The sequence below is a fragment of the Nymphalis io genome, chromosome 26, assembly GCF_905147045.1.
Source record: "Nymphalis io chromosome 26, ilAglIoxx1.1, whole genome shotgun sequence".
NCBI lineage: Eukaryota > Metazoa > Arthropoda > Insecta > Lepidoptera > Nymphalidae > Nymphalis > Nymphalis io.
The window spans coordinates 9,169,692-9,458,049 of record NC_065913.1 but is presented as its reverse complement, the minus strand read 5'-3'; the positions used below and the strand labels follow the sequence as shown (position 1 = coordinate 9,458,049).

At 37.4% G+C, this 288,358-nt stretch overlaps 1 protein-coding gene, 2 long non-coding RNA genes and 1 pseudogene across 3 annotated transcripts; 3 read left to right on the top strand and 1 right to left on the bottom strand.

The window, feature by feature from the left end:
• Positions 1 to 49,073: 49,073 nt before the first annotated feature.
• On the bottom strand, positions 49,074 to 201,635 carry LOC126778579 (uncharacterized). The gene is made up of 7 exons (XM_050502255.1): positions 201,532 to 201,635; positions 201,337 to 201,451; positions 201,034 to 201,263; positions 149,019 to 149,288; positions 50,276 to 50,371; positions 49,707 to 49,834; positions 49,074 to 49,189 (listed from the first exon to the last, which is right to left on the bottom strand). Exons 3-7 carry the CDS (start codon positions 201,124 to 201,126, stop codon positions 49,147 to 49,149), a joined length of 630 nt encoding a protein of 209 aa, XP_050358212.1. The 5' UTR covers positions 201,127 to 201,263; positions 201,337 to 201,451; positions 201,532 to 201,635; the 3' UTR covers positions 49,074 to 49,146.
• Positions 86,722 to 90,030, top strand: LOC126778639 (uncharacterized). The gene is made up of 3 exons (XR_007670188.1): positions 86,722 to 86,759; positions 89,193 to 89,357; positions 89,977 to 90,030. It is a non-coding gene; the product is annotated as an uncharacterized LOC126778639 (long non-coding RNA).
• Positions 95,747 to 96,369, top strand: LOC126778627 (uncharacterized). Its single transcript, XR_007670175.1, has 3 exons — positions 95,747 to 95,774; positions 96,123 to 96,228; positions 96,309 to 96,369. It is a non-coding gene; the product is annotated as an uncharacterized LOC126778627 (long non-coding RNA).
• A 72,150-nt stretch (positions 201,636 to 273,785) lies between the features above and the next one.
• On the top strand, positions 273,786 to 274,661 carry LOC126778407 (uncharacterized; annotated as a pseudogene).
• The last annotated feature ends 13,697 nt before the right edge of the window (positions 274,662 to 288,358 follow it).

Sequence of the window (288,358 nt, the reverse complement as noted above, 5' to 3'; positions counted from 1 at the left end):
CTGGAACTAATTGACTCTTGTAATATAATCGTTCGGTGAGGCCGACACACTGTTTATGATCTCCTAGTACATTATCACTGTAATCATAACTGGAACTAATTGACTCTTTTAATCTAATCATTCGGTGAGACCGACACACTATTTATGATCTCCTGGTACACTAACACTGTAATCCTAACTGAAACTAATTGACTCTTTTAATCTAATCGTTCGGTGAGACCGACTCACTGTTTATGATCTCCTGGTACATAAACACTGTAATCCTAACTGGAACTAATTGACTCTTTTAATTTAATCGTTCGGTGAGACCGACTCACTGTTTATGATCTCCTGGTACATTAACACTGTAATCATAACTGGAACTAATTGACTCTTTTAATCTAATCGTTCGGTGAGACCGACTCACTGTTTATGATCTCCTGGTACATTAACACTGTAATCCTAACTGGAACTAATTGAATCTTGTAATATAATCGTTCGGTGAGACCGACACACTGTTTATGATCTCCTGGTACATTATCACTGTAATCCTAACTGAAACTAATTGACTCTTTTAATCTAATCGTTCGGTGAGACCGACTCACTGTTAATGATCTCCTGGTACACTAACACTGTAATCCTAACTGAAACTAATTGACTCTTTTAATCTAATCGTTCGGTGAGACCGACTCACTGTTTATGATCTCCTGGTACATTAACACTGTAATCCTAACTGGAACTAATTGATTCTTTTAATTTAATCGTTCGGTGAGACCGACTCACTGTTTATGATCTCCTGGTACATTAACACTGTAATCATAACTGGAACTAATTGACTCTTTTAATCTAATCGTTCGGTGAGACTGTCTCACTGTTTATGATCTCCTGGTACATTAACACTTTAATCCTAACTGAAACTAATTGACTCTTTTAATCTAATCGTTCGGTGAGACCGTCTCACTGTTTATGATCTCCTGGTACATTAACACTGTAATCCTAACTGAAACTAATTGACTCTTTTAATCTAATCGTTCGGTGAGACCGTCTCACTGTTTATGTTCTCCTGGTACATTAACAACGTAATCCTAATTCTAAATATTTGAAACTAATAATAATAATATCCTGGGACATTTTTCACACACGGCCATCTGATCCCAAATTAAGCTTGTACAAAACTCGTGCTATGGAAACCAGACAACTGATATACTACTGTTATAAATCAAACAATTATTAAAATAAAAAAAGATTTATTTGGCCTTCGGCCTCAAGTACATACACAATTTATGACTTTAAACAAACATAAAATAATTAGTAATTTAATTAAATCGGTAATTATTCGGGCAGAGCTTCCGCACACTTCAAAAGTTAACGTAATAATGAGCTCTTATCGCCAACATCTCGTCTTATATAGGCAGGTGTGGTGTTGCTGAATTAAAATATTAGTCTTCCTCCAACACGGCCTCTCCTGACGGGGCTGCGTCCCTGAAGCCCTCAGATGAACTTGTGGATGGACCGGTAACACCCACAACATCCGATAACTGCTCAGCATTGTCATCATTGGTTTCTGAGGAAATAAACACACAAAAATCCATCATTAGTCACGTCTGTTCTATTACTCAACAAGGCATATATTTGTATATTTGTCAACTACACAAGTCAGTTTGAATAGACTACATAGGTTTTACACAGGTCTGGTCCCACGCAACCGAATACCTCGCACAAAGTCGTGTGTACGAACAGGTTTTATATCAGTCTATAGTAGGTCACCCCAGATACCTATACATCATGGATTTACACAGGTCTGTTGTCAGCTGCGCAACCGACTCACCCCAGAAACCATTGTGGTCAACCCAATACCGCGCGCACAGGTTTTACATGGGTCTTTTCCACTAGCACGTCTCACATTTACATGCTACAATAAATAAATAAAGTCAAGACAAATAACAACTCATGCACAACAAGTAAATACCTTCAAAAAATGCAGCACAAGTTTCCGTAGAATCCGTTTTACATGTTTCCAATGGTTTTTGCTGAAACAATTATTAAATTGGCTAAGGTAACAAACTGCGTAAGAAATATCTGGACGGGTGAGCAATGATAAATAAATCAAACTTCCTATCAATTGCTGGTAAGGATATTTAGTGGAACAAATATCTTCCTTTTTAAGTTTCAAATTTACCTCCATTGGTGTATTTATTGGATTACAATTTTCCATGTTAAATCTCCTTAACAACTGTTCAACAAATTGTTCTTGGTCTACAATCAAAGCATTGTTTTCTTTTCTAACCTTCATGCCTAAACATTGTCGGATTTCTCCTAAATCTTTTAACTTAAATTTTGAATTTAATTCAGTTTTTAGACATTCAGTTTCAATTTTACAGTCAGAAAAAATAAAAAAGTCATCAACAAACAGAGCTATAAATGTTTTAGATTTCTCATTCTGCTTAACAAACAAGCACGGCTCATACAAAGACTTTTTATAACCTAATCCTTGTAAACAATCATCTACTCGTTTATACCATGCCCGAGCAGATTGCTTCAAGCCATAGATTGCCCTATTCAACTTTAGTACTTTATTTTCTCTATTCTGACAAACAAAATTTTCTGGTAATTTCATATAGACAGTTTCATCCAAATAGCCATTTAAAAATGCTGTGGTAACATCTAGGTGAGTTATATCTAGGTCATATTTGACACTCAATGCAAATAAGAGTCTTAGTGTAGAGTATCGAAGCACAGGGGAAAATGTCTCTTTGTAGTCTATACCTGCTTTTTGGGTGAAGCCCTTCGCCACCAAACGCGCACGATATCTCACTTTTTCACACTTGTCTAATTTCTTTTTAAACACCCACTTACACTGAACCACTGTAGCTTTATTTGGCTTATCCACCACTTCCCATGCCTTATTATCTTGGAATGACTTGAGCTCCTCCTTCATAGCCTGACACCATTCTTCTGCCTCTGGACCGCTTATAGCCTCTTCATATGTTATCTGGTCTCCATACAGATTAAAATCTGCTTCAACACACATATTACTGCAACCGTATCTCTCTGGCTTCTTTCTTTGTCTTACTTCTGCCTTCGGTTTAGTCATCTGATTAAGGTCCTTCAATTCTCTCAATGGTACAGTATCGAAAAACTCTTCTGAGGAACTAGTAGATGGTTCTTCTTCTACATAAGTACTATCATCCTTTGATATTACTGTACTAGTAGATTCATCAGAGTCGGAGCTGGTTTGGTCTTCATGTTGCTCGGCAGGATTTGCTGGTGCGCTTGGATTCTCTTCAACTACTGCTTGTATTATTTCTGGGTTATGATTTGGTTCTATTATTGTAACATCTGGGCTTGTTATTACTTTGTTGGTCTTTGTGTTATATAGCCTATAGCCCTTCACCTTATCAGCGTATCCAACAAGTTAATGTTTTTCTGCCTTTTTGTCCCACTTCAGGCGTTTCTCTTTAGGAACATGTGACATTACTATACTACCAAATACTCGTATGTGACTGATATTTGGTTTTCGACCATGCCAAAGTTCATAAGGAGTCTTCCGGTGCAGTCCTGAAGCTATTGATCGGTTTTTTAAATATACAGCTGTATGTACTGCTTCTGCCCAGAACTTTTTCTCTAATTTAGCATCATATAACAGACACCTTGCTTTTTCAACAATAGTTCGGTTAAAACGTTCACACATTCCATTCTGTTCTGGACTATAAGGATTAGTTCTCTGATGAATGATGCCGCTTTGTTTCAAAAAATCTCTCATTTCATTTGAACAAAATTCTGTGCCATTATCAGTCCTTAAGGTCTTAATACTGGAATTTGTCTGTTTTTCAACCATATTCTTGAACTCTCTGAAAGTGGCAAAAACTTCACTTTTATTTTTCAAAAAATACACGAATGACATCCTGCTATAATCGTCAACAAATAGCAAGAAATATCTGGATGAACCAATTGATTTGTTCTCCATTGGGCCACACATCTGCATGCACAATCTCGAGGACTCTTTCACTTCTGTGACTGCTCTGTGGAAAAGGTAACCTTGTCTGCTTGCCCTCACAGCACACTGTGCAGTTGAACTTGCCAATGTCAGCTTTGTTGTCATACATTAAACCTTCAATAGCACCATTTTTCATTGCATTCATGTCTGTACTATTAATATGACCGAGTCTTCTGTGCCATGTTACATCTGAGGTTGTTCTAGCTGAAGCTGCTAATGAATATGCTGGCCGAGTGTTAAGTCTGTATACTCCATTCACCAACTGTGCTATGCCAATCAACTCGTTCTGCCGATTTCTGATGTAACAATGTTCTTGTTGGAAACTTACTTTGTTGCCATGCTTTATCAACTGGCTGACCGACAAAAGGTTAGTAGTAAGATCTGGTATACATAACACATCCTTGACCAAAATATCATTTTCTGAATTCTCAACAACCGTCGTAATCTGTGTATCTCCTGAACACAACACTGGCATAGTTGTTTTATTAGCAACTATAATCTCCTTTGTTGTTAGGTTATGTGACGTATTTTTAATGTTTTCCTGACATATCATCATGTGATTGCTGGCTCCCGAATCGATATACCATTCTTGCTTACTGAAACTGCCATTGAGGAAAACTGCACTAAATGCATTTACTTGCTTTTCTTTATTTTGTGAGCACTGGTTTTTATAATGACCAATTTGTTTACATTTGTAACATTTAATAGGTTTGACAGGTCGATTTGACATTGACGTATCTCCAGTTTTGCCAATTTTTTTTCGTTGCCAGTTTTTAGCCGTTATAAATGCACTTTCTGTTTCAGTACTACCAACATTATCACTCATGTCCATCAATTTTGTTTTTATCACGTCAGCGGAAATGGCGATACCTGAGTGCTCTATGGCCATTATCATTGGCGAAAATTTGTCGGGTAGTCCCGCCAATAACAATGAACCTACCCATTCTTCATTAATATCAAAGCCGGTTCCTTTCAATCTATGCGCCGTATCAATGAGCTGAGTTATGTACGCCGTCATTGAATCGCAATTTTCGAGCCGTATAGAGATGAGAGTTCGCAACAAACTGATTCTGCGTGTAAAACCCGAATCATCAAACAGCGATTTTAGCTTTGTCCAAACACCGTGCACTGTTTTTTCACACTTTATATGCACATACAGGGATGAATCGATGGTCATTACTAATTTCGCTTTTGCCTTTTTATCTTCGACGCTAGTTGCTGCTTCGCCATCTTTCTTGTTGATATCTACGCCTTCCAATATCATAAAATTCTCAACCGCGAACGCCCACTCGTCGTAGTTTTCGCGTCCCTTGAGTTTAGGAACATTTACAATGTAACTACCAGCCATTTCACTGAAGAAAACTAATACTTTTTACTGAAATTAGCGGGTCTGGGCCCATAACCTAATGAAACACTCGTTGAGTTTTTACAGACTAAACAGTTTTTATTTGAACGGAAGACACAATGACAGAACAAATAGGGTTGACATACCTAGAGACAGATGTTGCCAGTAGTAGTTAAATTATTATTTCGTTATATAAATCTATCTGCTATTAGTCGATAATTTGCCAGGTCAGACCGATCCCCTTTTTTGGGAACCGCTTGCACATTAGCTCTTCTCCAATCCTCCGGCACACATCCCGAAGAAAGGGAAAGTTGGAACAGGCGCGTTAACACAGGAGACAGCTCCGCCGCGCACTTCTTCAGCACAATGGCTGGTATTCCATCAGGACCGCTAGCTTTCCGTATATCAAGTGATTGCAGCTCCGCACGCACATCACGTTGCCTGATTTTGATGTCAGGCATCGTGTGGCCACATGAAGGTATTGTTAGTGGCTGCGCACTACAATCATCGATCACAGAGTTGTCGGCAAAGAGTTAAGCCAGGAGGTCGGCTTTCTCCTGCGCACTGTGAGCTAGCGATCCGTCCGGATTTCTGAGCGGTGGCAGCGAAGGTTGGCAGAAATTGTATTGCACAGACTTGGTCAGACGCCAGAAGCTACGGGAGCCCCTAGGATGCGAAATAAGGTCATGACCAATCTGTACAATGCGCTGTGCATCCGCTCTCGTGTATGCCTTCCTACAGGACTTGAAATTTTTATTGTAGTTTGCTTTCAGTGAGTCAATGTTAGATGCCCCGCTAATGCAGCCGTTGATTCACGTGCGATATGCCGCCTGCTTAGATGATACAGCGTCGGCATATTCACGAGTGAACCAACGGTTACGCGTACCCCTATTGATGAGATCTGAGGTAGGAATGTAGTATTCCATTCCTAACATGATCTCATCAGCAACAGCAGCGGCACTAGCTGTCGGGTCATTCCCACTGAAATGACGTTCCTTCCAAGGGACTGACGCATAGTAATTGCGCATACCGTCCCAATCTGACAGTACAGACATTTGTGTGCATGAACATGTCTGTTTGTCCTGAGTCTGGGTGTATTTTTCTGTATAAGTATGTATTTACAAAAGAAAAAAGTATATGTAGTATATCAGTTGTCAGGTTTCCAAAGCACGAGTTTTGTACAAGCTTAATTTGGGATCAGATGGCCGTGTGTGAAAAATGTCCCAGGATATTATTATTATTAGTTTCAAAGATTTAGAATTAGGATTACGTTGTTAATGTACCAGGATAACATAAACAGTGAGTCGGTCTCACCGAACGATTAGATTAAAAGAGTCAATTAGTTCCAGTTAGGATTACAGTGTTAATGTACCAGGAGATCATAAACAGTGAGTCGGTCTCACCGAACGCGGATGGCATTAATCAAAATAAGATCAATGTTAAATATATTCGATTTGGCCCTCAGAACATCCGACGCCGACGATTCCGGCGACGAGTGCTACGGGAGTCTACCCCCGGAGCCTCGTTTCGGGAACGTCGAGTACAAACTGCAGCTGGTCTCGCCGTGCGAGCGACGCTCCCAGCACCTGGTGACGCAAGTGAATAATAAATAATATTAAATATATAACATTATATATAACTTAGGTAGCTAACTGGGTAGGTATCACCCACTCATCAGATATTCTACCGCAAAACAGCAGTACTTGGTATTGTTGTGTTCCGGTTTGAAGGGTGAGTGAGACAGTATAATTACAGGCACAAGGGACATAACATCTCAGTTCCCAAGGTTGGTGGCGCATTTGCGATGTAAGCGATGGTTAACATTTCTTACAATGCCTATGTCTATGGGCGTTAGTGACCACTTACCATCAGGTGGCCCATATGCTCGTCCGCTTTCCTATTCTATAAAAAAAAATACCTTTGATATCACACAACGGTTATTAATTGATACAAAAGAAACACTTTATTAGAAAATATTTTCCTTGTTCGAAATATTTTATTAAATCACGACGGTTTTAAAAATATATTAATTTTGACTTTTAACGCTGATAAAACGCAACCACGAGCTACAGTGTGTGCTTTCATACAGACCCTGTGGTCTTGACAGCTCAACGTCACGAGGTAATTCATTTTATAACACGGATTAAAAAAAAACAATAGTGTTTTTATATGTCGCTTAAGCAATATATATGTATATTCAATTTGAGCGTATAATACAAACAATTTTATTGAGGTTGTGCTCGTGAAATATATCGATGCGATGCTCGTAGTTCCACTCGGGGCCGATAGGTGGCGCCGTTTCGAGTGACGTACAACGTTAAGCGGCATGTCAAAAGCATAATAATGCCCCGGATACACACGTGTGGAGCTGTTAGTTAGCGAATCGTTTAATTAAAATGAATTTTGATAGGCGATTGACATTCAGCGAGATAATTTTTTTTTTTATAGAATAGGAAGGCGGACGAGCATATGGGCCACCCGATGGGAAGTGGTCATCGACGTCCATAGGCATTGGCATTGTAAGAAATGTTAATCATCGCTCACATCATCAATGCGCCACCAACCTCGGGAACTAAGATGCTATGTCCCCCGTGCCTGTATTTACACTGGCTCACTCACCCTTCAAACCGGAACACAACAATACCGAGTACCGCTGGTCTGCGGTAGAATATCTGACGAGGCACCCCCTCGTACCCGGACGGGCTAGCACAAAGCTCTCCCACCAGTAAAAATATATCGTATTGTCACCCCGACACCTCAACACGTGCCCCCCCCCCCCGCAGCTGAAGTGGTGGCTGCGCTCGGGCGGCGGCGCGGTGGTGTACGTGGTGGGCGTGCGCGACTGCGGCGCGCTGCGCGGGCTGCGGGCGGGCGCGCTGTGGGCGTCGCTACGCGCGCTGCGGGACATGGCGCGCGCGATCGGCGCCGCACGGGCACGCCTGGAACTGGTACACCGAGGGGCCGCGAGGCCGCGATCGAGACGGAGATGGTTTGTCGATGTGTGCTTATAACGTTGCTATAGTACCCGCGTTCCCTGTTTTGGGAGATTTTCGGGACTTAATTAAAACTAAATAGGGTTATTAAATTTTACTTTTTAATGTTTATTATACATTTTTTTTAATTATAATATTTTTTGTTTTCCTCCTACACCCGAAAACCGTTGCATTGTTTGTTTTTGCTTCCGTTATCAATAGTACTTCGGCATCTTTATATGGTACTGGATTAGCGTTCTCCTCATAAAGAATGATTGCCACATATATTTCTATGTTACCCTCTTGACTCGGAATCTAATAATATTATAAATTCATGAAGAATGTTAAATCATGTTGTCGTTAGAAAACTATAAATAGGATAACGAATAAATTAAAATAACATATATACATATAACGAAGCACTTTAGTTTATTAATGGACTCCGTATTTATTTGTTTCATTGTCGACGAGTCGATATTTTTTATCGAATATCGGGACTTTTTTTAGCCGATGCTTTCAGCACTTACATGATAAATAATTATAGGTTATGAATAATAAAAACTGGAAAATCATATTATCTTTAGGATTTTAATGCGATATAAGGTTCCGTCATGCTATGGCATAAATAAACATCACTGAGAAACTATATTTTGAGACAAAATAGTCGTACTTACGCGTGAAAACACACGCTGGCAATTTTCTTCTTGCTGTCGCTTTAACATGAAATAATACGACACTGCACCACTGTATAACCATCGATATGATATAAGGATTGTTTCTCGGCCTTTACACTGGATTAGAATCGTTTTCTAACATAAATATAAGCGAAAATTGAACATAAAACACAATGAACGCACCAACTGTCAAGTTTGTTTCGCTACTTAAGTAGCGAAACAAACACCAACACTGGTTACACGATAAGGGTCAAAAGATTTGATAATTCTATCTCTATCTAAACATGTCTACGCTACAGTACGTACTCGGTTCGCAGCTGGCCGACACGCAGCAGAGCGTCGAGCTGCGGGTCGCGGTGATGGGGGCGAACGAGGCGGGCAAGTCGACGCTCATAGGCGTTCTCACTCAAGGTACGTTCGTTATTATCTTGTTGAAGTCGTGAGTTCTAGTAACTAAATTAAATATTGAGTATTTAATTACAGGCACAAGGGACATAACATCTTAGTTCCCAAGGTTGGTGGCGCATTGGCGATGTAAGCGATGGTTAACATTTCTTGCAATGCCAATGTCTATGGGCGTTGGTGACCACTTACCATCAGGTGGCCCATATGCTATAAGAACAATCCCCCACCCACTTGCAAAGCCCGGGCAAACACCACTGCACTTTGATGTGCTTAATTAATGGGCACATTGTCAGGAGATCTGCTTTTATGGGATGAAGTATTGCTATGTATATCCATCAACCCGCATTGAAACTGCAATTTAGAGCTCCAAATCACAAGTGGAGGGGAGGGCTTAGCCCAGCAGAGGCGTTATTTTTTTATAATAAGTAAATAGAAAAGAAAAGTAAAAGTAAATTGTACACTAGAAGTGAGCTTTGGAAGCATGTAAAGACATTGTTTGCGCCTGAACTCTCTCTAATTTTCATCCTGGGATTTTATGTAAATGTCTATGTCCCACGGCTGGGCTAATCCCTCCCTCTTCTCCCTTTGATGAGGAGCTTATTCCAATACGCTGTTCCAATTTAGTGGTGCTAATCTGGGTTTTAACACGCTATCATTGGTAACGGGTATTCACTGGTGGTAGGGCTTTGTGCAAGCTCGTCTGGGTAGGTACCACCCACTCATCAGATATTCTACCGCAAAACAGCAATACTTGATATTGTTGTGTTCCGGTTTGAAGGGTGAGTGAGCCAGTGTAATTACAGGCACAAGGGACATAAAATCTTAGTTCCCAAGGTTGGTGGCGCATTGGATATGTAAGCGATGGTTGACATTTCTTACAATGCCAATGTCTAAGAGCGTTGGTGACCACTTACCATCAGGTAGCCCATATGCTCTCCCGCCTTCCTATTCTATAAAAAAAAAAAAAAACGATTTACACATTCTATTCACTACCATCTCGGTTCTCAATAGGATTAAGAGTGTGTGGGAATAGAGACTGTCTGTGCTTGCACGCACACACAAGTACTATTATTAGTCCCGTGCCTAAACCTAAGTTGTCTAAACCGTTCGTATTCGTAACAGCCTGTGAATGTCCCACTGCTGGGCTAAAGGCGGGTTGGTGGAATACACATGTGGCAGAATTTCAGTGAAATTAGACACATGCAGGTTTCCTCACGGTGTCTTCCTTCACCGTCAAGCAGAGATGAATTATAATCACAAATTAAGCACATGAAAATTCAGTGGTGCTTGCCCGGGTTTGAACTCACGATCATCGGTTAAGATTCATGCGTTCTTACCACTGGGCCATCTCGGCTACAAGTTGTCTAAGCATTATCTAGTTTTCATACTCATTTTTCAATTATATTAATCTTTGTAAAAGCTTCCGTTATTCTATTATCCAGTTGTATGATGGCGTATGTTACACTCCGTTAACGATAGATGGCGCTCATTCGAAATGTCACATTCCTGAATCGCGCTGTCTAGATATTCGCTACGGAGTGTATATAGTGTAGAAGTGATTGTTTTTGTAATCTAATAAATTGTAGTTTCATTTACCTAATCCCAGGTATCAGTGTTGCAGAACTATCGATAGTTTGACCTCGAAAACTATTATCGACAGTACTTCCGAAAGTATCGTCTTGTGTCAATATTGTCGATATTATCGATAGTTACTATAGCTCTCTGTTCACAATACTATTGATAACTCGTTTGCCTGCCTCGTTGGTCTAGTGGCTTGATATAAGACCGCAGACCCCGGAGGTCCTGGGTTCAATTCCCAGGTCGAGCCAATAAAAAGTTATTGGGTTTTTCTGTCAGAAAATTCTCAGTAGCAGCCCGGAGTCTGGAAGTTGGAAGTGTGTACACTCCCGTGCCTCAGAAAGCACGTAAAGTCGTTGGTCCTGCGCCTGAACTCTTTCCGGTCGTTTCGGATCGCCGTCCCATCGGATTATGAGAGTTAGGGAACAGAGAGTACACCTGTGTTTGCGCACACACTTGTGCACTATAATATCTCCTGCGTAGTTGGCTAATCTCTCTTGAGATTGGCCGCTGTGGCCGAAATCGGTCTGGAGGACATTATTATTATTAATACTATTGATAACAGCAATCCATAGGTATTCATTCGATAGTAACGATTTAATAAAACTTCATTAATAATAGTGTTGTTACTGGGCCTACTACATTACTTATCTTGAGAAAGCAATAATAATATAATAATAAAAATGATAACCCCACCGACGTATCTTTACATTACCGACGTGGTGGGGCTTGTGCGCTTCAATAATTCTTAGGGCTATGCCAATAGAGGCCTAAGATGAGAAGACAGACCAAGAGAGATACAACCCAAGCCAAGGTGGAACAGCGTACGCCGAGGGCTCCATGGCTAAGGGGGTGCTTAGTCGTTAGTATGCGAACTTTAGAGACAAGGGGATCTCTAATTTAATTTACCCTTATCACAGTGAATGCAGGGCTCTGCTGTGATTGACTTTTATGTCCCTAGCTACTCGTGGGAATAATATGATAACTAGGTCTAAAACTAAAAAATATATACAGTCGAACGTGCCATCGTTAGAAGAAGAGTCCACGCAGACTTCTAATTAATCCTCTAAATCTTTATTCCCATCAATACCCTCTTCATCACCAATTTTGTATGCATCTTCACCAAATTCATCATCAACCGGTGCTCAACTGGCGGATGTTGCACAGGAAACAAATTTTGTCAGTGAACCTGTGCCCACCACCAGTGGCGTAAAAAAACGTAAAAAATGGAGTATGGAAATGAATAAGTTCATCCTACGTACCTACCTATATCTTACAAATTTAGAGTCATACACAAATTCATATACTTCTTCATTACATATAAAATTTATAAATAAATATCCACATATGGAAGTAAGCAGACAGAGAATTGGTGACCAACGTAGAGCTATTATACAAAAGAAATTATTATCACAAGAAACCATTGATCAGATTTACGATGAAGTTAAAACAGAATTGCAAGTAATCCAAACTCAGATACAACAAAACGCCACAAATCTTAAAACATCCCTTAACACACTAACAGGAAAACGTATGAAATGGACAAATGAATGCAATGAAGCAATTATTAGGATTTATTTCAAAATAACACAATTAGAGACTAATAAGACCGCTTATAGAAAACGTTTGTATGAAGAGTTTATAAACTTATACCCAGAGTTTACACACATTACAGAGCAAAGATTAGCGGATCAACGAAGGGCAATAATAAATAATAAATATATTAAACAAGATAGATTAACACTGATTAAACAACAAGTAGCAGATGAATTACATTATACACACACACTAACGGAAGACACAGATAATGAACATTTACAAACAACAGAACAAAGTAATATTACACACTACGATGCATTCAAATCTAATTCAGAAACAAACTCACAAGCTAGGAAAATGCAAAACACTACAGTTACATGCACTGATTCCGTTACATCAACCCCTATCGATGAACAAAACGTAGAAAGTATCACCCACGATCATGATGTGACCTTAGAAGTAAACACTGAAATAGAGAACACATTCGTTCATGTTCTAGAACATTTTTGTGATACTAAACCAACTAGCAGACCATACATTCCTAAACAAAGAACTTCTAAAAAGTTTTCATTAATATAGATATACATAGATACAATGAAGAAGCCGAGATGGCCTAGTGGTAAGAACGCGTGAATCTTAACCGATGATCGTGGGTTCAAACCCGGGCAAGCACCACTGAATTTTCATGTGCTTAATTTGTGTTTATAATTCATCTCGTGCTTAACGGTGAAGGAAAATATCGTGAGGAAACCTGCATGTGTCTAATTTCATTGAAATTCTGCCACATGTGTATTCTACCAACCCGCATTGGAGCAGCGTGGTGGAATAAGCTCCAAACCTTCTCCTCAAAAGGGAGAGGAGGCCTTAGCCCAGCAGTGGGATATTAACAGGCTGTTACTGTTACTGTAGATACAATGATACTGACAAAATTTGTAAACACTGATACTGATTTTATCACTCTACAGACAATAATTTACTGTGCAGCATGGACAGCAGCTAAATGTAATGGGGCAAGAATGACATTCTTAACACAAAACAACCATCAAAACAAATCATACAGAAAACCTAGCTGGCAGAGAAGATTAGAAAATAAAATAAGGAAGTTGCGAGTCAATATAGGCAGGTTAACACAATTTATTAGAGGAAATAGAAACCGAAAAGTAGTAGCTGCAGTAGAACTCATAAAGACATAATATCAATCACACGCACAATATGAAAATACAAACACGCATATAGAACACTTCTTAGATACCTTAAAACAAAAACTCAATGCAGCAGCTACTAGACTTAAGAGATATTTGACGTGTACTGCCCGTAAAATAGAAAACAAAACATTTGCTAACAATGAAAAAATCTTCTATAGAATTTATTATCTAACTGCAAAGATAATGAGCAAAATCTAGAAATACCTCCCCCTGAAATATTTCGACAATTCTGGGCTAAGACATGGGAAAACCCCATAGAACATAATGAACATGCAGACTGGGTTAACGAAATAACTACACATATTCCAGAGATGGAGTTCAACTTCATACCAATAGAAACATTTATAGATGTCATCAAACGAATGCACAATTGGAAATCCCCAGGCTCAGACAATATTCACAACTATTGGTACAAGAAATTTAGTAGCATACACTCATACATACATAAGTACTTAAATACATTCATTCAATCACCACATTTACTACCGAAATATATAACACATGGAATCACATACTTAGTACCTAAAGATAAACATGATACCACAAATCCAGATAAATACCGACCAATAACTTGCTTACAAACCATATATAAAATTTTATCAGCTTGCATAAGTGAAGAAATATACAAACATTTAACTAAACATAATATATTAGCCGAACAGCAAAAGGGGTGTAGAAAAAATAGCCAAGGTTGTAAGGAGCAGCTTACTTTTGATGCAATCATTTTAAGTAGTGCGGTAAAATCAAAATCAGATATCCATACTATGTTTATTGATTATCAAAAAGCCTTTGATTCAGTCCCGCATAGCTGGTTATTGTATGTCTTAAAATTGTATAAAATAAACCCAACCCTCATATCATTTCTTCAAAATTCTATGCAAAACTGGCAAACTGTATTAAAAATAAAACAATCGTCCATGAAATCTCTAACTACTGAACCAATTCGTATCCAACGAGGAGTTTTTCAAGGAGACGCTCTGAGCCCCCTCTGGTTTTGCTTGGCCTTAAATCCTCTTTCACTCTTGTTAAATAAAACCAATACAGGATTCACACTTTACGGTAATAACACCCAATATAACTTATCACACCTCATGTACATGGACGATATAAAACTTTACTCCACTGTCAAAAACACGCTGCTTGAGTTAGCAAGCATTACGGAACAGTTCTCCAAAGATATTCATATGAAATTCGGTGTCGACAAGTGCAAAATTCTGTCAATCTCGAAAGGAAAAACCCTTAATAATAGCTACACACTCGAAACTGGTGAACAAATTGAACCAATGGATGAACAAAGCACATATAAATACCTTGGTTTTAAACAATCTAGGCAAATACTACAAACTACGACAAAACAAGAACTGCTTACAAAATTCTCGCACCGATTAAATCTCGTATTAAAGACACACCTTAACTCTAAAAACACAATAAAAGCTATTAACACATTTGCCATACCCTTACTCTTTCGGAATAATACAATGGTCAAAAAGTGACATAAAAAAATTGCAGCGTTCTATAAACACTCACTTCACTAAATATAGGAAACATCATCCAAAATCTTGTATTCAAAGGCTCACACTACCACGCAAAGAAGGAGGAAGGGGATTAATAGACATACACAATTTACACAATAAGCAGATACTCTCACTCAGACCATACTTCCATGATAAATCTTCATAGAAATTTCTTCCCATCACATTAAACTCCTTTTAGGGGTCCTTTATTGTCCTTCCTTAAATATTAATTATTTTAACACCTTTGAAGACCTTCTTGAGAAACTTTCACCTTCTTATGAACATGTGATCATAATGGGTGATCTTAACACTTGTCTCGTGAAAAATGATCACAGAGCGACAAATCTAAAATCTATCGTGTCTTCTTTTAATTTTACTATTCTTCCTCTCTCAGAAACTCATTTTTCACCTAATTGTACTCCGTCTCTTCTTGATGTCATTATTGTCTCCAACCCTCACAGTGTGTCAGCTCATGGTCAGCTGACAGCTCCTTTCTCCTTCCATGATTTACTCTTCGTTAGCTATAAACTCTCCTTCTCAAAGCGCAAGACCAAAACAATTTTAAGACGCAATATGAAAAATATAAATATTGCAAATTTATGTTATGACGCCAATGGCATTGACTGGAATAATATTTATGCGTTTACGTATGTTGACGATAAGGTGGCCTATTTTAATGAATCATTAACAAAGTTGTATGACAAGCACGCTCCAATTAGGAAAATTAAGGTAAAACATCTACCTGCACCTTGGCTTACTCAAACTATTAAAAATATTATGGCAAAACGTGATAAAGCCAAGAGAGTCTCTAAAAGGAATCCTACTGACCTCAATATTGCGACGTACAAAAAATTGCGAAATCTCTGCAATAGGATGTGTAGAGATGCTAAACGCCGTTTCATCCACTCCTCCATCGATAAACTGACTACTTCACAAATGTGGAGATTTTTTAAATCTTTAGGCGTGGGTAATCCCTCAAAATCTTCTCAACATTCATTTGATATGAATTCTCTAAATAAACATTTTTCTCCTCCCCCTTTAACAATTTCAGCCTCTACGAAGGCTCAAACATTGTTAAAGATGGCGAACGCCATCACGCCTGATTGTATTCCTTTTAATTTTCATACAGTCACAGAGAGCGAAGTCAAGAGAAGCATCCTGTCTATCATTTCCAAGGCGGTTGGTAATGACAACATTAGTCGGGATATGTTAATACCTGTCCTTGACTCTTTAAACCCTGTTATTACTCACATTATAAACTTTTCCTTTGAATCCAATACCTTTCCAACAGTTTGGAAGTTGGCACACGTGATTCCTTTACCTAAAATATCAAATCCCTCTTCATTTTCACATTTTCGTCCCATCTCTATTTTGCCTATCCTATCAAAAATCCTTGAAGACGTTGTACATAAGCAACTGTCAGAATTCCTAACACATAATCATCTCCTTAGTCCTTTTCAATCCGGTTTCCGTTCCGGTCATAGTACTTCCACCGCACTGCTTAAAATCACTGAAGACATTCGCTTTGCTATGGACAAAAGTGAGTTTACTATTCTCATTTTGCTCGATTTTAGCAATGCCTTTAATTCAGTCGACTTTGATGTATTGCTTGGTATCCTTCGCTCACTTAACTTAGCTCAGCCTGTGATTGATTGGTTCCAATCTTATCTTCGTGGTCGTTGGCAGATGGTAAAGTCTGATGAGGCTTCCTTGGACTGGGCTGATCTCTCTGCTGGCGTTCCGCAAGGCGGCGTACTTTCTCCTCTTCTGTTTTCAATCTTCATTAATGAAATTACCAAAGTTATTTCTTCTCACTACCATCTCTATGCAGACGATTTACAACTTTATAGACACGTCACCTTATCAAATCTGTGTTCGACCATACATGATATCAATTATGATCTTGTAAAAATTAAGAACTGGGCTGCATCCTTTGGGCTTCTTGTTAATCCCTTGAAGTCGAAGGCATTGATAATAGGTACCAGACAGTTACGTAGCAAGATTAATTGGGACATTGTACCATCAATTGTCTATGACGGAACTCAAATTGCATATAGTGACCAAGCTAGTAATCTGGGGTTAGTCATAGATTGCAATTTATCATGGAGAGCTCAGGTTAACGAAGTCAGTAAACGTGTCCATTTCTCTCTGCATTCTCTAAAACGTTTGCAGAATTTCCTTCCTTTCAAAACAAAAATTTTACTTGCACAATCCCTTCTTCTTCCTTTCCTGGACTACGCTGATGTTTGCTATCTTGATGCGAATGAAGAGCTACTTGACAAACTAGATAGACTTCAAAATTTGTGCATTCGTTTCATTTACGGTCTGCGCAAATTTGATCACATTTCTCAATATCGACGTCAGTTAAAGTGGCTTCCTATCCGACTTCGCCGGAGCTTGCACAATTATCGCTTCTTTTTAATATATTAAACCATGTTAGCCCTGATTACCTACATGAGCGTTTTCTGTTTTGTCCTGCTCGTGAAAGACCAGTACGCGCATGTGTGGCGTCGAAAACTCTTGAGGTACCATTTTTTAATACTACTTCCTTTGGTAACTCGTTTTCCGTTGTTGCCGCTCGCCTATGGAACTCTCTTCCAGATAATATTTTCCATAATAATGTTACAATAAGATCGTTTAAAATCAGAGTTTAAAATCAGAGAGAGAGAGCAACACTTTCTTTCCACTTAAGTTTAATTTATTTTATATGTATGTATATATATTTTTTTGTATCTATGTAAGTTGAATGTATATATATATATATATATACCATTATCTATATATATATATATATATATATATATATATATATAGATAATGGTATATATTAATATATTTATTTGTATTTAGTGTGTAATATATTCATTTATCGTTAAGTCTACTTGAATTTCATAATATAAAACTAATTGATATTGTACCTACACCATAAATATGTATTGCAAATAATCTCCACTAGATTCAGGGTTTCTGGAAGAGATCTCTTGTTAGAGATAAGTCATCCCTTTGTACACATTTTTCATTTATATAATTTTCTGTATACTCTGTTGGTACATAAATAAAAATAAATAAATAAATCCGAATACTCACCTCTACATAGACACGCAACAGAAATAGACAAAAAGCTTACACCATTAAACCTACATGACAAAAACACTCAAGTAAACGAACATATCATAAGTACACAACAACAAATGTTGGCATTGACTGAAAAAACACTGCATGGGAGGCACCGAGCCTATTTGAACCAACCCCACGTCGACAAAGAGAAGTCGAACGAATGGCTCAAACGAGGTGAACTGTTCCCTGAGAGCGAAGGTTTTATGCTCGCCATTCAAGACCAAATAATAGCAACTCGTAACTATAGGAAGTACATAATGAAGGATAATAATCAACCTACTGACTTATGTAGACAATGTAACGCAGCCTCTGAAACTATTCAGCGCATAACGGGGGCTTGCAAATCTCTCGCACAGACCGATTATAAGCATCGACATGATCAAGTGGCTGCAATCATACACCAACATTTAGCATACAAATATAAACTTATAACAGAAATGAAACCATATTACAAATATAAACCGGAAAGTGTATTAGACACTAGAAACCACAAAATCTACTAGGATAGAACAATAATAACTGACAAAACTATCTGTTATAATAGACCAGATATTACAGTTCATGATAAAATCAATAGAATCGTTTATCTTATCGATATAGCCGTTCCTAATTCACATAACATACAAACCACAATATCTGAAAAGTTAAGTAAATATCAAGATCTCGCCATAGAAATTAAAACGCAATGGAAAGCACAAACAGTACACATAGTCCCAATAGTCCTATCATCCACAGGTATCGTGCCAAAATCCTTGACACAAAGTCTGAACACCTTACAAATGCCAGCGTATATCCTCCATATACTTCAAAAAGCCATAATCCTTAACACCTGCCGTATCACCCGAAAGTTTATATCATCATCCACTTTATCATCAACGTTTTTAATATAAGCAACACTCCTTAACGCTTGGCTGCAGGCCGCGTTTTCGGTTTAAACCCTTCGAAAGAAGAGATACTTTAAAAGTTAAATAGAAATAATAATAATAATAATATTGGACATTATTCAAACACGGTCATCTGATCTCAAATTAAGCAGAGCTTGTGTTATGGTAACCAGACAACTGATATACTACATATACTACTTTTCTTTTGTAAATACATACTTATATAGATAATTACACCCAGACTCAGGACAAACAGACATGTTCATGCACACAAATGTCTGTCCTGGGTGGGAATCGAACCCACGACCTTTGGCATGAAAGGCAAGTAACTACCAACCACGCCAACCGGCTCGTCAAAAAATCAATACGTCAATACTATCGAAAAATCATTGATTATCGATAGTCTAAAACTATCGATTTTATCGATAATGGACTATCGACATGCAACACTACCCGGTATTACTTATACCTAAAATGAAAGTCATATAATGTATTACATTCATATAATCAGGGTAATGTCGTCAACTACGGTTGTTCCGAGCTGATGACAGCGGAGCGCATCGGAGAGAGGAGCGCCAAGCTGGTGTCTTTCCTGGACCTGGCGGGCCACAGCAAGTACCAACGCACCACGCTCCACGGGCTCACGGGTAACTCCCCGCACTACGCCATGCTCGTTGTAAGTATGTTTATTTATTACTAGTTCCCATACGTGTGGGGGGGGGTTCAGATTTTAGGTATCCTAAGTCTTTTTCTATAGCCCTGATAACGTGTTTTCAAATTATTTTTAGGTAAGGATTTTTTTGGAGTCCTGACATATCAAACCAAAAGTTAATTTTCATTTTATTGAATAAATATCTTATCTTAATAATACATTTTTACAAACAGCTCAAAATCAAAATAATTTATTCAGGTAATAATATATAAACCTAACACCGGCTCAAACTGTAGATCCTACTAAAAATAATCGGCAAAAAACTAAACTCTTTTGCTACAATTAAACTATGTAAGAGTTTAAACACAATTTTTTATCATATTTATAAACCCTTATCGAGCAATACGTCTTATTAATGAAAGTTTTTTAAGAGAGAGAGTTGGTTCCTCCTAACTGGCCTAGGCCAGTCTGGGTACGGGCCGCGGGGTTGCCCCCTAACCTGTCGTGTCTTTAATTTTTGGCCCGAGGGGCCAGGGTCACAGCGACCCAGTGGCTGTAAGTTTTTTAATTCAGCTACAAGATAATATTATAGATGGCCCTGTAGTCATATTATCAACTTATATTATAAAGCTTTTTTTTTTATTTCTAGATTTCGGCAACAGCCGGTATAACTCGCACCACAGAAGAACACATCGGTCTTCTGCTGGCTTTGGACATGCCGTTCTTCGCAGTCATCAACAAGTGTGAACTGGTTAGCAACATCAACGCTGTTGTAGCGAGGCTGGCTCAATTGTTGGAACCCGCTTATAAGGTCAGTGATTTTATTTTAAATAGCATCTATAAAGACTAGCTTATAAACTAGGTTATTATTTCTTACATCAATGCTTATGGGTGATGGTGACCACTTACCATCAGGTGGCCCAATTGCACACATATAACATAAAGAGAAGCCGGGGGGGGGGGGGGGGGAAAGTTTAACAGACAAACAGATATATTTACTTTCCCATTTATAATATTAGTATATATTGTAATTGGAAACATGCAGGTTTCCTCGCGATGTTCTTCAAGGAGCACGAGATGATAAATCAGGGATGCTGTATAATTTATAGATTTATTTAAATTTAAAGTAATGGTATATATTGGTATTATTACAGAAACCGCTGTTAATAACTGACGAGAATATGGAAAGGAACTGCGTTGCGCCGCAAAAGTCGATACTGGACACCATAGACAATCTAGACGAGGAAATCAAAAAGGATGAGGAGTGAGTAGCTTCACAAGCCTTTATTTAACCCGAAGTGTTTCTGGGTGAACTCTTATGTATGACCTTAAAACGAGTTCCATACTATTGGTAATGGTAATAGTATTGTCTATAGCTACGCCAACCACCTTTGCTAGATACTTGCCTTTCACGCCAAAGGTTGTGGGTTCGGTTCCCACTCAGGACAGACAATTGTGTGCATTAACATGTCTGTTTTTCCTGAGTCTGTGTGTAATTGTCTATACAATAGTATATCAGTTGTCTGGTTGCCATAGTACAAGCTCTGCTTAATTTCGGATCAGTATATAGTTGAACGCAAATCACAGTAGTGTCGGCCGGCAGGGTGGCCGTGTTCCCGGTGAGCTGCGTGCGCGGCGCCGGCCTCAACGCGCTGCACGCGTGCCTGCTGGCGCTGGCGCCGCGCCGCGACCTGCAACACCCCGAGGACGTGAGTGAACCATATGTTGCGCAGTTGACTAGTATCCTTTTTATTAAATTATAAATGTTATAATTTTTGTCACTTTACAGGAGGCGTGCGAGTTTCAAATAGACGAAATTTTCCACGTAGGGGACTCGACGGGGCCCGTCGTGGGGGGACTGCACTCTACGAGGGTGACGAAATTATCATAGGTGCGTTGCGTTCTGTTAGTTGTGAGATGAATAGAGCGACGTATATTTAACACCCCCCCCCCCCCAGGACCTCTGGAGTCCGGCGAGTTCGTGGAAATATCCGTGCGCACGATATACCGTAACCGCGTCCCGTGCGGCAGCGTGCGCGCGGGACAGTCGGCGTCGCTGGGCCCTGGTTGCTTCCCGCCGGGACTGCGGCAGGGCATGGTGCTGCTAGCGCGGCCGGGGGGCTACGCCGCGGGACACGAGCGGTCCACCTTCGGAGGCTGTCCGCCCGGGACTTGCAGAGGACGACAGGTGGGTCGCTAATTCAAACCTTATTGCTAAATAAAACCTTACATGTATTTAAGACAGAATATATATACGCGGCCAGTAGTGCTATTCTAGAATTTTAGATTCATCACTCTTCGGTGAAATGTTTACATGATGATGATGCGTGTGGTGAAATGTTACAATTATTACCGTTTTCTGCGGTGAGTGAGAGAATGTTCTTACAGAGTACTGGTTTACCGGTTGTAGCTTTATATTTAAAATTATATTATACAAACGATTTATATAACGATTATAAGGTCGAGATGGCCCAGTGGTAAGAACGCGTGAATCTTAACCGATGAACGTGGGTTCAAGCCCGGGCAAGCACCTCTGAATTTTCATGTGCTTAATTTCTGTTATAATTCATCTCGTGCTTTTCGGTAAAGGAAAACATCGTGAGGAAACCTGCATGTGTCTAATTTCATCGAAGTTCTGCCACATGTGTATTCCACCAACCCGCATTGGAGCAGCGTGGTGGAATAAGCTGCTCCAGTGCGGTTTGGTAGAATACACATGTGGCAGAATTTCAGTGAAATTAGACACATGCAGGTTTCCTCACGATGTTTTCCTTCATCGTAAAGTACGAGATGAATTATAATCACAAATTAAGTACATGAAAATTCAGTGGTGCCTGGATCATCTCGGCTGTTTTTTATATGCTAGCAATATTAGCACAGACTGTGCAATATAATATAAACCTTCTCCTCAAAAAGAGGAGAGGAGGCCTTTAGCCCAGCAGTGGGACATTCACAGGCTGTTATGGTGCAATATAATATGTAATGCGGTCATGAATTAAATTTGATTGAATGTAACAGGCATCCGTGCATGTCCTGAGACACTCCACGGCCATCTACCCAGGGTTCCAGTGCTCTGTGCATGTCGGGAACGTGCGTCAGACGGCCATTATCGAGGTAACGAATACATACATCAAACTCACTTTGCGGAGTGGAATTAAATAGTTTAATATTGGTATAGTTGGTGGTGTTGCGTAAAATACTTAAGTATGATAATGATATTTATTTTTTATGTTATATTCCTGTTTAGCGATAGAATATCTGATGAGTGGGTGGTACCTACACAGGCGGGTTTGCACAATGCCCTTACCACCAGTTACCACACACTCATAATATATTCTGCCGCCAAACAGCAATAGCGTTGTTGTTGGTGAGTAAAACAGTGTAACTGCAGGCACGAGGGACATAACATCTTAGTTCCCAAGGTTGGTGACGCACTGGTGATGTAAGCGATGGTTAATATTTATTGCGGTGTCAATGTCTCTGGGCGGTGGTGACCACTTACCATCGGGTTGCTCATCTCATCGCTGACCACGGGTATATTTTTCGCTTTAGGGTATAATGTCTCCGAACAACGTGCTGAGGGCGGGCGAGGGGGCCTCCGTGCTGTTCAGGTTCACCCGCTGTCCGGAGTACCTCGTGCGGGGCCGCCGGCTGCTGTTCACGGCGGGGCTGGGGACCAGGTACCGCTCAACGAACCCAACGATAACTTCTAATTACAGTTGAATTGTGGAGCCAATAAAGTATATCGTTAGCTCAGTGTTGGTATCCGAGATCGCTAGCTCCACTGACTTTCACACATTTAATTTATAAGTGTTAGGTGAAGGAAATCCATGCATCGAAGCAGGTTGTGGAATAAGCTCAAACCTTCTCCTGAGAAGGAGAGGTTTTAGCCCAGCTGTGGGACATTTATATACTGTAACTGTTTTGAATCATGTTGGAATAAGTTTTGTTCTTAAGAAGAGATATCTTCGACCAACAGACACTTTTGTACTTTACTAGCAAAACCCGGAAGGTGGCTGTTAATGTGGTACAGCGCCATCTAGCGGCGTTACAACGAAGTGGATATTATAAAATCATCCATGAGACATACATCTAAATTTCATTCTATAATGGTGATTCAAACGGTCCGAACTCTATTAATCACAAACAGATACACAAACAGCTATTTTTATATATTAACGAAATTGTTTTGTTACAGAGCCATCGGCCGGGTCACGCAAACCTTCCCGTACATACCATGAATTCTATAGAACACAGCTCCAATGTAAAATTCGAGATCTCTCTAGAATATTCTAGATAAATTAAATATATTAATTGTATCTGTAACCAGTTTTCTTGTCGTGTTCACTTCATGTTTGCGTGGGAGGCGTTTCGCCTTGCGGATTAAATTACAAAAAAACGACAAACGATGATGGTATTTTTATGTTACATAAAAACAGTCTCCTGACGGATGAATTGAAACAAATACAAAATACATTTATAATATGATGTTAAAAAAAAGCAAATCAAGTACTGCAAGTAGCATTAGTAAACTTGAAATATACTCAATTAAATGAAGCTGAAGAGTTAATCCCCGGAGAGAATTTCTTTAAAAAAATGTTCCTCCTAAAAAATGTCTAACCTGAAAATATCCTATTTGATTTCATCTGACATAGCCCTATTTAGGGGGAAAACCCCCAAGTTGGCAACACTGTACAAAAAAATGTGGACCATCCATATAAACTTTCATATATTTAACACTAGGGGACAAATTTTTAATAAACCATCGTATGTGATCGAGCAAATTTTCACTCATAACCCATTTTTATTCAGTCAGTTAATTAATCAGTGTCAGAGTTTTTATTACGTATATAACATACATGCAAAACGTCTATGCTTATGAATAAATAATATTGCAATATATAAAGGCTTATATATATATATATATATATGTAAATATAATATGGAACTAATGGCTTCTTATGTATGTACACACATACATCCAATTTCTAGTTAATATTAAATAATTATATAACTAGGTTTATGAAATAACGTACATACACAATGGATATTACATCTTGGTTCCCAATGTTGGTGGCACATTGACAATATAAATGATGGTTAATATTTCGTAAAACGCCAATGACGCGGTGGAGAATTACCACCAAAATTACATTTGCCTTCCTATCCGAAATTAAAAAAGAGAAACATAAATCGCAACAGTAAAAGGTTATAAGTTTTTATGTTTGAAAATATGTACATTCAAAAACATTAAATTCTTAGTTATACCATGTTTGCCTGTCTACCCTTCCGTGACGCCACGGTGACAGGACTATGATAATCTTATCGTATGTTAAATTGTTACAATAATAACTTATTTAGAAGTTAGTTGACTTAAAATTTCAAATAAACTGAGATTTAAATTAAATATTCTTATTTAAAATCAAAATAGCACTGTGTACGTGTTAATATTGTATTTAATACACCTTTTACAATAAGTTGAAATGTATATTTAGTATATTCCAATCGTAGGAGTAAATATATAATATAAACTAGCTACTAGGAGTAAATATAAACTAGCTTTATATTTCCATATCCCGTGATAGTCGCTAACAGCTCAGCTTAACTACTTTCTCGAATAAAACGCAATTTTTTCGCAAATCCATAATGAATATCACAGATAACTCAAAATCTCGACCAATGATATCGCGCCAATTCAATGTCGGTTGTTAATTTGCCTTTGTCTACTCTTGTGGCTTTAATACACTAGTTATTTTCTATTTAAATGAAATAACATATTTATGTGCATACATATATAACGTAACTGTTTTTAAAATGATAATCACGCCCCAAGGAACAAATCTTTAGGTTTGTATTTTTTTTTTTTTTGTTAATGGTAGCTCTTACAATGCCGATGTTACTTTTGCATTAAGCCGCGCTGATATGTAAGACTCCAATAAAAATTGATTATAAATTTAAAACAATAATGTTGTACGGTAAAATAATTTTTATATTTATTTAAAAAAAAAACATGCTTAGCATTTTAAAAACACAAACGTCATGACGCCATTTTGAATTACAATTTTGGCGCCATTAATATAATCACTACCTCAAGAGGTAAACCAAAATTAGCTTTCATATTGTTAGTATTTAAACTTTGTACATTAAATGATATATCCAGTTCCTGTTTATAAATTGCAATTTTAAGTTAATGATACATATTTATATAACATTAAGATATCTAACTATCAATGATCGGATTATTTAATGCCGATTTTACTTTAGACGATATGACATTGACTTTTTATGATTTGTATTAATTAATATTTTTATAGCTATCTGTGGCATCGATATTAATTAAACTACAATAATATTAAACATAATTTAATAAAAGCAATTAATGGTTGAATAAGATTTTTTTTAAACAAAGATAATTAGTATCATTAACGTTTTTGGTCTAAGAAAACGTGTCACGTTAAAAGTTATTTTTTTAAATAAAAAAACATATTCAAACCTTTACTAACCTGATTATTATATTACACATAACAAATTAAAAAAAAATGCAGCATAAAATAATGTTAATTATATATAAATTAAAAAATAAACATCCAGGTATTTAGGTATAAGTTGTAATAACTCGGTCATATTTTTTTAAGAACTTCAGGCATTATAAGCACGAACTATTCCCGTCAATCATATTCTGATCAGTTATAAATATAAATGAAATTTCGTCTATTACCTAACTTATGCAATACTAAATTTGAATATGTACCAAAACAAAATTATATATTACTATTTGGGTAAATTTTTACAAAATTCAAGCGATTCATCACTGCTTGAAAATTATATTTTATTCTTATTAGGCGCCATTTTGAATATATAAGGAATGGCCTGTGTTTAAGACTCTGCGGCAACATGAATGGAAAAAAATACCGCTAAGCTAAATAACAATAATTATTAAAAGAATAGCAGACCTAACATCAGAAATAGCATTTGAGTGATAACCATCCTCAAGAATATTAAAAAATGCTCTGTTATGTCATATTCTGTTATTTTGAAAAGACCCCATTTTCAAATTCGTATTGTGTTATTTAAATTTATTAAAATATTAAATATTTTTAAACGTAATCATGACGCCATTTTGAATTTAAATTTTGGCGCGATTCATATTATTGTATTGTTGTATACATATCTTTTGTCGAAGTATTTAAATTTTGTACATTAAATCTAAATGATTTTTCTAGTTCCTGTAAGCTGATATAACTTGCTATTTTAAGTTAAATATACGTATTTATGTAACACAAACGTAAGACATTTTTAAGTGACACCATTTTGAAATTCAGAAATATTTATGGGAACAAAATTAATTAAATAATTTGCTGTTTCGTTTTTCATCTGTAAAAACAATTGTAAGTAAATATTTTAATTTATAATTTGTATGAACTAAAAATACCTAAAAAGTAATCCTACTAAAAAAATGTATATTTATAAGTGTACTTTTTACATTTACTCTATATTTATCATCAAATTTGTATTTTATATGACGGCGGAGGGCCATCACCACAGTTATACGGTCTACTTGAGTTGCCTCAAGAGATACCGACTTCTACCGGGCTACGACTACGTAATAACTACAGGTACGGTCGAACGCAATACGGCCGCTAGCACCCTTTACTCGTCTACACACATTAAGCTTACTCGTCAATACCGTTACAGCTGTCATCAACATCAACATCGACTGGTAAATGACCTGCTGGCATCTTTCTTAACCTATCGTGTGCATATTTGTACGTACGCTTTGAATTTAAAGCCTTTAACATGTAACGATCACCATCCAAAACCTCAATCACCTTAAACGGACCTTTATAATTCCGATCTGACTTTGTTTGGTTCCGTTCTTCGTTTTCTAACAATACAAAGTCACCTACTGCAAAATTCTTAATTTTAGCCTTTGTTTTATCAAATCGAGCCTTATCATATTCCGCACCTTTTGTTATATTCTCAGCCGCGCGATCGCGAATTTCGTTCAAATCAACATCGGTCTCTATTTCGCTACACATCAATGACAACGGTCTTGCAACTTTTCCGATTAAAAGTTCAAGTGGAGAAGCTTTTGTAACTCTATTCATCGTACAATTTATTGTTAGTTGAACCTCGCCTATAGTATCCTGCCACGATTTATCACCGCTTGTTTCTACCGCAGTTAACATTGATTTAAGAACACTCATAACTCTCTCTACTTGCCCGTTGGCACGAGATGAACCGGTCGCTATCAGATGTAAGTCAATATTTTTACTAACACAAAAATCGCGAAATTCCTTACTCGCAAAACAACGTCCTTGGTCGGCTATTATGCGACTTGGAGCACCAAATAGAGCTGTACTTTTAGTTACGGCGTGAATGCTACTTTTAGAGTCAATGTTTGTCGAATGAAAGAGCAACACGTACTTCGTAAACGCATCTATTAACACGAAAATGTATTCTTTTTTATCGTTTTTGCCGCTAAGTTTACCCGTCGCGTCTATATGAACCGTATGCCATGGCGTCGTTACTTTAAGTATTGAATGCAATTCGGCTTGAACTTTACCAGAATGCGATTTCGCTACTTTACATGTAACGCAATTATCGATGAATTTTCTAACATACTGAGACTTTCTATACGGTCGCCGCTGCACCGTTCGATTCGAATCAATTAATTTAATCTTAAGCTCGCCTGTGTTTACACGCGTTGTAGGTAAACCGGTAATAAAATACTCAGAAAACTGATTAAGCACGTCCAATAGTTTAGATTTGTTTTCACCAGACACACCCGTCGTAATTAAATCTAATCGTAATGTATTATCACTATTTTGACTGATCGAATTTACACAACAAACCTTAGTGAACGAAAGCTCGGTAGCTGTCATATTTACCGCGAAACCACGATTTAAAATCTCACGGCCTAACATAACGTTACTTTGCAAATAGCTATCAGGCAAAACATGTAATAAGATTTCTAGAGGGTAGAGGTTTATAGAGGGTTAATCATTACACAACATAAAATCTGTTCTGTACTGAATGCTTGTGTTTTACCAATACCAGTCATAGCAACAACATTATAGTGGCGCTTGCCACTGAACTTTGATGAAAAACTTTCTTTAACCAACGAGCATTCAGCGCCAGAATCATATGTAAACTGAATTAATTCACCTTTGTGTATTAATGTCCCGGACGGTGGCTGCACCGTGCAGACGTCAACGCGTCGCTCGCCGCCGTGTGCGCTGCCGATGGCGGGCCCGCTGCCACCGTGGCTGCTGCTGCTGCACCGCGCGGCGATGTGACCCGGCTTGCCACATTTAAAGCAAACCAAGGTCTTGGCTGCCGGCTGTTGCGATGCTTGACTCGACGATGTTGTAGGTGTAGGCCGTCCTCTCGTGTCAATCGTTTTACTTCCACATTCAACTCGCTTATGACCACTTTTGCCACAATTATAACACTGAACTTGGGTCATCCTCGCTCGCTTCACGTCAGTTGTGTTTGACAGCTCACTGGTGGTGTTTATTTTGCGCTTGAGATGTGAAAAAGCACTCAGTTCTTGTTGTAATTTCTCTCTCGATGTAATGTTCGTAGTAAATGCCATGCGCTGAAGTCGCGGCTCGAACTGTGACAAGTGAGCGAGTACTGTTGCTACGGCGATTTCTTCTTTGTTTACGTCTTTCCATCGGTTGGTCAGCGACGAAATTAATCGACTTGCAAATGCGGGTAGTGTTTCTTTTTCACTTGGTTTCTCAGCACTCATCTTAATGAGGGTATTCGCCAATATTTCGGTCGAAATAAATCGTGTTGCGAAGAGAGCTTTGAATTCAACCCACGTGATACCCTCATAGGCTATTTGAGATAACCAAGTTGATGCTTCACATGTTAGCGCCTTGCTGACCGCTAAAACAAGTCGACCGCCGCTGGAGGATTTTCGGCGAAACACAAGTCAGCCGTCGCGCACCAGGATCTTGCATCAGCATCCTTTTTCTCAGGATCGAATGCTGGTAGTTCTTCATGGTGGGCCGGCTTAGATGCTTGCAGGGCCTCAATCAATGCTCGCATGTTCTGGTTTTGTTGCTCGAACATTGCACGCCAGATGTTCGTCTCATTGTTTTGATCCAACGCTGATCCCACTTCTGATGACGGCGGAGGGCCATCACCACAGTTATAGTTCATGGTTTTCTTATGTGTCTATCGGTGGGTGACGAAGGATCAAGAAAACACACTTGTACAATCAACCACAGTATAATGACTCAGTAACACAGTTTAAGTAGGGGACCGGAATGCGCGATGGTTCTGTGACCGCACGCGCCGAACGCTCGGAGAGTAGTCCTGTCCGACGTTCCCCTCTGGCGCATGCTTACACAAACTCCATCGAGTGCCGCTACGTGGCGCTGGCGTTCCGGAAACGATTCCATAACGTAGTCTCGAACGTATACCACTAGATGACGTTGACCGAAATAATTCACCCGGTTGCGACATATATATATTCCACTAAGATTCATTTTAACTTTTATCTTCTTCTTAACGACTTTAAATTTTTTTTACATATCTTATTGTTTATACAATAATAGTCCTTATTACATAAATTTTAAGTACGTATTTTATTAGATCTCTTTGCCTCAAAGTATCAATTAATCCGAATTAATTTAATTTGATAAAGTAATGGTAAGCGATGAAATGATGGTGTTAAATAATTAATTGTGTATTATCTGTGGCAGTTCGCTTAGAATATTAATTTGAAACGTGTGTTTCTTTAATTATTTAATTTTGTCAGAGTAAACGGCCAGTTTTAATAAAAGTTAGCTTCGTGTCATCGATTTATGAAAATTTTAGGGTGTTATTAGACTAAATTAATCTTTTTATTTAATTATGCTTTGAATAAAACGTGTGATTGTGACTTAAAAAATAAAACAATGTTTTTTACTGACTTAGAAAAATGTTATATATTAGCAAAGATTAAAAAAAAATTAAATCAGTCATTCAATATTAAAAAAAAAATTAAAACATTTTTTAGCACATCATTAGACTATAATAAAAATAATTAAAGTATGTTGGTTTTTTTATTTAAAATCTTTATAATTTAAGCTACACTTTGTAAAAAATAAATTGGCAATTATTGTGTCAACCCGCGTTCATAAGAAAGTTTCACGACAATGCGCGCTTGCTGAGTTGGTGATAATTAATCAAGTAGACTTATAAGTACATTCGAATTATTTCACAAAGGCTTAAAGCTACTAGTTGTGGATATATGCAGATTCTACCAAGAAGAACTGAACCGAAGAAAGAAACTCAATAGTAAATCTTGTAGCGTTAATCGAATTCCATCATTAGTGGTTTTCCATGACTCATTTAGTCATTTTTTCTGTTTATTTCCATAATTTATGTTTGTTTATCCTTATCCAGATCCTAGGTCATCTTTTATTTAAATTTTATTATGAATTAACAAGCACACTAGGTTCACATAAACAATATTAATAACAAAATACTTTATTCAACATTGAAGAATTACACTTGCTTATTGATAGTCAAACTAGAAACTTCCACCGGTTAAAAGTAACACCCAGCCCTGTGTCGAACCAGTGAAAGAAACTCAGATTATTAGTCTATAAAGTAAATAGTAGTCTTTTTGTAATAAGCAACAAATATATTTTTATCAAGGCAGAATGTTTTGTACACAACTAGCATAGATACTGGTAAAAAAAATCAAATTTAGAAATAAATTCGAATGAAGTCTCTGGATCATTTCTTCTTCTTCTTCGAGTGCCACTCCGACTAGCGAAGGTTGGCAGTCAGCTTTAAATACTCCTTCTTGTTCTTCGCGAGGCGAAAGAGTTCGACAGCACTCGCGATTCCCGTCCATTCACGGATGTTGCACAGCCAAGACTTTTTTCTGCGCCCAACAGCTCTCCTTCCGGCAACTTTTCCCATCATAATCAGTTGCAAAAGTTCATATCTTTCATGCCTAAGCACGTGTCCGAGATATGCAACTTTTCTCTTCTTGACAGTCTCCAAAAGTTGCCGTTTTTGGTTGACGCGTCGCAGAACTTCCACGTTCGAGACCTTTTGAGTCCAACTAATGACCAACATACGTCTATAAGCCCACATCTCGAAAGCTTCTATACGTTTTTTGAGATCTTCTTTAATTGTCCTCGCCTCGCATCCGTAAAGAAGTATAGGCCAGATGTAACAATGTAGGAGTCGTATGCGCACAGGGATCTTAAGTCTGCGATTGCAGAGTACTTTTTTCAACGTGCAGAAGGCACTTCGAGCTATTTCGATGCGAGTCTTTACCTCCTGTTCACAGCTCCAGGTGTCATTAAGCCATGTCCCCAGATATTTGTACTTGCGCACCCTCTCAATTTTTTGGCCTGCTACAATGATAGCAATGTCATCGAAGCTATGTTTAGATAACATCATGATCTTCGTTTTTGATAGGATCATCCTCAGACCAGCGTTTTCACTGCACTCATTAACACGGCTCATAATTAATTGCAGCTCTTCAGGAGATGATGCTATTAGGACTGTATCGTCAGCGTATCTGATGTTGTTAATATACCGGCCATTTATTTTGACTCCACATTCTTGGCCTTCAATTGCTTCTGCTATTATTTGTTCCGAGTACAAATTAAATAGCGTGGGTGATAATATACAGCCCTGTCGGACTCCTCTCTTTATTTCTACCTCATCAGTCTCCTCATTGTCAACTCGTACAGTAGCCTTCTGGTTCCAATACAGATTCTGGATAATACGTACATCTTTGTCATCTAAGCCGATATCATGTAATATTGCAATTAGACGGTCATGCAGTACTCTGTCAAAGGCTTTTTCGTAATCGATGAAACAAACGAAAACGTCTTGTTGCATGTCTCTGCATTTTTGTACTCTCTCGTGCCCACTCCTATTCGAAAAACAAACTGACTATCTGCGAGATGTTCGTCGCATTTAGCTCTTATTCGCTCGTGGATGATATTCAGAAATAATTTCAATACTTGGCTCATAAGGCTAATCGTTCGAAACTCTTCGCACCTTCTTGCGTTGGTCTTCTTAGGAAGCGTAATAAAAGTTGAGGTTAGCCAGTCTTTGGGTAAGTGGCCAGAGTCGTATACCAAGTTAAAGAATTTAACCAGGAAGTTAATATTTTCGTCTTCAATAAGTTTGAGTACCTCTATGGGAACATTATCCGGTCCGGTTGATTTTCCCGTTTTAGCTTTTTTAAGAGCGTTTGTGACTTCATTTTTCAGGATAGGATATCCCTCATTTGGATCACAATTTACCGCTATGCTTCGGAAATCGTCGGTATATTGATGAAATGTATTGTTCCCATAGGTGTTTTTTTCCTGATATATCTAATATGGGAATATTATTTTCATCCGTAAGTTGGTGAGTCGTCTTTTTGTGTCCTACCAAAGATTTTATTTCCTTATGCAGGTTAAATGCATCATGTTTAGCATAAAGGTCCTCCACAAAATCACACTTGCACTGATACCAAGCATCTCTAGCATAACGAACTTCACGCCGAATTTTCTTATCAATCTCAGTATACTTGCTATTGTCGAAATTCTTGTAGATTCTCCTTTCTTCGATAAGATCATATATTTTTTCTGTCATCCCACTCTGCTTAGGAATCCAATCTCTTTTCAAGTGTGTCTTATTGATGTTTAATATTTTGTTCTTCATTGAACACCACTCTTCCTCCACCGTACGCATTATCCCAGGTTTCTCATCTGCTGCCCACTCGTTTATTTCTTTCGCCACTTTATCTTGGATGTTAAGTTCTTTAAGTTTCCTCACGTCTATTGCGTGGTACTGTGTTCTCTTCTTTAGTTGTTTGAGTCTACATGATATTAACATGGTTCGGTTTGATTTTCGTACTAAGTTAACAGGTGCATTAATGTATTTTGTGTTTATGATTACTCCCACTCCATACTTGTTGGAGCTATCCTCGGAACCAGAGTAATACATGGTGTAATTATTATCTATTTGGTGTTTACCTTTGCCTATCCATCTAATCTCACTTAGTCCCATGATGTTAATCTTCATTCGTTGCATTTCTTTGCAGACATTGTAGACTTTTTCAGGACTCTTCAAGCTTCTGACGTTCCACGTTCCTATCTTCTTTTGTTGTTTTTTCCACCTGGAGATTCTTAGCACCCCTGTCCCATCTAAGGGACGCCAGGAACTCGGGGCCATTTCTTTCTTAGACTTTTCCATAAAGCTGACGATAACTAGGGAATAATAGTGCAGTGGTTTCCCCTTGCCTTCTGCACCAGACATTTTAGAGGTTACTTGTACCTCAAGGTCGCTGTTTCCCTTTTTCCAATCATGGTGCGTATGGTTATACCGCCATTGATCGGTCGCCAGAGCCTCGTCTGTAATCTAGCAGGGAGCACCACGTGCAGGTGAGGTTGGCAATTGGGTCGGTTTAGATGGTAGTTCCGTTCCCCCCTTACCCCCCTTTCTTATAAAATAATATAACATTTATAAACATATTTTATAGTAAACATACAAAAAGATTTTTTTTAATTTAACTTTTTCTAATCTGTTATGACTAATAAAAACATTAAAATGCCTTATCGGTTATCTGTTGTGATTATTTTGATAATGAAATTTGTCATTCATGTTATGTTATTGTATTAAAAAGGAATGTTACTTATCTGTTCCCAAGTCACTTTCTGTGTGTTTTTTTTTAAATATATATATCGAGCAGGCATAGTGAAATACATATAACACTACCTTAAACAATAATGACTGTTTCAAACCTAAACAAGCACCAGTGAATTTTCATGTGATTAGTTTGCGTTTAAAAATATCGTGAGACAGCCTGCATTTATAATTATCATATTTCACTGAAATTCTGCTAAACAATCCACTGTGTATTATCCAAAAAAGTAGAACAGACCTTAACCGGCCAGCTTACTCGTACTTCCTAAAAATAACATAAAATAATTTTGAATTACATTGCTTGTTCGACTCTGTTACATATAATGACATTTTCGCGCATTTTGTCGCAATTTATTTGCGCACTCTGTATATTAATTGTAACTAATTTGTTAAGTTTATTTATTTCTCCTCGAAGTGATTGTAATCTTGAGAAATAAAGTGATTTTAAACAGTAAATCGTAACTAATTGACTCTTTTAATCTAATCGTTCGGTGAGACCGTCTCACTGTTTATGATCTCCTGGTACATTAACACTGTAATCCTAACTGAAACTAATTGACTCTTTTATTCTAATCGTTCGGTGAAACCGTCTCACTGTTTATGTTCTCCTGGTACATTAACAACGTAATCCTAATTCTAAATGTTTGAAACTAATAAAAATAACATCCTGGGCCTTTTTTCACACACGGCCATCTGATCCCAAATTAAGCTTGTACAAAACTCGTGCTATGGAAACCAGACAACTGATATAATACATATACTACTTTTCTTATGTAAATACATATTTATACAGAAAATTACACCCAGACTCAAGACAAACAGACATATTCATGCACACAAATGTCTGTCCTGGGTGGGAATCGAACCCACAACCTTCGGCGTGAAAAGGCAAGTATCTACCAACCGCGCCAAACGTCTCGTTAAAATTAACTCTTTTAATATAATCGTTCGGTGAGACCGACTCACTGTTTATGATCTCCTGGTACATTAACACTGTAATCCTAACTGAAACTAATTGACTCTTTTAATCTATAATTGAATTATAATAATAATGTCCTCCAGACCGATTTCGGCTACGGCGGCCAATCTCAAGATTGATTAGCCAAATACGCAGGAGATATTATAGTGCACAAGTGTGTGCGCAAACACAGGTGCACTCCCTATTCCCTAACTCTCATAATCCGATGGGACGGCAATCCGATACGACCGGAAAGAGTTCAGGCGCAGGACCATCAGCTTTAAGTGCTTTCCGAGGCACGGGAGTGTACACATTTCCAACTTCCAGACTCCGGGCTGCTACTCAGAATTTTCTGACAGACAAACCCAATAGCTTTTTTTATTTGCCCGACCTGGGAATTGACCCGGAGGGGGTCTGCCTTACATCAAGCCACTAGACCAACGAGGCAGTCATAATTATACGAGGGCTTTGAAGAGAATAGATTAGCATCTCACCCACCCCGTTTACCATTTCCCTTATAATAAATTATTTTTTATTGGACAGAGAGTGTCTGACCAGAGACAAATATTAACCATCTACTTGAAACTCAAATATCAATATTTGCAAAGAAGATGCTCTGAACATAATGAAGATAGTAGAAAGCGGCACCAGCACCAAGTTGTACTACTACTATAACAATAAAAAATCCAAATACAGTGCAGACTGGCGACATCTAGTGTCTACTACATGTAACATTATGGTAGACATTATGGTAAGTTCGTTTAATCATTAATTAAATCATATAATCGACTAAATGGGTACAATGATATTTATGATTATATACTAATGTATGGAATTCGATTAACGCTACAAGATTTACTATTGAGTTTCTTTCTTCGGTTCAGTTCTTCTTGGTAGAATCTGCATATATCCACAACTAGTAGCTTTAAGCCTTTGTGAAATAATTCGAATGTACTTATAAGTCTACTTGATTAATTATCACCAACTCAGCAAGCGCGCATTGTCGTGAAACTTTCTTATGAACGCGGGTTGACACAATAATTGCCAATTTCTTTTTTACAAAGTGTAGCTTAAATTATAAAGATTTTAAATAAAAAATCCAACATACTTTAATTATTCTTTATTATAGTCTAATGATGTGCTAAAAAATGTTTTAATTTTTTTTTTAATATTGAATGACTGATTTAAAAAATTTTTTAAACTTTGCTAATATATATTAGCAATTGTATTTGTATAACACTTTTCTAAGTCAGTAAAAAACATTGTTTTATTTTTTAAGTCACAATCACACGTTTTATTCAAAGCATAATTAAATAAAAAGATTAATTTAGTCTAATAACACCCTAAAATTTTCATAAATCGATGACACGAAGCTAAATTTTATTAAACTGGCCGTTTACTCTGACAAAATTAAAAAATTAAAGAAACACACGTTTCAAATTAATATTCTAAGCGAACTGCCACAGATAATACACAATTAATTATTTAACACCATCATTTCATCGCTTACCATTACTTTATCAAATTAAATTAATTCGGATTAATTGATACTTTGAGGCAAAGAGATCTAATAAAATACGTACTTAAAATTTATGTAATAAGGACTATTTTTGTATAAACAATAAGATATGTAAGAAAATTTTAAAGTCGTTAAGAAGAAGATAAAAGTTAAAATGAATCTTAGTGGAATATATATAAAATACAAATTTGATGATAAATATAGAGTAAATGTAAAAAATACACTTATAAATATACATTTTTTTAGTAGGATTACTTTTTAGGTATTTTTAGTTCATACAAATTATAAATTAAAATATTTACTTACAATTGTTTTTACATATGAAAAACGAAACAGCAAATTATTTAATTAATTTTGTTCCCATAAATATTTCTGAATTTCAAAATGGTGTCACTTAAAAATGTCTTACGTTTGTGTTACATAAATACGTATATTTAACTTAAAATAGCAAGTTATATCAGCTTACAGGAACTAGAAAAATCATTTAGATTTAATGTACAAAATTTAAATACTTCGATAAAAGATATGTATACAACAATACAATAATATGAATCGCGCCAAAATTTCAATTTAAAATGGCGTCATGATTATGTTTAAAAATATTTAATATTTTAATAAATTTAAATAACACAATACGAATTTGAAAATGGGGTCTTTTCAAAATAACAGAATATGACATAACAGAGCATTTTTTAATATTCTTGAGGATGGTTATCACACAAATGCTATTTCTGATGTTAGGTCTGCTATTCTTTTAATAATTATTGTTATATAGCATAGCGGTATTTTTTTCCATTCATGTTGCCGCAGAGTCTTAAACACAGGCCATTCCTTATATATTCAAAATGGCGCCTAATAAGAATAAAATATAATTTTCAAGCAGTGATGAATCGCTTGAATTTTGTAAAAATTTACCAAAATAGTAATATATAATTTTGTTTTGGTACATATTCAAATTTAGTATTGCATAAGTTAGGTAATAGACGAAATTTCATTTATATTTATAACTGATCAGAATATGATTGACGGGAATAGTTCGTGCTTATAATGCCTGAAGTTCTCAAAAAAATATGACCGAGTTATTACAACTTATACCTAAATACCTGGATGTTTATTTTTTAATTTATATATAATTAACATTATTTTATGCTGCAATTTTTTTTAATTTGTTATGTGTAATATAATAATCAGGTTAGTAAAGGTTTGAATATGTTTTTTTATTTAAAAAAATAACTTTTAACGAGACACGTTTTCTTAGACCAAAAACGTAAATGATACTAATTATCTTTGTTTAAAAAAAAATCTTATTGCGCCCTTATATTGAAAAACGATTTATCCCATACTTATCAACCATTAATTGCTTTTATTAAATTATGTTTAATATTATTGTAGTTTAATTAATATCGATACCACAGATAGCTATAAAAATATTAATTAATACAAATCATAAAAATTCAATGTCATATCGTCTAAAGTAAAATCGGCATTAAATAATCCGATCATTGATAGTTAGATATCGTAATGTTATATAAATATGTATCATTAACTTAAAATTGCAATTTATAAACAGGAACTGGATATATCATTTAATGTACAAAGTTTAAATACTAACAATATGAAAGCTAATTTTGGTTTACCTCTTGTGGTAGTGATTATATTAATGGCGCCAAAATTGTAATTCAAAATGGCGTCATGACGTTTGTGTTTTTAAAATACTAAGCATGTTTTTTTTTTTAAATAAATACAAAAATTATTTTACTGTACAACATTATTGTTTTAAATTTATAATCAATTGTTATTGGAGTTTTACATATCAGCGCGGCTTAATAATGCAAAAGTAACATTGGCATTGTAAGAGCTACCATTAACAAAAAAAATACAAACCTAAAGATTTGTTCCTTGGGGCGTGATTATCATTTTAAAAACAGTTACGTTATATATGTATGCATATAAATATGTTATTTCATTTAAATAGAAAATAACTAGTGTATTAAAGCCACAAGAGTACACAAAGGCAAATTAACAACTGACATTGAATTGGCGCGATATCATTGGTCGAGATTTTGAGTTATCTGTGATATTCATTATGGATTTGCGAAAAAATTGCGTTTTATTCGAGAAAGTAGTTAAGCTGAGCTATTAGCGACTATCACGGGATATGGAAATATAAAGTTAGTTTATATTTACTCCTACGATTGGAATATACTAAATATACATTTCAACTAATTTTAAAGGGTCTATTAAATACAATATTAACACGTACATAGTGCTATTTTGATTTTAAATAAGAATATTTAATTTAAATCTCAGTTTATTTGAAATTTTAAGTCAACTAACTTCTAAATAAGTTATTATTGTAACAATTTAACATACGATAAGATTATCATAGTCCTGTCACCGTGGCGTCACGGAAGGGTAGATAGGCAAACTAAGAATTTAATGTTTTTGAATTTACATATTTTCAAATATAAAGACTTATAACCTTTTACTGTTGCGATTTCTGTTTCTCTTTTTTAATTTCGAATAGGAAGGCTAATGTAATTTTGGTGGTAATTCTCCACCGCGTCATTGGCGTTTTAAGAAATATTAACCATCATTTATATTGTCAATGTGCCACCAACATTGGGAACCAAGATGTAATATCCATTGTGTATGTACGTTATTTCATAAACCTAGTTATATAAATATTTAATATTAACTAGAAATTGGATGTATTATATTTTCATATATATATATAAGCCTTTATATATTGCAATATTATTTATACATAAGCATAGACGTTTTGCATGTATGTTATATACGTAATAAAAACTCTGACACTGATTAATTAACTTACTGAATAAAAATGAGTTATGAGTGAAAATTTGCTCGATCACATATATATTTTTTTTTTTATATACCCCGGGATGGCAAATGACTCTACTCCACCTGATGGTAAGTGGTAGTAGAGTCCAAACGCGACGACGGCCAGTACAGTCGGGAAGAATGTTCTGTACTAGCCGTCCCCGCCTTGCCGGCCCGCAAGATGCCTCTTCACGCCTCGTTTGAAGGAACCCGGGTTGTAAGAGGAGGGGAACACGTGAGCTGGTAAGGAATTCCATTCTTTGGTAGTGCGGCAAAGAAAGGAGTTGCCAAATTTCTTTGTGCGCGATGGAATTGATGTCACAGTTAGGCGGTGACATCGAGAACCAGCTCGCGTGGACTTAAGAAGGAAGGGGGAAGCAGGAATTAGAGAGAATAATTCCTCAGAGCACTCGCCGTGATACAGACGATAGAAAGCGCTCAGTGCTGCTATCTCGCGACGCAATTGTAAAGGTTCAAGGGTGTTTGTGACCTCTACGTCGCCAATAATGCGTACTGCACGTCGCTGCAACCGGTCCAAGGCCTCCATTAGGTACTTAGCTGAGCCATCCCAAAGGTGCGAGCAATATTCAACGCAAGACCGTACTTGTGTTTTGTATAACAGGCACAGTTGTTGTGGCGTGAAAAAACGCCGCACCTTGTTCAGAACTCCGAGTTTTCGTGAAGCTGTTTTTATAATAGCCTCGATGTAATCCCTTGGACTAAGGTCGCAGCGAACGTCCATCCCCAGCATGGCGATTTTGCTTTGTATCATCAGCGGTGTGCCACAGAGGGAGGGATGAGGGTAAAATGGTGACTTTTTCGCCGTGAGAGCGCATACCTGTGTTGTCTTGGCATTAAACTCAACAAGATTATCAGAGCCCCATTTGGCGATGAGCTCTAACGTCCTATCGAGTTCAATGACAAGATCCTTCCGCCTCTCCTCAATTTCCGTGATATCCACCATGCACTGTACTATCATCTGCATAGCAATGTATGTTCCCAAGGGAGAGCATATCATTGAATATACAAAAGAAAGAGTGTGGGAGATAGCACAGATCCCTGGGGGACCCCAGCATTCACTACATAGAATTGTGAAGTGCAACCACCTACTAAAACACGAAGGCTACGCTTGTGTAGGAAGCTGGCAATCCAGGTGCATAGCTGAGCAGGCAGACCATATGCCGGCAGCTTGGAGAGAAGACTTCTGTGTCAGACCCTGTCGAAAGCCTGGGAGATATCGAGGCTGACAGCCAACGATTCTCCATGCTTGTCGATAGCTTCACCCCAGAGGTGCGTTACGTACGCTAGAAGATCACCTGTGGACCGTTTTGGTCGAAACCCGTACTGACGATCATTAATTAGACAGTGATCTTCTAGGTAATGGATCAGTTGGTTGTTTAAAATCCGTTCCATCACCTTACAAAGTACTGAGGTGATAGCTATTGGCCGATAATTTGCCGGGTCAGACCGATCCCCTTTTTTGGGAACCGCTTGCACATTAGCTCTTCTCCAAGCCTCCGGCACACATCCCGAAGAAAGAGAAAATTGGAACAGGCGCGTTAACACAGGAGACAGCTCCGCCGCGCACTTCTTCAGCACAATGGCTGGTATTCCATCAGGACCGCTAGCTTTCCGTATATCAAGTGATTGCAGCTCCGCACGCACATCACGTTTTTTTTTTTTTTTTTTTTTTTTTATAGAATAGGAAGGCGGACGAGCATATGGGCCACCTGATGGTAAGTGGTCACTAACGCTCTTAGACATTGGCATTGTAAGAAATGTCAACCATCGCTTACATATCCAATGCGCCACCAACCTTGGGAACTAAGATTTTATGTCCCTTGTGCCTGTAATTACACTGGCTCACTCACCCTTCAAACCGGAACACAACAATATCAAGTATTGCTGTTTTGCGGTAGAATATCTGATGAGTGGGTGGTACCTACCCAGACGAGCTTGCACAAAGCCCTACCACCAGTTGCCTGATTTTGATGTCAGGCATCGTGTGGCCACATGAAGGTATTGTTGGTGGCTGCGCACTACAATCATCGATCACAGAGTTGTCGGCAAAGAGTTTAGCCAGGAGGTCGGCTTTCTCCTGCGCACTGTGAGCTAGCGATCCGTCCGGATTTCTGAGCGGTGGCAGCGAAGGTTGGCAGAAATTGTTTTGCACAGACTTGGTCAGACGCCAGAAGCTACGGGAGCCCCTAGGATGCGAAATAAGGTCATGACCAATCTGTACAATGCGCTGTGCATCCGCTCTCGTGTATGCCTTCCTACAGGACTTGGAATTTTTATTGTAGTTTGCTTTCAGTGAGTCAATGTTAGATGCCCCGCTAATTCAGCCGTTGATCCACGTGTGATATGCCGCCTGCTTAGATGATACAGCGTCGGCACATTCACGAGTGAACCAACGGTTACGCGTACCCCTATTGATGAGATCTGAGGTAGGATTGTAGTATTCCATTCCTAACATGATCTCATCAGCAACAGCAGCGGCACTAGCTGTCGGGTCATTCCCACTGAAGCAATGTTCCTTCCAAGGGACTGACGCATAGTAATCGCGCATACCGTCCCAATCTGCCGACTTATAGTGCCAAACGCGACGTTTGCATACCGCTGATGGCGGCAGCTTGGCCTGTGGCACTTTGGTAGATATAAGGCCGTGATCCGAAGAACCAAGTGGAGCTTGAACCACAACCTGATATTCCACCGGGTGAGAAGTCAGCAGAAGATCCAGTAGAGAAGGCGCTTGCCCATCAATGTCTGGGATCCTGGTGGGCTGATCAACCAGTTGGGTCAAGTCGTGTGTGAGAGCAAAAGCATGAGCAGTTCTTCCAGCATGGTCAGTTTTGAGGGATTTCAACCATGATTCATGGTGAGCATTAAAATCCCCCAAAAACACCAATTCCGCGTTAGGAAACTGCTCTTGCGCAGCATCTGCCACCCGACGAAGATGGTCAAATAATCGGCTTGTCTCCAAGTCACCATTGTGGGATCTGTAGAGGCACACGTAGACTCGACTCTGACGAACCAGGTCCACACGTACCACCAACATGGAGAAGGAGGGGTCCTCCAAGCAGCGCAATCGGTGATAACAAACACCAGCCCTGACAAACAAGCATACTCCGGCTTTCCCTTTAAAAGATTCTTCTAGTAGTAGTAGAGTAATTGTTCGGTGAAACCGTCTCACTGTTTATGTTCTCCTGGTACATTAACAACGTAATCCTAATTCTATAAAATTTAAATTTAAAATGGCGTCATGATTATGTTTAAAAATATATAATATTTTAATAAATTTAAATAACACAATACGAATTTGAAAATGGGGTCTTTTCAAAATAACAGAATATGACATAACAGAGCATTTTTTAATATTCTTTTTTTTATTTTTTTTTTATAGAATAGGAAGGTGGACGAGCATATGGGCCACCTGATGGTAAGTGGTCACCAAACGCTCTTAGACATTGGCATTGTAAGAAATGTCAACCATCGCTTATAGCCAATGCGCCACCAACCCTGGGAACTAAGATTTTATGTCCCTTGTGCCTGTAATTACACTGGCTCACTCACCCTTCAAACCGGAACACAACAATATCAAGTATTGCTGTTTTGCGGTAGAATATCTGATGAGTGGGTGGTACCTACCCAGACGAGCTTGCACAAAGCCCTACCACCAGTATTATTTAGTATTCTTGAGGATGGTTATCACACAAATGCTATTTCTGATGTTAGGTCTGCTATTCTTTTAATAATTATTGTTATTTAGCTTAACGGTATTTTTTTCCATTCATGTTGCCGCAGAGTCTTAAACACAGGCCATTCCTTATATATTCAAAATGGCGCCTAATAAGAATAAAATATAATTTTCAAGCAGTGATGAATCGCTTAAATTTTGTAAAAATTTACCAAAATAGTAATATATTATTTTGACATTATGGTAAGTTCGTTTAATCATTAATTAAATCATATAATCGACTAAATGGGTACAACGATATTTATGTTTATATGCTAATGTATGGAATTCGATTAACGCTACAAGATTTACTATTGAGTTTCTTTCTTCGGTTCAGTTCTTCTTAGTAGAATCTGCATATATCCACAACTAGTAGCTTTAAGCCTTTGTGAAATAATTCGAATGTACTTATAAGTCTACTTGATTAATTATCACCAACTCAGCAAGCGCGCATTGTCGTGAAACTTTCTTATGAACGCGGGTTGACACAATAATTGCCAATTTCTTTTTTACAAAGTGTAGCTTAAATTACAAAGATTTTAAATAAAAAATCCAACATACTTTAATTATTTTTATTAGGGTCTAATAAAAAGCTAAATAATGTTTTAATTTTTTTTTAAATATTGAATGACTGATTTAAAAAAATTTTTAAACTTTGCTAATATATAACATTTTTCTAAGTCAGTAAAAAACATTGTTTTATTTTTTAAGTCACAATCACACGTTTTATTCAAAGCATAATTAAATAAAAAGATTAATTTAGTCTAATAACACCCTAAAATTTTCATAAATCGATGACACGAAGCTAAATTTTATTAAAACTGGCCGATTACTCTGACAAAATTAAAAAATTAAAGTAACACACGTTTCAAATTAATATTCTAAGCGAACTGCCACACACACAATTAATTAATACACAAAAATAAATAAAAAATACACAATTAATTATTTAACACCATCATTTCATCGCTTACCATTACTTTATCAAATTAAATTAATTCGGATTAATTGATACTTTGAGGCAAAGAGATCTAATAAAATACGTACTTAAAATTTATGTAATAAGGACTATTTTTGTATAAACAATAAGATATGTAAGAAAATTTTAAAGTCGTTAAGAAGAAGATAAAAGTTAAAATGAATCTTAGTGGAATATATATAAAATACAAATTTGATGATAAATATAGAGTAAATGTAAAAAATACACTTATACATTTTTTTAGTAGGATTACTTTTTAGGTATTTTTAGTTCATACAAATTATAAATTAAAACATTTACTTACAATTGTTTTTACATATGAAAAACGAAACAGCAAATTATTTAATTAATTTTGTTCCCATAAATATTTCTGAATTTCAAAATGGTGTCACTTAAAAATGTCTTACGTTTGTGTTACATAAATACGTATATTTAACTTAAAATAGCAAGTTATATCAGCTTACAGGAACTAGAAAAATCATTTAGATTTAATGTACAAAATTTAAATACTTCGACAAAAGATATGTATACAACAATACAATAATATGAATCGCGCCAAAATTTAAATTTAAAATGGCGTCATGACTATGTTTAAAAATATTTAATATTTTAATAAATTTAAATAACACAATACGAATTTGAAAATGGGGTCTTTTCAAAATAACAGAATATGACATAACAGAGCATTTTTTAATATTCTTGAGGATGGTTATCACACAAATGCTATTTCTGATGTTAGGTCTGCTATTCTTTTAATAATTATTGTTATTTAGCTTAAAGAGTCTTAAACACAGGCCATTCCTTATATATTCAAAATGGCGCCTAATAAGAATAAAATATAATTTTCAAGCAGTGATGAATCGCTTGAATTTTGTAAAAATTTACCAAAATAGTAATATATAATTTTGTTTTGGTACATATTTAAATTTAGTATTACATAAGTTAGGTAATAGACGAAATTTCATTTATATTTATAACTGATCAGAATATGATTGACGGGAATAGTTCGTGCTTATAATGCCTGAAGTTCTCAAAAAAATATGACCGAGTTATTACAACTTATACCTAAATACCTGGATGTTTATTTTTTAATTTATATATAATTAACATTATTTTATGCTGCAATTTTTTTTAATTTGTTATGTGTAATATAATAATCAGGTTAGTAAAGGTTTGAATATGTTTATTCTTTTAAAAAAATAACTTTTAACGCGACACGTTTTCTTAGACCAAAAACGTAAATGATACTAATTATCTTTGTTTAAAAAAAATCTTATTGCGCCCTTATATTGAAAAACGATTTATCCCGTACTTATCAACCATTAATTGCTTTTATTAAATTATGTTTAATATTATTGTAGTTTAATTAATATCGATACCACAGATAGCTATAAAAATATTAATTAATACAAATCATAAAAATTCAATGTCATATCGTCTAAAGTAAAATCGGCATTAAATAATCCGATCATTGATAGTTAGATATCGTAATGTTATATAAATATGTATCATTAACTTAAAATTGCAATTTATAAACAGGAACTGGATATATCATTTAATCTACAAAGTTTAAATACTAACAATATGAAAGCTAATTTTGGTTTACCTCTTGTGGTAGTGATTATATTAATGGCGCCAAAATTGTAATTCAAAATGGCGTCATGACGTTTGTGTTTTTAAAATACTAAGCATGTTTTTTTTTTTAAATAAATACAAAAATTATTTTACTGTACAACATTATTGTTTTAAATTTATAATCAATTGTTATTGGAGTTTTACATATCAGCGCGGCTTAATAATGCAAAAGTAACATTGGCATTGTAAGAGCTACCATTAACAAAAAAAAATACAAACCTAAAGATTTGTTCCTTGGGGCGTGATTATCATTTTAAAAATGTTACGTTATATATGTATGCATATAAATATGTTATTTCATTTAAATAGAAAATAACTAGTGTATTAAAGCCTCAAGAGTAGACAAAGGCAAATTAACAACTGAAATTGAATTGGTGCGATATCATTGGTCGAGATTTTGAGTTATCTGTGATATTCATTATGGATTTGCGAAAAAATTGCGTTTTATTCGAGAAAGTAGTTAAGCTGAGCTATTAGCGACTATCACGGGATATGGAAATATAAAATTAGTTTATATTTACTCCTACGATTGGAATATACTAAATATACATTTCAACTAATTGTAAAAGTTGTATTAAATACAATATTAACACGTACATAGTGCTATTTTACATTTAAATAAGAATATTTAATTTAAATCTCAGTTTATTTGAAATTTTAAGTCAACTAACTTCTAAATAAGTTATTATTGTAACAATTTAACATACGATAAGATTATCATAGTCCTGTCACCGTGGCGTCACGGAAGGGTAGATAGGCAAACTAAGAATTTAATGTTTTTGAATGTGCATATTTTCAAATATAAAGACTTAAAACCTTTTACTGTTGTGATTTCTGTTTCTCTTTTTTAATTTCGAATAGGAAGGCTAATGTAATTTTGGTGGTAATTCTCCACCTCGTCATTGGCGTTTTAAGAAATATTAACCATCATTTATATTGTCAATGTGCCACCAACATTGGGAACCAAGATGTAATATCCATTGTGTATGTACGTTATTTCATAAACCTAGTTATATAAATATTTAATATTAACTAGAAATTGGATGTATTATATTTTCATATATATATATAAGCCTTTATATATTGCAATATTATTTATACATAAGCATAGACGTTTTGCATGTATGTTATATACGTAATAAAAACTCTGACACTGATTAATTAACTTACTGAATAAAAATGAGTTATGAGTGAAAATTTGCTCGATCACATATATTTTTTTTTTTATATACCCCGGGATGGCAAATGACTCTACTCCACCTGATGGTAAGTGGTAGTAGAGTCCAAACGCGACGACGGCCAGTACAGTCGGGAAGAATGTTCTGTACTAGCCGTCCCCGCCTTGCCGGCCCGCAAGATGCCTCTTCACGCCTCGTTTGAAGGAACCCGGGTTGTAAGAGGAGGGGAACACGTGAGCTGGTAAGGAATTCCATTCTTTGGTAGTGCGGCAAAGAAAGGAGTTGCCAAATTTCTTTGTGCGCGATGGAATTGATGTCACAGTTAGGCGGTGACATCGAGAACCAGCTCGCGTGGACTTAAGAAGGAAGGGGGAAGCGGGAATTAGAGAGAATAATTCCTCAGAGCACTCGCCGTGATACAGTCGATAGAAAGCGCTCAGTGCTGCTATCTCACGACGCAATTGTAAAGGTTCAAGGGTGTTTGTGACCTTTACGTCGCCAATAATGCGTACGGCACGTCGCTGCAACCGGTCCAAGGCCTCAAGTAGGTACTTAGCAGAGCCATCCCAAAGGTGCGAGCAATATTCCACGCAAGACCGTACCTGTGTTTTGTACAGCAAGCACAGTTGTTGTGGCGTGAAAAATCGCCGCACCTTGTTCAGAACTCCGAGTTTCCGTGAAGCTGTTTTTATAACAGCCTCGATGTAATCCCTTGGACTAAGGTCGCAGCGAACGTCAATCCCCAGCATGGCGATTTTGCTTTGCATCACCAGCGGAGTACCACAGAGGGAGGGAAGAGGGGAAAATGTTGACTTTTTCGCCGTGAGAGCGCATACCTGTGTTTTCTTGGCATTAAACTCAACAAGATTATCAGAGCCCCATTTGGCGATGAGCTCTAACGTCCTATCGAGTTCAATGACAAGATTCTCCCGCCTCTCCTCAGTTTCCACCCGCCCAGCCACTGCGCGTCCGTGGCATCCACCATGCACTGTACTATCGTCTGCATAGCAATGTATGTTCCCAAGGGAGAGCATATCATTAATATGCAAAAGAAAGAGTGTGGGAGATAGCACAGATCCCTGGGGGACCCCAGCATTCACTACATAGAATTGTGAAGCGCAACCATCTACTAAAACACGAAGGCTACGCTTGTGTAGGAAGCTGGCAATCCAGGTGCATAGCTGAGCAGGCAGACCATATGCCGGTAGCTTGGAGAGAAGACTTCTGTGCCAGACCCTGTCGAAAGCCTTGGAGATATCGAGGCTGACAGCCAACGATTCTCCATGCTTGTCGATAGCTTCACCCCAGAGGTGTGTTACGTACGCTAGAATATGGAAAGGCTATGTCAGATGAAATCAAATAGGATATTTTCAGGTTAGACATTTTTTAGGAGGAACATTTTTTAAAGAAATTTTCTCCGGGGATTAACTCTTCAGCTTCATTTAATTGAGTATATTTCAAGTTTACTAATGCTACTTGCAGTACTTGATTTGCTTTTTTTTAACATCATATTATAAATGTATTTTGTATTTGTTTCAATTCATCCGTCAGGAGGATGCTTCTAAGAGGTTGGCAACACTGTTTTTATGTAACTTAAAAATACCATCATCGTTTGTCGTTTTTTGAAATTTAATCCGCAAGGCGAAACGCCCCCCACGCAATCATGAAGTGAACACGACAAGAAAACTAGTTACAGATACAATTAATATATTTAATTTATCTAGAATATTCTAGAGAGATCTCGAATTTTACATTGGAGCCGTGTTCTATAGAATTCATGGTATGTACGGGAAGGTTTGCGTGACCCGGCCGATGGCTCTGTAACAAAACAATTTCGTTAATATATAAAAATGGCTGTTTGTGTATCTGTTTGTGATTAATAGAGTTCGGACCGTTTGAATCACCATCATAGTTGAAATTTAGATGTATGTCTCATGGATGATTTTATAATATCCACTTCGTTGTAACGCCGCTAGATGGCGCTGTACCACATTAACAGCCACCTACCGGGTTTTGCTAGTAAAGTACAAAAGTGTCTGTTGGTCGAAGATATCTCTTCTTAAGAACAAAACTTATTCCAACATGATTCAAAACAGTTACAGTATATAAATGTCCCACAGCTGGGCTAAAACCTCTCCTTCTCAGGAGAAGGTTTGAGCTTATTCCACAACCTGCTTCGATGCATGGATTTCCTTCACCGAACACTTATAAATTAAATGTGTGAAAGTCAGTGCAGCTAGCAATCTCGGATACCAACACTGAGCTGACGATATACTTTATTAGCTCAACAATTCAACTGTAATTAGAAGTTATCGTTGGGTTCGTTGAGCGGTACCTGGTCCCCAGCCCCGCCGTGAACAGCAGCCGGCGGCCCCGCACGAGGTACTCCGGACAGCGGGCGAACCTGAACAGCACGGAGGCCCCCTCGCCCGCCCTCAGCACGTTGTTCGGAGACATTATACCCTAAAGCGAAAAATATACCCGTGGTCAGCGATGAGATGAGCAACCCGATGGTAAATGGTCACCACCGCCCATAGACATTGACACCGCAATAAATATTAACCATCGCTTACATCACCAATGCGTCACCAATCTTGGGAACTAAGATGTTATGTCCCTCGTGCCTGCAGTTACACTGTTTTACTCACCAACAACAATGCTATTGCTGTTTGGCGGCAGAATATATTATAAGTGTGTGTGGTAACTGGTGGTAAGGGCATTGTGCAAACCCGCCTGGGTTGGTACCACCCACTCATCAGATCTTCTACCGCTAAACAGGAATATAACATAAAAAAATAAATATCATTATCATACTTAAGTATTTTACGCAACACCACCAACTATACCAAAATTAAACTATTTAACTCCACTCCGCAAAGTGAGTTTGATGTATGTATTCGTTACCTCGATAATGGCCGTCTGACGCACGTTCCCGACATGCACAGAGCACTGGAACCCTGGGTAGATGGCCGTGGAGTGTCTCAGGACATGCACGGATGCCTGTTATATTCAATCAAATTTAATTCATGACCGCATTACATATTATATTGCACAGTCTGTGCAAATATTGCTAGCATATAAAAAAAACAGCCGAGATGGTCCAGGCACCACTGAATTTTCATGTGCTTAATTTGTGATTATAATTCATCTCGTACTTTACGATGAAGGAAAACATCGTGAGGAAACCTGCATGTGTCTAATTTCACTGAAATTCTGCCACATGTGTATTCCATCAAACCGCACTGGAGCAGCGCGGTGGAATAAGCTCCAAGCCTTCTGCTCAAAAAAGGGAGAGGAGGCCTTTAGCCCAGCAGCAGGACATTCACATGCTGTTACGGATAAAAAAAACACACACACACAATGTACTGTGCAAACACATACAAATCTATAGTCGATTCCAATAGCAAGTAGAGTATATAAGCAACTTTGACTTTGAAATTTGGTCGAAATCTTAATATTCTGTGGTATTGACTATGGATTCGCGAAAAATTTAGCGTTTTGGTTATCTGTGAAGTTGTTATCGGAACTTTGTAAGTAAAACTAAAGTGTATACAAGTAGTTAAGTGTAACAGTGTCGTGTTGTATATAGAGATATATTGATCGAGGTGTTTGTAGTGTACAATACAGCAGAGCTGGTAGCGAATCGCATGGAATCGCATATCTAAGGTTTGCTAATTTTTTAAAAACGAGTAGAGTTTTCTGCTCACCTGAAAGTATATACAGCCTCTAGGGTCGTTTGGGTCTTCGAGGAACACCAGGTCGTCACACACGCACTTGTCCTGCGTATCGCTCGACACGTGCGCGTCGCTGTACTTGCTCCCGTCGTCCGACACGTACACGTTCGTGCACTTCGTGTCCGATGTCTTCGTGAGGCTGTTCTTCACGTTGGCGATGTCCTGGAGGATATTCTTGTTCTGTCTCCTCGCGTTCTTTCGAGTCTTCTCCGAAGCTTGCGACGATTGGACTAGTTCTGATGTCTGTAACAATGAATTTTGAAAATAAAAAAATATATCACTTTTTAATTTCGTATAGGTACGCTGGCAAATGACCACCTTATGGTAAGTGGTCGTCACTACCCATAGACTTTGTCACAGTCTATTAATCACCCCTAACATCGTAATGCGCCATCAACCTTGGGGATTAAGATATTACGTCTCCTTTGCCTATAGTTACACTGTCTAACTCATCTTTCAAACTAGCACACAATAATACTAAGTATTGCCATGGCGGTAGAAACGTTATTCAAAAAGGCCTTTTTAAATCGTTTGTATAATATAATTTTAAACATAAAGCTACAACCAGTATGGCTACTCTGTAAGAACATTCTCTCACTCATCATCATCATCATCATGTCAACATTTCACCGGAGAGTGATGAATCTAAAACTATAGAATAGCTCTACTGGCCGCGTATATATATTCTGTCTTAAATACATGTAAGTTTTTATTTAGTAATAAGGTTTGCATTAGCGACCCACCTGTCGTCCTCTGCAAGTCCCGGGCGGACAGCCTCCGAAGGTGGGCCGCTCGTGTCCAGCGGTGTAGCCCCCCGGCCGCGCTAGCAGCACCATGCCCTGCCGCAGTCCCGGCGGGAAGCGACCCAGGCCCAGCGATGCCGACTGTCCCGCGCGCACGCTGCCGCACGGGACGCGGTTGCGGTATATCGTGCGCACGGATATCTCCGCGAACTCGCCGGACTCCAGAGGTCCTGGGGGGGGGGGGGGTGTTAAATATACGTCGCTCTATTCATCTCACAACTAACAGAACGCAACGCACCTATGATAAGTTCGTCGCCCTCGTAGAGTCGCCCTCGCGCGAGCAGTCCCCCCACGACGGGCCCCGTCGAGTCCCCTACGTGGAAAATTTCGTCTATTTGAAACTCGCACGCCTCCTGTAAAGTGACATAAATTATAACATTTATAATTTAATAAAAAGGATACTAGTCAACTGCGCAACATATGGTTCACTCACGTCCTCGGGGCGCTGCAGGTCGCGGCGCGGCGCCAGCGCCAGCAGGCACGCGTGCAGCGCGTTGAGGCCGGCGCCGCGCACGCAGCTCACCGGGAACACGGCCACCCTGCCGGCCGACACTACTGTGATTTGCGTTCAACTATATATATATATATATATCTGATCCGAAACTAAGCAGAGCTTGTACTATGGCAACCAGACAACTGATATACTATTGTATAGACAATTACACACAGACTCAGGAAAAACAGACATGTTAATGCACACAATTGTCTGTCCTGAGTGGGAACCGAACCCACAACCTTTGGCGTGAAAGGCAAGTATCTAGCAAGGGTGGTTGGCGTAGCTATAGACAATACTATTACCATTACCAATAGTATGGAACTCGTTTTAAGGTCATACATAAGAGTTCACCCAGAATCAGTTCGGGTTAAATAAAGGCTTGTGAAGCTACTCACTCCTCATCCTTTTTGATTTCCTCGTCTAGATTGTCTATGGTGTCCAGTATCGACTTTTGCGGCGCAACGCAGTTCCTTTCCATATTCTCGTCAGTTATTAACAGCGGTTTCTGTAATAATACCAATATATACCATTACTTTAAATTTAAATAAATCTATAAATTATACAGCATCCCTGATTTATCATCTCGTGCTCCTTGAAGAACATCGCGAGGAAACCTGCATGTTTCCAATTACAATATATACTAATATTATAAATGGGAAAGTAAATATATCTGTTTGTGTGTTAAACTTCCCCCCCCCCCGGCTTCTCTTTATGTTATATGTGTGCAATTGGGCCACCTGATGGTAAGTGGTCACCATCACCCATAAGCATTGATGTAAGAAATAATAACCTAGTCTTTATAGATGCTATTTAAAATAAAATCAATGACCTTATTAGCGGGTTCCAACAATTGAGCCAGCCTCGCTACAACAGCGTTGATGTTGCTAACCAGTTCACACTTGTTGATGACTGCGAAGAAGCCGCATGTCCAAAGCCAGCAGAAGACCGATGTGTTCTTCTGTGATGCGAGTTATACCGGCTGTTGCCGAAATCTAGAAAAAAAAAAACTTTATAGTATAAGTTGATAATATGACTACAGTGCCATCTATAATATTATCTTGTAGCTGAATTAAAAAACTTACAGCCACTGGGTCGCTGTGACCCTGGCCCCTCGGGCCAAAAATTAAAGACACGACAGGTTAGGGGGCAACCCCGCGGCCCGTACCCAGACTGGCCTAGGCCAGTTAGGAGGAACCAACTCTCTCTCTTAAAAAACTTTCATTAATAAGACGTATTGCTCGATAAGGGTTTATAAATATGATAAAAAATTGTGTTTAAACTCTTACATAGTTTAATTGTAGCAAAAGAGTTTAGTTTTTTGCCGATTATTTTTAGTAGGATCTACAGTTTGAGCTGGTGTTAGGTTTATATATTATTACCTGAATAAATTATTTTGATTTTGAGCTGTTTGTAAAAATGTATTAATAAGATAAGATATTTATTCAATAAAATGAAAATTAACTTTTGGTTTGATATGTCAGGACTCCAAAAAAATCCTTACCTAATAAAAATTTGAAAACACGTTATCAGGGCTATAGAAAAAGACTTAGGATACCTAAAATCTGAGCCCCCCCACACTTATGGGAACTAGTAATAAATAAACATACTTACAACGAGCATGGCGTAGTGCGGGGAGTAACCCGTGAGCCCGTGGAGCGTGGTGCGTTGGTACTTGCTGTGGCCCGCCAGGTCCAGGAAAGACACCAGCTTGGCGCTCCTCTCTCCGATGCGCTCCGCTGTCATCAGCTCGGAACAACCGTAGTTGACGACATTACCCTGATTATATGAATGTAATACATTATATGACTTTCATTTTAGGTATAAGTAATACCGGGTAGTGTTGCATGTCGATAGTCCATTATCGATAAAATCGATAGTTTTGGACTATCGACTATCAATGATTTTTCGATAGTATTGACGTTTTGCCTTAAATGTCTTGTGGATGATGTAATGAAAGGCAATTGAGTATAGATATATGTATTGTAATATAATTTACAATATTTAATTGTTACGACGATATTACAGTGCGATGTTAGAATGGCGACTGGCGACAGAACATATAATAATGTATTAATTGACAATGTAGCATACCGAATATCGACTTGTTTCTAGGTGCCATTATGGACAGTGATTTTTGCTTACATTAATAAAAGTTAATACGTAGGCACAACGTATTGATTTTTTGACGAGCCGGTAGGCGTGGTTGGTAGTTACTTGCCTTTCATGCCAAAGGTCGTGGGTTCGATTCCCACCCAGGACAGACATTTGTGTGCATGAACATGTCTGTTTGTCCTGAGTCTGGGTGTAATAATCTATATAAGTATGTATTTACAAAAGAAAAGTAGTATATGTAGTATATCAGTTGTCTGGTTTCCATAACACAAGCTCTGCTTAATTTGGGATCAGATGACCGTGTGTGAATAATGTCCAATATTATTATTATTATTACTATATTATTGCTTTCTCAAGATAAGTAATGTAGTAGGCCCAGTAACAACACTATTATTAATGAAGTTTTATTAAATCGTTACTATCGAATGAATACCTATTGATTGCTGTTATCAATAGTATTAATAATAATAATGTCCTCCAGACCGATTTCGGCCACGGCGGCCAATCTCAAGAGAGATTAGCCAACTACGTAGGAGATATTATAGTGCACAAGTGTGTGCGCAAACACAGGTGCACTCTCTATTCCCTAAATCCCATAATCCGATGGGACGGCGATCCGATACGACCGGAAAGAGTTCAGGCGCAGGACCAACGGCTTTACGTGCTTTCCGAGGCACGGGAATGTACACACTTCCAACTTCCAGACTCCGGGCTGCTACTGAGAATTTTCTGACAGAAAAACCCAATAACTTTTTATTGGCCCGACCTGGGTATTGAACCCAGGACCTCCGGGGTCTGCGGTCTTATATCAAGCCACTAGACCAACGAGGCAGGCAAACGAGTTATCAATAGTATTGTGAACAGAGAGCTATAGTAACTATCGATAATATCGACAATATTGACACAAGACGATACTTTCGGAAGTACTGTCGATAATAGTTTTCGAGGTCAAACTATCGATAGTTCTGCAACACTGATACCTGAGATTAGGTAAATGAAACTACAATTTATTAGATTACAAGAACAATCACTTCTACACTATATATACTCCGTAGCGAATATCTAGACAGCGCGATTCAGGAATGTGACATTTCGAATGAGCGCCATCTATCGTTAACGGGATGTAACATACGCCATCATACAACTGGATAATAGAATAACGGAAGCTTTTACAAAGATTAATATAATTGAAAAATGAGTATGAAAACTAGATAAAGATGTTTAGACAACTTGTAGCCGAGATGGCCCAGTGGTAAGAACGCCTGAATCATAACCAATGATCGTGACTTCAAACCCGGGCAAGCACCACTGAATTTTCATGTGCTTAATTTGCGATTATAATTCATCTCTGCTTGACGGTGAAGGAAAACATCATGAGGAAACCTGCATGTGTCTAATTTCACTGAAATTCTGCCACATGTGTATTCCACCAACCCGCCTTTAGCCCAGCAGTGGGACATTCACAGGCTGTTACGGATACGAACGGTTTAGACAACTGCATGGGACTAATAATGGTACTTGTGTGTGCGTGCAAGCACAGACAGTCTCTATTCCCACACACTCTTAATCCTATTGAGAACCGAGATGGTAGTGAATAGAATGTGTAAATCGTTACCAATGATAGCGTGTTAAAACCCAGATTAGCACCACTAAATTGGAACAGCGTATTGGAATAAGCTCCTCATCAAAGGGAGAAGAGGGAGGGATTAGCCCAGCCGTGGGACATAGACATTTACATAAAATCCCAGGGTGAAAATTAGAGAGAGTTCAGGCGCAAACAATGTCTTTACACGCTTCCAAATCTCACTTCTTGTGTACAACTTACTTTTACTTTTTTTTTCTATTTAATTATTATAAAAAAATAACACCTCTGCTGGGCTAAGGCCTCCCCTCCACTTGTGATTTGGAGCTCTAACTTGCAGCTTCAATGCGGGTTGATTCATATACATAGCAATACTTCATCCCAAAAAAGCAGATCTCCTGACAATGTGCCCATTAATTAAGCACATCAAAGTGCAGTGGTGTTTGCCCGGGCTTTGCAAGTGGGTGGGGGATTGTTCTTAATTTAAATAAACGTCAAAATAATCATTAGCGCACCTGAGCATCGAAGCCGAGTATCTCGTGGCTGAGCGAGGACGTCCTACCACTTTTCACTTCGTGCAAATGCCTGAACATGTTCAGGCGAGCGCACCCTCTACCGTTATCGAGTTCACCTGTAGAAAAGAAAAACTATTGTATTGCGCACTACAAACAGCTAACATACCATAAACCAATGACGTCATTACAATTTCAAGATCAAATTTTATACTGCCATTGTAATTACAACTAAGTTTCTTGACCATAAAATATTTATCTGAGGATAAAATAAATGATATTACAATATAATATTAACAAAGTCGGTTTTTGTCCCGACTGAGTAGGTATCATTTAACTTGTTTAAAAATGTAACAGCATTTTTACCCACAGCTGGGATAAGGCGTCATCTCCTTATTACGAGTACACACGATAGGATCTCTACATGATAATCGAATCAAAAACTTCTGGATACGAAGCCTTATAAATATTTTTTTTTATAGAATAGGAAACATTGGCATTGCAAGAAATGTTAACCATCGCTTACATCGCCAATGCGCCACCAACCTTGGGAACTAAGATGTTATGTCCCTTGTGCCTGTAATTAAATACTCAATATTTAATTTAGTTACTAGAACTCACGACTTCAACAAGATAATAAGGAACGTACCTTGAGTGAGAACGCCTATGAGCGTCGACTTGCCCGCCTCGTTCGGCCCCATCACCGCGACCCGCAGCTCGACGCTCTGCTGCGTGTCCGCCAGCTGCGAACCGAGTACGTACTGTAGCGTAGACAGGTTTAGACAGAGATAGAATTATCAAATCTTTTGACCCTTATCTTGTAACCAGTGTTGGTGCGTTCATTGTGTTTTATGTTCAATTTTCGCTTATATTTATGTTAGAAAACGATTCTAATCCAGTGTAAAGGCCGAGAAACAATCCTTATATCATATCGATGGTTATACAATGGTGCAGTGTCGTATTATTTCATGTTAAAGCGACAGCAAGAAGAAAATTGCCGGCGTGTGTTTTCACGCGTAAGTACGACTATTTTGTCTCAAAATATAGTTTCTCAGTGATGTTTATTTATGCCATAGCATGACGGAACCTTATATCGCATTAAAATCCTAAAGATAATATGATTTTCCAGTTTTTATTATTCATAACCTATAATTATTTATCATGTAAGTGCTGAAAGCATCGGCTAAAAAAAGTCCCGATATTCGATAAAAAATATCGACTCGTCGACAATGAAACAAATAAATACGGAGTCCATTAATAAACTAAAGTGCTTCGTTATATGTATAAATGTTATTTTAATTTATTCGTTATCCTATTTATAGTTTTCTAACGACAACATGATTTAACATTATTCATGAATTTATAATATTATTAGATTCCGAGTCAAGAGGGTAACATAGAAATATATGTGGCAACCATTCTTTATGAGGAGAACGCTAATCCAGTACCATATAAAGATGCCGAAGTACTATTGATAACGAAAACAAAAACAAACAATGCAACGGTTTTCGGGTGTAGGAGGAAAACAAAAAAATATTATAATTAAAAAAAATGTATACTAAACATTAAAAAGTAAAATTTAATAACCCTATTTAGTTTTAATTAAGTCCCGAAAATCTCCCAAAACAGGGAACGCGGGTACTATGGCAACGTTATAAGCACACATCGACAAACCATCTCCGTCTCGATCGCGGCCTCGCGGCCCCTCGGTGTACCAGTTCCAGGCGTGCCCACCTTGCGGATGTACACCTCGGCGACGGGCGCCACGCGGCGGGCCCGCGCGCCCACGAGCGCGGCGCCGAGCGCGCGCGTATTTTTAGTAGTAGTTTTGAAGTATTAGTTAGCAGGGGCAAGTGTACATACCACGGTAGCATGCGAAAGCGATCCCGTGGCGCTCCTCGTTAAGACGGAAAGGGTACCGCTGGTTTTTTAGTGGGTATCCCGATGTTCGGGGGGCACTCGGTGCCTTGGACACCGGCGAGTCCCACATACCCCCCCACTGCTCCCGTGGGGGAAACGTGTAATGCGTTATTCCAGCGTTAAAAAAAAGGGGCAAGTGTACACGTGTTGTTTCGAAAGACTATGAGTACACAGCTAACAAAATTAGAAAGTATTTTTTTATTTATAGAATAGGAAGGCGGACGAGCATATGGGCCACCTGATGGTAAATGGTCACCAACGCCCATAGACATTGGCATTGTAAGAAATGTTAACCATCGCTTACATCACCAATGCGCCACAAACCTTGGGAATTAAGATGTTATGTCCCTTGTGCCTGTAATTACAAAGGCTCACTCACCCTTAGATCCGGAACACAACAATACCAAGTGCTGTTTTGCGGTAGAATATCCGATGAGTAGGTGGTACGCGGAGCTTGCACAAAGCTCTACCACCAGTAGAAGTTTTGTTCCGACTAAGTTGGAACAAAAGTTGATGCGCACACAACGCAGTAATCGACATAGGACATCGAGATCGAGGAGACTGTCATCATCGTCAGATACATCGCGACCGTCATCCAGCTTGAGTTCCGAATCGCGCTCGTCGCTGACAGAGCACGAACATGCGGACGCACTGCCGCCGAAGGCGCTATGCATCGAAGGTAAATATATATATATCCGTTTCTTTAAATCAATAGTGTGGTTAACCGATGGGGTTAGCACCTTATTGATAGAAGAACATATTCTTAAGTTATAATAGTACTGCGGGTAGTCTGTGGGACTGTCACTTTACTTTAATAAACGTAGCCATACACTAAAGTGATGATGCGGGCGTTCTCTAGAAATGTCACTTCATTACGCATTTTGACTACCTGAACAGCAATAAATAAATAATGCGGTCAGCTACTAGGGTTGTCTCTTTATTTAATATAAAAGTATTAATTTGGGAATGCGGTCAGTCTTCGGGACTATTACTATATATACTACCTATATTTTAAGTAGGATTTCATTACTCCAAGTGCGTCAATACTATCAACAAGCGCCACTGCCGCCGCCTTCATTGTCAACAGCGCCACGGCCTCCGCCTCATTATCTTCCCCTTCTGAGCTACCTTCCGGTACCTTCAGGTACCTTTGACTTTCCCCTAGGTTCATCAGAACCCATGACCAATACAAAAAAAACAATCTTCAACCGCCCCCTACTGAACAGACAGGGCTCTTAATGATGAACTCCGATTAATTTTTTTGTGAAGGTGAAATTAGATCTTGCTAAACGCCTACAACATATAGCTACGACAGGTTTACCAAAAGATATCCGTAAGGAGCTCGTAGACAAACATTTACATCTAGTAAACTGTATCTTAATTGAAGCACCCACCCTCAACCCGGAGGTGGTAGCTGCCATTCCAGAAGCTGTTCATAAAAGAGGTAAAGGCATTGAGTTCAGACGAAAACAGCGAACTTCCGCGGTGTCATACATAGCCGAAGCTCTTACATCCCTTATGACATCAGAAACAAAAAATACTGACGTTATTCAAACATTGATAGACGCTATTAAGCTTATGTGTGATAGACAGTACACTGATTCAACAATAAGAAGAAGCTTCATTCTTAATACCTTGAGAAAGGAGCCTAAAAATTAATTGCAAGCGACAAAAATCGACAAATTGTTTTTAGCGAAAACCTAGCTGAAACTCTAAAAGCAACTAAGGCTACCTCAAGATCCGGAGCAGACATGAAACTATCTCCTTCTAAGCAACATACTGTAAAAACTAAACAGTATAAACATTTAAACTAGCGTGTTCCTCCCCAGAACCACAGGCTGAGAGGCATTCAGAGGACGAAGGAGCCTGCCAACAAGGATCGCCCCGACAAATCAACGAAGCAGTCGTCGCGTCCAGCACAGCATCGCAACCGCCATTAGATACAATAAAAAATGCGGGTAGGCTTTCTTACTTTCGCAGACATTGGTGACTTGACGTGATTGATGACACGTGTGATAGAACTATTCTGTCATAGGTAGAAGAGTATCAAATACCCTTTTCTCGTCTAGTAAAACAGACAAACCTTCCCGTTACAAGAATATTTAGGAGGTGGACGTTGTAGCGGTAAAATAAAACTTCTTATTGTAGAACAGTAGAAACGGTGAATATGGTGGAATGCGGCGTGTGAAAGGCGGCGTCGCGTTCAGTCAGTTCGAGCGGCGCGTGGAGTGAAGACGTGTTTCGAGAAGTCAGCTTTATAGGAAGATAATAAATATAAAAACAGCTCTTTTAAGAGCTTGACATTACATCATACTACGTCATTGCATGCTGCTTCTTGTTTCAAATAAACAATTCTTTTCAGAGCTATTCGTTGTTTTAAAAGATGACGTCATATTATGAGGCATGCGTGGCGTGTGTATTCTTGTTGCTATGCGTACTGCTACAGGAGTCCCCCTCAAGTGAAATGTACCGGCAGCTTAACGATGCGGCCTGATTGCGTCTGTGTAGGATTGCGATACGGCTGTGACGTCATGTTGTTTGGTGAATGAGTTATATTCATTGTAGTCCAGTCAAAATAGACAAAAATAAGTCATAACTTAGCCAAAATCCACATAGAGCTGAAAATTGGCAGAGACGTTAAATACATCATTATAAATAAAATGTCAGAAATCCTCGTGGATCCTACATCTGCAAAAAAATTTATTCAAGGTCAAACGTACAAAATTAAGGTTTTTTCGATTTTTCTTGAAAACGGTTAGTTTTATCGTGAAAATAAGTAAGACAAAAGTTGTACATCATACAATTCTCTACAGAAATTGTTGTTCAGTCACTTTTTTTCTTACGACTCACCACTCGGTGAGATATCGGGGTTTTAATTATTAGAAAATTCATATTTTACATAATATGCACTAAAATGCAGCCTGTATCTGTCATCGGACGTTCAATATAAATGAAAATAAGAAACTATTGGTTTTTGGTACACACACAATAAAACTTGTATAAATTGAATGAGTATTTTAAAATAAGACTGTACTGACACTCCCTAATTCCCTTCGTCAGTAACCTTGAGTAACATGTAATAACTACGTCATTGTTCGAGTGTCGCATACCTGCCTATTTTTGAAGGAAGAAAATGAAATAACTCAGTATATACTGTTAGTTTGAAAATTCCTTTGCAGTGATCAGACGTGCTTATTGGTAATATTTTCAATTTTAATTTGTGCTGTTAAATAATTTTAACAAAATGTCAGAAGTTTGTTTCATTTGTGATAAGCCTTTGAGAGAAAGTAAAGTTGTTGTTGTCGATCGTGGAATGAAGACTTTGATTGATGCAAGTGTTGAAAGAAATGATAAGTTTTTTGAATACTTGAAACACGAGCAATCTGTGAAAGTCCACGTGCAGTGTCGTAAAATGTACACTCGAAAGAGTAGTATTATTGCAGCTAAAAGACAGTGCGAGACCGAACAACGTAGTACATCCATGATAAGTCCACCTCATACTAGAGCACGAGTTAGTGAACCGATTTTAACTTTAGAAGATATTGTTTATTTTGCGGCGATGAAGCAAGTAAAGAAGCTGAAAAGAAGAAAGCGCAGAATGTTCGTCGTAAAATATATAATGTATCTACACTTGAATTTAAATATTCCATTTTAACGGTAGCTCGAACTCGTTCTGATGATGTAGCAAAAGCTGTTATTGCCCGCATTGGGTATGAATTTGACTTAGTTGCTGCTGAAGCTAAGTACTACAATAACTGTTTTAATATCTTTCTGAGGCCTACTACGGGATATAAAGTCGGTCGTCCTGAAGATTATTCAGTGAACTTGGCGATGGAGGAAATATTTCAATACATTGAAAATAATGATGATTGTCAATTTTCATTGCAAAGAATTAAGACATTGGCAAAAATCCAACTATAGATAATAAAACAATGAAAAGAAGATTAAAGTATGGTGATAAAATTATTATAACTGAGAAAAAAGGGAGCTTAACAATTATCTGTTTTATTAACAATCAGTTCGATATTCTTAATAAAGCTTGGTATGAAAATAAAAAACAAAATAAAAACGAAGAACGATTCAGAATACTGAAAGCTGCCGCAGCAATTATTCGAGAAGATATTCAATCTGTAATGATTGATAATGATAGTTATCCCCCGCCGAGTCAAATGTTTGAAAATATTGACAGCGATATTCCGAAGTCCTTGACTTATTTTTTGGAGCAAGTAATTTAAAAAAATCGATAATTTAAATTAGATCATTTGAAATTAATATGTACAACTATTAGCAACTGTATAATGACTGCTGTTCGGCCTAGGTTTTTCAAATCATTATTGTAATTGGGTTTATCAGTTTTTTTTCATCTTTCGGATTATGTGCATCATATATAACGATACTATAATGTATGAGGCAGCAGCAGTTCTGCATCGTCCACCGCATATTTTGCCACCAGAAACTGGCACATTTATTCAGTATGTTGCAGATAATGCTGATATAAATGTACATACTTTGGACGGTCATAATACGCTTCACATCATGGGGATCATTAAAATTATTTCTTCAAAAAGTTCAGTTACAGCAGAAGAGCCTATAATACGAACAAACATACTTCCTTCAGCGCAATATTTCGCAGAAAAAGCTCATGTGCCAATACAAGTCTTTCAAACAGATGGTGTTGTAGGGTATAGCAAAATAGCTGTGCAGGATTTTAATTATGAAAGTAATACAACATCTTTACTTTAAAAGTAGATATGTTATGGTTATATAGGAAATGGAAAAATTTATTATTGCCCGGATGGAATGGTTATATTGAACATTTAACAAGTAATATTATACATTTTTCGGAATCTCGAATTTTATTTTTACCATTTATTCATCAACCTAGGACTTACAGCGAAACTATGGATACAATATTTTCATATGGTGTCTATTGTAAAGGAATTTATAAGAGCTGAACGTATGGGAGATTGGCGAGCTAATTTGAATTGCGTTAAAGAAATGCTTCCCTATCTTCATGTGTCAGTATATATATATATATATATATATATATAATAGTATGCCTAATGCCAAGCCTGCGCATTTATATCTACAAGATATGATGCAATTAGAGAACTTGATGGATCCTGGTGTTTATCAAAGATTTACCGAAGGATTTTTCACTATTAGACGTTCTGATAAATTATATTGTGGAACTTCGACGGATATGGTGATTGAACAATCAATGATGAAGTGTATGAAAACAGACGGAGGTGTTGCTCGAGGGAGAAGTACGCAAGAAAGTGTCATTAGTAAATGGGTTTATGGCATGCATACCATGAATACTGTGTGTGAAGGATTGGAAGATCTCGCTAATGTTAGAATGGACACAACAGACCAGCATGTGGATGCAAGCGATTCTCGTGCAAAGAGAGATATTGAAGATATTAATAAACTCTTATCACACGATCCGTTCCCTGTGTTTCCAAAACTTATGTCCATTGCCAGCGGAGTCATACTGTCATAATGCTCGTGCAGTTGGACTTGCTTCTATAAGCAAAATCACTGGCCAAACGTTTAATAATATTAAATCAAAACGCGCTAATAGAGTACTTCCTCTTTTAAGTGCAAGTAGCGTCATAAAAGTACATGATGAAAAGGTGCCTATAGACCCTGTATTATTATTTCAACGCATGAGTATTACTAAGATATTTAAAGATTAACTTGAAACATTCTTCGCATATGAATTAGCTCCTTACCCATTATCACTCTTTGATGCAGTGGGAATGCGTAAAACTATGAAGTCAGCTCTTTATAATTGCTTTGAATGTTTAAACTTCAACTTCAACTTCAACTTCAGGTAACACAAATGCTATCTACATCATCAATGGAGGGTATTTATTACACCGTTTTGTATCGGATCGAGATGAAACATTTCATATTATTTTTGAAAAATATGTTCAGTATGTACAAAGACATAACAGTCATAACAGTACGATTGTATTTGATGGTTATACTAATCATACGAAAAATATTAAAGCTGCAGAACAACGTCGTCCAAGTTCCAACAAACCAACAACAATTTCTTGCAAATACTCACAATAAGTCTCGCTTCATTTCAATGTTTTGTGAAGAATTTACAGCTGCTGATATTCCAATAAAACAAGCTGATATATGATGCTGATGTCCTTATAACTGAAACAGCAATAGAACAATGGAAAAGTTCAAATACAACTGTTTTGTTGTTAGGGCAGATGTTGATTTGTTGATATTACTGACTGCACGGACTCCAAATGATAAAATTATTTACTTTTTGAAACCTGGGAAAGCTCAAGTACAATCAACAATATATTCATCACAAATTCTGACTGCATATCCAAAATGTCAAGCTCATATTTTATTTTTGCTGGTTGCGAAACTACATCAGCAATTTTTAAAAGAGGTAAAATAGCAGTATTTAAATTGTCCGAAAAACGTAATGAAATTCGCATAAAGCTGAAAATTGGCAGAGACATTAAATACATCATTATAAATAAAATGTCAAAAATCCCCTTCGATCCTACTTCTGCAAAAAAAATTATTCAGGGTACAAAACGTACAAAATTAAGGTTTTTTTCAATTTTTCTCGAAAACGGTAAGTTTTATCGTGAAAATATGTTAGACAAAAGTTGTAGATCATAAAATTCTCTACAAAAATAGTTCACCTCGATATCTCACCATTCGGTGAGATATCTAATTAATACTGTATTGCCTAGCCATACTTGAACTTGATAATACACACGATACAAGTGTTGAAAGGCAGGAGCGGATGTTGGAGGCAGACAAGACAACTGTACTGTTTTTTTGTTCCATGCAGATTTTACAAACTTCAAATATTTATATTTGTCTATGGAATCAATTTTTTTTGGAGCACCATATATTGCAAGAAGAAAACGAATTCTATTTGTAACGATGTGGTGTGGAGAAGAGTCAATCTTTGTAAATACGCGCAATCAATTAATACTGTGATATTAATATTAAATAATTATCTAATTAATTTCAATTAGTACAGGGTTTAAATCAACTGTAAGTAGTTCTGGAATATATGTCAATTTATAGCGTCAAAAGTACAAGTGGCTACTTCCAAGGCACATAGGCTGGCTGTCAATTTAGATCAGATCAGAAAAAGTACAGGGCGGAGCGGTCGCTCCAAAGTTTTTGGTAAATTTTATAAAAGAGAAATACCTCATTACTAATGCAAATCACAATGATACGTTCACAAGAAATGTTACGAGTGATACACTAAATGATTGAATTAATTAAAATTAATATATTTTAAAAGAAGGATATTATACTTTCGTTTAAAATGTCCTGTTCTTTAAAGCTGATATTTTCACTCTCAATACCGGACCGGACCGGAAAGAGTTCAGGCGCAGGACCAACGGCTTCACGTGCTTTCCGAGGCATGGGAGTGTACACACTTCCAACTTCCAGACTCCGGGCTGCTACTCAGAATTTTCTGACAGAAAAACCCAATAGCTTTTTTTTATTTGCCCGACCTGGGAATTGAACCCAGGACCTCCGGGCCTGCCTTACATCAAGCCGCTAGACCAACGAGGCAGTCATAATTATACGAGGGCTTTGAAGAGAATAGATTAGCATCTCACCCACCCCGTTTACCATTTCCCTTATAATAAATTATTTTTTATTGGACAGAGAGTGTCTGACCAGAGACAAATATTAACCATCTACTTGAAACTCAAATATCAATATTTGCAAAGAAGATGCTCTGAACATAATGAAGATAGTAGAAAACGGCACCAGCACCAAGTTGTGCCTACTACTATAATAATAAAAAATCCAAATACAGTGCAGACTGGCGACATCTAGTGTCTACTACATGTAACATTATGCTAGACATTATGGTTTTTTTTTTTTTTTTTTTATGCCCCGGGATGGCAAATGACTCCACTCCACCTGATGGTAAGTGGTAGTAGAGTCCAAACGCGACGACGGCCAGTACAGTCGGGAAGAATGTTCTGTACTAGCCGTCCCCGCCATGCCGGCCCGCAAGATGCCTCTTCACGCCTCGTTTGAAGGAACCCGGGTTGTAAGAGGAGGGGAACACGTGAGCTGGTAAGGAATTCCATTCTTTGGTAGTGCGGCAAAGAAAGGAGTTGCCAAATTTCTTTGTGCGCGATGGAATTGATGTCACAGTTAGGCGGTGACATCGAGAACCAGCTCGCGTGGACTTAAGAAGGAAGGGGGAAGCAGGAATTAGAGAGAATAATTCCTCAGAGCACTCGCCGTGATACAGACGATAGAAAGCGCTCAGTGCTGCTATCTCGCGACGCAATTGTAAAGGTTCAAGGGTGTTTGTGACCTTTACGTCGCCAATAATGCGTACTGCACGTCGCTGCAAACGGTCCAAGGCTTCCATTAGGTACTTAGCGGAGCCATCCCAAAGGTGCGAGCAATATTCAACGCAAGACCGTACCTGTGTTTTGTATAACAGGCACAGTTGTTGTGGCGTGAAAAAACGCCGCACCTTGTTCAGAACTCCGAGTTTTCGTGAAGCTGTTTTTATAATAGCCTCGATGTAATCCCTTGGACTAAGGTCGCAGCGAACGTCCATCCCCAGCATGGCGATTTTGCTTTGTATCATCAGCGGTGTGCCACAGAGGGAGGGATGAGGGTAAAATGGTGACTTTTTCGCTGTGAGAGCGCACACCTGTGTTTTCTTGGCATTAAACTCAACAAGATTATCAGAACCCCATTTGGCGATGAGCTCTAATGTCCTATCGAGTTCAATGACAAGATTCTCCCGCCTCTCCTCAGTTTCCGCCCGCCCAGCCACTGCGCGTCCGTGGTATCCACCATGCACTGTACTGTCATCTTTTTTTTTTTTTTTTTATAGAAAAGGAAGGCGGACGAGCATATGGGCCACCTGATGGTAAGTGGTCACCAACGCTCTTAGACATTGGCATTGTAAGAAATGTCAACCATCGCTTACATATCCAATGCGCCACCAACCTTGGGAACTAAGATTTTATGTCCCTTGTGCCTGTAATTACACTGGCTCACTCACCCTTCAAACCGGAACACAACAATATCAAGTATTGCTGTTTTGCGGTAGAATATCTGATGAGTGGGTGGTACCTACCCAGACGAGCTTGCACAAAGCCCTACCACCAGTAAAATCTGCATAGCATAGCAATGTATGTTCCCAAGAGAGAGCATATCATTGATATGCAAAAGAAAGAGTGTGGGAGATAGCACAGATCCCTGGGGGACCCCAGCATTCACTACATAGAATTGTGAAGCGCAACCATCTACTAAAACACGAAGGCTACGCTTGTGTAGGAAGCTGGCAATCCAGGTGCATAGCTGAGCAGGCAGACCATATGCCGGTAGCTTGGAGAGAAGACTTCTGTGCCAGACCCTGTCGAAAGCCTTGGAGATATCGAGGCTGACAGCCAACGATTCTCCATGCTTGTCGATAGCTTCACCCCAGAGGTGCGTTACGTACGCTAGAAGATCACCTGTGGACCGTTTTGGTCGAAACCCGTACTGACGATCATTAATTAGACAGTGATCTTCTAGGTAATGGATCAGTTGGTTGTTTAAAATCCGTTCCATCACCTTACAAAGTACTGAGGTGATAGCTATTGGCCGATAATTTGCCGGGTCAGACCGATCCCCTTTTTTGGGAACCGCTTGCACATTAGCTCTTCTCCAAGCCTCCGGCACACATCCCGAAGAGAGAGAAAGTTGGAACAGGCGCGTTAACACAGGAGACAGCTCCGCTGTGCACTTCTTCAGCACAATGGCTGGTATTCCATCGGGACCGCTAGCTTTCTGTATATCGAGTGATTGCAGCTCCGCACGCACATCACGTTGCCTGATTTTGATGTCAGGCATCGTGTGGCCACATGAAGGTATTGTTGGTGGCTGCGCACTACAATCATCGATCACAGAGTTGTCGGCAAAGAGTTTAGCCAGGAGGTCGGCTTTCTCCTGCGGACTGTGAGCTAGCGATCCGTCCGGATTTCTGAGCGGTGGCAGCGAAGGTTGGCAGAGATTGTTTTGCACAGACTTGGTCAGACTGGCGTCTGACCAAGTCTGTGCAAAACAATTCCTAACATGATCTCATCAGCAACAGCAGCGGCACTAGCTGTCGGGTCATTCCCACTGAAGCAATGTTCCTTCCAAGGGACTGACGCATAGTAATCGCGCATACCGTCCCAATCTGCCGACTTATAGTGCCAAACGCGACGTTTGCATACCGCTGATGGCGGCAGCTTGGCCTGTGGCACTTTGGTAGATATAAGGCCGTGATCCGAAGAACCAAGTGGAGCCTGAACCACAACCTGATATTCCACCGGGTGAGAAGTCAGCAGAAGATCCAGTAGAGAAGGCGCTTGCCCATCAATGTCCGGGATCCTGGTGGGCTGATCAACCAGTTGGGTCAAGTCGTGTGTGAGAGCAAAAGCATGAGCAGTTCTTCCAGCATGGTCAGTTTTGAGGGATTTCAACCATGATTCATGGTGAGCATTAAAATCCCCCAAAAACACCAATTCCGCGTTAGGAAACTGCTCTTGCGCAGCATCTGCCACCCGACTAAGATGGTCGAATAATCGGCTTGTCTCCAAGTCACCATTGTGGGATCTGTAGAGGCACACGTAGACTCGACTCTGACGAACCAGGTCCACACGTACCACCAACATGGAGAAGGAGGGGTCCTCCAAGCAGCGCAATCGGTGACAACAAACATCCGCCCTGACGAACAAGCATACTCCGGCTTTCGCTTTATAAGATTCTTCCAGCATGTAGCCGGGATAGTTAAGGTAGCTGGTGTCGGCAGGGCGGAGTATTTGCGTCTCCGTGAGAAACAACATTGCTGGCCGTGCTGTCTCGAGATGGTGGTGGACAGCGTTGAGGTTAGCATGGAGTCCTCGGATGTTAGAGAACTCGACCTCAAACAGCGTGGGTATGGTGGGGGTGTGCACCGCTGAACGACCGTTATTTCTTATTTGCGCTACCATTTGGAAATTAGGAAAAGAGACGTGAGGCGAGCGACGTATTGCCACGATAGGGATGGGCAAAGTATGGAGGCGTGTTTTCCCAAATGTTTGCCAAAAAGGAAAATATACTGATCCGCCGGACGGAAGGGCCCCCGAACCCCCCCGGAAGTGGCCGCCGGGACCCCACCTTCCGGTCACCAACCGGCACGACGGTCCACCCCGAGATTATGCGTGGCCTGGTGGGGCAGCCTCGAGAGCTGGTTAGGCACGCTCGGGCCCCTGTACTATGCCACGGGCGGCCAGCGGAACAGCCGTTTCTTCGGGTCTCCCTGTCCGGCAGGTCAATACAGTTTCCCCCGGCATTGGTTCAACAGCCGTCTCCACTGGACCAACACCCATCGCGGCAATACTCGCTCGGGCACTGGCTGTACGCTGGCTGACCTCGAAACGCGGCTGCAAGCCACTTCACGAGTTTTTCACCATGCGTACGGTGGTAACAAGCCAGGCGGATGTTAGCATCCTACCACCAGATGAGCAGATGGTCGTTCAGATATCCCTTAGTCGCCTCTTACGACACCCATGGGAAAGAGAGGGGCAGTGAAATGTATTCTTTCTCCGTCACTGCACGGAAAATGGTAAGTTCGTTTAATCATTAATTAAATCATATAATCGACTAAATGCGTACAATGATATTTATGATTATATACTAATGTATGGAATTCGATTAACGCTACAAGATTTACTATTGAGTTTCTTTCTTCGGTTCAGTTCTTCTTGGTAGAATCTGCATATATCCACAACTAGTAGCTTTAAACCTTTGTGAAATAATTCGAATGTACTTATAAGTCTACTTGATTAATTATCACCAACTCAGCAAGCGCGCATTGTCGTGAAACTTTCTTATGAACGCGGGTTGACACAATAATTGCCAATTTATTTTTTACAAAGTGTAGCTTAAATTATAAAGATTTTAAATAAAAAATCCAACATACTTTAATTATTTTTATTATAGTCTAATGATGTGCTAAAAAATGTTTTAATTTTTTTATAATATTGAATGACTGATTTAATTTTTTTTTTAATCTTTGCTAATATATAACATTTTTCTAAGTCAGTAAAAAACATTGTTTTATTTTTTAAGTCACAATCACACGTCTTATTCAAAGCATAATTAAATAAAAAGATTAATTTAGTCTAATAACACCCTAAAATTTTCATAAATCGATGACATGAAAGCTAACTTTTATTAAAACTGGCCGTTTACTCTGACAAAATTAAAAAATTAAAGAAACACACGTTTCAAATTAATATTCTAAGCGAACTGCCACAGATAATACACAATTAATTATTTAACACCATCATTTCATCGCTTACCATTACTTTATCAAAATTAAAATGAATCTTAGTGGAATAAATGTAAAATACAAATTTGATGATAAATATAGAGTAAATGTAAAAAATACACTTATAAATACAATTTTTTTAGTAGGATTATTTTAGTTCATACAAATTATAAATTAAAATATTTACTTACAATTGTTTTTACAGATGAAAAACGAAACAGCAAATTATTTAATTAATTTTGTTCCCATAAATATTTCTGAATTTCAAAATGGTGTCACTTAAAAATGTCTTACGTTTGTGTTACATAAATACGTATATTTAACATAAAATAGCAAGTTATATCAGCTTACAGGAACTAGAAAAATCATTTAGATTTAATGTACAAAATTTAAATACTACGACAAAAGATATGTATACAACAATACAATAATATGAATCGCGCCAAAATTTAAATTTAAAATGGCGTCATGATTATGTTTAAAAATATTTAATATTTTAATAAATTTAAATAACACAATACGAATTTGAAAATGGGGTCTTTTCAAAATAACAGAATATGACATAACAGAGCATTTTTTAATATTCTTGAGGATGGTTATCACTCAAATGCTATTTCTGATGTTAGGTCTGCTATTCTTTTAATAATTATTGTTATTTAGCTTAGCGGTATTTTTTTCCATTCATGTTGCCGCAGAGTCTTAAACACAGGCCATTCCTTATATATTCAAAATGGCGCCTAATAAGAATAAACTATAATTTTCAAGCAGTGATGAATCGCTTGAATTTTGTAAAAAATTACCAAAATAGTAATATATAATTTTGTTTTGGTACATATTCAAATTTAGTATTGCATAAGTTAGGTAATAGACGAAATTTCATTTATATTTATAACTGATCAGAATATGATTGACGGGAATAGTTCGTGCTTATAATGCCTGAAGTTCTCAAAAAAATATGACCGAGTTATTACAACTTATACCTAAATACCTGGATGTTTATTTTTTTATTTATATATAATTAACATTATTTTATGCTGCAATTTTTTTTAAATTTGTTATGTGTAATATAATAATCAGGTTAGTAAAGGTTTGAATATGTTTATTTTTTTAAAAAAATAACTTTTAACGCGACACGTTTTCTTAGACCAAAAACGTAAATGATACTAATTATCTTTGTTTAAAAAAAATCTTATTGCGCCCTTATATTGAAAAACGATTTATCCCATACTTATCAACCATTAATTGCTTTTATTAAATTATGTTTAATATTATTGTAGTTTAATTAATATCGATACCACAGATAGCTATAAAAATATTAATTAATACAAATCATAAAAAGTCAATGTCATATCGTCTAAAGTAAAATCAGCATTAAATAATCCGATCATTGATAGATAGATATCGTAATGTTATATAAATATGTAACATTAACTTAAAATTGCAATTTATAAATAGGAACTGGATATATCATTTAATGTACAAAGTTTAAATACAAAAATATGAAAGCTAATTTTGGTTTACCTCTTGAGGTAGTGATTATATTAATGACGCCAAAATTGTAATTCAAAATGGCGTCATGACGTTTGTGTTTTTAAAATGCTAAGCATGTTTTTTTTTAAATAAATACAAAAATTATTTTACCGTACAACATTATTGTTTTAAATTTATAATCAATTGTTATTGGAGTCTTACATATCAGCGCGGCTTAATGCAAAAGTGACATCGGCATTGTAAGAGCTACCATTACGAAAAAAAAAAAAATACAAACCTAAAGATTTGTTCCTTGGGGCGTGATTATCATTTTAAAAACAGTTACGTTATATATGTATGCATATAAATATGTTATTTCATTTAAATAGAAAATAACTAGTGTATTAAAGCCACAAGAGTAGACAAAGGCAAATTAACAACCGACATTGAATTGGCGCGATATCATTGGTCGAGATTTTGAGTTATCTGTGATATTCATTATGGATTTGCGAAAAAATTGCGTTTTATTCGAGAAAGTAGTTAAGCTGAGCTATTAGCGACTATCACGGGATATGGAAATATAAAGCTAGTTTATATTTACTCCTACGATTGGAATATACTAAATATACATTTCAACTAATTTTAAAGGTTCTATTAAAGACAATATTAACACGTACATAGTGCTATTTTGATTTTAAATAAGAATATTTAATTTAAATCTCAGTTTATTTGAAATTTTAAGTCAACTAACTTCTAAATAAGTTATTATTGTAACAATTTAACATACGATAAGATTATCATAGTCCTGTCACCGTGGCGTCACGGAAGGGTAGATAGGCAAACATGGTATAACTAAGAATTTAATGTTTTTGAATGTACATATTTTCAAATATAAAGACTTATAACCTTTTACTGTTGCGATTTCTGTTTCTCTTTTTTAATTTCGAATAGGAAGGCTAATGTAATTTTGGTGGTAATTCTCCACCGCGTCATTGGCGTTTTAAGAAATATTAACCATCATTTATATTGTCAATGTGCCACCAACATTGGGAACCAAGATGTAATATCCATTGTGTATGTACGTTATTTCATAAACCTAGTTATATAATTATTTAATATTAACTAGAAATTGGATGTATTATATTTTCATATATATATATATATATATATATATATATATATGAATATATATATATATATAAGTATATATATACATATATAAGTCTTTATATATTGCAATATTATTTATACATAAGCATAGACGTTTTGCATGTATGTTATATACGTAATAAAAACTCTGACACTGATTAATTAACTGACTGAATAAAAATGTGTTATGAGTGAAAATTTGCTCGATCACATACGATGGTTTATTAAAAATTTGTCCCCTAGTGTTAAATATATGAAAGTTTATATGGATGGTCCACATTTTTTTATACAGTGTTGCCAACTTGGGGGTTTTCCCCCTAAATGTCAGATGAAATCAAATAGGATATTTTCAGGTCAGACATTTTTTAGGAGGAACATTTTTTTAAAGAAATTCTCTCCGGGGATTAACTCTTCAGCTTCATTTAATTGAGTATATTTCAAGTCAAAACTAGTGTTTGTAGTGTACAACTTTCGCTACCAGCTCTGCTGTATTGTACACTACAAACACTTCTCGATCAATATATCTCTATATACAACACGACACTGTTACACTTAACTACTTGTATACACTTTAGTTTTACTTACAAAGTTCCGATAACAACTTCACAGATAACCAAAACGCTAAATTTTTCGCGAATCCATAGTCAATACCACAGAATATTAAGATTTCGACCAAATTTCAAAGTCAAAGTTGCTTATATACTCTACTTGCTATTGGAATCGACTATATATTTGTATGTGTTTGCACAGCACATTGTGTGTGTGTGTGTTTTTTTATCCGTAACAGCACGTGAATGTCCTACTGCTGGGCTAAAGGCCTCCTCTCCCTTTTTTGAGGAGAAGGTTTAGAGCTTATTCCACCACGCTGCTCCAGTGCGGTTTGGTAAATACACATGTGGCAGAATTTCAGTGAAATTAGACACATGCAGGTTTCCTCACGATGTTTTCCTTCATCGTAAAGTACGAGATGAATTATAATCACAAATTAAGTACATGAAAATTCAGTGGTGCCTGAACCATCTTGGCTGTTTTTTTTATATGCTAGCAATATTAGCACAGACTGTGCAATATAATATGTAATGCGGTCATGAATTAAATTTGATTGAATGTAACAGGCATCCGTGCATGTCCTGAGACACTCCACGGCCATCTACCCAGGGTTCCAGTGCTCTGTGCATGTCGGGAACGTGCGTCAGACGGCCATTATCGAGGTAACGAATACATACATCAAACTCACTTTGCGGAATGGAATTAAATAGTTTAATTTTGGTATAAAAAATATAATACATCCAATTTCTAGTTAATATTAAATAATTATATAACTAGGTTTATGAAATAACGTACATACACAATGGATATTACATCTTGGTTCCCAATGTTGGTGGCACATTGACAATATAAATGATGGTTAATATTTCTTAAAACGCCAATGACGCGGTGGAGAATTACCACCAAAATTACATTAGCCTTCCTATTCGAAATTAAAAAAGAGAAACAGAAATCGCAACAGTAAAAGGTTATAAGTCTTTATATTTGAAAATATGTACATTCAAAAACATTAAATTCTTAGTTATACCATGTTTGCCTATCTACCCTTCCGTGACGCCACGGTGACAGGACTATGATAATCTTATCGTATGTTAAATTGTTACAATAATAACTTATTTAGAAGTTAGTTGACTTAAAATTTCAAATAAACTGAGATTTAAATTAAATATTCTTATTTAAAATCAAAATAGCACTATGTACGTGTTAATATTGTCTTTAATAGAACCTTTAAAATTAGTTGAAATGTATATTTAGTATATTCCAATCGTAGGAGTAAATATAAACTAGCTTTATATTTCCATATCCCGTGATAGTCGCTAATAGCTCAGCTTAACTACTTTCTCGAATAAAACGCAATTTTTTCGCAAATCCATAATGAATATCACAGATAACTCAAAATCTCGACCAATGATATCGCGCCAATTCAATGTCGGTTGTTAATTTGCCTTTGTCTACTCTTGTGGCTTTAATACACTAGTTATTTTCTATTTAAATGAAATAACATATTTATATGCATACATATATAACGTAACTGTTTTTAAAATGATAATCACGCCCCAAGGAACAAATCTTTAGGTTTGTATTTTTTTTTTTTTGTTAATGGTAGCTCTTACAATGCCGATGTTACTTTTGCATTAAGCCGCGCTGATATGTAAGACTCCAATAAAAATTGATTATAAATTTAAAACAATAATGTTGTACGGTAAAATAATTTTTGTATTTATTTAAAAAAAAACATGCTTAGCATTTTAAAAACACAAACGTCATGACGCCATTTTGAATTACAATTTTGGCGTCATTAATATAATCACTACCTCAAGAGGTAAACCAAAATTAGCTTTCATATTTTTGTATTTAAACTTTGTACATTAAATGATATATCCAGTTCCTATTTATAAATTGCAATTTTAAGTTAATGTTACATATTTATATAACATTACGATATCTATCTATCAATGATCGGATTATTTAATGCTGATTTTACTTTAGACGATATGACATTGACTTTTTATGATTTGTATTAATTAATATTTTTATAGCTATCTGTGGTATCGATATTAATTAAACTACAATAATATTAAACATAATTTAATAAAAGCAATTAATGGTTGATAAGTATGGGATAAATCGTTTTTCAATATAAGGGCGCAATAAGATTTTTTTTAAACAAAGATAATTAGTATCATTTACGTTTTTGGTCTAAGAAAACGTGTCGCGTTAAAAGTTATTTTTTTAAAAAAATAAACATATTCAAACCTTTACTAACCTGATTATTATATTACACATAACAAATTTAAAAAAAATTGCAGCATAAAATAATGTTAATTATATATAAATAAAAAAATAAACATCCAGGTATTTAGGTATAAGTTGTAATAACTCGGTCATATTTTTTTGAGAACTTCAGGCATTATAAGCACGAACTATTCCCGTCAATCATATTCTGATCAGTTATAAATATAAATGAAATTTCGTCTATTACCTAACTTATGCAATACTAAATTTGAATATGTACCAAAACAAAATTATATATTACTATTTTGGTAATTTTTTACAAAATTCAAGCGATTCATCACTGCTTGAAAATTATAGTTTATTCTTATTAGGCGCCATTTTGAATATATAAGGAATGGCCTGTGTTTAAGACTCTGCGGCAACATGAATGGAAAAAAATACCGCTAAGCTAAATAACAATAATTATTAAAAGAATAGCAGACCTAACATCAGAAATAGCATTTGAGTGATAACCATCCTCAAGAATATTAAAAAATGCTCTGTTATGTCATATTCTGTTATTTTGAAAAGACCCCATTTTCAAATTCGTATTGTGTTATTTAAATTTATTAAAATATTAAATATTTTTAAACATAATCATGACGCCATTTTAAATTTAAATTTTGGCGCGATTCATATTATTGTATTGTTGTATACATATCTTTTGTCGTAGTATTTAAATTTTGTACATTAAATCTAAATGATTTTTCTAGTTCCTGTAAGCTGATATAACTTGCTATTTTATGTTAAATATACGTATTTATGTAACACAAACGTAAGACATTTTTAAGTGACACCATTTTGAAATTCAGAAATATTTATGGGAACAAAATTAATTAAATAATTTGCTGTTTCGTTTTTCATCTGTAAAAACAATTGTAAGTAAATATTTTAATTTATAATTTGTATGAACTAAAATAATCCTACTAAAAAAATTGTATTTATAAGTGTATTTTTTACATTTACTCTATATTTATCATCAAATTTGTATTTTACATTTATTCCACTAAGATTCATTTTAATTTTGATAAAGTAATGGTAAGCGATGAAATGATGGTGTTAAATAATTAATTGTGTATTATCTGTGGCAGTTCGCTTAGAATATTAATTTGAAACGTGTGTTTCTTTAATTTTTTAATTTTGTCAGAGTAAACGGCCAGTTTTAATAAAAGTTAGCTTTCATGTCATCGATTTATGAAAATTTTAGGGTGTTATTAGACTAAATTAATCTTTTTATTTAATTATGCTTTGAATAAGACGTGTGATTGTGACTTAAAAAATAAAACAATGTTTTTTACTGACTTAGAAAAATGTTATATATTAGCAAAGATTAAAAAAAAAATTAAATCAGTCATTCAATATTATAAAAAAATTAAAACATTTTTTAGCACATCATTAGACTATAATAAAAATAATTAAAGTATGTTGGATTTTTTATTTAAAATCTTTATAATTTAAGCTACACTTTGTAAAAAATAAATTGGCAATTATTGTGTCAACCCGCGTTCATAAGAAAGTTTCACGACAATGCGCGCTTGCTGAGTTGGTGATAATTAATCAAGTAGACTTATAAGTACATTCGAATTATTTCACAAAGGTTTAAAGCTACTAGTTGTGGATATATGCAGATTCTACCAAGAAGAACTGAACCGAAGAAAGAAACTCAATAGTAAATCTTGTAGCGTTAATCGAATTCCATACATTAGTATATAATCATAAATATCATTGTACGCATTTAGTCGATTATATGATTTAATTAATGATTAAACGAACTTACCATTTTCCGTGCAGTGACGGAGAAAGAATACATTTCACTGCCCCTCTCTTTCCCATGGGTGTCGTAAGAGGCGACTAAGGGATATCTGAACGACCATCTGCTCATCTGGTGGTAGGATGCTAACATCCGCCTGGCTTGTTACCACCGTACGCATGGTGAAAAACTCGTGAAGTGGCTTGCAGCCGCGTTTCGAGGTCAGCCAGCGTACAGCCAGTGCCCGAGCGAGTATTGCCGCGATGGGTGTTGGTCCAGTGGAGACGGCTGTTGAACCAATGCCGGGGGAAACTGTATTGACCTGCCGGACAGGGAGACCCGAAGAAACGGCTGTTCCGCTGGCCGCCCGTGGCATAGTACAGGGGCCCGAGCGTGCCTAACCAGCTCTCGAGGCTGCCCCACCAGGCCACGCATAATCTCGGGGTGGACCGTCGTGCCGGTTGGTGACCGGAAGGTGGGGTCCCGGCGGCCACTTCCGGGGGGGTTCGGGGGCCCTTCCGTCCGGCGGATCAGTATATTTTCCTTTTTGGCAAACATTTGGGAAAACACGCCTCCATACTTTGCCCATCCCTATCGTGGCAATACGTCGCTCGCCTCACGTCTCTTTTCCTAATTTCCAAATGGTAGCGCAAATAAGAAATAACGGTCGTTCAGCGGTGCACACCCCCACCATACCCACGCTGTTTGAGGTCGAGTTCTCTAACATCCGAGGACTCCATGCTAACCTCAACGCTGTCCACCACCATCTCGAGACAGCACGGCCAGCAATGTTGTTTCTCACGGAGACGCAAATACTCCGCCCTGCCGACACCAGCTACCTTAACTATCCCGGCTACATGCTGGAAGAATCTTATAAAGCGAAAGCCGGAGTATGCTTGTTCGTCAGGGCGGATGTTTGTTGTCACCGATTGCGCTGCTTGGAGGACCCCTCCTTCTCCATGTTGGTGGTACGTGTGGACCTGGTTCGTCAGAGTCGAGTCTACGTGTGCCTCTACAGATCCCACAATGGTGACTTGGAGACAAGCCGATTATTCGACCATCTTAGTCGGGTGGCAGATGCTGCGCAAGAGCAGTTTCCTAACGCGGAATTGGTGTTTTTGGGGGATTTTAATGCTCACCATGAATCATGGTTGAAATCCCTCAAAACTGACCATGCTGGAAGAACTGCTCATGCTTTTGCTCTCACACACGACTTGACCCAACTGGTTGATCAGCCCACCAGGATCCCGGACATTGATGGGCAAGCGCCTTCTCTACTGGATCTTCTGCTGACTTCTCACCCGGTGGAATATCAGGTTGTGGTTCAGGCTCCACTTGGTTCTTCGGATCACGGCCTTATATCTACCAAAGTGCCACAGGCCAAGCTGCCGCCATCAGCGGTATGCAAACGTCGCGTTTGGCACTATAAGTCGGCAGATTGGGACGGTATGCGCGATTACTATGCGTCAGTCCCTTGGAAGGAACATTGCTTCAGTGGGAATGACCCGACAGCTAGTGCCGCTGCTGTTGCTGATGAGATCATGTTAGGAATTGTTTTGCACAGACTTGGTCAGACGCCAGTCTGACCAAGTCTGTGCAAAACAATCTCTGCCAACCTTCGCTGCCACCGCTCAGAAATCCGGACGGATCGCTAGCTCACAGTCCGCAGGAGAAAGCCGACCTCCTGGCTAAACTCTTTGCCGACAACTCTGTGATCGATGATTGTAGTGCGCAGCCACCAACAATACCTTCATGTGGCCACACGATGCCTGACATCAAAATCAGGCAACGTGATGTGCGTGCGGAGCTGCAATCACTCGATATACAGAAAGCTAGCGGTCCCGATGGAATACCAGCCATTGTGCTGAAGAAGTGCACAGCGGAGCTGTCTCCTGTGTTAACGCGCCTGTTCCAACTTTCTCTCTCTTCGGGATGTGTGCCGGAGGCTTGGAGAAGAGCTAATGTGCAAGCGGTTCCCAAAAAAGGGGATCGGTCTGACCCGGCAAATTATCGGCCAATAGCTATCACCTCAGTACTTTGTAAGGTGATGGAACGGATTTTAAACAACCAACTGATCCATTACCTAGAAGATCACTGTCTAATTAATGATCGTCAGTACGGGTTTCGACCAAAACGGTCCACAGGTGATCTTCTAGCGTACGTAACGCACCTCTGGGGTGAAGCTATCGACAAGCATGGAGAATCGTTGGCTGTCAGCCTCGATATCTCCAAGGCTTTCGACAGGGTCTGGCACAGAAGTCTTCTCTCCAAGCTACCGGCATATGGTCTGCCTGCTCAGCTATGCACCTGGATTGCCAGCTTCCTACACAAGCGTAGCCTTCGTGTTTTAGTAGATGGTTGCGCTTCACAATTCTATGTAGTGAATGCTGGGGTCCCCCAGGGATCTGTGCTATCTCCCACACTCTTTCTTTTGCATATCAATGATATGCTCTCTCTTGGGAACATACATTGCTATGCAGATGACAGTACAGTGCATGGTGGATACCACGGACGCGCAGTGGCTGGGCGGGCGGAAACTGAGGAGAGGCGGGAGAATCTTGTCATTGAACTCGATAGGACATTAGAGCTCATCGCCAAATGGGGTTCTGATAATCTTGTTGAGTTTAATGCCAAGAAAACACAGGTGTGCGCTCTCACAGCGAAAAAGTCACCATTTTACCCTCATCCCTCCCTCTGTGGCACACCGCTGATGATACAAAGCAAAATCGCCATGCTGGGGATGGACGTTCGCTGCGACCTTAGTCCAAGGGATTACATCGAGGCTATTATAAAAACAGCTTCACGAAAACTCGGAGTTCTGAACAAGGTGCGGCGTTTTTTCACGCCACAACAACTGTGCCTGTTATACAAAACACAGGTACGGTCTTGCGTTGAATATTGCTCGCACCTTTGGGATGGCTCCGCTAAGTACCTAATGGAAGCCTTGGACCGTTTGCAGCGACGTGCAGTACGCATTATTGGCGACGTAAAGGTCACAAACACCCTTGAACCTTTACAATTGCGTCGCGAGATAGCAGCACTGAGCGCTTTCTATCGTCTGTATCACGGCGAGTGCTCTGAGGAATTATTCTCTCTAATTCCTGCTTCCCCCTTCCTTCTTAAGTCCACGCGAGCTGGTTCTCGATGTCACCGCCTAACTGTGACATCAATTCCATCGCGCACAAAGAAATTTGGCAACTCCTTTCTTTGCCGCACTACCAAAGAATGGAATTCCTTACCAGCTCACGTGTTCCCCTCCTCTTACAACCCGGGTTCCTTCAAACGAGGCGTGAAGAGGCATCTTGCGGGCCGGCATGGCGGGGACGGCTAGTACAGAACATTCTTCCCGACTGTACTGGCCGTCGTCGCGTTTGGACTCTACTACCACTTACCATCAGGTGGAGTGGAGTCATTTGCCATCCCGGGGCATATAAAAAAAAAAAAAAAAACCATAATGTCTAGCATAATGTTACATGTAGTAGACACTAGATGTCGCCAGTCTGCACTGTATTTGGATTTTTTATTATTATAGTAGTAGGCACAACTTGGTGCTGGTGCCGTTTTCTACTATCTTCATTATGTTCAGAGCATCTTCTTTGCAAATATTGATATTTGAGTTTCAAGTAGATGGTTAATATTTGTCTCTGGTCAGACACTCTCTGTCCAATAAAAAATAATTTATTATAAGGGAAATGGTAAACGGGGTGGGTGAGATGCTAATCTATTCTCTTCAAAGCCCTCGTATAATTATGACTGCCTCGTTGGTCTAGCGGCTTGATGTAAGGCAGGCCCGGAGGTCCTGGGTTCAATTCCCAGGTCGGGCAAATAAAAAAAAGCTATTGGGTTTTTCTGTCAGAAAATTCTGAGTAGCAGCCCGGAGTCTGGAAGTTGGAAGTGTGTACACTCCCATGCCTCGGAAAGCACGTGAAGCCGTTGGTCCTGCGCCTGAACTCTTTCCGGTCCGGTCCGGTATTGAGAGTGAAAATATCAGCTTTAAAGAACAGGACATTTTAAACGAAAGTATAATATCCTTCTTTTAAAATATATTAATTTTAATTAATTCAATCATTTAGTGTATCACTCGTAACATTTCTTGTGAACGTATCATTGTGATTTGCATTAGTAATGAGGTATTTCTCTTTTATAAAATTTACCAAAAACTTTGGAGCGACCGCTCCGCCCTGTACTTTTTCTGATCTGATCTAAATTGACAGCCAGCCTATGTGCCTTGGAAGTAGCCACTTGTACTTTTGACGCTATAAATTGACATATATTCCAGAACTACTTACAGTTGATTTAAACCCTGTACTAATTGAAATTAATTAGATAATTATTTAATATTAATATCACAGTATTAATTGATTGCGCGTATTTACAAAGATTGACTCTTCTCCACACCACATCGTTACAAATAGAATTCGTTTTCTTCTTGCAATATATGGTGCTCCAAAAAAAATTGATTCCATAGACAAATATAAATATTTGAAGTTTGTAAAATCTGCATGGAACAAAAAAACAGTACAGTTGTCTTGTCTGCCTCCAACATCCGCTCCTGCCTTTCAACACTTGTATCGTGTGTATTATCAAGTTCAAGTATGGCTAGGCAATACAGTATTAATTAGATATCTCACCGAATGGTGAGATATCGAGGTGAACTATTTTTGTAGAGAATTTTATGATCTACAACTTTTGTCTAACATATTTTCACGATAAAACTTACCGTTTTCGAGAAAAATTGAAAAAAACCTTAATTTTGTACGTTTTGTACCCTGAATAATTTTTTTTGCAGAAGTAGGATCGAAGGGGATTTTTGACATTTTATTTATAATGATGTATTTAATGTCTCTGCCAATTTTCAGCTTTATGCGAATTTCATTACGTTTTTCGGACAATTTAAATACTGCTATTTTACCTCTTTTAAAAATTGCTGATGTAGTTTCGCAACCAGCAAAAATAAAATATGAGCTTGACATTTTGGATATGCAGTCAGAATTTGTGATGAATATATTGTTGATTGTACTTGAGCTTTCCCAGGTTTCAAAAAGTAAATAATTTTATCATTTGGAGTCCGTGCAGTCAGTAATATCAACAAATCAACATCTGCCCTAACAACAAAACAGTTGTATTTGAACTTTTCCATTGTTCTATTGCTGTTTCAGTTATAAGGACATCAGCATCATATATCAGCTTGTTTTATTGGAATATCAGCAGCTGTAAATTCTTCACAAAACATTGAAATGAAGCGAGACTTATTGTGAGTATTTGCAAGAAATTGTTGTTGGTTTGTTGGAACTTGGACGACGTTGTTCTGCAGCTTTAATATTTTTCGTATGATTAGTATAACCATCAAATACAATCGTACTGTTATGACTGTTATGTCTTTGTACATACTGAACATATTTTTCAAAAATAATATGAAATGTTTCATCTCGATCCGATACAAAACGGTGTAATAAATACCCTCCATTGATGATGTAGATAGCATTTGTGTTACCTGAAGTTGAAGTTGAAGTTGAAGTTTAAACATTCAAAGCAATTATAAAGAGCTGACTTCATAGTTTTACGCATTCCCACTGCATCAAAGAGTGATAATGGGTAAGGAGCTAATTCATATGCGAAGAATGTTTCAAGTTAATCTTTAAATATCTTAGTAATACTCATGCGTTGAAATAATAATACAGGGTCTATAGGCACCTTTTCATCATGTACTTTTATGACGCTACTTGCACTTAAAAGAGGAAGTACTCTATTAGCGCGTTTTGATTTAATATTATTAAACGTTTGGCCAGTGATTTTGCTTATAGAAGCAAGTCCAACTGCACGAGCATTATGACAGTATGACTCCGCTGGCAATGGACATAAGTTTTGGAAACACAGGGAACGGATCGTGTGATAAGAGTTTATTAATATCTTCAATATCTCTCTTTGCACGAGAATCGCTTGCATCCACATGCTGGTCTGTTGTGTCCATTCTAACATTAGCGAGATCTTCCAATCCTTCACACACAGTATTCATGGTATGCATGCCATAAACCCATTTACTAATGACACTTTCTTGCGTACTTCTCCCTCGAGCAACACCTCCGTCTGTTTTCATACACTTCATCATTGATTGTTCAATCACCATATCCGTCGAAGTTCCACAATATAATTTATCAGAACGTCTAATAGTGAAAAATCCTTCGGTAAATCTTTGATAAACACCAGGATCCATCAAGTTCTCTAATTGCATCATATCTTGTAGATATAAATGCGCAGGCTTGGCATACTATTATATATATATATATATATATATATATATATATATATACTGACACATGAAGATAGGGAAGCATTTCTTTAACGCAATTCAAATTAGCTCGCCAATCTCCCATACGTTCAGCTCTTATAAATTCCTTTACAATAGACACCATATGAAAATATTGTATCCATAGTTTCGCTGTAAGTCCTAGGTTGATGAATAAATGGTAAAAATAAAATTCGAGATTCCGAAAAATGTATAATATTACTTGTTAAATGTTCAATATAACCATTCCATCCGGGCAATAATAAATTTTTCCATTTCCTATATAACCATAACATATCTACTTTTAAAGTAAAGATGTTGTATTACTTTCATAATTAAAATCCTGCACAGCTATTTTGCTATACCCTACAACACCATCTGTTTGAAAGACTTGTATTGGCACATGAGCTTTTTCTGCGAAATATTGCGCTGAAGGAAGTATGTTTGTTCGTATTATAGGCTCTTCTGCTGTAACTGAACTTTTTGAAGAAATAATTTTAATGATCCCCATGATGTGAAGCGTATTATGACCGTCCAAAGTATGTACATTTATATCAGCATTATCTGCAACATACTGAATAAATGTGCCAGTTTCTGGTGGCAAAATATGCGGTGGACGATGCAGAACTGCTGCTGCCTCATACATTATAGTATCGTTATATATGATGCACATAATCCGAAAGATGAAAAAAAACTGATAAACCCAATTACAATAATGATTTGAAAAACCTAGGCCGAACAGCAGTCATTATACAGTTGCTAATAGTTGTACATATTAATTTCAAATGATCTAATTTAAATTATCGATTTTTTTAAATTACTTGCTCCAAAAAATAAGTCAAGGACTTCGGAATATCGCTGTCAATATTTTCAAACATTTGACTCGGCGGGGGATAACTATCATTATCAATCATTACAGATTGAATATCTTCTCGAATAATTGCTGCGGCAGCTTTCAGTATTCTGAATCGTTCTTCGTTTTTATTTTGTTTTTTATTTTCATACCAAGCTTTATTAAGAATATCGAACTGATTGTTAATAAAACAGATAATTGTTAAGCTCCCTTTTTTCTCAGTTATAATAATTTTATCACCATACTTTAATCTTCTTTTCATTGTTTTATTATCTATAGTTGGATTTTTGCCAATGTCTTAATTCTTTGCAATGAAAATTGACAATCATCATTATTTTCAATGTATTGAAATATTTCCTCCATCGCCAAGTTCACTGAATAATCTTCAGGACGACCGACTTTATATCCCGTAGTAGGCCTCAGAAAGATATTAAAACAGTTATTGTAGTACTTAGCTTCAGCAGCAACTAAGTCAAATTCATACCCAATGCGGTTCCGTCATGCTATGGCATAAATAAACATCACTGAGAAACTATATTTTGAGACAAAATAGTCGTACTTACGCGTGAAAACACACGCCGGCAATTTTCTTCTTGCTGTCGCTTTAACATGAAATAATACGACACTGCACCATTGTATAACCATCGATATGATATAAGGATTGTTTCTCGGCCTTTACACTGGATTAGAATCGTTTTCTAACATAAATATAAGCGAAAATTGAACATAAAACACAATGAACGCACCAACACTGGTTACAAGATAAGGGTCAAAAGATTTGATAATTCTATCTCTGTCTAAACCTGTCTACGCTACAGTACGTACTCGGTTCGCAGCTGGCGGACACGCAGCAGAGCGTCGAGCTGCGGGTCGCGGTGATGGGGCCGAACGAGGCGGGCAAGTCGACGCTCATAGGCGTTCTCACTCAAGGTACGTTCCTTATTATCTTGTTGAAGTCGTGAGTTCTAGTAACTAAATTAAATATTGAGTATTTAATTACAGGCACAAGGGACATAACATCTTAGTTCCCAAGGTTGGTGGCGCATTGGCGATGTAAGCGATGGTTAACATTTCTTGCAATGCCAATGTTTCCTATTCTATAAAAAAAAATATTTATAAGGCTTCGTATCCAGAAGTTTTTGATTCGATTATCATGTAGAGATCCTATCGTGTGTACTCGTAATAAGGAGATGACGCCTTATCCCAGCTGTGGGTAAAAATGCTGTTACATTTTTAAACAAGTTAAATGATACCTACTCAGTCGGGACAAAAACCGACTTTGTTAATATTATATTGTAATATCATTTATTTTATCCTCAGATAAATATTTTATGGTCAAGAAACTTAGTTGTAATTACAATGGCAGTATAAAATTTGATCTTGAAATTGTAATGACGTCATTGGTTTATGGTATGTTAGCTGTTTGTAGTGCGCAATACAATAGTTTTTCTTTTCTACAGGTGAACTCGATAACGGTAGAGGGTGCGCTCGCCTGAACATGTTCAGGCATTTGCACGAAGTGAAAAGTGGTAGGACGTCCTCGCTCAGCCACGAGATACTCGGCTTCGATGCTCAGGTGCGCTAATGATTATTTTGACGTTTATTTAAATTAAGAACAATCCCCCACCCACTTGCAAAGCCCGGGCAAACACCACTGCACTTTGATGTGCTTAATTAATGGGCACATTGTCAGGAGATCTGCTTTTTTGGGATGAAGTATTGCTATGTATATGAATCAACCCGCATTGAAGCTGCAAGTTAGAGCTCCAAATCACAAGTGGAGGGGAGGCCTTAGCCCAGCAGAGGTGTTATTTTTTTATAATAATTAAATAGAAAAAAAAAGTAAAAGTAAGTTGTACACAAGAAGTGAGATTTGGAAGCGTGTAAAGACATTGTTTGCGCCTGAACTCTCTCTAATTTTCACCCTGGGATTTTATGTAAATGTCTATGTCCCACGGCTGGGCTAATCCCTCCCTCTTCTCCCTTTGATGAGGAGCTTATTCCAATACGCTGTTCCAATTTAGTGGTGCTAATCTGGGTTTTAACACGCTATCATTGGTAACGATTTACACATTCTATTCACTACCATCTCGGTTCTCAATAGGATTAAGAGTGTGTGGGAATAGAGACTGTCTGTGCTTGCACGCACACACAAGTACCATTATTAGTCCCATGCAGTTGTCTAAACCGTTCGTATCCGTAACAGCCTGTGAATGTCCCACTGCTGGGCTAAAGGCGGGTTGGTGGAATACACATGTGGCAGAATTTCAGTGAAATTAGACACATGCAGGTTTCCTCATGATGTTTTCCTTCACCGTCAAGCAGAGATGAATTATAATCACAAATTAAGCACATGAAAATTCAGTGGTGCTTGCCCGGGTTTGAAGTCACGATCATTGGTTATGATTCAGGCGTTCTTACCACTGGGCCATCTCGGCTACAAGTTGTCTAAACATCTTTATCTAGTTTTCATACTCATTTTTCAATTATATTAATCTTTGTAAAAGCTTCCGTTATTCTATTATCCAGTTGTATGATGGCGTATGTTACACCCCGTTAACGATAGATGGCGCTCATTCGAAATGTCACATTCCTGAATCGCGCTGTCTAGATATTCGCTACGGAGTATATATAGTGTAGAAGTGATTGTTCTTGTAATCTAATAAATTGTAGTTTCATTTACCTAATCTCAGGTATCAGTGTTGCAGAACTATCGATAGTTTGACCTCGAAAACTATTATCGACAGTACTTCCGAAAGTATCGTCTTGTGTCAATATTGTCGATATTATCGATAGTTACTATAGCTCTCTGTTCACAATACTATTGATAACTCGTTTGCCTGCCTCGTTGGTCTAGTGGCTTGATATAAGACCGCAGACCCCGGAGGTCCTGGGTTCAATACCCAGGTCGGGCCAATAAAAAGTTATTGGGTTTTTCTGTCAGAAAATTCTCAGTAGCAGCCCGGAGTCTGGAAGTTGGAAGTGTGTACATTCCCGTGCCTCGGAAAGCACGTAAAGCCGTTGGTCCTGCGCCTGAACTCTTTCCGGTCGTATCGGATCGCCGTCCCATCGGATTATGGGATTTAGGGAATAGAGAGTGCACCTGTGTTTGCGCACACACTTGTGCACTATAATATCTCCTACGTAGTTGGCTAATCTCTCTTGAGATTGGCCGCCGTGGCCGAAATCGGTCTGGAGGACATTATTATTATTAATACTATTGATAACAGCAATCAATAGGTATTCATTCGATAGTAACGATTTAATAAAACTTCATTAATAATAGTGTTGTTACTGGGCCTACTACATTACTTATCTTGAGAAAGCAATAATATAGTAATAATAATAATAATATTGGACATTATTCACACACGGTCATCTGATCCCAAATTAAGCAGAGCTTGTGTTATGGAAACCAGACAACTGATATACTACATATACTACTTTTCTTTTGTAAATACATACTTATATAGATAATTACACCCAGACTCAGGACAAACAGACATGTTCATGCACACAAATGTCTGTCCTGGGTGGGAATCGAACCCACGACCTTTGGCATGAAAGGCAAGTAACTACCAACCACGCCTACCAGCTCGTCAAAAAATCAATACGTTGTGCCTACGTATTAACTTTTATTAATGTAAGCAAAAATCACTGTCCATAATGGCACCTAGAAACAAGTCGATATTCGGTATGCTACATTGTCAATTAATACATTATTATATGTTCTGTCGCCAGTCGCCATTCTAACATCGCACTGTAATATCGTCGTAACAATTAAATATTGTAAATTATATTACAATACATATATCTATACTCAATTGCCTTTCATTACATCATCCACAAGACATTTAAGGCAAAACGTCAATACTATCGAAAAATCATTGATAGTCGATAGTCCAAAACTATCGATTTTATCGATAATGGACTATCGACATGCAACACTACCCGGTATTACTTATACCTAAAATGAAAGTCATATAATGTATTACATTCATATAATCAGGGTAATGTCGTCAACTACGGTTGTTCCGAGCTGATGACAGCGGAGCGCATCGGAGAGAGGAGCGCCAAGCTGGTGTCTTTCCTGGACCTGGCGGGCCACAGCAAGTACCAACGCACCACGCTCCACGGGCTCACGGGTTACTCCCCGCACTACGCCATGCTCGTTGTAAGTATGTTTATTTATTACTAGTTCCCATAAGTGTGGGGGGGCTCAGATTTTAGGTATCCTAAGTCTTTTTCTATAGCCCTGATAACGTGTTTTCAAATTTTTATTAGGTAAGGATTTTTTTGGAGTCCTGACATATCAAACCAAAAGTTAATTTTCATTTTATTGAATAAATATCTTATCTTATTAATACATTTTTACAAACAGCTCAAAATCAAAATAATTTATTCAGGTAATAATATATAAACCTAACACCAGCTCAAACTGTAGATCCTACTAAAAATAATCGGCAAAAAACTAAACTCTTTTGCTACAATTAAACTATGTAAGAGTTTAAACACAATTTTTTATCATATTTATAAACCCTTATCGAGCAATACGTCTTATTAATGAAAGTTTTTTAAGAGAGAGAGTTGGTTCCTCCTAACTGGCCTAGGCCAGTCTGGGTACGGGCCGCGGGGTTGCCCCCTAACCTGTCGTGTCTTTAATTTTTGGCCCGAGGGGCCAGGGTCACAGCGACCCAGTGGCTGTAAGTTTTTTAATTCAGCTACAAGATAATATTATAGATGGCACTGTAGTCATATTATCAACTTATACTATAAAGTTTTTTTTTTTCTAGATTTCGGCAACAGCCGGTATAACTCGCATCACAGAAGAACACATCGGTCTTCTGCTGGCTTTGGACATGCGGCTTCTTCGCAGTCATCAACAAGTGTGAACTGGTTAGCAACATCAACGCTGTTGTAGCGAGGCTGGCTCAATTGTTGGAACCCGCTAATAAGGTCATTGATTTTATTTTAAATAGCATCTATAAAGACTAGGTTATTATTTCTTACATCAATGCTTATGGGTGATGGTGACCACTTACCATCAGGTGGCCCAATTGCACACATATAACATAAAGAGAAGCCGGGGGGGGGGGGGAGTTTAACACACAAACAGATATATTTACTTTCCCATTTATAATATTAGTATATATTGTAATTGGAAACATGCAGGTTTCCTCGCGATGTTCTTCAAGGAGCACGAGATGATAAATCAGGGATGCTGTATAATTTATAGATTTATTTAAATTTAAAGTAATGGTATATATTGATTATTATTAGATTTATTTAAATTTAAAGTAATGGTATACAGTTGCGCGCGCGCTGTCTGTTAGAGCTGGTGCTGTGTTTTTTGTTCCCCGTTTAAAAATTTTAATCCAGTATTTTCGTAATTAATTCTTAATGTTTTTTCGTTAATTATATTATTTAGTGTTAACTTGAACCTTGATAATCAATCCAAAGTGCTTTGTGAAAGGATTCTTTACTTATTTACGAGTAAAAACGGCAAGTGGTAACAAATCAGTGACATTGAATTGACTTTGATTGCAATCATACGGTCTTGGTCATTGAACCCTGTTGGTGTGGGTCTCTACGTCACATGAGGTCTACAATTTCGCCCGTTTACTCAAACACCGCATGGCCCTGTGGCAACTGTGACTGCTTTTTGCGCTCGCCCTTTGAACGCATCTCGTGCGTTCTAGGTTCAAACCTCAGCCAAGCGCAAAAAAATATTTTCATATTTATTTGTGAATAATTATTTATCTAAATGAAGTACGCCTGCTGCAAATCAACGTCAGGGGGCGCCACCGAGGTAGTTACATGCGACAGTTGCGGTCAAAATTATCACTACAATTGTCTTAATCCTACGGGTACAAATAAAAACTTAACGCAAAATAGAAACAAATGGATATGCCCGGATTGCTTGCGTACCTTACCCAGACAAATAAACAGTGATAATACACCTGTACGCGGTCACAAACAAAATACAACATTAAACTACAACGAGAACATCACACTGCGCAGAGGTGGTTCGACCTCTACTATGGATATATCCTACCAACCCGATGATTACAATGCTTCATTTTTGGATCAAGTGAAATTAATAATATCCTCAGAAATCGCTATCCTCAGAACCGAGCTTAAATCTACCATTGCTCCTTTGCAAAATGACTTAAAAAATCTACGAGAAGAGGTTTCCAGCTTTAAAAACTGCTTAGAATTCTTAAATAACAAATTTGAAGAATTTAATAAAAGAATAAATAACAGCGAGACTGAAATCAAACGTATATCTGAGCAGTGTCTGGAAGTCAATTCTCTTAAGTCAAAGGTAGAAGCCATCGAAGTCGAAAACAATAGCCGCGAGCAATGGTCCCGTAGATCCAACGTAGAGATATATGGAATACCCGAAAAAAAAAACGAAAACCTATTCACCATTTTACAGGACATCGCTGGCAAGGCCGACTTCAACCTCAATGTTAATACAGACATAGATTTCATCACAAGAGTTGCTTCTAAGGACAAAGATGTTAAAAGAGCTAAACCTATTATTGTAAAATTCCTTTGTCGCTGGAAAAAAGATGACTTTCTGTCTCGAGTGAGAAAACTTAAATTGAAATGCCATGACATCGGCTTCTTATCAAATAACAAGAATATTTATTTCAATGATCATCTTACAAGTACAAATAAGTTACTGCTACAATTGGTAAAGAAGACTTGTAAAGAAAAATCCTATAGATACGTATGGGTTAAAAATTGTTGCATAATGGTACGCCGAAATGATACCAGTCCGGTTTTACATATAGTTAATTCTTGTGATGTAAAAAAAATTGTTTAAGTACTATCGTATATTGCAAAAAAAGTATTTCCTATATTTTGTTGTATTCTCTTGTTGTTATTTTGTATGTTATAAGTCAGGCTCTGTATGGCTATTCAATATTCTTATACTGCATTTTATTTATGTATCATTATCCTTATTTGTTATGTTTATTCCAAGTGTATTTCGCTGTACTTGCTTCTAGAATAATATACTTAATGCTTATATTGCTAAGAGCGTATTGGGCACTTCGCAGCTACATTATTCAATTATATTATTTGCAAGAGAGCGGTAATCACTTATCAGGTGTTACTAGTACATTTGCTGAACAATTAGCAAATATTTTAAATGATATTTTATTGTGCACAATTGCCTTTTCCGCTTATAATGGCTAGGGATCTTAGTATTATTTATCAAAACGTTCGTGGACTCAGATCTAAAACTAATATTTTTTATAGGAACCTTATTCATGTTGACTGTGATATTATATGTCTTAGCGAAACCTGGCTGAATGAGTCTCTATTTGATTCGGAATTCTTCGACACACGGTATTCTGTATACAGAAGCGATCGTGATTACACTTTACGAGGAAATAGCTTAGGTGGCGGAGTTCTGATAGCTATAAGATTTCATCTCAATATTCACTCCTCATCTAAAATAAATTTGACAAATTCTGCGTCTGAAGTGATCAAAGTTAGCTTATCAATTAACTTGCTACCAACATCTAGATTAGTGCATATATACTGTTGTTATTTCCCTCATGGTAAATACCACTATGAAACATTATGCGAGTTTTTTGAATTAGTATCGTCAGAACTCATTTATAATCCTGACGACATTTTTTTAATATTGGGAGATTTTAACATTTCAAATGCTAAATGGAGTTACTGCCAGAATAGTATGGATCTTCAGAATATTTCTGACAATGACATTCTTATTGACTCTATATACCATTTTCTGAATTTTAATAACTTAAAGCAATACAATACAGTACCTAATATTAATAATAGATTTCTCGACTTAGTTATAAGTAATTGTGAATGTTCAATAGTAAGACACAGCGACCCACTTGTACCCGAAGACTCACATCATCCTACATTACTCATTTTACCTAAGATAACCGTACCGCGTGCAATTTCTAAGGCTTCTCGCACCATACGCATGTTTCATATAGCCGATTATACAGCAGTTAATAGAGCTCTGGGTGACATTGATTGGTTTGATCTCCTTAGTGAATCAGATATTACAAAAGCAGTAGATTTATTTTATGAAACGGTTAACAATGTTATACGTGAAATGGTGCCAACAAAAACTGTTGTATGCAACCGTCATTATCCATTCTGGTACTCAAAATCCTTAGTAAAGATTATTGCTGAAAAACTTAAATATCACAAAAAATGGAAAATGTACAACAGAAATATGGACTATGATACTTTTTGTTTATTGCGGGAAAGACAAAAAAGGGTTCAGATTTATTGCTACGACAGTTACATTAATTATTCCGAAATTCAAATTAAAAAGAACAGTAAATTTTTCTGGACTTTTGTTAAATCGAAACATGCTTCTAATTGCTTCCCTGAAACTATGTTTTATAATGATTCAGTTGCTACTGGTGGCAATGATGTTTGTCAACTTTTCAGCCAATACTTTAATTCGGTCTATGAAGCGACAGTTTCTGGCATTTCTGATCATGATTTAGATAATGTATCATCCAAGACGCATTTAAGTATTTGCTCTATAACTATTACACAAGAGATGGTCGAATGCTATCTTAAAGGTCTTGATATCAGAAAGGGATACGGGCCTGATGGCATTCCTCCTTTATTTTTAAAATCATGTCGCGCTACTCTATCATATCCGATCTATTTGTTATTCAATAAATCGTTGACTACTGGTAATATGCCTTCTGTATGGAAGCGATCATATATAGTACCAATATTCAAATCAGGTAATAAGCACGACATAAAGAATTATAGACCTATTTCTAAATTATGCGTCATAGCGAAAACTTTTGAGAAAATTATCTATGATTCTATCTTTCCTTTATTACGTCCAGTTATTCTTGAACAACAACATGGATTTGTTAACTGTAGATCGACAGAGTCCAACCTCTGTGAGTTAGTGCACCGTGTTTCTTCATCTATGGATAAGGGCAACCAGGTAGATGTAGTTTATACCGACATCTCCAAGGCTTTTGATAAAATTTCACATAACATATTACTTAAAAAATTGAAAGAAGTCGGTATACACGGCGATTTGCTTCGGTGGATAAGTTCATACCTTCGAAACCGTAGCCAGGCTGTGACAATCAAAGGTTATTGCTCATCCTTCTTTCCTGTCTCTTCAGGTGTACCTCAGGGATCTCACCTTGGCCCCCTGCTTTTCAATTTATATATTAATGACGTCAATGGCATAATTAAAAACTCATGTATTCTGTTATACGCAGACGATATGAAAATTTGTAGAGAGATTGCGACTCCGTTGGATTGCTCACTTTTGCAAGAGGATCTAGACAGATTGTGTCTATATTGTAAACACAATTCTCTATATTTAAATATAAATAAATGTAGCGTCATTCCTTTTTCACGGAAACGCGATCTTACTATATATGATTATCGTCTAGACGGTGTTGAGATTAATAAAGTGACCGAGGTGAGAGACCTGGGTATACATCTGGACAATAAGTTGACCTTCGGTTTGCATATAAGTAAGACAGTGGCTAAAGCTTGTCGAATGCTTGGTTTTGTGTTTAGAACGTCGAAAGATTTCAAGAAAACTAGTACCCTAACTCTTCTATATAATTCCTTTGTACGACCTATCCTCGAATACGCTTCCACTGTTTGGAATCCGCATTACAAAACATACATACACCGATTGGAAAGAGTACAAAATAAATTTATAAGATTTGTGCGTTTTAAGGAATTTATACATAATAATGAATGCTTAATTACGTTATCACTCGCTGACAGAAGAGCGATCAGAGATCAAATATTCTTATTTAAATTAATTAATAATTTAGTTGATTCCCCGTTTCTCTTAGGTTGTATTAGTTTCCGATGCTCTCGAATCACCACACGTAAGTGCTTACTTTTTAATCCGTCACTCACCCGAAGCAAGTATGCGCAAAATATATTTGTATACAGAGCCTGCACCGATTACAATAAACGATTTAGCGAAATTGATTTTTTTACAACAGAGAATGTTAATAAAATAAGAAAATTATTGAAAGAATACTTGTTTAATAAATAATTAATAAAATTGATATTTTTTTGTAAATTAATAATGTATATGTATATTGAATCAATTACTTGCCATAAATTGATGATTTATGATGTTACTTTAATTGTTGAAATCAAATTTAAATATTTTTAATGACATTGTTTATATTTATGTTCATTAATATTATTGTAATTTAACTTCTTGATTTTTTTTTTTTTTTTAACTTTGTAATTAGTCGATTTGATTGTACTCGTAGATTGCATTGTATTTTTGTCTCTTTCTGTTGTCTTTTTTACATGCATACTCTAACATTTGTACTATTTTTAAGTGGAAACTTTATTGGTTTATGATTTAGTAATAATTCCTTAATTCTATGTAATAACACACTGTATGTTTCCCAAATATAAATAAAATAAAATAAAATAAAATAAAAAAATTGGTATTATTACAGAAACCGCTGTTAATAACTGACGAGAATATGGAAAGGAACTGCGTTGCGCCGCAAAAGTCGATACTGGACACCATAGACAATCTAGACGAGGAAATCAAAAAGGATGAGGAGTGAGTAGCTTCACAAGCCTTTATTTAACCCGAAGTGATTCTGGGTGAACTCTTATGTATGACCTTAAAACGAGTTCCATTTGGTAATGGTAATAGTATTGTCTATAGCTACGCCAACCACCCTTGCTAGATACTTGCCTTTCACGCCAAAGGTTGTGGGTTCGGTTCCCACTCAGGACAGACAATTGTGTGCATTAACATGTCTGTTTTTCCTGAGTCTGTGTGTAATTGTCTATACAATAGTATATCAGTTGTCTGGTTGCCATAGTACAAGCTCTGCTTAGTTTCGGATCAGATATATATATATATATATAGTTGAACGCAAATCACAGTAGTGTCGGCCGGCAGGGTGGCCGTGTTCCCGGTGAGCTGCGTGCGCGGCGCCGGCCTCAACGCGCTGCACGCGTGCCTGCTGGCGCTGGCGCCGCGCCGCGACCTGCAGCGCCCCGAGGACGTGAGTGAACCATATGTTGCGCAGTTGACTAGTATCCTTTTTATTAAATTATAAATGTTATAATTTATGTCACTTTACAGGAGGCGTGCGAGTTTCAAATAGACGAAATTTTCCACGTAGGGGACTCGACGGGGCCCGTCGTGGGGGGACTGCTCGCGCGAGGGCGACTCTACGAGGGCAACGAACTTATCATAGGTGCGTTGCGTTCTGTTAGTTGTGAGATGAATAGAGCGACGTATATTTAACACCCCCCCCCCCCAGGACCTCTGGAGTCCGGCGAGTTCGCGGAGATATCCGTGCGCACGATATACCGCAACCGCGTCCCGTGCGGCAGCGTGCGCGCGGGACAGTCGGCATCGCTGGGCCTGGGTCGCTTCCCGCCGGGACTGCGGCAGGGCATGGTGCTGCTAGCGCGGCCGGGGGGCTACACCGCTGGACACGAGCGGCCCACCTTCGGAGGCTGTCCGCCCGGGACTTGCAGAGGACGACAGGTGGGTCGCTAATGCAAACCTTATTACTAAATAAAAACTTACATGTATTTAAGACAGAATATATATACGCGGCCAGTAGAGCTATTCTAGAATTTTAGATTCATCACTCTCCGGTGAAATGTTGACATGATGATGATGATGATGAGTGAGAGAATGTTCTTACAGAGTAGCCATACTGGTTGTAGCTTTATGTTTAAAATTATATTATACAAACGATTTAAAAAGGCCTTTTTGAATAACGTTTCTACCGCCATGGCAATACTTAGTATTATTGTGTGCTAGTTTGAAAGATGAGTTAGACAGTGTAACTATAGGCACAAGAGACGTAATATCTTAATCCCCAAGGTTGATGGCGCATTACGATGTTAGGGGTGATTAATAGACTGTGACAAAGTCTATGGGTAGTGACGACCACTTACCATAAGGTGGTCATTTGCCAGCGTACCTATACGAAATTAAAAAGTGATATATTTTTTTATTTTCAAAATTCATTGTTACAGACATCAGAACTAGTCCAATCGTCGCAAGCTTCGGAGAAGACTCGAAAGAACGCGAGGAGACAGAACGAGAATATCCTCCAGGACATCGCCAACGTGAAGAACAGCCTCACGAAGACATCGGACACGAAGTGCACGAACGTGTACGTGTCGGACGACGGAAGCAAGTACAGCGACGCGCACGTGTCGAGCGATACGCAGGACAAGTGCGTGTGTGACGACCTGGTGTTCCTCGAAGACCCAAACGACCCTAGAGGCTGTATATACTTTCAGGTGAGCAGAAAACTCTACTCGTTTTTAAAAAATTAGCAAACCTTAGATATGCGATTCCATGCGATTCGCTACCAGCTCTGCTGTATTGTACACTACAAACACTTCTCGATCAATATATCTCTATATACAACACGACACTGTTACACTTAACTACTTGTATACACTTTAGTTTTACTTACAAAGTTCCGATAACAACTTCACAGATAACCAAAACGCTAAATTTTTCGCGAATCCATAGTCAATACCACAGAATATTAAGATTTCGACCAAATTTCAAAGTCAAAGTTGCTTATATACTCTACTTGCTATTGGAATCGACTATAGATTTGTATGTGTTTGCACAGTACATTGTGTGTGTGTGTTTTTTTTATCCGTAACAGCATGTGAATGTCCTGCTGCTGGGCTAAAGGCCTCCTCTCCCTTTTTTGAGCAGAAGGCTTGGAGCTTATTCCACCGCGCTGCTCCAGTGCGGTTTGATGGAATACACATGTGGCAGAATTTCAGTGAAATTAGACACATGCAGGTTTCCTCACGATGTTTTCCTTCATCGTAAAGTACGAGATGAATTATAATCACAAATTAAGCACATGAAAATTCAGTGGTGCCTGGACCATCTCGGCTGTTTTTTTTATATGCTAGCAATATTAGCACAGACTGTGCAATATAATATGTAATGCGGTCATGAATTAAATTTGATTGAATATAACAGGCATCCGTGCATGTCCTGAGACACTCCACGGCCATCTACCCAGGGTTCCAGTGCTCTGTGCATGTCGGGAACGTGCGTCGAGGTAACGAATACATACATCAAACTCACTTTGCGGAGTGGAGTTAAATAGTTTAATTTTGGTATAGTTGGTGGTTTTGCGTAAAATACTTAAGTATGATAATGATATTTATTTTTTTATGTTATATTCCTGTTTAGCGGTAGAAGATCTGATGAGTGGGTGGTACCAACCCAGGCGGGTTTGCACAATGCCCTTACCACCAGTTACCACACACACTTATAATATATTCTGCCGCCAAACAGCAATAGCATTGTTGTTGGTGAGTAAAACAGTGTAACTGCAGGCACGAGGGACATAACATCTTAGTTCCCAAGGTTGGTGACGCATTGGTGATGTAAGCGATGGTTAATATTTATTGCGGTGTCAATGTCTATGGGCGGTGGTGACCATTTACCATCGGGTTGCTCATCTCATCGCTGACCACGGGTATATTTTTCGCTTTAGGGTATAATGTCTCCGAACAACGTGCTGAGGGCGGGCGAGGGGGCCTCCGTGCTGTTCAGGTTCGCCCGCTGTCCGGAGTACCTCGTGCGGGGCCGCCGGCTGCTGTTCACGGCGGGGCTGGGGACCAGGTACCGCTCAACGAACCCAACGATAACTTCTAATTACAGTTGAATTGTTGAGCTAATAAAGTATATCGTCAGCTCAGTGTTGGTATCCGAGATTGCTAGCTGCACTGACTTTCACACATTTAATTTATAAGTGTTCGGTGAAGGAAATCCATGCATCGAAGCAGGTTGTGGAATAAGCTCAAACCTTCTCCTGAGAAGGAGAGGTTTTAGCCCAGCTGTGGGACATTTATATACTGTAACTGTTTTGAATCATGTTGGAATAAGTTTTGTTCTTAAGAAGAGATATCTTCGACCAACAGACACTTTTGTACTTTACTAGCAAAACCCGGTAGGTGGCTGTTAATGTGGTACAGCGCCATCTAGCGGCGTTACAACGAAGTGGATATTATAAAATCATCCATGAGACATACATCTAAATTTCAACTATGATGGTGATTCAAACGGTCCGAACTCTATTAATCACAAACAGATACACAAACAGCCATTTTTATATATTAACGAAATTGTTTTGTTACAGAGCCATCGGCCGGGTCACGCAAACCTTCCCGTACATACCATGAATTCTATAGAACACGGCTCCAATGTAAAATTCGAGATCTCTCTAGAATATTCTAGATAAATTAAATATATTAATTGTATCTGTAACTAGTTTTCTTGTCGTGTTCACTTCATGATTGCGTGGGGGGCGTTTCGCCTTGCGGATTAAATTTCAAAAAACGACAAACGATGATGGTATTTTTAAGTTGTAGTGAATGCTGGGGTCCCCCAGGGATCTGTGCTATCTCCCACACTCTTTCTTTTGCATATCAATGATATGCTCTCCCTTGGGAACATACATTGCTATGCAGACGATAGTACAGTGCATGGTGGATGCCACGGACGCGCAGTGGCTGGGCGGGTGGAAACTGAGGAGAGGCGGGAGAATCTTGTCATTGAACTCGATAGGACGTTAGAGCTCATCGCCAAATGGGGCTCTGATAATCTTGTTGAGTTTAATGCCAAGAAAACACAGGTATGCGCTCTCACGGCGAAAAAGTCAACATTTTCCCCTCTTCCCTCCCTCTGTGGTACTCCGCTGGTGATGCAAAGCAAAATCGCCATGCTGGGGATTGACGTTCGCTGCGACCTTAGTCCAAGGGATTACATCGAGGCTGTTATAAAAACAGCTTCACGGAAACTCGGAGTTCTGAACAAGGTGCGGCGATTTTTCACGCCACAACAACTGTGCTTGCTGTACAAAACACAGGTACGGTCTTGCGTGGAATATTGCTCGCACCTTTGGGATGGCTCCGCTAAGTACCTACTTGAGGCCTTGGACCGGTTGCAGCGACGTGCCGTACGCATTATTGGCGACGTAAAGGTCACAAACACCCTTGAACCTTTACAATTGCGTCGTGAGATAGCAGCACTGAGCGCTTTCTATCGACTGTATCACGGCGAGTGCTCTGAGGAATTATTCTCTCTAATTCCCGCTTCCCCCTTCCTTCTGAAGTCCACGCGAGCTGGTTCTCGATGTCACCGCCTAACTGTGACATCAATTCCATCGCGCACAAAGAAATTTGGCAACTCCTTTCTTTGCCGCACTACCAAAGAATGGAATTCCTTACCAGCTCACGTGTTCCCCTCCTCTTACAACCCGGGTTCCTTCAAACGAGGCGTGAAGAGGCATCTTGCGGGCCGGCAAGGCGGGGACGGCTAGTACAGAATATTCTTCCCGACTGTACTGGCCGTCGTCGCGTTTGGACTCTACTACCACTTACCATCAGGTGGAGTAGAGTCATTCGCCATCCCGGGGCATATAAAAAAAAAATATATGTGATCGAGCAAATTTTCACTCATAACTCATTTTTATTCAGTCAGTTAATTAATCAGTGTCAGAGTTTTTATTACGTATATAACATACATGCAAAACGTCTATGCTTATGTATAAATAATATTGCAATATATAAAGGCTTATATATATATATATATATATATATATTTTTTTTTTCATTTATATATATATATATATATATATATATATTATATATATATTATATTATATATATATTATATGTATTATATATATATATATATATATATATATATATATATATATATATATATATGAAAATATAATACATCCAATTTCTAGTTAATATTAAATAATTATATAACTAGGTTTATGAAATAACGTACATACACAATGGATATTACATCTTGGTTCCCAATGTTGGTGGCACATTGACAATATAAATGATGGTTAATATTTCTTAAAACGCCAATGACGCGGTGGAGAATTACCACCAAAATTACATTAGCCTTCCTATTCGAAATTAAAAAAGAGAAACAGAAATCGCAACAGTAAAAGGTTATAAGTCTTTATATTTGAAAATATGCACATTCAAAAACATTAAATTCTTAGTTTGCCGATCTACCCTTCCGTGACGCCACGGTGACAGGACTATGATAATCTTATCGTATGTTAAATTGTTACAATAATAACTTATTTAGAAGTTAGTTGACTTAAAATTTCAAATAAACTGAGATTTAAATTAAATATTCTTATTTAAATGTAAAATAGCACTATGTACGTGTTAATATTGTATTTAATACACCTTTTACAATTAGTTGAAATGTATATTTAGTATATTCCAATCGTAGGAGTAAATATAAACTAACTTTATATTTCCATATCCCGTGATAGTCGCTAATAGCTCAGCTTAACTACTTTCTCGAATAAAACGCAATTTTTTCGCAAATCCATAATGAATATCACAGATAACTCAAAATCTCGACCAATGATATCGCGCCAATTCAATTTCAGTTGTTAATTTGCCTTTGTCTACTCTTGAGGCTTTAATACACTAGTTATTTTCTATTTAAATGAAATAACATATTTATATGCATACATATATAACGTAACATTTTTAAAATGATAATCACGCCCCAAGGAACAAATCTTTAGGTTTGTATTTTTTTTTGTTAATGGTAGCTCTTACAATGCCAATGTTACTTTTGCATTATTAAGCCGCGCTGATATGTAAAACTCCAATAACAATTGATTATAAATTTAAAACAATAATGTTGTACAGTAAAATAATTTTTGTATTTATTTAAAAAAAAAAACATGCTTAGTATTTTAAAAACACAAACGTCATGACGCCATTTTGAATTACAATTTTGGCGCCATTAATATAATCACTACCACAAGAGGTAAACCAAAATTAGCTTTCATATTGTTAGTATTTAAACTTTGTAGATTAAATGATATATCCAGTTCCTGTTTATAAATTGCAATTTTAAGTTAATGATACATATTTATATAACATTACGATATCTAACTATCAATGATCGGATTATTTAATGCCGATTTTACTTTAGACGATATGACATTGAATTTTTATGATTTGTATTAATTAATATTTTTATAGCTATCTGTGGTATCGATATTAATTAAACTACAATAATATTAAACATAATTTAATAAAAGCAATTAATGGTTGATAAGTATGGGATAAATCGTTTTTCAATATAAGGGCGCAATAAGATTTTTTTTAAACAAAGATAATTAGTATCATTTACGTTTTTGGTCTAAGAAAACGTGTCGCGTTAAAAGTTATTTTTTTAAAAGAATAAACATATTCAAACCTTTACTAACCTGATTATTATATTACACATAACAAATTAAAAAAAATTGCAGCATAAAATAATGTTAATTATATATAAATTAAAAAATAAACATCCAGGTATTTAGGTATAAGTTGTAATAACTCGGTCATATTTTTTTGAGAACTTCAGGCATTATAAGCACGAACTATTCCCGTCAATCATATTCTGATCAGTTATAAATATAAATGAAATTTCGTCTATTACCTAACTTATGTAATACTAAATTTAAATATGTACCAAAACAAAATTATATATTACTATTTTGGTAAATTTTTACAAAATTCAAGCGATTCATCACTGCTTGAAAATAATATTTTATTCTTATTAGGCGCCATTTTGAACATATAAGGAATGGCCTGTGTTTAAGACTCTTTAAGCTAAATAACAATAATTATTAAAAGAATAGCAGACCTAACATCAGAAATAGCATTTGTGTGATAACCATCCTCAAGAATATTAAAAAATGCTCTGTTATGTCATATTCTGTTATTTTGAAAAGACCCCATTTTCAAATTCGTATTGTGTTATTTAAATTTATTAAAATATTAAATATTTTTAAACATAGTCATGACGCCATTTTAAATTTAAATTTTGGCGCGATTCATATTATTGTATTGTTGTATACATATCTTTTGTCGAAGTATTTAAATTTTGTACATTAAATCTAAATGATTTTTCTAGTTCCTGTAAGCTGATATAACTTGCTATTTTAAGTTAAATATACGTATTTATGTAACACAAACGTAAGACATTTTTAAGTGACACCATTTTGAAATTCAGAAATATTTATGGGAACAAAATTAATTAAATAATTTGCTGTTTCGTTTTTCATATGTAAAAACAATTGTAAGTAAATGTTTTAATTTATAATTTGTATGAACTAAAAATACCTAAAAAGTAATCCTACTAAAAAAATGTATAAGTGTATTTTTACATTTACTCTATATTTATCATCAAATTTGTATTTTATATATATTCCACTAAGATTCATTTTAACTTTTATCTTCTTCTTAACGACTTTAAAATTTTCTTACATATCTTATTGTTTATACAAAAATAGTCCTTATTACATAAATTTTAAGTACGTATTTTATTAGATCTCTTTGCCTCAAAGTATCAATTAATCCGAATTAATTTAATTTGATAAAGTAATGGTAAGCGATGAAATGATGGTGTTAAATAATTAATTGTGTATTTTTTATTTATTTTTGTGTATTAATTAATTGTGTGTGTGGCAGTTCGCTTAGAATATTAATTTGAAACGTGTGTTACTTTAATTTTTTAATTTTGTCAGAGTAATCGGCCAGTTTTAATAAAATTTAGCTTCGTGTCATCGATTTATGAAAATTTTAGGGTGTTATTAGACTAAATTAATCTTTTTATTTAATTATGCTTTGAATAAAACGTGTGATTGTGACTTAAAAAATAAAACAATGTTTTTTACTGACTTAGAAAAATGTTATATATTAGCAAAGTTTAAAAATTTTTTTAAATCAGTCATTCAATATTTAAAAAAAAATTAAAACATTATTTAGCTTTTTATTAGACCCTAATAAAAATAATTAAAGTATGTTGGATTTTTTATTTAAAATCTTTGTAATTTAAGCTACACTTTGTAAAAAAGAAATTGGCAATTATTGTGTCAACCCGCGTTCATAAGAAAGTTTCACGACAATGCGCGCTTGCTGAGTTGGTGATAATTAATCAAGTAGACTTATAAGTACATTCGAATTATTTCACAAAGGCTTAAAGCTACTAGTTGTGGATATATGCAGATTCTACCAAGAAGAACTGAACCGAAGAAAGAAACTCAATAGTAAATCTTGTAGCGTTAATCGAATTCCATACATTAGCATATAAACATAAATATCGTTGTACCCAAATGGGTACATTAAATCATATAATCGACTAAATAGTCGATTATATGATTTAATTAATGATTAAACGAACTTACCATAATGTCAAAATAATATATTACTATTTTGGTAAATTTTTACAAAATTTAAGCGATTCATCACTGCTTGAAAATTATATTTTATTCTTATTAGGCGCCATTTTGAATATATAAGGAATGGCCTGTGTTTAAGACTCTGCGGCAACATGAATGGAAAAAAATACCGTTAAGCTAAATAACAATAATTATTAAAAGAATAGCAGACCTAACATCAGAAATAGCATTTGTGTGATAACCATCCTCAAGAATACTAAATAATACTGGTGGTAGGGCTTTGTTCAAGCTCGTCTGGGTAGGTACCACCCACTCATCAGATATTCTACCGCAAAACAACAATACTTGATATTGTTGTGTTCCGGTTTGAAGGGTGAGTGAGCCAGTGTAATTACAGGCACAAGGGACATAAAATCTTAGTTCCCAGGGTTGGTGGCGCATTGGCTATAAGCGATGGTTGACATTTCTTACAATGCCAATGTCTAAGAGCGTTTGGTGACCACTTACCATCAGGTGGCCCATATGCTCGTCCACCTTCCTATTCTATAAAAAAAAAATAAAAAAAAGAATATTAAAAAATGCTCTGTTATGTCATATTCTGTTATTTTGAAAAGACCCCATTTTCAAATTCGTATTGTGTTATTTAAATTTATTAAAATATTATATATTTTTAAACATAATCATGACGCCATTTTAAATTTAAATTTTATAGAATTAGGATTACGTTGTTAATGTACCAGGAGAACATAAACAGTGAGACGGTTTCACCGAACAATTACTCTACTACTACTAGAAGAATCTTTTAAAGGGAAAGCCGGAGTATGCTTGTTTGTCAGGGCTGGTGTTTGTTATCACCGATTGCGCTGCTTGGAGGACCCCTCCTTCTCCATGTTGGTGGTACGTGTGGACCTGGTTCGTCAGAGTCGAGTCTACGTGTGCCTCTACAGATCCCACAATGGTGACTTGGAGACAAGCCGATTATTTGACCATCTTCGTCGGGTGGCAGATGCTGCGCAAGAGCAGTTTCCTAACGCGGAATTGGTGTTTTTGGGGGATTTTAATGCTCACCATGAATCATGGTTGAAATCCCTCAAAACTGACCATGCTGGAAGAACTGCTCATGCTTTTGCTCTCACACACGACTTGACCCAACTGGTTGATCAGCCCACCAGGATCCCAGACATTGATGGGCAAGCGCCTTCTCTACTGGATCTTCTGCTGACTTCTCACCCGGTGGAATATCAGGTTGTGGTTCAAGCTCCACTTGGTTCTTCGGATCACGGCCTTATATCTACCAAAGTGCCACAGGCCAAGCTGCCGCCATCAGCGGTATGCAAACGTCGCGTTTGGCACTATAAGTCGGCAGATTGGGACGGTATGCGCGATTACTATGCGTCAGTCCCTTGGAAGGAACATTGCTTCAGTGGGAATGACCCGACAGCTAGTGCCGCTGCTGTTGCTGATGAGATCATGTTAGGAATGGAATACTACATTCCTACCTCAGATCTCATCAATAGGGGTACGCGTAACCGTTGGTTCACTCGTGAATGTGCCGACGCTGTATCATCTAAGCAGGCGGCATATCACACGTGGATCAACGGCTGAATTAGCGGGGCATCTAACATTGACTCACTGAAAGCAAACTACAATAAAAATTCCAAGTCCTGTAGGAAGGCATACACGAGAGCGGATGCACAGCGCATTGTACAGATTGGTCATGACCTTATTTCGCATCCTAGGGGCTCCCGTAGCTTCTGGCGTCTGACCAAGTCTGTGCAAAACAATTTCTGCCAACCTTCGCTGCCACCGCTCAGAAATCCGGACGGATCGCTAGCTCACAGTGCGCAGGAGAAAGCCGACCTCCTGGCTAAACTCTTTGCCGACAACTCTGTGATCGATGATTGTAGTGCGCAGCCACCAACAATACCTTCATGTGGCCACACGATGCCTGACATCAAAATCAGGCAACGTGATGTGCGTGCGGAGCTGCAATCACTTGATATACGGAAAGCTAGCGGTCCTGATGGAATACCAGCCATTGTGCTGAAGAAGTGCGCGGCGGAGCTGTCTCCTGTGTTAACGCGCCTGTTCCAATTTTCTCTTTCTTCGGGATGTGTGCCGGAGGCTTGGAGAAGAGCTAATGTGCAAGCGGTTCCCAAAAAAGGGGATCGGTCTGACCCGGCAAATTATCGGCCAATAGCTATCACCTCAGTACTTTGTAAGGTGATGGAACGGATTTTAAACAACCAACTGATCCATTACCTAGAAGATCACTGTCTAATTAATGATCGTAAGTACGGGTTTCGACCAAAACGGTCCACAGGTGATCTTCTAGCGTACGTAACGCACCTCTGGGGTGAAGCTATCGACAAGCATGGAGAATCGTTGGCTGTCAGCCTCGATATCTCCCAGGCTTTCGACAGGGTCTGGCACAGAAGTCTTCTCTCCAAGCTGCCGGCATATGGTCTGCCTGCTCAGCTATGCACCTGGATTGCCAGCTTCCTACACAAGCGTAGCCTTCGTGTTTTAGTAGGTGGTTGCACTTCACAATTCTATGTAGTGAATGCTGGGGTCCCCCAGGGATCTGTGCTATCTCCCACACTCTTTCTTTTGTATATTCAATGATATGCTCTCCCTTGGGAACATACATTGCTATGCAGATGATAGTACAGTGCATGGTGGATATCACGGAAATTGAGGAGAGGCGGAAGGATCTTGTCATTGAACTCGATAGGACGTTAGAGCTCATCGCCAAATGGGGCTCTGATAATCTTGTTGAGTTTAATGCCAAGACAACACAGGTATGCGCTCTCACGGCGAAAAAGTCACCATTTTACCCTCATCCCTCCCTCTGTGGCACACCGCTGATGGTACAAAGCAAAATCGCCATGCTGGGGATGGACGTTCGCTGCGACCTTAGTCCAAGGGATTACATCGAGGCTATTATAAAAACAGCTTCACGAAAACTCGGAGTTCTGAACAAGGTGCGGCGTTTTTTCACGCCACAACAACTGTGCCTGTTATACAAAACACAAGTACGGTCTTGCGTTGAATATTGCTCGCACCTTTGGGATGGCTCAGCTAAGTACCTAATGGAGGCCTTGGACCGGTTGCAGCGACGTGCAGTACGCATTATTGGCGACGTAGAGGACACAAACACCCTTGAACCTTTACAATTGCGTCGCGAGATAGCAGCACTGAGCGCTTTCTATCGTCTGTATCACGGCGAGTGCTCTGAGGAATTATTCTCTCTAATTCCTGCTTCCCCCTTCCTTCTTAAGTCCACGCGAGCTGGTTCTCGATGTCACCGCCTAACTGTGACATCAATTCCATCGCGCACAAAGAAATTTGGCAACTCCTTTCTTTGCCGCACTACCAAAGAATGGAATTCCTTACCAGCTCACGTGTTCCCCTCCTCTTACAACCCGGGTTCCTTCAAACGAGGCGTGAAGAGGCATCTTGCGGGCCGGCAAGGCGGGGACGGCTAGTACAGAACATTCTTCCCGACTGTACTGGCCGTCGTCGCGTTTGGACTCTACTACCACTTACCATCAGGTGGAGTAGAGTCATTTGCCATCCCGGGGTATATAAAAAAAAAATATATATGTGATCGAGCAAATTTTCACTCATAACTCATTTTTATTCAGTAAGTTAATTAATCAGTGTCAGAGTTTTTATTACGTATATAACATACATGCAAAACGTCTATGCTTATGTATAAATAATATTGCAATATATAAAGACTTATAATACATCCAATTTCTAGTTAATATTAAATAATTATATAACTAGGTTTATGAAATAACGTACATACACAATGGATATTACATCTTGGTTCCCAATGTTGGTGGCACATTGACAATATAAATGATGGTTAATATTTCTTAAAACGCCAATGACGCGGTGGAGAATTACCACCAAAATTACATTAGCCTTCCTATTCGAAATTAAAAAAGAGAAACAGAAATCGCAACAGTAAAAGGTTATAAGTCTTTATATTTGAAAATATGTACATTCAAAAACATTAAATTCTTAGTTTGCCTATCTACCCTTCCGTGACGCCACGGTGACAGGACTATGATAATCTTATCGTATGTTAAATTGTTACAATAATAACTTATTTAGAAGTTAGTTGACTTAAAATTTCAAATAAACTGAGATTTAAATTAAATATTCTTATTTAAAATCAAAATAGCACTATGTACGTGTTAATATTGTATTTAATAGACCCTTTAAAATTAGTTGAAATGTATATTTAGTATATTCCAATCGTAGGAGTAAATATAAACTAACTTTATATTTCCATATCCCGTGATAGTCGCTAATAGCTCAGCTTAACTACTTTCTCGAATAAAACGCAATTTTTTCGCAAATCCATAATGAATATCACAGATAACTCAAAATCTCGACCAATGATATCGCGCCAATTCAATGTCAGTTGTTAATTTGCCTTTGTGTACTCTTGTGGCTTTAATACACTAGTTATTTTCTATTTAAATGAAATAACATATTTATATGCATACATATATAACGTAACTGTTTTTAAAATGATAATCACGCCCCAAGGAACAAATCTTTAGGTTTGTATTTTTTTTGTTAATGGTAGCTCTTACAATGCCAATGTTACTTTTGCATTATTATGCCGCGCTGATATGTAAAACTCCAATAACAATTGATTATAAATTTAAAACAATAATGTTGTACAGTAAATAAATTTTTGTATTTATTTAAAAAAAAAAACATGCTTAATATTTTAAAAACACAAACGTCATGACGCCTATTTGAATTACAATTTTGGCGCCATTAATATAATCACTACCACAAGAGGTAAACCAAAATTAGCTTTCATATTGTTAGTATTTAAACTTTGTACATTAAATGATATATCCAGTTCCTGTTTATAAATTGCAATTTTAAGTTAATGATACATATTTATATAACATTACGATATCTAACTATCAATGATCGGATTATTTAATGCCGATTTTACTTTAGACGATATGACATTGAATTTTTATGATTTGTATTAATTAATATTTTTATAGCTATCTGTGGTATCGATATTAATTAAACTACAATAATATTAAACATAATTTAATAAAAGCAATTAATGGTTGATAAGTATGGGATAAATCGTTTTTCAATATAAGGGCGCAATAAGATTTTTTTTTAAACAAAGATAATTAGTATCATTTACGTTTTTGGTCTAAGAAAACGTGTCTCGTTAAAAGTTATTTTTTTAAATAAAAAAACATATTCAAACCTTTACTAACCTGATTATTATATTACACATAACAAATTAAAAAAAATTGCAGCATAAAATAATGTTAATTATATATAAATTAAAAAATAAACATCCAGGTATTTAGGTATAAGTTGTAATAACTCGGTCATATTTTTTTGAGAACTTCAGGCATTATAAGCACGAACTATTCCCGTCAATCATATTCTGATCAGTTATAAATATAAATGAAATTTCGTCTATTACCTAACTTATGCAATACTAAATTTGAATATGTACCAAAACAAAATTATATATTACTATTTTGGTAAATTTTTACAAAATTCAAGCGATTCATCACTGCTTGAAAATTATATTTTATTCTTATTAGGCGCCATTTTGAATATATAAGGAATGGCCTGTGTTTAAGACTCTGCGGCAACATGAATGGAAAAAAATACCGCTATGCTATATAACAATAATTATTAAAAGAATAGCAGACCTAACATCAGAAATAGCATTTGTGTGATAACCATCCTCAAGAATATTAAAAAATGCTCTGTTATGTCATATTCTGTTATTTTGAAAAGACCCCATTTTCAAATTCGTATTGTGTTATTTAAATTTATTAAAATATTAAATATTTTTAAACATAATCATGACGCCATTTTAAATTGAAATTTTGGCGCGATTCATATTATTGTATTGTTGTATACATATCTTTTATCGAAGTATTTAAATTTTGTACATTAAATCTAAATGATTTTTCTAGTTCCTGTAAGCTGATATAACTTGCTATTTTAAGTTAAATATACGTATTTATGTAACACAAACGTAAGACATTTTTAAGTGACACCATTTTGAAATTCAGAAATATTTATGGGAACAAAATTAATTAAATAATTTGCTGTTTCGTTTTTCATATGTAAAAACAATTGTAAGTAAATATTTTAATTTATAATTTGTATGAACTAAAAATACCTAAAAAGTAATCCTACTAAAAAAATGTATATTTATAAGTGTATTTTTTACATTTACTCTATATTTATCATCAAATTTGTATTTTATATATATTCCACTAAGATTCATTTTAACTTTTATCTTCTTCTTAACGACTTTAAAATTTTCTTACATATCTTATTGTTTATACAAAAATAGTCCTTATTACATAAATTTTAAGTACGTATTTTATTAGATCTCTTTGCCTCAAAGTATCAATTAATCCGAATTAATTTAATTTGATAAAGTAATGGTAAGCGATGAAATGATGGTGTTAAATAATTAATTGTGTATTATCTGTGGCAGTTCGCTTAGAATATTAATTTGAAACGTGTGTTTCTTTAATTTTTTAATTTTGTCAGAGTAAACGGCCAGTTTAATAAAATTTAGCTTCGTGTCATCGATTTATGAAAATTTTAGGGTGTTATTAGACTAAATTAATCTTTTTATTTAATTATGCTTTGAATAAAACGTGTGATTGTGACTTAAAAAATAAAACAATGTTTTTTACTGACTTAGAAAAGTGTTATACAAATACAATTGCTAATATATATTAGCAAAGTTTAAAAAAATTTTTAAATCAGTCATTCAATATTAAAAAAAAATTAAAACATTTTTTAGCACATCATTAGACTATAATAAAGAATAATTAAAGTATGTTGGATTTTTTATTTAAAATCTTTATAATTTAAGCTACACTTTGTAAAAAAGAAATTGGCAATTATTGTGTCAACCCGCGTTCATAAGAAAGTTTCACGACAATGCGCGCTTGCTGAGTTGGTGATAATTAATCAAGTAGACTTATAAGTACATTCGAATTATTTCACAAAGGCTTAAAGCTACTAGTTGTGGATATATGCAGATTCTACCAAGAAGAACTGAACCGAAGAAAGAAACTCAATAGTAAATCTTGTAGCGTTAATCGGATTCCATACATTAGTATATAATCATAAATATCATTGTACCCATTTAGTCGATTATATGATTTAATTAATGATTAAACGAACTTACCATAATGTCTACCATAATGTTACATGTAGTAGACACTAGATGTCGCCAGTCTGCACTGTATTTGGATTTTTTATTGTTATAGTAGTAGTACAACTTGGTGCTGGTGCCGCTTTCTACTATCTTCATTATGTTCAGAGCATCTTCTTTGCAAATATTGATATTTGAGTTTCAAGTAGATGGTTAATATTTGTCTCTGGTCAGACACTCTCTGTCCAATAAAAAATAATTTATTATAAGGGAAATGGTAAACGGGGTGGGTGAGATGCTAATCTATTCTCTTCAAAGCCCTCGTATAATTATGACTGCCTCGTTGGTCTAGTGGCTTGATGTAAGGCAGACCCCCTCCGGGTCAATTCCCAGGTCGGGCAAATAAAAAAAGCTATTGGGTTTGTCTGTCAGAAAATTCTGAGTAGCAGCCCGGAGTCTGGGAGTTGGAAATGTGTACACTCCCGTGCCTCGGAAAGCACTTAAAGCTGATGGTCCTGCGCCTGAACTCTTTCCGGTCGTATCGGATTGCCGTCCCATCGGATTATGAGAGTTAGGGAATAGGGAGTGCACCTGTGTTTGCGCACACACTTGTGCACTATAATATCTCCTGCGTATTTGGCTAATCAATCTTGAGATCGGCCGCCGTAGCCGAAATCGGTCTGGAGGACATTATTATTATAATTCAATTATAGATTAAAAGAGTCAATTAGTTTCAGTTAGGATTACAGTGTTAATGTACCAGGAGATCATAAACAGTGAGTCGGTCTCACCGAACGATTAGATTAAAAGAGTTAATTTTAACGAGACGTTTGGCGCGGTTGGTAGATACTTGCCTTTTCACGCCGAAGGTTGTGGGTTCGATTCCCACCCAGGACAGACATTTGTGTGCATGAATATGTCTGTTTGTCTTAAGTCTGGGTGTAATTTTCTGTATAAATATGTATTTACATAAGAAAAGTAGTATATGTATTATATCAGTTGTCTGGTTTCCATAGCACGAGTTTTGTACAAGCTTAATTTGGGATCAGATGGCCGTGTGTGAAAAAAGGCCCAGGATGTTATTTTTATTAGTTTCAAACATTTAGAATTAGGATTACGTTGTTAATGTACCAGGAGAACATAAACAGTGAGACGGTTTCACCGAACGATTAGATTAAAAGAGTCAATTAGTTTCAGTTAGGATTACAGTGTTAATGTACCAGGAGATCATAAACAGTGAGACGGTCTCACCGAACGATTAGATTAAAAGAGTCAATTAGTTACGATTTACTGTTTAAAATCACTTTATTTCTCAAGATTACAATCACTTCGAGGAGAAATAAATAAACTTAACAAATTAGTTACAATTAATATACAGAGTGCGCAAATAAATTGCGACAAAATGCGCGAAAATGTCATTACATGTAACAGAGTCGAACAAGCAATGTAATTCAAAATTATTTTATGTTATTTTTAGGAAGTACGAGTAAGCTGGCCGGTTAAGGTCTGTTCTACTTTTTTGGATAATACACAGTGGATTGTTTAGCAGAATTTCAGTGAAATTTGATAATTATAAATGCAGGCTGTCTCACGATATTTTTAAACGCAAACTAATCACATGAAAATTCACTGGTGCTTGTTTAGGTTTGAAACAGTCATTATTGTTTAAGGTAGTGTTATATGTATTTCACTATGCCTGCTCGATATATATATTTAAAAAAAAACACACAGAAAGTGACTTGGGAACAGATAAGTAACATTCCTTTTTAATACAATAACATAACATGAATGACAAATTTCATTATCAAAATAATCACAACAGATAACCGATAAGGCATTTTAATGTTTTTATTAGTCATAACAGATTAGAAAAAGTTAAATTAAAAAAAATCTTTTTGTATGTTTACTATAAAATATGTTTATAAATGTTATATTATTTTATAAGAAAGGGGGGTAAGGGGGGAACGGAACTACCATCTAAACCGACCCAATTGCCAACCTCACCTGCACGTGGTGCTCCCTGCTAGATTACAGACGAGGCTCTGGCGACCGATCAATGGCGGTATAACCATACGCACCATGATTGGAAAAAGGGAAACAGCGACCTTGAGGTACAAGTAACCTCTAAAATGTCTGGTGCAGAAGGCAAGGGGAAACCACTGCACTATTATTCCCTAGTTATCGTCAGCTTTATGGAAAAGTCTAAGAAAGAAATGGCCCCGAGTTCCTGGCGTCCCTTAGATGGGACAGGGGTGCTAAGAATCTCCAGGTGGAAAAAACAACAAATGAAGATAGGAACGTGGAACGTCAGAAGCTTGAAGAGTCCTGAAAAAGTCTACAATGTCTGCAAAGAAATGCAACGAATGAAGATTAACATCATGGGACTAAGTGAGATTAGATGGATAGGCAAAGGTAAACACCAAATAGATAATAATTACACCATGTATTACTCTGGTTCCGAGGATAGCTCCAACAAGTATGGAGTGGGAGTAATCATAAACACAAAATACATTAATGCACCTGTTAACTTAGTACGAAAATCAAACCGAACCATGTTAATATCATGTAGACTCAAACAACTAAAGAAGAGAACACAGTACCACGCAATAGACGTGAGGAAACTTAAAGAACTTAACATCCAAGATAAAGTGGCGAAAGAAATAAACGAGTGGGCAGCAGATGAGAAACCTGGGATAATGCGTACGGTGGAGGAAGAGTGGTGTTCAATGAAGAACAAAATATTAAACATCAATAAGACACACTTGAAAAGAGATTGGATTCCTAAGCAGAGTGGGATGACAGAAAAAATATATGATCTTATCGAAGAAAGGAGAATCTACAAGAATTTCGACAATAGCAAGTATACTGAGATTGATAAGAAAATTCGGCGTGAAGTTCGTTATGCTAGAGATGCTTGGTATCAGTGCAAGTGTGATTTTGTGGAGGACCTTTATGCTAAACATGATGCATTTAACCTGCATAAGGAAATAAAATCTTTGGTAGGACACAAAAAGACGACTCACCAACTTACGGATGAAAATAATATTCCCATATTAGATATATCAGGAAAAAAACACCTATGGGAACAATACATTTCATCAATATACCGACGATTTCCGAAGCATAGCGGTAAATTGTGATCCAAATGAGGGATATCCTATCCTGAAAAATGAAGTCACAAACGCTCTTAAAAAAGCTAAAACGGGAAAATCAACCGGACCGGATAATGTTCCCATAGAGGTACTCAAACTTATTGAAGACGAAAATATTAACTTCCTGGTTAAATTCTTTAACTTGGTATACGACTCTGGCCACTTACCCAAAGACTGGCTAACCTCAACTTTTATTACGCTTCCTAAGAAGACCAACGCAAGAAGGTGCGAAGAGTTTCGAACGATTAGCCTTATGAGCCAAGTATTGAAACTATTTCTGAATATCATCCACGAGCGAATAAGAGCTAAATGCGACGAACATCTCGCAGATAGTCAGTTTGGTTTTCGAATAGGAGTGGGCACGAGAGAGGCTCTTTTCGCAATGCAGGTTCTCGTACAAAAATGCAGAGTCATGCAACAAGACGTTTTCCTTTGTTTCATCGATTACGAAAAAGCCTTTGACAGAGTACTGCATGTCCGTCTAATTGCAATATTACATGATATCGGTTTAGATGACAAAGATGTACGTATTATCCAGAATCTGTATTGGAACCAGAAGGCTATTGTACGAGTTGACAATGAGGAGACTGATGAGGTAGAAATAAAGAGAGGAGTCCGACAGGGGTGTATATTATCACCCACGCTATTTAATTTGTACTCGGAACAAATAATAGCAGAAGCAATTGAAGGCCAAGAATGTGGAGTCAAAATAAATGGCCGGTATATTAACAACATCAGATACGCTGACGATACAGTCCTAATAGCATCATCTCCTGAAGAGCTGCAATTAATTATGAGCCGTGTTAATGAGTGCAGTGAAAACGCTGGTCTGAGGATGAACCTATCAAAAACGAAGATCATGGTGTTATCTAAACATAGCTTCGATGACATTGCTATCATTGTAGCAGGCCAAAAAATTGAGAGGGTGCGCAAGTACAAATATCTGGGGACATGACTTAATGACACCTGGAGCTGTGAACAGGAGATAAAGACTCGCATCGAAATGGCTCGAAGTGCCTTCTGCACGTTGAAAAAAGTACTCTGCAATCGCAGACTTAAGATCCCTGTGCGCATACGACTCCTACATTGTTACATCTGGCCTATACTTCTTTACGGATGCGAGGCGTGGACAATTAAAGAAGATCTCAAAAAACGTATAGAAGCTTTCGAGATGTGGGCTTATAGACGTATGTTGGCCATTAGTTGGACTCAAAAGGTCTCGAACGTGGAAGTTCTGCGACGCGTCAACCAAAAACGGCAACTTTTGGAGACTGTCAAGAAGAGAAAAGTTGCATATCTCGGACACGTGCTTAAGCATGAAAGATATGAACTTATGCAACTGATTATGATGGGAAAAGTTGCCGGAAGGAGAGCTGTTGGGCGCAGAAAAAAGTCTTGGCTGTGCAACATCCGTGAATGGACGGGAATCGCGAGTGCTGTCGAACTCTTTCGCCTCGCGAAGAACAAGAAGGAGTATTTAAAGCTGACTGCCAACCTTCGCTAGTCGGAGTGGCACTCGAAGAAGAAGAAGAAATGATCCAGAGACTTCATTCGAATTTATTTCTAAATTTGATTTTTTTTACCAGTATCTATGCTAGTTGTGTACAAAACATTCTGCCTTGATAAAGATATATTTGTTGCTTATTACAAAAAGACTACTATTTACTTTATAGACTAATAGTCTGAGTTTCTTTCACTGGTTCGACACAGGGCTGGGTGTTACTTTTAACCGGTGGAAGTTTCTAGTTTGACTATCAATAAGCAAGTGTAATGCTTCAATGTTGAATAAAGTATTTTGATATTAATATTGTTTATGTGAACCTAGTGTGTTTGTTAATTCATAATAAAATTTAAATAAAAGATGACCTAGGATCTGGATAAGGATAAACAAACATAAATTATGGAAATAAACAGAAAAAATGACTAAATGAGTCATGGAAAACCACTAATGATGGAATTCGATTAACGCTACAAGATTTACTATTGAGTTTCTTTCTTCGGTTCAGTTCTTCTTGGTAGAATCTGCATATATCCACAACTAGTAGCTTTAAACCTTTGTGAAATAATTCGAATGTACTTATAAGTCTACTTGATTAATTATCACCAACTCAGCAAGCGCGCATTGTCATGAAACTTTCTTATGAACGCGGGTTGACACAATAATTGCCAATTTATTTTTTACAAAGTGTAGCTTAAATTATAAAGATTTTAAATAAAAAATCCAACATACTTTAATTATTTTTATTATAGTCTAATGATGTGCTAAAAAATGTTTTATTTTTTTTTTAATATTGAATGACTGATTTAAATTTTTTTTTAATCTTTGCTAATATATAACATTTTTCTAAGTCAGTAAAAAACATTGTTTTATTTTTTAAGTCACAATCACACGTTTTATTCAAAGCATAATTAAATAAAAAGATTAATTTAGTCTAATAACACCCTAAAATTTTCATAAATCGATGACACGAAGCTAACTTTTATTAAAACTGGCCGCTTACTCTAACAAAATTAAAAAATTAAAGAAACACACGTTTCAAATTAATAATCTAAGCGAACTGCCACAGATAATACACAATTAATTATTTAACACCATCATTTCATCGCTTACCATTACTTTATCAAATTAAATTAATTCGGATTAATTGATACTTTGAGGCAAAGAGATCTAATAAAATACGCACTTAAAATTTATGCAATAAGGACTATTATTGTATAAACAATAAGATATGTAAGAAAATTTTAAAGTCGTTAAGAAGAAGATAAAAGTTAAAATGAATCTTAGTGGAATATATATAAAATACAAATTTGATGATAAATATAGAGTAAATGTAAAAAATACACTTATAAATATACATTTTTTAGTAGGATTACTTTTTAGGTATTTTTAGTTCATACAAATTATAAATTAAAATATTTACTTACAATTGTTTTTACAGATGAAAAACGAAACAGCAAATTATTTAATTAATTTTGTTCCCATAAATATTTCTGAATTTCAAAATGGCGTCACTTAAAAATATCTTACGTTTGCCGTTACATAAATACGTACATTTAACTTAAAATAGCAAGTTATATCAGCTTACAGGAACTAGAAAAATCATTTAGATTTAACGTACAAAATTTAAATACTTCGACAAAAGATATGTATACAACAATACAATAATATTAATCGCGCCAAAATTGAAATTTAAAATGGTGTCATGATTATGTTTAAAAATATTTAATATTTTAATAAATTTAAATAACACAATACGAATTTGAAAATGGGGTCTTTTCAAAATAACAGAATATGACATAACAGAGCATTTTTTAATATTCTTGAGGATGGTTATCACTCAAATGCTATTTCTGATGTTAGGTCTGCTATTCTTTTAATAATTATTGTTATTTAGCTTAGCGGTATTTTTTTCCATTCATGTTGCCGCAGAGTCTTAAACACAAGCCATTCCTTATATATTCAAAATGGCGCCTAATAAGAATAAAATATAATTTTCAAGCAGTGATGAATCGCTTGAATTTTGTAAAAATTTACCAAAATAGTAATATATAATTTTGTTTTGGTACATATTCAAATTTAGTATTGCATAAGTTAGGTAATAGACGAAATTTAATTTATATTTATAACTGATCAGAATATGATTGACGGGAATAGTTCGTGCTTATAATGCCTGAAGTTCTCAAAAAAATATGACCGAGTTATTACAACTTATACCTAAATACCTGGATGTTTATTTTTTAATTTATATATAATTAACATTATTTTATGCTGCAATTTTTTTAAATTTGTTATGTGTAATATAATAATCAGGTTAGTAAAGGTTTGAATATGTTTTTTTATTTCAAAAATAACTTTTAACGCGACACGTTTTCTTAGACCAAAAACGATAATGATACTAATTATCTTTGTTTAAAAAAAATCTTATTCAACCATTAATTGCTTTTATTAAATTATGTTTAATATTATTGTAGTTTAATTAATATCGATGCCACAGATAGCTATAAAAATATTAATTAATACAAATCATAAAAATTCAATGTCATATCGTCTAAAGTAAAATCGGCATTAAATAATCCGATCATTGATAGTTAGATATCGTAATGTTATATAAATATGTATCATTAACTTAAAATTGCAATTTATAAACAGGAACTGGATATATCATTTAATGTACAAAGTTTAAATACTAACAATATGAAAGCTAATTTTGGTTTACCTCTTGAGGTAGTGATTATATTAATGGCGCCAAAATTGTAATTCAAAATGGCGTCATGACGTTTGTGTTTTTAAAATGCTAAGCATGTTTTTGTTTTTAAATAAATACAAAAATTATTTTACCGTACAACATTATTGTTTTAAATTTATAATCAATTTTTATTGGAGTCTTACATATCAGCGCGGCTTAATGCAAAAGTAACATCGGCATTGTAAGAGCTACAATTAACAAAAAAAAAAAAAATACAAACCTAAAGATTTGTTCCTTGGGGCGTGATTATCATTTTAAAAACAGTTACGTTATATATGTATGCATATAAATATGTTATTTCATTTAAATAGAAAATAACTAGTGTATTAAAGCCACAAGAGTAGACAAAGGCAAATTAACAACCGACATTGAATTGGCGCGATATCATTGGTCGAGATTTTGAGTTATCTGTGATATTCATTATGGATTTGCGAAAAAATTGCGTTTTATTCGAGAAAGTAGGTAAGCTGAGCTATTAGCGACTATCACGGGATATGGAAATATAAAGTTAGTTTATATTTACTCCTACGATTGGAATATACTAAATATACATTTCAACTAATTGTAAAAGGTGTATTAAATACAATATTAACACGTACATAGTGCTATTTTACATTTAAATAAGAATATTTAATTTAAATCTCAGTTTATTTGAAATTTTAAGTCAACTAACTTCTAAATAAGTTATTATTGTAACAATTTAACATACGATAAGATTATCACAGTCCTGTCACCGTGGCGTCACGGAAGGGTAGATAGGCAAACATGGTATAACTAAGAATTTAATGTTTTTGAATGTACATATTTTCAAATATAAAGACTTATAACCTTTTACTGTTGCGATTTCTGTTTCTCTTTTTTAATTTCGAATAGGAAGGCTAATGTAATTTTGATGGTAATTCTCCACCGCGTCATTGGCGTTTTAAGAAATATTAACCATCATTTATATTGTCAATGTGCCACCAACATTGGGAACCAAGATGTAATATCCATTGTGTATGTACGTTATTTCATAAACCTAGTTATATAATTATTTAATATTAACTAGAAATTGGATGTATGTGTGTACATATATAAGAAGGCATTAGTTCCATATTATATTTTCATATATATATATATATATATATATATATATATATATATATGAATATATATATATATATATAAGTATATATATACATATATAAGTCTTTATATATTGCAATATTATTTATACATAAGCATAGACGTTTTGCATGTATGTTATATACGTAATAAAAACTCTGACACTGATTAATTAACTGACTGAATAAAAATGAGTTATGAGTGAAAATTTGCTCGATCACATACGATGGTTTATTAAAAATTTGTCCCCTAGTGTTAAATATATGAAATTTTATATGGATGGTCCACATTTATTTATACAGTGTTGCCAACTTGGGGGTTTTCCCCCTAAATAGGGCTATGTCAGATGAAATCAAATAGAATATTTTCATGTCAGACATTTTTTAGGAGGAACATTTTTTTAAAGACATTCTCTCCGGGGATTAACTCTTCAGCTTCATTTAATTGAGTATATTTCAAGTTTACTAATGCTACTTGCAGTACTTGATTTGCTTTTTTTTAACCGTAACCGTAACCGTAACAGCCTGTGAATGTCCCACTGCTGGGCTAATGGCCTCCCCTCCTCTTTTTGAGGAGAAGGTTTGGAGCTTATTCCACCACGCTGCTCCAATGCGGGTTGGTAGAATTCACATGTGGCAGAACTTCAGTGAAATTAGACACATGCAGGTTTCCTCACGATGTTTTCCTTCACCGTAAAGTACGAGATGAATTATAATCACAAATTAAGCACATGAAAATTCAGTGGTGCTTGCCCGGGTTTGAACCCACGATCATCGGTTAAGATTCACGCGTTCTTACCACAGGGCCATCTCGGCTTGTTTTTTTAACATCATATTATAAATGGATTTTGTATTTGTTTCAATTCATCCGTCAGGAGGATGCTTCTAAGAGGTTGGCAACACTGTTTTTATGTAACATAAAAATACCATCATCGTTTATCGTTTTTTGTAATTTAATCCGCAAGGCGAAACGCCCCCTACGCAATCATGAAGTGAACACGACAAGAAAACTGGTTACAGATACAATTAATATATTTAATTTATCTAGAATATTCTAGAGAGATCTCGAATTTTACATTGGAGCCGTATTCTATAGAATTAATGGTATGTACGGGAAGGTTTGCGTGACCCGGCCGATGGCTCTGTAACAAAACAATTTAGTTAATATATAAAAATGGCTGTTTGTGTATCTGTTTGTGATTAATAGAGTTCGGACCGTTTGAATCACCATTATAGTTGAAATTTAGATGTATATCTCATGGATGATTTTATAATATCCACTTCGTTGTAACGCCGCTAGATGGCGCTGTACCACATTAACAGCCACCTTTCGGGTTTTGCTAGTAAAGTACAAAAGTGTCTGTTGGTCGAAGATATCTCTTCTTAAGAACAAAACTTATTCCAACATGATTCAAAACAGTTACAGTATATAAATGTCCCACAGCTGGGCTAAAACCTCTCCTTCTCAGGAGAAGGTTTGAGCTTATTCCACAACCTGCTTCGATGCATGGATTTCCTTCACCGAACACTTATAAATTAAATGTGTGAAAGTCAGTAGAGCTAGCAATCTCGGATACCAACACTGAGCTGACGATATACTTTATTAGCTCAACAATTCAACTGTAATTAGAAGTTATCGTTGGGTTCGTTGAGCGGTACCTGGTCCCCAGCCCCGCCGTGAACAGCAGCTGGCGGCCCCGCACGAGGTACTCCGGACAGCGGGCGAACCTGAACAGCACGGAGGCCCCCTCGCCCGCCCTCAGCAAGTTGCTCGGAGACATTATACCCTAAAGCGAAAAATATACCCGTGGTCAGCGATGAGATGAGCAACCCGATGGTAAGTGGTCACCACCGCCCATAGACATTGACACCGCAATAAATATTAACCATCGCTTAGATCACCAATGCGTCACCAACCTTGGGAACTAAGATGTTATGTCCGTCGTGCCTGCAGTTACACTGTTTTACTCACCAACAACAATGCTATTGCTGTTTGGCGGCAGAATATATTATGAGTGTGTGGTAACTGGTGGTAAGGGCATTGTGCAAACCCGCCTGGGTAGGTACCACCCACTCATCAGATATTCTACCGCTAAACAGGAATATAACATAAAAAATAAATATCATTATCATACTTAAGTATTTTACGCAACACCACCAACTATACCAAAATTAAACTATTTAATTCCACTCCGCAAAGTGAGTTTGATGTATGTATTCATTACCTCGATAATGGCCGTCTGACGCACGTTCCCGACATGCACAGAGCACTGGAACCCTGGGTAGATGGCCGTGGAGTGTCTCAGGACATGCACGGATGCCTGTTACATTCAATCAAATTTAATTCATGACCGCATTACATATTATATTGCACAGTCTGTGCTAATATTGCTAGCATATAAAAAAACAGCCGAGATGATCCAGGCACCACTGAATTTTCACTCACTCATCACTTCAATATATCTCTATATACAACACGACACTATTACACTTAACCACTTATATACACTTTAGTTTTACTTACAAAGTTCCGATAACAACTTCACAGATAACCAAAACGCTAAATTTTTCGCGAATCCATAGTCAATACCACAGAATATTAAGATTTCGACCAAATTTCAAGGTCAAAGTTGCTTATATACTCTACTTGCTATTGGAATCGACTATAGACTTGTATATGTTTGCACAGCACATTGTGTGTGTGTGTTTTTTTATCCGTAACAGCACGTGAATGTCCTACTGCTGGGCTAAAGGCCTCCTCTCCCTTTTTTGAGGAGAAGGCTTGGAGCTTATTCTACCACGCTGCTCCAGTGCGGTTTGATGGAATACACATGTGGCAGAACTTCAGTGAAATTAGACACATGCAGGTTTCCTCACGATGTTTTCCTTTACCGAAAAGCACGAGACGAATTATAACAGAAATCAAGCACATGAAAATTCAGAGGTGCTTGCCCGGGTTTGAACCCACGTTCATCGGTTAAGATTCACGCGTTCTTACCACTGGGCCATCTCGACCTTATAATCGTTATATAAATCGTTTGTATAATATAATTTTAAATATAAAGCTACAACCAGTAAACCAGTACTCTGTAAGAACATTCTCTCACTCACCGCAGAAAACGGTAATAATTGTAACATTTCACCACACGCATCATCATCATGTCAACATTTCACCGGAGAGTGATGAATCTAAAATTCTAGAATAGCACTACTGGCCGCGTATATATATTCTGTCTTAAATACATGTAAGTTTTTATTTAGTAATAAGGTTTGAATTAGCGACCCACCTGTCGTCCTCTGCAAGTCCCGGGCGGACAGCCTCCGAAGGTGGGCCGCTCGTGTCCCGCGGCGTAGCCCCCCGGCCGCGCTAGCAGCACCATGCCCTGCCGCAGTCCCGGCGGGAAGCGACCCAGGCCCAGCGACGCTGACTGTCCCGCGCGCACGCTGCCGCACGGGACGCGGTTGCGGTATATCGTGCGCACGGATATCTTCGGGAACTCGTCGGACTCCAGAGGTCCTGGGGGGGGGGGGGTGGTGTTAAATATACGTCGCTCTATTCATCTCACAACTAACAGAACGCAACGCATTTTATCCGTGCAGTGACGGAGAAATAATACATTTCACTGCCCCTCTCTTTCCCATGGGTGTCGTAAGAGGCGACTAAGGGATATCTGAGCGACCATCTGCTCATCTGTTGGTAGGATGCTAACATCCGCCTGGCTTGTTACCACCGTACGCATGGTAAAAAACTCGTGAAGTGGCTTGCAGCCGCGTTTCGATGTCAGCCAGCGTACAGCCAGAGCCCGAGCGAGTATTGCCGCGATGGGTGTTGGTCCAATTAGAGAAGGCTGTTAAACCAATGCCGGGGGAAACTGTATTGACTTGCCGGACAGGGAGACCCGAAGAAACGGCTGTTCCGCTGGCCGCCCGTGGCATAGTACAGGGGCCCGAGCATGCCTAACCAGCTCGTGAGGCTGCCCCACCAGGCCACGCATAATCTCGGGATGGACCGTCGTGCCGGTTGGTGATCGGTAGGTGGGGTCCCGGCGGCCACTTCCGGGGGGGTTCGGGGGCCCTTCCGTCCGGCGGGTCAGTGTATTTTTCCTTTTGGCAACCACTTGGGGAAACACGCCTCCACACTTTGCCCATCCCTATCGTGGCAATACATCGCTCGCTTCACGTCTCTTTTTTCCATTTTATTTTTCCCAAAAGGCGCAACAAAACAGAAATAACGGTCGTACAGCGGTGCACACCCCCACCATACCCTCGCTGTTTGAGGTCGAGTTCTCTAACATCCGAGGACTCCTCCTCGGATGTTAGAGAACTCGACCTCGGTGTGGAGACACCAACCTCAACTCTGTCCACCACCATCTCGAGACAGCACGGCCAGCAATGTTGTTTCTCACGGAGACACATATACTCCGTCCTGCCGATACCAGCTACCTTAATTATCCCGGCTACACGCTTGAAGAATCCTTCAAAGCGAAAGCCGGAGTATGCTTGTTCGTCAGGACGGATGTTTGCTGTCACCGACTGCGCTGCTTGGAGGACCCCTCCTTCTCCATGTTGGTGGTACGTGTGGACCTGGTTCGTCAGAGCCGAGTCTACGTGTGCCTCTACAGATCCCACAATGGTGACTTGGAGACAAGCCGATTATTTGACCATCTTAGTCGGGTGGCAGATGCTGCGCAAGAGCAATTTCCTAACGCGGAATTGGTGTTTTTGGGGGATTTTAATGCTCACCACGAATCCTGGTTGAAATCCCTCAAAACTGACCATGCTGGAAGGAATGCTCATGCTTTTGCTCTCACACATGACTTGACCCAACTGGTTGATCAGCCCACCAGGATCCCAGATATTGATGGTGTTGACGCCCGTTAATATAAAAAGTTGTGGGTAGATTGGGTTTTACGCGGGTCACCGTATCGTAGTGACGATGTATTTTTTGATTTTTTTTGTCTGCAATAAACCGTTGTACGAAACACATGAGTTTTATTCATGGTTCTTCGAGTCGGATAAATAACAAATTAGTTGAAAATAAATTAATCAAATAATGAAAAAATGAAGAGAATATAAAGGAGATAACATACAGATATAAGCAAAACGGCTATTAATACGTGAGTAGTTCCTGTGTGACCAACCAAAAGTTGTTCAGGAGCCAAGACCTGACAAAGTTGAAATAGAAACAAAGTCAAGACTGCTGAGGCCGGGTCGCTGGTGCTGCTTGCTGTATGCCAGGTGCTGGGTGTCCGAAGCTGGGTGCCGGGTGTCGGGTGCCGGGTGCCGTTAGTCGTCATTGAAAACCAAGCTTTGCTAGTTCAAGAAGTTACTGCTGGCTGCGAGCATTTCCAGATGAGGAAAGTTTATAAACCGAGGTACTGAGTTTATTTATATAAAAGTGAACGTGAAGTAACGTGAAAAATAAATGATAATTTGAACTTTATAAAAAATCGTAACGGTTTTATAAAAACATTTAGTGAACTAAGTTATAAGTTAATCAACAATTATTTAGTATAATAATTTATTTGAATAGTACAATTTAATAATTAATTGGAAAATTTAATTAATTATACAAACGAACTTTATTATAACAATAAATATGGAAAAATTTATTAAGTACCAAGAAGATCATCGGGGTCAAATACAAAGAAATTTGGCAAACTTTAAAAAGTCACCAAAGTCTAGAATTACGCAATCCTATATAGAAACTAGACTTGAAATATTAAATGATATTTGGAGTGAGGTTAAGGTCACTCATAAGCAAGTAATTGACATAGCTACCCAGGAATCTAAGTTTAATTGTGATTATTTTAGTATGAATATGTATGAGTTAATTGAAGAAGAGTATACTGCATATAAATGTGAACTTAAAGATTATTTATTAAAAGTTAAAAGTGTTAACTTATCAGAAAAATCGGAATCATCGACTATAGCTAAAAATGGCGGTTATCCTATTCCTATAAAATTACCGGATATTAAACTACCCGTTTTTTCTGGTAAGTACACGGAATGGCCGACGTTTAGGGATTTATTTGTATCAGTTATTCATAATAATAAGCAATTAGATAATTTTCAAAAATTGCATTATTTAAAAACTAATTTATCGGGAGAAGCCGAACAGCTGTTACGACATATTTCTATTACTGATGCTAATTATATTACGTGTTGGTCACAATTACAAGAGCGATATAATAATAAAATATTCTTAGCTAATTGTATTTTTAAACGTTTATTTTCGCAAAATAATTTAACCATGCAATCGGCCAATGGTATAAAGAACCTTTTAGACACAACGAAAGATAGTTTAAATGCATTGTCTAATATTGGTATCTGTACCGATTCATAGGATGTGTTACTTATTTATTTAGTTTGTCAAAAGTTAGATTGTGATACCCGCAAACAATGGGAAATAAAATCAAATGAGTTAACCGATGATTTACCTACCTTTTCTCAATTCGAAGAATTTTTAATAAGTCGTTTTAGAGCATTGGAATTCTTGGAACCTACTACAAGTAGATTTAAATCAAATAATTATAATCAACCTAAGGCACATCACGTCTCTTCTGCTTCATCTACCGTATGTCCGTTTTGCTCGGAAAATCATAAAATGTTTCAATGTAAAAAATTTCATCATGCTGATTATAAGACTCGTATAGATTTTGTGCAAAAGCAAAAGCTTTGTTTCAATTGTTTTGGGTCTAACCATAGTGTAAAATCTTGTTTCTTACGTACCTCATGTCGGATCTGTAACCGTAAACACCATACACTACTTCATCCTCAAAAACCAAATCGATCGATCGCGTCTTCGGTACCTGTTAACCATGCTGTTGAGTCAATGCATTTTAGTGATGATCAACCGCAGACTGACCAACCATTGAATATGGTTACTAATTGTTATTCTAGCAAGGATAAATATACTCAGGTATTATTAGCTACTGCATTAGTCAGGGTCCAAACTAAAAATGGAAGCTACCAACTGCTGAGAGCTTTGCTCGACCAGGGGTCACAGGCCTCATTTATAACAGAATCAGCAGTACAGTTACTTGGAGTCAAGAAAACTTTTGTAAAGAGTTCGGTGTGTGGATTGGGTGGTAATGTTAGTGTGTTGACCTCAAAGGCTGTAGTCAATATAGCTATATCATCAATCCATGACACTGAAACTGTAATTGAATTGGGTGCTCATGTTTTGAGCAGATTAACATCGTTTTTACCAATCAAACCAATAGTCATGAATAACTGGCCTGAACTTAAAAATTTGAAGTTAGCAGATCCAAATTACCACACTCCTGGTAAAATCGATATTTTATTGGGGAGTGATGTCTATGGAAAAATAATAGAGGAAGGTCTCCTTCGTAGCCCTTATGGCACCACCATAGCACAGAAGACTAATTTGGGTTGGGTACTGTCAGGTCAAGTTATTTCACCTACCACTCACAGTATATTTGTGAATTTACATACACAAATGAGCGATGATGAACTTCTCAAGAAGTTTTGGGAACTAGAAGCAGAACCTACCGATAAAATAAATCAACGCTTAACACCAGAGGAACAAAAATGTGAAGATTTGTTTGCGACCACAACAAAAAGAGACTGTAAAGGACGATATATAGTAAGATTGCCTTTTACAAAAGAAACCCCAGCATCAAAATATGGAAATTTAAGAGAAATAGCTGTGCGCAGGTTTTATGGACAAGAAAAAAGATTAATCAGAAATAGAGATTTGAAAAAACAATATGATGACACTATTGAAGAATACTTGCAATTAGGTCATATGGAACAAATCAAATTTAATAAAAATACAGAAGCTGTTTACTTGTCACATCATGCAGTGATTCGTGAAGATAAGGCTACAACAAAAGTGAGAGTAGTCTTTGATGCATCATGTGGGTGAGAATGGCATTTCTCTTAATGACGATCTCATGATAGGACCACGTCTACAACCAGATCTACGACATTTAATTATGAAATTTCGCCTAGGTCCAATTTGCCTTGTCGCGGATATTGTGAAGATGTACAGAATGGTTAAAGTAGCTCAACAGGATGTGGACTATCAAAGACTCGTTTGGCGCAGAAATCCAGAGGATGACTTAAAAGATTACAGACTTCTTCGCGTTACCTTTGGCACATCCGCAGCTCCCTATCTAGCAGTCAAAACATTACAGCAATTGGCTTTGGATGAAGGTACACAATTTCCTTTTGCTGCTAAAAGAGTTTTGGAGGATTGTTACGTCGATGACCTTATGACCACTTGTGACACGTCTAATGAAGCAATATTTCTGTACAAGGAAATAAATAATTTGATGATGAGAGGCGGCTTTAAGCTACAAAAATGGTCAAGTAATACCAAATTAGTTATGAAAATTTGGAGCAAAAATGAAAAAAGTAAAGAATCTATGGAAATGATAACCGACCATATAACAAAGGTTTTAGGACTGACTTGGAATAGATCAACAGATATATTCGTATATTCAGTACATCTAGAAGAACAAATTATTCCAGTTACTAAACGACGTGTGATTTCGGATATATCTAAGCTTTATGATCCACTTGGATGGATTTCGCCGTGTATTATACCAGCAAAAATTTTAATCCAAAAATTGTGGATGTCAGGTATCTCGTGGGACGAGGAGTTACCATCTTCGTTGAAAAAGGAATGGGAAGAGTATCGCAAGAGTTTAAAAAAATTGTCTGAAGTCGAAATAAAGCGTTGGATTGGACTCCAATCAACTAATTCAAAATTAGAATTGCATGGATTTAGTGACGCATCAAATGCAGCCTATGCTGCTGTTGTTTATGCAAGAGTGCTCGATAAAGACGGACGAATTCATGTAAACTTGTTCACGTCCAAAACAAAAGTAGCACCAATAAAGCAAATATCAATACCTCGATTAGAGCTGTGTGGTGCAACGTTACTTACAAAATTATTAAAAGAAGTCGCAACAATGCTACACGTAGAACCATCCAATATACATGCGTGGACCGATTCGACAATAGTGCTGGCATGGCTGCGTGGCTACCCTAGTGGATGGAAAACTTTTGTAGCGAATAGAGTATCAGATATATTGACAACACTTGAAAGTAATCAATGGTCACATGTTAAGTCTGGTGAAAACCCAGCAGACATCGCGTCACGTGGGATGACTCCTAGTGACTTACAAAACAATATTTTATGGATGAACGGGCCCAGTTGGCTTTGTAATGATATTGTACATTATGACAAACCAGATGTCGGTACTAATTTAGAAGAAAGGAAAATTAAAGCTTATTGTATTAATATAAATGAAATGTTTCAATCACTTTGTGAATGATTTTCGCGATTAAAAAGAATGATTCGAGTAATTGCGTATTGTAGGCGCTTCTTACATTTCAAGAAATCTAAGGAACCTCGACCTCAGTTTACCTATTTGCTAACGTGTGAAGAATTAAAAGTTGCATTAATAACATGTATAAATCAATGTCAACGACAGGAATTTGCCGAAGATATTTTATATTTTAATAAAATGAAAGTAATGCCTAAAAAGAGTAAACTATATTCACTTACCCCATTTGTAGATGAAGATGGATTATTGAGAGTCCGGGGTCGAATAGACAATTCGAATGTCAGTGATGAGGTCAAACATCCAATTATCATACCAAGAAGTGGTCATTTTACGAAGTTAATGGTTGCAGATGCACATGAAAAAACATTACACGGAGGACCACAAATGATGACCAGCTTCCTCAGAGGAAAATATTGGATTATTGGTATAAAAAATTTAGTCAAGGAACAGTACAGGAAATGTGTCATTTGCGCACGTTTTAGAGCTTCTACTCATGAACAATTTATGGGTCAATTACCTACAGCACGCATCTCTGTTAATCGTCCATTTTTTGTTAGTGGTGTGGATTATGCAGGACACATACAAATAAGAACAACCAAGGGCCGTGGCCACCATTCCCACAAAGGATATGTTTGTGTGTTTGTATGTATGGCTACGCGTGCAGTGCATCTTGAGGTCGTTAGTGATTTTACATCTCAAGGTTTTTTAGCAGCATTTAAACGATTCGTAGCTAGAAGAGGTCACTGTGGTCAAGTTTGGAGTGATAATGGAACCAATTTTGTAGGTGCTTCTAAGGAATTGAAAACTTTATTCTCCAAAGAAAAATCCAATTTGATGCCCGATATATCAGAGAGTTTATCTAACAATGGAACATCTTGGCAATTTATTCCTCCACTTGCACCTCATTTCGGTGGATTATGGGAGGCGGGCATCAAGTCAACCAAATACCACTTAAAAAGAGTCGTCGGTAATTCCACGCTCACCTTTGAAGAGTTGACTACGGTTCTATGTCAAATTGAAGCATGCCTTAACTCAAGACCTATTGCACGTCAAAGTGTAGATGATCCAGAATCGGAAATGCCACTAACACCAGGACATTTTTTAGTGGGTGGTCAATTGGTTATACCTCCAGATTACAACTTTGAAATGTCAACTATTAGTACATTGAAACGTTGGCAATTGACTCAACGCATGGTGCAGGATTTCTGGAGACGATGGTCATCAGAATACCTTACGCAACTTAATCAGCGATACAAATGGGCAAAAGTATCACCAGAACCAAATATTGGTGACATTGTACTTGTTAAAGAAGACAATCTTCCTCCAGCAAAATGGTTATATGGTAGAATAGAAGCAAAGCATCCCGGCCCTGATAACATAACTAGAGTGGTAACGATTCGGTGTAAAAGTAATTTGATTAAACGAGCAATTTCTATATTATTAATTTTACCGATTGCAGACTAATTTCACTAAAACTTCTTTACATATATTTCACGATACAGTCCATTTTTTCAATTAAAACAATTATTATTTTGTTAAGTTTTAAATTGCATAATTATGATCAAATGTAAACAATAATGTTGTAAAAGGGAAAAATTGTTAATATTGTAAAAATAAAATGCGTAAATTTTGTTTAATGTATATGCTCCTTAAGAACTGCCGCCGCCTGTTAATATAAAAAGTTGTGGGTAGATTGGGTTTTACGCGGGTCACCGTATCGTAGTGACGATGTATTTTTTGATTTTTTTTGTCTGTAATAAACCGTTGTACGAAACACATGAGTTTTATTCAGATGGGCAAGCACCTTCTCTACTGCACCTTCTGCTGACTTCTCACCCGGTGGAATATCAGGTTGTGGTTCAGGCTCCTCTTGGCTCTTCGGATCACAGCCTTATTTCTACCAGAGTGCCACAGGACAAGCTGCCGCCACTAGCGGTATGCAAACGTCGCGTTTGGCACTATAATGTGCGATTACTATGCGTCGGTCCCTTGGAAGGAACGTTGCTTCAGTGGGAATGACCCGACAGCTAGTGCCGCCGCTGTTGCTGGCGAGATCATGCTGGGAATGGAATAGTACATTCCTAGCTCAGATCTTGTCAATCATCTCATTGTCAAAATTAACTAATTGACTCTTTTAATCTAATCGTTCGGTGAGACCGACACACTGTTAATGATCTCCTGGTACATTAACACTGTAATCCTAACTGAAACTAATTGACTCTTTTAATCTAATCGTTCGGTGAGACCGACTCACTGTTTATGATCTCCTGGTACATTAACACTGTAATCCTAACTGGAACTAATTGACTCTTTTAATTTAATCGTTCGGTGAGACCGACTCACTGTTTATGATCTCCTGGTACATTAACACTGTAATCCTAACTGAAACTAATTGACTCTTTTAATCTAATCGTTCGGTGTAACCGTCTCACTGTTTATGTTCTCCTGGTACATTAACAACGTAATCCTAATTCTAAATCTTTGAAACTAATAATAATAACATCCTGGGACATTTTTCACACACGGCCATCTGATCCCAAATTAAGCTTGTACAAAACTCGTGCTATGGAAACCAGACAACTGATATACTACATATACTACTTTTCTTATGTAAATACATATTTATACAGAAAATTACACCCAGACTCAGGACAAACAGACATGTTCATGCACACAAATGCAAACACTGTAATCCTAACTGAAACTTATTGACTCTTTCAATCTAATCGTTCGGTGAGACCGACTCACTGTTTATGATCTCCTGGTACATTAACACTGTAATCCTAACTGAATATAATTGACTCTTTTAATCTAATCGTTCGGTGAGACCGTCTCACTGTTTATGATCTCCTGGTACATTAACACTGTAATCCTAACTGTAACTAATTGACTCTTTTAATCTATAATTGAATTATAATAATAATGTCCTCCAGACCGATTTCGGCTACGGCGGCCAATCTCAAGATTGATTAGCCAAATACGCAGGAGATATTATAGTCGTGCGCGCGCATCGAGGCGCATCGGACGTTTTTCGAATGAAGCGTCAGACGGATGCATTTGCGACAATGACGAGTAGTACATTAAAGTGTAACAATTGTGATCTAGTTGTTAATGAGCTTTTAGCTTATATCCAAAATAAAGTTTCATTAGCGGATGAAGTGAGTTTGGTGAAAATATGTACGTCAGCTTTTTCTAGTGAACAAATTGAGAAAGCCAACAGCTTACTCCTGGAATCGTTACCATCGGATTTACGTAAAACTGTTCGCAAAGGAAGAGGCAAGGAAAATCGCTTACTGCACGACATCATAAATGTGTTTAAGGTAACAGATTCCGATGCATTACCTGTGTTCGTGGCTAGGGATTTGGAAAAACTACCACCTATAACATTTGACCACCTAGATGTCTCCAAGCTGCTCAAGGATCTGATGATAGTACAGGCGGAAATTAAAAATATTAAGTTAACATATGCTACTGTTGAGCAACTTGAATGTGTTAAGAAGGAATGTCTTATCGGAAAATTACCTTCACCGCCTTTTTTAACTATGGCAGTAAACACGAAAAGAGGAGCTTACCGCGATAGTGGACCGATAGGATTGTCTCAATTAGATGACACTATCATTACAACGCATTTAGATCAGTCTAACGGCGAGGCATTATCGCCGCGAGAATATAATATAAACTATAGAAATATTAATATGACTACTACAGTGGAGTACTATAGTGGAGGGTAGTAATACAGCGTTTCAAAGTATTGTTTATCAACAGTCGACAGACGCGGACGATTGCGTCACCCGAGGCGGAGGTCGAGGCATGGAAGCGATTAGCACTGTAAATGACTCATCGCGGGTATCGAGCGAATCGAAAGATCAGCCCGGTGGGACAGCGCAAATTAGATCTTATGCTGCGGCTGCTAAGGTCCATGATCCAAGTGAAGGCTGGACAGTTGTAAAGAAGAGATCGCAAAAATTGAAAAACCGCCTCATTGGCAAAATGGGAAATGTTGTGGTTGAATCGGAAGAAAAATTCAGGGCGGCTGATAAAAAAATACCTCTATTTATAACAAATGTTCATAAAGATACGGCAGAATCGGATATAATTAACTATATTAAGAACAAAACTAAGGAGAGTGTTACATTAGAGAAAATTTCAATTAAGCGGCAATGTGAACACGACGCCTATAAGCTTTTTGTTTCACAAAGTAAGCTTTCGTTGTATCTTAATGAGAATATTTGGCCGCAGGGAATTATTTTTCGGCAGTTTGTGCACTTTAAGCTTAAACGCAAAGACGAAACACCTGTTGCAGAGGTGGCGCTGAATAACCTGCCTATTGTTAATGGATAAAAACCTGTAAATTTATTTCATTTAATTGCAAGAACGTAAAGCGCTCTGCACAATGTATTCGCGAGTTATGTAAAACTTCAGATTTAATTGCTTTACAAGAATGCTGGTTATTGCCGACGGAGTTATCTTTTCTTGACACATTAAGTGAGGACTTCAGCTCTACAGGAGTATCTGCGGTAGACACATCTACTGGTATTTTACGTGGGAGACCATATGGAGGAGTTGCGCTGCTGTGGAGACGTAGTGTTTTCCAAAATGTGTCCGTTGTTCAGTGTAATAACCCGCGTATCTGTGCTATTAGAATAGTGTTACAAGATAAATCGTTCTTAGTGATGAGTGTATATATGCCTACGGATTCAGTTGCGAACCTAATGGATTTTACAGACGTACTAAGCTCGGTAAGTGCTATTATTGATAGTTACGAGGAAAACTGTGTATATATATTGGGGGACTACAATGCGCACCCTTCTGAGCGGTTTTATAACGAACTTACTCAGTTCTGCTCAGAACAAGAATGGACTTGTGTAGATACTGAAATATTAGGTTTATGGTCTAATACTTATACCTTTCTAAGTGAATCTCATGGATCTAAACGGTGGCTCGACCATTGCTTAGCCACTAAAGCTGCTGTTGATTCCGTGAGCAATGTTTATGTATTGCATGATGTGTTGTGGTCTGACCACTTCCCTCTGGTCGTAGAATGTAATTTAAATGTGCTACTACCAAAGAAACTTTGTTTAAGTACGTCTTCTCTAAATGAGATTCGTTGGGGAGAAAGAAGTCAAGAACAGATAGATATATACCAAAGGGAATGTCACGAAAGGTTAAGAAACAATGACTTCCCACATGAGCTTCGTGATTGCGGTGACTATATTTGTAATAATCCAGAACATAGAAACACTATAACAAAGTTGTACAGTGACATTGTTCAAGCTTTGATAGATGCTTCCGTGGTGGGTCGTAACAGTAGGTATCGTGTAAAGAAAATAAGAGTGATAGGTTGGAATAAACATGTAGCCGAGGCGCACAGGGAGGCAAGACAAAAATTTCAATTATGGCTGTGGTATGATATGTTTATAGGGAAATGTGCGAGGCTAGAAGGATTTTTAAATCCCGTTTAAGGTGGTGTCAAAACCATCAGGAGCAAATTAAAATGGATATTCTAGCTTCACATCATACGAAAAAGGATTTCCGCGGTTTCTGGAAGAAGACTAACAAAATGAACAGCAAGCCTTCCCTCCCTGTGAGCATCGGTGGTGTGTGTGAGCCTGAAAAGATTCCTGATCTTTTTATGGACCACTTTCACGTAAAATCACCACGGGGGCCTTCTCAGTCAGTGATCAATGTTGAGTCCAACATGGAAATGTGTATTAAGTTTAAATATGACAAAGTTGCACATATCATCAAACATATGAGTAGAGGTAAATCCCCGGGCCATGATGGACTTAGCATTGAGCATCTTCAATACGCTGGGCCACATCTTCCCAGAGTTTTGTGTATGCTGTACAGCTTTTGTTTGAGCCATAGTTTTGTGTAAGACTCCAGTTTATGCATGTTTTCTTGACATGTCGAAGGCATTTGATCTGGTTTCGTACGATATCTTATGGCGTAAAATGAACGAGATTGGCATACCTTCGGAACTGATCAATATCTTTAAATTTTGGTATGGGAATCAGGTCAATAATGTCCGATGGGCAGGAGCATTGTCACGTCCATATGGGTTGGAGTGTGGGGTGAGGCAGGGGGGATTGAGCTCGCCAACGCTCTTTAACCTTTATGTGAACGATTTAATCGCCGAGCTTAGCAGCACCAGGATCGGCTGTTACATAGACGGTATTTGTGTTAATAACATAAGCTACGCCGATGACATGGTGCTGTTGAGTGCGTCTGTTTGTGGTCTTAGAAAACTGATGGCTAAATGTGAGGATTATGTGGGAAGTCATGGTCTTAACTATAATGCAAAGAAAAGTGTAGTGATGGTTTTTGAGGCCGGAGGTAAAGTGCCAAGTAGTGTACCACCAGTAATGCTCAATGGTACAGCACTGCAAAGGGTTTCCCAATTTAAATATCTTGGCCATATATTGACTTCAGACCTCAAAGACGACGCTGATATTGAAAGAGAACGGAGGGCGTTGTCAGTAAGAGCGAACATGCTGGCTCGCAGGTTTGCGCGCTGCTCGGACAGCGTCAAGGGCACGTTGTTCAGAGCATATTGTATGAATTTCTACACGTGCAACCTGTGGGCCAAGTACACGCAAAAGTCGTACAACGCTATTCGTGTACAATATAACAATGCTTTCAGGGTGCTGATGGGGCTGCCCCGATTGTGTAGCGCATCAGGGATGTTCGCGGAGGCACACGGGGACTGTTTTTATACTACTATGCGTAAAAGATGTGGAGCCCTGGTTCGCAGAGTGCGGGACAGTACCAACAGCATCTTGAAACTAATCGCGGGCAGGCTGGACTGCACATATGTCGGTCACTGCTGCGCTATTTCTAATGGAATGGCGCAGAGGTGACTCATATATCTAAATATTCATATTTTTTAGATAGCCTTAGGTTAAGTACTAACATAGACATTTAAGTTTTTGTATTACTAACAAAATGAGTCCATGATACTTGAAATATTATTATTATTATTATTATTATTATTATTATTCTTTTTTATATCATATCACAAATTACTTCTGCAAACAAAGTATGAGTACAAATTATAATTATTTACTAACCCGTAAAAAGAAACAACATTAAAAGCTATTGCTTCAAATATTTTTTTACAATCTGAATTGTTTCTTTTTTTTAAAAAACGTCGTTAACTTTTTATTATATTAAGCCAGTGTGAATTTCTCTAATTATAGAATGACACATGACATAATGCAAAGTGTTGCCACAACAGATAATACTTGGACGTATTAAGTCGAAGTTAATGCACGTGCAATTTAAATTTAATGAAGAGCCCAAAGAGCTTCATTTACATATATGTATATAACATACTGGCATATAAACGCACAGCCCAAACTACTGCGACATGAAAATTTGCATACGGGTTCCTTTTACGCAATAGGTTAGCACTTAGGAAGGATTTTTGAAAATTTAACCCTGCAGAAGGAACTCGGGCAGGAAGAACAGAAGGAAGAAGAACAAAGTATCGCCAGCGAAGGACGTCCTAACAACAGCATGGCAGAGTTCATCACAAGAAGTACCGGAACCGTTGAATAATCAATCGTCGATACCAAAGGTCTGTGACGAGAAAATCGGAAAGAACGTCACCGATTTGAAATCGGAAGACGATTTTAAGAAGACGAAGAGGAAACCGACCAATGATGATGAGGATGCAACGAGAAGTGGGACAAAGTTTGCCGATAGAGTGTACAATGTCATCGATAAGTTGGAGAAGGTCAGGATAAAGGACGATATGTATTTAGCTGGTGATTTCAATTCCAAGGACTTGGAGAGTGACTTCTTCTACAGCTCTGATGATATGGAAGACTTCTGCGATGATACGTAAGTGATGTTTTTTGTTAATTAAAAAAAAGTATTATAATTTATGTGTTGTAAAGTAGTAAAGTAAAGTAACAGCCTGTGTATGTCCCACTGCTGGGCTAAGATCTCCTCTCCCTTTTTGAAAAGAAGGTATGAAGCTTGTTCCACCACGCTGCTCCAATGCGGGTTGGTGGAATACACATGTGGCAAAATTTCAGTGAAATTAGACACATGCAGGTTTCCTCACGATGTTTTCCTTCACCGTAAAGCAAGAGATGAATTATAATCACAAATTAAGCACATGAAAATTCAGTGGTGCTTGCCCGGGCTTGAACCCACGATCATCGTTCAAGATTCACGCGTTCTTACCACTAGACCATCTCATCTCTTATGTGTTGTAATTTTAGGCATTTTCTTAAGGCTTTGCTTGCTTTCCACGGTATGGAAGAGCAAGAAACAATAACATATCTATTCGCTTCACCCGGAATTTCAATCAAGGCTTTATATTTAAGTACATTAACTAACATCTAGACTAAAAGAGTCAATTAGTTTCAGAGATGTAGAATAAGGATTACAGTGTTAATGTACCAGGAAATCTTTATGATTTCAGTCATCAGTGAGTCAGTCTCACCGAACGATTACATTAAAAGAGTCAATTAGTTTCAGTTAGGATTACAGTGTTAATGTACAAGGAGATCATAAACAGTGAGTCGGTCTCACCGAACGATGAGATTAAAAGAGTCAATTAGTTCCAGTTATGATTACAGTGTTAATGTACCAGGAGATCATAAACAGTGTGTCGGTCTCACCGAACGATTAGATTAAAAGAGTCAATTAGTTCCAGTTAGGATTACAGTATTAATGTACCAGGAGATCATAAACAGTGAGTCGGTCTCACCGAACGATTAGATTAAAAGAGTCAATTAGTTTCAGTTAGGATTACAGTGCTAATGTACCAGGAGATCATAAACAGTGTGTCGGTCTCACCGAACGATTAGATTAAAAGAGTCAATTAGTTTCAGATAGGATTACAGTGTTAATGTACTAGGAGATCATAAACAGTGAGTCGGTCTTACCGAACGATTAGATTAAAAGAGTTAATTTTGACTAGACGTTTAGCGCGGTTGATAGATACTTGCCTTTTCAGGTCGAAGGTTGTGGTTTCGATTCCCACCCAGGACAGACATTTGTGTGCACGAACATGTCTGTTTGTACTGAGTCTGAGTGTAATTTTCTGTATAAGTATGTATTTACAAAAGAAAAGTAGTATATGTAGTATATCAGTTGTCAGGTTTCCATAGCACGAGTTTTGTACAAGCTTAATTTGGGATCAGATGGCCGTGTGTGAAAAATGTCCCAGGTAATTATTATTATTAGTTTCAATGATTTGGAATTAGGATTACGTTGTTAATATACCAGGAGTACATAAACAGTGAGACGGTTTCACCGAACGATTAGATTAATAGAGTCAATTAGTTTCAGTTCTGATTACAGTGTTAATGTTCCAGGAGTTTTACAGTTTTAATCTAACCGTTCGGTTTAATTTATAATTGAATTATAATAATAATGTCCTCCAGACCGATTTCGGCTACGGCGGCCAATCTCAAGATTGATTAGCCAAATACGCAGGAGATATTATAGTGCACAAGTGTGTGCGCAAACACAGGTGCACTCCCTATTCCCTAACTCTCATAATCCGATGGGACGGCAATCCGATACGACCGGAAAGAGTTCAGGCGCAGGACCATCAGCTTTAAGTGCTTTCCGAGGCACGGGAGTGTACACATTTCCAACTTCCAGACTCCGGGCTGCTACTCAGAATTTTCTGACAGACAAACCCAATAGCTTTTTTTATTTGCCCGACCTGGGTATTGACCCGGAGGGGGTCTGCCTTACATCAAGCCACTAGACCAACGAGGCAGTCATAATTATACGAGGACTTTGAAGAGAATAGATTAGCATCTCAACCACCCCACTTACCATTTCCCTTATAATAAATTATTTTTTATTGGACAGAGAGTGTCTGACCAGAGACAAATATTAACCATCTACTTGATACTCAAATATCAATATTTGCAAAGAAGATGCTCTGAACATAATGAAGATAGTAGAAAGCGGCAACAGCACCAAGTTGTACTACTACTATAACAATAAAAAATCCAAATACAGTGCAGACTGGCGACATCTAGTGTCTACTACATGTAACATTATGCTAGACATTATGGTAAGTTCGTTTAATCATTAATTAAATCATATAATCGACTAAATGGGTACAATGATATTTATGATTATATACTAATGTATGGAATTCGATTAACGCTACAAGATTTACTATTGAGTTTCTTTCTTCGGTTCAGTTCTTCTTGGTAGAATCTGCATATATCCACAACTAGTAGCTTTAAACCTTTGTGAAATAATTCGAATGTACTTATAAGTCTACTTGATTAATTATCACCAACTCAGCAAGCGCGCATTGTCGTGAAACTTTCTTATGAACGCGGGTTGACACAATAATTGCCAATTTATTTTTTACAAAGTGTAGCTTAAATTATAAAGATTTTAAATAAAAAATCCAACATACTTTAATTATTTTTATTATAGTCTAATGATGTGCTAAAAAATGTTTTAATTTTTTTATAATATTGAATGACTGATTTAATTTTTTTTTTAATCTTTGCTAATATATAACATTTTTCTAAGTCAGTAAAAAACATTGTTTTATTTTTTAAGTCACAATCACACGTTTTATTCAAAGCATAATTAAATAAAAAGATTAATTTAGTCTAATAACACCCTAAAATTTTCATAAATCGATGACATGAAGCTAACTTTTATTAAAACTGGCCGTTTACTCTGACAAAATTAAAAAATTAAAGAAACACACGTTTCAAATTAATATTCTAAGCGAACTGCCACAGATAATACACAATTAATTATTTAACACCATCATTTCATCGCTTACCATTACTTTATCAAAGTTAAAATGAATCTTAGTGGAATAAATGTAAAATACAAATTTGATGATAAATATAGAGTAAATGTAAAAAATACACTTATAAATACAATTTTTTTAGTAGGATTACTTTTTAGGTATTTTAGTTCATACAAATTATAAATTAAAATATTTACTTACAATTGTTTTTACAGATTAAAAACGAAACAGCAAATTATTTAATTAATTTTGTTCCCATAAATATTTCTGAATTTTAAAATGGTGTCACTTAAAAATGTCTTACGTTTGTTAGCTTATAGGAACTAGAAAAATCATTTAGATTTAATGTACAAAATTTAAATACTTCAACAAAAGATATGTATACAACAATACAATAATATTAATCGCGCCAAAATTTAAATTTTAAATGGCGTCATGATTATGTTTAAAAATATATAATATTTTAATAAATTTAAATAACACAATACGAATTTGTAAATGGGGTCTTTTCAAAATAACAGAATATGACATAACAGAGCATTTTTTAATATTCTTGAGGATGGTTATCACACAAATGCTATTTCTGATGTTAGGTCTGCTATTCTTTTAATAATTATTGTTATTTAGCTTAGCGGTATTTTTTTCCATTCATGTTGCCGCAGAGTCTTAAACACAGGCCATTCCTTATATATTCAAAATGGCGCCTAATAAGAATAAAATATAATTTTCAAGCAGTGATGAATCGCTTGAATTTTGTAAAAATTTACCAAAATGTAATATATAATTTTTTTTTGGTACATATTCAAATTTAGTATTGCATAAGTTAGGTAATAGACGAAATTTCATTTATATTTATAACTGATCAGAATAAGATTGACGGGAATAGTTCGTGCTTATAATGCCTGAAGTTCTCAAAAAAATATGACCGAGTTATTACAACTTATACCTAAATACCTGGATGTTTATTTTTTAATTTATATATAATTAACATTATTTTATGCTGCAATTTTTTTAAATTTGTTATGTGTAATATAATAATCAGGTTAGTAAAGGTTTGAGTATGTTTTTTTATTTAAAAAAATAACTTTTAACGCGACACGTTTTCTTAGACCAAAAACGTAAATGATACTAATTATCTTTGTTTAAAAAAAAATCTTATTGCGCCCTTATATTGAAAAACGATTTATCCCATACTTATCAACCATTAATTGCTTTTATTAAATTATGTTTAATATTATTGTAGTTTAATTAATATCGATACCACAGATAGCTATAAAAATATTAATTAATACAAATCATAAAAAGTCAATGTCATATCGTCTAAAGTAAAATCGGCATTAAATAATCCGATCATTGATAGATAGATATCGTAATGTTATATAAATATGTATCATTAACTTAAAATTGCAATTTATAAACAGGAACTGGATATATCATTTAATGTACAAAGTTTAAATACAAAAATATGAAAGCTAATTTTGGTTTACCTCTTGAGGTAGTGATTATATTAATGGCGCCAAAATTGTAATTCAAAATGGCGTCATGACGTTTGTGTTTTTAAAATGCTAAGCATGTTTTTTTTTTTAAATAAATACAAAAATTATTTTACCGTACAACATTATTGTTTTAAATTTATAATCAATTTTTATTGGAGTCTTACATATCAGCGCGGCTTAATGCAAAAGTAACATCGGCATTGTAAGAGCTACCATTAACAAAAAAAAAAAAAAAAATACAAACCTAAAGATTTGTTCCTTGGGGCGTGATTATCATTTTAAAAACAGTTACGTAAAATTACACCCAGACTCAAGACAAACAGACATATTCATGCACACAAATGTCTGTCCTGGGTGGAAATCGAACCCACAACCTTCGGCGTGAAAAGGCAAGTATCTACCAACCGCGCCAAACGTCTCGTCAAAATTAACTCTTTTAATCTAATCGTTCGGTGAGACCGACTCACTGTTTATGATCTCCTGGTACATTAACACTGTAATCCTAACTGAAACTAATTGACTCTTTTAATCTATAATTGAATTATAATAATAATGTCCTCCAGACCGATTTCGGCTACGGCGGCCAATCTCAAGATTGATTAGCCAAATACGCAGGAGATATTATAGTGCACAAGTGTGTGCGCAAACACAGGTGCACTCCCTATTCCCTAACTCTCATAATCCGATGGGACGGCAATCCGATACGACCGGAAAGAGTTCAGGCGCAGGACCATCAGCTTTAAGTGCTTTCCGAGGCACGGGAGTGTACACATTTCCAACTCCCAGACTCCGGGCTGCTACTCAGAATTTTCTGACAGACAAACCCAATAGCTTTTTTTATTTGCCCGACCTGGGAATTGACCCGGAGGGGGTCTGCCTTACATCAAGCCACTAGACCAACGAGGCAGTCATAATTATACGAGGGCTTTGAAGAGAATAGATTAGCATCTCACCCACCCCGTTTACCATTTCCCTTATAATAAATTATTTTTTATTGGACAGAGAGTGTCTGACCAGAGACAAATATTAACCATCTACTTGATACTCAAATATCAATATTTGCAAAGAAGATGCTCTGAACATAATGAAGATAGTAGAAAGCGGCACCAGCATCAAGTTGTACTACTACTATAACAATAAAAAATCCAAATACAGTGCAGACTGGCGACATCTAGTGTCTACTACATGTAACATTATGGTAGACATTATGGTAAGTTCGTTTAATCATTAATTAAATCATATAATCGACTAAATGGGTACAATGATATTTATGATTATATACTAATGTATGGAATTCGATTAACGCTACAAGATTTACTATTGAGTTTCTTTCTTCGGTTCAGTTCTTCTTGGTAGAATCTGCATATATCCACAACTAGTAGCTTTAAGCCTTTGTGAAATAATTCGAATGTACTTATAAGTCTACTTGATTAATTATCACCAACTCAGCAAGCGCGCATTCTCGTGAAACTTTCTTATGAACGCGGGTTGACACAATAATTGCCAATTTCTTTTTTACAAAGTGTAGCTTAAATTATAAAGATTTTAAATAAAAAATCCAACATACTTTAATTATTCTTTATTATAGTCTAATGATGTGCTAAAAAATGTTTTAATTTTTTTTTTAATATTGAATGACTGATTTAAAAAATTTTTTAAACTTTGCTAATATATATTAGCAATTGTATTTGTATAACACTTTTCTAAGTCAGTAAAAAACATTGTTTTATTTGTTAAGTCACAATCACACGTTTTATTCAAAGCATAATTAAATAAAAAGATTAATTTAGTCTAATAACACCCTAAAATTTTCATAAATCGATGACACGAAGCTAAATTTTATTAAACTGGCCGTTTACTCTGACAAAATTAAAAAATTAAAGAAACACACGTTTCAAATTAATATTCTAAGCGAACTGCCACAGATAATACACAATTAATTATTTAACACCATCATTTCATCGCTTACCATTACTTTATCAAATTAAATTAATTCAGATTAATTGATACTTTGAGGCAAAGACATCTAATAAAATACGCACTTAAAATTTATGCAATAAGGACTATTATTGTATAAACAATAAGATATGTAAGAAAATTTTAAAGTCGTTAAGAAGAAGATAAAAGTTAAAATGAATCTTAGTGGAATATATATAAAATACAAATTTGATGATAAATATAGAGTAAATGTAAAAAATACACTTATAAATATACATTTTTTTAGTAGGATTACTTTTTAGGTATTTTTAGTTCATACAAATTATAAATTAAAATATTTACTTACAATTGTTTTTACATATGAAAAACGAAACAGCAAATTATTTAATTAATTTTGTTCCCATAAATATTTCTGAATTTCAAAATGGTGTCACTTAAAAATGTCTTACGTTTGTGTTACATAAATACGTATATTTAACTTAAAATAGCAAGTTATATCAGCTTACAGGAACTAGAAAAATCATTTAGATTTAATGTACAAAATTTAAATACTTCGATAAAAGATATGTATACAACAATACAATAATATGAATCGCGCCAAAATTTCAATTTAAAATGGCGTCATGATTATGTTTAAAAATATTTAATATTTTAATAAATTTAAATAACACAATACGAATTTGAAAATGGGGTCTTTTCAAAATAACAGAATATGACATAACAGAGCATTTTTTAATATTCTTGAGGATGGTTATCACACAAATGCTATTTCTGATGTTAGGTCTGCTATTCTTTTAATAATTATTGTTATATAGCATAGCGGTATTTTTTTCCATTCATGTTGCCGCAGAGTCTTAAACACAGGCCATTCCTTATATATTCAAAATGGCGCCTAATAAGAATAAAATATAATTTTCAAGCAGTGATGAATCGCTTGAATTTTGTAAAAATTTACCAAAATAGTAATATATAATTTTGTTTTGGTACATATTCAAATTTAGTATTGCATAAGTTAGGTAATAGACGAAATTTCATTTATATTTATAACTGATCAGAATATGATTGACGGGAATAGTTCGTGCTTATAATGCCTGAAGTTCTCAAAAAAATATGACCGAGTTATTACAACTTATACCTAAATACCTGGATGTTTATTTTTTAATTTATATATAATTAACATTATTTTATGCTGCAATTTTTTTAAATTTGTTATGTGTAATATAATAATCAGGTTAGTAAAGGTTTGAATATGTTTTTTTATTTCAAAAATAACTTTTAATGCGACACGTTTTCTTAGACCAAAAACGTTAATGATACTAATTATCTTTGTTTAAAAAAAATCTTATTCAACCATTAATTGCTTTTATTAAATTATGTTTAATATTATTGTAGTTTAATTAATATCGATGCCACAGATAGCTATAAAAATATTAATTAATACAAATCATAAAAAGTCAATGTCATATCGTCTAAAGTAAAATCGGCATTAAATAATCCGATCATTGATAGTTAGATATCGTAATGTAATATAAATATGTATCATTAACTTAAAATTGCAATTTATAAACAGGAACTGGATATATCATTTAATGTACAAAGTTTAAATACTAACAATATGAAAGCTAATTTTGGTTTACCTCTTGTGGTAGTGATTATATTAATGGCGCCAAAATTGTAATTCAAAATGGCGTCATGACGTTTGTGTTTTTAAAATACTAAGCATGTTTTTTTTTTGAAAATAAATACAAAAATTATTTTACTGTACAACATTATTGTTTTAAATTTATAATCAATTGTTATTGGAGTTTTACATATCAGCGCGGCTTAATAATGCAAAAGTAACATTGGCATTGTAAGAGCTACCATTAACAAAAAAAATACAAACCTAAAGATTTGTTCCTTGGGGCGTGATTATCATTTTAAAAACAGTTACGTTATATATGTATGCATATAAATATGTTATTTCATTTAAATAGAAAATAACTAGTGTATTAAAGCCACAAGAGTAGACAAAGGCAAATTAACAACCGACATTGAATTGGCGCGATATCATTGGTCGAGATTTTGAATTATCTGTGATTTTTGCGAAAAAATTGCTTTTATTCGGGAAAGTAGTTAAGCTGAACTGTTAGCGAATATCACGGGATATGGAAATATAAAGTTAGTTTATATTTACTCCTACGATTGGAATATACTAAATATACATTTCAACTAATTGTAAAGGGTGTATTAAATACAATATTAACACGTACATAGTGCTATTTTGATTTTAAATAAGAATATTTAATTTAAATCTCAGTTTATTTGAAACTTTAAGTCAACTAACTTCTAAATAAGTTATTATTGTAACAATTTAACATACGATAAGATTATCATAGTCCTGTCACCGTGGCGTCACGGAAGGGTAGATAGGCAAACATGGTATAACTAAGAATTTATTGTTATTGAACGTACATATTTTAAATATAAAGACTTATAACCTTTTACTGTTGCGATTTCTGTTTCTCTTTTTTAATTTCAAATAGGAAGGCAAATGAAATTTTGGTGGTAATTCTCCACCGCGTCATTGGCGTTTTAAGAAATATTAACCATCATTTATATTGTCAATGTGCCACCAACATTGGGAACCAAGATGTAATATGCATTGTGTATGTACGTTATTTCATAAACCTAGTTATATAATTATTTAATATTAACTAGAAATTGGATGTATTATATTTTCATATATATATATATATATATATATATATATATAAGCCTTTAGATACGTAATAAAAACTCTGACACTGATTAATTAACTGATTGAATAAAAATGAGTTATGAGTGAAAATTTGCTCGATCACATATGATGGTTTATTAAAAATTTGTCCGCTAGTGTTAAATATATGAAAGTTTATATGGATGGTCCACATTTTTTTATACAGTGTTGCCAACTTGGGGGTTTTCCCCCTAAATAGGGCTATGTCAGATGAAATCAAATAGGATATTTTCAGGTTAGACATTTTTAGGAGGAACATTTTTTAAAGAAATTCTCTCCGGGGATTAACTCTTCAGCTTCATTTAATTGAGTATATTTCTAGTTTACTAATGCTACTTGCAGTACTTGATTTGCTTTTTTTTTAACATCATATTATAAATGTATTTTGTATTTGTTTCAATTCATCCGTCAGGAGGAAACGGGGGACTTTCGAGATGGTGCTAGGGGAGGATGCTTCTAAGAGGTTGGCAACACTGTTTTTATGTAACATAAAAATACCATCATCGTTTGTCGTTTTTTGTAATTTAATCCGCAAGGCGAAACGCCCCCCACGCAATCATGAAGTGAACACGACAAGAAAACTGGTTACAGATACAATTAATATATTTAATTTATCTAGAATATTCTAGAGAGATCTCGAATTTGACATTGGAGCCGTGTTCTATAGAATTCATGGTATGTACGGGAAGGTTTGCGTGACTCGGCCGATGGCTCTGTAACAAAACAATTTCGTTAATATATAAAAATGGCTGTTTGTGTATCTGTTTGTGATTAATAGAGTTCGGACCGTTTGAATCACCATCATAGTTGAAATTTAGATGTATGTCTCATGGATGATTTTATAATATCCACTTCGTTGTAACGCCGCTAGATGGCGCTGTACCACATTAACAGCCACCTACCGGGTTTTGCTAGTAAAGTACAAAAGCGGCTGTTGGTCGAAGATATCCCTTCTTAAGAACAAAACTTATTCCAACATTATTCAAAACAGTTACAGTATATAAATGTCCCCCAGCTGGGCTAAAACCTCTCCTTCTCAGGAGAAGGTTTGAGCTTATTCCACAACCTGCTTCGATGCATGGATTTCCTTCACCGAACACTTATAAATTAAATGTGTGAAAGTCAGTGCAGCTAGCAATCTCGGATACCAACACTGAGCTGACGATATACTTTATTAGCTCAACAATTCAACTGTAATTAGAAGTTATCGTTGGGTTCGTTGAGCGGTACCTGGTCCCCAGTCCCGCCGTGAACAGCAGCCGGCGGCCCCGCACGAGTTACTCCGGACAGCGGGCGAACCTGAACAGCACGGAGGCCCTCTCGCCCGCCCTCAGCACGTTGTTCGGAGACATTATACCCTAAAGCGAAAAATATACCCGTGGTCAGCGATGAGATGAGCAACCCGATGGTAAATGGTCACCACCGCCCATAGACATTGACACCGCAATAAATATTAACCATCGGTTACATCACCAATGCGTCACCAACCTTGGGAACTAAGATGTTATGTCCCTCGTGCCTGCAGTTACACTGTTTTACTCACCAACAACAATGCTATTGCTGTTTGGCGGCAGAATATATTATAAGTGTGTGTGGTAACTGGTGGTAAGGACATTGTGCAAGCCCGCCTGGGTAGGTACCACCCACTCATCAGATATTCTACCGCTAAACAGGAATATAACATAAAAAAATAAATATCATTATCATACTTAAGTATTTTACGCAACACCACCAACTATACCAAAATTAAAATATTTAATTCCACCCCGCAAAGTGAGTTTGATGTATGTATTCGTTACCTCAAAAATGGCCGTCTGACGCACGTTCCCGACATGCACAGAGCACTGGAACTCTGGGTAGATGGCCGTGGAGTATCTCAGGACATGCACGGATGCCTGTTATATTCAATCAAATTTAATTCATGACCGCATTACATATTATATTGCACAGTCTGTGCTAATATTGCTAGCATATAAAAAAACAGCCGAGATGGTCCAGGCACCACTGAATTTTCATGTGCTTAATTTGTGATTATAATTCATCTCGTACTTTACGATGAAGGAAAACATCGCGAGGAAACCTGCATGTGTCTAATTTCACTGAAATTCTGCCACATGTGTATTCCACCAAACCGCACTGGAGCAGCGTGGTGGAATAAGCTCCAAGCCTTCTGTTCAAAAAAGGGAGAGGAGGCCTTTAGCCCAGCAGTAGGACATTCACATGCTGTTACGGATAAAAAAACACACACACACAATGTGCTGTGCAAACACATACAAATCTATAGTCGATTCCAATAGCAAGTAGAGTATATAAGCAACTTTGACTTTGAAATTTGGTCGAAATCTTAATATTCTGTGGTATTGACTATGGATTCGCGAAAAATTTAGCGTTTTGGTTATCTGTGAAGTTGTTATCGGAACTTTGTAAGTAAAACTAAAGTGTATACAAGTAGTTAAGTGTAACAGTGTCGTGTTGTATATAGAGATATATTGATCGAGAAGTGTTTGTAGTGTACAATACAGCAGAGCTGGTAGCGAATCGCATGGAATCGCATATCTAAGGTTTGCTAATTTTTTAAAAACGAGTAGAGTTTTCTGCTCACCTGAAAGTATATACAGCCTCTAGGGTCGTTTGGGTCTTCGAGGAACACCAGGTCGTCACACACGCACTTGTCCTGCGTATCGCTCGACACGTGCGCGTCGCTGTACTTGCTCCCGTCGTCCGACACGTACACGTTCGTGCACTTCGTGTCCGATGTCTTCGTGAGGCTGTTCTTCACGTTGGCGATGTCCTGGAGGATATTCTTGTTCTGTCTCCTCGCGTTCTTTCGATTCTTCTCCGAAGCTTGCAACGAGTGGACTAGTTCTGATATCTGTAACAATGAATTTTGAAAATAAAAAAATATATCACTTTTTTAATTTCGTATAGGTACGCTGGCAAATGACCACCATATGGTAAAAGGTCGTCACTACCCATAGACTTTGTCACAATCTATTAACCACCCCTATCATCGTAATGCGCCATCAACCTTGGGGATTAAGATATTACGTCTCTTATGCCTATAGTTACACTGTCTAACTCATCTTTCAAACTAGCACACAATAATACTAAGTATTGCCATGGCGGTAGAAACGTTATTCAAAAAAGCCTTTTTAAATCGTTTGTATAATATAATTTTAAATATAAAGCTACAACCAGTATGGCTACTCTGTAAGAACATTCTCTCACTCATCATCATCATGTCAACATTTCACCGGAGAGTGATGAATCTAAAATTCTAGAATAGCACTACTGGCCGCATATATATATTCTGTCTTAAATACATGTAAGTTTTTATTTAGTAATAAGGTTTGCATTAGCGACCCACCTGTCGTCCTCTGCAAGTCCCGGGCGGACAGCCTCCGAAGGTGGGCCGCTCGTGTCCAGCGGCGTAGCCCCCCGGCCGCGCTAGCAGCACCATGCCCTGCCGCAGTCCCGGCGGGAAGCGACCCAGGCCCAGCAATGCCGACTGTCCCGCGCGCACGCTGCCGCACAGGACGCGGTTGCGGTATATCGTGCGCACGGATATCTCCGCGAACTCGCCGGACTCCAGAGGTCCTGGGGGGGGGGGTGTTAAATATACGTCGCTCTATTCATCTCACAACTAACAGAACACAACGCACCTATGATAAGTTCGTCGCCCTCGTAGAGTCGCCCTCGCGCGAGCAGTCCCCCCACGACGGGCCCCGTCGAGTCCCCTACGTGGAAAATTTCGTCTATTTGAAACTCGCACGCCTCCTGTAAAGTGACATAAATTATAACATTTATAATTTAATAAAAAGGATACTAGTCAACTGCGCAACATATGGTTTACTCACGTCCTCGGGGCGCTGCAGGTCGCGGCGCGGCGCCAGCGCCAGCAGGCACGCGTGCAGCGCGTTGAGGCCGGCGCCGCGCACGCAGCTCACCGGGAACACGGCCACCCTGCCGGCCGACACTACTGTGATTTGCGTTCAACTATATATATATATATCTGATCCGAAACTAAGCAGAGCTTGTACTATGGCAACCAGACAACTGATATACTATTCTATAGACAATTACACACAGACTCAGGAAAAACAGACATGTTAATGCACACAATTGTCTGTCCTGAGTGGGAATCGAACCCACAACCTTTGGCGTGAAAGGCAGTAGAGGCACACGTACACTCGACTCTGACGAACCAGGTCCACACGTACCACCAACATGGAGAAGGAGTGGTCTTCCAAACAGCGCAATCGGTGATAACAAACACCCGCCCTGACGAACAAGCATACTCCGGCTTTCGCTTTAAAAGATTCTTCTAGCATGTAGCCGGGATAGTTAAGGTAGCTGGTGTCGGCAGGGTGGAGTATTTGCGTCTCCGTGAGAAACAGCATTGATTATAATTGAAACTAATTGACTCTTTTAATCTAATTGTTCGGTGAAACTGTCTCACTGTTTATATTCTCCTGGTACATTAACAACGTAATCATAATTCTATAAGTATGTATTTACAAAAGAAAAGTAGTATATGTAGTATATCAGTTGTCAGGTTTCCAAAGCACGAGTTTTGTAAGAGCTTAATTTGGGATCAGATGGCCGTGTGTGAAAAATGTCCCAGGATATTATTATTATTAGTTTCAAAGATTTAGAATTAGGATTACGATGTTAATGTACCAGGAGAACATAAACAGTGAGACGGTCTCACCGAACGATTAGATTAAAAGAGTCAATTAGTTTCAGTTAGGATTACAGTGTTAATGTAGCAGGAGATCATAAACAGTGAGTCGGTCTCACCGAACGATTAGATTAAAAGAGTCAATTAGTTTCAGTTAGGTTTACAGTGTTAATGTACCAGGAGATCATAAGCAGTGAGTCGGTCTCACCGAACGATTAGTTTAAAAGAGTCAATTAGTTTCAGTTAGGATTACAGTGTTAATGTACCAGGAGATCATAAACAGTGAGACGGTGTCACCGAACGATTTGATTAATAGAGTTAATTTTGACGAGACGTTTGGCGCGGTTGGTAGATACTTGCCTTTTCACGCCGAAGGCTGAGGGTTCGATTCCCACCCAGGCCAGACATTTGTGTGCATGAACATGTCTGTTTGTCCTGAGTCTGGGTGTAATTTTCTGTATAAGTATGTATTTACAAAAGAAAAGTAGTATATGTAGTATATCAGTTGTCAGGTTTCCATAGGACGAGTTTTGTACAAGCTTAATTTGGGATCAGATGGCCGTGTGTGAAAAATGTCCCAGGATATTATTATTATTAGTTTCAAAGATTTAGAATTAGGATTACGTGGTTAATGTACCAGGAGAACATAAACAGAGAGACGGTTTCACCGAACGATTAGATTAAAAGAGTCAATTAGTTTCAGTTAAGATTACAGTGTTAATGTATCAGGAGATCATACACAGTGTGTCGGTCTCACCGAACGAATAGATTAAAAGAGTCAATTAGTTCCAGTTAGGATTACGTTGTTAATGTACCTGGAGAACATAAACAGTGAGACGGTCTCACCGAACGCGGATGGCATTAATCGAAATAAGATCAATGTTAAATATATTCGATTTGGCCCTCAGAACATCCGACACCGACGATTCCGGCGACGAGTGCTACGGGAGTCTACCCCCGGAGCCTCGTTTCGGGAACGTCGAGTACAAACTGCAGCTGGTCTCGCCGTGCGAGCGACGCTTCCAGCACCTGGTGACGCAAGTGAATAATAAATAATATTCAATATATAATATTATATATCACTTAGGTAGCTAACTGTGTAGGTATCACCCACTCATCAGATATTCTACCGCAAAATAGCAGTACTTGGTATTGTTGTGTTCCGGTTTGAAGGGTGAGTGAGCCAGTGTAATTACAGGCACAAGGGACATAACGTCTCAGTTCCCAAGGTTGGTGGCACATTTGCGATGTAAGCGATGGTTAACATTTCTTACAATGCCTATGTCTATGGGCGTTAGTGACCACTTACCATCAGGTGGCCCATATGCTCGTCCGCTTTCCTATTCTATAAGAAAAAAATTATCTCGCTGAATGTCAATCCAGCCAAAATATTATTACAGAAACCGCTGTTAATAATTGACGAGAATATGGCAAGGAACTGCGTTGCGCCGCAAAAGTCGATACAGGACACCATAGACAATGTAGACGAGGAAATCAAAAAGGATGAGGAGTGAATAGCTTCACAAGCCTTTATTTAACCCGAAGTGTTTCTGAGTTAACTCTTATATATGACTTTAAAACGAGTTCCATACTATTGGTAATGGTAATAATATTGTCTATAGCTACGTCAACCACCCTTGCTAGATACTTGCCTTTCACGCCAAAGGTTGTGGGTTCGATTCCCACTCAGGACAGACAATTGTGTGCATAAACACATTTTCCACGTAGGGGACTCGACGGGGCCCATCGTGGGGGGACTGCTCGCGCGAGGGCGACTCTACCCAGGACCTCTGGAGTCCGGCGAGTTCGCGGAGATATCCGTGCGCACGATATACCGCAACCGCGTCCCGTGCGGCAGCGTGCGCGCGGGACAGTCGGCGTCGCTGGGCCTGGGGCGCTTCCCGCCGGGACTGCGGCAGGGCATGGTGCTGCTGGCGCGGCCAGGGGGCTACGCCGCGGGACACGAGCGGCCCACCTTCGGAGGCTGTCCGCCCGGGACTTGCAGAGGACGACGGGTGGGTCGCTAATTCAAACCTTATTACTAAATAAAAACTTACAAGTATTTAAGACAGAATATATATACGCGGCCAGTATTCTAGAATTTTAGATTCATCACTCTCCGGTAAAATGTTGACATGATGATGATGATGATGATGATGAGTGAGAGAATGTTCTTACAGAGTAGCCATACTGGTTGTAGCTTTATATTTAAAATTATATTATACAAACGATTTAAAAAGGCTTTTTTGAATAACGTTTCTACCGCCAAATAGCAATACTTAGTATTATTGTGTTCTAGTTTGAAAGATGAGTTAGACAGTGTAACTATAGGCACAAGAGACTTAATATCTTAATCCCCAAGGTTGATGGCGCATTACGATGTTAGGGGTGATTAATAGACTGTGACAAAATCTATTGGTAGTGACGACCACTTACCATAAGGTGGTCATTTACCAGCGTACCTATACGAAATTAAAAAAGTGATATATTTTTTTATTTTCAAAATTCATTGTTTTAGATATGAGAACTAGTCCACTCATCGCAAGCTTCGGAATAGAATCGAAAGAACGCGAGGAGACAGATCAAGAATATCCTCCAGGACATCGCCAATGTGAAGAACAGCCTCACGAAGACATCGGACACGAAGTGCACGAACGTGTACGTGTCGGACGACGGGAGCAAGTACAGCGACGCGCACGTGTCGAGCGACACGCAGGACAAGTGCGTGTGTGACGACCTGGTGTTCCTCGAAGACCCAAACGACCCTAGACGCTGTATATACTTTCAGGTGAGCAGAAAACTCTACTCGTTTTTCGTTAGATTTGCGATTCCATGCGATTCGCTACCAGCTCTGCTGTATTGTACACTACAAACACTTCTCGATCAATATATCTCTATATATAACACGACACTGTTACACTTAACCACTTATATACACTTTAGTTTTACTTACAAAGTTCCGATAACAACTTCACAGATAACCAAAACGCTAAATTTATACGACTATAGATTTGTATATGTTTGCACAGCACATTGTGTGTGTGTGTGTTTTTTTATCCGTAACAGCACATGAATGTCCTACTGCTGGGCTAAAGGCCTCCTCTCCCTTTTTTGAGGAGAAGGTTTGGAGCTTATTCCACCACGCTGCTCCAGTGCGGTTTGGTAGAATACACATGTGGCAGAATTTCAGTGAAATTAGACACATGCAGGTTTCCTCACGATGTTTTCCTTCATCGTAAAGTACGAGATGAATTACAATCACAAATTAAGTACATGAAAATTCAGTGGTGCCTGGATAATCTCGGCTGTTTTTTTATATGCTAGCAATATTAGCACAGACTGTGCAATATAATATGTAATGTGGTAATGAATTAAATTTGATTGAACGTAACAGGCATCCGTGCATGTCCTGAGACACTCCACGGCCATCTACCCAGAGTTCCAGTGCTCTATGCATGTCGGGAACGTGCGTCAGACGGCTATTATCGAGGTAACGAATACATACATCAAACTCACTTTGCGGAGTGGAATTAAATAGTTTAATTTTGGTATAGTTGGTGGTGTTGCGTAAAATACTTAAGTATGATAATGATATTTATTTTTTATGTTATATTCCTGTTTAGCGGTAGAATATGTGATGAGTGGGTGGTACCTACGCAGGCGGGTTTGCACAATGCCCTTACCACCAGTTACCACACACTCATAATATATTCTGCCGCCAAACAGCAATAGCATTGTTGTTGGTGAGTAAAACAGTGTTACTACAGGCACGAGGACATAACATCTTAGTTCCCAAGGTTGGTGACGCATTGTTGATGTAAGCGATGGTTAATATTTATTGCGGTGTCAATGTCTATGGGCGGTGGTGACCACTTACCATCAGGTGGCCCATATGCTATAAGAACAATCCCCCACCCACTTGCAAAGCCCGGGCAAACACCACTGCACTTTGATGTGCTTAATTAATGGGCACATTGTCAGGAGATCTGCTTTTATGGGATGAAGTATTGCTATGTATATCCATCAACCCGCATTGAAACTGCAATTTAGAGCTCCAAATCACAAGTGGAGGGGAGGGCTTAGCCCAGCAGAGGCGTTATTTTTTTATAATAAGTAAATAGAAAAGAAAAGTAAAAGTAAGTTGTACGCTAGAAGTGAGATTTGGAAGCATGTAAAGACATTGTTTGATATATTTTTCGCTTTAGGGTATAATGTCTCCGAACAACGTGCTGAGGGCGGGTGAGGGGCCTCCGTGCTTTTCAGGTTCGCCCGCTGTCCGGAGTACCTCGTGCGGGGCCGCCGGCTGCTGTTCACGGCGGGGCTGGGGACCAGGTACCGCTCAACGAACCCAACGATAACTTCTAATTACAGTTGAATTGTTGAGCCAATAAAGTATATCGTCAACTCAGTGTTGGTATCCGAGATCGCTAGCTCCACTGACTTTCACATATTTAATTTATAAGTGTTCGGTGAAGGAAATCCATGCATCGAAGCAGGTTGTGGAATAAGCTCAAACCTTCTCCTGAGAAGGAGAGGTTTTAGCCCAGCTGTGGGACATTTATAGACTGTTACTGTTTTGAATCATATTGGAATAAGTTTTGTACTTAAGAAGAAATGTCTTGGACCAGCTGACACTTTTATACTATAATAGCAAAACCTGGTAGGCGGCCGGTGATGTGGTACAGCGCCATCTAGCGGCGTTACAACGAAGTGGATATTATAAAATCATCCATGAGACATACATCTAAATTTCAACTATAATGGTGATTCAAACGGTCCGAACTCTATTAATCACAAACAGATACACAAACAGCCATTTTTATATATTAACGAAATTGTTTTGTTACAGAGCCATTGGCCGGGTCACGCAAACCTTCCCGTACATACCATGAATTCTATAGAACACGGCTCCATTGTAAAATTCGAGATCTCTCTAGAATATTCTAGATAAATTAAATATATTAATTGTATCTGTAACCAGTTTTCTTGTCGTGTTCACTTCATGATTGCGTGGGGGACGTTTCGCCTTGCGGATTTAATTACAAAAAACGACAAACGATGATGGTATTTTTATGATACATAAAAACAGTGTTGCCAACCTCTTAGAAGCATCCTCCCCTAGCACCATCTCGAAAGTCCCCCGTTTCCTCCTGACGGATGAATTGAAACAAATACAAAATACATTTATAATATGATGTTAAAAAAAAGCAAATCAAGTACTGCAAGTAGCATTAGTAAACTTGAAATATACTCAATTAAATGAAGCTGAAGAGTTAATGCCCGGAGAGAATTTCTTTAAAAAAATGTTCCTCCTAAAAAATGTCTGACCTGAAAATATCCTATTTGATTTCATCTGACATAGCCCTATTTAGGGGGAAAACCCCCAAGTCGGCAACACTGTATAAAAAAAATGCGGACCATCCATATAAACTTTCATATATTTAACACTAGCGGACAAATTTTTAATAAACCATCATATGTGATCGAGCAAATTTTCACTCATAACTCATTTTTATTCAGTCAGTTAATTAATCAGTGTCAGAGTTTTTATTACGTATATAACATACATGCAAAACGTCTATGCTTATGTATAAATAATATTGCAATATATAAAGGCTTATAGAAAATATAATATGGAACTAATGGCTTCTTATGTATGTACACACATACATCCAATTTCTAGTTAATATTAAATAATTATATGACTAGATTTATGGAATAACGTACATACACAATGGATATTACATCTTGGTTCCCAATGTTGGTGGCACATTGACAATATAAATGATGGTTAATATTTCTTAAAACGCCAATGACGCGGTGGAGAATTACCACCAAAATTACATTAGCCTTCCTATTCGAAATTAAAAAAGAGAAACAGAAATCGCAACAGTAAAAGGTTATAAGTCTTTATATTTGAAAATATGTACGTTCAATAACATTAAATTCTTTGTTATACCATGTTTGCCTATCTACCCTTCCGTGACGCCACGGTGACAGGACTATGATAATCTTATCGTATGTTAAATTGTTACAATAATAACTTATTTAGAAGTTAGTTGACTTAAAGTTTCAAATAAACTGAGATTTAAATTAAATATTCTTATTTAAATGTAAAATAGCACTATGTACGTGTTAATATTGTATTTAATACACATTTTACAATTAGTTGAAATGTATATTTAGTATATTCCAATCGTAGGAGTAAATATAAACTAACTTTATATTTCCATATCCCGTGATATTCGCTAACAGTTCAGCTTAACTACTTTCCCGAATAAAAGCAATTTTTTCGCAAAAATCACAGATAATTCAAAATCTCGACCAATGATATCGCGCCAATTCAATGTCGGTTGTTAATTTGCCTTTGTCTACTCTTGTGGCTTTAATACACTAGTTATTTTCTATTTAAATGAAATAACATATTTATATGCATACATATATAACGTAACTGTTTTTAAAATGATAATCACGCCCCAAGGAACAAATCTTTAGGTTTGTATTTTTTTTTTTTTTTGTTAATGGTAGCTCTTACAATGCCGATGTTACTTTTGCATTAAGCCGCGCTGATATGTAAGACTCCAATAAAAATTGATTATAAATTTAAAACAATAATGTTGTACGGTAAAATAATTTTTATATTTATTTAAAAAAAAAACATGCTTAGCATTTTAAAAACACAAACGTCATGACGCCATTTTGAATTACAATTTTGGCGCCATTAATATAATCACTACCTCAAGAGGTAAACCAAAATTAGCTTTCATATTGTTAGTATTTAAACTTTGTACATTAAATGATATATCCAGTTCCTGTTTATAAATTGCAATTTTAATCTAATGATACATATTTATATAACATTACGATATCTAACTATCAATGATCGGATTATTTAATGCCGATTTTACTTTAGACGATATGACATTGACTTTTTATGATTTGTATTAATTAATATTTTTATAGCTATCTGTGGCATCGATATTAATTAAACTACAATAATATTAAACATAATTTAATAAAAGCAATTAATGGTTGAATAAGATTTTTTTTAAACAAAGATAATTAGTATCATTAACGTTTTTGGTCTAAGAAAACGTGTCGCATTAAAAGTTATTTTTGAAATAAAAAAACATATTCAAACCTTTACTAACCTGATTATTATATTACACATAACAAATTTAAAAAAATTGCAGCATAAAATAATGTTAATTATATATAAATTAAAAAATAAACATCCAGGTATTTAGGTATAAGTTGTAATAACTCGGTCATATTTTTTTGAGAACTTCAGGCATTATAAGCACGAACTATTCCCGTCAATCATATTCTGATCAGTTATAAATATAAATGAAATTTCGTCTATTACCTAACTTATGCAATACTAAATTTGAATATGTACCAAAACAAAATTATATATTACTATTTTGGTAAATTTTTACAAAATTCAAGCGATTCATCACTGCTTGAAAGTTATATTTTATTCTTATTAGGCGCCATTTTGAATATATAAGGAATGGCCTGTGTTTAAGACTCTGCGGCAACATGAATGGAAAAAAATACCGCTAAGCTAAATAACAATAATTATTAAAAGAATAGCAGACCTAACATCAGAAATAGCATTTGTGTGATAACCATCCTCAAGAATATTAAAAAATGCTCTGTTATGTCATATTCTGTTATTTTGAAAAGACCCCATTTTCAAATTCGTATTGTGTTATTTAATTTATTAAAATATTAAATATTTTTAAACATAATCATGACACCATTTTAAATTTCAATTTTGGCGCGATTAATATTATTGTATTGTTGTATACATATCTTTTGTCGAAGTATTTAAATTTTGTACGTTAAATCTGAATGATTTTTCTAGTTCCTGTAAGCTGATATAACTTGCTATTTTAAGTTAAATACGTACGTATTTATGTAACGGCAAACGTAAGACATTTTTAAGTGACGCCATTTTGAAATTCAGAAATATTTATGGGAACAAAATTAATTAAATAATTTGCTGTTTCGTTTTTCATCTGTAAAAACAATTGTAAGTAAATATTTTAATTTATAATTTGTATGAACTAAAAATACCTAAAAAGTAATCCTACTAAAAAAATGTATATTTATAAGTGTATTTTTTACATTTACTCTATATTTATCATCAAATTTGTATTTTATATATATTCCACTAAGATTCATTTTAACTTTTATCTTCTTCTTAACGACTTTAAAATTTTCTTACATATCTTATTGTTTATACAATAATAGTCCTTATTGCATAAATTTTAAGTGCGTATTTTATTAGATGTCTTTGCCTCAAAGTATCAATTAATCCGAATTAATTTAATTTGATAAAGTAATGGTAAGCGATGAAATGATGGTGTTAAATAATTAATTGTGTATTATCTGTGGCAGTTCGCTTAGATTATTAATTTGAAACGTGTGTTTCTTTAATTTTTTAATTTTGTTAGAGTAAGCGGCCAGTTTTAATAAAAGTTAGCTTCGTGTCATCGATTTATGAAAATTTTAGGGTGTTATTAGACTAAATTAATCTTTTTATTTAATTATGCTTTGAATAAAACGTGTGATTGTGACTTAAAAAATAAAACAATGTTTTTTACTGACTTAGAAAAATGTTATATATTAGCAAAGATTAAAAAAAAATTTAAATCAGTCATTCAATATTAAAAAAAAAATAAAACATTTTTTAGCACATCATTAGACTATAATAAAAATAATTAAAGTATGTTGGATTTTTTATTTAAAATCTTTTCTAATTTAAGCTACACTTTGTAAAAAATAAATTGGCAATTATTGTGTCAACCCGCGTTCATAAGAAAGTTTCACGACAATGCGCGCTTGCTGAGTTGGTAATAATTAATCAAGTAGACTTATAAGTACATTCGAATTATTTCACAAAGGTTTAAAGCTACTAGTTGTGGATATATGCAGATTCTACCAAGAAGAACTGAACCGAAGAAAGAAACTCAATAGTAAATCTTGTAGCGTTAATCGAATTCCATCATTAGTGGTTTTCCATGACTCATTTAATCATTTTTTCTGTTTATTTCCATAATTTATGTTTGTTTATCCTTATCCAGATCCTAGGTCATCTTTTATTTAAATTTTATTATGAATTAACAAACACACTAGGTTCACATAAACAATATTAATATCAAAATACTTTATTCAACATTGAAGCATTACACTTGCTTATTGATAGTCAAACTAGAAACTTCCACCGGTTAAAAGTAACACCCAGCCCTGTGTCGAACCAGTGAAAGAAACTCAGACTATTAGTCTATAAAGTAAATAGTAGTCTTTTTGTAATAAGCAACAAATATATCTTTATCAAGGCAGAATGTTTTGTACACAACTAGCATAGATACTGGTAAAAAAAATCAAATTTAGAAATAAATTCGAATGAAGTCTCTGGATCATTTCTTCTTCTTCTTCGAGTGCCACTCCGACTAGCGAAGGTTGGCAGTCAGCTTTAAATACTCCTTCTTGTTCTTCGCGAGGCGAAAGAGTTCGACAGCACTCGCGATTCCCGTCCATTCACGGATGTTGCACAGCCAAGACTTTTTTCTGCGCCCAACAGCTCTCCTTCCGGCAACTTTTCCCATCATAATCAGTTGCATAAGTTCATATCTTTCATGCTTAAGCACGTGTCCGAGATATGCAACTTTTCTCTTCTTGACAGTCTCCAAAAGTTGCCGTTTTTGGTTGACGCGTCGCAGAACTTCCACGTTCGAGACCTTTTGAGTCCAACTAATGGCCAACATACGTCTATAAGCCCACATCTCGAAAGCTTCTATACGTTTTTTGAGATCTTCTTTAATTGTCCACGCCTCGCATCCGTAAAGAAGTATAGGCCAGATGTAACAATGTAGGAGTCGTATGCGCACAGGGATCTTAAGTCTGCGATTGCAGAGTACTTTTTTCAACGTGCAGAAGGCACTTCGAGCCATTTCGATGCGAGTCTTTATCTCCTGTTCACAGCTCCAGGTGTCATTAAGCCATGTCCCCAGATATTTGTACTTGCGCACCCTCTCAATTTTTTGGCCTGCTACAATGATAGCAATGTCATCGAAGCTATGTTTAGATAACACCATGATCTTCGTTTTTGATAGGTTCATCCTCAGACCAGCGTTTTCACTGCACTCATTAACACGGCTCATAATTAATTGCAGCTCTTCAGGAGATGATGCTATTAGGACTGTATCGTCAGCGTATCTGATGTTTTTAATATACCGGCCATTTATTTTGACTCCACATTCTTGGCCTTCAATTGCTTCTGCTATTATTTGTTCCGAGTACAAATTAAATAGCGTGGGTGATAATATACACCCCTGTCGGACTCCTCTCTTTATTTCTACCTCATCAGTCTCCTCATTGTCAACTCGTACAATAGCCTTCTGGTTCCAATACAGATTCTGGATAATACGTACATCTTTGTCATCTAAACCGATATCATGTAATATTGCAATTAGACGGACATGCAGTACTCTGTCAAAGGCTTTTTCGTAATCGATGAAACAAAGGAAAACGTCTTGTTGCATGACTCTGCATTTTTGTACGAGAACCTGCATTGCGAAAAGAGCCTCTCTCGTGCCCACTCCTATTCGAAAACCAAACTGACTATCTGCGAGATGTTCGTCGCATTTAGCTCTTATTCGCTCGTGGATGATATTCAGAAATAGTTTCAATACTTGGCTCATAAGGCTAATCGTTCGAAACTCTTCGCACCTTCTTGCGTTGGTCTTCTTAGGAAGCGTAATAAAAGTTGAGGTTAGCCAGTCTTTGGGTAAGTGGCCAGAGTCGTATACCAAGTTAAAGAATTTAACCAGGAAGTTAATATTTTCGTCTTCAATAAGTTTGAGTACCTCTATGGGAACATTATCCGGTCCGGTTGATTTTCCCGTTTTAGCTTTTTTAAGAGCGTTTGTGACTTCATTTTTCAGGATAGGATATCCCTCATTTGGATCACAATTTACCGCTATGCTTCGGAAATCGTCGGTATATTGATGAAATGTATTGTTCCCATAGGTGTTTTTTTCCTGACATATCTAATATGGGAATATTATTTTCATCCGTAAGTTGGTGAGTCGTCTTTTTGTGTCCTACCAAAGATTTTATTTCCTTATGCAGGTTAAATGCATCATGTTTAGCATAAAGGTCCTCCACAAAATCACACTTGCACTGATACCAAGCATCTCTAGCATAACGAACTTCACGCCGAATTTTCTTATCAATCTCAGTATACTTGCTATTGTCGAAATTCTTGTAGATTCTCCTTTCTTCGATAAGATCATATATTTTTTCTGTCATCCCACTCTGCTTAGGAATCCAATCTCTTTTCAAGTGTGTCTTATTGATGTTTAATATTTTGTTCTTCATTGAACACCACTCTTCCTCCACCGTACGCATTATCCCAGGTTTCTCATCTGCTGCCCACTCGTTTATTTCTTTCGCCACTTTATCTTGGATGTTAAGTTCTTTAAGTTTCCTCACGTCTATTGCGTGGTACTGTGTTCTCTTCTTTAGTTGTTTGAGTCTACATGATATTAACATGGTTCGGTTTGATTTTCGTACTAAGTTAACAGGTGCATTAATGTGTTTTGTGTTTATGATTACTCCCACTCCATACTTGTTGGAGCTATCCTCGGAACCAGAGTAATACATGGTGTAATTATTATCTATTTGGTGTTTACCTTTGCCTATCCATCTAATCTCACTTAGTCCCATGATGTTAATCTTCATTCGTTGCATTTCTTTGCAGACATTGTAGACTTTTTCAGGACTCTTCAAGCTTCTGACGTTCCACGTTCCTATCTTCATTTGTTGTTTTTTCCACCTGGAGATTCTTAGCACCCCTGTCCCATCTAAGGGACGCCAGGAACTCGGGGCCATTTCTTTCTTAGACTTTTCCATAAAGCTGACGATAACTAGGGAATAATAGTGCAGTGGTTTCCCCTTGCCTTCTGCACCAGACATTTTAGAGGTTACTTGTACCTCAAGGTCGCTGTTTCCCTTTTTCCAATCATGGTGCGTATGGTTATACCGCCATTGATCGGTCGCCAGAGCCTCGTCTGTAATCTAGCAGGGAGCACCACGTGCAGGTGAGGTTGGCAATTGGGTCGGTTTAGATGGTAGTTCCGTTCCCCCCTTACCCCCCTTTCTTATAAAATAATATAACATTTATAAACATATTTTATAGTAAACATACAAAAAGATTTTTTTTAATTTAACTTTTTCTAATCTGTTATGACTAATAAAAACATTAAAATGCCTTATCGGTTATCTGTTGTGATTATTTTGATAATGAAATTTGTCATTCATGTTATGTTATTGTATTAAAAAGGAATGTTACTTATCTGTTCCCAAGTCACTTTCTGTGTGTTTTTTTTTAAATATATATATCGAGCAGGCATAGTGAAATACATATAACACTACCTTAAACAATAATGACTGTTTCAAACCTAAACAAGCACCAGTGAATTTTCATGTGATTAGTTTGCGTTTAAAAATATCGTGAGACAGCCTGCATTTATAATTATCAAATTTCACTGAAATTCTGCTAAACAATCCACTGTGTATTATCCAAAAAGGTAGAACAGACCTTAACCGGCCAGCTTACTCGTACTTCCTAAAAATAACATAAAATAATTTTGAATTACATTGCTTGTTCGACTCTGTTACATATAATGACATTTTCGGAACATCCAGAATAAATACAGAAATTGGCAATATACCACTTTAATAAAAAAAAAATAACCAATGCCAGAAATGAAAATATGGTGTGTTGCCAAAACAATTTATAAAGCTTTTATTTTACAATAATACTATAATTATGAAATCGATTTTTAATATTTATTTGTTAAAATAAAACTTCAAAATATACAAGCGCTGTCCCGCAGTTTTATTCGCATTCTATCCAATTGAAGTTAAACAAAATGACGCCCTGAATTCGAGCCTTTTATGAGACTAATTTGTTTATAAAAAAAGGAATGTGAATAAAACCTCGGGCGGAACTAATTTGAAGCCTAGCAGTAGTATTTATATTATATGACGAGCCGTTTGGCGTGGTTGTAGGTACCTGCCTTTCACGCCGAAGGTTGTGGGTTCGATTCCCACCCAGGACAGACATTTGTGTGCATGAACATGTCTGTTTGTCCTGAGTCTGGGTGTAATTATCTATATAAGTATGTATTTACAAAAGAAAAGTAGTATATGTAGTATATCAGTTGTCTGGTTTCCATGGCACAAGCTCTGCTTAATTTGGGATCAGATGGCCGTGTGTGAATAAAGTCCCAGGATATTATTATTATTATTATACATAGAGCTATACAATAAATATTAGTCGGCGGTTCTGTGGTCGCGTTATCGTATGTCTATTGTATGAGCAAATAAATATTCGCTTTCAAATTGAGTTCCAATTTTAAATTAAGGCTTAGTTTGTTTTAATTTTTGTTATTTTCAACGTTAGGTAGTAATTATTAATATAAAACAATATACTTATATTTAATTTCGTGTCGTATCGTCTCGGTAGAATCCACACGTGAGTCCGATGAAATTATGCCACTTCACTGTATCAGATTATATAGACTTTAGATAAATCAGTTCAGTGCCTTCTTCTCCTTTGTTAAAGGATTCTTTTTTTTGAGCTTTAGTGTTATTCATAAAAAAAAATTAAAGAGTAGAAAAAATTACGGTCGAAATATGCAAATTCATATATGTCTACAGAACTTGTATCTATGTAAGTATGTGTATAGATGTAGTAAGGGCTAGCTAATGTCGATAATATTAGTATATATGTTATTTTAAAGTTGCCGTCATGATTTTTCTTTAATACAATGATTATAAGAAAAAACTATGACAGATTTTTTTTTTTGACGTCAAAGAAAATGACACCCTGAATTCGAGCATTTTACAAGATACAAAAAAAGACAAGTATCTACTGCTGCTTTAAGCTTTAAGGTCTTATATCCCTCTATGAAGGTTAGGAGCTGTCTCAGGTTACTGCATTACCCTCGTGGTTAGAAGCGCGTTATTATATAGATTACTAACTCCGTAATATTTTAAGGGCTTAAATAAAATGTTTTTACGGAAGGACAAACAAAAAAAAATTACTTATTTTTGAGTCAGAAATCTTCGCAGTTTTACACAGAACACCTCACCAAAACTCATACACAATCGAATGATTAGTTCAAGAACGTTTACATAACGACAAACATACTTACAAACATTCCTTTTCATTTATTAATATGCTTAATGTTATTATGTATATTAGTAGTTTTATTCAAAGTATAGAGCCGAGATGGCCCAGTGGTAACAACGCGTGAATCTTAACCGATGATCGTGGGTTCAAACCCGGCCAAGCACCACTGAATTTTCATGTGCTTAATTTGTGATTATAATTCATCTCTTGCTTTACGGTGAAGGAAAACATCGTGAGGAAACCTGCATGTATCTAATTTCATCGAAGTTCTGCCACATGTGTGTTCCACCAACCCGCATTGGAGCAGCGTGGTGGAATAAGCTCCAAACCTTCTCCTCAAAAAGGGAGAGGAGGCTAAAGGCCTCCTAAAACGCCAATGACGCGGTGGAGAATTATCACCAAAATTACATTAGCCTTCCTATTCGAAATTAAAAAAGAGAAACAGAAATCGCAACAGTAAAAGGTTATAAGTCTTTATATTTGAAAATATGTACATTCAAAAACATTAAATTCTTTATTTGTTCGGGTAGGTGTCAAATAAAAGACAACACGGTTTTATAAGAGCTCTTGTTAATTTCAATTATATAAATTGGAAGATCAATAATTACACTAATACAAATGTGCTAATTGTGTTCCCTACCTGCCAGCTAAATCTCCATAACACGGATTAAATCCCCCATAAACAGAAACATTGAAAGAATATATAATACATTCACATTTGCACTATGGAGTCCATCAAGCACTCAATTCAAGACCTGACTGAACACTTCAACTCACGGATGGCTGAATTTCAAAAGACTCTTCAGAGTTCTATCCCAGCATCAAGTCCAACCACCAACAAGCGGCTCAGTTTAATACATTTAGAGTCTTTGTTTTAACTGCGTTGGAGAGCCTTCAGAAGCAAGTTGAACTCCTATCAAAGCAATACAACCAAATGGAGATGCCAAGTAGAAGGAAGATGCTCCTCTTGCATGGAATTCCTGAAGAAGTAAAGGAGAATGTACCAACTGTGGTGTCGAGGGTTTTATCAGATAATCTCAAGTTGCCCGAGCTTACCATGGATAAGCTCAGCCGATGCCAGCGATTGGGTCAATCCACGCGAGATAAGCCTCGAGCTATTCTTGTCAAATTTCATGACGCGTCGCTTCGTAATAAAATCTGGTACTCGAAAACATCTCTCAAAAATACGGGTGTGACTCTTTCGGAATTCCTTACTCAGGAGAGACATGAACTGTTTATGGCTGCGAGACGGAAGTTTGGAATATCTAAATGCTGGACGAAGGATGGTGCCGTTATTGTTACTGGGTCAGACGGTAAGCGCCATCGTATTGTCACAACAGCTGAACTTAATTCAATCAAATGCACACAGAATGATATTCCTTTGGCTACTATTCCTGCTGCTATTCCCAGTACCAGTTCTGTCGACTCAATTGCTAAATCTACCAGTTCCACACAGGCTATTCGAAGCAAGAGAACTGTCAAAAAGTAAGCTCTGTTTTGTTAGACGTACTGTAGCATTAAATTAATATCGTATACTTTTGAACATTAGTGTTTAGCTTTGATTTGTATTTTGTATTTATGTTAGATACTATATTGTTCTATTTTTACTTTCATTATTTATAATTAATGGACATGTCGGTACAATGTCAACAATTAGACGTTTGACAAGTTTACATGCTAATTGTAGTTAATTGGCTTTGGACTCTTGCATTTTGGCCGTAGTTTTTTTTTTTTTCTTTAGTACAAATAACTGTAGTAATTAAATATCTTACACTTATTTTTGTATTACTTTAATTAGTACTTTTTTTTTAATATCCTTTTTATTATTTAAATGTTTCTTGTTTTTTTTTTGGGATAGTTTAATAGCTTGTTATAATAGTTCTATAGTTTGTGGATACTTGTTGTGTAATTATTCATAATGCTGATGTATGTTTTTTTAGTAGTTTTTTTTTTTTTATTGTTTTCTTACCGTGTCACTTAAATCTTTAAAATTGTATCCACTCCTATTGTTTATTATGATATATGATATGATTGATATTTTCAATATTAATTTTAAAATGCTATCTCACATACTGCTGGCGGGTTAGAGATATGCCTTGGTTAGAACTTATATATATATATATATATATATTTTATTCATATATATTTTTATTATTTTATCTATTTATATATATATATATATATATATTATTATTTTTAGAATTTATACATACATATAATAGTTGGTTGTTAATATAACCAGCATGATTTCAAACACTCTCAGTTTAAGCGACTCGAATGACAATAGTGAGTATCTTAGTGACGCAGTGCTCTCTAGTGATGATAGTTTTCATAGTGCTTCTCTTCCTCTAAACTCTCTTTTAGATTCAACTTTCTCCGGTTTCACTAGAAATTTTAATGTAGTGCATATAAATGCACAGAGTGTACCTTCTCATTACCCCGATTTCCTGTCTTCCTTCGATAGTAAAAATATTCATGTCGACCTAGTATCCGAATCTTTTCTGAAACCCTGCTTACCTTCAACTTCTTACTGTTTGCTTGGCTTTCATCTGATCCGGAATGATCGTACCGGTAAAGGTGGTGGTGGAGTGGCAATATATCTCCGTAGTCATATCCCCTTTACTATTTTAAATAAATCTCCTACACAATACTGTGAGTCATCTGAACATATTTTTATTGAAGTCTTATTCGGCCATCTCAAACTACTACTGGGTGTTTTTTATAGTCAATCCCTTACTATTAATTATTTTGATAATTTTGAAAATTTTTTGGAACAATTTAGTGCGTCTGTTGATCACACAATCATTATGGGAGATTTTAATACTTGTTTAATTAAAGATGATCAACGCGCCAAACGTTTTAAAAATATAATTAATAGCTGTAACCTTAATGTACTTCATACGAACGCAACTCATTTTTTTCCGAATTGTTTGCCATCGCTGTTGGACTTAATGGTTGTTTCCTCGCCTATTCATGTTGATGCGCATGATCAGCTTCCCGCTGAAGCCTTTTCTTACCATGACTTAATTTATTTATCCTATAGGATACGACCTCCGCGGGCTAAGCCCACCATAGTCATGCGGCGAAATTACCAGAATTTGAATACTCCCAATTTTATGGCTGATCTAAACAATATCGACTGGACCGCAATATATAATGCCAACTCAATAGACGATAAAATGAGTATATTTAATTCCCTATTAAATGATCTATTGGATGTACATGCCCCTTTAAGACCTATCAAGTTTAAGCACCTACCGGCTCCTTGGCTAACTCAGGACATTAAAGCACTCATGGCAAAGCGTAATGCTGCGAAAGCTAGATACAAAAGAAATGCGACGAACGATAACCTTTTAAAATATAAGCAGCTGCGAAATCGTTGCAGTATGCTTTGTCGTGATGCTCAGCGTAAGTTTATTACTAATGCTATCGAAAAAAGCGGAACATCTAGGATATGGCAGTTTTTGAGATCATTGGGGATAGGGCGTCAGCGAGAAACGTTTCCTGCCAATTTCAATCTCGATGATCTTAATAAACACTTTATTTCCTCTTCCTCTCTAAACAATCAGTACAAATCCATCACACTCAACTATCTCCATTCCTTGCCAATCCCTAGCTATCCTCCTTTCCAATTCAGTCCTGTTACCATGAGAGAATTAAAAAAACACATCATATGCAAATAATCTGATGCAATCGGTTGTGACGGAATTAGTCGAAAACTTATACTTCTTACCCTTAACAGTATATTGCCTACTTTATGCCATATATTTAACTATTCTTTATTACATGGTGCCTTTCCTTCTGTATGGCGTAAAGCTCTCGTGATTCCTATTCCCAAAGTTTCCAATCCTTTGCTTCCTTCTCATTTTAGACCTATTTCTGTTCTTCCATTTCTTTCAAAGGTATTAGAGCGTGTTGTTCACTCTCAACTAAACCAATTCCTCACTATTAATAAAATCCTGTGCCCTTTTCAATCTGGGTTTAGATTAGGCCATAGTACAGTTACAGCTCTTGTTAAGGTATGTGATGACATTCGCCAGGGTATTGATAACAAATCCGTGACTGTACTAGCTCTCCTTGACTTTTCAAATGGCTTTAATAACATCGACTATGACATATGCTTGGCAATCCTAAGATCGCTAAGCATAGATTCTACTGTCATTGTATGGTTCCACTCTTATCTGTTTAACCGACAGCAATGCATAATGGCTAATAATAAATATTCATCCTATCTAGATATTCCTTCCGGTGTCCCGCAAGGTGGTGTGCTCTGTCCTCTTCTCTTTTCTATATTCATTAATACTCTCTCTTCACTTATTTCCTCCTCTTATCATCTATATGCTGATGATCTACAAATTTACGTTACCGCTCCTTTAGACAGTATCGATGAGGCAGCTGCAACCTTGAATCATGATTTGGCAAAGATGTCCGAATGGTGTAAATCTTACGGTCTCAAAGTGAACCCGAGCAAGTCGCAAGTGGCTATATTTGGCAGTCATAAGCTTCTGACGAGGGTCCAAGATAAACATCTACCTCCAATCTTATTTGAGGGCCAAATATTACACATGCAAGAGACTGTTAGAAATCTTGGACTACTTCTTGATGCTTCCTTTTCCTGGGTACCTCAAATCACTGAAATGAGTCGTAAGATTTTCGCTATCATTGGTTTCTTAAGGCGATGGAAAAACCTATTGCCTATCAAGGCAAAGATCAGTTTAGCTAATACGTTCCTGTTACCAATACTGGACTATGCTGATGTCTGCTACATGGATTTAACTGAAGACCTCCTAAATAAATTAGAACGGCTGCAAATATAGCCATAAGATTTATTTTTGGCCTGCGAAAGTTTGATCATGTCTCTGAGTATCGGTCTCAGTTAAAGTGGCTGCCAATCAGACTACGAAGAAATCTACACGCCTTATCTCTTCTCTACTCTATTATTTATATCGATCACACACCATCTTACCTTAAAGAACGCTTTAAATTTCTTGGTTGCGACAGCGCACACAGCCTGCGTTCTTCGGATGATAATAAACTAGTTACCCCCTGCAGTCGGACACAAACCTACAGTAACTCTTTTACTGCAAAAACCATCAAACTTTGGAATGCACTGCCTACAGATATTCGGCAGTCGATTCATTGAGTATTTTTAAATACCGCTTGAAAAGCTATTATTTGTCCATTTCCAAGTAAGGTATGTATGTATGTATGAAATAGTATGTGGTTTATAATTTATCTATATATTATTTTATACTCTATAATTATATATAATATGTATATGCTAAGTAATAATTATATATGTGTATGTATATATGTATATATATATATATATTGTATGAATGTATATGTGTATGTGTGTGTATGTATGTATGTATATGTGGTTAGTGGGATGTAGATATGTGTAGTCTATTAAATATTTAGTATCTCCTTTTTATATGTAAATGCACTTACCTGTTCTCTTACAAAATTCTTTCACCAAAGGTTGTCTGTTAGAGATCGCTATAAGCGATAAGACCGCCTTTGCGCACCATTTTTTATTTTCTTTTTCTTTGATTGTTTCGTACTTCTCTCATTTTATGTATATGTTGTGCAAAAAGTGTTAAATAAATAAATTCTTAGTTATACCATGTTTGCCTATCTATCCTTCCGTGACGCCACGGTGACACGACTATGATAATCTTATCGTATGTTAAATTGTTACAATAATAACTTATTTAGAAGTTAGTTGACTTAAAATTTCAAATAAACTGAGATTTAAATTAAATATTCTTATTTAAAATCAAAATAGCACTATGTACGTATTTAATACACCTTTTACAATTAGTTGAAATGTATATTTAGTATATTCCAATCGTAGGAGTAAATATAAACTAACTTTATATTTCCATATCCCGTGATAGTCGCTAATAGCTCAGCTTAACTACTTTCTCGAATAAAACGCAATTTTTTCGCAAATCCATAATGAATATCACAGATAACTCAAAATCTCAACCAATGATATCGCGCCAATTCAATGTCGGTTGTTAATTTGCCTTTGTCTACTCTTGTGGCTTTAATACACTAGTTATTTTCTATTTAAATGAAATAACATATTTATATGCATACATATATAACGTAACTGTTTTATTTATTTATTTATTTAAGGAAAACAACAGGACCAGGAACGAATTGGATAAAGGGACGTGTAACAGATTCGAATATGCATAACGAGTTCGCTTGTTAGGTACATTAAGAAGAATGCGCGAGCGCAACTCAGGCGAGTCTAGCTTTCCAGAGACCAGATCATGTAGAAATATCATATCTAAAGTTTCACGTCGATCTGTCAAGCTGGATATGCGATAAAGATTACAAGCATCCCTGTAGTTTGTGTTACTGTAAGTTTTAAAGTTCAGATATTTAATAAATTTCTTTTGTATGGCCTCAACTCCTTCGATATATTTAAAATATTGAGGATTCCAAACACAACTAGCATACTCTAATATGCTTCTCACATAAGAGAAATAGGCTATTTTTAGACAATTAATGTCGCGAAAAGGTTTGCATGTTCTATTTATAAAACCTAGTAGTTTATAGGCCTTATTAGTTATATAATCTATGTGATGATTAAATAGCAGTTTCGAGTCTAGGAGAACGCCTAAATCACGAACCAGGTTGGTTTTCTTTAAAGGAACGCCATTGTCTACATAAGTCAGTAGGTTGATTATTATCCTTCATTATGTACTTCCTATAGTTACGAGTTGCTATTATTTGGTCTTGAATGGCGAGCATAAAACCTTCGGTCTCAGGGAACAGTTCACCTCGTTTGAGCCATTCGTTCGACTTCTCTTTGTCGACGTGGGGTTGGTTCAAATAGGCTCGGTGCCTCCCATGCAGTGTTTTTTCAGTCCATGCCAACATTTGTTGTTGTGTACTTATGATATGTTCGTTTACTTGAGTGTTTTTGTCATGTAGGTTTAATGGTGTAAGCTTTTTGTCTATTTCTGTTGCGTGTCTATGTAGAGGTGAGTGTTCGGATTTATCATGGAAGTATGGTCTGAGTGAGAGTATCTGCTTATTGTGTAAATTGTGTATGTCTATTAATCCCCTTCCTCCTTCTTTGCGTGGTAGTGTGAGCCTTTGAATACAAGATTTTGGATGATGTTTCCTATATTTAGTGAATTGAGTGTTTATAGTACGCTGCAATTTTTTTATGTCACTTTTTGACCATTGTATTATTCCGAAAGAGTACGTAAGTAAGGGTATGGCAAATGTGTTAATAGCTTTTATTGTGTTTTTAGAGTTAAGGTGTGTCTTTAATACGAGATTTAATCGGTGCGAAAATTTTGTAAGCAGTTCTTGTTTTGTCGTAGTTTGTAGTATTTGCCTAGATTTTTTAAAACCAAGGTATTTATATGTGCTTAGTTCATCCATTGGTTCAATTTGTTCACCAGTTTCGAGTGTGTAGTTATTATTAAGGATTTTTATTATTTCGAGATTGACAGAATTTTGCACTTGTCAACTCCGAATTTCATATGAATAACTTTTGAGAACTGTTCCGTAATGCTTGCTTACTCAAGCAGCGTGTTTTTGTCAGTGGAGTAGAGTTTTATATCGTCCATGTACATGAGGTGTGATAAGTTATATTGGGTGTTATTACCGTAAAGTGTGAATCCTGTATTGGTTTTATTTAACAAGAGTGAAAGAGGATTTAAGGCCAAGCAAAACCAGAGGGGGCTCAGAGCGTCTCCTTGAAAAACTCCTCGTTGGATACGAATTGGTTCAGTAGTTAGAGATTTCATGGACGATTGTTTTATTTTTAATACAGTTTGCCAGTTTTGCATAGAATTTTGAAGAAATGATTTGAGGGTTGGGTTTATTTTATACAATTTTAAGACATACAATAACCAGCTATGCGGGACTGAATCAAAGGCTTTTTGATAATCAATAAACATAGTATGGATATCTGATTTTGATTTTACCGCACTACTTAAAATGATTGCATCAAAAGTAAGCTGCTCCTTACAACCTTGGCTATTTTTTCTACACCCCTTTTGCTGTTCGGCTAATATATTATGTTTAGTTAAATGTTTGTATATTTTAGGTTTGTAAGCAAGTTATTGGTCGGTATTTATCTGGATTTGTGGTATCATGTTTATCTTTAGGTACTAAGTATGTGATTCCATGTGTTATATATTTCGGTAGTAAATGTGGTGATTGAATGAATGTATTTAAGTACTTATGTATGTATGAGTGTATGCTACTAAATTTCTTGTACCAATAGTTGTGAATATTGTCTGAGCCTGGGGATTTCCAATTGTGCATTCGTTTGATGACATCTATAAATGTTTCTATTGGTATGAAGTTGAACTCCATCTCTGGAATATGTGTAGTTATTTCGTTAACCCAGTCTGCATGTTCATTATGTTCTATGGGGTTTTCCCATGTCTTAGCCCAGAATTGTCGAAATATTTCAGGGGGAGGTATTTCTAGATTTTGCTCATTATCTTTGCAGTTAGATAATAAATACTATAGAAGATTTTTTCATTGTTAGCAAATGTTTTGTTTTCTATTTTACGGGCAGTACACGTCAAATATCTCTTAAGTCTACTAGCTGCTGCATTGAGTTTCTGTTTTAAGGTATCTAAGAAGTGTTCTATATGCGTGTTTGTATTTTCATATTGTGCGTGTGATTGATATTGTGTCTTTATGAGTTCTACTGCAGCTACTACTTTTCGGTTTCTATTTCCTCTAATAAATTGTGTTAACCTGCCTATATTGACTCGCAACTTCCTTATTTTATTTTCTAATCTTCTTTGCCAGCTAGGTTTTCTGTATGATTTGTTTTGATGGTTGTTTTGTGTTAAGAATGTCATTCTTGCCCCATTACATTTAGCTGCTGTCCATGCTGCACAGTAAATTATTGTCTGTAGAGTGATAAAATCAGTATCAGTGTTTACAAATTTTGTCAGTATCATTGTATCTATGTATTTCATTATTAATGAAAACTTTTTAGAAGTTTTTTGTTTAGGAATGTATGGTCTGCTAGTTGGTTCAGTATCACAAAAATGTTCTAGAGCATGAACGAATGTGTTCTCTATTTCAGTGTTTACTTCTAAGGTCACATCATGATCGTGGGTGATACTTTCTACGTTTTGTTCATCGATAGGGGTTGATGTAACGGAATCAGTGCATGTAACTGTAGTGTTTTGCATTTTCCTAGCTTGTGAGTTTGTTTCTGAATTAGATTTGAATGCATCGTAGTGTGTAATATTACTTTGTTCTGTTGTTTGTAAATGTTCATTATCTGTGTCTTCCGTTAGTGTGTGTGTATAATGTAATTCATCTGCTACTTGTTGTTTAATCAGTGTTAATCTATCTTGTTTAATATATTTATTATTTATTATTGCCCTTCGTTGATCCGCTAATCTTTGCTCTGTAATGTGTGTAAACTCTGAGTATAAGTTTATAAACTCTTCATACAAACGTTCTCTATAAGCGGTCTTATTTGTCTCTAATTGTGTTATTTTGAAATAAATCCTAATAATTGCTTCATTGCATTCATTTGTCCATTTCATACGTTTTCCTGTTAGTGTGTTAAGGGATGTTTTAAGATTTGTGGCGTTTTGTTGTATCTGAGTTTGGATTACTTGCAATTCTGTTTTAACTTCATCGTAAATCTGATCAATGGTTTCTTGTGATAATAATTTCTTTTGTATAATAGCTCTACGTTGGTCACCAATTCTCTGTCTGCTTACTTCCATATGTGGATATTTATCTATAAATTTTATATGAAATGAAGAAATATATGAATTTGTGTATGATTCTAAATTTGTAAGATATAGGTAGGTACGTAGGATGAACTTATTCATTTCCATACTCCATTTTTTACGTTTTTTTACGCCACTGGTGGTGGGCACAGGTTCACTGACAAAATTTGTCTCCTGTGCAACATCCGCCAGTTGAGCACCGGTTGATGATGAATTTGGTGAAGATGCATACAAAATTGGTGATGAAGAGGGTATTGATGGGAATAAAGATTTGGAGGATGAGTTAGAAGTCTGCGTGGACTCTTCTTCTAACGATGGCTCGTTCGCCTGTATATATTTTTAAGTTTTAGACCTAGTTATCATATTATTCCCACGAGTAGCTAGGGACATAAAAGTCAATCACAGCAGAGCCCTGCATTCACTGTGATAAGGGTAAATTAAATTAGAGGTCGCCTTGTCTCTAAAGTTCGCATACTAACGACTAAGCACCCCCTTAGCCATGGAGCCCTCGGCGTACGCTGTTCCACCTCGGCTTGGGTTGTATCTCTCTTGGTCTGTCTTCTCATCTTAGGCCAATCCAACATGAGTAGCTCTATTGGCATAGCCCTAAGAATCATTGAAGCGCACAACTGTGCGCTTCAATGATAGCCTCACCGCCTAACTGTGACATCAATTCCATCGCGCATAAAGAAATTTGGAAACTCCTTTCTTTGTCGCACTACCAAAAAATGGAATTCCTTACCAGCTCACGTGTTCCCCTCCTCTTACAACCCGGGTTCCTTAAAACGAGGCGTGAAGAGGCATCTTGCGGACCGGCAAGGCGGTGACGGCTAGTACAGAACATTCTTCCCGACTGTACTGGCCGTCGTCGCGTTTGGACTCTACTACCACTTACCATCAGGTGGAGTAGAGTCATTTGCCATCCCGGACATATAAAAAAAAAAAAAAACAAGCCCCACCACGTCGGCAACGTAAAGATACGTCGGTGGGGCTATTATTATTATTATTATTATATTATTGCTTCTCACTATTATTAATGAAGTTTTATTAAATCGTTACTATCGAATGAATACCTATGGATTGCTGTTATCAATAGTATTAATAATAATAATGTCCTCCAGACCGATTTCGGCCACGGCGGCCAATCTCAAGAGAGATTAGCCAACTACGCAGGAGATATTATAGTGCACAAGTGTGTGCGCAAACACAGATGCACTCTCTATTCCCTAACTCCCATAATCCGATGGGACGGCGATCCGATACGACCGGAAAGAGTTCAGGCGCAGGACCAACGGCTTTACGTGCTTTCCGAGGCACGGGAGTGTACACACTTCCAACTTCCAGACTCCGGGCTGCTACTGAGAATTTTCTGACAGAAAAACCCAATAACTTTTTATTGGCCCGACCTGGGTATTGAACCCAGGACCTCCGGGGTCTGCGGTCTTATATCAAGCCACTAGACCAACGAGGCCGGCAAACGAGTTATCAATAGTATTGTGAACAGAGAGCTATAGTAACTATCGATAATATCGACAACATTGACACAAGACGATACTTTCGGAAGTACTGTCGATAATAGTTTTCGAGGTCAAACTATCGATAGTTCTGCAACACTGATACCTGGGATTAGGTAAATGAAACTACAATTTATTAGATCACTAGAACAATCACTTCTACACTATATATACTCAGTAGCGAATATCTAGACAGCGCGATTCAGAAATGTGACATTTCGAATGACCGCCATCTATCGTTAACGGGGTGTAACATACGCCATCATACAACTGGATAATAGAATAACGGAAGCTTTTACAAAGATTAATATAATTGAATAATGAGTATGAAAACTAGATAAAGATGTTTAGACAACTTGTAGCCGAGATGGCCCAGTGGTAAGAACGCTTGAATCTTAACCGATGATCGTGAGTTCAAACCCGGGCAAGCACCACTGAATTTTCATGTGCTTAATTTGTGATTATAATTCATCTCTGCTTGACGGTGAAGGAAAACACCGTGAGGAAACCTGCATGTGTCTAATTTCACTGAAATTCTGCCACATGTGTATTCCACCAACCCGCCTTTAGCCCAGCAGTGGGACATTCACAGGCTGTTACGAATACGAACGGTTTAGACAACTGCACGGGACTAATAATGGTACTTGTGTGTGCGTGCAAGCACAGACAGTCTCTATTCCCACACACTCTTAATCCTATTGAAAACCGAGATGGTAGTGAATAGAATGTGTAAATCGTTACCAATGATAGCGTGTTAAAACCCAGATTAGCACCTCTAAATTGGAACAGCGTATTGGAATAAGCTCCTCATCAAAGGGAGAAGAGGGATTAGCCCAGCAGTGGGACATAGACATTTACATAATCCCAGGGTGAAAATTAGAGAGAGTTCAGGCGCAAACAATGTCTTTACATGCTTCCAAATCTCACTTCTAGCGTACAACTTACTTTTACTTTTCTTTTCTATTTACTTATTATAAAAAAATAACGCCTCTGCTGGGCTAAGCCCTCCCCTCCACTTGTGATTTGGAGCTCTAAATTGCAGTTTCAATGCGGGTTGATGGATATACATAGCAATACTTCATCCCATAAAAGCAGATCTCCTGACAATGTGCCCATTAATTAAGCACATCAAAGTGCAGTGGTGTTTGCCCGGGCTTTGCAAGTGGGTGGGGGATTGTTCTTATAGCATACGGGCCACCTGATGGTAAGTGGTCACCAACGCCCATAGACATTGGCATTGCAAGAAATGTTAACCATCGCTTACATCGCCAATGCGCCACCAACCTTGGAAACTAAAATGTTATGTCCCTTGTGCCTGTAATTAAATACTCAATATTTAATTTAGTTACTAGAACTCACGACTTCAACAAGATAATAACGAACGTACCTTGAGTGAGAACGCCTATGAGCGTCGACTTGCCCGCCTCGTTCGCCCCCATCACCGCGACCCGCAGCTCGACGCTCTGCTGCGTGTCCGCCAGCTGCGAACCGAGTACGTACTGTAGCGTAGACAGGTTTAGACAGAGATAGAATTATCAAATCTTTTGACCCTTATCGTGTAACCAGTGTTGGTGTTCGCTACTTAAGTAGCGAAACAAACTTGACAGTTGGTGCGTTCATTGTGTTTTATGTTCAATTTTCGCTTATATTTATGTAAGAAAACGATTCTAATCCAGTGTAAAGGCCGAGAAACAATCCTTATATCATATCGATGGTTATACAATGGTGCAGTGTCGTATTATTTCATGTTAAAGCGACAGCAAGAAGAAAATTGCCGGCGTGTGTTTTCACGCGTAAGTACGACTATTTTGTCTCAAAATATAGTTTCTCAGTGATGTTTATTTATACCATAGCATGACGGAACCTTATATCGCATTAAAATCCTAAAGATAATATGATTTTCCAGTTTTTATTATTCATAACCTATAATTATTTATCATGTAAGTGCTGAAAGCATCGGCTAAAAAAAGTCCCGATATTCGATAAAAAATATCGACTCGTCGACAATGAAACAAATAAATACGGAGTCCATTAATAAACTAAAGTGCTTCGTTATATGTATTTTTTTTTTTTTTTTTTTTTATTTATTTATTAGGGAAACATACAGCATATCGTATATTACAACTTAATATAATAATCATATTTTAACACTTATGCCAGTTAAGTTTCCACTACTGTTTTAACAGGGAAGTGGACTAATTTTGATGTTACATAAAATATAACTATTTATGACAAAGTAAAATTTTAACGTAAATATGGTTATGGTTAATAACTAATAAGTATTTTTCACAAGATTATAAAATTTACTTAAACTATTTTTAAACAGATCAATGTGGTTGTATTTTCTATTATGACTATTACAAGATCTTAGAATAAAAGAATTTTTGAAATAATTAGTTTTATAAATGGGTATTGCAAAAGTATCCTGAGAGCGAGCGTTAAAACGAGGACACTTAAATAAAATCTCACTGAGCAGATATGGAGAATCAATTAAATTATTTAATATTTTGTAAAGAAACATTTGGTCTCTTTGTTCTCTACGTTCTTCAAGTGGCATATAAACAGAGTCAGAAAAAGTAAATTTGTATCGCAACCTCCTGATAAATTTGTTTTGTATATTTTCAATTAAGTTGACATATTTTGCATATTGTGGATTCCAAACAGTTGACGCATACTCTAAATGTGATCTAACGAAAGCATTGTACAAAATTACAAAGGTATGAATATTTTTAAAATCTGCCCCTTGCCGAAAGATAAATCCAAGCATTTTATACGACTTCATCACTATTTCCTCAATATGCTTATCGAATATAAGTTTGTTGTCTAGTTGTACCCCAAGGTCTCTTACCTCGGTTACCCTTTTTAATTTAGTATTAAATATGGAATAGTCAAAAATTATTTGTTCTTTTTTTTTCGAAAATGTAATTACACAGCACTTGTCAACATTAAGCTGCAAATTATTAGCAATGCAATATTGTCCTAATTTATTTAAATCCTCTTGTAAATGAAAACAGTCTTGATTATTTTTTATTATCTTAAAAATTTTAGTGTCATCAGCGTATAATAAAACTTGAGAATTTTTGAAACAATTAGTTACGTCATTAATAAAAATGTTAAAAAGTAAAGGGCCAAGGTGAGAACCTTGTGGTACACCCGATGTTACAGGAATAAAACTAGACGTATATCCTTTAATAGCAACGGCTTGAGATCTTTCGCGGAGATAAGATGTAAGCCAACGTAGAAGGTCACCATGTATACCGATGTTGTTAAGTTTTTGTAATAACAAATTGTGCGATATCTTATCAAATGCTTTCGAGTAATCAGTGTATACGACATCTACCTGGAAACCAACTTCCATAGCACTCAATACTGTATGCAAGAACTCACACAGATTGGACTCAGTGGATCGCTTATTAATAAAACCATGTTGGTTACAGGTAAGTAGAGGCCTTAATAATGGAAATATCGTATCATAGACAATCTTTTCAAAAAGTTTTGGAATAACTGACAATTTAGAAATACCGCGATAGTTTTTTATATGGTTTTTATTTCCAGACTTATAAATCGGCGTAATTAAAGATTTTTTCCAAATAGTTGGTAATAATCCGTTGTCCAATGATTTTTTGAAAAGCATTGTTAAAGGCACACATAACACTTTACTGCAGTTTTTTAGGAAAATGGGATGTATTCCATCTGGACCATAACCCTTGGATGTATCTATGTTCGATAAATATCGTTCTACTTTTTTGTCAACAATCTCGATAGAGCTGATGATAGTCTGATTTGCGCTAGTAGAATAGTGATCCATTGTTTGATTTCCACTATTATCCTCAAAAACTGAATGAAAATAAGAATTAAACATATTTGCTATATCGTGTCCACTGTATCCAACCTGAGAGTTAAAATACATTACATTAGGTACAGATGTATGACCTTTTTTAGTCTTTATATAGGACCAAAACTGTTTTGAGCTAAAACGAATATTATTCTCTGCTCGTTCCAGAAACTCATTATAACACGTTCCTTCTAAGTTTTTTGATTGTAGTCGTAATTCAGAGAACTTGTTATAATCGTTTTGTTGGCCATAAATTTTCCATTTTTTGTGGAATTTTAATTTTTTATTAATTAATTTTATCAAGGGTCGCGTAAACCAGCGTGGATATTTATTGATCTCATTTATACACTTAGACGGGACAAATGTCTCTATAATGTGATTTACGATAAGATAGAACGTATCAACTGCCTGACTAATATCTTTGTTTTTAAATTCGTGTTGCCAGTTAACTTTAGCTAATTCAAAATTAATTTTATCATAATCAGCGCTGTGAAAGCGACGTACAACACGAATAGCTGGATTTAAATTTCGCTCAATGGTATTCATATCAACTTTAATACAAAGGGAAGGATGATGATCATCTTCAGGTTCTGATAAAGGGTCCACACGAGATATGTTACAATTCAGATTGGAAAGTACTAAGTCTAAGAGCCTGTTATTTAAGTTAAGAATATAATTTAATTGTTGTAATCCAGTAAAATTCATAAAAACAAATATTTGATGTACAAGGAGACATTCCGAGGGATTTAAAATATAAATTGAATTATTATTATTTAATGACCAAACAGCATCTCGTATATTAAAATCACCTGTAATAATTATATCATCTTGTGAATTTTCTATAATCAAATCAGATATAAATTCAAAAAAATTAAGCTGTGAATCCGTTTGAGAATTATTCTGTGGAAAGTAACAACAAAAAAGATGCAGAATTTTCCTAATAATACCGCGTTTAGTTATAATTTTTATATAAGTGACTTCAGCACTAGGAAAATTAGGCAACTGAACATTTCTCACATCAACATCAATTTCGCGACGGACCGCTATCAGAGTACCACCTCCCTTTGTCATTTCTAACTGCTCGTAATCACGGTCGTTACGATAAACATTATATCGAGCATCAAATAATTCACTGTCAAAGATTCCAGGTAAAAGCCAAGTTTCTGTTAGGCAAATAATGTCATAATCGCAATTAAGCACGTTTTTATAAAATTGATTAGTTTTAGTCCGTAAACCTCGGACGTTTTGATAAAAAATATTTAAGAACATGTTGAATACTTAAAACACAAATAATAATTGTATATATTACATATCTGTAATAAAAATTCCTTCATAGTTTCTATTTCTAATAAGTCATAAATAAATGATTCCCGCAATGAACGCTGCTCAGATAAAACGAATAAAATCATAAAAGAATATACAACACTAACAATAAAATAATAACTAAAAAAGTCATGAAAATGGACATTAACTAAAAAAGTAAATTCATGAAAAAATACTAACAAAATAAAATTAGACACTTGAAACTTATGTTTTAAATAAAACAATTTCGCACTTATACGATTTTTTTTAAACAATCTTCAGAAGTGATGTGCAGGACAGGCGAGCTTTCTGTGCGTCTAACCATAATCGTGCAGTTACGTACCCAACAAAACAAATAACCCTTTTCCTTTGACTTACGCTTTGCCTCATTGAATAAACTTTTATTGCGAGTAGAAAGGTGATCATTAACGTAAATTTGATTTTGCATTCCTGAAAATCCTATGTCGCAAGCTCTTATAGTTTTTAATTTTCGAAGCAATGACAAAAAATCGTCTTTTTTGTAACGAGCTTGCATTTTTAAAATAATTGGTTTAGGCCTGATGTCATTGGAATCATTCTTAGTCGCTACTCTTGTGATAAAGTCTATGTCAGTAACCGGGTTCAAGGGGAAATTGCACTTATCAGCGAGCACTTTTATTATCTGTATAAGGTTTTCGCCTTTCTTTTGGGGAACTCCACTAATTTGGATATTTGAACGTCGAACCCATTGTTCACTCTTGTAATGGCTATCTTTTAAATCTTTCATAGAATTCTTTAGCTCATTTAACTCCAATTCGATGTTATGTATTTTTGTAACTTCCTTGTCAAAATTATTAACTTGATCCATGACCATATCAATTGATGATTCAACGAGCTTAATTTTTTTTGTCCATTCGTTTACAGTTTCGGTAACTTTTTTAAACTCATTAGTTATAAAACTTTTAAATGATTCAATAGATGAATTTAAATGAGTGAAACGTTCATCAAAGTGGTCTATTATAGATTTAGTATTCAAGGTCGAATAGGGCTGTGCAAGATCTAAATTGGTTTCGTTGGCGACATTAGGTGTAATGGGACTTATATTATTATTTTTTTTGGTCTGTTTACAACTTGGACATTTCCATTTAGCTTTATTCATTGGTAGAATCTTTTTAAAATCTGCAAGCGAAATTCCCACGCAGCCATGATGATATATATTTAAGCAAGCAGTACATTTAATAGATTCTTCAACTTTCAATAAGCATAAGCAATGTTTACACTCCATTCTATTCACTTTTAAATAAATGTAGGTAAGCTTTAATGAGTTAACACAGCGTATTCAATTTACCTTGCTCTTCGATAATAGCTCGCGCCCAAAAAGTCGTAAGCGCCGCGTATATCGCGTACTTACGCGTTCTCTTCAAATAGTATGCACTTCAATGTAATTACTGTGATTGTTTTAGTATTTTAAATATTTTTATTATACTGTGTCTTTGTATATTATTAAAAACAAGCACAAATATACTTTAATACTTATTAAACAACATGAAATAAAAAGTCACTTCCAATAACACTTTTATAAGGAATTAGGGATTATTTTGTATAGCACAAACGATACAGCACCGTACGTCAACTCAATATTCAGTATATGTGATATTTTATTTTATTCGTTATCCTATTTATAGTTTTCTAACGACAGCATGATTTAACATTCTTCATGAATTTATAATATTATTATTATAATTTATACGCCCACCACGTACACCGCCGCGCCGCCGCCCATGCACAGCCGCCACTTCAGCTGCGGGGGGGTGCGAGCCCGTCCGGGTACGAGGGGATGCCTCGTCAGATATTCTACCGCAGACCAGCGGTACTCGGTGTTGTTCTGTTCCGGTTTGAAGGGTGAGTGAGCCAGTGTAAATACAGGCACGGGGGACATAGCATCTTAGTTCCCGAGGTTGGTGGCGCATTGATGATGTGAGCGATGATTAACATTTCTTACAATGCCAATGTCTATGGACGTCGATGACCACTTCCCATCGAGTGGCCCATATGCTCGTCCGCCTTCCTATTCTATAAAAAAAAAAAATATCTCGCTGAATGTCAACCGCCTATCAAAATTCATTTTAATTAAACGATTCGCTAACTAAGAGCTTCACACGTGTGTATCCGGGGCATTATTATGCTTTTGACATGCCGCTTAACGTTGTACGTCACTCGAAACGGCGCCACCTATCGGCCCCGAGTGGAACTACGAGCGCGATGCTCGTAGTTCCACTCGATACAGAAAATGTAACCAGAAAATATAACCTAACCTGTCCTAACCTAACCTAACAGTGTGTCGGTCTCACCGAACGATTAGATTAAAAGAGTTAATTTTGACGAGACGTTTGGCGCGGTTGGTAGATACTTGCCTTTTCACGCCGAAGGTTGTGGGTTCGATTCCCACCCAGGACAGACATTTGTGTGCATGAACATGTCTGTGTGTCCTGAGTCTGGGTGTATTTTTCTGTGTAAGTATGTATTTACAAAGGAAAAGTAGTATATGTAGTATATCAGTTGTCAGGTTTCCATAGCAAGAGTTTTGTACAAGCTTAATTTGGGATCAGATGGCCGTGTGTGAAAAATGTCCCAGGATATTATTATTATTAGTTTCAAACATTTAGAATTAGGATTACGTTGTTAATGTACCAGGAGAACATAAACAGTGAGACGGTTTCACCGAACGATTAGATTAAAAGAGTCAATTAGTTTCAATTATAATCAATGTTGTTTCTTACGGAGACGCAAATACTCCGCCCTGCCGACACCATCTACCTTAACTATCCCGGCTACATGCTAGAAGAATCTTTTAAAGCGAAAGCCGGAGTATGCTTGTTCGTCAGGGCGGGTGTTTGTTATCACCGATTGCGCTGCTTGGAGGACCCCTCCTTCTCCATGTTGGTGGTACGTGTGGACCTGGTTCGTCAGAGTCGAGTCTACGTGTGCCTCTACAGATCCCACAATGGTGACTTGGAGACAAGCCAATTATTTGACCATCTTAGTCGGGTGGCAGATGCTGCGCAAGAGCAGTTTCCTAACGCGGAATTGGTGTTTTTGGGGGATTTTAATGCTCACCATGAATCATGGTTGAAATCCCTCAAAATTGACCATGCTGGAAGAACTGCTCATGCTTTTGCTCTCACACACGACTTGACCCAACTGGTTGATCAGCCCACCAGGATCCCAGACATTGATGGGCAAGCGCCTTCTCTACTGGATCTTCTGCTGACTTCTCACCCGGTGGAATATCAGGTTGTGGTTCAAGCTCCACTTGGTTCTTCGGATCACGGCCTTATATCTACCAAAGTGCCACAGGCCAAGCTGCCGCCATCAGCGGTATGCAAACGTCGCGTTTGGCACTATAAGTCGGCAGATTGGGACGGTATGCGCGATTACTATCCGTCAGTCTCTTGGAAGGAACGTTGCTTCAGTGGGAATGACCCGACAGCTAGTGCCGCTGCTGTTGCTGATGAGATCATGTTAGGAATGGACTACTACATTCCTACCTCAGATCTCATCAATAGGGGTACGCGTAACCGTTGGTTCACTCGTGAATGTGCCGACGCTGTATCATCTAAGCAGGCGGCATATCGCACGTGGATCAACGGCTGCATTAGCAAACTACAATAAAAATTCCAAGTCCTGTAGGAAGGCATACACGAGAGCGGATGCACAGCGTATTGTACAGACTGGTCATGACCTTATTTCGCATCCTAGGGGCTCCCGTAGCTTCTGGCGTCTGACCAAGTCTGTGCAAAACAATTTCTGCCAACCTTCGCTGCCACCGCTCAGAAACCCGGACGGATCGCTAGCTCACAGTGCGCAGGAGAAAGCCGACCTCCTGGCTAAACTCTTTGCCGACAACTCTGTGATCGATGATTGTAGTGCGCAGCCACCAACAATACCTTCATGTGGCCACACGATGCCTGACATCAAAATCAAGCAACGTGATGTGCGTGCGGAGCTGCAATCACTTGATATACGGAAAGCTAGCGGTCCTGATGGAATACCAGCCATTGTGCTGAAGAAGTGCGCGGCGGAGCTGTCTCCTGTGTTAACGCGCCTGTTCCAACTTTCTCTTTCTTCGGGATGTGTGCCGGAGGCTTGGAGAAGAGCTAATGTACAAGCGGTTCCCAAAAAAGGGGATCGGTCTGACCCGGCAAATTATCGACCAATAGCTATCACCTCAGTACTTTGTAAGGTGATTGAACGGATTCTAAACAACCAACTGATCCATTACCTAGAAGATCACTGTCTAATTAATGATCGTCAGTACGGGTTTCGACCAAAACGGTCCACAGGTGATCTTCTAGCGTACGTAACACACCTCTGAGGTGAAGCTATCGACAAGCATGGAGAATCGTTGGCTGTCAGCCTCGATATCTCCAAGGCTTTCGACAGGGTCTGGCACAGAAGTCTTCTCTCCAAGCTGCCGTCATATGGTCTGCCTGCTCAGCTATGCACCTGGATTGCCAGCTTCCTACACAAGCGTAGCCTTCGTGTTTTAGTAGATGGTTGCGCTTCACAATTCTATGTAGTGAATGCTGGGGTCCCCCAGGGATCTGTGCTATCTCCCACACTCTTTCTTCTGCATGATCAATGATATGCTCTCTCTTGGGAACATACATTGCTATGCAGACGATAGTACAGTGCATGGTGGATACCACGGACGCGCAGTGGCTGGGCGGGCGGAAACTGAGGAGAGGCGGGAGAATCTTGTCATTGAACTCGATAGGACGTTAGAGCTCATTACCAAATGGGGTTCTGATAATCTTGTTGAGTTTAATGCCAAGAAAACACAGGTATGCGCTCTCACAGCGAAAAAGTCACCATTTTACCCACATCTCCCTCTGTGGCATACCGCTGATGATACAAAGAAAAATCGCCATGCTGGGGATGGACGTTCGCTGCGACCTTAGTCCAAGGGATTACATCGAGGCTATTATAAAAACAGCTTCACGAAAACTCGGAGTTCTGAACAAGGTGCGGCGTTTTTTCACGCCACAACAACTGTGCCTGTTATACAAAACACAGGTACGGTCTTGCGTTGAATATTGCTCGCACCTTTGGGATGGCTCCGCTAAGTACCTAATGGAGGCCTTGGACCGGTTGCAGCGACGTGCAGTACGCATTATTGGCGACGTAAAGGTCACAAACACCCTTGAACCTTTACAATTGCGTCGCGAGTTTTTTTTTTTTTTTTTTAGAATAGGAAGGTGGACGAGCATATGGGCCACCTGATGGTAAGTGGTCACCAAACGCCCTTAGACATCGGCATTGTAAGAAATGTCAACCATCGCTTATAGCCAATGCGCCACCAACCTTGGGATCTAAGATTTTATGTCCCTTGTGCCTGTAATTATACTGGCTCACTCACCCTTCAAACCAGAACACAACAATATCAAGTATCGTTGTTTTGCGGTAGAATATCTGATGAGTGGGTGGTACCTACCCAGACGGGCTTGCACAAAGCCCTACCACCAGTAAATATAGCAGCACTGAGCGCTTTCTATTGACTGTATCACGGCGAGTCCTCTGAGGAATTATTCTCTCTAATTCCTGCTTCCCCCTTCCTTCTTAAGTCCACGCGAGCTGGTTCTCGATGTCACCGCCTAACTGTGACATCAATTCCATCGCGCACAAAGAAATTTGGCAACTCCTTTCTTTGTCGCACTACCAAAAAATGGAATTCCTTACCAGTTCACGTGTTCCCCTCCTCTTACAACCCGGGTTCCTTCAAACGAGGCGTGAAGAGGCATCTTGCGGGCCGGCAAGGTGGTGACGGCTAGTTCAGAACATTCTTCCCGACTGTACTGGCCGTCGTCACGTTTGGACTCTACTACCACTTACCATTAGGTGGAGTAGAGTCATTTGCCATCCCGGACATATTAAAAAAAAAAAGTTAGGATTACAGTGTTAATGTACCAGGAGATCATAAACAGTGAGTCGGTCTCACCGAACGATTAGATTAAAAGAGTCAATTAGTTTCAGTTAGGATTACAGTGTTGATGTACCAGGAGATCATAAACAGTGAGACGGTCTCACCGAACGATTAGATTTAAAGAGTCAATTAGTTCCAGTTATGATTACAGTGTTAATGTACCAGGAGATCATAAACAGTGAGTCGGTCTCACCGAACGATTAAATTAAAAGAGTCAATTAGTTCCAGTTAGGATTACAGTGTTAATGTACCAGGAGATCATAAACAGTGAGTCGGTCTCACCGAACGATTAGATTAAAAGAGTCAATTAGTTTCAGTTAGGATTACAGTGTTAATGTACCAGGAGATCATAAACAGTGTGTCGGTCTCACCGAACGATTAGATTAAAAGAGTCAATTTGTTCCAGTTAGGATTACAGTGTTAATGTACCAGGAGATCATAAGAAGTGAGTCGGTCTCACCGAACGATTAGATTAAAAGATCATAAACAGTAAGTCGGTCTCGCCGAACGATTAGATTAAAAGATCATAAACAGTAAGTCGGTCTCACCGAACGATTAGATTAAAAGAGTCAATTAGTTTCAGTTAGGATTACAGTGTTTGCATTTGTGTGCATGAACATGTCTGTTTGTCCTGAGTCTGGGTGTAATTTTCTGTATAAATATGTATTTACATAAGAAAAGTAGTATATGTAGTGTTGGAGGAAGACTAATATTTTAATTCAGCAACACCACACCTGCCTATATAAGACGAGATGTTGGCGATACGAGCTCATTATTACGTTAACTTTTGAAGTGTGCGGAAGCTCTGCCCGAATAATTACCGATTTAATTAAATTAATAATTATTTTATGTTTGTTTAAAGTCATAAATTGTGTATGTACTTGAGGCCGAAGGCCAAATAAATCTTTTTTTTATTTTAATAATTGTTTGATTTATAAAATCAGAAGTGGGATTCGAAGGCTGTTATAGCCGCAAACACATTTCTGGTGCTATAGATGAAACTTAATTCTACCCTCCCACGCGGTTTAGTAATTTAAATATTCGGGCAATGCTTCCATCAGTGTAATGTCGAACAACGATAAACGTAACAAACGAAGACGTCGAGGACAAACTCCTCCCAACTCAATGGAAGAGATCCTGACCAGACTGCGCGCTTTGGAGGAGCAGTCTCGTGCGTCTGTGGAGACGCAAGCCAGTGCATCAGTCAGTGCTGGCACTAGTCGCGCTGTCGCGCTGCAAAGCGCCACACCAGCAGCCGCATTGACGCCTGGGGCGCCGACTCCGCCACGCGACCACGTGGTTACGCCGCCACCGACTCCGCAAACCAGCCAGACGGGGTTATCGCAGTCCGAAGATGTGGTGACGAATGCTGCCGAGCGGCTCTTGACCGCTATCAGCTGTGCTCAGGTCAGATCCAATCGATATTTTGTCTCCGATTTTGATCCGAGTGTTCATGACTTCGACACGTGGTGTGATGAGGTAGAAAGAGCGCGTATTTTGAACCAATGGGGCGCCAAAGAATGCCTTGCTCGCATCGGACATTGTCTGAAAGGGGAATCTCGTACCTGGCTTAGCCAATGGACAAGTGATATTCGCACATGGTCCAATTTCAAACTAGAATTAAAAGCCTTATGCCCACGCTCTGTCGATGTCGCGAATATTCTTTATGACGTTATGCGAACAGAGTCCGACAAATACTCCACATACGCCGAATATGCTCGTAGATCGCTTTTAAGGTTACGCATAGTTAAAGGTCTAAGCAACGAGCTACTTACTGCCATTATTATACGTGGAATCGTAGACCCACAAATCCGCGCTATGGCTATTAACGCTAAATTATCGCCCGATTCTATAGTGGAGTTTTTGTCTAGCTTTGTTAAACCTTCTAACAATTCAAATAGAAAAATATCTACTAACTATAGTCGGTTTGATAAATTCTCTAATAATAATAATTTAAATCGCAACCTTTTAAAACGCAAATACAGTTCAAACGATTCAAAATCAATTAAATGTTATCATTGTAAGCAATTTGGCCATAAAAGTGTAGATTGTAGTAAACGATTGAATACAATTACAAATAATAATAACAACGAAAGAGCAATCGCGCTACCGGCAACGTCTCGTGTTGATGTGTTGAAGTGTACATTTTGTAAAAAAGTAGGTCATTCCGAGAATATGTGTTTTGCCAAAGAACGGTCGAGTTCACGAAACAATAATGGTGTTAATTTTTGTCGCGAACTTGTGGGTAGTTATAAAAATCGTGACGTAACAACTGCTGTTATCTCGGGAATCCCGTTAGATGTTTTGATCGATAGTGGTTCATGTGTCTCTCTAATGTCGAAAAATATTGTTAAACATTTTTCATGTCAATTAAGACCTACAAATCAATTATTACGTGGCTTAGGTGATATGGAAGTGAAATCAGAATCATATGTAACGTTGCCCGTTGAATTCAGTGACTTAACAATAGAAATTGATTTTTATATCGTCGATGATAATAATTTAAATGTACCTGTAATTATTGGCACCGACGTGTTAAATAGAAAAGGCATAACTTATGTTAGGACCGGTGATTGTCAGCGTATAATTCGTAGTGAACCTATTGAAAGCAATATTTTGCCAGTAAATTCAATTTGTTTATCCGAACAAGTAAATACGTCTGTGTCTGGAAAAGATAGGGAACGATTATTAGAGATTCTAGCCAAGTATTCAAAATTCTTTTTAAGTGGTACCGCGATCACAACTGTAAAGGATAGTGAAATGCATATTAAACTGACAACTAATGTACCCGTGTATTATAGACCCTATAAATTATCACACGATGAAAAATTAAAAGTTCGCGAAATAGTTAAAGATTTGCTTAATAAAAGTATAATTCGTGAATCTGACTCGGAGTACGCTAGCCCAATTCTATTGGTGAAAAAGAAAGATGGTTCTGATAGAATGGTGGTGGACTACCGTGCACTGAATCGGATTACTGTTAAAACTAGACATCCCCTACCGTTGATTAATGACTACATAGACCGATTAGGTAAATCTCGCTGGTTTGGTTCCTTAGATATGGTATCTGGGTTTCACCGACTTAGAGTTGCTGAGGAGTCTATACATAAGACGGCATTTGTTACCCCGGAAGGCCACTACGAATATTGTAAGGTCCCCTACGGATTAGCAAATGCACCGATTTTTTATCAGAAAACTATTGCTAAAACGCTAAAATCCTTAATTGAGGCCGTACAGGTTGTAGTCTATATCGATGACGTACTTATATTGACACAAAGCATTAACGAAAACCTTATTATATTAGATTCGGTAATTAAAACTTTGACAGAGGCAGGATTTTCTATCAACTTAAAGAAATGCACTTTTCTAACCAATGAAATCGAATATCTCGGTAGGATTATACGCGATGGTCAGGTTAGGCCGAGCACTTATAAAATTAACGCGTTAGTTAAATCACCACCCCCGAATAATTTCAAACAGGTGCGGCAATTCCTAGGCCTCGCTGGGTATTTTCGTAGATACATATCTAATCACGCGATTAAGACCGCGCGTCGAGAATGAAAGCAAAGATCGAGAATGATGAGGTCTACTCTCCGACCTACCATGCTCCAAGCTGCTCAAGGCTCCGAAAAGTTCCAAATGGAACTTCAAAATCAATTCACCGCGTTTAAAACCATAAGCAGCATTGATGAGAGAACCGACACGCTGGTCAAAATACTGCAAAACACATCCCGCAAGTGTTTTCCGCCACAGAGAAGAGACAACGCACCAAAACTCTCTGCTGAGACACTCGAGCTCATGAGAAAACGACGAGAACTACCATCGTTTTTGTCAGATAAGGCCTTAAACCGAACAATAAAAACGCTGACGCGACGCGATCTCCGACGCTCCAATACCCGTGCCATCAAGGCTGCGATTGAGCAAAATCGGGGATCGAAAGTGTTCGCTCGCAAGTTTGGGAGGCCGCGTCTGACAAAACTTAAAACTGAAAATGGTGGGGTTGTTACCTCTAGGCCTGAGATTATCGGAGAAGTAGAGAGGTTTTATGGGCAGTTGTTCTCTTCAAGATCGGATAAACCCGTGGGAATCAGTATTGATGACCAGCGCACCCCTCTTATGCGCCATTACTCCGAGGAGCTCCCGGTCATTGACCAAGGAGAGATTAGGGCGGCTCTAGAACAGCTTAAAAACAACAAAGCTCCGGGAGATGACGGAATCACAACAGAGTTGCTTAAGGCAGGCGGGACTCCGGTCCTGAAAGAGCTAGCAAGCCTCTTTAATTCCGTCATCCAACATGGCAAGACCCCGGAAACGTGGAGCGGGAGTGAGGTGGTACTGTTTTTCAAGAAAGGTGATAAAACCCTCTTGAAAAACTACAGACCAATCTCCCTCCTGAGTCACGTGTATAAGCTGTTCTCAAGAGTCGTCACGAACCGTCTCGCCAGACGACTTGACGAGTTCCAGCCCCCAGAGCAAGCCGGCTTTCGATCAGGCTACAGCACCGTGGACCACATCCATACTGTTAGGCAGATTGTGCAGAAGACCGAAGAGTACAATCAGCCGCTGTGTATGGCATTTGTGGACTACGAGAAAGCCTTCGACTCCATCGAAACCTGGGCAGTGCTCGACTCATTGCAGAGATGTCATATCGATTGGAGATATATCGAGGTACTGAGATGTCTGTACAACGCCGCTACAATTACTGTCCACATCCAGGACTGTAAGACGAAGGCGATCCAACTGCGCAGAGGGGTGAGACAGGGGGATGTAATATCCCCGAAACTGTTCACCAACGCGTTGGAAGACGTTTTCAAAACGCTGGATTGGACTAGGTATGGAGTCAATGTAAACGGCGAGTACATCTCACACCTTCGATTGGCCGACGATATCGTCATCATAGCAGAGTCGCTGGAACAACTCACCGAAATGCTGCGTAGCCTAGGCGAGTCTTCCCGGTGTGTCGGTCTCGGTATGAACTTGGACAAGACCAAGGTCATGTTCAATAGGCATGTCGTGCCATACGCTGCCGAAACGTGGACACTAACTGCGGGACTAGTCCACAAATTCAAAGTCGCTCAGCGTGCTATGGAGCGAGCTATGCTCGGATTATCTTTGAAGGATAAGATCAGAAATGAGATTATCCGGAAAAGAACCAGAGTCACCGACATAGCTTGCAAAATTAGCAGGCTGAAGTGGCAGTGGGCTGGTCACGTATGTCGTAGGACCGATGGCCGTTGGAGCAGACGAGTCCTAGAGTGGAGACCGCGAATCGGCAAGCGCAGCGTAGGGCGCCCTCCAGCCGGGTGGACCGACGACCTTAAGAAGGTGGCGGGCACCAACTGGATGCGGAAGGCGGAGGACAGGGAGCTTTGGCGCACCTTGGGAGAGGCCTATGTTCAGCAGTGGACAACGATTGGCTGTTGATTGATTGATTGAAGACCGCGCGCATTGCAGCCCTAACTAGGAAGGGAATAATTTTTGACTGGACCGACGAACATGAAAACGCACGTCAGGAAATAATTTCTTATTTAACAAATAAACCAATTCTAGCTATATTCGACCCTGACTTAATGACCGAATTACATACTGATGCCAGTTCAATTGGCTATGGCGGTATTCTTATGCAAATACATAAAGACGGGTTGTCGTATATTTTAGTAAATTAACTGCCGGCGCGGAGCCCAAATACAACAGCTATGAGTTGGAGACCCTTGCCGTAGTAAAATCATTGCAACATTTTAGACAATATTTAATTGGCAAAACTTTTAAAATAATCACAGATTGTAATGCGCTAAAAATGACGCAACGCAAAAAGGATCTCCAACCCTTTGTTGCAAGGTGGTGGATGTATATGCAGGATTTGGATTTCTCGCTAGAATATCGTAAGGGCATACTTATGTCACATGTCGATTATTTAAGCAGAAACCCGGTCAATGTTGTCGATATCATTCGAAAGCCTCAAAATTGGGCTCAAGTGGCACAAGCAGGTGACGAGGAAACCATTTCTTTGTTAGAGAAATTAAATAACGGTGAATTAGATAACACGCGTTATGTAAAACGTAATGACCTCTTGTATTATAAATACGACGTCACGGGTGAGCAAGCGCGATTCTTGTGTTATGTACCAAAAGCATTTAGATTAAGCTTGTTACGCGTTTTCCACGATGAGCATGAACACATCGGTATAGACAAGACGATTGATCTGATCTTACGGCACTTTTGGTTCCCCGGTATAAGACGATTTGTCGCGAAATATTTCACACACTGCGTTATTTGTATTTCTCATAAACAAACTCCCCGAGCACCTTTACAACCTATATCTTCGTGGCAAAAAGATTCGGTACCATTAGACGTGATACACCCCGACGTACTCGGGCCGCTGAGAGATAGCGATGGTCATAAACACGTACTCATTATAATTGACGCATATACAAAATATTGTTTACTGTTCGCGTTAACACGCCAAGATAGTAGTGAGCTAAAGCGTGTAATAACTCAAATTATATCGCTGTTCGGTACTTTTAAAAAGCTAGTGTGCGATAGAAGTCGTAAGTTTGATAATTACGAATTTATTAACTGGATATCTGGTTACGGTGTCGAAGTGCATTTTATTACTCCCGAAATGCACCAAGAAAACGGCCAAGTTGAACGTTACTGCCGCACAGTACTTAATATGATAAGGGTTGAAGTAAATTATAATAAAAATGATTGGTCAAAATTATTGTGGAAATTACAACTAGTATTAAATATCACTAAACATAAGACAATCCAATACCCGGCACTTAATCTTCTCATTGGCACCGATTCGACTACTCCGTTAATAAATAGCTTGATTAGACATAACCTACGAAGGTTCAAATCTAAATCGCGACGCGACTCGCGAATTAAAAAGGCAACGAGCTGAAGAGCTTATTCGCGATAATAGAAACAAACAAGATGCTTATGTTAATAAAAATAGAAAACCTCCTAAAATGTATCAAGTAAATGACTTGGTTTACGTGATCAAGAATTCTCAAAGCACCGGGAAACTTGATATTGGTATGAGAGGCCCTTATAAAGTAACGAAGGCGCTCCCTAATGATAGATACGAAGTCCAATTGTTGGCTGGTGCCTATGGCAAAACTACTCAGGTAGCTGCAACATATATGGTTTTATGGAAGGGTGAATGGACACCTGAAACTTGTGCTGCATTTTTTGAAGGTATTTACTTGTTGTGCATGAGTTGTTATTTGTCTTGACTTTATTTATTTATTGTGGCATGTAAATGTGAGACGTTCTAGTGGAAAAGACCCATGTAAAACCTGGGCGCACGGTATTTGGTTGACCACAATGGTTTCTGGGGTGAGTCAGTTGCGCAGCTGACAACAGACCTGTGTAAATCCATGATGTATAGGTATCTGGGGTGACCTACTATAGACTGATGTAAAACCTGTTCGTACAAACGACTTTGTGCGAGGTATTCGGTTGCGTGGGAACAGACCTGTGTAAAACCTATGTAGTCTATTCAAACTGACTTGTGTAGTTGACAAATATACAAATATATGCCTTGTTGAGTAATAGAACAGACGTGACTAATGATGGATCTTTGTGTGTTTATTTCCTCAGAAACCAATGATGACAATGCTGAGCAGTTATCCGATGTTGTGGGTGTTACCGGTCCATCCACAAGTTCATCTGAGGGCTTCAGGGACGCAGCCCCGTCAGGAGAGGCCGTGTTGGAGGAAGACTAATATTTTAATTCAGCAACACCACACCTGCCTATAAAAGACGAGATGTTGGCGATAAGAGCTCATTATTACGTTAACTTTTGAAGTGTGCGGAAGCTCTGCCCGAATAATTACCGATTTAATTAAATTACTAATTATTTTATGTTTGTTTAAAGTCATAAATTGTGTATGTACTTGAGGCCGAAGGCCAAATAAATCTTTTTTTTATTTTAATAATTGTTTGATTTATAACAATAGTATATCAGTTGTCTGGTTTCCATAGCACGAGTTTTGTACAAGCTTAATTTGGGATCAGATGGCCGTGTGTGAAAAATGTCCCAGGATGTTATTATCATTAGTTTCAAAGATTTAGAATTAGGATTACGTTGTTAATGTACCAGGAGAACATAAACAGTGAGACGGTTTCACCGAACGATTAGATTAAAAGAGTCAATTAGTTTCAGTTAGGATTACAGTGTTAATGTACCAGGAGATCATAAACAGTGAGTCGGTCTCACCGAACGATTAGATTAAAAGAGTCAATTAGTTTCATTTAGGATTACAGTGTTAATGTACTAGGAGATCATAAACAGTGAGTCGGTCTTACCGAACGATTAGATTAAAAGAGTTAATTTTGACTAGACGTTTGGCGCGGTTGGTAGATACTTGCCTTTTCACGCCGAAGGTTGTGGTTTCGATTCCCACCCAGGACAGACATTTGTGTGCATGAACATGTCTGTTTGTCCTGAGTCTGAGTGTAATTTTCTGTATAAGTATGTATTTACAAAAGAAAAGTAGCATATGTAGTATATCAGTTGTCAGGTTTCCATAGCACGAGTTCTGTACAAGCTTAATTTGGGATCAGATGGCCGTGTGTGAAAAATGTCCCAGGATATTATTATTATTAGTTTCAAAGATTTAGAATTAGGATTACGTTGTTAATGTACCAGGAGAACATAAACTGTGAGACGGTTTCTCCGAACGATTAGATTAAAAGAGTCAATTAGTTTCAGTTAGGATTACAGTGTTAATGTACCAGGAGATCATAAACAGTGAGTCGGTCTCACCGAACGATTAGATTAAAAGAGTCAATTAGTTCCAGTTAGGATTACAGTGTTAATGTACCAGGAGATCATAAACAGTGAGACGGTTTCACCGAACGATTAGATTAAAAGAGTCAATTAGTTTCAGTTATGATTACAGTGTTAATGTACCAGGAGTTTTACAGTTTTAATCTAACCGTTCGGTGAGACCGACACACTGTTTATGATCTCCTGGTACATTAACACTGTAATCCTAACTGAAACTAATTGACTCTTTTAATCTATAATTGAATTATAATAATAATGTCCTCCAGACCGATTTCGGCTACGGCGGCCAATCTCAAGATTGATTAGCCAAATACGCAGGAGATATTATAGTGCACAAGTGTGTGCGCAAACACAGGTGCACTCCCTATTCCCTATCTCTCATAATCCGATGGGACGGCAATCCGATACGACCGGAAAGAGTTCAGGCGCAGGACCATCAGCTTTAAGTGCTTTCCGAGGCACGGGAGTGTACACATTTCCAACTTCCAGACTCCGGGCTGCTACTCAGAATTTTCTGACAGACAAACCCAATAGCTTTTTTTATTTGCCCGACCTGGGAATTGACCTGGAGGGGGTCTGCCTTACATCAAGCCACTAGACCAACGAGGCAGTCATAATTATACGAGGACTTTGAAGAGAATAGATTATCATCTCAACCACCCCATTTACCATTTCCCTTATAATAAATTATTTTTTATTGGACAGAGAGTGTCTGACCAGAGACAAATATTAACCATCTACTTGATACTCAAATATCAATATTTGCAAAGAAGATAAATATACATTTCAACTAATTGTAAAAGGTGTATTAAATACAATATTAACACGTACATAGTGCTATTTTGATTTTAAATAAGAATATTTAATTTAAATCTCAGTTTATTTGAAATTTTAAGTCAACTAACTTCTAAATAAGTTATTATTATAACAATTTAACATACGATAAGATTATCATAGTCGTGTCACCGTGGCGTCACGGAAGGGTAGATATGCAAACATGGTATAACTAAGAATTTAATGTTTTTGAATGTACATATTTTCAAATATAAAGACATAACCTTTTACTGTTGCGATTTCTGTTTCTCTTTTTTAATTTCAAATGAAATTTTGGTGGTAATTCTCCACCGCGTCATTGGCGTTTTGAGAAATATTAACCATCATTTATATTGTCAATGTGCCACCAACATTGGGAACCAAGATGTAATATCTATTGTGTATGTACGTTATTCCATAAATCTAGTCATATAATTATTTAATATTAACTAGAAATTGGATGTATGTGTGTACATACATAAGAAGCCATTAGTTCCATATTATACTTTCATATATATATATATATATATATATATATATATATATATATATATAAGCCTTTATATATTGCAATATTATTTATACATAAGCATGGACGTTTTGCATGTATATTATATACGTAATAAAAACTCTGACACTGATTAATTAACTGACTGAATAAAAATGAGCTATGAGTGAAAATTTGCTCGATCACATATGATGGTTTATTAAAAATTTGTCCACTAGTGTTAAATATATGAAAGTTTATATGGATGGTCCACATTTTTTTTATACAGTGTTGCCAACTTGGGGGTTTTCCCCCTAAATAGGGCTATGTCAGATGAAATCAAATAGGATATTTTCAGGTCAGACATTTTTTAGGAGGAACATTTTTTAAAGAAATTCTCTCCGGGGATTAACTCTTCAGCTCCATTTAATTGAGTATATTTCAAGTTTACTAATGCTACTTGCAGTACTTGATTTGCTTTTTTTTTAACATCATATTATAAATGTATTTTGTATTTGTTTCAATTCATCCGTCAGGAGGATGCTTCTAAGAGGTTGGCAACACTGTTTTTATGTAACATAAAAATACCATCATCGTTTGTCGTTTTTTGTAATTTAATCCGCAAGGCGAAACGCCCCCCACGCAATCATGAAGTGAACACGACAAGAAAACTGGTTACAGATACAATTAATATATTTAATTTATCTAGAATATTCAAGAGAGATCTCGAATTTTGCATTGGAGCCGTGTTCTATAGAATTCATGGTATGTACGGGAAGGTTTGCGTGACCCGGCCGATGGCTCTGTAACAAAACAATTTCGTTAATATATAAAAATGGCTGTTTGTGTATCTGTTTGTGATTAATAGAGTTCGGACCGTTTGAATCACCATCATAGTTGAAATTTAGATGTATGTCTCATGGATGATTTTATAATATCCACTTCGTTGTAACGCCGCTAGATGGCACTGTACCACATTAACAGTCACCTACCGGGTTTTGCTAGTAAAGTACAAAAGTGTCTGTTGGTCGAAGATATCTCTTCTTAAGAACAAAACTTATTCCAACATGATTCAAAACAGTTACAGTATATAAATGTCCCACAGCTGGGCTAAAACCTCTCCTTCTCAGGACAAGGTTTGAGCTTATTCCACAACCTGCTTCGATGCATGGATTTCCTTCACCGAACACTTATAAATTAAATGTGTGAAAGTCAGTGGAGCTAGCGATCTCGGATACCAACACTGAGCTGACGATATACTTTATTGGCTCAACAATTCAACTGTAATTAGAAGTTATCGTTGGGTTCGTTGAGCGGTACCTGGTCCCCAGCCCCGCCGTGAACAGCAGCCGGCGGCCCCGCACGAGGTACTCCGGACAGCGGGCGAACCTGAACAGCACGGAGGCCCCCTCGCCCGCCCTCAGCACGTTGTTCGGAGACATTATACCCTAAAGCGAAAAATATATCCGTGGTCAGCGATGAGATGAGCAACCCGATGGTAAGTGGTCACCACCGCCCATAGACATTGACACCGCAATAAATATTAACCATCGCTTACATCACCAATGCGTCACCAACCTTGGGAACTAAGATGTTATGTCCCTCGTGCCTGTAGTTACACTGTTTTACTCACCAACAACAATGCTATTGCTGTTTGGCGGCAGAATATATTATAAGTGTGTGTGGTAACTGGTGGTAAGGGCATTGTGCAAACCCGCCTGGGTAGGTACCACCCACTCATTAGATATTCTACCGCTAAACAGGAATATAACATAAAAAAATAAATATCATTATCATACTTAAGTATTTTACGCAACACCACAAATTATACCAAAATTAAACTATTTAATTCCATTCCGCAAAGTGAGTTTGATGTATGTATTCGTTACCTCGATAATGGCCGTCTGAATTTTCATGTACTTAATTTGTGATTATAATTCATCTCGTACTTTACGACGAAGGAAAACATCGTGAGGAAACCTGCATGTGTCTAATTTCACTGAAATTCTGCCACATGTGTATTTACCAAACCGCACTGGAGCAGCGTGGTGGAATAAGCTCCAAACCTTCTCCTCAAAAAAGGGAGAGGAGGCCTTTAGCCCAGCAGTAGGACATTCACGTGCTGTTACGGATAAAAAAACACACACACACACAATGTGCTGTGCAAACATATACAAGTCTATAGTCGATTCCAATAGCAAGTAGAGTATATAAGGAACTTTGACCTTGAAATTTGGTCGAAATCTTAATATTCTGTGGTATTGACTATGGATTCGCGAAAAATTTAGCCTTTTGGTTATCTGTGAAGTTGTTATCGGAACTTTGTAAGTAAAACTAAAGTGTATATAAGTGTTTAAGTGTAACAGTGTCGTGTTATATATAGAGATATATTGATCGAGAAGTGTTTGTGGTGTACAATACAGCAGAGCTGGTAGCGAATCGCGTAGAATCGCATATCTAAGGTTTGCTAATCTTTTAAAAACGAGTAGAGTTTTCTGCTCACCTGAAAGTATATACAGCGTCTAGGGTCGTTTGGGTCTTCGAGGAACACCAGGTCGTCACACATGCACTTGTCCTGCGTGTCGCTCGACACGTGCGCGTCGCTGTACTTGCTCCCGTCGTCCGACATATACACGTTCGTGCACTTCGTGTCCGATGTGTTCGTGAGGCTGTTCTTCACGTTGGCGATGTCCTGGAGGATATTCTTGTTCTGTCTCCTTGCGTTCTTTCGATTCTTCTCCGAAGCTTGCGACGATTGGACTAGTTCTGATATCTGTAACGATGAATTTTGAAAATAAAAAAATATATGACTTTTTTAATTTCGTATAGGTACGCTGGCAAATGACCACCTTATGGTAAGTGGTCGTCACTACCCATAGACTTTGTCACAGTCTATTAACCACCCCTATCATCGTAATGCGCCATCAACCTTGGGAACTAAGATATTAAGTCTCTTGTGCCTATAGTTACACTGTCTAACTCATCTTTCAAACTAGCACACAATAATACTAAGTATTGCCATGGCGGTAGAAACGTTATTCAAAAAGGCCTTTTTAAATCGTTTGTATAATATAATTTTAAACATAAAGCTACAACCAGTATGGCTACTCTGTAAGAACATTCTCTCACTCATCATCATCATGTCAACATTTCACCGGAGAGTGATGAATCTAAAATTCTAGAATAGCACTACTGGCCGCGTATATATATTCTGTCTTAAATAAATGTAAGTTTTTATTTAGTAATAAGGTTTGAATTAGCGACCCACCTGTCGTCCTCTGCAAGTCCCGGGCGGACAGCCTCCGAAGGTGGGCCGCTCGTGTCCCGCGGCGTAGCCCCCCGGCCGCGCTAGCAGCACCATGCCCTGCCGCAGTCCCGGCGGGAAGCGACCCAGGCCCAGCGACGCCGACTGTCCCGCGCGCACGCTGCCGCACGGGACGCGGTTGCGGTATATATTGAGCAAGGATATCTCCGCGAACTCGCCGGACTCCAGAGGTCCTGCGGGGTGGGGGGGGGTGGTGTTAAATATACGTCGCTCTATTCATCTCACAACTAACAGAACGCAACGCACCTATGATAAGTTCGTCGCCCTCGTAGAGTCGCCCTCGCGCGAGCAGTCCCCCCACGACGGGCCCCGTCGAGTCCCCTACGTGGAAAATTTCGTCTATTTGAAACTCGCACGCCTCCTGTAAAGTGACATAAATTATAACATTTATAATTTAATAAAAAGGATACTAGTCAACTGCGCAACATATGGTTCACTCACGTCCTCGGGGCGCTGCAGGTCGCGGCGCGGCGCCAGCGCCAGCAGGCACGCGTGCAGCGCGTTGAGGCCGGCGCCGCGCACGCAGCTCACCGGGAACACGGCCACCCTGCCGGCCGACACTACTGTGATTTGCGTTCAACTATATATATATATCTGATCCGAAACTAAGCAGAGCTTGTACTATGGCAACCAGACAACTGATATACTATTGTATAGACAATTACACACAGACTCAGGAAAAACAGACATGTTAATGCACACAATTGTCTGTCCTGAGTGGGAACCGAACCCACAACCTTTGGCGTGAAAGGCAAGTATCTAGCAAGGGTGGTTGGCGTAGCTATAGACAATACTATTACCATTACCAATAGTATGGAACTCGTTTTAAGGTCATACATAAGAGTTCACCCAGAAACACTTCGGGTTAAATAAAGGCTTGTGAAGCTACTCACTCCTCATACTTTTTGATTTCCTCGTCTACATTGTCTATGGTGTCCAGAATCGACTTTTGAACTTTATAGTATAAGTTTATAGTATAAGTTGATAATATGACTACAGTGCCATCTATAATATTATCTTGTAGCTGAATTAAAAAACTTACAGCCACTGGGTCGCTGTGACCCTGGCCCCTATGGGCCAAAAATTAAAGACACGACAGGTTAGGGGGCAACCCCGCAGCCCGTACCCAGACTGGCCTAGGCCAGTTAGGAGGAACCAACTCTCCCTCTTAAAAAACTTTCATTAATAAGACGTATTGCTCGATAAGGGTTTATAAATATGATAAAAAATTGTGTTTAAACTCTTCAATCAATCAATCAACAGCCAATCGTTGTCCACTGCTGAACATAGGCCTCTCCCAAGGTGCGCCAAAGCTCCCTGTCCTCCGCCTTCCGCATCCAGTTGGTGCCCGCCACCTTCTTAAGGTCGTCGGTCCACCTGGCTGGAGGGCGCCCTACGCTGCGCTTGCCGATTCGCGGTCTCCACTCTAGGACTCGTCTGCTCCAACGGCCTTCGGTCCTACGACATACGTGACCAGCCCACTGCCACTTCAGCCTGCTAATTTTGCAAGCTATGTCGGTGACTCCGGTTCTTTTCCGGATAATCTCATTTCTGATCTTATCCTTCAAAGATACTCCGAGCATAGCTCGCTCCATAGCACGCTGAGCAACTTTGAATTTGTGGACTAGTCCCGCAGTTAGTGTCCACGTTTCGGCACCGTATGTCATGGCAGGTAAGACGCATTGGTTGAAGACTTTCGTCTTCAAACATTGCGGTATAGACGACTTGAGGACTTGACGAAGGTTGCCAAATGCTGCCCATCCCAAGCGAATTCTTCGATCGGCTTCCTTCTCGAAGTTGTTCCTACCGACTTGTATTATCTGTCCTAGGTAGGTATATTCACTAACAACTTCGAGAGGTTTCCCCTCGACGTATATCGGTCCCGGCACGACATGCCTATTGAACATGACCTTGGTCTTGTCCAAGTTTTACTACGCTTACTACGCAGCATTTCGGTGAGTTGTTCCAGCGACTCTGCTATGATGACGATATCGTCGGCAAATCGAAGGTGTGAGATGTACTCGCCGTTTACATTGACTCCATACCTAGTCCAATCCAGCGTTTTGAAAACGTCTTCCAACGCGTTGGTGAACAGTTTCGGGGATATTACATCCCCCTGTCTCACCCCTCTGCGCAGTCGGATCGCCTTCGTCTTACAGTCCTGGATGTGGACAGTCATTGTAGCGGTGTTGTACAGACATCTCAGTACCTCGATATATCTCCAATCGATATGACATCTCTGCAATGAGTCGAGCACTGCCCAGGTTTCGATGGAGTCGAAGGCTTTCTCGTAGTCCACAAATGCCATACACAGCGGCTGATTGTACTCTTCGGTCTTTTGCACAATCTGCCGAACAGTATGGATGTGGTCCACGGTGCTGTAGCCTGATCGAAAGCCGGCTTGCTCTGGGGGCTGGAACTCGTCAAGTCGTCTGGCGAGACAGTTCGTGACGACTCTTGAGAACAGCTTATACACGTGACTCAGGAGGGAGATTGGTCTGTAGTTTTTCAAGAGGGTTTTATCACCTTTCTTGAAAAACAGTACCACCTCACTCCCGCTCCACGTTTCCGGGGTCTTGCCATGTTGGATGACGGAATTAAAGAGGCTTGCTAGCTCTTTCAGGACCGGAGTCCCGCCTGCCTTAAGCAACTCTGTTGTGATTCCGTCATCTCCCGGAGCTTTGTTGTTTTTAAGCTGTTCTAGAGCCGCCCTAACCTCTCCTTGGTCAACGACCGTGAGCTCCTCGGAGTAATGGCGCATAAGAGGGGCGCGCTGGTCATCAATACTGATTCCCACGGGTTTATCCGATCTTGAAGAGAACAACTGCCCATAAAACCTCTCTACTTCTCCGACAATCTCAGGCCTAGAGGTAACGACCCCTTCATTTTTAAGTCGTTTTTTAAGTCGTCGGTCCACCTTGTAGGGGGCCTGCCCACGCTGCGTCTTCCGGTTCGTGGTCGCCACTCGAGAACCTTTCTGCCCCAGCGGCCGTCGGTTCTGCGAGCAATGTGCCCCGCCCACTGCCACTTCAATTTAGCAATTCTTCGGGCTATGTCGGTTATTTTGGTTCGCCTGCGGATTTCATCATTTCTGATTCGATCTCGCAGAGAAACTCCGGGCATAGCCCTCTCCATTGCCCTTTGAGTGACCTTGAGCCTTCTTATGAGGCCCATTGTAAGCGACCACGTCTCTGATCCATAAGTCATCACTGGCAACACACACTGGTCGAAGACTTTCGACTTGAGACACTGCGGTATTTGGGATGAGAATCGTGTAGCTTCCCGAACGCTGCACAGCCGAGTTGAATTCGACGATTGACCTCTTTCTCGAAGTTGGACCTACCTAGTTGGATGGTCTGACCTAGGTAGACATAGTTGTCTACAACTTCGAGTGCAGAATTTCCAACCTTGACTTGAGTGGGTGCAACATGGATGTTCGACATGATTTTCGTCTTGTCCATGTTCATTTTTAGACCCACTTGTTGGGAAACCCTGCTGAGGTCATCGAGCATAGTGCCGAGGTCTTCCAAGGTCTCGGCCATAATTACGATGTCATCGGCAAATCGAAGATGAGTGATGTACTCGCCGTTGATACTGATGCCAAGTCCGTTCCAGTCCAGAAGCTTGAAAACATCTTCCAATGCAGCGGTAAACAGTTTCGGAGATATCACGTCTCCCTGTCTTACACCTCTCTGCAGTTGGATAGGTTTTGAGTTCCAATCCTGGAGTCGGATCGACATGGTGGCGTTCTCGTACAAGCACTTTAACACCCTGATATACCGATAATCAATTTGGCACCTTTGAAGAGAATTCAGCACGGCCCAGGTTTCGATCGAATCAAAGGCTTTCTCATAGTCCACAAACGCTAAGCAAAGTGGCTGGTTATACTCCTCAGTCTTCTGTATAACTTGCCGCAGCGTATGTATGTGGTCTATGGTGCTAAAGCCTTTCCGGAATCCGGCTTGTTCGGGTGGCTGGAAGTCGTCAAGCCTTTGCTCGAGACGATTCGTAATGACTCTCGAAAACAACTTGTAAACATGACTCAACAGTGAGATGGGCCTGTAATTCTTCAGAAGGGTTTTATCACCCTTCTTAAAGAAAAGTACCACCACACTTCTGTGCCATGCTTTTGGCGTTTGACCTTTGGCAATGACGGAGTTAAAAAGCCTCTGAAGAGCCCTGAGGATCGGTATACCACCCGCCTGTAATACCATCATCACCAGGTGCCTTGTTGTTTTTGAGTTGTCCGAGAGCCATTCTAATCTCGAAAAGACTGACGTCCTGAAAATCTTCAGTGTAGTGTCGGGTTAGTCTTGCTCTGGGATCTGCAGCATGACTACTGACAGGTGATTGAGCTGTCGTGTACAGCTGACCGTAGAATTTCTCAACCTCTTCCAACAGCTCAGATCTTGACGTGACTATTCTGCCATCCTCAGTTTTCAGCCTTGTCAGTTGACTCTGACCAACAGACAGATCTCTGGCGAACACTTTAGAGCCTTTGTTCCGCTCGATGGCCTCTTTAATGCGCATTGTATTAAATTGGCGAGTGTCGCGAGTTAGAGACTTTGAAATCTCTCTGTTGATCAGCCGATAGCCGGCAGCATCAGCTGGGGACGTCAGAATCATTTTTCGTCTTTCCTGTCTTCGTCATAAGCCGTAGGGTAGAGGCAGAGATCTTTTTGGTTCCTTTTGTACGGCTGGTCTTGAAGGTCTTAGACCCAGCCGTACGGACAGTTTCCACAAGCCTGTCGTTGTATGTGTCCACTTCCTCGCAGTCTGCTAGGCAATCGAATCGGTTTTGGAGTTCGAGCTGAAAGGCTTCGGGATTTCGGATTTGAAGAGGTGATGGTCGGAGCGTAGACTTCATCAGTCGGGACCTCTGGAGTTTAACATTGATATTTAACGAGCCTCTTACGAGTCTGTGATCGCTCCCAGTTTTGACTGCATTGATCACGGAGACGTCATTAAATATTTGTCTTCTCGTCGACAAGATGAAGTCTATCTCATTCTTGGTTTTCCCATCAGGGCTCACCCAGGTCCATTTACGCTGACCTGGCTTCTTGAAAAAGGAGTTCATCATAAAGAGTCCCTCCTTCTCCATAAAGTCGGCCAACATCTGGCCTCGAGGGTTGCGGTCTCCAATTCCATGAGGTCCCACCTTTAACTCATCACCGAATCGTTTGCCCAGCTTCGCGTTAAAGTCCCCCATTACAACAGTGAAATGAGTCTTGTTGGTATGTATGGCTTTAGATAAATCCTCATACATGACCTCAATCTCTTCGTCGGAGTGTGTCGAAGTCGGCGCGTATACCTGTATGACCTTCAAAGAATACCGCTTGGTGATTCTAAGTATAAGGTACGCCACCCTAGCCGACACGCTCTCGATTTTCACAACGTTGTTAACGAGGTACTTGTGGACTATGAACCCGACACCACCTTGAGACAGTTGATCGCCCTCTCGGAAATAGAGAAGGTTACCGGATTTCAGGATCATCGTATCCACCCCCTGTCTTCGGACTTCGGATAATCCGACGATATCCCAGTGTAACCTGCTCAATTCTTCCTCCAGTTCGATGATCTTCTCGTTGGTCCGCAGTGTACGCGTGTTATATGTTGCCAGGGCCAGAGGTCGTCGGTGTTGGTAACACGAAATCTGCCGGGGATTCTTAGCACTCCCTGCCCCGCCGTTACCACAGCTGTTACCAAGGCTAGGAATAGCAGGGCTGCCGGGGACTAGGGGCCGTGGTTTAGTTGCGCGAATCATGAGGGGATATGCCATAATCGCCACGCTTGGCAGACGGGTTGGCGATCGCAGTAAGTTAGTCATAGTACTCAGAGAGACGCTGCTGCCCGTTCTCTGGTGTATATTCACTTGGGTCGACTTCTACGCCCCCCACGGGACGAGATGGGGTGGTGATATTCGTCGCCGTCACCACACGGCAAATTTTCAGTGTTAAGTTTTGTCAGATGCGGCCTCCCAAACTTGCGAGCGAACACTTTCGATCCCCGATTTTGCTCAATCGCAGCCTTGATGGCACACACACTACTGATTTCCACAATGCTGCTAATGAGATCCTTTTTGATTAGAAAACCGACACCACCCTGGGAGAGGTTATCACCTTCGCGGAAGTAGAGTAAGTTACCGGACTCTAGAGTTATCGTGTCCTCCCCCTGTCTTCGGACTTCAGATAACCCCAGTATATGCCAGTTTATATGACTTAACTCTACTTCTAATTCGGCGAGGTGATGGTCCAGCCTCATCGAGCGTCCATTATACGTTGCCATGTGCAGTCGTTTTATACGGTAGCCTGCCGTGAACCGGTGATTCTTAGCACCCCCTGCCCTGCCGATACCGCGACCGCTACCTTGGTCGGGCCTAGCGGGCTTGCCGGTAACTGGGGGCCTTTTTTTTGGGCGCATCTGCCATTAAGGGAGGGGTTTGCCCATACTCGCCGCGCTGGGCAGGCGTGTTGGCGAGCGCAGTAGGGGGGGTAAGATGTTTATGGGAGGGGGGACGCTGCTGCCCATCCCCCCTTTTCCCCGTCCCTCAGTCGCCTCTTACGACACCCACGGGATGAGATTGGGGGAGTACTATTCTAAGCCGGTATTATTTAAACTCTTACATAAGTATTATTTAAGCTCTTACATAGTTTAATTGTAGCAAAAGAGTTTAGTTTTTTGCCGATTATTTTATAGTAGTAGTAGGATCTACAGTTTGAGCTGGTGTTAGGTTTATATATTATTATAAACATACTTACAACGAGCATGGCGTAGTGCGGGGAGTAACCCGTGAGATATAATGTCCTATAATTTAAATATAATAAACCCTTAAAAATATTTTAAAAAAAAAAAAAATTATGTATAAATGGGTATATTCTTAAATTTAAAGATACAATACACGACACAATATACCTACGATTACAACAGTTAAATTGTAACTTCACTATTTTTAGCACATTTATTTATTCATATTTATTAATTGCACAACACGAGTTCACTTTTTACGCCACGGAGTATGTTGGCACTGAGTGAGGTGGATGAGGCGGGTCGCGATATCTACGGCTAGCGCGCAACCCCTGGATTTCTCTTCTCAGGTACTTAGTGTACTTTTGTTTGCAGTATCTCCAACATATTATTTATTTATTTATTTTTTATTTATTTATTGGAAATAGTTACACCATCGACTTATCACTAACACATTCACTTAGCATTAGATACAGGGTATTAAATCTAGGTGAATAAATCATTACAGGTGTAAACAACATTGACCTTAAGATAAGACTATACTAACCTAATTATGTCTTAACTAAAAATTAAAAAAGATAAATAAATTATAGATAATTAAACAAAACATAAAATAAAATTGAAATACAACAACAAAAATCTACAAGGATTGAAATAATTAATTAATTTATGAATAAAATGGTTTTAAAGTTATACTATGAGATCTTTACAGAGCTTCACAAAAGTTGGCTTGCTTTGGGCAAAGATGTCGATATTGCCGTTAGAAGAATATTCATTATAAGAATTAATTATTCTGTTGAGGGGTGCATGTTTACCTAAATTTGTTTTAAAAACTGTAGTTCTAAAAGGTTTTTTTATTGGGTGTCTAGGAATTTTGCGGGGAACAACTAAATTGATTTGCTGAAGTAGTTCGGATGACATTATTTGACCATGGATCAGTTTGTGTAGGGTCAAAACATCGCTGATTTCACGGCGACTTTTAAGTGATATCATTTTAAAATGTTTTAGCCTATTGTTGTAGTTAGCGCGATAAGGACAACTAGTATCCTTGTATGCAAGAAAACAGGTAAAATTTTGTTGTATTCGCTCTAGTCTTTCGATATGAGTGTTATAAAAAGGGTTCCATATATTTGATGCATACTCTAAATTGGAACGTACAAGAGAATTATAAATGCAGAGCAATGAGCGAATATTCTTAAAATCCTTGCATGTTCGTTTTACAAATCCTAACATTTTCCAAGCTTTTGAAATTATTTTGTCTAGATGATTAATAAAATTTAAATTGCTATCGATAAGTACACCTAAGTCTCGAATTGAATTAACCTCGGATAAAGGATCGCCAGATATAGAGTATTTAGATAATATCGGTTTTCTGCGTCTTGTAAACTTTATATGAAGACATTTTTTAACATTTAATTCCATGTTATTTTTATTGCACCAGCTAGCGATAGCGTCTATATCTGCTTGGAGAAGGTCAGAATCGGATAACGTTTTTATAGGTCTGTAGATTTTGAGATCGTCGGCGAATATTAAGCATTTGCTAAATTTAATGCTGTCTACTATATCATTAATAAAAACTAAAAAAAGAATTGGACCTAAATGGGATCCTTGGGGTACCCCGGATGTGGGAACAAATGCAAAAGATGAATAGCCGTGAGTAATCACCCGTTGAGATCGGTTATTTAAGTAGGATACTAACCAATTCAGCAAATTACCATGGATTCCGTAATACATAAGCTTAGATTGTATGATTGTATGGCTAACTTTGTCGAATGCGCTCGTAAAATCCGTGTAAATAGCATCAATTTGAGTCTTGTGATCAACGTTTTCGGACAGGTCTATAACATAGTCTAATAAATTAGTCGATGTTGATTTATTTTGCATAAAGCCATGTTGTTGTGTAGAGAGGATATTTTTGAAATATTTGGTTACAATTGGGCAAATGAGCTTTTCGAAAAGTTTTGGAATAACGCTTAAAATTGAGATAGGTCGATAGTTTTTGATATTACGCTTGTCGCCTTTTTTGTAAATAGGAACAACATTGGCAGATTTCCATATTGTAGGAAATTTAGCAGATTCGAGTGATTTTGAAAAAAGGATTTTTAAAGGAAGTGTTAAGTACTTACTAGTCATTTTAATAAATAATGGAGGAATTCCATCAGGACCAGGTCCTTTGCTAATATCAACGGATTTTAAGATTTTAGATATTTCACGTTCGGTCAAAGAAATTTTACTTAAGCAAAATTGGGGAAAACAATCTGCTGGATATGATATACGACCTTGACCATGTGGGGAATAGACTGACGCAAACTGTGAAGCAAAAAGATTACAAATATCTTCTCCTGTATTTGCTGTCATATTATTGAGGAACATTTCTCTAGGAAGATCTGAAGATTCACCACGATGATCCTTTACAAGAGACCAAAATTTCTTAGGATTTTTAAGAACCGATTCTTCTGTACTTAAGATATGCATACGATAACAAGAAGCTGTCAAAGACTCCACCCTATCATTGCTCAACTGAAGTTCTAATTGATCTCTAGGGTTTTTGTATAGTTTGTACCTTTTGAGAATTTTGTTGCGTTCAGCGATAAGTTTAATCAAGTTACGTGTAAACCAAGAAGGATATTTTAAATTACGAGGTTTTGTTTTGGGTACAGTAGATTGAATTATAATTTCCAGTAAGTCATAAAATTTAGCTACAGCCATATCGACATCTTTAAACGGAGATAGCTCCAATTCCCAATCAATTTGACATAACTTAGCATTAACTAAATGTATTAAACAGGTGACAGTGATGACAGCCGTGATGATTAGCATGACTATAAGGTTTAATTTATCATACGTAATCTCGTGCAGTAGGCTTGTGTTCGCCTGATTTACCTGCCCGTTTTGGGCAATGATAATTTCTTCTTTGCTTTGTGGTTTTCTTAATTTTAAATTTAACTCTAAGCGCTTAGTTCCATATGTTCGTATTTCACTCCCATTCGCGGCATAAAGTCTATAACTGTCACTATCACTGTGTCTGTAGGGTTTTTTAACGGCTGGCAAAACAGAAACGTTGGCTCCCGTGTCCACCAAAAAACGTAGACCACTGTTTAAGTCGGTCACGCAAAGGCGGTGGCATGGTAAAAGGGTGCAGACATCCGCCACTGACTGCACCTTATTTAGTTTTCCTTGTTCTGGGTATTTTTTTTATTCCATGCGCACGGCTCTGTACATTTGTTAGCTCTATGGCGAAATCGCGCATGATAGTAGCAAAGATCATCGGCGCTCCGTGACTTACGTCGTATCATATTACGGCCACGGGGTTTTGATCGGTAGCGATTATGAATATTATAATTTAGTTTTTTGTTTTGAAATCTTTGAATGTTCTGCAATTCCATCACTTGTAAAGATAACTGAGCCACCTGTGCTTGCAACACGGAAAGGTTATCAGCTGACGTCGACGGTTTACTACTAACCTCCGCTATTTGAATAGGCCTTGTATTTTCCATCATTTTGTCTGCAATAGTAGCCAAATTTTCCAAATCTTTTACATCAGTGACGGCAAGGACGGAGCGTACTGCGGCTGGCAAATGACCTTGCCACATGATACTCAGCGTTTCGTCGGGAATTTTCCTCCTGGCTAAATCTCGCATGCGTCTCAAAAGTTGAGATGGTTTCTCATCGCCAAGGTCGATTTCACTCAAAAGTTTTTGGAGTTGACGATTTTCTGATTCTTCGTACACTGCTAATAATCTCGATTTTAGGATGTCATATTTCTTCGTTTGGGGTTGCTAAAGTAGAATGTCTCTGACTTGTTGTATTACGTCTTTTCCCAGCTTCGTGACGACTAAGTTGAACTTCGCTTCGTCGCTTAGTTTTTGAGGTGTTAATATGGCTTCACATTGCACAAACCATAAGCGAGCTTGATCGCACCAAAACTCAGGGATTCTTGATGACACTGTGACTGTTGCTAACTCGGATGCTGTGCTGGCTCATGGTGTTCTATTTTCACTAGTCATTTTATAATCACTTATAATTTCGTATAAACTGACTGAATCACGTCGGGGTCACCAATTTGCCTTAAATGTCTTGTGGATGATGTAATGAAAGGCAATTGAGTATAGATATATGTATTGTAATATAATTTACAATATTTAATTGTTACGACGATATTACAGTGCGATGTTAGAATGGCGACTGGCGACAGAACATATAATAATGTATTAATTGACAATGTAGCATATCGAATATCGACTTGTTTCTAGGTGCCATTATGGACAGTGATTTTTGCTTACATTAATAAAAGTTAATACGTAGGCACAACGTATTGATTTTTTGACGAGCCGGTAGGCGTGGTTGGTAGTTACTTGCCTTTCATGCCAAAGGTCGTGGGTTCGATTCCCACCCACAAATGTCTGTCCTAGACATTTGTGTGCATGAACATGTCTGTTTGTTCTGAGTCTGGGTGTAATTATTTATATAAGTATGTATTTACAAAAGAAAAGTAGTATATGTAGTATATCAGTTGTCTGGTTTCCATAACACAAGCTCTGCTTAATTTGGGATCAGATGAGCGTGTTTGAATAATGTCCAATATTATTATTATTATTATTATATTATTGCTTTCTCAAGATAAGTAATGTAGTAGGCCCAGTAACAACACTATTATTAATGAAGTTTTATTAAATCGTTACTATCGAATGAATACCTATGGATTGCTGTTATCAATAGTATTAATAATAATAATGTCCTCCAGACCGATTTCGGCCACGGCGACCAATCTCAAGAGAGATTAGCCAACTACGCAGTAGATATTATAGTGCACAAGTGTGTGCGCAAACACAGGTGCACTCTCTATTCCCTAACTCCCATAATCCGATGGGACGGCGATCCGATACGACCGGAAAAAGTTCAGGCGCAGGACCAACGGCTTTACGTGCTTTCCGAGGCACGGGAGTGTACACACTTCCAACTTCCAGACTCCGGGCTGCTACTGAGAATTTTCTGACAGAAAAACTCAATAACTTTTTATTGGCCCGACCTGGGTATTGAACCCAGGACCTCCGGGGTCTGCGGTCTTATATCAAGCCACTAGACCAACGAGGCCGGCAAACGAGTTATCAATAGTATTGTGAACAGAGAGCTATAGTAACTATCGATAATATCGACAATATTGACACATGACGATACTTTCGGAAGTACTGTCGATAATAGTTTTCGAGGTCAAACTATCGATAGTTCTGCAACACTGATACCTGGGATTAGGTAAATGAAACTACAATTTATTAGATCGCTAGAACAATCACTTCTACACTATATATACTCAGTAGCGAATATCTAGACAGCGCGATTCAGAAATGTGACATTTCGAATGAGCGCCATCTATCGTTAACGGGGTGTAACATACGCCATCATACAACTGGATAATAGAATAACGGAAGCTTTTACAAAGATTAATATAATTGAAAAATGAGTATGAAAACTAGATAATGTTTAGACAACTTGTAGCCGAGATGGCCCAGTGGTAAGAACGCGTGAATCTTAACCGATGATCGTGAGTTCAAACCCGGGCAAGCACCACTGAATTTTCATGTGCTTAATTTGTGATTATAATTCATCTCTGCTTGACGGTGAAGGAAAACACCGTGAGGAAACTTGCTTGTGTCTAATTTCACTGAAATTCTGCCACATGTGTATTCCACCAACCCGCCTTTAGCCCAGCAGTGGGACATTCACAGGCTGTTACGGATACGAACGGTTTAGACAACTGCACGGGACTAATAATGGTACTTGTATGAGCGTGCAAGCACAGACAGTCTCTATTCCCACACACTCTTAATCCTATTGAGAACCGAGATGGTAGTGAATAGAATGTGTAAATCGTTACCAATGATAGCGTGTTAAAACCCAGATTAGCACCACTAAATTGGAACAGCGTATTGGAATAAGCTCCTCATCAAAGGGAGAAGAGGGAGGGATTAGCCCAGCAGTGGGACATAGACATTTATATAAAATCCCAGGGTGAAAATTAGAGAGAGTTCAGGCGCAAACAATGTCTTTACATGCTTCCAAAGCTCACTTCTAGTGTACAACTTACTTTTACTTTTCTTTTCTATTTACTTATTATAAAAAAATAACGCCTCTGCTGGGCTAAGCCCTCCCCTCCACTTGTGATTTGGAGCTCTAAATTGCAGTTTCAATGCGGGTTGATGGATATACATAGCAATACTTCATCCCATAAAAGCAGATCTCCTGACAATGTGCCCATTAATTAAGCACATCAAAGTGCAGTGGTGTTTGCCCGGGCTTTGCAAGTGGGTGGGGAATTGTTCTTATAGCATATGGGCCACCTGATGGTAAGCGGTCACCAACGCCCATAGACATTGGCATTGCAAGAAATGTTAACCATCGCTTACATCGCAAATGCGCCACCAACCTTGGGAACTGAGACGTTATGTCTCTTGTGCCTGTAATTATACTGTCTCACTCACCTTTCAAACCGGAACACAACAATACCAAGTACTGCTGTTTTGCGGTAGAATATCTGATGAGTGGGTGATACCTACCCAGTTAGCTACCTAAGTTATATATAATGTTATATATTTAATATTATTTATTATTCACTTGCGTCACCAGGTGCTGGAAGCGTCGCTCGCACGGCGAGATCAGCTGCAGTTTGTACTCGACGTTCCCGAAACGAGGCTCCGGGGGTAGACTCCCGTAGCACTCGTCGCCGGAATCGTCGGCGTCGGATGTTCTGAGGGCCAAATCGAATATATTTAACATTGATCTTATTTCGATTAATGCCATCCGCGTTCGGTGAGACCGACTCACTGTTTATGATCTCCTGGTACATTAACACTGTGTTGAGTATGTAAATAATATATAATATTATTGATAATTATTTGAGGATAATTACTGAGCACAATAAAAGACGTCCGTTCGGTTAAGTGTTTAAATGCGAGAGACCACCATACATAGGTTTACAATTACCCACAGTTAAAAGTAATATTATAAAACTACCCCATACATTACACCCTCACCCTTAATTACTTATATATTACTTAGAATTAACTTAACCTAACTTAAAAATAAATTATATAATATTTTTTTTTTTTTTTTTTATTTATTTATTTGGGAAACATACAGCATAATATAATACATAAAATTTAGTAACAAAATAAATTTCACTTAAGCCAACAAAGTTTCCACTTATACAAACAAACATGGAGTGAACCTAACGATAACAAGTTATTTAACAATTTATTAAGATATATGAATAGAGTATTAAAAATAATTTAAAACAGAAAAAAAAAAAACGATAAGTATATTACTGACAAATACAGTTTTTTAGAGCTTCTTTGAACTTAAATAAATTTTCGTTAAATATATCTATACTAGTGTAGCGTTTATTATGATTGTCACATGCTCTTACTAAAAAGCGATTTTTAGCATAGTTCGTTCTACACATTGGGACATAAAAGGTATGTTTTGAACGGGCAATGGAATGTGAGCACTTGATATAAATGTTGTTGACTAAGTACATTGAATCGACAAAATTATTTACAATTTTGTAAAGAAAAACCTGATCTTTGCATTCCCTGCGTTTCTCAAGCGACAAAATATTAAGCTTATTAATAGCATTGGACCCAAATTTACGCGTTAATCTTCTAATAAATTTATTCTGAACATTTTCGATAGCCATAACATACTTAGAGTATTGTGGATTCCAAACCGTTGAAGCGAATTCCAAATTAGATCTTACATACGAGTTATACAACACATTATATGTATTGATATGCTTAAAGTCTCTTCCCTGGCGAAATATGAAACCCATCATACTGTAAGCTTTTGCGATAATTTTATTCACATGCCTGTCAAATAATAAATTAGAATCTAGATAATAAATTAGAATCTAGAATCTAGTTGCCTAATCAAATTAGAATCGAAATCGTTCAACTGGTTTCCTAACGCGCTGGGAACGAATCGATGGTGGAACATCTACCTGAGTCTCAGGGGATATCGATGGTGGAATAATAAGTTCCGTGTTGGATGTAATGTAATAAGTAGTATGTAAGTCAGATGGCGTATAAATATTAAGATCGTTGCATTAATTAATCATTAATAAATCATCTTCTACCAAATACACTCGTTTCAATAACATAAGTCCCCTCATGGCGACCCTGCCATATTTGGGGCGCGCGACGCGAATTTGATCGCAGTATAGTGTTGCAGCTCCAAAATCGGACGATGAGTTGAAGAATTGGATATAAGTTCAAATTAAAGCAATATGTAGAAATTTAAGTTTATTCTTCGTTACTGTTTTACTAAAAAAAAAAAAATCTAACTATGTGCCGATCCAGTGTCGAGAAAGAAACAGTATTTGTAAATCAAAACGCCGCAGGCTCGAACCAGGCACAAGTTGAAGAAATACGAATGCATCTGTCTACAATCAGCATAGTTTTATTGGTTATTTGTGTGCTACTGGGCATTGCAGCACTGTACTTTATTTATAAAAAGTACAAAAAATTGCCATAAAAATTGGATATCGGATGAGATCACGCAAAACAACTTAAGACGGTCATTCACCCGCGCAAGAGACATACCATACTATACTCTATACAACCAGTAGAGAAGTGACGGCATTAGAATTACGAAGAAAGTGCGTGAAAACCAGGTGTTTATATTTAATATTAATAAAAAGTGCGTGAGTGTCTTGTAAAATGATCCAATAACATTTCAGAAATAAACTTTGAACTGTTAAAATGACTATTTATAAACTTTAAGGTGTTTTTTTTAACGAATTAGTGTAGTATCTAGTAAAATAAATGTATCCTATTAATATTATTTTATCGATTAAGTATGTATAATGTAAACAAAGAGTTTCATATTGCAATGTATCAGGTCGTAGCCCCTACCATGGTAACTACTCGTAAGTGAGTTAATATACTTGGTATGTATTTCTTTTATAAATATGTTGTTATAAGGGAATGGAAGATGATTTAGTTAAATGTTTAGATGAACTTAAATTGATAAGAAAATATTTAATTAAGAAGGGAAAGTTAAGATATCAAGGTAATGTTATAAAAAATAAGTTAGCGGAAACTGAGAAAATATTTGAGAAAAGTTCGAATATAATCCAATGTATTACTTCTAAAGAAATAAAGCCTAAGTCTCTTACATTCATTGCTTCAATAAGCGATGAAATAAAGTCATACTACTCACAAATTATCAATTTATGTTCTAAGCCTGCATGTCATATGAGTAGTAGTGACAGTGACAGCGAAACGTGTTCGAATCCTGAACTAAAAATGGAGTTCGATTTGAAAACAGCATGTAGTTTAATTCCTGTTATGAATAATAACGAAAACAGCATTAAAGGTATCATTGACTCTATAGAAATGTATTCGGATATGTTGTCATCATCGGGTCAAAAATTACTAATTACATTTGTTTTAAAAAGTAGGCTGTCACAGAACGCTAAATTACGAATGTTACCTGAATACAGTTCTACAAAAGACTTAATTAAGGATTTAAAAAACAAATTATTGGTAAAGAAAAGTCCTACCGCAATACAATCACGGCTACAAACTGTATCTCAAGGAAATCGCACTATAGAACAGTTTGGAACCGAGATAGAGAACTTATTTGCAGATTTAACGATAGCTCAGGCAGACGGCGATGCTGAAAAATACGAAATTTTAAAACCTATTAATGAGCGATTCGCAATACAACGTTTTTCTGACGGTCTAAGAAATTCAAGACTAAGTACGATTATTGCAGCACGCAACTACAAACACCTAAACGAGGCGATTCAAGCTGCGAAAGATGAAGAGCTGTCAGCTGCATCTTCGTCGCGAGGTGAGGATGTCATGCATTTCTCCACTCGTGGAAGAGGTAAGTCACATTCTCATTTTAATTCCCATACTAGACCACAGATTCGCGGCCAAAGATCATATTTCCCACAAAATAACGCAGGTAAGCCAAATAATTCCAGTTATTTTAATAATCGAAGAAATTTTAATAATTATCCACGCGGCCAAACATATTATCATGGTAGACCTAAATTTCATAAATTGAATCGCGGACGAGATTCGAACGAGAATCCATCGAGTTCGATATCTCGTGGTAGTGGCAATAGAAACAGAGTATTTTATTCAGAAAAACTTGAACAAAATCAATCCGTAAACGCAGATAATAATAGTGAAATGCAGTTTTTTCGTGTTGAAACATAACATTTTGGCATTAAATGGCAAAGAACAATATTTATCATTTTTTATTAACAATAGGAAATATTTTTGGTTAGTAGATACAGGAGCATCATTATCTGTAATAAAGAAACAGGCATTACCCAGTAACAGTAAAGTAATTAGAGACGAAACTATCATAAATGGTATTGGAGGTAAAATTCAGTCCATAGGTTACACTGATGTCATCTTATTTCATCGTGATCAACAGTTTCATGTTGACTTTAATATAAGGCTACATGTTTTCAATAACTTACCTTTAAAGGCTGACGGTATTATAGGTTTAGATTTTCTGTGTCACTACGTATCAAGTATCAACTTTGATAACAATTCCATTACCTTAAACAAATATGGAATGGAATGTTCCTTACCACTTTATGATTCGTTGAATTATTCTAATGAAAGTTTACTTATACCTGCGCGTTGTGAATCATTTCATTACTTACTTTTGGATAATGATTCGGAAAATGACTTTGTTATCCACAGTCAGCAATTAGCTGATAACGTTTTCCTTGCAGGTTGTATCAGTAGGATACGAAATAACAGATTACTTGTTAAAATTTTAAATACCAATGAACATGATGTTACTTTGCCAATGTTTCAACCGGAAATATATTCGATTCAAGATTATGAGTTATGCGACTTTAGGTCAACTGCTAATGACTTAAATAGGGCTAAAGCTTTATTAAACATTTTAAATTTAAATCACCTCAATACAGAGGAGCGCAAATCCATTCAGGATATATGTGCAAAGTATTCAGATGTTTTCTTTTTGCCAGGCGATAAATTAAATACTACCAATATTTATCAACAATCAATAACTTTGAAACCAAATACGAGTCCGGTATATGTTAAGCAGTATAGATTACCCCATTCTTTAAAAAATGAAGTTAATAATCAAATTACAGAAATTCTTAAGAATGACATTATAGAAGAAGCTAAGAGCGAGTGGTCAAGTCCAATTTTGTTAGTACCGAAGAAAAATTTATAGTGATAAAAAGTGGAGACTTGTAATCGACTATCGGAAACTTAATGACTGCATTGTGGACGATAAGTTCCCTTTGCCAAATATAAATGAAATTTTAGACTCTCTCTGTGGTTCTATCTATTTCTCACACTTAGATCTTAATCAAAGTTACTATCAGGTAGAGTTAGATAAACGAAGTAGGGAATACACGGCTTTTACGACAAACACTGGTCAATACCAAATGCCATTACAAATGGGTCTTAAGACTAGTCCTAGCGCTTTTAACAGAGCCATGTCAGTTGCAATGTCAGGGTTAACATTTGATAAGTGTTTTGTTTATTTAGATGATTTAGTTGTATTTGGAAGAAATTTGAGCGTACATAATAAAAATTTGATTGAGGTTATGGAAAGGCTAAGAAAAGTTAATTTAAAATTAAATCCCAAGAAATGTAATTTTTTGATGAAAGAAATTCTTTATTTAGGACATTTAGTTTCAAAAGATGGAGTTTTACCTGACCCTGCAAAAATCGAAATCCTACAAAAATATCCCATACCTACTAATACTGACGAAGTTAAAAGGTTCGTAGCGTTTTGTAATTATTATCGAAAATTTATCAAAAATTTTGCCGAAATAACATATCCCTTAAATAAATTAACGAGAAAATATGAACGATTTGTTTGGACTGAAGAGTGTCAAAAAAGTTTCGAAAAATTAAAACAGTCTTTGACAAGTCCCCCAGTATTAGAATTTCCCGATTTTTCAGAAAATAATGAATTCGTCATTCAAACCGACGCTTCAGGTACAGCAATTGGCGCTGTTTTGTGTAATCAAAATATGAAACCGGTAGCTTTTGCAAGCAGACCTCTTAATAAAGCCGAAACAAACTACCCCACTATTCAAAAAGAGTTACTTGCTATAGTGTGGGCAGTAAAATACTTTAGACCATATGTATACGGTAGATCTTTTACGATTATGACAGACCATAGACCTTTATTATATCTATTCTCAATGAAAGACCCCTCAAGTAGACTTCTTAAGTTTAGGTTAGCACTAGAAGAATACGACTTTAAAATTATATATGTAAAAGGTAAGGATAATAGCGTAGCGGACGCTTGTCTAGAATTAGCATAACATCGGACACTTTAAAACAAATGAACGAAGAAATATTGTTAGTTATGACTAGAGGCCAAAAGAGGCGTTTAGAAAATAAAGTAGAGCAGGATAATACAATTAAAATTAGTAAACCTAACGAATCGTGGCCTGATCAACCACGAGTAGTTGAGGTACTAAAGATACCAAATGATTCAGTGGAAATGACTTTTATAAATAATGAGGAGTTAAATATTTTGAAAAATAATGATAATTTATACGAAGAGAAAGAATGTTTTATTTATAGTCTACGTAGAAAAATATTATATATTAATCTTAACTTTAGGGCACAATTTACGCGAGCCGAATTTGTGACTAAGTTAGGAGAATTTTGTAAAACTAGAAAAATAAATGAACTATGCATAGTAAAGAATAATGAAATTGAAATATCATAAAAGAATTGTTAAAAGAAATGAAAGAACGTAAGGACTGGAGTGGTCCACGTATCTATGTTCTAAGAGGAGTTAAAAGAATATATGATGGGGAAGAAAGAAAATACATATTACATGACTTTCATTATCCACCGCAGGTCATGCAGGTGTGCGTAGAATGACAAATAATATTAAAAGAAAATTTTACTGGCCAGGCTTGGATAAAGATGTTAAAACATTTGTTAGCAAGTGCGTTCAGTGTCAAAAAATGAAACATAGTAGGTATGTCAAGGCGCCCATGGACATAACTACAACGGCTTCACATGCTTTTGAAAAGATCTATCTTGACGTCGTAGGACCTTTACAAAAGGACATTGAGGACAATTGCTACATTTTAACACTTCAATGTGAATTGACTAAGTTCGTAGAGGCCTATCCTCTAAAAAATAAGGACACGGTAAGTATAGCAAAAGCATTAGTTAATAATTTTATATTAAGGTTCGGGATACCAAACACCATAGCTACAGATCGTGGGACAGAGTTTGTATCTACTGTAATGGAACAGGTATGTAAAATTTTAAATATACAAAAATTGACTTCTACAGCTTATCACCACCAATCTATCGGTGCACTTGAAAATTCGCATAAAAATTTAGGTGCTTTCTTACGCATTCAGTGTGATGGTCAGAAAGACACCTGGAGTCAATGGTTATCTTTTTGGTGTTTTAGTTTTAATAATACTGTTCACACAGAAACGAAATACACACCATTCGAGCTAGTTTTTGGTAGACCTAGTGTAATACCTTGTAGAGTAAGTCAATATATTGAACCATTATATAACCCAGATAATTATGCTTTAGATCTTAAGTTTAAGTTACAAGTAGCGCAGCAAGATGCTCGTGAAAATTTAATTTTAAGCAAACAAAATCGTAAATGTTATTACGATAAATATACAAATAATGTAACTTATACAAATGGACAACTAATTTTAATTAAAAATGAAACGGCAAATAAACTGGACACACAGTGGATTGGACCATTTGTAATTTTAGAAGATTTAGGACTAAATGTAAAAATTTTAAAATGTAATAAGCCTTATATTGTCCATAAAAATAGAACTAAACCATTTAAAAACTAAATTCAATTATTATGTACCTATTCCTAAAAAAAAAAATGTATCAAAACATTTTTTTTTTTCAATTCACCCCCGAGGTGTAGTGTAATAAGTAGTATGTAAGTCAGATGGCGTATAAATATTAAGATCGTTGCATTAATTAATCATTAATAAATCATCTTCTACCAAATACACTCGTTTCAATAACATAAGTCCCCTCAATTCAGCCGACTCAGTCGTCGGTATTTCTAGCTGTGGCTCAGATATGGCGTGATCACTCGGCATGTTTTGGTTTTGTGGTGGCGATTTTGACGTAGATAAATCAAAGCTTACCCAACGTTTTCTTATCTGATTAACGTGTCTTTTGATAAGTGGACCGTCATCCCTACCTATGAGGTAATTACGAGACCCAAAATTACCATCTATTTTACCTTTTAACCATTTCTTTCCTTCCCCATAATTCCTTACCCAGACATTATCCCCTTGTTTAAATTGCCTTATAACTCCTTTTCCTCTTTCTATTTGCTTATTTTGCACCTCCCGTACTCTATCTTCCATCGCCCAATCCCTATGCAATAAGTCTAGTCTTGATCTTATACGCCTACGTTGTAAAATCATGGCAGGTGAAAGACCCGTGGTACTTTGATCGACGTTCCTGTATGCTAATAAATAGGTTTGCAATGCGGCATCGATATCGCAACCATCTCTTAACGACTTTTTTATTGCCCGTTTGCACAACTTAACAGCGCCTTCCGCTGCTCCATTACTAGACGGATGATACACGGGGGAGAATGTAACCTTAATACCTTCCTACCTACCTTCCTCATAAAATTGGCATATTCTTTGCTCGAGAAAGGCGGCCCATTATCCGAAACAATTTCTTTAGGCAAACCGAACCTAGCGAAAGTTTCCCGTAAAACTTTAACAACAACAGCCGCGGTCGTATTTGGCATGTTAAAAATTTCTAACCATTTCGATGTGGAGTCTATTAAAACTAAAAATGTTTTACAGTTAAGCGGTCCTAAGAAGTCAATGTGTATTCTTGACCATGGCTCCGGAATAAAAGGCCATGGCTTGATCGGAGCTTTCGCTGGTGCTGCGTTTTCCATCGCACAAGTAACACACTCATTACAAGTGCGTTCAATGTCGGCGTCGATACCGGGCCACCAAACGTAACTACGTGCAATGCTCTTCATCTTTACTATACCTAAATGACCAACGTGTATTTCCTTTAGCAACTCAGATGTTAATGATTTAGGTATTACTAAGCGGTATCCCCAAATTATGGCTTAAGATCTTCATCGTCGCACGCCTTGGACCACCCGGATTGTAAGTATAAAATTACTTTCTTAAGTATGTTATCCTTATTCTGATGTTCTACTACTGTCTACCGTGTTATAGGTAAAAAATTTTGTATGAATGGTGCTAAAATTGTACTAATGTTTGGAACAAATCTAGCGTAATACATAACTAATCCTAAAAATGAGCGCAATTCGGATACATTATTCGGTATGCGAACCTTCTGAATTGCTTCAATCTTATTTGGGCATGTATGAACCCCTTCTTTACTAATTACAAAGCCTAAATACGTAACAGAGTCGGCAAAGAACGTACACTTATCTTTTTTAATTTTTAAACCATATTTTTGTAATCGATTAAATACCTCGTGAAGTGTTTTTAAATGTGATTGGTCGTCCTCCCCGGTAATTATCACATCATCTAGGAAAACACCCACTCGAGGCATATCCGAAAATAGTTGTTCTAACAATCTTTGAAAAATACCTGGACTCGAAGCCAAACCATAAATCAGTCTATTATACCTAAATAAGCCCTTGTGAGTGTTTATTACAGTGTATTTTTTTGATTCATCAAGTTCAAGTTGTGCATAGGCCTGAGACAGATCTAACTTAGTAAATTTGATACCCCCGTGTAATTTAACTAACAGATCCTCGACTCTCGGTAAAGGAAAACGATCCACCTCCAAGCACTTATTTAATATTAATTTAAAATCACCACATACGCGTATTGTGCCGTCCTTTTTCATTACCGGTACGATCGGTGTAGCCCAGTCAGATGTAGTAACCGGCGTGATCACTCCATCCCGTACCAGCTGATCCAGCGCCCGCTCCACAGGCTCGCGAAGTGCGTAAGCGAGCGGTCGTGCGCGCATGAACACCGGCTTCGCGTCGGGTCGCAGCCGAAAACCAACCGTTCCACCATTGAATCGTCCCAGCCCGTCCGAAAACACTTCACAATATCTGGAACTGAATTCATTAAAATTAAACAGCTTGGAATTAAAATCAATACTATTACAATTCATAATAGGAATCTCGATCTGTAACTCGCTAATCCAATGCCTGCCTAACAGATTCGTTTTTGCATCTTTTATAATAAATAAATCCAACGATTTTCTTTTATTTTTGTAATTAACTATAGGACTTATTTTACCAACGGGTTTTACAATTTCTCCAGTATAATAGCGTAAATTTAAATCACACTTTCGAATTAAATTATGTGACAGATATTTCTTATAGCAATTATAACTAATGCATGATATCGCACTGCCCGTGTCTATTTCCATACCAAGAACACATTTATCAATATTGATACTAATTGTGTGTGGTGCAAATTTTTTTAAATAACTACTTATAGAAAAATTGTTTACCTCCTCACTGCCCGAGCCTTCGTTTTCTGTGCATACGGAACTATCATCTTTTACGATGTTTAATGACACCTGACTTTGTAGTACTGGGCAAACCTTTTTTAAATGACCTTGTTCGTTGCAAACGCGACATATATAAAGTCTAAATTTACACCGATTTACTTGATGATTTGCACCACAAACGTCACACACTTGTTTAAAAGTCGTTCCCTTCTTTTGTCGTGCGAAGTCATTCATATTATTATCGCTCCGCCTGCTAATTATCGCTCCGCTTGTGAGGCTTGTACCACTGCTTAAAACCGGTTCTCGCGTTCCTACGTTCATATATTTTTGTAGATGTTTCCCTGTGCTTCTTCTCCTGGACGTAATCTGGTTTATAGATTCCTCCGCCTCTGATACGCCGTCACCTAATCTCCTGGTACGACCTTCTACCAAGGCTGCATCCGCCTCTGCAGCTTCCATTGTCACCGCGAGTTTAAACGCCGAATCGAACGTTATATTATCCTCCGCAAACATTCTTTGACGGATACAGTCACTGTTAATACCACATACAAATTGATCCCTCAAATTATCCAATAATGTTTCCGAACAAAAACCGCAATGTTTCGTCAATTTCTTTAATGCCGCCGCATATTTCGCCACGGATTCATTATGACGTTGCACTCTTTGTCTGAATTTGAACCGCTCCGCCAATACACTCGGTTTTGGTTGAAGATGGCGTCGCATAAGCGTCCACCAGCTCTTCATAGCTTTTCGCAGATGGTTTGACTGGTGTACATAAATTCACCATCAGTTCGTACGCGTCACTTCCGATCACCGTTATCAGTGTCGCTACTCGTATCACCGGTTTCACATCGTTAACGATAAAATACTGTTCCAACCGATCCACTTACAAATTCCAATCGTCCTTGCCAAGGTCGAAGTGTTCCAGTTTTCCCACCGACATAGCAATAAAAACGATGCGTCACACACGTAGTTTCTTTACTACTCGTCGCCACGGTTGAGTATGTGAATAATATATAATATTATTGATAATTATTTGAGGATAATTACTGAGCACAATAAAAGACGTCCGTTCGGTTAAGCGTTTAATTGCGAGAGACCACTATACATAGGTTTACAATTACCTACAGTTAAAAGTAATATTATAAAACTACCCCATACATTACACACTGTAATCCTAACTGGAACTAATTGACTCTTTTAATCTAATCGTTCGGTGAGACCGATTCACTGTTTATGATCTCCTGCTACATTAACACTGTAATCCTAACTGAAACTAATTGACTCTTTTAATCTAATCGTTCGGTGAGACCGTCTCACTGTTTATGTTCTCCTGCTACATTAACACTGTAATCCTAACTGAAACTAATTGACTTTTTTAATCTAATCGTTCGGTGAAACCATCTCACTGTTTATGTTATCCTGGTACATTAACATCGTAATCCTAATTCTAAATCTTTGAAACTAATAATAATAATATCCTGGGACATTTTTCACACACGGCCATCTGATCCCAAATTAAGCTTGTACAAAACTCGTGCTATGGAAACCTGACAACTGATATACTACATATATATACATATACATATATATATATATACATATACACATATCATACATATATGTAGTATATCAGTTGTCATATAATTAATTATTATAATTATAATTATAATTAATTAATAAATGTCAATATACATTAAATGATATATCCAGTTCCTGTTTATAAATTGCAATTTTTTTTTTAATGATACATATTTATATAACATTACGATATCTAACTATCAATGATCGGATTATTTAATGCCGATTTTACTTTAGACGATATGACATTGAATTTTTATGATTTGTATTAATTAATATTTTTATAGCTATCTGTGGTATCGATATTAATTAAACTACAATAATATTAAACATAATTTAATAAAATTAATTAAAAGCAATTAATGGTTAATAAGTATGGGATAAATTGTTTTTCAATATAAGGGCGCAATAAGATTTTTTTAAACAAAGATAATTAGTATCATTTAAGTTTTTGGTCTAAGAAAACGTGTCGCGTTAAAAGTTATTTTTTTAAATAAAAAAACATATTCAAACCTTTACTAACCTGATTATTATATTACACATAACAAATTAAAAAAAATTGCAGCATAAAATAATGTTAATTATATATAAATTAAAAAATAAACATCCAGGTATTTAGGTATAAGTTGTAATAACTCGGTCATATTTTTTTGAGAACTTCAGGCATTATAAGCACGAACTATTCCCGTCAATCATATTCTGATCAGTTATAAATATAAATGAAATTTCGTCTATTACCTAACTTATGCAATACTAAATTTGAATATGTACCAATACAAAACTATATATTACTATTTTGGTAATTTTTTACAAAATTCAAGCGATTCATCACTGCTTGAAAATTATATTTTATTCTTATTAGGCGCCATTTTGAATATATAAGGAATGGCCTGTGTTTAAGACTGTGCGGCAACATGAATGGAAAAACATACCGCTAAGCTAAATAACAATAATTATTAAAAGAATAGCAGACCTAACATCAGAAATAGCATTTGTGTGATAACTATCCTCAAGAATATTAAAAAATGCTCTGTTATGTCATATTCTGTTATTTTGAAAAGACCCCATTTTCAAATTCGTATTGTGTTATTTAAATTTATTAAAATATTAAATATTTTTAAACATAATCATGACGCCATTTTAAATTTAAATTTTATAGAATTAGGATTACGTTGTTAATGTACCAGGAGAACATAAACAGTGAGACGGTTTCACCGAACAATTAGATTAAAAGAGTCAATTAGTTTCAATTATAATCAATGCTGTTTCTCACGGAGACGAAAATACTCCGCCCTGCCGACACCAGCTGCCTTAACTATCCCGGCTACAAGCTAGAAGAATCTTTTAAATCGAAAGCCGGAGTATGCTTGTTCGTCAGGGCGGGTGTTTGTTATCACCGATTGCGCTGCTTGGAGGACCCCTCCTTCTCCATGTTGGTGGTACGTGTGGACCTGGTTCGTCAGAGTCGAGTCTACGTGTGCCTCTACAGATCTCACAATGGTGACTTGGAGACAAGCCGATTATTTGACCATCTTAGTCGGGTGGCAGATGCTGCGCAAGAGCAGTTTCCTAACGCGGAATTGGTGTTTTTGGGGGATTTTAATGCTCACCATGAATCATGGTTGAAATCCCTCAAAACTGACCATGCTGGAAGAACTGCTCATGCTTTTGCTCTCACACACGACTTGACCCAACTGGTTGATCAGCCCACCAGGATCCCAGACATTGATGGGCAAGCGCCTTCTTTACTGGATCTTCTGCTGACTTCTCACCCGGTGGAATATCAGGTTGTGGTTCAAGCTCCACTTGGTTCTTCGGATCACGGCCTTATATCTACCAAAGTGCCACAGGCCAAGCTGCCGCCATCAGCGGTATGCAAACGTCGCGTTTGGCACTATAAGTCGGCAGATTGGGACGGTATGCGCGATTACTATGCGTCAGTCCCTTGGAAGGAACGTTGCTTCAGTGGGAATGACCCGACAGCTAGTGCCGCTGCTGTTGCTGATGAGATCATGTTAGGAATGGAATACTACATTCCTACCTCAGATCTCATCAATAGGGGTACGCGTAACCGTTGGTTCACTCGTGAATGTCCCGACGCTGTATCATCTAAGCAGGCGGCATATCGCACGTGGATCAACGGCTGCATTAGCGGGGCATCTAACATTGACTCACTGAAAGCAAACTACAATAAAAATTTCAAGTCCTGTAGGAAGACATACACGAGAGCGAGATCACACGAGATCGCTAGCTCACAGTGCGCAGGAGAAAGCCGACCTCCTGGCTAAACTCTTTGCCGACAACTCTGTGATCGATGATTGTAGTGCGCAGCCACCAACAATACCTTCATGTGGCCACACGATGCCTGACATCAAAATCAGGCAACGTGATGTGCGTGCGGAGCTGCAATCACTTGATATACGGAAAGCTAGCGGTCCTGATGGAATACCAGCCATTGTGCTGAAGAAGTGCGCGGCGGAGCTGTCTCCTGTGTTAACGCGCCTGTTCCAACTTTCTCTTTCTTCGGGATGTGTGTCGGAGGCTTGGAGAAGAGCTAATGTGCAAGCGGTTCCCAAAAAAGGGGATCGGTCTGACCCGGCAAATTATCGACCAATAGCTATCACCTCAGTACTTTGTAAGGTGATTGCACGGATTCTAAACAACCAACTGATCCATTACCTAGAAGATCACTGTCTAATTAATGATCGTCAGTACGGGTTTCGACCTAAACGGTCCACAGGTGATCTTCTAGCGTACGTAACACACCTCTGGGGTGAAGCTATCGACAAGCATGGAGAATCGTTGACTGTCAGCCTCGATATCTCCAAGGCTTTCGACAGGGTCTGGCACAGAAGTCTTCTCTCCAAGCTACCGGCATATTGTCTGCCTGCTCAGCTATGCACCTGGATTGCCAGCTTCCTACACAAGCGTAGCCTTCGTGTTTTAGTAGATGGTTGCGCTTCACAATTCTATGTAGTGAATGCTGGGGTCCCCCAGGGATCTGTGCTATCTCCCACACTCTTTCTTTTGCATATCAATGATATGCTCTCCCTTGGGAAAATATATTGCTATGCAGATGATAGTACAGTGCATGGTGGATACCACGGACGCGCAGTGGCTGGGCGGGCGGAAACTGAGATGACACGAAGCTAACTTTTATTAAAACTGGCCGTTTACTCTGACAAAATTAAAAAATTAAAGAAACACACGTTTCAAATTAATATTCTAAGCAAACTGCCACAGATAATAAACAATTAATTATTTAACACCATCATTTCATCGCTTAACATTACTTTATCAAATTAAATTAATTCGGATTAATTGATACTTTGAGGCAAAGTGATCTAATAAAATACGTACTTAAAATTTATGTAATAAGGACTATTATTGTATAAACAGTAAGATATGTAAGAAAATTTTAAAGTCGTTAAGAAGAAGATAAAAGTTAAAATGAATCTTAGTTGAATATATATAAAATACAAATTTGATGATAAATATAGAGTAAATGTAAAAAATACACTTATAAATATACATTTTTTAGTTGGATTAAAAATCAGCGTGGTGGAATAAGCTGCTCCAATGCGGTTTGGTAGAATACACATGTGGCAGAATTTCAGTGAAATTAGACACATGCAGGTTTCCTCACGATGTTTTCCTTCATCGTAAAGTACGAGATGAATTATAATAACAAATTAAGTACATGAAAATTCAGTGGTGCCTGAACCATCTTGGCTGTTTTTTTTATATGCTAGCAATATTAGCACAGACTGTGCAATATAATATGTAATGCGGTCATGAATTAAATTTGATTGAATGTAACAGGCATCCGTGCATGTCCTGAGACACTCCACGGCCATCCACCCAGGGTTCCAGTGCTCTGTGCATGTAGGGAACGTTCGTCAGACGGCCATTATCGAGGTAACGAATACATACATCAAACTCACTTTGCGGAATGGAATTAAATAGTTTAATTTTGGTATAATTTGTGGTGTTGCGTAAAATACTTAAGTATGATAATGATATTTATTTTTTTATGTTATATTCCTGTTTAGCGGTAGAATATCTGATGAGTGGGTGGTACCTACCCAGGCGGGTTTGCACAATGCCCTTACCACCAGTTACCACACACACTTATAATATATTCTGCCGCCAAACAGCAATAGCATTGTTGTTGGTGAGTAAAACAGTGTAACTATAGGCACGAGGGACATAACATCTTAGTTCCCAAGGTTGGTGACGCATTGTTGATGTAAGCGATGGTTAATATTTATTGCGGTGTCAATGTCTATGGGCGGTGGTGACCACTTACCATCGGGTTGCTCATCTCATCGCTGACCACGGATATATTTTTCGCTTTAGGGTATAATGTCTCCGAACAACGTGCTGAGGGCGGGCGAGGGGGCCTCCGTGCTGTTCAGGTTCGCCCGCTGTCCGGAGTACCTCGTGCGGGGCCGCCGGCTGCTGTTCACGGCGGGGCTGGGGACCAGGTACCGCTCAACGAACCCAACGATAACTTCTAATTACAGTTGAATTGTTGAGCCAATAAAGTATATCGTCAGCTCAGTGTTGGTATCCGAGATTGCTAGCTGCACTGACTTTCACACATTTAATTTATAAGTGTTCGGTGAAGGAAATCCATGCATCGAAGCAGGTTGTGGAATAAGCTCAAACCTTCTCCTGAGAAGGAGAGGTTTTAGCCCAGCTGTGGGACATTTATATACTGTAACTGTTTTGAATAATGTTGAAATAAGTTTTGTTCTTAAGAAGGGATATCTTCGACCAACAGCCACTTTTGTACTTTACTAGCAAAACCCGGTAGGTGGCTGTTAATGTGGTACAGCGCCATCTAGCGGCGTTACAACGAAGTGGATATTATAAAATCATCCATGAGACATACATCTAAATTTCAACTATGATGGTGATTCAAACGGTCCGAACTCTATTAATCACAAACAGATACACAAACAGCCATTTTTATATATTAACGAAATTGTTTTGTTACAGAGCCATCGGCCGAGTCACGCAAACCTTCCCGTACATACCATGAATTCTATAGAACACGGCTCCAATGTAAAATTCGAGATCTCTCTAGAATATTCTAGATAAATTAAATATATTAATTGTATCTGTAACCAGTTTTCTTGTCGTGTTCACTTCATGATTGCGTGGGGGGCGTTTCGCCTTGCGGGTTAAATTACAAAAAACGACAAACGATGATGGTATTTTTATGTTACATAAACAGTGTTGCCAACCTCTTAGAAGCATCCTCCTGACGGATGAATTGAAACAAATACAAAATACATTTATAATATGATGATAAAAAAAAGCAAATCAAGTACTGCAAGTAGCATTAGTAAACTTGAAATATACTCAATTAAATGAAGCTGAAGAGTTAATCCCCGGAGAGAATTTCTTTAAAAAATGTTCCTCCTAAAAAATGTCTGACCTGAAAATATCCTATTTGATTTCATCTGACATAGCCCTATTTAGGGGGAAAACCCCCAAGTTGGCAACACTGTATAAAAAAATGTGGACCATCCATATAAACTTTCATATATTTAACACTAGCGGACAAATTTTTAATAAACCATCATATGTGATCGAGCAAATTTTCACTCATAACTCATTTTTATTCAGTCAGTTAATTAATCAGTGTGAGTTTTTATTACGTATATAACATACATGCAAAACGTCTATAAAATATAATACATCCAATTTCTAGTTCAAATCAAATCAAATCAACAGCCAATCGTTGTCCACTGCTGAACATAGCCTCTCCCAAGGTGCGCCAAAGCTCCCTGTCCTCCGCCTTCCGCATCCAGTTGGTGCCCGCCACCTTCTTAAGGTCGTCGGTCCACCTGGCTGGAGGGCGCCCTACGCTGCGCTTGCCGATTTGCGGTCTCCACTCTAGGACTCGTCTGCTCCAACGGCCATCGGTCCTACGACATACGTGACCAGCCCACTGCCACTTCAGCCTGCTAATTTTGCTAGCTATGTCGGTGACTCCGGTTCTTTTCCGAATAATCTCATTTCTGATCTTATCCTTCAAAGATACTCCGAGCATAGCTCGCTCCATAGCACGCTGAGCGACTTTGAATTTGTGGACTAGTCCCGCAGTTAGTGTCCACGTTTCGGCACCGTATGTCATGGCAGGTAAGACGCATTGGTTGAAGACTTTCGTCTTCAAACATTGCGGTATAGACGACTTGAAGACTTGACGAAGGTTGCCAAATGCTGCCCATCCCAAGCGAATTCTTCGATCGGCTTCCTTCTCGAAGTTGTTCCTACCGACTTGTATTATCTGTCCTAGGTAGGTATATTCACTAACAACTTCGAGAGGTTTCCCCTCGACGTATATCGGTCCCGGCACGACATGCCTATTGAACATGACCTTGGTCTTGTCCAAGTTCATACCGAGACCGACACACCGGGAAGACTCGCCTAGGCTACGCAGCATTTCGTTGAGTTGTTCCAGCGACTCTGCTATGATGACGATATCGTCGGCAAATCGAAGGTGTGAGATGTACTCGCCGTTTACATTGACTCCATACCTAGTCCAATCCAGCGTTTTGAAAACGTCTTCCAACGCGTTGGTGAACAGTTTCGGGGATATTACATCCCCCTGTCTCACCCCTCTGCGCAGTTGGATCGCCTTCGTCTTACAGTCCTGGATGTGGACAGTCATTGTAGCGGTGTTGTACAGACATCTCAGTACCTCGATATATCTCCAATCGATATGACATCTCTGCCATGAGTCGAGCACTGCCCAGGTTTCGATGGAGTCGAAGGCTTTCTCGTAGTCCACAAATGCCATACACAGCGGCTGATTGTACTCTTCGGTGTTTTGCACAATCTGCCGAACAGTATGGATGTGGTCCACGGTGCTGTAGCCTGATCGAAAGCCGGCTTGCTCTGGGGGCTGGAACTCGTCAAGTCGTCTGGCGAGACGGTTCGTGACGACTCTTGAGAACAGCTTATACACGTGACTCAGGAGGGAGATTGGTCTGTAGTTTTTCAAGAGAGTTTTATCACCTTTCTTGTCTAGTCCAATCCAGCGTTTTGAAAACGTCTTCCAACGCGTTGGTGAACAGTTTCGGGGATATTACATCCCCCTGTCTCACCCCTCTGCGCAGTTGAATCGCCTTCGTCTTACAGTCCTGGATGTGGACAGTCATTGTAGCGGCGTTGTACAGACATCTCAGTACCTCGATATATCTCCAATCGATATGACATCTCTGCAATGAGTCGAGCACTGCCCAGGTTTCGATGGAGTCGAAGGCTTTCTCGTAGTCCACAAATGCCATACACAGCGGCTGATTGTACTCTTCGGTCTTTTGCACAATCTGCCGAACAGTATGGATGTGGTCCACGGTGCTGTAGCCTGATCGAAAGCCGGCTTGCTCTGGGGGCTGGAACTCGTCAAGTCGTCTGGCGAGACGGTTCGTGACGACTCTTGAGAACAGCTTATACACGTGACTCAGGAGGGAGATTGGTCTGTAGTTTTTCAAGAGAGTTTTATCACCTTTCTTGAAAAACAGTACCACCTCACTCCCGCTCCACGTTTCCGGGGTCTTGCCATGTTGGATGACGGAATTAAAGAGGCTTGCTAGCTCTTTCAGGACCGGAGTCCCGCCTGCCTTAAGCAACTCTGTTGTGATTCCGTCATCTCCCGGAGCTTTGTTGTTTTTAAGCTGTTCTAGAGCCGCCCCAATCTCTCCTTGGTCAACGACCGGGAGCTCCTCGGAGTAATGGCGCATAAGAGGGGCGCGCTGGTCATCAATACTGATTCCCACGGGTTTATCGGATCTTGAAGAGAACAACTGCCCATAAAACCTCTCTACTTCTCCGACAATCTCAGGCCTAGAGGTAACGATCCCACCATTTTCAGTTTTAAGTTTTGTCAGACGCGGCCTCCCAAACTTGCGAGCGAACACTTTTGATCCCCGATTTTGCTCAATCGCAGCCTTGATGGCACGGGTATTGGAGCGTCGGAGATCGCGTCGCGTCAGCATTTTTATTGTTCGGTTTAAGGCCTTATCTGACAAAAACGATGGTAGTTCTCGTCGTTTTCTCATGAGCTCGAGTGTCTCAGCAGAGAGTTTTGGTGCGTTGTCTCTTCTCTGTGGCGGAAAACACTTGCGGGATGTGTTTTGCAGTATTTTGACCAGCGTGTCGGTTCTCTCATCAATGCTGCTTATGGTTTCCAACGCGGTGAATTGATTTTGAAGTTCCATTTGGAACTTTACGGAGCCTTGAGCAGCTTGGAGCATGGTAGGTCGGAGAGTAGACCTCACCATTCTCGATCTTTCGGCTTTTAAGTTGTTATTTAGAGTGCCTCGAAGCGGTGATCACTTCCGGTATTAAACCTGTTGATCACTGAAACATCTCTAAATATGTGCCTTTTATTCGAAATGATAAAGTCTATCTCGTTCCTTGTCACGTTATGGGGCTTCGCCAGGTCCACCTCCTCTGAGGCTTCTTTTGAAAGAAAGAATTCATCAAAAAAAGCCCCTGCGCTTCGAGAAAGTTTACCAGCATTTGCCCCCTGTGATTTCTGCAGCCCAAGCCGTAAGGTCCGACTTTCGATTCACCGCTATCTTGTACTCCCACTTTAGCATTAAAGTCTCCCATAACAACATTGTAGTGGGCCTTCGAGGTGTCGTTGAGGGCCTTTGCGATGTCCTCGTACATCGCTTCGACCACATCATCAGAGTATGTCGAAGTTGGCGCATATACCTGTACGACCTTCAGGGAGTACCTGTCGGAAAATTTTAGGATAAGGTACGCTACCCGGTTCGACACACTACTGATTTCCACAATGCTGCTAATGAGATCCTTTTTGACTAAAAAACCGACACCACCCTGGGAGAGGTTATCACCTTCGCGGAAGTAGAGTAAGTTACCGGACTCTAGAGTTATCGTGTCCTCCCCCTGTCTTCGGACTTCAGATAACCCCAGTATATGCCAGTTTATATGACTTAACTCTACTTCTAATTCGGCGAGGTGATGGTCCAGCCTCATCGAGCGTCCATTATACGTTGCCATGTTCAGTCGTTTTATACGGTAGCCTGCCGTGAACCGGTGATTCTTAGCACCCCCTGCCCTGCCGATACCGCGACCGCTACCTTGGTCGGGCCTAGCGGGCTTGCCGGTAACTGGGGGCCTTTTTTTGGGCGCATCTGCCATTAAGGGAGGGGTTTGCCCATACTCGCCGCGCTGGGCAGGCGTGTTGGCGAGCGCAGTAGGGGGGGTAAGATGTTTATGGGAGGGGGGACGCTGCTGCCCATCCCCCCTTTTCCCCGTCCCTCAGTCGCCTCTTACGACACCCACGGGATGAGATTGAGGGAGTACTATTCTAAGCCGGTACTCCACGGCGTTTCTAGTTAATATTAAATAATTATATAACTAGGTTTATGAAATAACGTACATACACAATGGATATTACATCTTGGTTCCCAATGTTGGTGGCACATTGACAATATAAATGATGGTTAATATTTCTTAAAACGCCAATGACGCGGTGGAGAATTACCACCAAAATTACATTAGCCTTCCTATTCGAAATTAAAAAAGAGAAACAGAAATCCCAACAGTAAAAGGTTATAAGTCTTTATATTTGAAAATATGTACATTCAAAAACATTAAATTCTTAGTTATACCATGTTTGCCTATCTACCCTTCCGTGACGCCACGGTGACAGGACTGTGATAATCTTATCGTATGTTAAATTGTTACAATAATAACTTATTTAGAAGTTAGTTGACTTAAAATTTCAAATAAACTGAGATTTAAATTAAATATTCTTATTTAAAATCAAAATAGCACTATGTACGTGTTAATATTGTATTTAATACACCTTTTACAATTAGTTGAAATGTATATTTAGTATATTCCAATCGTAGGAGTAAATATAAACTAACTTTATATTTCCATATCCCGTGATAGTCGCTAATAGCTCGGCTTAACTACTTTCTCGAATAAAACGCAATTTTTTCGCAAATCCATAATGAATATCACAGATAACTCAAAATCTCGACCAATGATATCGCGCCAATTCAATGTCGGTTGTTAATTTGCCTTTGTCTATTCTTGTGGCTTTAATACACTAGTTATTTTATATTTAAATGAAATAACATATTTATATGCATACATATATAACGTAACTGTTTTTAAAATGATAATCACGCCCCAAGGAACAAATCTTTAGGTTTGTATTTTTTTTTTTGTTAATGGTAGCTCTTACAATGCCGATCTTACTTTTGCATTAAGCCGCGCTGATATGTAAGACTCCAATAAAAATTGATTATAAATTTAAAACAATAATGTTGTACGGTAAAATAATTTTTGTATTTATTTAAAAACAAAAACATGCTTAGCATTTTAAAAACACAAACGTCATGACGCCATTTTGAATTACAATTTTGGCGCCATTAATATAATCACTACCTCAAGAGGTAAACCAAAATTAGCTTTCATATTTTTGTATTTAAACTTTGTACATTAAATGATATATCCAGTTCCTGTTTATAAATTGCAATTTTAAGATAATGATACATATTTATATAACATTACGATATCTAACTATCAATGATCGGATTATTTAATGCCGATTTTACTTTAGACGATATGACATTGACTTTTTATGATTTGTATTAATTAATATTTTTATAGCTATCCGTGGCATCGATATTAATTAAACTACAATAATATTAAACATAATTTAATAAAAGCAATTAATGGTTGAATAAGATTTTTTTTAAACAAAGATAATTAGTATCATTTACGTTTTTGGTCTAAGAAAACGTGTCGCGTTAAAAGTTATTTTTTTAAATAAAAAAACATATTCAAACCTTTACTAACCTGATTATTATATTACACATAACAAATTAAAAAAAATTGCAGCATAAAATAATGTTAATTATATATAAATTAAAAAATAAACATCCAGGTATTTAGGTATAAGTTGTAATAACTCGGTCATATTTTTTTGAGAACTTCAGGCATTATAAGCACGAACTATTCCCGTCAATCATATTCTGATCAGTTATAAATATAAATGAAATTTCGTCTATTACCTAACTTATGCAATACTAAATTTGAATATGTACCAAAACAAAATTATATATTACTATTTTGGTAAATTTTTACAAAATTCAAGCGATTCATCACTGCTTGAAAATTATATTTTATTCTTATTAGGCGCCATTTTGAATACATAAGGAATGGCCTGTGTTTAAGACTGCGGCAACATGAATGGAAAAAATACCGCTAAGCTAAATAACAATAATTATTAAAAGAATAGCAGACCTAACATCAGAAATAGCATTTGAGTGATAACCATCCTCAAGAATATTAAAAAATGCTCTGTTATGTCATATTCTGTTATTTTGAAAAGACCCCATTTTCAAATTCGTATTGTGTTATTTAAATTTATTAAAATATTAAATATTTTGAAACATAATCATGACGCCATTTTAAATTTAAATTTTGGCGCGATTCATATTATTGTATTGTTGTATACATATCTTTTGTCGAAGTATTTAAATTTTGTACATTAAATCTAAATGATTTTTCTAGTTCCTGTAAGCTGAGATAACTTGCTATTTTAAGTTAAATATACGTATTTATGTAACACAAACGTAAGACATTTTTAAGTGACACCATTTTGAAATTCAGAAATATTTATGGGAACAAAATTAATTAAATAATTTGCTGTTTCGTTTTTCGTCTGTAAAAACAATTGTAAGTAAATATTTTAATTTATAATTTGTATGAACTAAAAATACCTAAAAAGTAATCCTACTAAAAAAATGTATATTTATAACTGTATTTTTTACATATACTCTATATTTATCATCAAATTTGTATTTTATATATATTCCACTAAGATTCATTTTAACTTTTATCTTTTTCTTAACGACTAAAATTTTCTTACATATCTTATTGTTTATACAAAAATAGTCCTTATTACATAAATTTTAAGTATGTATTTTATTAGATCTCTTTGCCTCAAAGTATCAATTAATCCGAATTAATTTAATTTGATAAAGTAATGGTAAGCGATGAAATGATGGTGTTAAATAATTAATTGTGTATTATCTGTGGCAGTTCGCTTAGAATATTAATTTGAAACGAGTGTTTCTTTAATTTTTTAATTTTGTCAGAGTAAACGGCCAGTTTTAATAAAAGTTAGCTTCGTGTCATCGATTTATGAAAATTTTAGGGTGTTATTAGACTAAATTAATCTTTTTATTTAATTATGCTTTGAATAAAACGTGTGATTGTGACTTAAAAAATAAAACAATGTTTTTTACCGACTTAGAAAAATGTTATATATTAGCAAAGATTAAAAACTTTTTTAAATCAGTCATTCAATATTAAAAAAAAAATTAAAACATTTTTTAGCACATCATTAGACTATAATAAAAATAATTAAAGTATGTTGGATTTTTTATTTAAAATCTTTATAATTTAAGCTACACTTTGTAAAAAATAAATTGGCAATTATTGTGTCAACCCGCGTTCATAGGAAAGTTTCACGACAATGCGCGCTTGCTGAGTTGGTGATAATTAATCAAGTAGACTTATAAGTACATTCGAATTATTTCACAAAGGTTTAAAGCTACTACTTGTGGATATATGCAGATTCTACCAAGAAGAACTGAACCGAAGAAAGAAACTCAATAGTAAATCTTGTAGCGTTAATCGAATTCCATACATTAGTATATAATCATAAATATCATTGTACCCATTTAGTCGATTATATGATTTAATTAATGATTAAACGAACTTACCATAATGTCTACCATAATGTTACATGTAGTAGACACTAGATGTCGCCAGTCTGCACTGTATTTGGATTTTTTATTGTTATAGTAGTAGTACAACTTGGTGCTGGTGCCGCTTTCTACTATCTTCATTATGTTCAGAGCATCTTCTTTGCAAATATTGATATTTGAGTATCAAGTAGATGGTTAATATTTGTCTCTGGTCAGACACTCTCTGTCCAATAAAAAATAATTTATTATAAGGGAAATGGTAAATGGGGTGGTTGAGATGCTAATCCATTCTCTTCAAAGTCCTCGTATAATTATGACTGCCTCGTTGGTCTAGTGGCTTGATGTAAGGCAGACCCCCTCCGGGTCAATTCCAAGGTCGGGCAAATAAAAAAAGCTATTGGGTTTGTCTGTCAGAAAATTCTGAGTAGCAGCCCGGAGTCTGGAAGTTGGAAATGTGTACACTCCCGTGCCTCGGAAAGCACTTAAAGCTGATGGTCCTGCGCCTGAACTCTTTCCGGCCGTATCGGATTGCCGTCCCATTGGATTATGAGAGTTAGGGAATAGGGAGTGAACCTGTGTTTGCGCACACACTTGTGCACTATAATATCTCCTGCGTATTTGGCTAATCAATCTTGAGTTTGGCCGCCGTAGCCGAAATCGGTCTGGAAGACATTATTATTATAATTCAATTATAGATTAAAAGAGTCAATTAGTTTCAGTTAGGATTACAGTGTTAATGTACCAGGAGATCATAAACAGTGTGTCGGTCTCACCGAACGATTAGTTTAAAAGAGTTAATTTTGACGAGACGTTTGGCGCGGTTGGTAGATACTTGCCTTTTCACGCCGAAGGTTGTGGGTTCGATTCCCACCCAGGACAGACATTTGTGTGCATGAACGCACACTTCAAAAGTTAACGTAATAATGAGCTCTTATCGCCAACATCTCGTCTTATATAGGCAGGTGTGGTGTTGCTGAATTAAAATATTAGTCTTCCTCCAACACTACATATACTACTTTTCTTATGTAAATACATATTTATACAGAAAATTACACCCAGACTCAGGACAAACAGACATGTTCATGCACACAAATGCAAACACTGTAATCCTAACTGAAACTAATTGACTCTTTTAATCTAATCGTTCGGTGAGACCGACTTACTGTTTATGATCTTTTAATCTAATCGTTCGGTGAGATCGACTCACTGTTTATGATCTCCTGGTATATTAACACTGTAATCCTAACTGGAACTAATTGATTCTTTTAATTTAATCGTTCGGTGAGACCGACTCACTGTTTATGATCTCCTGGTACATTAACACTGTAATCATAACTGGAACTAATTGACTCTTTTAATCTAATCGTTCGGTGAGACTGTCTCACTCTTTATGATCTCCTGGTACATTAACACTTTAATCCTAACTGAAACTAATTGACTCTTTTAATCTAATCGTTCGGTGAGACCGTCTCACTATAACGTATCTCCAGTTTTGCCAATTTTTTTTCGTTGCCAGTTTTTAGCCGTTATAAATGCACTTTCTGTTTCAGTACTACCAACATTATCACTCATGTCCATCAATTTTGTTTTTATCACGTCAGCGGAAATGGCGATACCTGAGTGCTCTATGGCCATTATCATTGGCGAAAATTTGTCGGGTAGTCCCGCCAATAACAATGAACCTACCCATTCTTCATTAATATCAAAGCCGGTTCCTTTCAATCTATGCGCCGTATCAATGAGCTGAGTTATGTACGCCGTCATTGAATCGCAATTTTCGAGCCGTATAGAGATGAGAGTTCGCAACAAACTGATTCTGCGTGTAAAACCCGAATCATCAAACAGCGATTTTAGCTTTGTCCAAACACCGTGCACTGTTTTTTCACACTTTATATGCACATACAGGGATGAATCGATGGTCATTACTAATTTCGCTTTTGCCTTTTTATCTTCGACGCTAGTTGCTGCTTCGCCATCTTTCTTGTTGATATCTACGCCTTCCAATATCATAAAATTCTCAACCGCGAACGCCCACTCGTCGTAGTTTTCGCGTCCCTTGAGTTTAGGAACATTTACGATGTAACTACCAGCCATTTCACTGAAGAAAACTAATACTTTTTACTGAAATTAGCGGGTCTGGGCCCATAACCTAATGAAACACTCGTTGAGTTTTTACAGACTAAACAGTTTTTATTTGAACGGAAGACACAATGACAGAACAAATAGGGTTGACATACCTAGAGACAGATGTTGCCAGTAGTAGTTAAATTATTATTTCGTTATATAAATCTATCTGCTATTAGTCGATAATTTGCCAGGTCAGACCGATCCCCTTTTTTGGGAACCGCTTGCACATTAGCTCTTCTCCAATCCTCCGGCACACATCCCGAAGAAAGGGAAAGTTGGAACAGGCGCGTTAACACAGGAGACAGCTCCGCCGCGCACTTCTTCAGCACAATGGCTGGTATTCCATCAGGACCGCTAGCTTTCCGTATATCAAGTGATTGCAGCTCCGCACGCACATCACGTTGCCTGATTTTGATGTCAGGCATCGTGTGGCCACATGAAGGTATTGTTAGTGGCTGCGCACTACAATCATCGATCACAGAGTTGTCGGCAAAGAGTTAAGCCAGGAGGTCGGCTTTCTCCTGCGCACTGTGAGCTAGCGATCCGTCCGGATTTCTGAGCGGTGGCAGCGAAGGTTGGCAGAAATTGTATTGCACAGACTTGGTCAGACGCCAGAAGCTACGGGAGCCCCTAGGATGCGAAATAAGGTCATGACCAATCTGTACAATGCGCTGTGCATCCGCTCTCGTGTATGCCTTCCTACAGGACTTGAAATTTTTATTGTAGTTTGCTTTCAGTGAGTCAATGTTAGATGCCCCGCTAATGCAGCCGTTGATTCACGTGCGATATGCCGCCTGCTTAGATGATACAGCGTCGGCATATTCACGAGTGAACCAACGGTTACGCGTACCCCTATTGATGAGATCTGAGGTAGGAATGTAGTATTCCATTCCTAACATGATCTCATCAGCAACAGCAGCGGCACTAGCTGTCGGGTCATTCCCACTGAAATGACGTTCCTTCCAAGGGACTGACGCATAGTAATTGCGCATACCGTCCCAATCTGACAGTACAGACATTTGTGTGCATGAACATGTCTGTTTGTCCTGAGTCTGGGTGTATTTTTCTGTATAAGTATGTATTTACAAAAGAAAAAAGTATATGTAGTATATCAGTTGTCAGGTTTCCAAAGCACGAGTTTTGTACAAGCTTAATTTGGGATCAGATGGCCGTGTGTGAAAAATGTCCCAGGATATTATTATTATTAGTTTCAAAGATTTAGAATTAGGATTACGTTGTTAATGTACCAGGATAACATAAACAGTGAGTCGGTCTCACCGAACGATTAGATTAAAAGAGTCAATTAGTTCCAGTTAGGATTACAGTGTTAATGTACCAGGAGATCATAAACAGTGAGTCGGTCTCACCGAACGCGGATGGCATTAATCAAAATAAGATCAATGTTATTTATTATTTATTCGATTTGGCCCTCAGAACATCCGACGCCGACGATTCCGGCGACGAGTGCTACGGGAGTCTACCCCCGGAGCCTCGTTTCGGGAACGTCGAGTACAAACTGCAGCTGGTCTCGCCGTGCGAGCGACGCTCCCAGCACCTGGTGACGCAAGTGAATAATAAATAATATTAAATATATAACATTATATATAACTTAGGTAGCTAACTGGGTAGGTATCACCCACTCATCAGATATTCTACCGCAAAACAGCAGTACTTGGTATTGTTGTGTTCCGGTTTGAAGGGTGAGTGAGACAGTATAATTACAGGCACAAGGGACATAACATCTCAGTTCCCAAGGTTGGTGGCGCATTTGCGATGTAAGCGATGGTTAACATTTCTTACAATGCCTATGTCTATGGGCGTTAGTGACCACTTACCATCAGGTGGCCCATATGCTCGTCCGCGTTCCTATTCTATAAAAAAAAATACCTTTGATATCACACAACGGTTATTAATTGATACAAAAGAAACACTTTATTAGAAAATATTTTCCTTGTTCGAAATATTTTATTAAATCACGACGGTTTTAAAAATATATTAATTTTGACTTTTAACGCTGATAAAACGCAACCACGAGCTACAGTGTGTGCTTTCATACAGACCCTGTGGTCTTGACAGCTCGACGTCACGAGGTAATTCATTTTATAACACGGATTAAAAAAAAACAATAGTGTTTTTATATGTCGCTTAAGCAATATATATGTATATTCAATTTGAGCGTATAATACAAACAATTTTATTGAGGTTGTGCTCGTGAAATATATCGATGCGATGCTCGTAGTTCCACTCAGGGCCGATAGGTGGCGCCGTTTCGAGTGACGTACAACGTTAAGCGGCATGTCAAAAGCATAATAATGCCCCGGATACACATGTGTGGAGCTGTTAGTTAGCGAATCGTTTAATTAAAATGAATTTTGATAGGCGATTGACATTCAGCGAGATAATTTTTTTTTTTATAGAATAGGAAGGCGGACGAGCATATGGGCCACCCGATGGGAAGTGGTCATCGACGTCCATAGGCATTGGCATTGTAAGAAATGTTAATCATCGCTCACATCATCAATGCGCCACCAACCTCGGGAACTAAGATGCTATGTCCCCCGTGCCTGTATTTACACTGGCTCACTCACCCTTCAAACCGGAACACAACAATACCGAGTACCGCTGGTCTGCGGTAGAATATCTGACGAGGCACCCCCTCGTACCCGGACGGGCTCGCACAAAGCTCTCCCACCAGTAAAAATATATCGTATTGTCACCCCGACACCTCAACACGTGCCCCCCCCCCCCCCGCAGCTGAAGTGGTGGCTGCGCACGGGCACGCCTGGAACTGGTACACCGAGGGGCCGCGAGGCCGCGATCGAGACGGAGATGGTTTGTCGATGTGTGCTTATAACGTTGCTATAGTACCCGCGTTCCCTGTTTTGGGAGATTTTCGGGACTTAATTAAAACTAAATAGGGTTATTAAATTTTACTTTTTAATGTTTATTATACATTTTTTTTAATTATAATATTTTTTGTTTTCCTCCTACACCCGAAAACCGTTGCATTGTTTGTTTTTGCTTCCGTTATCAATAGTACTTCGGCATCTTTATATGGTACTGGATTAGCGTTCTCCTCATAAAGAATGATTGCCACATATATTTCTATGTTACCCTCTTGACTCGGAATCTAATAATATTATAAATTCATGAAGAATGTTAAATCATGTTGTCGTTAGAAAACTATAAATAGGATAACGAATAAATTAAAATAACATATATACATATAACGAAGCACTTTAGTTTATTAATGGACTCCGTATTTATTTGTTTCATTGTCGACGAGTCGATATTTTTTATCGAATATCGGGACTTTTTTTAGCCGATGCTTTCAGCACTTACATGATAAATAATTATAGGTTATGAATAATAAAAACTGGAAAATCATATTATCTTTAGGATTTTAATGCGATATAAGGTTCCGTCATGCTATGGCATAAATAAACATCACTGAGAAACTATATTTTGAGACAAAATAGTCGTACTTACGCGTGAAAACACACGCCGGCAATTTTCTTCTTGCTGTCGCTTTAACATGAAATAATACGACACTGCACCATTGTATAACCATCGATATGATATAAGGATTGTTTCTCGGCCTTTACACTGGATTAGAATCGTTTTCTAACATAAATATAAGCGAAAATTGAACATAAAACACAATGAACGCACCAACTGTCAAGTTTGTTTCGCTACTTAAGTAGCGAAACAAACACCAACACTGGTTACACGATAAGGGTCAAAAGATTTGATAATTCTATCTCTATCTAAACCTGTCTACGCTACAGTACGTACTCGGTTCGCAGCTGGCCGACACGCAGCAGAGCGTCGAGCTGCGGGTCGCGGTGATGGGGGCGAACGAGGCGGGCAAGTCGACGCTCATAGGCGTTCTCACTCAAGGTACGTTCGTTATTATCTTGTTGAAGTCGTGAGTTCTAGTAACTAAATTAAATATTGAGTATTTAATTACAGGCACAAGGGACATAACATCTTAGTTCCCAAGGTTGGTGGCGCATTGGCGATGTAAGCGATGGTTAACATTTCTTGCAATGCCAATGTCTATGGGCGTTGGTGACCACTTACCATCAGGTGGCCCATATGCTATAAGAACAATCCCCCACCCACTTGCAAAGCCCGGGCAAACACCACTGCACTTTGATGTGCTTAATTAATGGGCACATTGTCAGGAGATCTGCTTTTATGGGATGAAGTATTGCTATGTATATCCATCAACCCGCATTGAAACTGCAATTTAGAGCTCCAAATCACAAGTGGAGGGGAGGGCTTAGCCCAGCAGAGGCGTTATTTTTTTATAATAAGTAAATAGAAAAGAAAAGTAAAAGTAAGTTGTACACTAGAAGTGAGCTTTGGAAGCATGTAAAGACATTGTTTGCGCCTGAACTCTCTCTAATTTTCATCCTGGGATTTTATGTAAATGTCTATGTCCCACGGCTGGGCTAATCCCTCCCTCTTCTCCCTTTGATGAGGAGCTTATTCCAATACGCTGTTCCAATTTAGTGGTGCTAATCTGGGTTTTAACACGCTATCATTGGTAACGGGTATTCACTGGTGGTAGGGCTTTGTGCAAGCTCGTCTGGGTAGTCGTCTAAATGTAATGGGGCAAGAATGACATTCTTAACACAAAACAACCATCAAAACAAATCATACAGAAAACCTAGCTGGCAAAGAAGATTAGAAAATAAAATAAGGAAGTTGCGAGTCAATATAGGCAGGTTAACACAATTTATTAGAGGAAATAGAAACCGAAAAGTAGTAGCTGCAGTAGAACTCATAAAGACATAATATCAATCACACGCACAATATGAAAATACAAACACGCATATAGAACACTTCTTAGATACCTTAAAACAAAAACTCAATGCAGCAGCTACTAGACTTAAGAGATATTTGACGTGTACTGCCCGTAAAATAGAAAACAAAACATTTGCTAACAATGAAAAAATCTTCTATAGAATTTATTATCTAACTGCAAAGATAATGAGCAAAATCTAGAAATACCTCCCCCTGAAATATTTCGACAATTCTGGGCTAAGACATGGGAAAACCCCATAGAACATAATGAACATGCAGACTGGGTTAACGAAATAACTACACATATTCCAGAGATGGAGTTCAACTTCATACCAATAGAAACATTTATAGATGTCATCAAACGAATGCACAATTGGAAATCCCCAGGCTCAGACAATATTCACAACTATTGGTACAAGAAATTTAGTAGCATACACTCATACATACATAAGTACTTAAATACATTCATTCAATCACCACATTTACTACCGAAATATATAACACATGGAATCACATACTTAGTACCTAAAGATAAACATGATACCACAAATCCAGATAAATACCGACCAATAACTTGCTTACAAACCATATATAAAATTTTATCAGCTTGCATAAGTGAAGAAATATACAAACATTTAACTAAACATAATATATTAGCCGAACAGCAAAAGGGGTGTAGAAAAAATAGCCAAGGTTGTAAGGAGCAGCTTACTTTTGATGCAATCATTTTAAGTAGTGCGGTAAAATCAAAATCAGATATCCATACTATGTTTATTGATTATCAAAAAGCCTTTGATTCAGTCCCGCATAGCTGGTTATTGTATGTCTTAAAATTGTATAAAATAAACCCAACCCTCATATCATTTCTTCAAAATTCTATGCAAAACTGGCAAACTGTATTAAAAATAAAACAATCGTCCATGAAATCTCTAACTACTGAACCAATTCGTATCCAACGAGGAGTTTTTCAAGGAGACGCTCTGAGCCCCCTCTGGTTTTGCTTGGCCTTAAATCCTCTTTCACTCTTGTTAAATAAAACCAATACAGGATTCACACTTTACGGTAATAACACCCAATATAACTTATCACACCTCATGTACATGGACGATATAAAACTTTACTCCACTGTCAAAAACACGCTGCTTGAGTTAGCAAGCATTACGGAACAGTTCTCCAAAGATATTCATATGAAATTCGGTGTCGACAAGTGCAAAATTCTGTCAATCTCGAAAGGAAAAACCCTTAATAATAGCTACACACTCGAAACTGGTGAACAAATTGAACCAATGGATGAACAAAGCACATATAAATACCTTGGTTTTAAACAATCTAGGCAAATACTACAAACTACGACAAAACAAGAACTGCTTACAAAATTCTCGCACCGATTAAATCTCGTATTAAAGACACACCTTAACTCTAAAAACACAATAAAAGCTATTAACACATTTGCCATACCCTTACTCTTTCGGAATAATACAATGGTCAAAAAGTGACATAAAAAAATTGCAGCGTTCTATAAACACTCACTTCACTAAATATAGGAAACATCATCCAAAATCTTGTATTCAAAGGCTCACACTACCACGCAAAGAAGGAGGAAGGGGATTAATAGACATACACAATTTACACAATAAGCAGATACTCTCACTCAGACCATACTTCCATGATAAATCTTCATAGAAATTTCTTCCCATCACATTAAACTCCTTTTAGGGGTCCTTTATTGTCCTTCCTTAAATATTAATTATTTTAACACCTTTGAAGACCTTCTTGAGAAACTTTCACCTTCTTATGAACATGTGATCATAATGGGTGATCTTAACACTTGTCTCGTGAAAAATGATCACAGAGCGACAAATCTAAAATCTATCGTGTCTTCTTTTAATTTTACTATTCTTCCTCTCTCAGAAACTCATTTTTCACCTAATTGTACTCCGTCTCTTCTTGATGTCATTATTGTCTCCAACCCTCACAGTGTGTCAGCTCATGGTCAGCTGACAGCTCCTTTCTCCTTCCATGATTTACTCTTCGTTAGCTATAAACTCTCCTTCTCAAAGCGCAAGACCAAAACAATTTTAAGACGCAATATGAAAAATATAAATATTGCAAATTTATGTTATGACGCCAATGGCATTGACTGGAATAATATTTATGCGTTTACGTATGTTGACGATAAGGTGGCCTATTTTAATGAATCATTAACAAAGTTGTATGACAAGCACGCTCCAATTAGGAAAATTAAGGTAAAACATCTACCTGCACCTTGGCTTACTCAAACTATTAAAAATATTATGGCAAAACGTGATAAAGCCAAGAGAGTCTCTAAAAGGAATCCTACTGACCTCAATATTGCGACGTACAAAAAATTGCGAAATCTCTGCAATAGGATGTGTAGAGATGCTAAACGCCGTTTCATCCACTCCTCCATCGATAAACTGACTACTTCACAAATGTGGAGATTTTTTAAATCTTTAGGCGTGGGTAATCCCTCAAAATCTTCTCAACATTCATTTGATATGAATTCTCTAAATAAACATTTTTCTCCTCCCCCTTTAACAATTTCAGCCTCTACGAAGGCTGAAACATTGTTAAAGATGGCGAACGCCATCACGCCTGATTGTATTCCTTTTAATTTTCATACAGTCACAGAGAGCGAAGTCAAGAGAAGCATCCTGTCTATCATTTCCAAGGCGGTTGGTAATGACAACATTAGTCGGGATATGTTAATACCTGTCCTTGACTCTTTAAACCCTGTTATTACTCACATTATAAACTTTTCCTTTGAATCCAATACCTTTCCAACAGTTTGGAAGTTAGCACACGTGATTCCTTTACCTAAAATATCAAATCCCTCTTCATTTTCACATTTTCGTCCCATCTCTATTTTGCCTATCCTATCAAAAATCCTTGAAGACGTTGTACATAAGCAACTGTCAGAATTCCTAACACATAATCATCTCCTTAGTCCTTTTCAATCCGGTTTCCGTTCCGGTCATAGTACTTCCACCGCACTGCTTAAAATCACTGAAGACATTCGCTTTGCTATGGACAAAAGTGAGTTTACTATTCTCATTTTGCTCGATTTTAGCAATGCCTTTAATTCAGTCGACTTTGATGTATTGCTTGGTATCCTTCGCTCACTTAACTTAGCTCAGCCTGTGATTGATTGGTTCCAATCTTATCTTCGTGGTCGTCGGCAGATGGTAAAGTCTGATGAGGCTTCCTTGGACTGGGCTGATCTCTCTGCTGGCGTTCCGCAAGGCGGCGTACTTTCTCCTCTTCTGTTTTCAATCTTCATTAATGAAATTACCAAAGTTATTTCTTCTCACTACCATCTCTATGCAGACGATTTACAACTTTATAGACACGTCACCTTATCAAATCTGTGTTCGACCATACATGATATCAATTATGATCTTGTAAAAATTAAGAACTGGGCTGCATCCTTTGGGCTTCTTGTTAATCCCTTGAAGTCGAAGGCATTGATAATAGGTACCAGACAGTTACGTAGCAAGATTAATTGGGACATTGTACCATCAATTGTCTATGACGGAACTCAAATTGCATATAGTGACCAAGCTAGTAATCTGGGGTTAGTCATAGATTGCAATTTATCATGGAGAGCTCAGGTTAACGAAGTCAGTAAACGTGTCCATTTCTCTCTGCATTCTCTAAAACGTTTGCAGAATTTCCTTCCTTTCAAAACAAAAATTTTACTTGCACAATCCCTTCTTCTTCCTTTCCTGGACTACGCTGATGTTTGCTATCTTGATGCGAATGAAGAGCTACTTGACAAACTAGATAGACTTCAAAATTTGTGCATTCGTTTCATTTACGGTCTGCGCAAATTTGATCACATTTCTCAATATCGACGTCAGTTAAAGTGGCTTCCTATCCGACTTCGCCGGAGCTTGCACAATTATCGCTTCTTTTTAATATATTAAACCATGGTAGCCCTGATTACCTACATGAGCGTTTTCTGTTTTGTCCTGCTCGTGAAAGACCAGTACGCGCATGTGTGGCGTCGAAAACTCTTGAGGTACCATTTTTTAATACTACTTCCTTTGGTAACTCGTTTTCCGTTGTTGCCGCTCGCCTATGGAACTCTCTTCCAGATAATATTTTCCATAATAATGTTACAATAAGATCGTTTAAAATCAGAGTTAAGCAACACTTTCTTTCCACTTAAGTTTAATTTATTTTATATGTATGTATATATATATTTTTGTATCTATGTAAGTTGAATGTATATATATATATATATATATATATATATATATACCATTATCTATATATATATATATATATATAGATAATGGTATATATTAATATATTTATTTGTATTTAGTGTGTAATATATTCATTTATCGTTAAGTCTACTTGAATTTCATAATATAAAACTAATTGATATTGTACCTACACCATAAATATGTATTGCAAATAATCTCCACTAGATTCAGGGTTTCTGGAAGAGATCTCTTGTTAGAGATAAGTCATCCCTTTGTACACATTTTTTATTTATATAATTTTCTGTATACTCTGTTGGTACATAAATAAAAATAAATAAATAAATCCGAATACTCACCTCTACATAGACACGCAACAGAAATAGACAAAAAGCTTACACCATTAAACCTACATGACAAAAACACTCAAGTAAACGAACATATCATAAGTACACAACAACAAATGTTGGCATGGACTGAAAAAACACTGCATGGGAGGCACCGAGCCTATTTGAACCAACCCCACGTCGACAAAGAGAAGTCGAACGAATGGCTCAAACGAGGTGAACTGTTCCCTGAGAGCGAAGGTTTTATGCTCGCCATTCAAGACCAAATAATAGCAACTCGTAACTATAGGAAGTACATAATGAAGGATAATAATCAACCTACTGACTTATGTAGACAATGTAACGCAGCCTCTGAAACTATTCAGCGCATAACGGGGGCTTGCAAATCTCTCGCACAGACCGATTATAAGCATCGACATGATCAAGTGGCTGCAATCATACACCAACATTTAGCATACAAATATAAACTTATAACAGAAATGAAACCATATTACAAATATAAACCGGAAAGTGTATTAGACACTAGAAACCACAAAATCTACTGGGATAGAACAATAATAACTGACAAAACTATCTGTTATAATAGACCAGATATTACCGTTCATGATAAAATCAATAGAATCGTTTATCTTATCGATATAGCCGTTCCTAATTCACATAACATACAAACCACAATATCTGAAAAGTTAAGTAAATATCAAGATCTCGCCATAGAAATTAAAACGCAATGGAAAGCACAAACAGTACACATAGTCCCAATAGTCCTATCATCCACAGGTATCGTGCCAAAATCCTTGACACAAAGTCTGAACACCTTACAAATGCCAGCGTATATCCTCCATATACTTCAAAAAGCCATAATCCTTAACACCTGCCGTATCACCCGAAAGTTTATATCATCATCCACTTTATCATCAACGTTTTTAATATAAGCAACACTCCTTAACGCTTGGCTGCAGCCCGCGTTTTCGGTTTAAACCCTTCGAAAGAAGAGATACTTTAAAAGTTAAATAGAAATAATAATAATAATAATATTGGACATTATTCAAACACGGTCATCTGATCTCAAATTAAGCAGAGCTTGTGTTATGGTAACCAGACAACTGATATACTACATATACTACTTTTCTTTTGTAAATACATACTTATATAGATAATTACACCCAGACTCAGGACAAACAGACATGTTCATGCACACAAATGTCTGTCCTGGGTGGGAATCGAACCCACGACCTTTGGCATGAAAGGCAAGTAACTACCAACCACGCCAACCGGCTCGTCAAAAAATCAATACGTCAATACTATCGAAAAATCATTGATTATCGATAGTCCAAAACTATCGATTTTATCGATAATGGACTATCGACATGCAACACTACCCGGTATTACTTATACCTAAAATGAAAGTCATATAATGTATTACATTCATATAATCAGGGTAATGTCGTCAACTACGGTTGTTCCGAGCTGATGACAGCGGAGCGCATCGGAGAGAGGAGCGCCAAGCTGGTGTCTTTCCTGGACCTGGCGGGCCACAGCAAGTACCAACGCACCACGCTCCACGGGCTCACGGGTAACTCCCCGCACTACGCCATGCTCGTTGTAAGTATGTTTATTTATTACTAGTTCCCATACGTGTGGGGGGGGGTTCAGATTTTAGGTATCCTAAGTCTTTTTCTATAGCCCTGATAACGTGTTTTCAAATTATTATTAGGTAAGGATTTTTTTGGAGTCCTGACATATCAAACCAAAAGTTAATTTTCATTTTATTGAATAAATATCTTATCTTAATAATACATTTTTACAAACAGCTCAAAATCAAAATAATTTATTCAGGTAATAATATATAAACCTAACACCGGCTCAAACTGTAGATCCTACTAAAAATAATCGGCAAAAAACTAAACTCTTTTGCTACAATTAAACTATGTAAGAGTTTAAACACAATTTTTTATCATATTTATAAACCCTTATCGAGCAATACGTCTTATTAATGAAAGTTTTTTAAGAGAGAGAGTTGGTTCCTCCTAACTGGCCTAGGCCAGTCTGGGTACGGGCCGCGGGGTTGCCCCCTAACCTGTCGTGTCTTTAATTTTTGGCCCGAGAGGCCAGGGTCACAGCGACCCAGTGGCTGTAAGTTTTTTAATTCAGCTACAAGATAATATTATAGATGGCACTGTAGTCATATTATCAACTTATATTATAAAGCTTTTTTTTTTTATTTCTAGATTTCGGCAACAGCCGGTATAACTCGCACCACAGAAGAACACATCGGTCTTCTGCTGGCTTTGGACATGCCGTTCTTCGCAGTCATCAACAAGTGTGAACTGGTTAGCAACATCAACGCTGTTGTAGCGAGGCTGGCTCAATTGTTGGAACCCGCTTATAAGGTCAGTGATTTTATTTTAAATAGCATCTATAAAGACTAGCTTATAAACTAGGTTATTATTTCTTACATCAATGCTTATGGGTGATGGTGACCACTTACCATCAGGTGGCCCAATTGCACACATATAACATAAAGAGAAGCCGGGGGGGGGGGGGAAAGTTTAACAGACAAACAGATATATTTACTTTCCCATTTATAATATTAGTATATATTGTAATTGGAAACATGCAGGTTTCCTCGCGATGTTCTTCAAGGAGCACGAGATGATAAATCAGGGATGCTGTATAATTTATAGATTTATTTAAATTTAAAGTAATGGTATATATTGGTATTATTACAGAAACCGCTGTTAATAACTGACGAGAATATGGAAAGGAACTGCGTTGCGCCGCAAAAGTCGATACTGGATACCATAGACAATCTAGACGAGGAAATCAAAAAGGATGAGGAGTGAGTAGCTTCACAAGCCTTTATTTAACCCGAAGTGTTTCTGGGTGAACTCTTATGTATGACCTTAAAACGAGTTCCATACTATTGGTAATGGTAATAGTATTGTCTATAGCTACGCCAACCACCTTTGCTAGATACTTGCCTTTCACGCCAAAGGTTGTGGGTTCGGTTCCCACTCAGGACAGACAATTGTGTGCATTAACATGTCTGTTTTTCCTGAGTCTGTGTGTAATTGTCTATACAATAGTATATCAGTTGTCTGGTTGCCATAGTACAAGCTCTGCTTAATTTCGGATCAGTATATAGTTGAACGCAAATCACAGTAGTGTCGGCCGGCAGGGTGGCCGTGTTCCCGGTGAGCTGCGTGCGCGGCGCCGGCCTCAACGCGCTGCACGCGTGCCTGCTGGCGCTGGCGCCGCGCCGCGACCTGCAACACCCCGAGGACGTGAGTGAACCATATGTTGCGCAGTTGACTAGTATCCTTTTTATTAAATTATAAATGTTATAATTTTTGTCACTTTACAGGAGGCGTGCGAGTTTCAAATAGACGAAATTTTCCACGTAGGGGACTCGACGGGGCCCGTCGTGGGGGGACTGCACTCTACGAGGGTGACGAAATTATCATAGGTTTCTAAACGTTCTGTTAGTTGTGAGATGAATAGAGCGACGTATATTTAACACCCCCCCCCCCCCCCGGACCTCTGGAGTCCGGCGAGTTCGTGGAAATATCCGTGCGCACGATATACCGTAACCGCGTCCCGTGCGGCAGCGTGCGCGCGGGACAGTCGGCGTCGCTGGGCCCTGGTTGCTTCCCGCCGGGACTGCGGCAGGGCATGGTGCTGCTAGCGCGGCCGGGGGGCTACGCCGCGGGACACGAGCGGACCACCTTCGGAGGCTGTCCGCCCGGGACTTGCAGAGGACGACAGGTGGGTCGCTAATTCAAACCTTATTGCTAAATAAAACCTTACATGTATTTAAGACAGAATATATATACGCGGCCAGTAGTGCTATTCTAGAATTTTAGATTCATCACTCTTCGGTGAAATGTTTACATGATGATGATGCGTGTGGTGAAATGTTACAATTATTACCGTTTTCTGCGGTGAGTGAGAGAATGTTCTTACAGAGTACTGGTTTACCGGTTGTAGCTTTATATTTAAAATTATATTATACAAACGATTTATATAACGATTATAAGGTCGAGATGGCCCAGTGGTAAGAACGCGTGAATCTTAACCGATGAACGTGGGTTCAAGCCCGGGCAAGCACCTCTGAATTTTCATGTGCTTAATTTCTGTTATAATTCATCTCGTGCTTTTCGGTAAAGGAAAACATCGTGAGGAAACCTGCATGTGTCTAATTTCATCGAAGTTCTGCCACATGTGTATTCCACCAACCCGCATTGGAGCAGCGTGGTGGAATAAGCTGCTCCAGTGCGGTTTGGTAGAATACACATGTGGCAGAATTTCAGTGAAATTAGACACATGCAGGTTTCCTCACGATGTTTTCCTTCATCGTAAAGTACGAGATGAATTATAATCACAAATTAAGTACATGAAAATTCAGTGGTGCCTGGATCATCTCGGCTGTTTTTTATATGCTAGCAATATTAGCACAGACTGTGCAATATAATATAAACCTTCTCCTCAAAAAGAGGAGAGGAGGCCTTTAGCCCAGCAGTGGGACATTCACAGGCTGTTATGGTGCAATATAATATGTAATGCGGTCATGAATTAAATTTGATTGAATGTAACAGGCATCCGTGCATGTCCTGAGACACTCCACGGCCATCTACCCAGGGTTCCAGTGCTCTGTGCATGTCGGGAACGTGCGTCAGACGGCCATTATCGAGGTAACGAATACATACATCAAACTCACTTTGCGGAGTGGAATTAAATAGTTTAATATTGGTATAGTTGGTGGTGTTGCGTAAAATACTTAAGTATGATAATGATATTTATTTTTTATGTTATATTCCTGTTTAGCGGTAGAATATCTGATGAGTGGGTGGTACCTACCCAGGCGGGTTTGCACAATGCCCTTACCACCAGTTACCACACACTCATAATATATTCTGCCGCCAAACAGCAATAGCGTTGTTGTTGGTGAGTAAAACAGTGTAACTGCAGGCACGAGGGACATAACATCTTAGTTCCCAAGGTTGGTGACGCATTGCTGATGTAAGCGATGGTTAATATTTATTGCGGTGTCAATGTCTCTGGGCGGTGGTGACCACTTATCATCGGGTTGCTCATCTCATCGCTGACCACGGGTATATTTTTCGCTTTAGGGTATAATGTCTCCGAACAACGTGCTGAGGGCGGGCGAGGGGGCCTCCGTGCTGTTCAGGTTCACCCGCTGTCCGGAGTACCTCGTGCGGGGCCGCCGGCTGCTGTTCACGGCGGGGCTGGGGACCAGGTACCGCTCAACGAACCCAACGATAACTTCTAATTACAGTTGAATTGTGGAGCCAATAAAGTATATCGTTAGCTCAGTGTTGGTATCCGAGATCGCTAGCTCCACTGACTTTCACACATTTAATTTATAAGTGTTAGGTGAAGGAAATCCATGCATCGAAGCAGGTTGTGGAATAAGCTCAAACCTTCTCCTGAGAAGGAGAGGTTTTAGCCCAGCTGTGGGACATTTATATACTGTAACTGTTTTGAATCATGTTGGAATAAGTTTTGTTCTTAAGAAGAGATATCTTCGACCAACAGACACTTTTGTACTTTACTAGCAAAACCCGGAAGGTGGCTGTTAATGTGGTACAGCGCCATCTAGCGGCGTTACAACGAAGTGGATATTATAAAATCATCCATGAGACATACATCTAAATTTCATTCTATAATGGTGATTCAAACGGTCCGAACTCTATTAATCACAAACAGATACACAAACAGCCATTTTTATATATTAACGAAATTGTTTTGTTACAGAGCCATCGGCCGGGTCACGCAAACCTTCCCGTACATACCATGAATTCTATAGAACACAGCTCCAATGTAAAATTCGAGATCTCTCTAGAATATTCTAGATAAATTAAATATATTAATTGTATCTGTAACCAGTTTTCTTGTCGTGTTCACTTCATGTTTGCGTGGGAGGCGTTTCGCCTTGCGGATTAAATTACAAAAAAACGACAAACGATGACGGTATTTTTATGTTACATAAAAACAGTCTCCTGACGGATGAATTGAAACAAATACAAAATACATTTATAATATGATGTTAAAAAAAAGCAAATCAAGTACTGCAAGTAGCATTAGTAAACTTGAAATATACTCAATTAAATGAAGCTGAAGAGTTAATCCCCGGAGAGAATTTCTTTAAAAAAATGTTCCTCCTAAAAAATGTCTAACCTGAAAATATCCTATTTGATTTCATCTGACATAGCCCTATTTAGGGGGAAAACCCCCAAGTTGGCAACACTGTACAAAAAAATGTGGACCATCCATATAAACTTTCATATATTTAACACTAGGGGACAAATTTTTAATAAACCATCGTATGTGATCGAGCAAATTTTCACTCATAACCCATTTTTATTCAGTCAGTTAATTAATCAGTGTCAGAGTTTTTATTACGTATATAACATACATGCAAAACGTCTATGCTTATGAATAAATAATATTGCAATATATAAAGGCTTATATATATATATATATGTAAATATAATATGGAACTAATGGCTTCTTATGTATGTACACACATACATCCAATTTCTAGTTAATATTAAATAATTATATAACTAGGTTTATGAAATAACGTACATACACAATGGATATTACATCTTGGTTCCCAATGTTGGTGGCACATTGACAATATAAATGATGGTTAATATTTCTTAAAACGCCAATGACGCGGTGGAGAATTACCACCAAAATTACATTTGCCTTCCTATCCGAAATTAAAAAAGAGAAACATAAATCGCAACAGTAAAAGGTTATAAGTTTTTATGTTTGAAAATATGTACATTCAAAAACATTAAATTCTGAGTTATACCATGTTTGCCTGTCTACCCTTCCGTGACGCCACGGTGACAGGACTATGATAATCTTATCGTATGTTAAATTGTTACAATAATAACTTATTTAGAAGTTAGTTGACTTAAAATTTCAAATAAACTGAGATTTAAATTAAATATTCTTATTTAAAATCAAAATAGCACTGTGTACGTGTTAATATTGTATTTAATACACCTTTTACAATAAGTTGAAATGTATATTTAGTATATTCCAATCGTAGGAGTAAATATATAATATAAACTAGCTACTAGGAGTAAATATAAACTAGCTTTATATTTCCATATCCCGTGATAGTCGCTAACAGCTCAGCTTAACTACTTTCTCGAATAAAACGCAATTTTTTCGCAAATCCATAATGAATATCACAGATAACTCAAAATCTCGACCAATGATATCGCGCCAATTCAATGTCGGTTGTTAATTTTCCTTTGTCTACTCTTGTGGCTTTAATACACTAGTTATTTTCTATTTAAATGAAATAACATATTTATGTGCATACATATATAACGTAACTGTTTTTAAAATGATAATCACGCCCCAAGGAACAAATCTTTAGGTTTGTATTTTTTTTTTTTTTTGTTAATGGTAGCTCTTACAATGCCGATGTTACTTTTGCATTAAGCCGCGCTGATATGTAAGACTCCAATAAAAATTGATTATAAATTTAAAACAATAATGTTGTACGGTAAAATAATTTTTATATTTATTTAAAAAAAAAACATGCTTAGCATTTTAAAAACACAAACGTCATGACGCCATTTTGAATTACAATTTTGGCGCCATTAATATAATCACTACCTCAAGAGGTAAACCAAAATTAGCTTTCATATTGTTAGTATTTAAACTTTGTACATTAAATGATATATCCAGTTCCTGTTTATAAATTGCAATTTTAAGTTAATGATACATATTTATATAACATTAAGATATCTAACTATCAATGATCGGATTATTTAATGCCGATTTTACTTTAGACGATATGACATTGACTTTTTATGATTTGTATTAATTAATATTTTTATAGCTATCTGTGGCATCGATATTAATTAAACTACAATAATATTAAACATAATTTAATAAAAGCAATTAATGGTTGAATAAGATTTTTTTTAAACAAAGATAATTAGTATCATTAACGTTTTTGGTCTAAGAAAACGTGTCACGTTAAAAGTTATTTTTTTAAATAAAAAAACATATTCAAACCTTTACTAACCTGATTATTATTATACACATAACAAATTAAAAAAAATGCAGCATAAAATAATGTTAATTATATATAAATTAAAAAATAAACATCCAGGTATTTAGGTATAAGTTGTAATAACTCGGTCATATTTTTTTAAGAACTTCAGGCATTATAAGCACGAACTATTCCCGTCAATCATATTCTGATCAGTTATAAATATAAATGAAATTTCGTCTATTACCTAACTTATGCAATACTAAATTTGAATATGTACCAAAACAAAATTATATATTACTATTTGGGTAAATTTTTACAAAATTCAAGCGATTCATCACTGCTTGAAAATTATATTTTATTCTTATTAGGCGCCATTTTGAATACATAAGGAATGGCCTGTGTTTAAGACTCTGCGGCAACATGAATGGAAAAAAATACCGCTAAGCTAAATAACAATAATTATTAAAAGAATAGCAGACCTAACATCAGAAATAGCATTTGAGTGATAACCATCCTCAAGAATATTAAAAAATGCTCTGTTATGTCATATTCTGTTATTTTGAAAAGACCCCATTTTCAAATTCGTATTGTGTTATTTAAATTTATTAAAATATTAAATATTTTTAAACGTAATCATGACGCCATTTTAAATTTAAATTTTGGCGCGATTCATATTATTGTATTGTTGTATACATATCTTTTGTCGAAGTATTTAAATTTTGTACATTAAATCTAAATGATTTTTCTAGTTCCTGTAAGCTGATATAACTTGCTATTTTAAGTTAAATATACGTATTTATGTAACACAAACGTAAGACATTTTTAAGTGACACCATTTTGAAATTCAGAAATATTTATGGGAACAAAATTAATTAAATAATTTGCTGTTTCGTTTTTCATCTGTAAAAACAATTGTAAGTAAATATTTTAATTTATAATTTGTATGAACTAAAAATACCTAAAAAGTAATCCTACTAAAAAAATGTATATTTATAAGTGTATTTTTTACATTTACTCTATATTTATCATCAAATTTGTATTTTATATGACGGCGGAGGGCCATCACCACAGTTATACGGTCTACTTGAGTTGCCTCAAGAGATACCGACTTCTACCGGGCTACGACTACGTAATAACTACAGGTACGGTCGAACGCAATACGGCCGCTAGCACCCTTTACTCGTCTACACACATTAAGCTTACTCGTCAATACCGTTACAGCTGTCATCAACATCAACATCGACTGGTAAATGACCTGCTGGCATCTTTCTTAACCTATCGTGTGCATATTTGTACGTACGCTTTGAATTTAAAGCCTTTAACATGTAACGATCACCATCCAAAACCTCAATCACCTTAAACGGACCTTTATAATTCCGATCTGACTTTGTTTGGTTCCGTTCTTCGTTTTCTAACAATACAAAGTCACCTACTGCAAAATTCTTAATTTTAGCCTTTGTTTTATCAAATCGAGCCTTATCATATTCCGCACCTTTTGTTATATTCTCAGCCGCGCGATCGCGAATTTCGTTCAAATCAACATCGGTCTCTATTTCGCTACACATCAATGACAACGGTCTTGCAACTTTTCCGATTAAAAGTTCAAGTGGAGAAGCTTTTGTAACTCTATTCATCGTACAATTTATTGTTAGTTGAACCTCGCCTATAGTATCCTGCCACGATTTATCACCGCTTGTTTCTACCGCAGTTCTTGTTCACTCAGTTCTTGTTGTAATTTCTCTCTCGATGTAATGTTCGTAGTAAATGCCATGCGCTGAAGTCGCGGCTCGAACTGTGACAAGTGAGCGAGTACTGTTGCTACGGCGATTTCTTCTTTGTTTACGTCTTTCCATCGGTTGGTCAGCGACGAAATTAATCGACTTGCAAATGCGGGTAGTGTTTTTTTTTCACTTGGTTTCTCAGCACTCATCTTAATGAGGGTATTCGCCAATATTTCGGTCGAAATAAATCGTGTTGCGAAGATAGCTTTGAATTCAACCCACGTGATACCCTCATAGGCTATTTGAGATAACCAAGTTGATGCTTCACATTTTAGCGCCTTGCTGACCGCTAAAACAAGTCGACCGCCGCTTGGAGGATTTTCGGCGAAACACAAGTCAGCCGTCGCGCACCAGGATCTTGCATCAGCATCCTTTTTCTCAGGATCGAATGCTGGTAGTTCTTCATGGTGGGCCGGCTTAGATGCTTGCAGGGCCTCAATCAATGCTCGCATGTTCTGGTTTTGTTGCTCGAACATTGCACGCCAGATGTTCGTCTCATTGTTTTGATCCAACGCTGATCCCACTTCTGATGACGGCGGAGGGCCATCACCACAGTTATAGTTCATGGTTTTCTTATGTGTCTATCGGTGGGTGACGAAGGATCAAGAAAACACACTTGTACAATCAACCACAGTATAATGACTCAGTAACACAGTTTAAGTAGGTGACCGGAATGCGCGATGATTCTGTGACCGCACGCGCCGAACGCTCGGAGAGTAGTCCTGTCCGACGTTCCCCTCTGGCGCATGCTTACACAAACTCCATCGAGTGCCGCTACGTGGCACTGGCGTTCCGGAAACGATTCCATAACGTAGTCTCGAACGTATACCACTAGATGACGTTGACCGAAATAATTCACCCGGTTGCGACATATATATATTCCACTAAGATTCATTTTAACTTTTATCTTCTTCTTAACGACTTTAAATTTTTTTTACATATCTTATTGTTTATACAATAATAGTCCTTATTACATAAATTTTAAGTACGTATTTTATTAGATCTCTTTGCCTCAAAGTATCAATTAATCCGAATTAATTTAATTTGATAAAGTAATGGTAAGCGATGAAATGATGGTGTTAAATAATTAATTGTGTATTATCTGTGGCAGTTCGCTTAGAATATTAATTTGAAACGTGTGTTTCTTTAATTATTTAATTTTGTCAGAGTAAACGGCCAGTTTTAATAAAAGTTAGCTTCGTGTCATCGATTTATGAAAATTTTAGGGTGTTATTAGACTAAATTAATCTTTTTATTTAATTATGCTTTGAATAAAACGTGTGATTGTGACTTAAAAAATAAAACAATGTTTTTTACTGACTTAGAAAAATGTTATATATTAGCAAAGATTAAAAAAAAATTAAATCAGTCATTCAATATTAAAAAAAAAATTAAAACATTTTTTAGCACATCATTAGACTATAATAAAAATAATTAAAGTATGTTGGTTTTTTTATTTAAAATCTTTATAATTTAAGCTACACTTTGTAAAAAATAAATTGGCAATTATTGTGTCAACCCGCGTTCATAAGAAAGTTTCACGACAATGCGCGCTTGCTGAGTTGGTGATAATTAATCAAGTAGACTTATAAGTACATTCGAATTATTTCACAAAGGTTTAAAGCTACTAGTTGTGGATATATGCAGATTCTACCAAGAAGAACTGAACCGAAGAAAGAAACTCAATAGTAAATCTTGTAGCGTTAATCGAATTCCATCATTAGTGGTTTTCCATGACTCATTTAGTCATTTTTTCTGTTTATTTCCATAATTTATGTTTGTTTATCCTTATCCAGATCCTAGGTCATCTTTTATTTAAATTTTATTATGAATTAACAAGCACACTAGGTTCACATAAACAATATTAATATCAAAATACTTTATTCAACATTGAAGAATTACACTTGCTTATTGATAGTCAAACTAGAAACTTCCACCGGTTAAAAGTAACACCCAGCCCTGTGTCGAACCAGTGAAAGAAACTCAGATTATTAGTCTATAAAGTAAATAGTAGTCTTTTTGTAATAAGCAACAAATATATTTTTATCAAGGCAGAATGTTTTGTACACAACTAGCATAGATACTGGTAAAAAAAAATCAAATTTAGAAATAAATTCGAATGAAGTCTCTGGATCATTTCTTCTTCTTCTTCGAGTGCCACTCCGACTAGCGAAGGTTGGCAGTCAGCTTTAAATACTCCTTCTTGTTCTTCGCGAGGCGAAAGAGTTCGACAGCACTCGCGATTCCCGTCCATTCACGGATGTTGCACAGCCAAGACTTTTTTCTGCGCCCAACAGCTCTCCTTCCGGCAACTTTTCCCATCATAATCAGTTGCAAAAGTTCATATCTTTCATGCCTAAGCACGTGTCCGAGATATGCAACTTTTCTCTTCTTGACAGTCTCCAAAAGTTGCCATTTTTGGTTGACGCGTCGCAGAACTTCCACGTTCGAGACCTTTTGAGTCCAACTAATGACCAACATACGTCTATAAGCCCACATCTCGAAAGCTTCTATACGTTTTTTGAGATCTTCTTTAATTGTCCTCGCCTCGCATCCGTAAAGAAGTATAGGCCAGATGTAACAATGTAGGAGTCGTATGCGCACAGGGATCTTAAGTCTGCGATTGCAGAGTACTTTTTTCAACGTGCAGAAGGCACTTCGAGCTATTTCGATGCGAGTCTTTACCTCCTGTTCACAGCTCCAGGTGTCATTAAGCCATGTCCCCAGATATTTGTACTTGCGCACCCTCTCAATTTTTTGGCCTGCTACAATGATAGCAATGTCATCGAAGCTATGTTTAGATAACATCATGATCTTCGTTTTTGATAGGATCATCCTCAGACCAGCGTTTTCACTGCACTCATTAACACGGCTCATAATTAATTGCAGCTCTTCAGGAGATGATGCTATTAGGACTGTATCGTCAGCGTATCTGATGTTGTTAATATACCGGCCATTTATTTTGACTCCACATTCTTGGCCTTCAATTGCTTCTGCTATTATTTGTTCCGAGTACAAATTAAATAGCGTGGGTGATAATATACAGCCCTGTCGGACTCCTCTCTTTATTTCTACCTCATCAGTCTCCTCATTGTCAACTCGTACAGTAGCCTTCTGGTTCCAATACAGATTCTGGATAATACGTACATCTTTGTCATCTAAGCCGATATCATGTAATATTGCAATTAGACGGTCATGCAGTACTCTGTCAAAGGCTTTTTCGTAATCGATGAAACAAACGAAAACGTCTTGTTGCATGTCTCTGCATTTTTGTACTCTCTCGTGCCCACTCCTATTCGAAAACCAAACTGACTATCTGCGAGATGTTCGTCGCATTTAGCTCTTATTCGCTCGTGGATGATATTCAGAAATAATTTCAATACTTGGCTCATAAGGCTAATCGTTCGAAACTCTTCGCACCTTCTTGCGTTGGTCTTCTTAGGAAGCGTAATAAAAGTTGAGGTTAGCCAGTCTTTGGGTAAGTGGCCAGAGTCGTATACCAAGTTAAAGAATTTAACCAGGAAGTTAATATTTTCGTCTTCAATAAGTTTGAGTACCTCTATGGGAACATTATCCGGTCCAGTTGATTTTCCCGTTTTAGCTTTTTTAAGAGCGTTTGTGACTACATTTTTCAGGATAGGATATCCCTCATTTGGATCACAATTTACCGCTATGCTTCGGAAATCGTCGGTATATTGATGAAATGTATTGTTCCCATAGGTGTTTTTTTCCTGATATATCTAATATGGGAATATTATTTTCATCCGTAAGTTGGTGAGTCGTCTTTTTGTGTCCTACCAAAGATTTTATTTCCTTATGCAGGTTAAATGCATCATGTTTAGCATAAAGGTCCTCCACAAAATCACACTTGCACTGATACCAAGCATCTCTAGCATAACGAACTTCACGCCGAATTTTCTTATCAATCTCAGTATACTTGCTATTGTCGAAATTCTTGTAGATTCTCCTTTCTTCGATAAGATCATATATTTTTTCTGTCATCCCACTCTGCTTAGGAATCCAATCTCTTTTCAAGTGTGTCTTATTGATGTTTAATATTTTGTTCTTCATTGAACACCACTCTTCCTCCACCGTACGCATTATCCCAGGTTTCTCATCTGCTGCCCACTCGTTTATTTCTTTCGCCACTTTATCTTGGATGTTAAGTTCTTTAAGTTTCCTCACGTCTATTGCGTGGTACTGTGTTCTCTTCTTTAGTTGTTTGAGTCTACATGATATTAACATGGTTCGGTTTGATTTTCGTACTAAGTTAACAGGTGCATTAATGTATTTTGTGTTTATGATTACTCCCACTCCATACTTGTTGGAGCTATCCTCGGAACCAGAGTAATACATGGTGTAATTATTATCTATTTGGTGTTTACCTTTGCCTATCCATCTAATCTCACTTAGTCCCATGATGTTAATCTTCATTCGTTGCATTTCTTTGCAGACATTGTAGACTTTTTCAGGACTCTTCAAGCTTCTGACGTTCCACGTTCCTGACTTCATTTGTTGTTTTTTCCACCTGGAGATTCTTAGCACCCCTGTCCCATCTAAGGGACGCCAGGAACTCGGGGCCATTTCTTTCTTAGACTTTTCCATAAAGCTGACGATAACTAGGGAATAATAGTGCAGTGGTTTCCCCTTGCCTTCTGCACCAGACATTTTAGAGGTTACTTGTACCTCAAGGTCGCTGTTTCCCTTTTTCCAATCATGGTGCGTATGGTTATACCGCCATTGATCGGTCGCCAGAGCCTCGTCTGTAATCTAGCAGGGAGCACCACGTGCAGGTGAGGTTGGCAATTGGGTCGGTTTAGATGGTAGTTCCGTTCCCCCCTTACCCCCCTTTCTTATAAAATAATATAACATTTATAAACATATTTTATAGTAAACATACAAAAAGATTTTTTTTAATTTAACTTTTTCTAATCTGTTATGACTAATAAAAACATTAAAATGCCTTATCGGTTATCTGTTGTGATTATTTTGATAATGAAATTTGTCATTCATGTTATGTTATTGTATTAAAAAGGAATGTTACTTATCTGTTCCCAAGTCACTTTCTGTGTGTTTTTTTTTAAATATATATATCGAGCAGGCATAGTGAAATACATATAACACTACCTTAAACAATAATGACTGTTTCAAACCTAAACAAGCACCAGTGAATTTTCATGTGATTAGTTTGCGTTTAAAAATATCGTGAGACAGCCTGCATTTATAATTATCAAATTTCACTGAAATTCTGCTAAACAATCCACTGTGTATTATCCAAAAAGGTAGAACAGACCTTAACCGGCCAGCTTACTCGTACTTCCTAAAAATAACATAAAATAATTTTGAATTACATTGCTTGTTCGACTCTGTTAGATATAATGACATTTTCGGAACATCCAGAATAAATACAGAAATTGGCAATATACCACTTTAATAAAAAAAAAATAACCAATGCCAGAAATGAAAATATGGTGTGTTGCCAAAACAATTTATAAAGCTTTTATTTTACAATAATACTATAATTATGAAATCGATTTTTAATATTTATTTGTTAAAATAAAACTTCAAAATATACAAGCGCTGTCCCGCAGTTTTATTCGCATTCTATCCAATTGAAGTTAAACAAAATGACGCCCTGAATTCGAGCCTTTTATGAGACTAATTTGTTTATAAAAAAAGGAATGTGAATAAAACCTCGGGCGGAACTAATTTGAAGCCTAGCAGTAGTATTTATATTATATGACGAGCCGTTTGGCGTGGTTGTAGGTACCTGCCTTTCACGCCGAAGGTTGTGGGTTCGATTCCCACCCAGGACAGACATTTGTGTGCATGAACATGTCTGTTTGTCCTGAGTCTGGGTGTAATTATCTATATAAGTATGTATTTACAAAAGAAAAGTAGTATATGTAGTATATCAGTTGTCTGGTTTCCATGGCACAAGCTCTGCTTAATTTGGGATCAGATGGCCGTGTGTGAATAAAGTCCCAGGATATTATTATTATTATTATACATAGAGCTATACAATAAATATTAGTTGGCGGTTCTGTGGTCGCGTTATCGTATGTCTATTGTATGAGCAAATAAATATTCGCTTTCAAATTGAGTTCCAATTTTAAATTAAGGCTTAGTTTGTTTTAATTTTTGTTATTTTCAACGTTAGGTAGTAATTATTAATATAAAACAATATACTTATATTTAATTTCGTGTCGTATCGTCTCGGTAGAATCCACACGTGAGTCCGATGAAATTATGCCACTTCACTGTATCAGATTATATAGACTTTAGATAAAACAGTTCAGTGCCTTCTTCTCCTTTGTTAAAGGATTCTTTTTTTTGAGCTTTAGTGTTATTCATAAAAAAAAATTAAAGAGTAGAAAAAATTACGGTCGAAATATGCAAATTCATATATGTCTACAGAACTTGTATCTATGTAAGTATGTGTATAGATGTAGTAAGGGCTAGCTAATGTCGATAATATTAGTATATATGTTATTTTAAAGTTGCCGTCATGATTTTTCTTTAATACAATGATTATAAGAAAAAACTATGACAGATTTTTTTTTTTGACGTCAAAGAAAATGACACCCTGAATTCGAGCATTTTACAAGATACAAAAAAAGACAAGTATCTACTGCTGCTTTAAGCTTTAAGGTCTTATATCCCTCTATGAAGGTTAGGAGCTGTCTCAGGTTACTGCATTACCCTCGTGGTTAGAAGCGCGTTATTATATAGATTACTAACTCCGTAATATTTTAAGGGCTTAAATAAAATGTTTTTACGGAAGGACAAACAAAAAAAAATTACTTATTTTTGAGTCAGAAATCTTCGCAGTTTTACACAGAACACCTCACCAAAACTCATACACAATCGAATGATTAGTTCAAGAACGTTTACATAACGACAAACATACTTACAAACATTCCTTTTCATTTATTAATATGCTTAATGTTATTATGTATATTAGTAGTTTTATTCAAAGTATAGAGCCGAGATGGCCCAGTGGTAACAACGCGTGAATCTTAACCGATGATCGTGGGTTCAAACCCGGCCAAGCACCACTGAATTTTCATGTGCTTAATTTGTGATTATAATTCATCTCTTGCTTTACGGTGAAGGAAAACATCGTGAGGAAATCTGCATGTGTCTGATTACACTGAAATTCTGCCACATGTGTATTCCACCAACCGGCTTCGGAGCAGCTTTGTGGAATAAGCTGCAAACCTTCTCCTCAAAAAGAGGAGAGGAGGACTTTAGCCCAGCAGTGGGACATTCACAGGCTGTTACGGATTCAAAGCATGCTAATTTTATTTTTATCGTGTCAGTGAACTCTATTTAAATTTATTTATAATAAGAAAATTCACGATTGTCACGTTAAGAGTCTAAATTTAAAGAGGGTGACACTGCGAAGTACATCTATTTATATAATAATAGTTTTCGCCCGCAGCTTGACCCATGTTTGAGGGACTGAGACAGATGTATGTCCTTTGTCCTTTTCTGTTACAATGTCAACATTTTTTCGGTCATGATAATCGGTCGAGAAGTTAAAACGTAAAAGCGTAACAAAGAAACAAACACACTTTCACATTCGTAATATTAGTAAGGATTCTTTTGACCCTGTTGGTCTAGAAGCGATATATAAGGCCGCTGATCTCGAGGTCCTCAGTTCAATCCCCGGGTGGGGCTGATAGAAAGTTATTGGGTTATTCTTTTGAAAATTCTCAATAGCAGCTCGGAGTTTGGATGTAAGATGTGTGTTCATACCCGTGCCTCAGAAAGCACGTAAAACCGTTGGTCAAGCGCTTGGACTCCCTTCGGTTGTTGTTGTATTGTTGAAACGTAAGCAATGAAGTTCTGAACAAAAATATCATCTATGCTTAATATTATAAATGCGAAAGTAACTGTATGTCTGTTACGCTTTCACGGCTTAACCACCCCCCTACGCGTATAATATAAATATAAAACGCGTGCGAAGTTAACTAGTACCTGCGAGTGTTAACTAGTATTCTAAAAGCAAAACAAAAATAAGCTTAATAACTAAATCTAAAAGTATAAGTAAGACATTCTAAAATAATTGTCTAACCATAAATCAATAAAATAACAAATAAAAAGCAAAAATCCACGCGAGTCTTGGTTCCAAAATGTCTTATAAAATTCTAATCGCGCGCGGATTATACATATTTCTTCCATTTGTTTAATATTTAAATTTCATTATTGACGGACCGGTTGGCGTGGTTGGTAGACACTTACCTTTCACGCCGAAGGTTGTTGGTTCGATTCCCACCAGGACAGATATTCGTGTGCATCAACATGTCTGTTTGTCCCTAGTCTGGGTGTAATTATCTATATAAGTATGTATTTACAAAAGAAAAGTAGTATATGTAGTATATCAGTTGTCTGATTTCCGTAGTACGAGCTCTGCTTAGTTTGGGATCAGATGGCCGTGTGTGAATAATGTCCCAGGATATTATTATTATTCGAACAATAATGGGTAATCTAATTTTTCAGACAAAAATGGACTCGTTCTTCAGCCTCTTCGATCCGTCAGATGGCAATACGAACAGACAGAATAATAAGAAAAAACATAAAAACGATCAAGAGAACGGCAGGAAGAACCCAGACGCACCCAAGGGTATGTACAAACCTTTGTATATATGTAATAAGTTTATTTATTGAAATAAAAACTAATGTCGTTGCTCTGTTAAGCGAAATTTATTCTTTTTTATATCATATCACAAATTACTTCTGCAAACAAAGTATGAGTACAAATTATAATTATTTACTAACCCGTAAAAAGAAACAACATTATAAGCTATTGCTTCAAATATTTTTTTACAATCTGAATTGTTTCTATGTTTAAGAAAACGTCGTTAACTTTTTATTATATTAAGCCAGTGTGAATTTCTCTAATTATAGAATGACACATGACATAATGCAAAGTGTTGCCACAACAGATAATACTTGGACGTATTAAGTCGAAGTTAATGCACGTGCAATTTAAATTTAATGAAGAGCCCAAAGAGCTTCATTTACATATATATAACATACTGGCATATAAACGCACAGCCCAAACTACTGCGACATGAAAATTTGCATACGGGTTCCTTTTACGCAATAGGTTAGCACTTAGGAAGGATTTTTGAAAATTTAACCCTGCAGAAGGAACTCGGGCAGGAAGAACAGAAGGAAGAAGAACAAAGCATCGCCAGCGAAGGACGTCCTAACAACAGCATGGCAGAGTTCATCACAAGAAGTACCGGAACCGTTGAATAATCAATCGTCGATACCAAAGGTCTGTGACGAGAAAATCGGAAAGAACGTCAACGATTTGAAATCGGAAGACGATTTTAAGAAGACGAAGAGGAAACCGACCAATGATGATGAGGATGCAACGAGAAGTAGGACAAAGTTTGCCGATAGAGTGTACAATGTCATCGATAAGTTGGAGAAGGTCAGGATAAAGGACGATATGTATTTAGCTGGTGATTTCAATTCCGAGGACTTGGAGAGTGACTTCTTCTACAGCTCTGATGATATGGAAGACTTCTGCGATGATACGTAAGTGATGTTTTTTGTTAATTAAAAAAAAAGTATTATAATTTATGTGTTGTAAAGTAGTAAAGTAAACTAACAGCCTGTGTATGTCCCACTGCTGGGCTAAGATCTCCTCTCCCTTTTTGAAGAGAAGGTATGAAGCTTGTTCCATCACGCTGCTCCAATGCGGGTTGGTGGAATACACATGTGGCAAAATTTCAGTGAAATTAGACACATGCAGGTTTCCTCACGATGTTTTTCTTCACCGTAAAGCACGAGATGAATTATAATTACAAATTAAGCACATGAAAATTCAGTGGTGCTTGCCCGGGCTTGAACCCACGATCATCGTTCAAGATTCACGCGTTCTTACCACTAGGCCATCTCATCTCTTATGTGTTGTTTTTTGGGTAATTATACGTTTTTTCTTAAGGCTTTGCTTGCTTTCCACGGTATGGAAGAGCAAGAAACAATAACATATCTATTCGCTTCACCCGGAATTTCAATCAAGGCTTTATATTTAAGCTCATTAACTAACATCTAGACTAAAAGAGTCAATTAGTTTCAGAGATGTAGAATTAGGATTACAGTGTTAATGTACCAGGAAATCATAAACAGTGAGTCGGTCTCACCGAACGATTACATTAAAAGAGTCAATTAGTTTCAGTTAGGATTACATTGTTAATGTACAAGGAGATCATAAACAGTGAGTCGGTCTCACCGAACGATTAGATTAAAAGAGTCAATTAGTTTCAGTTAGGATTACAGTGTTAATGTACCAGGAGATCATAAACAGTGAGTCGGTCTCACCGAACGATTACATTAAAAGAGTCAATTAGTTTCAGTTAGGATTACAGTGTTAATGTACAAGGAGATCATAAACAGTGAGTTGGTCTTACCGAACGATTAGATTAAAAGAGTCAATTAGTTTCAGTTAGGATTACAGTGTTAATGTACCAGGAGATCATAAACAGTGAGTCGGTCTCACCGAACGATTAGATTAAAAGAGTCAATTAGTTTCAGTTAGGATTACAGTGTTAATGTACCAGGAGATCATAAACAGTGAGTCGGTCTCACCGAACGATTAGATTAAAAGAGTCAATTAGTTTCAGTTAGGATTACAGTGTTAATGTACCAGGAGATCATAAACAGTGAGTCGGTCTCACCGAACGATTAGATTAAAAGATCATAAATAGTAAGTCGGTCTCACCGAACGATTAGATTAAAAGATCATAAACAGTAAATTGGTCTCACCGAACGATTAGATTAAAAGAGTCAATTAGTTTCAGTTAGGATTACAGTGTTTGCATTTGTGTGCATGAACATGTCTGTTTGTCCTGAGTCTGAGTGTAATTTTCTGTATAAGTATGTATTTACAAAAGAAAAGTAGTATATGTAGTATATCAGTTGTCTGGTTTCCATAGCACGAGTTTTGTACAAGCTTAATTTGGGATCAGATGGCCGTGAGTGAAAAATGTCCCAGGATGTTATTATTATTAGTTTCAAAGATTTAGAATTAGGATAACGTTGTTAATGTACCAGGAGAACATAAACAGTGAGACGGTTTCACCGAACGATTAGATTAAGAGTCAATTAGTTTCAGTTAGGATTACAGTGTTAATGTACCAGAAGATCATAAACAGTGAGTCGGTCTCACCGAACGATTAGATTAAAAGAGTCAATTAGTTTCAGTTAGGATTACAGTGTTAATGTACCAGGAGATCATAAACAGTGAGACGGTCTCACCGAACGATTAGATTAAAAGAGTCAATTAGTTCCAGTTATGATTACAGTGTTAATGTACCAGGAGATCGTAAACAGTGAGTCGGTCTCACCGAACGATTAGATTAAAAGAGTCAATTAGTTTCAGTTAGGATTACAGTGTTAATGTACCAGGAGATCATAAACAGTGAGTCGGTCTCACCGAACGATTAGATTAAAAGAGTCAATTAGTTTCAGTTAGGATGACAGTGTTAATGTACCAGGAGATCATAAACAGTGAGACGGTCTCACCGAACGATTAGATTAAAAGAGTCAATTAGTTTCAGATAGGATTACAGTGTTAATGTACCAGGAGATCATAAACAGTGAGTCGGTCTCACCGAACGATTAGATTAAAAGAGTCAATTAGTTTCAGTTAGGATTACAGTGTTAATGTACCAGGAGATCATAAACAGTGAGTCGGTCTCACCGAACGCGGATGGCATTAATCGAAATAAGATCAATGTTAAATATATTCGATTTGGCCCTCAGAACACCCGACGCCGACGATTCCGGCGACGAGTGCTACGGGAGTCTACCCCCGGAGCCTCGTTTCGGGAACGTCGAGTACAAACTGCAGCTGGTCTCGCCGTGCGAGCGACGCTTCCAGCACCTGGTGACGCAAGTGAATAATAAATAATATTAAATATATAACATTATATATAACTTAGGTAGCTAACTGGGTAGGTATCACCCACTCACAAGCTTAGCTTCACAAGCCTTTATTTAAGCCCGAAGTGTTTCTGGGTGAACTCTTATGTATGACTTTAAAACGAGTTCCATACTATTGGTAATGGTAATAGTATTGTCCTTCACCACAACATTGTTCCACCCTTGCTAGATACTTGCCTTTCACGCCAAAGGTTGTGGGTTCGGTTCCCACTCAGGACAGACAATTGTGTGCATTAACATGTCTGTTTTTCCTGAGTCTGTGTGTAATTGTCTATACAATAGTATATCAGTTGTCTGGTTGCCATAGTACAAGCTCTGCTTAGTTTCGGATTAGATGTATATATATATATATAGTTGAACGCAAATCACAGTAGTGTCGGCCGGCAGGGTGGCCGTGTTCCCGGTGAGCTGCGTGCGCGGCGCCGGCCTCAACGCGCTGCACGCGTGCCTGCTGGCGCTGGCGCCGCGCCGCGACCTGTAGGGCCCCGAGGACGTGAGTGAACCATATGTTGCGCAGTTGACTAGTATCCTTTTTGTTAAATTATAAATGTTATAATTTATGTCACTTTACAGGAGGCGTGCGAGTTTCAAATAGACGAAATTTTCCACGTAGGGGACTCGACGGTGCCCGTCGTGGGGGGACTGCTCGCGCGAAGGCGACTCTTCGAGGGCGACGAACTTATCATAGGTGCGTTGCGTTCTGTTAGTTGTGAGATGAATAGAGCGACGTATATTTAACACCACCCCCCCCCCAGGACCTCTGGAGTCCGGCGAGTTCGTGGAGATATCCGTGCGCACGATATACCGCAACCGCGTCCCGTGCGGCAGCGTGCGCGCGGGACAGTCGGCGTCGCTGGGCCTAGGTCGCTTCCCGCCGGGACTGCGGCAGGGCATGGTGCTGCTAGCGCGGCAGGGGGGCTACGCCGCGGGACACGAGCGGCCCACCTTCGGAGGTTGTCCGCCCGGGACTTGCAGAGGACGACAAGTGGGTCGCTAATTCAAACCTTATTATTACCGCGTATATATATTCTGTCTTAAATACATGTAAGTTTTTAAGACAGAATATATATACGCGGCCAGTAGATTTAGATTCATCACTCTCCGGTGAAATGTTGATATGATGATGATGCGTGTGGTGAAATGTTACAATTATTACCGTTTTCTGCGGTGAGTGAGAGAATGTTCTTACAGAGTACTGGTTTACTGGTTGTAGCTTTATATTTAAAATTATATTATACAAACGATTTATATAACGATTATAAGGTCGAGATGGCCCAGTGGTAAGAACGCGTGAATCTTAACCGATGAACGTGGGTTCAAACCCGGGCAAGCACCTCTGAATTTTCATGTGCTTAATTTCTGTTATAATTCATCTCGTGCTTTTCGGTAAAGGAAAACATCGTGAGGAAACCTGCATGTATCTAATTTCATCGAAGTTCTGCCACATGTGTGTTCCACCAACCCGCATTGGAGCAGCGTGGTGGAATAAGCTCCAAACCTTCTCCTCAAAAAGGGAGAGGAGGCTAAAGGCCTCCTAAAACGCCAATGACGCGGTGGAGAATTATCACCAAAATTACATTAGCCTTCCTATTCGAAATTAAAAAAGAGAAACAGAAATCGCAACAGTAAAAGGTTATAAGTCTTTATATTTGAAAATATGTACATTCAAAAACATTAAATTCTTTATTTGTTCGGGTAGGTGTCAAATAAAAGACAACACGGTTTTATAAGAGCTCTTGTTAATTTCAATTATATAAATTGGAAGATCAATAATTACACTAATACAAATGTGCTAATTGTGTTCCCTACCTGCCAGCTAAATCTCCATAACACGGATTAAATCCCCCATAAACAGAAACATTGAAAGAATATATAATACATTCACATTTGCACTATGGAGTCCATCAAGCACTCAATTCAAGACCTGACTGAACACTTCAACTCACGGATGGCTGAATTTCAAAAGACTCTTCAGAGTTCTATCCCAGCATCAAGTCCAACCACCAACAAGCGGCTCAGTTTAATACATTTAGAGTCTTTGTTTTAACTGCGTTGGAGAGCCTTCAGAAGCAAGTTGAACTCCTATCAAAGCAATACAACCAAATGGAGATGCCAAGTAGAAGGAAGATGCTCCTCTTGCATGGAATTCCTGAAGAAGTAAAGGAGAATGTACCAACTGTGGTGTCGAGGGTTTTATCAGATAATCTCAAGTTGCCCGAGCTTACCATGGATAAGCTCAGCCGATGCCAGCGATTGGGTCAATCCACGCGAGATAAGCCTCGAGCTATTCTTGTCAAATTTCATGACGCGTCGCTTCGTAATAAAATCTGGTACTCGAAAACATCTCTCAAAAATACGGGTGTGACTCTTTCGGAATTCCTTACTCAGGAGAGACATGAACTGTTTATGGCTGCGAGACGGAAGTTTGGAATATCTAAATGCTGGACGAAGGATGGTGCCGTTATTGTTACTGGGTCAGACGGTAAGCGCCATCGTATTGTCACAACAGCTGAACTTAATTCAATCAAATGCACACAGAATGATATTCCTTTGGCTACTATTCCTGCTGCTATTCCCAGTACCAGTTCTGTCGACTCAATTGCTAAATCTACCAGTTCCACACAGGCTATTCGAAGCAAGAGAACTGTCAAAAAGTAAGCTCTGTTTTGTTAGACGTACTGTAGCATTAAATTAATATCGTATACTTTTGAACATTAGTGTTTAGCTTTGATTTGTATTTTGTATTTATGTTAGATACTATATTGTTCTATTTTTACTTTCATTATTTATAATTAATGGACATGTCGGTACAATGTCAACAATTAGACGTTTGACAAGTTTACATGCTAATTGTAGTTAATTGGCTTTGGACTCTTGCATTTTGGCCGTAGTTTTTTTTTTTTTCTTTAGTACAAATAACTGTAGTAATTAAATATCTTACACTTATTTTTGTATTACTTTAATTAGAACTTTTTTTTTAATATCCTTTTTATTATTTAAATGTTTCTTGTTTTTTTTTTGGGATAGTTTAATAGCTTGTTATAATAGTTCTATAGTTTGTGGATACTTGTTGTGTAATTATTCATAATGCTGATGTATGTTTTTTTAGTAGTTTTTTTTTTTTTATTGTTTTCTTTACCGTGTCACTTAAATCTTTAAAATTGTATCCACTCCTATTGTTTATTATGATATATGATATGATTGATATTTTCAATATTAATTTTAAAATGCTATCTCACATACTGCTGGCGGGTTAGAGGTATGCCTTGGTTAGAACTTATATATATATATATATTTTATTCATATATATTTTTATTATTTTATCTATTTATATATATATATATATATTATTATTTTTAGAATTTATACATACATATAATAGTTGGTTGTTAATATAACCAGCATGATTTCAAACACTCTCAGTTTAAGCGACTCGAATGACAATAGTGAGTATCTTAGTGACGCAGTGCTCTCTAGTGATGATAGTTTTCATAGTGCTTCTCTTCCTCTAAACTCTCTTTTAGATTCAACTTTCTCCGGTTTCACTAGAAATTTTAATGTAGTGCATATAAATGCACAGAGTGTACCTTCTCATTACCCCGATTTCCTGTCTTCCTTCGATAGTAAAAATATTCATGCCGTCCTAGTATCCGAATCTTTTCTGAAACCCTGCTTACCTTCAACTTCTTACTGTTTGCTTGGCTTTCATCTGATCCGGAATGATCGTACCGGTAAAGGTGGTGGTGGAGTGGCAATATATCTCCGTAGTCATATCCCCTTTACTATTTTAAATAAATCTCCGACACAATACTGTGAGTCATCTGAACATATTTTTATTGAAGTCTTATTCGGCCATCTCAAACTACTACTGGGTGTTTTTTATAGTCAATCTTACTATTAATTATTTTGATAATTTTGAAAATTTTTTGGAACAATTTAGTGCGTCTGTTGATCACACAATCATTATGGGAGATTTTAATACTTGTTTAATTAAAGATGATCAACGCGCCAAACGTTTTAAAAATATAATTAATAGCTGTAACCTTAATGTACTTCATACGAACGCAACTCATTTTTTTCCGAATTGTTTGCCATCGCTGTTGGACTTAATGGTTGTTTCCTCGCCTATTCATGTTGATGCGCATGATCAGCTTCCCGCTGAAGCCTTTTCTTACCATGACTTAATTTATTTATCCTATAGGATACGACCTCCGCGGGCTAAGCCCACCATAGTCATGCGGCGAAATTACCAGAATTTGAATACTCCCAATTTTATGGCTGATCTAAACAATATCGACTGGACCGCAATATATAATGCCAACTCAATAGACGATAAAATGAGTATATTTAATTCCCTATTAAATGATCTATTGGATGTACATGCCCCTTTAAGACCTATCAAGTTTAAGCACCTACCGGCTCCTTGGCTAACTCAGGACATTAAAGCACTCATGGCAAAGCGTAATGCTGCGAAAGCTAGATACAAAAGAAATGCGACGAACGATAACCTTTTAAAATATAAGCAGCTGCGAAATCGTTGCAGTATGCTTTGTCGTGATGCTCAGCGTAAGTTTATTACTAATGCTATCGAAAAAAGCGGAACATCTAGGATATGGCAGTTTTTGAGATCATTGGGGATAGGGCGTCAGCGAGAAACGTTTCCTGCCAATTTCAATCTCGATGATCTTAATAAACACTTTATTTCCTCTTCCTCTCTAAACAATCAGTACAAATCCATCACACTCAACTATCTCCATTCCTTGCCAATCCCTAGCTATCCTCCTTTCCAATTCAGTCCTGTTACCATGAGAGAATTAAAAAAACACATCCTATGCAAATAATCTGATGCAATCGGTTGTGACGGAATTAGTCGAAAACTTATACTTCTTACCCTTAACAGTATATTGCCTACTTTATGCCATATATTTAACTATTCTTTATTACATGGTGCCTTTCCTTCTGTATGGCGTAAAGCTCTCGTGATTCCTATTCCCAAAGTTTCCAATCCTTTGCTTCCTTCTCATTTTAGACCTATTTCTGTTCTTCCATTTCTTTCAAAGGTATTAGAGCGTGTTGTTCACTCTCAACTAAACCAATTCCTCACTATTAATAAAATCCTGTGCCCTTTTCAATCTGGGTTTAGATTAGGCCATAGTACAGTTACAGCTCTTGTTAAGGTATGTGATGACATTCGCCAGGGTATTGATAACAAATCCGTGACTGTACTAGCTCTCCTTGACTTTTCAAATGGCTTTAATAACATCGACTATGACATATGCTTGGCAATCCTAAGATCGCTAAGCATAGATTCTACTGTCATTGTATGGTTCCACTCTTATCTGTTTAACCGACAGCAATGCATAATGGCTAATAATAAATATTCATCCTATCTAGATATTCCTTCCGGTGTCCCGCAAGGTGGTGTGCTCTGTCCTCTTCTCTTTTCTATATTCATTAATACTCTCTCTTCACTTATTTCCTCCTCTTATCATCTATATGCTGATGATCTACAAATTTACGTTACCGCTCCTTTAGACAGTATCGATGAGGCAGCTGCAACCTTGAATCATGATTTGGCAAAGATGTCCGAATGGTGTAAATCTTACGGTCTCAAAGTGAACCCGAGCAAGTCGCAAGTGGCTATATTTGGCAGTCATAAGCTTCTGACGAGGGTCCAAGATAAACATCTACCTCCAATCTTATTTGAGGGCCAAATATTACACATGCAAGAGACTGTTAGAAATCTTGGACTACTTCTTGATGCTTCCTTTTCCTGGGTACCTCAAATCACTGAAATGAGTCGTAAGATTTTCGCTATCATTGGTTTCTTAAGGCGATGGAAAAACCTATTGCCTATCAAGGCAAAGATCAGTTTAGCTAATACGTTCCTGTTACCAATACTGGACTATGCTGATGTCTGCTACATGGATTTAACTGAAGACCTCCTAAATAAATTAGAACGGCTGCAAATATAGCCATAAGATTTATTTTTGGCCTGCGAAAGTTTGATCATGTCTCTGAGTATCGGTCTCAGTTAAAGTGGCTGCCAATCAGACTACGAAGAAATCTACACGCCTTATCTCTTCTCTACTCTATTATTTATATCGATCACACACCATCTTACCTTAAAGAACGCTTTAAATTTCTTGGTTGCGACAGCGCACACAGCCTGCGTTCTTCGGATGATAATAAACTAGTTACCCCCTGCAGTCGGACACAAACCTACAGTAACTCTTTTACTGCAAAAACCATCAAACTTTGGAATGCACTGCCTACAGATATTCGGCAGTCGATTCATTGAGTATTTTTAAATACCGCTTGAAAAGCTATTATTTGTCCATTTCCAAGTAAGGTATGTATGTATGTATGAAATAGTATGTGGTTTATAATTTATCTATATATTATTTTATACTCTATAATTATATATAATATGTATATGCTAAGTAATAATTATATATGTGTATGTATATATGTATATATATATATATATTGTATGAATGTATATGTGTATGTGTGTGTATGTATGTATGTATATGTGGTTAGTGGGATGTAGATATGTGTAGTCTATTAAATATTTAGTATCTCCTTTTTATATGTAAATGCACTTACCTGTTCTCTTACAAAATTCTTTCACCAAAGGTTGTCTGTTAGAGATCGCTATAAGCGATAAGACCGCCTTTGCGCACCATTTTTTATTTTCTTTTTCTTTGATTGTTTCGTACTTCTCTCATTTTATGTATATGTTGTGCAAAAAGTGTTAAATAAATAAATTCTTAGTTATACCATGTTTGCCTATCTATCCTTCCGTGACGCCACGGTGACACGACTATGATAATCTTATCGTATGTTAAATTGTTACAATAATAACTTATTTAGAAGTTAGTTGACTTAAAATTTCAAATAAACTGAGATTTAAATTAAATATTCTTATTTAAAATCAAAATAGCACTATGTACGTATTTAATACACCTTTTACAATTAGTTGAAATGTATATTTAGTATATTCCAATCGTAGGAGTAAATATAAACTAACTTTATATTTCCATATCCCGTGATAGTCGCTAATAGCTCAGCTTAACTACTTTCTCGAATAAAACGCAATTTTTTCGCAAATCCATAATGAATATCACAGATAACTCAAAATCTCAACCAATGATATCGCGCCAATTCAATGTCGGTTGTTAATTTGCCTTTGTCTACTCTTGTGGCTTTAATACACTAGTTATTTTCTATTTAAATGAAATAACATATTTATATGCATACATATATAACGTAACTGTTTTATTTATTTATTTATTTAAGGAAAACAACAGGACCAGGAACGAATTGGATAAAGGGACGTGTAACAGATTCGAATATGCATAACGAGTTCGCTTGTTAGGTACATTAAGAAGAATGCGCGAGCGCAACTCAGGCGAGTCTAGCTTTCCAGAGACCAGATCATGTAGAAATATCATATCTAAAGTTTCACGTCGATCTGTCAAGCTGGATATGCGATAAAGATTACAAGCATCCCTGTAGTTTGTGTTACTGTAAGTTTTAAAGTTCAGATATTTAATAAATTTCTTTTGTATGGCCTCAACTCCTTCGATATATTTAAAATATTGAGGATTCCAAACACAACTAGCATACTCTAATATGCTTCTCACATAAGAGAAATAGGCTATTTTTAGACAATTAATGTCGCGAAAAGGTTTGCATGTTCTATTTATAAAACCTAGTAGTTTATAGGCCTTATTAGTTATATAATCTATGTGATGATTAAATAGCAGTTTCGAGTCTAGGAGAACGCCTAAATCACGAACCAGGTTGGTTTTCTTTAAAGGAACGCCATTGTCTACATAAGTCAGTAGGTTGATTATTATCCTTCATTATGTACTTCCTATAGTTACGAGTTGCTATTATTTGGTCTTGAATGGCGAGCATAAAACCTTCGGTCTCAGGGAACAGTTCACCTCGTTTGAGCCATTCGTTCGACTTCTCTTTGTCGACGTGGGGTTGGTTCAAATAGGCTCGGTGCCTCCCATGCAGTGTTTTTTCAGTCCATGCCGACATTTGTTGTTGTGTACTTATGATATGTTCGTTTACTTGAGTGTTTTTGTCATGTAGGTTTAATGGTGTAAGCTTTTTGTCTATTTCTGTTGCGTGTCTATGTAGAGGTGAGTGTTCGGATTTATCATGGAAGTATGGTCTGAGTGAGAGTATCTGCTTATTGTGTAAATTGTGTATGTCTATTAATCCCCTTCCTCCTTCTTTGCGTGGTAGTGTGAGCCTTTGAATACAAGATTTTGGATGATGTTTCCTATATTTAGTGAATTGAGTGTTTATAGTACGCTGCAATTTTTTTATGTCACTTTTTGACCATTGTATTATTCCGAAAGAGTACGTAAGTAAGGGTATGGCAAATGTGTTAATAGCTTTTATTGTGTTTTTAGAGTTAAGGTGTGTCTTTAATACGAGATTTAATCGGTGCGAAAATTTTGTAAGCAGTTCTTGTTTTGTCGTAGTTTGTAGTATTTGCCTAGATTTTTTAAAACCAAGGTATTTATATGTGCTTAGTTCATCCATTGGTTCAATTTGTTCACCAGTTTCGAGTGTGTAGTTATTATTAAGGATTTTTATTATTTCGAGATTGACAGAATTTTGCACTTGTCAACTCCGAATTTCATATGAATAACTTTTGAGAACTGTTCCGTAATGCTTGCTTACTCAAGCAGCGTGTTTTTGTCAGTGGAGTAGAGTTTTATATCGTCCATGTACATGAGGTGTGATAAGTTATATTGGGTGTTATTACCGTAAAGTGTGAATCCTGTATTGGTTTTATTTAACAAGAGTGAAAGAGGATTTAAGGCCAAGCAAAACCAGAGGGGGCTCAGAGCGTCTCCTTGAAAAACTCCTCGTTGGATACGAATTGGTTCAGTAGTTAGAGATTTCATGGACGATTGTTTTATTTTTAATACAGTTTGCCAGTTTTGCATAGAATTTTGAAGAAATGATTTGAGGGTTGGGTTTATTTTATACAATTTTAAGACATACAATAACCAGCTATGCGGGACTGAATCAAAGGCTTTTTGATAATCAATAAACATAGTATGGATATCTGATTTTGATTTTACCGCACTACTTAAAATGATTGCATCAAAAGTAAGCTGCTCCTTACAACCTTGGCTATTTTTTCTACACCCCTTTTGCTGTTCGGCTAATATATTATGTTTAGTTAAATGTTTGTATATTTTAGGTTTGTAAGCAAGTTATTGGTCGGTATTTATCTGGATTTGTGGTATCATGTTTATCTTTAGGTACTAAGTATGTGATTCCATGTGTTATATATTTCGGTAGTAAATGTGGTGATTGAATGAATGTATTTAAGTACTTATGTATGTATGAGTGTATGCTACTAAATTTCTTGTACCAATAGTTGTGAATATTGTCTGAGCCTGGGGATTTCCAATTGTGCATTCGTTTGATGACATCTATAAATATTTCTATTGGTATGAAGTTGAACTCCATCTCTGGAATATGTGTAGTTATTTCGTTAACCCAGTCTGCATGTTCATTATGTTCTATGGGGTTTTCCCATGTCTTAGCCCAGAATTGTCGAAATATTTCAGGGGGAGGTATTTCTAGATTTTGCTCATTATCTTTGCAGTTAGATAATAAATACTATAGAAGATTTTTTCATTGTTAGCAAATGTTTTGTTTTCTATTTTACGGGCAGTACACGTCAAATATCTCTTAAGTCTACTAGCTGCTGCATTGAGTTTCTGTTTTAAGGTATCTAAGAAGTGTTCTATATGCGTGTTTGTATTTTCATATTGTGCGTGTGATTGATATTGTGTCTTTATGAGTTCTACTGCAGCTACTACTTTTCGGTTTCTATTTCCTCTAATAAATTGTGTTAACCTGCCTATATTGACTCGCAACTTCCTTATTTTATTTTCTAATCTTCTTTGCCAGCTAGGTTTTCTGTATGATTTGTTTTGATGGTTGTTTTGTGTTAAGAATGTCATTCTTGCCCCATTACATTTAGCTGCTGTCCATGCTGCACAGTAAATTATTGTCTGTAGAGTGATAAAATCAGTATCAGTGTTTACAAATTTTGTCAGTATCATTGTATCTATGTATTTCATTATTAATGAAAACTTTTTAGAAGTTTTTTGTTTAGGAATGTATGGTCTGCTAGTTGGTTCAGTATCACAAAAATGTTCTAGAGCATGAACGAATGTGTTCTCTATTTCAGTGTTTACTTCTAAGGTCACATCATGATCGTGGGTGATACTTTCTACGTTTTGTTCATCGATAGGGGTTGATGTAACGGAATCAGTGCATGTAACTGTAGTGTTTTGCATTTTCCTAGCTTGTGAGTTTGTTTCTGAATTAGATTTGAATGCATCGTAGTGTGTAATATTACTTTGTTCTGTTGTTTGTAAATGTTCATTATCTGTGTCTTCCGTTAGTGTGTGTGTATAATGTAATTCATCTGCTACTTGTTGTTTAATCAGTGTTAATCTATCTTGTTTAATATATTTATTATTTATTATTGCCCTTCGTTGATCCGCTAATCTTTGCTCTGTAATGTGTGTAAACTCTGAGTATAAGTTTATAAACTCTTCATACAAACGTTCTCTATAAGCGGTCTTATTTGTCTCTAATTGTGTTATTTTGAAATAAATCCTAATAATTGCTTCATTGCATTCATTTGTCCATTTCATACGTTTTCCTGTTAGTGTGTTAAGGGATGTTTTAAGATTTGTGGCGTTTTGTTGTATCTGAGTTTGGATTACTTGCAATTCTGTTTTAACTTCATCGTAAATCTGATCAATGGTTTCTTGTGATAATAATTTCTTTTGTATAATAGCTCTACGTTGGTCACCAATTCTCTGTCTGCTTACTTCCATATGTGGATATTTATCTATAAATTTTATATGTAATGAAGAAATATATGAATTTGTGTATGATTCTAAATTTGTAAGATATAGGTAGGTACGTAGGATGAACTTATTCATTTCCATACTCCATTTTTTACGTTTTTTTACGCCACTGGTGGTGGGCACAGGTTCACTGACAAAATTTGTCTCCTGTGCAACATCCGCCAGTTGAGCACCGGTTGATGATGAATTTGGTGAAGATGCATACAAAATTGGTGATGAAGAGGGTATTGATGGGAATAAAGATTTGGAGGATGAGTTAGAAGTCTGCGTGGACTCTTCTTCTAACGATGGCTCGTTCGCCTGTATATATTTTTAAGTTTTAGACCTAGTTATCATATTATTCCCACGAGTAGCTAGGGACATAAAAGTCAATCACAGCAGAGCCCTGCATTCACTGTGATAAGGGTAAATTAAATTAGAGGTCGCCTTGTCTCTAAAGTTCGCATACTAACGACTAAGCACCCCCTTAGCCATGGAGCCCTCGGCGTACGCTGTTCCACCTCGGCTTGGGTTGTATCTCTCTTGGTCTGTCTTCTCATCTTAGGCCAATCCAACATGAGTAGCTCTATTGGCATAGCCCTAAGAATCATTGAAGCGCACAACTGTGCGCTTCAATGATAGCCTCACCGCCTAACTGTGACATCAATTCCATCGCGCATAAAGAAATTTGGAAACTCCTTTCTTTGTCGCACTACCAAAAAATGGAATTCCTTACCAGCTCACGTGTTCCCCTCCTCTTACAACCCGGGTTCCTTAAAACGAGGCGTGAAGAGGCATCTTGCGGACCGGCAAGGCGGTGACGGCTAGTACAGAACATTCTTCCCGACTGTACTGGCCGTCGTCGCGTTTGGACTCTACTACCACTTACCATCAGGTGGAGTAGAGTCATTTGCCATCCCGGACATATAAAAAAAAAAAAAACAAGCCCCACCACGTCGGCAACGTAAAGATACGTCGGTGGGGCTATTATTATTATTATTATTATATTATTGCTTCTCACTATTATTAATGAAGTTTTATTAAATCGTTACTATCGAATGAATACCTATGGATTGCTGTTATCAATAGTATTAATAATAATAATGTCCTCCAGACCGATTTCGGCCACGGCGGCCAATCTCAAGAGAGATTAGCCAACTACGCAGGAGATATTATAGTGCACAAGTGTGTGCGCAAACACAGATGCACTCTCTATTCCCTAACTCCCATAATCCGATGGGACGGCGATCCGATACGACCGGAAAGAGTTCAGGCGCAGGACCAACGGCTTTACGTGCTTTCCGAGGCACGGGAGTGTACACACTTCCAACTTCCAGACTCCGGGCTGCTACTGAGAATTTTCTGACAGAAAAACCCAATAACTTTTTATTGGCCCGACCTGGGTATTGAACCCAGGACCTCCGGGGTCTGCGGTCTTATATCAAGCCACTAGACCAACGAGGCCGGCAAACGAGTTATCAATAGTATTGTGAACAGAGAGCTATAGTAACTATCGATAATATCGACAACATTGACACAAGACGATACTTTCGGAAGTACTGTCGATAATAGTTTTCGAGGTCAAACTATCGATAGTTCTGCAACACTGATACCTGGGATTAGGTAAATGAAACTACAATTTATTAGATCACTAGAACAATCACTTCTACACTATATATACTCAGTAGCGAATATCTAGACAGCGCGATTCAGAAATGTGACATTTCGAATGACCGCCATCTATCGTTAACGGGGTGTAACATACGCCATCATACAACTGGATAATAGAATAACGGAAGCTTTTACAAAGATTAATATAATTGAATAATGAGTATGAAAACTAGATAAAGATGTTTAGACAACTTGTAGCCGAGATGGCCCAGTGGTAAGAACGCTTGAATCTTAACCGATGATCGTGAGTTCAAACCCGGGCAAGCACCACTGAATTTTCATGTGCTTAATTTGTGATTATAATTCATCTCTGCTTGACGGTGAAGGAAAACACCGTGAGGAAACCTGCATGTGTCTAATTTCACTGAAATTCTGCCACATGTGTATTCCACCAACCCGCCTTTAGCCCAGCAGTGGGACATTCACAGGCTGTTACGAATACGAACGGTTTAGACAACTGCACGGGACTAATAATGGTACTTGTGTGTGCGTGCAAGCACAGACAGTCTCTATTCCCACACACTCTTAATCCTATTGAAAACCGAGATGGTAGTGAATAGAATGTGTAAATCGTTACCAATGATAGCGTGTTAAAACCCAGATTAGCACCTCTAAATTGGAACAGCGTATTGGAATAAGCTCCTCATCAAAGGGAGAAGAGGGATTAGCCCAGCAGTGGGACATAGACATTTACATAATCCCAGGGTGAAAATTAGAGAGAGTTCAGGCGCAAACAATGTCTTTACATGCTTCCAAATCTCACTTCTAGCGTACAACTTACTTTTACTTTTCTTTTCTATTTACTTATTATAAAAAAATAACGCCTCTGCTGGGCTAAGCCCTCCCCTCCACTTGTGATTTGGAGCTCTAAATTGCAGTTTCAATGCGGGTTGATGGATATACATAGCAATACTTCATCCCATAAAAGCAGATCTCCTGACAATGTGCCCATTAATTAAGCACATCAAAGTGCAGTGGTGTTTGCCCGGGCTTTGCAAGTGGGTGGGGGATTGTTCTTATAGCATACGGGCCACCTGATGGTAAGTGGTCACCAACGCCCATAGACATTGGCATTGCAAGAAATGTTAACCATCGCTTACATCGCCAATGCGCCACCAACCTTGGAAACTAAAATGTTATGTCCCTTGTGCCTGTAATTAAATACTCAATATTTAATTTAGTTACTAGAACTCACGACTTCAACAAGATAATAACGAACGTACCTTGAGTGAGAACGCCTATGAGCGTCGACTTGCCCGCCTCGTTCGCCCCCATCACCGCGACCCGCAGCTCGACGCTCTGCTGCGTGTCCGCCAGCTGCGAACCGAGTACGTACTGTAGCGTAGACAGGTTTAGACAGAGATAGAATTATCAAATCTTTTGACCCTTATCGTGTAACCAGTGTTGGTGTTCGCTACTTAAGTAGCGAAACAAACTTGACAGTTGGTGCGTTCATTGTGTTTTATGTTCAATTTTCGCTTATATTTATGTAAGAAAACGATTCTAATCCAGTGTAAAGGCCGAGAAACAATCCTTATATCATATCGATGGTTATACAATGGTGCAGTGTCGTATTATTTCATGTTAAAGCGACAGCAAGAAGAAAATTGCCGGCGTGTGTTTTCACGCGTAAGTACGACTATTTTGTCTCAAAATATAGTTTCTCAGTGATGTTTATTTATGCCATAGCATGACGGAACCTTATATCGCATTAAAATCCTAAAGATAATATGATTTTCCAGTTTTTATTATTCATAACCTATAATTATTTATCATGTAAGTGCTGAAAGCATCGGCTAAAAAAAGTCCCGATATTCGATAAAAAATATCGACTCGTCGACAATGAAACAAATAAATACGGAGTCCATTAATAAACTAAAGTGCTTCGTTATATGTATTTTTTTTTTTTTTTTTTTTTATTTATTTATTAGGGAAACATACAGCATATCGTATATTACAACTTAATATAATAATCATATTTTAACACTTATGCCAGTTAAGTTTCCACTACTGTTTTAACAGGGAAGTGGACTAATTTTGATGTTACATAAAATATAACTATTTATGACAAAGTAAAATTTTAACGTAAATATGGTTATGGTTAATAACTAATAAGTATTTTTCACAAGATTATAAAATTTACTTAAACTATTTTTAAACAGATCAATGTGGTTGTATTTTCTATTATGACTATTACAAGATCTTAGAATAAAAGAATTTTTGAAATAATTAGTTTTATAAATGGGTATTGCAAAAGTATCCTGAGAGCGAGCGTTAAAACGAGGACACTTAAATAAAATCTCACTGAGCAGATATGGAGAATCAATTAAATTATTTAATATTTTGTAAAGAAACATTTGGTCTCTTTGTTCTCTACGTTCTTCAAGTGGCATATAAACAGAGTCAGAAAAAGTAAATTTGTATCGCAACCTCCTGATAAATTTGTTTTGTATATTTTCAATTAAGTTGACATATTTTGCATATTGTGGATTCCAAACAGTTGACGCATACTCTAAATGTGATCTAACGAAAGCATTGTACAAAATTACAAAGGTATGAATATTTTTAAAATCTGCCCCTTGCCGAAAGATAAATCCAAGCATTTTATACGACTTCATCACTATTTCCTCAATATGCTTATCGAATATAAGTTTGTTGTCTAGTTGTACCCCAAGGTCTCTTACCTCGGTTACCCTTTTTAATTTAGTATTAAATATGGAATAGTCAAAAATTATTTGTTCTTTTTTTTTCGAAAATGTAATTACACAGCACTTGTCAACATTAAGCTGCAAATTATTAGCAATGCAATATTGTCCTAATTTATTTAAATCCTCTTGTAAATGAAAACAGTCTTGATTATTTTTTATTATCTTAAAAATTTTAGTGTCATCAGCGTATAATAAAACTTGAGAATTTTTGAAACAATTAGTTACGTCATTAATAAAAATGTTAAAAAGTAAAGGGCCAAGGTGAGAACCTTGTGGTACACCCGATGTTACAGGAATAAAACTAGACGTATATCCTTTAATAGCAACGGCTTGAGATCTTTCGCGGAGATAAGATGTAAGCCAACGTAGAAGGTCACCATGTATACCGATGTTGTTAAGTTTTTGTAATAACAAATTGTGCGATATCTTATCAAATGCTTTCGAGTAATCAGTGTATACGACATCTACCTGGAAACCAACTTCCATAGCACTCAATACTGTATGCAAGAACTCACACAGATTGGACTCAGTGGATCGCTTATTAATAAAACCATGTTGGTTACAGGTAAGTAGAGGCCTTAATAATGGAAATATCGTATCATAGACAATCTTTTCAAAAAGTTTTGGAATAACTGACAATTTAGAAATACCGCGATAGTTTTTTATATGGTTTTTATTTCCAGACTTATAAATCGGCGTAATTAAAGATTTTTTCCAAATAGTTGGTAATAATCCGTTGTCCAATGATTTTTTGAAAAGCATTGTTAAAGGCACACATAACACTTTACTGCAGTTTTTTAGGAAAATGGGATGTATTCCATCTGGACCATAACCCTTGGATGTATCTATGTTCGATAAATATCGTTCTACTTTTTTGTCAACAATCTCGATAGAGCTGATGATAGTCTGATTTGCGCTAGTAGAATAGTGATCCATTGTTTGATTTCCACTATTATCCTCAAAAACTGAATGAAAATAAGAATTAAACATATTTGCTATATCGTGTCCACTGTATCCAACCTGAGAGTTAAAATACATTACATTAGGTACAGATGTATGACCTTTT

Coding starts and splice junctions, on each gene's coding strand:
- LOC126778579 (XM_050502255.1), bottom strand. CDS start 201,126: ATGGTGCTGCTAGCGCGGCCGGGGGGCTACGCCGCGGGACACGAGCGG. Junction 49,835..50,275: donor GTCAGACGGCCATTATCGAG/GTAACGAATACA, acceptor TTTTCGCTTTAG/GGTATAATGTCTCCGAACAA. Junction 49,190..49,706: donor ACGGCGGGGCTGGGGACCAG/GTACCGCTCAAC, acceptor GTTTTGTTACAG/AGCCATCGGCCGGGTCACGC.